The 218,909-nt window shown below is 40.9% G+C and overlaps 10 protein-coding genes across 19 annotated transcripts; 4 read left to right on the top strand and 6 right to left on the bottom strand.

The window, feature by feature from the left end:
• Positions 1–64,017: 64,017 nt before the first annotated feature.
• Positions 64,018–77,394, top strand: LOC119722130 (transcription initiation protein SPT3 homolog). Of its 2 annotated transcripts, none has more exons than XM_038192172.1 (7): positions 64,018–64,103; positions 71,771–71,969; positions 72,221–72,424; positions 73,057–73,169; positions 74,328–74,672; positions 75,635–75,748; positions 76,361–77,394. In XM_038192172.1, the coding sequence occupies exons 1-7, from the start codon at positions 64,092–64,094 to the stop codon at positions 76,403–76,405; spliced, it is 1,032 nt and encodes a 343-aa protein (XP_038048100.1). In that variant the 5' UTR covers positions 64,018–64,091; the 3' UTR covers positions 76,406–77,394. The 2 variants fall into 2 exon arrangements, with proteins under 2 accessions (XP_038048100.1, XP_038048099.1); XM_038192171.1 differs by having other exon boundaries at positions 75,635–75,754.
• Positions 77,395–78,967: 1,573 nt separating this feature from the next.
• Positions 78,968–143,553, bottom strand: LOC119722129 (cilia- and flagella-associated protein 47-like). The gene is made up of 48 exons (XM_038192170.1): positions 143,384–143,553; positions 141,909–142,063; positions 140,023–140,230; positions 139,333–139,379; positions 138,670–138,898; positions 137,293–137,602; positions 136,191–136,619; positions 134,993–135,215; positions 134,187–134,339; positions 132,108–132,211; positions 129,326–129,505; positions 128,414–128,517; positions 127,560–127,672; positions 126,638–126,771; positions 125,482–125,592; positions 124,337–124,467; positions 123,393–123,515; positions 122,475–122,684; positions 121,690–121,840; positions 120,570–121,145; positions 119,313–119,511; positions 117,420–117,641; positions 116,358–116,644; positions 114,732–114,978; positions 113,439–113,669; positions 111,560–111,785; positions 110,494–110,683; positions 106,802–106,899; positions 106,456–106,572; positions 105,575–105,709; positions 105,155–105,418; positions 103,812–104,091; positions 102,679–102,936; positions 101,473–101,724; positions 100,683–100,886; positions 99,861–100,066; positions 99,033–99,176; positions 96,794–96,912; positions 96,055–96,264; positions 95,163–95,540; positions 94,359–94,578; positions 93,368–93,629; positions 92,188–92,446; positions 91,160–91,431; positions 89,569–89,740; positions 88,180–88,341; positions 83,298–83,466; positions 78,968–81,117 (listed from the first exon to the last, which is right to left on the bottom strand). Exons 1-48 carry the CDS (start codon positions 143,531–143,533, stop codon positions 80,914–80,916), a joined length of 9,828 nt encoding a protein of 3,275 aa, XP_038048098.1. The 5' UTR covers positions 143,534–143,553; the 3' UTR covers positions 78,968–80,913.
• A 139-nt stretch (positions 143,554–143,692) lies between these two features.
• On the top strand, positions 143,693–150,806 carry LOC119722128 (dnaJ homolog subfamily B member 13-like). Its single transcript, XM_038192169.1, has 6 exons — positions 143,693–143,881; positions 146,519–146,622; positions 147,381–147,542; positions 148,143–148,300; positions 148,822–149,126; positions 149,849–150,806. The coding sequence occupies exons 1-6, from the start codon at positions 143,814–143,816 to the stop codon at positions 149,997–149,999; spliced, it is 948 nt and encodes a 315-aa protein (XP_038048097.1). The 5' UTR covers positions 143,693–143,813; the 3' UTR covers positions 150,000–150,806.
• A 2,541-nt stretch (positions 150,807–153,347) lies between these two features.
• LOC119722126 (microsomal glutathione S-transferase 3-like) lies at positions 153,348–159,732 on the bottom strand. The gene is made up of 6 exons (XM_038192168.1): positions 159,625–159,732; positions 158,143–158,303; positions 157,248–157,312; positions 156,071–156,128; positions 155,164–155,236; positions 153,348–154,302 (listed from the first exon to the last, which is right to left on the bottom strand). Exons 2-6 carry the CDS (start codon positions 158,269–158,271, stop codon positions 154,202–154,204), a joined length of 426 nt encoding a protein of 141 aa, XP_038048096.1. The 5' UTR covers positions 158,272–158,303; positions 159,625–159,732; the 3' UTR covers positions 153,348–154,201.
• Positions 159,733–160,030: 298 nt separating this feature from the next.
• On the top strand, positions 160,031–174,956 carry LOC119722125 (protein SON-like). Of its 3 annotated transcripts, XM_038192165.1 has the most exons (10): positions 160,031–160,145; positions 160,822–162,206; positions 163,627–163,823; positions 165,141–165,369; positions 166,193–166,635; positions 166,909–167,019; positions 167,530–167,652; positions 171,592–171,742; positions 172,774–172,961; positions 173,953–174,956. In XM_038192165.1, the coding sequence occupies exons 1-10, from the start codon at positions 160,045–160,047 to the stop codon at positions 174,076–174,078; spliced, it is 3,054 nt and encodes a 1,017-aa protein (XP_038048093.1). In that variant the 5' UTR covers positions 160,031–160,044; the 3' UTR covers positions 174,079–174,956. The 3 variants fall into 3 exon arrangements, with proteins under 3 accessions (XP_038048093.1, XP_038048094.1, XP_038048095.1); XM_038192166.1 differs by lacking the exons at positions 172,774–172,961; positions 173,953–174,956 and adding an exon at positions 169,876–169,977 and having other exon boundaries at positions 171,592–171,712; XM_038192167.1 differs by lacking the exons at positions 172,774–172,961; positions 173,953–174,956 and adding an exon at positions 169,876–169,981 and having other exon boundaries at positions 171,592–171,710.
• A 910-nt stretch (positions 174,957–175,866) lies between these two features.
• LOC119722124 (protein downstream neighbor of Son-like) lies at positions 175,867–188,099 on the bottom strand. 4 transcript variants are annotated; one of them, XM_038192162.1, is made up of 11 exons: positions 188,024–188,070; positions 186,114–186,529; positions 185,484–185,624; positions 184,829–184,996; positions 182,970–183,094; positions 182,417–182,470; positions 181,550–181,728; positions 180,415–180,553; positions 179,791–179,955; positions 177,292–177,487; positions 175,867–176,335 (listed from the first exon to the last, which is right to left on the bottom strand). In XM_038192162.1, the coding sequence occupies exons 1-11, from the start codon at positions 188,034–188,036 to the stop codon at positions 175,976–175,978; spliced, it is 1,956 nt and encodes a 651-aa protein (XP_038048090.1). In that variant the 5' UTR covers positions 188,037–188,070; the 3' UTR covers positions 175,867–175,975. The 4 variants fall into 4 exon arrangements, with proteins under 4 accessions (XP_038048090.1, XP_038048089.1, XP_038048092.1 ...); XM_038192161.1 differs by having other exon boundaries at positions 175,869–176,335; positions 186,114–186,537; positions 188,029–188,070; XM_038192164.1 differs by lacking the exon at positions 188,024–188,070 and adding an exon at positions 187,225–187,271 and having other exon boundaries at positions 175,869–176,335; positions 186,114–186,536.
• A 1,344-nt stretch (positions 188,100–189,443) lies between these two features.
• LOC119722123 (monocarboxylate transporter 3-like) lies at positions 189,444–194,045 on the top strand. Its single transcript, XM_038192160.1, has 4 exons — positions 189,444–189,907; positions 191,379–191,522; positions 191,958–193,136; positions 193,363–194,045. Exons 1-4 carry the CDS (start codon positions 189,670–189,672, stop codon positions 193,722–193,724), a joined length of 1,923 nt encoding a protein of 640 aa, XP_038048088.1. The 5' UTR covers positions 189,444–189,669; the 3' UTR covers positions 193,725–194,045.
• Positions 194,046–196,529: 2,484 nt separating this feature from the next.
• Positions 196,530–206,422, bottom strand: LOC119722122. Of its 4 annotated transcripts, XM_038192157.1 has the most exons (5): positions 203,199–203,288; positions 202,210–202,254; positions 201,409–201,552; positions 199,504–200,664; positions 196,530–199,083 (listed from the first exon to the last, which is right to left on the bottom strand). In XM_038192157.1, the coding sequence occupies exons 3-5, from the start codon at positions 201,500–201,502 to the stop codon at positions 197,681–197,683; spliced, it is 2,658 nt and encodes an 885-aa protein (XP_038048085.1). In that variant the 5' UTR covers positions 201,503–201,552; positions 202,210–202,254; positions 203,199–203,288; the 3' UTR covers positions 196,530–197,680. The 4 variants fall into 4 exon arrangements, with proteins under 4 accessions (XP_038048085.1, XP_038048086.1, XP_038048083.1 ...); XM_038192158.1 differs by lacking the exons at positions 202,210–202,254; positions 203,199–203,288 and adding an exon at positions 206,270–206,422; XM_038192155.1 differs by lacking the exon at positions 202,210–202,254 and having other exon boundaries at positions 203,199–204,136.
• Positions 206,423–208,395: 1,973 nt separating this feature from the next.
• LOC119722120 (monocarboxylate transporter 5-like) lies at positions 208,396–214,578 on the bottom strand. Its single transcript, XM_038192154.1, has 4 exons — positions 214,317–214,578; positions 211,991–212,134; positions 210,459–211,619; positions 208,396–210,064 (listed from the first exon to the last, which is right to left on the bottom strand). The coding sequence occupies exons 1-4, from the start codon at positions 214,543–214,545 to the stop codon at positions 209,319–209,321; spliced, it is 2,280 nt and encodes a 759-aa protein (XP_038048082.1). The 5' UTR covers positions 214,546–214,578; the 3' UTR covers positions 208,396–209,318.
• Positions 214,579–217,821: 3,243 nt separating this feature from the next.
• Positions 217,822–218,421, bottom strand: LOC119721801 (monocarboxylate transporter 5-like). The gene has a single exon (XM_038191758.1). The coding sequence runs from the start codon at positions 218,419–218,421 to the stop codon at positions 217,822–217,824; it is 600 nt and encodes a 199-aa protein (XP_038047686.1).
• Between the last annotated feature and the right edge of the window lie 488 nt (positions 218,422–218,909).

Here is a 218,909-nt window from a genome sequence, read left to right as displayed (position 1 = left end):
CAAATGCCTTTGCACAATCTCATTTCTCTTTCAGCCTTGGCAGTGACCCCTCCCTGCGTTCCTGGAGTTCCATTTTTTGATGTTTCATTCATCAAAAAAAACACCTCAGTCCCCCTTTAATTTCCAGTCACCTTTGTCACATTATTCTTTATCAGATGCAGTTGAAAGCATTAAGTTCAACTGAAACCCACTTTCATAATTTGTATAACCTTGCATGGCTTCACGGTAAAGTGTTACCATTGGCAGTGTGATTTCCTTACATCTGTGACGGCAAGGCTTCACTTCCTTCCGAATTTGGGCGACAACAAAGTGAACTTCCGCCTGCTCGGAGCATCAAAATACTGACAGGTATCTACAGACAACATTTGAGTCGCTAGGACTAGGAGGGTTGTTTGGTTCATCACAACTTCCGGGTCGGTAGAGCGTGATTTTCCGGTGCAGACCCCTGGCACCCCACGGGTTTCCGCTGCGCGTCCTGCTAGGGTTCGTGGTACCCTTTAGACGGTAGTCAACTTTAATACTGAGGTGAACTCGACGACTTGTGAAAACTAATGGGCTATGTTGTTGATCAATAAATATTATGTATCCAGAATCAAAGGTGTTTTTTTTGGGGGGGGGGGGGAGGGAGCAAAAGACTGACATGTGGTGCACTAAGAATGATTATAGGGTGCACCAAAGTACACAAATTCCCATAGACAACAGTGACAAAATAATGCCCATACTTCAATTTTTTTTTTTAAATACGCAGAGCTCTCACAGGTATTCAGGCTGCACAGAAACATGATGATCAGCATGTCATCTTTCCTTTTCTTTTCAATTTGGTATGGGTTGACGAATGACGTTTCGAGAAATTCTCACCCAAAGAAGACGACCCCTGAAACGAGTGATGTTTCCCACAGTGGAAAAGTAGCCAGCTTGAAAAAAAAATTCCTCCACAACATGGCTAAATAGCGCCGTTTTCGGGCCCGATCGCACCCAAAATGCACTGATTACAGAATTAGAAGCCCCAAGTCTGGGCCAGAGTTGTATTGCCATATCTCTTCAATATCCCAATTTCATGGCCCCCAGAACTACCTTATTTAGAACAATTTGAATGTAAAACTTTTATTCATGAGCTCGGCGGACGGATTTTTGGCCTATTTACTTGGGCGTATACCCATAGGGTTCGGCTGACCAATCGAGAAAGGGGAACCTCGTTTGACGCTAGGGGGCGCTCGTTCCCCCTTTTTCTTTTCAAGGCCGCGTCCGAATTACTAGCCCGCGCATTTCCCATATAAAACCCTGCATAGGCCTAAACCCGTGACGTCATGTCCGGCCGTTGCCAAGTGATTCGGACACGGCTTTGTTTCTTTCTATTCATATTTCACGAATCCATGGAGGGAAAGAGGATGAGTAGCCTACAGTCTCGATTCAAAAACATGTTTTCTTCACTACTTCTCTAGTTTAATTATTGGTTGTTTTTTAAATCGAGTTTTTGGAGGGGGGCATGGCCCCGTTTCCCCTATCCGCCGTGGCAATAAAACGTACAGATTTCTTTTAAAAGTTACAGCTAGTTTTCGCTTGTGGTAAAACGAATCGTTGAATTTGTATTTTCGTGGCTTCAAGATCGTTGGACAATATTGGGTAGAACAAAATCCCAGCAAAACTGAAACAAAATAAATATTACCATTGAAAGACAGTGCTAGACAGTGCCTATTCGTACCACCTTTCCTTTTATTTATTCCGGATTTGGTTTTTTTCTCAAAGGAAATATGAAGGAAAAAAATCAGTATTGGTAGCTTATACCACCATAAACCAAACAAACAAAAAACACTTTACCCAACTTGGCTGCTAGTAACTCGCACCTGCATAGCTATAGACCTTATGCGTTAAGGCGGAGTCAGAGGGCAGTGGTTTTGTATCGCTTGGGTAGACATGAGAGAACCTCTTTCTGCATTCATTGATACTCGATTGACATAACAAAGAAATCCCTCCGAGGTATACATGCAACGCAAAAAGGTCTACGGATTAGATATGAGAATTTCGGGTGAAGTTTGTACTCCTAACATTTTCTGTGATCCAGGGTGCCACAACTTGCTTGCTATCTCAAAGCGCCCACTTGCAATTAAAACCTCAAACTGCACCAAATAGTATAGGCCTACACACTGAGTGTTGCGGGAGAGATGCTGCAAGTAGTAGCAAACCCACTCATATATAAGTGGTTTATGCCGCCTCTGTACCCGCTCTATATTGGGTTCGGCCAACTTGTTCAGCTCTTTTCTTTCCTTCACCAAAAAAGTGCAAAACTTGGAAATTCACGTGGGCAACGCCTTGATGAAAGTTTGTTTCACCTGTACAAATGTGGGAGTATTTTCCCCCCAAAATTGGAAATTTCAAGAACCTTTTCCCATCCCCCAGGTTGTTCAAGCTCGTTTCGCCCCCTTGTTCTCCAACTTGTTTTTCATGTGGAGTTTCGCTTTAATTCTGTCCGCGCGTTTCGATATCATTCTGGTTACAAGCTTAACCGTGGAACCGCTAAAGGACTCCCACTAATACCCCACTCTATCGGTCATCGGTCAACCATCCACCCCGTTGGTTCCCAAAAGTCTAAGAGTTTTCGAGGACCTAAGACGACGCCAAACCATAAAAAGAATAAAATATCAACCATCCCACCTTTCTACTTACAAGTCAACATCTTTTTAATCTCAGATATTGCGTCCACGCATACTTGATGAAAGTAGGAGTTTTATTTTTCTGTTTTGTGAAAATAAAGAAATCGAAATCTGCATTAATCTCGCATCCTTAAACCCTTAGGGCATTGGTTTTATCAAGAAGTACCTCGACTAGGTATATAAAATTCCAATCCACATTTGTTGCATGACCCCTTTTTCATCGCCCACCGAACCCCTTCCCCGAAGTCAGCCTGCCCACTGATACAAGCCTCATTGTCTTAAATATCGCGTGGAGGAAGGGACATAAATATCAACAAGTTTGGCTGTTTTCTTGACATTAATACAATCGCGTGAAAATCGCTTCCCTGGTGAAAAAGCACAACACAACACGCGTGGCACGTGGCAAAAGTGCGGTTCGTGGAATCTACCACGCACACCGTTCGTTTCAATGAATCGTGGCTTGTATTTTTCCCGCCTTCATTGTAATGCACTCATCACAATCTACAAGTGTGTAATCGGACACTATGAACGTCATCCTACGCACAATCTGCAACAGTCAGCAGACGACACTGAAGTGCAGTATAGTACTAAACAGTGATGTGAAAACACTGGCAAAAAAATGTCAGTTTGCACGACCGGAAACTACCGTAAATGACGGGCCGACCTTTTATGTTCTGGGAATGATCATAATTATTGATAGGCCCTATAGGTCTATAGCCACGGATGAACAAAATAACGTTAGGACGTCTGATAAAAAACACGATGGTTTTCAGGAATTACTTGATATTTTTTGTGTAAAAGAAAAAAGTCCCATTAAACAACTAGGGAAAAATGATAGAAATTGATTTTTAGATTTTAGATTTAGGTATTTTGAGGGTGCGACCAGATCGATTAAAGATTAATAAAACAATGTGAGAGCTGGTGCGATTCTACACTGGAAAAACAAAATTTGGGGGCTATATAGAAAAATAATAGACCCAGTAACTCGCGCTAGAACTCTTTTTTTTCTCTTCGAATTTTGACTTTGGGATACCGACAAAATTCGAAAAAGGGACTTCTGGCGCCTCTTGCAGTTACTGGGTCTAGGGGTTATTAAATTGTACACAAAACTGAATTATATTCAATTATAATTTGATAATGGAATATAATTTGAAAGAGTTGGGAAGAAGTTCAGGAAAATATTAGGCAGTTTGGAAACTTTGAGGAACAGTTTGCGGACAACGGTAACAAATAGAATGTCAGTACGGGGCGTCCCTGCTTTTTGAGTGGGTGGGTGGGGTGGAGAGACATGTGTGGAAGACGTTGGGCATTTGCAATTCAAAAATCTTTTCAGTTTTACTTTTAGGAACTAAGATTAAAAAGGGTGATGTATGTAAGGAGTGACTGCCTGGTTGGTTGGTAAGGGATTTTTAAAAATTAGTTTATAAGTTTCTTATTCTCTTTTTCGAAGATTTTTCATTTCCTTTTCACTGAAAAAAATATCTTCGCCAAAGACTCAATTTACTTTGAAAAGCTAGCGCTACATTATATGTGTGCACATTCAGCCAGTACACAATGCACGTAACGATAACCTTCCACATCAAACAGTCGTCGGGAGGCTACATATCTCAAAATGGCGGCGCCCACGAAAAATTAGGCAGCATCCTCTTGGGCGTGTTTCAACGAAAATTAGCCAATATGACGAAGCCTAAGGTGAAACAAAAGAAACCTGACAAAAGTAAAGAGTCTCCAGCATCGGCAGCTGCTGCAGAACCCAAGGTAAATGCCACATTTATGTTTAATTTTAAGGTTTTCAAGACTGACCACCACGACTAGACGACAACAAACACCATGAACACCGCGGACATTCCTGCCATATCATACGCACGGGAAATGGGTCAACTCGTACCCGAGTTAACTCGTACCCGAGTCAACTCGTACCCCAAAATTGACACCCAAGTCAAGTCGTACCCGAGTTAGGTCGTACGTACCCGAGTAAAGTCGTACCCGAGTTGACTCGTACCCGAGTCAACTCGTACCCGCAGCTCAAAATAGTTGCCTATTTTCGAAAAGAAAATCAGTGAAACGAACGGAAGATCGGAGGGATATGGCCGGGTTGTCCGTGCACGGTGACATCGTTTGTGCAGAGCCTGTGCGCGTACTCGCTGGTCAACGTGGTCGTACCGTGCACGGTGACATCGTTTTTGCCGGGCCCGTGCGCACACTCGCCGGTCCACGTGGTCGTCCGTGCACGGTGACATCGTTTTCGCCGGGCCTGTGCGCGCACTCATCGGCCAACGTGGTCGTACCGTGCACGGTGACATCGTTTTTGCCGGGCCTGTGCGCGCACTCATCGGCCAAAGTATGCATGCTTTTATCAATTTATTTTATTTTTATATTACAGATGATCCTGTGGTTTTCCGATGAACCATTTTCTGCTGCTCAAACCGATCGATCGGATGGTCTGTCGCACAGTTCATGATGAATCGAATCGGATGTCAAGTTTCGAGGACGAAACCGGATTAGCTCAGTTTTGTTTAAGATAATAAAACTTTCTCTTGCACTTGAATTACAATTTGCTAATGTCAAACAATCTTTCACACCCAAGGATCAACTAACAAATTGGTCCCCTAAAACTTATAGAAAGAGCATCTCTGAATGAAACGAGCCACCATTTTCCTTTATCGTGTTTACTTCCTTGATGCCTCAAATGTAAACAAATAATTAAAAATCCTACATTTCTGTTACCAAAATAATATTCTAGTTGAACTTATCGCAGAAACTTTATTTAAGCTGCACAAGATTTGTTTTACATTTACCGAACTAATTGTACAAAAAATGACCAACATATTAAAGAATCATTATAAATTAAATAACGATGTCCGTGTGACTCTTTTAAGTTTCCTGTAATATATTTTCTCTTCAGATTTGTACTTTCAGGGCCCCCAATCTTCCCAAAGAGATTTGTGCCATGTGCAGTTTTTATTCAATAAATGATGCCAAAAATGGAGTGAGTGAACGTTGAAAAATATTACTTTTACATTTCAAAATTCATTTTTTAATAGCAGCTTTCTTTAAAAAAAAAAGAGGTCTTAAATACTAAATTCGTAAAAAGAAAACTATGCCCTTAAAACACGTTCGACCGAACAAAAAAAGACGTAGCAGTTCGCACTGTCACTCCGCAATCTCAGTGATCCAGGGTCTCTGAAAAAAGAAAGAAAAAACATCATTACTAAGAGAAAATACTACACAAATTTTAAAATAACACATCTGATGATCTGGATGAAAAGTGAAATTTACCGTTTATCAGCGAGGGCTCCGTCGACTCGCGAGTACCACACTGATGCCGTTTTGAAAATGTTCTCCGCGCGGTACCCGTCCGTTCGCGATGAAACCCTTGCCGATGAACGGTACATTTTCCCTTTTCATCCAGATTGTGATCAACATTTGATACCACCGCCTTCAACTAATCCTTGAACTTTATTTGTATTTCTGGCGGTGTAACTACTATTTCTCAGTCGCCGTTTTTGAGGGTAAAATCGGAAGTTTTGTTAACCATCCATCCGTACTTCCGAACTAAAAAGGAGGGGAGTACGAGTTGACCTGGGTGCGAGTTGACCCGGGTACGAGTTGACTCGGGTACGAGCTAACCTGGGTACGAGTTAACTCGGGTACGTGTTAACTTGGGTACGAGTTGACTCGGGTACGAGTTGACCCGAGTACGAGTTGACTCGGGTACGAGTTAACTTGGGTACGAGTTGACCCAAAATCATACGCACGACGCCTCACGGGATCGTCACGGTAGATGCATGCACTTTGCAGAGTCATTTAGAATCAATTGAGCGTCTCAAAATTGTCACAGTTTCTTCTAGATATTACATGAATCCAAGACGTTTCCCTATGTTATTGTCCAGGTGTACTTCCAATCCAAACCAATATTACAATGTCTATTTAAAATTGCATGAAGTTAGCAGTAAAGAAAACATAAAGGAAAGATTTCCATACCTGGACATCACTTGACACCGTGTACACACACCCTATGAGACTGGTCTGAAAAATTCTAAAATATTTTCTCTGCTTAATTTGACTTTTTAAGACATGTTATTGCTTTCTGAGGCATGGTTGATAGGTCATTGTAGGGAAAAATTAGTGATGGCCATATATTGAATTCGTTCCAAAAATAGAAAGTGTATTTTCGTTCTCTTTCGAAACGGGGTCCTAAACTACACGATTACCCAAGTTTTATATTGCTTTACACTTTTTACAGTCATGCTGAATTTTTTGTTCAAACTGTAATTGTATGTGAGCGTATATTTTTTTTCTTTTGCTCAATTAAAAAGCAAATTCATTGAAAAAGACTGATTCACATTGGGTTAAATAAGAATATTAAAACAAAACATTTATTCAGGACCAGAGACAATTTCTTTTTTTACTTTGCAAAATATTTTGAAGTTTCAAGACTAAAGTAGAGTTTGTATACAACCAGCAAACCACATGAAGTGTCAATGGTTCTACATGTGTACATTGTGTCTCATAGTAATAATATAGATTACTTTCGGTACTTTGTTTAGAACAAATTCAGTTGTTTGTGTTACATGGAAAAAAATGTCACATTATTTAACCCTACCCCCCTATGCATTTTTGCTAGGATGCAACCTCAATCCTGCAAAATCCTCCGATTGCCTCAATGTAAAAATTGCATACAGCCTCAATCCTCCAAAATCCTCCATTATTTCTTGAATGTGGTCCTTGGAGGGCTGACCACTGCCTCAATCCTACAAAATCCTCCAGCAATCGCTGTCAGTATGTTGAGGCAGAGCCAGGATAATTTCAAGTATAATCTAGGTCTAAATGTATGCACGGCTGAGCATACACAACACAAGGTCCGGCCCAAGACGTTGACACAGTACATCCTCCAAAATCAGCTACACATTTTTGCCATATAGCCTCAATCCTGCAAAATCCTCCATTTTGCAAAGAGGATTTTGGAAGGTAAGGGTATATTTATAGTAAAAATTCTGCTGCAAAATGTGTTTCATTTCAAAATCTATACCGACCAAAACATGGGCAGAGTTTTGCCAAGTGTTTAAACCTTAAAATAATTTTCTTACGCAAGTTTTCAGTGGTTGCTGTGATATATGTACCCCTGACTCATGAAGAAAATATAACTTGGCGCTAGATTTAAGGCAACTTATGTGGCAAACTGGTATGTGTTTTATAATATTTGAAGCAAATGAACAAAGATCCAGTTATGTACAGTAATCTGCAAATTTGTACAGCAAAAATTAACATAGCTTCACATTTTGTATTCCAAATCATGGACAATTACGCACTGAGAAATTTCTTGATATCTTTCCGCCCATCAAGCCAGCTCTGAACAGCTCACTTAGGGAAAAAAGTCACAGTGTATTTTTTTGGATCAATGGAACATTAAGTCGCACTTTGAAAATTAGGCCTGGGCGACTAGGGAATTTCAATAGTCGCGACTAGTTGCAATAAATAGTCACGACTAGTCGACTTGTCGCGACTAGTAACACATTATTTATTTATCAAGTAATACCTCTAATCAGTGGAGCAATAAGTCTAATATATGGATCTGTGAATGTGCAATGAGCACTTGGGGCAGAAAAAACAAGGAGGTCAGTTTGTCGTGATCAGAGGATTCCATATTGTTTAGGGGTATTTTGACAGAATTGATTATTATAATTACATATTGTGTAAAGTAAAGTCTAAATGTACTACAAAGCATTAAGCCTTTGATACGCTTGCATAGGGATAACCCCGATTTACTCAATTGCGAGTGATCACATTAGAAAATATACACTGCCTCTGAAAATGGCATTCATGTTCTGTCATTGTTACTATTAAATCCTTATTCCTTCCTCTTTATTGGGCCATTTTTTAATTACTTGGATCATAGATTTTCAGGTGTGGGTGATTTGTGAATTTCAATAGTCACGACTAATTTCAATAGTCACACTAGTCGCACAGGCCTATTGAAAATGTTAAATGGAAACATTTTTTTCTCGATTGTGTGTATCAGCAGAGTAGTCAGACACCGCCGGCAGCAAGCCCAGATACAGGCCCACAACAAAGCGCGGGAGGTAGTAATGCCAAGACAGCACAACAAAGGGTCAGTTTTGCTGCTGAAATACAGAGCATGATGTAAGTCCAATATTTATTTTCTCTCTATTGTTTCCCTTACCCTCCTTTGGGTACTTGGCTATACCGGCAGCACCACGTGTGTCAGTAGGCCTTTCCACACGATCGTCTAGCCTAGCCATGTTGAAAACAACACGGATCCACCAAAAGCGGAACCTGCAGCCAATTTCATGAAGTGCTGAGACGCGTTACACCTCAAGTTGCGACGTGTAACACGTCACAACTTGCAAAAGGTCACATGATCCATTTCATGTTGAACGCGTTGCAAGTTCCTCGACAACACGTCGCTAATTACGACATGTCTTTATGTCATCGCAATAAAGAAGCGTCTTTTCTTTGCAAGTTTTATTCCAGTTTTATGCGAAGTTCGAATATGCATTGAAGTAAACTTGAAATAACTGGATATATAGTAGTCCACAGCGAGCTTGTTTTCCTTTAATTTAAAACTCCATCGTACGTCCGCACTTTTGTTTGAATTTTGTAATTTTTTCAAGAGAAGATCCGACAACTCCTTGCTGAACATGAGACGAATATTTACTGTTTGTTGAATTAACACAATAGTCACCATGTAGGAGGGTTACATGTATCACCCACAGATTCCGTATCTTGATTGGCCGAGAGCGAGTCACATGGTAATTGCTGTTTTACTATTTTGCTGTGCACGGACAAAACGTTTATACTGTTTATGGCTCCATATCAGGTATCACGTGTTTGTGGTGTTGTATGGTATTCATAAATTATATCTGAGACAGTTTACCCATTCCTATTGGTTGAGAGCCCGGCATGTGGGTGGTTTTAAACGGTTGATAAAACACTGAATTTTATTGGTTTTAACGTTACAATCTTCACTTAAAGGGAAGATACAACATTTGCAAACATCAAAAAACGAAATGATCAAATTATCACGAAATATCTCACTGGGTTGTTAGGGAATGACAGCCTAAAGCATCCTTAAAAGTTGCGGCTCCTGGTGTGCTGACATTTTAAAGACAAAGTGTGTATTTTTCCAACGCTGGTCGGCCGACCAACGTTGGAGAAAACTGGCTTTTTTCATATTTCGCTCCTAATTTTTCATATATAGTTCATCTACGTTTTCTTTGCAATTGATTACACACCTGTGAAGACGTCAAGCCTGCTAGACTGATTCTCATGATCTTACAATTCCCCAAAGTCTATAAATTGCTCCGGTTCATCTTAAGTGGCGTCAGGGAACCAGACTACAAGAATATGATTGCTTTTCTTTGATTTTCCAGTATCTCCGAACCCAAAATGTGAAACAAGTCAGTGTAACAATATTTGCTTTAACATGCTAATCCTCCAAATCCATTTATTTCTGAAAATTGCAGAAAAAGCAAATGTTGTACATTCCCTTTAATAGGCATGCACAATACTCTGTATTTCATGGAGTTTTTAAATCACACTACACCGGCACCTCTGTGTACTATGTGATGTACTGCACGATTTGCCACAGAACACGCTCCAATACATTCTGTAAAAGGAGATTTTGAGTACTACTCATGAGAGGCACATACCATAAACAAAGCTAGAGGGTTTTAAAAAAAAAGAAGTAAAATTGTTGGTAATTTATAATTATTGACTTATTTTGACTTTTTGAGAAAAAGGTTTAATGGGAATGAATATGTGCTTGGCTGGTATTAAACAAGTACGTTTAAAACCTGCTTGGAGCCTGTTTGCTGATAATGGCCCTGGCAGAATACCAGGTATCACATGTGATTATTGTATTTCATTCAACAGGAATAGCACATGTTTTGACAGGTCTACCTAATGACCTTTTAGGCCAAAAAAAAAAGTCTCCGGTTTCTGGTATGCGCGCGCGCCGCCGTAGCCATGCGCCTCGGCAAAATGAAAAAGTTTTTTTTTTCAATGAAAGATGATGTCTCAAAACCGCCAAACTCACTGGTTTGACTGGAATCCTGCTGCTGCACAATTTTAACGTGTTTGTGGATGGGGTTATGATCGAGAATAAGCTTTATGTGGCCTCTCTGGACTCCATATAATTGCACTAAGTTTAGTCGGGCACCATTTACAGTCATCAGCCGACATTTGAGGCAAAAAAAATCAGGGAAAAAAAAAAAAAGCAGCGTCGCCGCACCACTTTTTGGGCAAGCTCCATACCAGAAACCGGAGACTTTTTTTTTTTGGCCTTAGAACTAGTAATGGATAAAAAACAATTGAGCTCAAAGCTCTGTTGTTTTATGTGACCAAGACAATTGGACTTTTCTTGGAAATCCAATAATCTCTATTGGACGTCAACCGAAGCCAACTGGGTAGTTAAGCCTGTCCCTTGGTGCTGTACATGTGAGTTTGCCAGAGCAGTGTCCCTGCATCACCAGTAGGGAGTCCATGCATTTTGTGCTCGTAATGCCTAGTCCTTGGGACTTCGGCCAAGAGCAATAAACCTCTTTGGCTACTGTTCAAGAGGCCTTTCTAGCTAGAGTCAGGTGATGTTGCCCCACCAAGGAAGCCTTGATGTTGACTGAGGGAAAGTATGTTCGCACTATACACATGGACATGTAGCGCACTTGCATTCCATTTTGTTTATGTCCCATGGAACTTTTTATGATCACTTCTGTTTATTAGATATTGATATTTTCAATATCGTTACCTCCATTTTCATGGGCAGAACACGTTGCAAATGAGGCATCCGTATTTTCTAGAATTGTATAAATAGAGTAGGATTTATTTAAAAGAACAATAACAACCATCTTTTTTTCAAGCACAATTTTTTGGGCCTTACCCACATTCTACACTATGTTTAAAATTACTTTTGTTTATCCATCATTCAGTACATAATTCAAGTATAGTTTGTCAATACCCAAATGTTAAAAGCCACCGGGTTGGGAAGCAGTGCATGTTACATCCATATGTTTGGTTATATTATTAAAAGTATCAATGCATTCTAAACAATTGCTCAGCATGATATTTGTCTGAGGGTGTTTCAATACTTGAGAAAGTGTGAAATCATTTGAAAGTACTTTGACAAAAATATGTGCAAAAATGTATTAATTCGGACGTAACATAGACACCGTGTCAATGTTACATCCAAATATTCTTTTTTTGCCATTTTTTACATGTATGTAAAATATTACCCAAACTGACATTGCTTATTTACAACTGGACACCTAAGCACCAAGAAAAGCTTTTGTTTTGGTAAAGTCAGGGTTCAAATATACATGTTGCAGAAACAGTACCTCAAGTGTGGATGTAACGGTGTAAAAATCACTCAATGGAAGTGTGACATTTGGGTTTTACACCGTGTCAATGTTACATCCACACAACCAAGCTATCATTTCTGGTCCATTTGATACCTGACTACCGTAGCAAAAGCTTCTCTTATTGTGTTGCACATGTAGTAAGAAGTACGCAAAGTGAATTTAGGTAATGTTTCGCAGAAATTTTTAAAAAGGTACAAATGTCATATTTGGACATAACACTGACACGGTGTAAATGTTACATCCAAAATGACATTTTTTGCTCATATTTTGGCAAAATACATTGAAATCATTTCAAACTTTCTGCAGTCGTGAAACACCCAACAACAAATATTATGTAGAGCAACTGCTAGCAAGGCATTCATGCTTTTCTTAATATGGTCATATGTCACACATTGTTCCCGGACCTGGTGGAATGACCCATTTAAAAGCTTATATTCATACATACATGTATTATCCTGGGGAAAAGCTTATAAATTTATCGTTCTTGCCCCATTCTGATGAGTGACGTCATTGTGTAGTTGGAGAAGATATATGACACCATCGCATTCTGAAGCATAGTGTGTTGCCTGAAAGGCATGTTTTTGCGGAAGGAAACACATCTCTTGAAGGTTGAAATGGTCATTGCGGTCTCACCATAGTTCCAGCCTTTACAAAAAGGCACACAGACTGAGAATTTGGAGTTCTACCTCTGAGAGGGGTGGCCATTCCAAGTCACGTATGGTGAGAAGCGAGTGACAATGCTGTTTGTGAGAAATCGGGTTAAACAATGTTGGCCCCACTCCCTGACCAGTGACGCAACAAAAACAGATGGTTAGGGATCCCATGGAAATTCTGGAAAAATAATCACATGGTATTATTTCATGTTATTTTTTTGTATCGCATAAGTTTTTACCATCTTAGTCGCCAAATTAGCATACTAAATTGGCACAGGAATTAATAAATTGTGTAATTTGATATTTTGTATGTAAATAAAAAAAACTAAACATTTTACTATTTTGCTTAGTATTCATTTTTATTAATTTTTTCTTTCGTAAAAAGAGTGCACGGGGTATTAAAGTTGTATTCCGCAGTGCAACTTCTAGGTATAGACTTCCAGACCATGTCGTGGGTAGCATTACAAATAATAGCCTCCAAGCTTTTTAATTCTGCACAAATGTCTATCTCCTCCAATATTCCATCCTCGATTCCATGAGCAACAATGAACCGTGTGATTGGCAAATTGGACATAATTATATAATACTGGAAGGAGTTTGAGGAAGATTCAAGAATATCGTAAAAACAACGTAGGTTTCTTCAAAAACAAAAGCGACTGTAAGTAGGAAAACAAATAAATACAAGCATTTTTGACGCAAAAGGGTTGTTGAGAGGTGTTTTGTGAAGACAGAAAAGACAACAGGATTTTTGCTTTAAATCTATTAATTTATTATTATATTTTTTTGACTTGCCGATAAATTTGTTAAGGTCGCAGCCTAAAAATAGGGTCGGTTGGGTAACCGGAAGCAGAAGTATTATTTTTGTTGGCCTTACCCCTATAACTGCAGGTGATAACATAAGTTCAGTTATTTATTTGTTTACAATCTCAACAACTGTTTATCAGATCTATGATTCGAATTCAATAGGGCATTTTAGGCAACACAATACAGCGCCTTGTAAAGACATCACCAACGACCCCACTTATTCACCCATTCCAGACCCCTTATTCCTGCTCCCGTTGATAGATGGACCAGGCTAGCTGGTGGTCAGTAGAACTTGACCGCAGACTCTCCGGCCATTATTAACACCACTGACTTGGGGGATATGATACTGAATGACCACAGTTAGTGGGGCCTAACCCCCAAATTGTCAACATTACATTATGTGGGAAACCATGTAATGCCGGCACCTGTCAACATCTTGATTGGCAGGTCGGTGTGTTTTGTAATTTGTGACACCGGAAGGGTAGAGCTCAGCCTCCCACATAAATCTGGTTAGCCCCTCCCTCCCCCAATGAAATGAATAGCATTTTTGTGGGCTACTTGTTTACAATTTCAACTGTGACTGACATGAAGATTAAGTATGACAGCTACAAACCAATCAGTAGAAGTTATTTTCTTAATAATCATCAAACATTGAACAATTCTATTCATACTGATTCAATTGTTTCTGAAAACGTCCTGAATCAATCGAAAATCCTTACTCTATGTATTAATTTTAACCGAATGTCACTCTTTTTCTGTGAAGTTTGGATGTTGAGCTTCATGAAGAGTACATGTAATGATGGCAGGGCTTTGGCAGTCCTGGTTCCATCAGAATCTATCAAACCTGTGTCTGGATTTGATGGTATAATCAGGTTTGTTAGGGTCATTCCTATAGTCTCTGATATACATGTAGTATGACCTATGACCTGTGGTATAGTATGACCTATAGCCTGTGATATAGTATGACCCATAGCCTATAATATACCATTATAGCCTGTGATATAATATGACCTATAGCCTGTGATATACATGTAGTTTGACCTGTAGTCTGTGATATAGTATGGCCTATAGTCTGTGATATAGTATGACCTATAGTCTGTGATATAGTATGGCCTATAGCCTGTGATATGACCTATAGCCTGTGATATAGTATGACCAATAGACTGTGATATAGTATATAGCCTATGATATACATGTAGTTTGAATGTTTGTTGTCTTTATTTGATGATATAGTCCATTCAAAGTTTAAGTCAGTATTATCACCAATGAAATGCATGTACCTTTATTAAATAAACAGGGCCAGATATTTGCTTTATGAATGCTTTAAGAATCTCTCACAACAAAGAAGTTAGCATTGTGCATATATGTATTGTGATTAGTTTTACTTCTGTATTCCTAGAATTTCCGAAAGTTGCCTTAAGTAAAAACAACTCAAATTTCAAAATCAACTTGTTTGGTTAACCGGATTTCCAAACCAAACCAAAACCACTCACGTTGCCCAAAGATACTCTTAGACACTCCCAAACCAACAAAGTTACGCCCCTGAATTGACATGTAATGCCCTCAGACTAGAAAAATCAAATTTGGCAAAATGATCTAACAGTCAATAACGTGACCCAATACCTGAGCTCACATCACAACAGGAAGCAGGCAAAACGTAAATACGGAACTATTTCGGTGGAACATCCTCCCCTCAAAGTCCTCCAGACAATGTTGGACTTACTCCCCCAAGTGGTAATCAATCTCCATCTTTTTCACCTTTTCACTTCTGAAGGAGTCAACGACTTCATGGCTAGTGAACTTTTGCATCACTTTCTTGGAAACCGTCCCTGTGGTTTAGGTGGATGATGGGATATATGATTTCTTTTTTGCACAAGATTTATGAACTAGTAGTTTATATATATCCTGTTTTGATTGATGTGAGCGTCGTCTGACCCAAGGTCACGGGGTAAATGACAGTCTGGTGAATATGGCCATGGATGAACAAAACTAGGTCGGGGTGAAGGTCCCTGAAAGGTTTTGTCACGTATTGCACGTGTAATATCAAAACCAGAGTTGGCCGATTCAACCTAATTAAGATTTGCCATCATTGGTATATTATCAACATAGATGTACAGGGTGAGGCAAAAAGAAATAAAGACAGAATTAGAAAAACATATTTTAAAAATACATGGCTTGCTCCATTTCATAAAAAATAATATACTTATAAAGTACATGTTATTGACATCTTAACTGTGAAACTTTCATGTAATTTGCATACTCTATTCCCCAGTTATGTCTATTTTAATAAAAAGATCACAAAATTCAGCTGTGGTGTCCATCACTGATCATTTACCGTTCTACAAGCTGATGAATTTCCCCTCCTACCCCCAGCGATGCCTGTGGCAGCAATGCCAATTTGATATCATTATTACTTCATAAAATGTCGGTTGTGCTGTCTCCTGTAGATATATTTCTGCTCAATAAACTATCCCAACTCTTTGCAGTTCATTTTTCGGGAAAAATAAATTTGTTTGATCCCGTTTGTTCACATCCTGAACACAGGTGTCCCTTCATTTCGCTTTGCACTCAAGTTCAAAGGAAAAGAAATAATGTATGTGAAAAATTGTACATGTATGTATCTAAGTACTTGTAGCGTTAATTCTGTGAGTCCTTTAATGTGGGCACGTGTGATCTAGCGGTAGAGCACAGGATTCATGATTGTAAGGTTGTGGGTTCGAGCCCCGCCGTGGCCATGCATGTTGTGCCCTTGAGTAAGGCACTTTACCTCAATTACTCCTCTCAACCCAGGTGTTAAATGGGTACCGGCATTATTCAATGCTGGGGAGGGAACAGATTTGCTGTAGAGGAGTTTGGCGATCCCCCCACAGCAACATTTCATGGACTCGAGTCTGGCCCGATCGCTTTGAAAGAGAGATGGGCACTCCGTTCCTGTGAACACAGGCTCGTCCCCCTTGTTTTACTGTGGTACATTCAACATTGAAAGTATTTTTTGACTTTTTCATTTCAGTAACTTAAATAAAAATGTATATTGTTCATTGTACCTCCCTCAGAAAAAAAAAGATAAATGAAAAAAGGAATTATTTGTAAATTTTGATATAAATCTGATATTGCTCTTCATCAGCATAATTTTGATATTAAAAATGTACACACACATTTCCCTGGTTCAAAAATTGAGATAAAAAAATGTATCTGTTTCTCTTCGCATTGAGTTTACTACAGCCCCTCCCCTTTCCCATGTCTGTCCTCTTTAATGACAACATCATGCAACATTTGCAATGACCCAACTTCTTCACATTCATGTTGAACAAGGGGAGCATTTTTGCGGTCGGGCCCCCTTCCTGCCAGGGAATTATAAAGGCCCCATCTTGCCTACCTTTTCCAACCCGTGGGGGTCAGGGGTTAATACCGGTGCAATTTCACTGGCTCCTGCTGTGAAATGGATTTAGTCCGGGGAGGGGAAGTGAACTGATCCCAGGGGCCCCAGCTGAGACCCAGCTATGCCGAATATTTCAGCCTAGTTTCTGTTTTGGAATAATACTTATAACTCTTGTTTTATTGGAAATTCCTTTTAATTTAGTGAATGAAACCAAGCTTTAGCTAAACATGATTGCCAAACATGTTTGTTTGCAATTTCAAAATAATACAATTCTAAACTAAATATAGATTTTGTAACGCTGTTGCAATTTTTTTTCGCAAGTCAACCATTGCGTATACCTCAGTTGTCAACCAAATGGTTCTCAGACTTTGTTTCCCTTTAAACAAAAATACAACAGAGCCATGGATCAGAAAGAAGAATTAGATCTACTTCAATAAAAAGTAGGATTTGATTTAAATTAATACACGTAAAAGTAAAAGAGTATAATAATGGGGAACTAATAATGGAAAAAGTTTATCACTGAGATTCGAACCCTGCACGTTCCACACTCAAAATACACATCCTATTGAGATGCTGAAGCATTTTGTAGGAATTTAAAACCTCACGTAGATTTGCAATGTTATGTTGCAATTGTGTAACTGTGGCCATTGAAAAATGCATTATGAATTCCGTAACAATAACCAGTTGTGTTTTGAAGACCAAAACTATGGATAGACATGTGTATTCCCTTTAACTGTTTAAGGTTTTTGGAAAGTCCATTTTATTTGTTAACTTTGTGAGTTTGAAATCCCAAAGTAATCATTTGAGAAACGGAAATTTGCATTCTTGTTTAATTACTCAATTAGGAAGAATTGGTCATTGTTTTTACTCATGCCGTCATGAGCATGTCGGTTATGACTCAGGCACGTTCACGGGAACTTCCCCTACAACGCTTCCAACACAGTCACATGATGGCAGTATTGCTTCCTGCAACATGAATGCCACAAGGAACTGGAAGTCAACCAACACGCGTCAGTGATACCAGTGACTCACTCCGCCAATCAGACACCGGGAGGGTGACAGTGGCTTCATCTGATTGGCTGGTGAGAGATATGATGTCACAGTTTTTACTGTGAGTTTGTTCCTGAATCCTGAAAGTGGAAGCTTGGCAGCTGAAAATACACCAAGATGGCAGCCCCCATGACTGAGGCTTTCGACCAATCAGAGACCACAAAAGTTCCCCTCTAACTTCTTGATTGGTGATTCTACCCACACACATGTCTGGGTTAGTTTGACAAAAGTCCCAATCTGAAAATCCTGAACACTTTCTGTTTTGTTCTTTGTAATAAAGGAAGAAGAACACAGAAAACAAAATTTTGTGGCTGGATCTTAGATGTTTAATATTTCAACATTTTGTTTGAGTTCGGGATAATTTGTAGGAATTTGAGGGGAAAAACCTCAGCTCTGTTCTCCTCAGATTTTGTTTCCAGTGTTCCTCATTAAGAGACGGATGTCTTTGTGATAAACTCCAAATTCTCAAAAGACCAAAGTTAAAATGCGCTTTAAATTGGCAGCTGATCATAATAGAGAAAAAAAAAATGGATCTATAATGGATTTATATTGGGGTGTGGTTGAAATTAATGCAAATAACAGGGTTCTACTACGAAGTAAAAGATGATGAAATTACAAGAAAGTGAAAGTAAATTCTTTTGCAAACTGAGAATGAAACAAGCAAAGTGAAGGAAGTTTAGCAGATATTCGGGAGGAAAAGCCTCAGGAAAAATATCAACATATTTAAAACCCAAAACTCAGTTCCCATGTTATTATAATATATTTCTGGTAATGAAACCAAGGATTCCTCAAAAGTGCCCTAGGCACTGTAGCTCACAAGCCTGAAGAAACCTGAACAGAAAAGACAATGACAAGAAATGTTTAGTTGCAAAGATGGGAGGAAAACCCCAGAAGAATATTCTAGGGAAAACCTTCGGAATCAGGTAGGGACTGAAAACCCAATCCACATGTGGACCAGGGCAGGAATCGAACCCGGGCCATAGCGGTGGAAGGCTATGAACGAACTACTGCGCCAACCTGATTCCCAAAGTTTTTTTAAGATTAAAATCAAGATATCATTGTTCCAAATCAGTCAAGTGACTGTTTTCAACAGTTAAGAATCCCCAGCCTACATAGCAGGATTGACTGGCTGTGACTGTTTATGTAACTCGATACAGCTTTGCTTTGACTGTGAGATTTAATAAGCCAGCTGTGCCCACAACTTGCCTGCTTTGTATGTTCGTGGTCTGCTGACTGACTTTGACTTTAGTCACAGTGCTTGCTTGATATATGATCTGACTGCTGGTGACTAGCCTGTGTTTATCGTATAGCAGGGGAAGTGGATGGACATTTTGACTGTCTGTGACTATTTAAATAGCGGGAGGGTTAATAGCCTTTCTCATCATGGGTTCATGCAGGATTTGAACCCAGCTTTATTTCACCGTAGGTAAGAAAGTTACTGACTTTTTAAGTAAATTTCCTAAAATGTATTAACATAGATGCCACAAGAAATACAAAGATATCATTGGTATTGTATGATTGACGGCGCTGAAAAGCCACAACTTTGTGAGTTATTCAAGGGTCCCCAAATACTTGTGGGTGGTCTCGGATTATAATTTCCCTCTCAAGCCTGGAATTGTTACCCAAGACAACTTCCTCACAAGTCACAGTGGAGGAATTTTTTTGTGAACAGAGCTTCAAATGAGGAAGTATGGCTGTGGGTGGGCCAAGTATCAAGTCAAGAATTAAAAGAAATGTCGTTTGTTCTCGCCCCAAAGCAATCATAAAAATTTGCTCTAAGAAATTCTCAGAAATATTACAGGTGGCCTAAAATTGATACCCACCTGTTGTTCTATGGATTAATTTTAAGAGCTCAGCTGTGTGCAGACGTTATGGCTTTATAGTGTGACTAGATTTGATTTTTATGGGGAGATAAATTTGATCATTTTGTTTGAGCACTGAAACACTTGACAGTGACACATGACTAGTCATGGGTGACAATGTAGCTCATTGGTACTTGGGATAATAATATTAGATTGGAACTGATTTAGGGGTATGCATAGTCTGTAAGCTGCACTACTCCGAATGTATTTTAGATTTTCGGAAGTGAGAGATCAATTTTTGACACGCTATTTTTCTTATACATGTCAGGCGATTTATCAGTTTCCATAAATTGATATGATGGTAACAATGTTATAAAGGCCTTTTTTCCGGGGGCGATTTTCTTAAGAAATCAATGAACCACAAATATTGCAAATTATGGAATTTTTGCACGTAATTTTCATATTCAAGGGTTCCGGAAGCGTGCCACCAGGGGTGAACTTTCAGGCTCTGTTGAAGATGGAATTTTTTGGCGTCTGGGTGATATAAATCAAATTGGGTTTTGCCCTTCACCGACGTTTAAACACTGTATACTCAGTGTGTTACCTCCCGAGTGAAAGTTGGAAAAAATCACTCGGGTGGGACTCAAACCCGATGCAAAAAAAAATTCCATCTTATAATAGTTTAATATGCGGTACCTGCTGCTATGTACATGTACATCAGATTCGAACCAACCAACCGATCCCGTTAGCTCGGTGGTCGAGTGGTAAGACATCTGCACTAGAAAGCAGGAGGTCGTGGGTTCGAGTCCCACCCGAGTGAATTTTTCCAACTTTCACTCGGGAGGTAACACACTGAGTATACAGTGTTTAAACGTCGGTGAAGGGCAAAACCTAATTTGAATTGAGGCTCTGTTGTGTTCTATACTTTGTGGTACATTTGTATGTGGGACATGAAAGTTTAGGTCCACTTTTTCTTCCAGTTTCTGTTACTATGGATGTCTATAATTTTATAATACCGATGTTGTCCTCCAAGAGTGATTAGGAATAGCAAACAACCTACCCAACAAATAAAAATAACTTCAAGACATCCTGAATGGTGCTTGAAATGGCAAATTACAAAGTACCAAGGCAACAGGGACAGGAAAAAAAATGCCCATTTTGGAGCATACATTTATAAAAAGACTCGAAAGGATTTCCAAATGCGCAGTGGCCCAGGCAGGAACAAACTGTGGAAGGTCAAAAAATAGTAGCCTACAGAATGCTTCGTTTGCCATCATATTTGCGAGAAGAATAAACGAGAATACAGTCATACATGACACTCAACTGCCCTCGTCTCACGTGAGGTTTTTCAGTTTCACCATTAGAGGGCGCTCTTTTGCCAGAGCAAATATCCCGTAAACATTAAAAACAAAAAGTACACCCCCACCTAACCCTTCATTTATGATATGCTAAATTGTTTTATAAATGCTTAAAAAAGTGGTTCCATCACCCCCATTTCCTTGAATGCCTGGCCCTCTTTACCCCCCCCCCCAAGTTTGGAGTGTCCCGCCCACCTCCACAACCACCTCCATGCATCAGCATGCCACGCCCCCTCATATTGTCCCCACTGAAAATACCAGATAAAAAAATCAATTCGGAAAGTTCTTACATACGTGTACTAACATAACAATGTAAGCTCTTATCTCTTATGTACATGTAAACCCTACATCCGTAATTCAGAACAAACAACAATTCTCCATTATACAATCCTCCTTTTTGCTCCAGCTTAAAAACTACAATGACTCGATTGTCGAATGTCCTAAAGACCGTCAAACCCAAAGAAAGAAATTCTCTTTAATCTGTGGTTTAACATCTTCAATGACTTAAACTCCAGTTGGAGTTGGAGTTGTAAGTCTGTAACAGACGACTTGTTTGTGTTGGATGGGGAATCCAAGCGACTGAGTCATAAGTCTTGAATCAGCTTTGTGCTATGAGTCACCATGTTTGAACACATGGGCCACACTTAAGGCCAGTTTAGTCAGTATAATCATGGTATAATTGTGTTCCAAACAATGTTTCTTTAAAAATGGATGATATTCTTCAGTCACTAACTGAAATTTCTAATTGTTTTTGTACACAGTATTTTTTACAGTGAATAGGCCTACTTTATTTAAAAGGATTTTATTTTTTAAATTGAACCAAAGTTTCTTTGGCTGTTTTTCATTACTAGAAATTAGAATAGTGCTAGGCCAATCAACATTGAGTTTTAGGTTTTCATCACCTCCCTTCTCAATTTTCACTCCCGCCCCGATTTCTTTTAGGCCTATATTTTATATTTCTCAAAAAAAAGAGAGTATTTTCCGGACAAGTTTTTCACCAAAGCCACAGGCACGGTCGCGCTGTGAGCTTCATTACCCTTTCTAAATTCTAGACACAAATCCTAGGTCATTAAACAGCTGACTGGTACTTAATTAAATTAATATTAAGTAGTTTTCATGTTTTTTGTGTCTTTTAGGTTTATCTCACATTGTCCCCTCAATTTACTTTGAATGTGAAGAAGTTGAATTTAGAAAATATAGATTCCCCTCCCTACCAATTTCTTTTTCAATCTGGTTTGATGAAAACCTGAAAATCAATGTTGATTGGCCTAATATGATTCCCATTAATTAAAACCACCAAAAAACCTGTGGCAATACTTTTTTTTCATGAAATATTTTTAAGGAACTTTCAATGAAGCCTACTAAAAACTGTGAAATTACTCTCCGCCTCAACAAAAACATACATGTACATATCAACAACGGTTAACTTATAAACTTCCTCGTTGTCATAGCGACAAGTTCCAAAAGTAAACCACAAAGATCAACCTTTGCCAGGCCCAGTGTTCACCCCTCAGGTGTCCCTCTGCCGGTTACCGGTTATAAATAAACCCTCTATTGTATGAATTGGGTAACTCCGATTTCCTTATCCAAGAACTCGGCTTGAGATCACGGCAGGCGTTGGATATTGAGACGAGGGGATCGCTGGTAGGAAAATAAGGACCAGCTTGGGCCAGTGGGGAGTGTAGTAATGTGTGCATGTTGGCAACCTAGGTGAAGAAAATTGATTGATTTAGTGTTTTACACAGGGCAATTTTGATAGTATGTTACTAGATGATTATGTAATTTGTTAATGTTAGCCCTGTGATGTAATAGTCAGGCATGCAACTTTTCCTCGGATCAGCTGATTTCCTCTTTTTTTACTTCCCGTGTGTGCCATTGAAAATAGAAAAACACTGTACAAAGTCTGGGAAAAATTTGAATTTCCTCTTTTTTTTTGTGATTTCCCAGTTGCATGCCTGAATAGTAAGTCCGAGTAAAAAAATAAAATAACTTCTCGTCCAGGCTTTTTGGAAACAAATAAAGGAGGCGGCCCCTTTTTTCCCCCAATTTTTTTCAAGATAGCGGATTTTCCAAGATGTGTTCTTCCATTTACTCAACGCTCTTGCTGATGCAAAATTGTGTCCAAAGTTATTGACTTTAATTAAAGGGACTATACAACATTTGCTTTTGCTGTAATTTTCAGAAATGGATGGATTTGGGGGTTAGTATTTTGAAGCAAATATTGTTACACTGACTTGTTTGAAGTTTTGTGTTCGTAGATGCTGGAAAAACCAAGAAAAACAATCGTGTTCCTTATAGTCTCGTTCCTTGACCCCATGCAAGATGATATGGAGCAATAGACGTCGGAAATTGTAAGGTCAGGGAACCAGTCTAGCTGGCTTGTACCCATTCATAGGTGTGTAATCGATTGTAAACAACATGCGGACTAACTAAATATGGTAAATTGGGGGCAGTATTTAAAAAAAAAACAGTTTTTTTTCCAAGGCTGGTCAGCCGACCAGCTTTGGAAATTGATTAAAAAAAATACCACTTTTCTTGTAAATGACAGTACACCAGGTGCCATGATTTCACAGGTTGCTTTAGACTGTCATTCAACAGTCCAGTAAGGTATTTCATAATAATTTGGAACTTTTATTGTTTGATGTTTGCAAATGTTGTATATTCCCTTTAAGTTTACAATACATGGTTCTATAATTCAAATTTACTTATATTACAATTGTTTATTTTAAATTGAAGTTTATTTGCTTTTTAAAATTTGCTTCAATAAATGTACTATTTTGACTGTTTGCACCCAGAAAATAACGTCGTTACACTGCCCTCATTGTTTCGTTACGAAATTGAAAATTAGGTATTTTTGACTTTCTTTGTTGCAAACCACACAAAGTCATGAAAATGTACTTGTACAGTTGTAGCATGCTGAGTAAATGAGTTGAAAAAAATCGTTTTCTTTCGATCAATATTGGTGGCACAATTACAGATTGCTATATTCTAAACACAAATTTGTAAAAATTGTTATCACTAGTCATAATGACAGGCAAATGAGTCAATGTTATCTAGGCCGACTTGTTGGAATGGCGTTTACCCAGGGTTTAACGACCGAATTCAGCTTTCTGTGTGATGATGTTTGCCGCCTTTTTATTTTGTTTATAGTGGTGTAATTATTTGTTCTTGTTCACCACAGGAAGTACAGAGTATAAGTCAATAGGTATTAGTTGATTGGCATGTTGATGTGCAAGTATGCAATGGCTCGTAGGTTTAAAGGGCATAATTTATTTTTTTTTTTTTTTAACTAACACCTTTCCGTATCCATTAATCTATTTAATAGAGTCACCGTTTAATTTTGTTTGAAATTATTATAGTTTAACAAAAAATCAAATCAGGTTCCCAAATTTTTTTTATCTGTCATTTATCTGCCCTTTTTCCGACCAACACCACCCAGATAAATAAATAATAAGTAGAAAAGAAAAGAAAAGAAAAGAATAAGTAAGACAGAAAATAAAAATCAACTTCCAAGGAAATAGGTACATGTATTTTGAATGCTCCCTCCACCAGAAAATAGAAAGGGAAACATTCCACCAAAACAAACAAACAAACACCCCTAACAAACAAACAAACAAAAATGATTAAAAAGGTTAAACAATATCTCACCATATTGGCTATTAAATTTTCCTTCCACAAACATAAAGAAAGAAAGAAAGAAAGAAACAAACAAACTAAACTATCAAGGGCGATTCCGTAACATCCAATTCTCTGGGTACGTCGGACCACATGATGTACAAAGTCGTTAAAGGGAAAATACAACATTTGCAAACATCGAAAAATAAAACGACCAAGTTTTTACTAAATTCCTTACAGGATGTTGGTAAATGACAGTCTAAAGCATCCTGTAAAATTATGGCACCTGGTGTGAAGTCATTTTGAAGAAAATTGTATTTTTGTATACATTTCCAACGGTGGTCGGCCGACCACCGTAGGAAAAACTTAACTATTTTTTACTACTGCTCCAAATTTACCATTTTCTTCAGTCCAAATTTTGTTTGCTATTGGTTTCATGTTCATGAATAGGTGCAGGCCAGCTAGACTGGTTCCCTTACCGTACAATTTTCCGGCATCTGTAAACTGATCCATTTCATCTTCAGTGGAGTCAGGGAACCAGACTACTTGAACATTTTTTTGTTTTTCTTGGTTTTTTCAGCATTTTCGAAAACAAAACTTTAAACATGTCAGTGTAATTTGATCTGTTATACTAACCCCTCAAATAGTTCATTTCTGAAAATTAAAGCAAAAGCCAATCATGTACATTTCCTTTAAGGTGGTGGTACCTTACTTTGGTCTGTAATTGTTTTCTATTCATTAGAGATTTGTCGCATTGTGCTACCATAAATCTTTGTCTTATTACTCATTAGATGTCACATTATTAGTGATGTATCACATTCACTTTTACCAACAGCAGCTCATTAAAGTGTCTGACATGTACGTCAAATAAAAAAAAAAAAAATTCCATCTTATAATACGTCCGAATTTACGGAATTGCCGACAAACAAATGAGAAAAATCTAACAAATTTAGACAGCCTAACGTTTCAATCCTAGCAAAATCTTTGTCAAATGCATGCAAACAAACAAGAAAAAAACATACAAACTGAAAATAATTCAAACATCAATTCGGGAAAAACACTTGAACCCCATAAATGCCATTGAACTGGACATCAATGTAATTGACATCATTGTTAATTGCTCCCAGCAAATTTTTGAGTAGTTTTCTCGGAACAGGGACCCCTCGGGTCTATTCTATTCAGCATGTGTTATGGGGGAGAAACTTGCTGCCTTTTTATAGACACAACGGTCTATTTCTGTTTCATTGTTTAGACACCTGATCGACTGACCTTTATATTACGTAAACCGCCCACAATGGAAATCATTGATGAATTTAAAACTAACAAAACAAAGTTGCTGTGAATCCAGAACCTGCTAGATTCCCACCAATTTCATTTCGACACAGGTGAGGAAACTCGCGTCGCAAACCGTAAACGGCACCTTGAACAAAGACGATTCATGTACAGTATCAAATTGTGGTTTGTTTACAACTCCAAGCCAATTTTCTGGAACGATATAAAGGCCAACATGAAAATATAGTTCAGTCTCCTGTTTACTTCTCTCAATTATGTCAGCTTTAGGGTGAGTTTTTAAAGGGCATGTTCCTTTGTTGATATTTTTGGACCATGCAAATGAATAAAACTGCTACATGCTGATTGATACTGACTGGAACGACCTGAAATATACAAATATGAAAAAATTTCGGGGCCTAATGTTTCGATTCCTAGCAGGATCTTTGTCAGAGGCCGAACTTTTTTTGGTCCGTGACAAACCTGCAAATGACCAAATGCCACCTGCAGAGGGTGAAACCTGGAACCATTGTTCAAAATCTGACTTCAGAATCCCCCCATTCATAATGCAGTTGGTGTTAGATTCAGTTTTCAGGTACATTTTAAATGTAATAGTTCGGCAGAATGGTGATGGGATTATCGTGCCTTTGATGATACAAGCTTGGCATTTGACACACAGTCAGAGTATGTCACGAGAAAGATTTTGGCTATAGGGCCATCGCAGATTTGTCCTTTGAATCAATATAGGTAGAATAACAAGCAATGGCAGCCATTTTGAAATTTTTAAAAATTGCTTGTAATTCTACCTGTATTTTTTCAAAGGACAAATCTGCAATGGCCCTATAGCCAAATAACTTTCTCATGACATACTCTGACTGTGTGCCAGATTCCATGCTTGTATCATCAAAGGCACAATTCCCCCAAATATTTGCCATTGGGTCTTGCATATACATCTGTGTCCCTAAGCAAGATATTTTACTATAATATTGACAAGCCAATTCGAAGGTTGACTTTTACATTTGTACATGTATATTGGTCTGAGACTGAAACACTCAAGTCCTTAGAAGCTAGTTGTAGTATGTATCAAGCTAATAAAGGTTAAAAAGTTGTCGAGAAGAATGGCATGCCTGTCTGGGGTAATAATAAAGTACTTAAACTTCTGCTTGAATCTTAATATAGCCATCACCTATTTTTGAACAGTTTGGAAAGTTGTTTTGTATTTTTCTTTCCAAGTTGAATGTTATATCCATGCCAACAATGAAATATTGCGAACAGATGTTCATGATGAATAATTGACATTATTTAGGATGTCTGCCACATTTGAGTCCAACAATAATTGTCACGGGCTACCGGTGCTTCCTGGGAATCAGACAATGCTGAGCAAATATTTTGCAATTTTTGGTGGCAATTTCACAATATCCATGAGAAATGAGTCACCAGTTCTGAATATTGTTGGAAACCCAAGGTGTATTGTACACAAATTACTAATACTAGAATTGAAGCCACTCTTCCCTGCAAAATTAAAAAAAAAAAAAAAAAAATCATTATAATCTAGTATACTGTACATGATACATTGTTCACAGCAAGTTCACAGCAAATATACCCCCCACCCCCGCAGTATAGAATATGAACTTGCAAAGTTTTGGTAAATCAATGTTATTTTGATAATGATAGAAATATATATGTAAAGGGCCCGTGAGATGAATTTTTCTCGGGAACACATATTGTGCAACTTTCTACTCCTCTTAAATGTATGAACAAAATTTGAAATCCCTTTTTGGTTAATTTTATTGAAAAGTGCACTTCTTTAAACGTTTCAAATTGTCCATGCTTTTCCAGACAACCGAGGGCGCTGTTGCTGTGATGTCATGTCAGGAAGACACTTAATTTTTGGGGTTTTGTGTTCAAATTGTGAACCTAAACATTTGTGAGAAAAGTCTGCTCATTTGCTTACTGCCATGTAATGACACAGCAAGGAATCACGAAGAAAAGATAATTTTACAACAGCAAAATATCCACAATTCTGGCAACTTTTGGTGCTGAAAATGACATCACACTTTTGCTCATGAATATGGAAATTTTCATTAGCATAAAAAGTCACCAAAATGGCAAAATGAAAATTGGAAATAAGATTAAATGGCACATAAAGATGCATTTTCAAGGATTGCATTAAAAACATTACGTTGCATGGCCCTTTAAGGACGATGACTTCAAAGGGAGTTAGCAGTGGTTTTACAAAAAAGGAGATAAATAGAACCAATTTTTTTCTTCTAGTTTATTTAAGGAACTCTTCAATTCCTACAAATTGCCATTTTGGTTAAGAAAACAGAAAACTATTTTCTTTAAAAACAAAAGAGGATATTTTTGCCTCCTAACCCCAACCACACAAATCTCGTTTTATCACTTTAACAAGCTCCCCGAAGAAAATTTACTGCTGTGTTCCCTCCTGCACTTGCGGGTGGAAACAAAAAAAATGCCACATCTGCTTCCAAGTTTTTTTCTGTCAGGCTTCCAAGGGCTTCCTAGAAGCTACCACCTCCCCTCGCATCTCGGCCAGCCGACCAGGCCGTTGGAATAACCTGCCAGTTGTTGCATCAATAGACAAACTAGGTTTGCAGACTGAGGGAAAAAAATGGAAAATGGAAAAGTAAAAAAAAAAGTCTGCCGGGAGGTTGACGTTAGGTAGACGAACTTGGTGAACCGGTGAACTTCAGCTCAACTTTGTCTGTCCGTGTTGGTTTGGTTTGTAAATCGAGAACGGCTTTTATGAGTGTATGGTTCGGTAGTTTTTGCACTTCCTATTTGTGTGTGTGTTGGATTGGATGTTATTTTAGACTTTGTTGCGCGCTGTGAACTTTTTGTCAACTTCTTTGTGTGCTTGAGACTTGGGAACTGCTGGTACCATATAGTGTGAAAAATAGACTACTACATGTCTGTATTCAAGTGTGATGGGGCGTACATGTACAAGCACGTATATTGAAAAGTCGGCCTAACCACAGGTCTCTCGACCTAATTCTCTGATTTCTGGAAACTGCAGGAGGTTGGGTTTCGTATGGGCGTTTGGAAGTTAGATTGGAGCCAAAAGTCTTTCTCGTTTGTTTGTTTGTTTGTTTGTTTTTTTTTTTTTAGAAAGTGGAGCATTTGAAAAATTGTAAAGAAATGTTTGTTGTAAACTTGCTTTCCTCCTGCACTTCAATAAATTCATTTTTTTTTCTCTCAATAAATTTTGAACTTGTAATCTTTTATTTCAACCCATTTTTTTTTGGGGGGGGGGGTGTCTGAAACCCTCTGATCCAACTTGCAAGCTGACTGGTTCCCGGTCCACACATCAATACTGACTGTGGGGCGGGAACCAGCCTACACAATGAGAACAGAATGTTTTTTAGGCCACAAGTACATTTTTTTCATTTCAAACTTTGTAAAGTAATAATTTAATAACTCATCATGGCTATGGAAAATGGCCCATGCATGGGCCATTTTTACCCCTCAGCCGAGAGGCTCGAGGGGTATTGTCATCGCCTAGGGCGTCCGTCCGTCCGGATGTATGTGTGTCTCTTAGTTTCCGGATGATAACTTGAGTTAGAAATGTTGTTTGGGGTTGTAACTTCGGTAGGGGGTTGCCCTTGGGAGTAGGCAAGTTGGGATTGGTTTTGAGGTCAAAAGGTCAAAGGTCAAGGTCACCGTGGTGAGTTAAATGTAAATGGTTTCCGGATGATAACTTGAGTTAGAAATGAGATTTTGGTGTCTAACTTTGGAAGAGGGTTGCCCTTGGGAGAAGGCAAGTTGGGATTGGTTTTGGGGTCAAAAGGTCAAAGGTCAAGGTCAGCATGGTGAGATAAAGGTAAATGGTTTCTGGATGATAACTTGAGTTAGAAATGAGATTTTGGTGTCTAACTTTGATAGGGGGTTGCCCTTGGGAGTAGGCAAGTTGGGATTGGTTTTGGGGTCAAAAGGTCAAAGGTCAAGGTCACCGTGGTGAGTTAAATGTAAATGGTTTCAGGATGATAACTTGAGTTAGAAATGAGATTTTGGTGTCTAACATTGGTAGAGGGTTGCCCTTGGGAGTAGGCAAGTTGGGATTGGTTTTGGGGTCAAAAGGTCAAAGGTCAAGGTCACCATTGTGAATTAAAGGTAAATGGTTTCCGGATGATAACTTGAGTTAGAAATGCGATTTTGGTGTCTAACTTTGGAAGAGGGTTCCCCTTGGGAGAAGGGAAGTTGGGATTGGTTTTGGGGTCAAAAGGTCAAAGGTCAAGGTCAGCATGGTGAGATAAAGGTAAATGGTTTCCGGATGATAACTTGACTCTGGCTGAGGGGTTTCAACAGCAACGCTGTTATTTTTTTTTTTGGTCGATGTCTCATTCATAGGTGAATAATTTTGTATTATAAATTAAGTAAAATGGCAATTTAGAAAAGGAATCTATATTTCAGTAGAAACTCGAAAAATAGTACGGGGAATGCAATTTTCATGTATTTCACTAATTTTAAACAACACCCATAAAGAAATAAGTGAATTAAAAATAATAATAATATAAATTTGTAAAAAAGAAAAATTAGAAATTACCAGAGGTGGATTGGAACCTGCAATTTCTGGGACATGATACCTGTGTCAGTTGAAGTTCAAATCCCTCTCAACGTAATTATTTTTTTCAGCCTAATATTGATTGCAAGTGAAGCAAGAAAGTCAGTTTTTGTTAGTGGATTTGGAAAACAAGACATGTTTGAAAATGGATTTTTTTCCCATTGTAATTTAGCCAAATGTTGAGGCCAATTGGATAGAGTAATGATGTGAATTGTGAAAAAGGAATAAATCAAACCAAAAATACACCCATTTGATGACAAAACTGAAAAGAAATTGTTCCTCCAACTGATACTTTTAAATAAGGGAATAATCGCCTCGGGTAATTATCGCCCATCCAGACTCAAACCGGTCTTAAACAGAGTGTTTAATACCGACCGAACACACATTTATTCCCATTCATAAATACCTTTTCGGTCCTCAAATTAAAAAAAATGTCAAAAACTAGACGTTGCCAACCATTTTGTTCAACAATTTTACATCATGTTTTACAAAACACCCCTCTGACTATAATATGGAATGCCCCTCCACAACTCGTTACCTTATAGGGACATTGGCGTGCGCGTCGCGCGTACTGCGCGATGTTGCGCAAAACGCAGCTGGGCTGGTGAAGTGTGAATTTCGGACCATGAAATGCTGATTCACTGGTAGTACATTGCGCATGCATACGGGAGGAATTTGAACGTTCAACCAATGAAACATTAAAAGGCACCGGATTTCATAGGAGTCCAAATTTCATGTGACACTGGAAAAGCGTTTAAGACCAGCTAGCCATGTCTTTATCATCCGTTTAAGACCGGCCACGTGACGGGCTCTCGACCAGTAGGAAAGCGTAAACTGTCTTAGGTATTTATGAATTAGATTTAAAGAAGAGGACTTTTGTTGAAGCCCCAACCCAAAATTCTCAAAATGTTTTTCATTTGTAATCACATTGCTCCCATTCTCTTTTTGTGTTTTGTTAGAATGACATACCACATATCTTTACAAATTGAAATGTCAAAAAGTCAAGTATTTATTCCATTTATGCGACAGCCTCACCCCTTTTCCTGTCCAGTTCTTTAATAGCTCCATGTTGAGAGCCATATTCACTCACTTTTTGTCGAACGTCTCCCCTGATGGCTGCCATTCCCGACCACTCATCCATGAAATCCAATTTCCCTGAAAGCGCAGTGGTCCAGTAACAATGGACAACTTCCGTTCTGTTGTTTTATTTTGTCCTGCCTGGCTTATCCCGTTTCCTGACACAGTATTTTCCATTGTCGGCAGAGATGGTATTTGGGGAATCTTTTGTCTCGGGGCTGTGTTGAAAGGGCCGTGTTTCATGAATGTATTTTTGTCTGATTTTGTTTGGTCTGTTGGCCTTTTGGGCGTGAACTTAATGTGAACTTTTGTGAACATGATGTGTGTTGCAACACCATTAACCACTTGCCACTGGGATTACTTTTGCCGAAAAAAATCATCTTTGAAAAAAGGCAAGATATGTCGGCCAAATTATAAAATTTAGTCAAACACCACAAATACTGACTCTTGAGAGTCATTTGTACAACATGTGTACAATACTTTTCACAGTAACTTCATATTTTGCAACACTCCTATTTGCTACAACGACAGGCTGTGTACAGGCCAAGTTCAAATTCAAAACACAGTGTGTACAAAACCAATGGGAACCACTGACGTGTACATGTACACAAGTCCACTGCTGGAGGCTTGGTAGCCTTTAGTCAAGTCCCACACGCTCACCCGGACAAGTGACGCACCCCGGATGCTGACACGTAAAAAGACTAGCACGAGCGACGAAGCCGCGAGGGCCTTTATCATCTCGTGGAGAACCCTTATGTTTTTCTTTACATTTGTCTACCGATTTGGTAGACATGCATAATGCATTACCCGTTGTGAATTGACCAATGAAAATGCAGAATTACTAACGTAAATCAGCCGTCTGGCGCCCTACAGCACGCGCGCCATGGTGCGCATGCTGTTGCTGGTAAACGCAAACCACCGTTAGATGATTGGTTTATATTGCTTGATTTATATTACGTGAATAAATGAATAAGTGATGAGTTCCACAAGATAGTAAAGGCCCTCGCGGCTTTGCCGCTCATGCTAGTCTTTTTACGTGCCAGCATCCGGGGTGCGTTACGTGTCCGGATGGTCCGGGTATAGGCGCGTGGGACTTGACTAAAGGCTAGAGGCTTGGGGAAGCTTGACGATTTAACCCGTCACCCGCCCTTGCGTATATACATTACCAGATTGCGTTTACACGTTCTCCGGTTAATCTAAATTTGTTAATTTTTTGTTTGCTTTTTGTCTATGGTAATACATGTAGGGCTGTGCTGCAGATACTGGATATCCGACTATTAAACCGTCCACCGAATACCCGTCCCGAAAAGTATATTACCAAGTAGAATATTTTACCCGATCCCGAAAAGTATTTTACCAAGTAGAATATTTGAAAAATGTGAGCGGTTTCGAGAAGATGACCAAAAAAACATCCATTGACATCATCTACAAGTAGATTAATTATGCTTATTTTCTTCGCTGTTAAGATTCATAAAATTTGGGGTCAATGAAAGCATTAAAACATTGGTACTTTGGACAAAACATGCCACACATGCATTTATACAGCCGTAGATAGTGTGCAGCCAACGTCTTTGTACATTTGTTATACATTTGTTATACACCATTCTGCGGTTTGATACATTTCTCATTCATAAAAACGACTACAACATTGGTACCGGTACGTGCGTGAGTACACAGGCTTGACACTTTTTTGACTGCCCCCCCCAAAAAAAAATTATTTCCTTTCTCCCTAATTGCCCCCCCCCCAAAAAAAAATCTTTTTAGAGTCTGGCGCCGCCACTGGTCAAATGCCACATTTTTGTGGAGAGCCACTTTACAATTTACACTCATGATTTCTAGAGCTTGTGTGTGGAACATTAGCCCTAAATTTATCTTTAAAAATCTGTCATATCAGCTAGTCGGCCGCGTCAACAATTTTGTTTGGACAAATACATGATTTTCATATTTTTACCTCAATGTCCATGTTCGAATATGTCGAATAATGAATCAAATAAAAATTCCAACAATCGATTACTATATTATTCAAAAATGAACAGCACTGTTTATTTATTTGTCTGTGCACACACACAGTTTGTGTTCGAAAAGGGTCATAAAAAGTTCAGGTTAAAAAAAAAATTGATATCGGTAACAGAATTATGTGGTTGATTCCAAGTATCATTCATGTAACAGAGAAAAGTACATGTATAGGAGATTAGCCAAGCTTGTTTCTGGGCCAACAATTACAAGGAGATTAAAGTTCGGATCTGGGAGGGCCTCCCAGCGGGCTATAACGGGGTTATCATTAACAAATTGTATGGAGAGACATCGCTGTTCATACATCTACTGGTAGTAACCATGACCACAGTCTGTTTGCCTATTGATCACAGGATGGCTTCCGGACTTAAGTGTCTCTTGGGAAGAAAGAAGAAAAGAAATGTTTTCTGATAAAAGGCTTGCTAGGTTGAAAAGGAAGTCACCGTTAAAGGGAATGTACATCATTGGCTTTTGCTGTAATTTTCAGAAATGAACTATTCAAGGGGTTAGTATAATAGATCAAATATTGTTACACTGACATTTGTGAAGTTTTGTGTTCGAAAAGGTCAGAAAAACCAAGAAAAACAAAAATGTTCAAGTAGTCTGGTTCCCTGACTCCACAAAAGATAAAATGGATCAATTTATAGATGATGGAAAATTGTAAGGCAAGGGAACCAGTCTAGCTGGCCTGCACCCGTTCATGAACATGTAACCAATAGCAAACAAAATTTGGACTAAAAAATGGTAAATTTAGAGCAGTAGTTGAAAAATAGTTAGGTTTTTCCAACGCTGGTCGGCCGACCACCGTTGGAAATGTATACAAAAATACCATTTTCTCGAAAATGAATTCACACCAGGTGCCATAATTTTACAAGATGCTTGCGACTGTCATTTACCAACATCCTAGTAAGGTATTTCGTAAAAACTTGGTAGTTTTATTTTTCGATGTTTGCAAATGTTGTATATTCCCTTTAAAAGGGACAATTATTGAGTTGTAATTAATTCTTCAAAGAAACTTTTCTGTCAAATTAAGGTACGGTAAGAATGCATGTTAAAGGTCATGTATACAACATTTGCAAACATCAAAAAACAAAACTCCTGAATTATTATGAAATACCTTCTTTGACTGTAAGTGAATAATAGTCTCAAGCATCCTGTGAAATCATGGCACCTGGTGTGCGGTCATTGTCAAGAAAAGTGGAATTTTTGTATCAATTTCCAACGATGGTCGGCCAACCATCGTTGGAAATAGAAGAAGAAATTTTTCACTTACTGCTCCCAATTTACCAAATTTAGTTAGTCCATATTTTGTTTCGTCTTAAGTAGGGTCAGGGAACCAGAATACTAGAACAGCATTTTTTTCCCTTGGTTTTTCCAGCATCTATGAACACAAAACAGATCGGTATAACAATTAATATTTGCTATTTATCCCCAAGTCCATCCATTCCTGAAAATTGCAGCAAAAGCAAATGTTGTATGTATACTACATTTAACTGAAGAAGTCATTGTCCAAAAAATACTCCCAAAAACAACAAACAAAACAAAATTTGGTGTATAGGCCTAATCAGAATTATTGTAAAACTGTATAAAATGCATTTTCTAAAATAATTAAAATTCAAATTTTAGTTTGGGGCAATTCCACACCAAAGTGGACATGACACCAAAAAATTCAAATACATGTGACTTAAACAAATTTGGCATCAAATGAAAGCTAAAAGTCTATATTTTCAAGATTTGCAGTCGGAATTTTATTTTTTATACATTTCGGTACCAAAAAATAGGATTATGTAATAATCCTGTTTTAATCCTAAAAATGTGATTAAAAGTGATATGAAAGTATTCTACCAAAACACACACAAAAATATGTACTAATGCCATCAGTTTCTGTCATGACAAAGTATTGGTTTTGAAAAACTGACTAAAACTTGTTTTTAACATTTTGCGTAATTTGCTTCGCTTCAGTGACTTCTAATATTTCAGCCTTCGAAAATGTCCTTCCGTTACCAAAAAAATACATATTTTTAATTTATTTTTAAAACTTGCAGTATGAATGCATTGAAAGTTATTGTGCAAAGCAAGTTTAGGTAGGCCTTCAATATGACATTATAACTGACACTGCTGTACTTCTCGTTTTTTAATTACAATTAATTAAATCACGTCCTTCCGTTACCAAATTGGTAACGGAAGGACGGTAACGGAAGGACAAATCGTATTTTTATCAAATGTTACGACATTTGCGCTCATGTTTGAAAAATGAAAATCACTGCAAATACATGCATGTATAATGAGCATTGAAAGGACATTCATGTGACCCACCTTCACAAGAGCGGGATAAGCAGGGCAAGGTGTTTATTACAAAGGAAGGCATAGGCATGTACAACATGTACATTGTACATGTACATGTACATATGCCAATGTACCAGTACTTGTACATGTATGGAGTTGTTGCAGAAAATCAAATCATAAAGTTGCTGCCATCAGCATTCATGGACAATAGAGAAAGATACGAATTCTGTGAAGCCATTCCAGAAGCAAATTAAGTCAAAAATGAGATGGCAGAAAGTACCGGTACTTTTGGGCACTTTCATTCAATTTACATGTGTAAGACATGTGAGGTGCAATCTTTGACAAATTATGCCCAAGTTAACAATTTCAGTTTGGATGTTTATAAATTAATTGTTACTACTCTAAATCATTGTAATTTGATTTCAAACATTGTTTTAGAGTTCAATTAAAAGCAACACCTAACTGAAGCCATCAGTTCTACCGGTAGATGTTTTTACCTTAAATGTACTGTACATGTAGGCTGGTCGCCCCCCCCCCCACCCTTTAGGTAAACCACTGAACCTACCGGTATTATTATTAAAAGTTGTTGGTGAACATGTAACCAATAACCAAGTGCTCAAAAACTGTGTATTTAAACTTTTAAGGATTGAGGTGATGGGTTTGAAGTCCAATTTATGTAGTTGTCTTGTGTTCGTGAATTATGTGTTTTGGGTGGTTTTCGTTTTTCTTTTGTTATCATTAATTAGCAGGCTTCTATCTTTATCTCAATAGTTTCTTGGGTATAATTACTTATGCCAGGTCTGCATATTGTTGATTTCACATTCAGTTACACATTTCAGCAATTTGTTTCACTTGTATAATTAGTGTAAATTCACATTTTGTTCATGCTATAATTGAGTAAACCTTTTGTCCTTCCGTTACCGTCCTTCCGTTACCAAATCATAATATGCTTAAAACGTTGTAATTATATTACCGAAACACTTAAAGTCAAATGAAAGGCGGTATAGTATAGATAAAGCTTCAGGGATTCCATTTCTTACCTTTAAAATATAATTGCCCCATAAAATTCACAGAGTTTACGCAAAACGCGAGTAAGTTGGAAAACCCTTGTCCGTTTTACCGTCCTTCCGTTACCGACCTCATTAATATTCATAATTCATAAACGGGAGGCATTCATGCCCCCCAAAAGTGTGAAAAGGAAAGTAGCATTATAGCAATACAATTGTGACATTTGTTTGCTGTAACTATGAACAGTGTCTGTGATACACACATTTGAAATTTTGTTTAATGAGTGAAAACGTCCTTCCGTTACCGTGGAATTGCCCTTTGGTAGAGTTTCACTTTATTCAAATCTGTTTCAGAGCTTTTCACTTGATAGAACATGATTTAGAATGGCTATTTTTTTTTTTATTTTTTTTTACACACATTTATTCATTAACTTTTTTAGGGGTACAGGCTTTTTTAGCATTGACATAATGAAAGAAAACAAGGACTCAAGGAATCATGCTATTCGTATTAAACTGAAAATGGGGCCTTTTATGTATTAGAATGTCGTAATGAAAAAGCTCCACTCTATGTAGTTAATTGATTCTGCTTGACTCTGCAGACAATTAAGTGAAATTTATTCAGTAAAGTGCTGTATCATACGTTCAGTAAGTTCAGTTTAGCATAATTTATCAAGTAGCATGAGCTTTCTTCAAGTAGCTGAAATATTAATGCTAGTGCTACTGTGCACACCACAACGTCTGTAATCTCACTATGCATGCGCATTTTATACAGGTCTCCATTTCTAGTTGCCTCAGTTTGCATTGCAAATTGTTACAGGGTAATCTCACATTTTTCTAAATCTACCTTCCCCAAGGCAAGTAACTACTGATCACTTGGCTTCTACCGTGCACAGTAATCTAGGCTACATATGCGATTGAACTCTGCGTGAACTGTCCCCCTGATTCAGTCCGTGTTTGCTCGATCCACACAACGGATCGGAAGTGTCTTTTCTTTCTTGCGCTCTCTGGCCCGTTCTGTTTAGATTACGGTTTGTATTTGATCAATGGGATCCCGGGTCATTGCCCCGTTGTACATTGGACAACCGTGTGCATACATTTCCCTGATTGCGTCCGCTCCGATTTAGATTGCATGCATTTCCAGATTAATTCCTTTTGTTGGGGGGATTTTTTTGTTAAGGCGACTACTTTTTTGATAATCTGGGGTTTTTTTTGGGGGGGGGGTACAATTTATTCATCCTTCCCCCGTTAACTCCCTGAAAAAATCCACTAAATTATCATTGTTTTCTCAGAGAGAATAAAATAAACTTTTTCCAATTTTTTTTTCGAGGGGGGGGGGGGGGGGGTGGGGGCTAGATGAATTTTGGACCGTTCAATTGCTGTATGGTAACTGTTACATTTTCAAGTATTGAATTTTTTATTGCACTCCTCTTTTTGAAAGCCTTTATACGGTTCAACAATCACCACAGTAATTCAGACAAGTGATAAACCCAAATTAATAATAGGTATGATTTCTTTGTAAAGAAAGAAAAAGGGCACACAGAATATATTTGCATTTTTGTTTTAAATGCAATGGAATGTGTGCATCCATCTATTTCTTTATAGTTAGTTTCGATATATTCCAATATATTAGCCATATATCCTTGTATTCATGCCATCGACAAATCAATCGTCTGTCATTCATATTGAATATTCATAGAAAATCTTGCGCTTCCCACAAAAGGAGCTCCCATCTCAGAGGTTAACAGGCAATGATGAACGATTTCCCCCTCCCCTCAGCCCACGATGAATTAAACATGAGAACAGCCCCTTTCATTAAAATCTCATGCATATTCATCATGAACCATGTTGAGCTATTCCAAACCTATCCAGGCCTTTCCAGGGTAGCTCGCACTGATGTCATACGTCCTAAATAAGGAACAAAGTCATTGTCTGAAGCTCTTCAGTAATAATAGTAACAATTAACTTAATCTCTAATCAGTTATAGTCGGAGCTTATATCGTGGGACCTATCTTCAGAAGCTGCAAAGGGAAATACGTTGGGCGGCTCTGACAATTTCTTTTAAACGAGGTAATCCTTAGTGATCTGGTGCTTGACGTAAGGAGTAGACTCAAATAGATACTGCTTGACAAGGGAATGCATCTGGGCAATTCCACGGTTACTCACGTTACATTTTTGATGTACTTTTGAGTTTCCTTGGGCTGTGATTACCTTACTGAAAAGGTTTATTAACTGTTATCTCCATGGTAGATAGAGTAGACCTAGACCTACATGTACCTAAGCACCAAAGATGACATCCAGAAAAATGTGTTCTGTATGATAAACGAGACACACAAAATCGGTTACTCACGTTACGAAAATGTAACGTGAGTAACCGATTTTGTGCATCTTGTTTATCATACATAGCATATTTTTCTGGATGTCATCTTTGGTGCTTACGTAGGTCTAGGTCTACTCTATCTACCATGGGGATAACAGTTATTAAACCTTTTCAGTAAAGGTAATTACAGCCCAAGGAAACTCAAAAGTACATCAAAAATGTAACGTGAGTAACCGTGGAATTGCCCATCTACAGTACATGCAGGTGTGTGGCCTGTATGCCTTGGAGAAGATATAGACCTATCCAAGTATCATATCACTGTACACTCAGGAGGCCCCCTTCAATGGCGAAAGCATGGTGCTAGCTATTGTACAAAGCAACTGCCCCATGACGGATTATCTGAACAATAGCTAGCACAATGCTTACGCCATTGAAGGGGGCCTCGGTAAGTGTACAGTGATAGCGCATTGAGGATGGTCTATACCACCTGTTGAATGCTGGCCAGCTGACCAAATCACAGCTCCGTCCACTGCGCACATAAAGGGCATCAATATGTGTGCCCCTCGAATGCCACTGCCTGTTTTGCACGAGCGCGTCCATTGCATAATGCAACATGTACGTACACACATGTCCGTCTGACTTTGGTCAGACATTTGGTGGCGCGTTCACGGCTGTAATTGGTCTTCAGTGTGTTCAACTCTGCTCTTGACAAGATGATAAAGCTACTAGCTTAGAGCTGGGATGATTTACCGGGTACCAGACTGCAAATGACAGGTACCAGGTTCAATGTTATTTTGGTCAGTTTATACTGGAAACCCTTTTACAGATTCCTACACAACATTTCATTTAAGAGCAACACAACTTGTTGTTGGTCAGTTGGTGGTTAACTCGTTTGAAGGCCTGTCTGTTGTGATGAGTTTGATTGAGGAAAGTAGCCAGGATTTTGAAAGAGTGTCCAAATTTGTTGTAGATATGTGTGTGTCCAATACTCCATGTCCGAATTATTTTCAAATCTGCATTGAGTGGATATGATTTTAAGATAAAGGAAAATGTAAAACAGCCTGTTCTTATTCTTTCATGGTTCTGCTAAAACTTAATGTAGACTTTGTTACTTAAAACAGTTTAATTACTTAAAATACTTTCTAAATTCTTACATACCAGCACCTTATTTTAGTAATGTAAAAGTTTACTCCTTTCCAAGAACATTTCGTCATCTTTGTCCAAAATTAGACCTAGACCTTGTCTGGCTGGATATGACTAAAAGTCAAAAAAATGAACCTTCCAAAAAAGACATTTTTGGGATTTCTGCAATCGCTGACTCAAGTCCGACGTGCGCTTACAACACCTCCGGAGTTTTAAATCTGTTTTGTCCTTAAAACCCTTGGGGTATAGACACTATCGAAGAGCGAAGGGGTGGGTCGTGAGCAATCGTCACCCTAAAAATGGCATTCCGTCAACCACAGAAGGGTGAATTTAGACTGGGTCTGTCGTCGTTGAGTCACCCTAGGTGGGCTGAGTTGGCACCCACTGCCCCTGCCTTGATGGGTGCTTTGGAATGATCTGGGGATTTGATCAGACGTAGACCTACGTAAGTCCAGCTCCAGCTGGGCCATGTAATTACCTCCCAAATTATTTTGTCCTGTTTGTGGTTGTCTTCCTGTCTGTTTTGGTCCTGCGCCAAATATATATTTTTGGTTCCCCTTAGACCATGGCCGACCCTATTTCAAATATTTGTAGATCTGTTACAGATCTGCATGTATTCAGTTGAACTGGGATGGTACAATCAATGTATGGTACTGGTAAATGTATTTAACTCAACTTGGCCCAATGGTTTACTACTCGTGCTGTGGTACGTGAGTTCGAACTCTGACGGGGAAGGTGCTTGTGTTCTTGGGCAAGACGTTTTACTACAATTGCCTCTCCCCATCCAGGAGTATGCATGGGTACCTGTGAAGGTAAAGAGACCAGAATGCGCTGATCTCGAGCTGCTGACAGAAAATGGTCTCATGGCCTGATGAACATGGATAATATTTGAGAAGCGCTTTGAGACCTTTGGTATAAAGGCACTAAGCGCCACACATTAATATCTAGAGAGAAGCATTAACGTTTGGGCATGCATTTTATTAAAGTATAAAAACACTGAACCTTTCTTAAGCGGGAAGGCCTTGTGAGAAGCACTTCGGGACCCCGATTATAAGACATCTTTTATACAATCCCACATTGGTTTCAACCTTTCAAGGTTTTGCAGAAGTCATCAGAGTAAAGCGTCTTGCCTATGGAAACAGTCACTGTGATAGATCTCTTGGCGATGCTCCAAAGCTCATTTGGAAGATCCTGATACTGAACCTGAATTTGGATGTCAACTGCCCATGCCGCGCATTCATTTGCAATCAAGTAATTTCAAAAGTCACAAAGTTACTGTAAGTGGTACTGGTTGGAGATCACTGGATCCACATGCATTACAAACTAATTGATGACTATGGTAGTGTGTTATTCTTGTTCCATCTCAGTTTCACCCAACTCCATTGTAGGCTGATATCCCCTTCCCTTTCCAATCTTAAGTACTTTGAAGGGCCTTATTATTTGCCTCGGTGGGTTGATGTCTTTGCATGTCTCATGAGATAAAAATACAGATCTTGAGATGGAACGTTTACGTAAGTAAGACAGACTGACGCAAGTCTTCAAATTGTTTTGTCCTGTTAGTGGTTTCCTGTCAGTCAAGGCTTGTTCTCACATCCCCCCTCCCCCTCCCCCTCCCCCCCCCCCTCCATACATATCCCCTTGTTCTACGCCCCCAACTATCACAAACAGCCCTGAGATATAGAAGACCAGGAAGAGACTTAGCCAGGGCCATGTAGGTGGGTGAAGTGACTAATTTTGACTAACATAGGCTTGCCGATTGTGCACATTTAGTGTGAAACAAGTTTGCTGTCATTAACCTAGCTTTTAATTAAATTCAAACACTTCATGACACACTTGTTCTTCATTCATATATTTACATCCTACTCATGTTAATGCCAACTTTTTTTGTGACATGTTTTTGAGTTTTTCTGTTTATGCTGCAGAATGCTTGATTGCATGTCTTTTGTCAGAGTTTTTGTTGTGGCATGTTATGTTGGATCTGAGAAGATGTATACATGTACATGTACGTAACTGTATTTCTTTTTTTAAGTTTTGAGAATTTGTCTACCATTTCTATCAATTTGGTTTTGATTTAGTTTTGTACATATGATTTAGGCCCCCCCCCCCTAAAAAAAGAGTTCTGCTTCCGGTTTCCCTACCTACTCTATTCTGACAGCCCCTACCCTAATTTTTTTTGATGGGAAAATTGAGGGGAAAAACCCCAAACCATCAATTTAGACCTTTTACCCTTGACTTTCTACCTACCTACCCTATTTTCAAATGCCATGTAATTGGAAGCAGAATTGTTTGGTTTCTTTTGGCCTTACTTTGTGCTTTATACCTAAGGCACTCTCAAAGATGCGAGGTTCATTCGGTGAGGAGTTCAGTGGTTGTCAAGGGATATTCCACAAGAAAGTGGCAATGGCTAATTTATGAGATCTTCAAAACTGCTAGCATCACAGCCTCAACTGTGGTATCAAATTAAAGGGGACAAGACGTAACATTTGAGTGATGTGGCAGTGAGATAGATTGTGGTAAAATGAATGTTTTTTTCAAAAATCTTGGTTTTTGGAGGCTAAAACTGTGGATTTTAGGTAGTCATTTTGGCACCTTGTGTATATGCAAAATGTAATTGTTATTGTGAGTTTTTGTTTTTAAGGCAGGGAGAAAGGTTCACAGCCCAAAGAGTTTTGGATTCGATTATTAGTTTCTTACTTGTTATAACTTGTGCCAAAGATGGGCAGACAAACTCTAACGTGAGTTACCGAAATAAATCCCTCTTGAGATTTTATGATTGATTACATTTTAATAATCGTAAAGTTAGCATACGCCTTACATCCTAATGATGTAAGGGCACTAAACAGTATGAGGAAACTTTCAAATGCAAGATATTTATATTTTTTCCATGTCCTTTTTATGTAATCTGAATTACCGATAAAAAACCCTTATTGCCAAACCAACATAATATTATGTTGTTGGCCTTTTTTGGTACTTCAGTCACTTAATTTTAAGGACTCTTCTGTGAGACAAATCCACCATAAATGTTTTGACTTCATAGAATAACAACACAGAGTTTACAGAAGCCCCCCCCCCCTATGAAATGTGAGTTACCATGGAATTGCCCTTAAGCAAAAATGTCTTGGATAGCCGAACCTGTTTCAGGCCGGCAGGGTCTTTTTGTCATTAACTTGCTTGCAAGAAAACGATAGCCAATTACTTACGAATGTTCTAATACTAGATAGAATTGAACCTTGTGTTTTGGCACATGTTTCATCTCAAACTTAGCTACAGAGTTGGTAGAATGGTGCAGCAGAATTACTGTTTTTAGTGTGAGTACAAATTGTACACAACATCCCAGATGGACCAAGTCGTACATGTACATTGTACAGTGCTCGACAAAATCATTGCACAGTGGTTGCTATGGAGAAGGCCCTCTGTTGGCAAATAAGGGAGAGGATATCAGGACCAACTGCCTTTTATACCAAGCCTTTTTGAGGCCGTACCGTGCATGCAAGTCACGCTTGTTCAGGCGCGAGTAGAAGTTGGACTCTTTTTTCATAAATTTGTTTTGTGCTGCATTCTCAATGGACTGTTTAAATGTCAGAACACTATTGATGCACAGTTGACATTAAGGCGTGTAACCTTTTGGGATGTGCTGAATCCTCTTGTGTCTGGGAAATTGTCTCGCACAAGTCTTTCTTGTTGCTTTGGAAGGATTGAAATGCATTATTATTGTGACATTAACTCTAACCTTACCAACTTCATCAAAATCCCCCCCCCCCCCTCAGTTTGGAAGATTTTGCCAGATTTTGGCAGACATGGTCCTGCTAGTTTGACTCAATTTTGATGGAGGAATCTGCTTGATTTGGTCCAGCATTGAAGTAGAGCCATATGTGTACCAAGTCCAGCAAAATCCACCAGCACCAGTGGTGGATTTCAACAGATTTGGTCCTGAAGCATTACAATGTGAAGCAGAGGGCAAGTTCGCGCAAGAACTATATTGTTGACCAATGGTTAACCATAGTTCGACTAAAGTTAGCCCGAACTCTGTCTAGTCGACGGTGGTTGACTACGCTAGTCGACTATTTGGAACCAGCCTATGGTACAGGGGCTGGTTGCATCGCTGGTTACCAATAGCAAAATTCATAACGTACAGCAGGGAGCCAGGACCCAGAAGTTTGCGATGACATTTTGACCAGCGTTTGACTAGAGACCTTCGCATGTTGCTATTAGTGCGCAGGCGTAAGTAACGTCACAAATCAGCCACTAGTGGACTAATGGTCCTTGCCCGAGCTTGCCCACAGTGAGTGATGGATTTTGATGGACACGGTCCTCTACTTAGTAAAACTACCGGTAAGTAGGGAGTTAGGGTTAAATTGAAGTGGAATTTTACTGGAGGCAAACTCCTTTTATTACAAGACAAAACACTTTGTCCTCATTGATTAAGATCATAGTTTTTGCCAATGGTGATTTTCACAAAATTACTGGTTTTGCAAGCCAAACAATGAGCCTGAATGTGTACATGGAAAGACGAACATTATCTTTTTCCAAATATTAGTGTTGTATTGAACTGTAGCCGCATCACTAATTGCTGTTAATAGTCCCAACAGAAATGAGTTTTAAAAAAAGTGTTTGAATAAGCAACCTCAGATTTTAAGAAATATCCAAAGTCGTCAAAACCAAACCACATTCCCATCACGACCCAAATCACGGCCATTCTGGGTTATTTATGCCCGGCGGTCAAAAAGTCAGCCCTTCCGATTCCAAGTAATTTATGCCTCCCTGGTAGTCAAATACAGGCTTGCCTAGATGAAGCCGGGCCCTGCTTCGGCTTTGTCTGAGATCTGGAATATTTGTGGTCAAAATAAAGGTCTTGAGGGTTAAATTAGATCTGGTTCTCAGTGACACTTTGTGACCTGACAACAGCACCCAGATTTTGCTTTCCACACAGCGGAAAGGAAGATGAAAGAGAGTGTTTTACAGACACCCATCCTGACCGCAGTTTTTGCACAGTGCGTCTTTAAAGGCGGGTAGGAACATATGCAATTACCAATTGGTACCAAGTACCCCGTGAAATTATTCTGCCTGAAATGGTATCATTCGGAAGAAAACGATCATAAAAGGTGGTTCCAGAAAGTTTGCCTGCTGGCACAGTTTTTATGTGAGTTAACAACGGAATCCAGTTACGAGACCTCAAAAATTGTGCCTACATTTTCCCTGTTGTCTCAATATGTATAGTATCCACTGAGCTGAAACTTCAACAAGTTAGTTGTTGTGCATCCTTCTTAAGATTTTGAGCAATTTTGTTGCTTCCAATGACACAAAAGGCACAAAAAGCAAATGATCCTACAGGTATGTAACTTTAAATCCCAGAAACATCGTTTTGATTGATTTTAGACCCTTTTAAACTTTTGTGTGAAATTATGACAGATCAAAACCCTTACATGATTTTTTTTTCATCTCGTAAAGTTTGCATTGCATATTTTGAACTACGCCATCTCTTAGTGATACAATCCCTAAATCAGCAATCGGGACGTGATTCTCATTCAGGCAGTAAGCAATGACCACCAATCTCTGTTAATTATTGGCATTTGCTTACTCTGCGGGGTAGACCCACGCCCATTTACGGATTGAACCAGTTCACGTCGGATGACGTATATAATACATGCAAGGTTTTGCAATATTCGGAACGGATGACGAATAAACACGCAACGAACGAGGCCGGAAATATCTGTCAGCGACCCGCTCGCAGCGAGCGAGGCCAGAAATATCAGTTTGTGCTACCCGCAGATGACGGCCTGAACCCGTCTGGCATCGAGGTTCGTGAAAAACGATCCCGCGCCTGGGTCCGGTCAATGTCAGAATAATCCCGGCGCGAACTGTTTAACTATATATTAGTCAGATAGTGGTGTTCACCATCTGACTAATGAGGGCGATATTAAAAAAGTGTGCCAGCAGACAGCCTTTTAGTTTTTTAAAACCATCTTCAATGATACTATACTTCCGAAAAGTACTATTTCAGGCAGAATAAGTTCACAGGCTGTTTGATACTGGTCCTTAGAGCAAGATTTCTGTCATTAAATCTGTAGGTACATTTCCGTGTAATTGCAGTTTAATCATTCGTGACTTTACATGTAAATTGAAACAACCAAAAATTGTATCCTTCCACTGGACTGTGTTTAGTGTTGTTGACGTTGCCAAACAAGCCGAGCAGACAGACTCAGCATGGAGTCTTAATGCTTTGACATAAACCCACAAAAAAGTAGGGCGGGGACCCGCGGACCTCATCAACCAATACTGGAATTAGATGCCTGACCTTACAGTGGCAGTAAAATTTGGTTTTAGTGGTTTGGAACTGTGATTGAGTGGTTTGGGGGATGTTGGCCCGGCTCACTTTTGACACACACCAGACCTGCAGATCATTTTAATATCTAATTGATTGGGACGTAATCAGGTTGATGGGGATAAGGGTGAAAGACCTCGAGTTCATCTGGTGGGATGTTTGCTCCTGGAGTATGAAGTTCAGACTCCAAGCAAGCCCTTTTTCCTGGAAGTAACTGGTCCCCTGCACTGGTATTGTGGTAAGAATGATACATTGCTTTGCACTGGTGTTCCTTGTCACTGTTCCAGCTCGTCAAAACGTGTCAACAATTTGCTACAAAAGAGGGAGAAAGTTATTGGGTTTAGGGTCGTGCAGTAGCGACCGCAAAGGTTGGGAGTCCTCTGGTTGAAACCCTTTCTAGAGCAACAGAGCATTGTTTGAGTTCTAAAGGCAACAAGTTTTTGTTCCCAGAAGAGATCAGAATTGTCTGTTAACCAGACATTCCTCACGAACACACTCACCAAAACAGAACAACCAGACAATAGGTCAAACCCTCAACTCCAAAGCTATTTGATTTGGTTCCCCTATCCTGAAAGAGAGAGAGAAGAAGACAGTATCAAAGTTTTAAGTCCTCACAAGTCATGCATGAAACTCCCTAGGGCTGTGCATTTTGGAATAACTTAGTATTCTGTTATTCCTACTTGGGCTTGATTGAGTATTTATAAATACCTGAGACGGTTTACCCATTCCTATTGGTTGAGAGCCTGTTACGTGGGTGGTTTTAAACTGCCGGTAAAACACCGCTGCATTCTGCGCCACTCGTGCAGTACTCGCTGGGGCATGCCAATTTTCATATTGAAGGAGATTTTTAGCACTCTAGACGAGGCACATACCATAGACATGGCCAGAGGGGTATTTCACAAAACATGAAGTAAAATTGTTGAACAAAACGGTTCGGAATTTGTGAATTTTTGACTTGTTTTGACTTTTTGACTGCAAATATTTATGAATGGGAATAAATATGTCTGTTTGGCTCAGGCCATTATCCACATCCAGGCCCCTAACGTAATAGTTTAAAACCGGCCAAGCACATAGTTATGCCCTTATTCAAATCCCTGGGCTTGGCAAAAATGGACAAAGAGCTTATTAAAATAATATGAACAACAGGTAGTGGAATGGCTGATATTTGACCGATGTTAAGAAGAAGTCTGAGGTAATATTCATCATGAAAGCTCTCAAATCATGCGCGAAAGTGGCTTTTAACAAAAGTGTGGCATTTGACAAACAATAAAACCACGCAGCTTATATGTTTGTCATCTCCTGGAGCCGGCTCACATTTTTCAAATATTTGAATTGAAAAAAATGCTATTCGGATATTTTGATGGATGATTGAATATTCAAGTATTAGGTATATTCTGCACAGCCCTACAACTCCCTCAACATTTTTGCAAGGAGCCTTCCTGTATCTCCCACAATTCTCTGTTCTGCTGGAAACTGGTGGCACATTCTTCGTACTTGAAACTTGACACATGAAGACAAACAAGACACAAAGTCATCTGCAAACAGCCCAAAACAGCTGTGTTTGTCCCTGTGACAAACACATTTTTAGTTGTACTTTAAATTCCAAAGGCCCATACCGTTTTAAACTAAAAGTTGAGTTCTATTTACATGTATGTATCTATTTATTTGATTAATTTTAACTGGGTAGCCCATTCAGTGGAATCCACTGGTCTCCCATGGGGCCCAGTCAAGAGAAGACAATGTGAAGAAATTATAGTTGTAGGAAAACCCCAGAAGAATATTCTGAGGAAAACCCACGGAATCGAACCAGGGTCACAGCGATAGAAGGCGAGGTTAAGTGCCGCTATGCCAGCCTGACTCCCTTAATCACAGTTCTAACTTTTACAAAATCTCTCAGTGGATTTTGCAGGATTTTGGAGGGTTAGGGTAATGACTTCAACACAAGCATTTCCATTTGGTAAATTTGACATAAAGCACATTTCTGGTTTGGCCCAGAAACTTCCAACCTCTTTGCCATAAACTCCTAATGTTTCAGGGTTCAACGTAAACATTTTTGTACGAATTTGATTCAGGTTTCTGTGGTTGTTTGACAGTGTCTAATTTGAAAATGACACGAAAGTCTCAAACCGATGTAAACATGCCAACCACATCCCATTTGGATGCAACTGTAGACCTTGTGTTGAGGGTTTGTAGTGTTAACCACAAGAGGCATGCAACCTTCATGTTCTACTCTGTATCATAGACCACAGATGACTTAATTGCTGTCTCGCGCCTTCAGATCCAGACTTGTTTAAGTGGATCAATTTCATTTGTACCACTTTTCATCTCCTTCAAGGAAGATACCTCGATTGATCCTCGTTTGGGGTTTAGTTAACGGTGACAAAACGAGCGTTAGAGAACTTGAGGGGCATGAGGGTGGGATATATTTTTCGTGGTCAGGCGCCCGGGCACGAAGGGTCTGCGATTGCCATCATCGCAACCCAGGCTATATAGTCGGCTAAAAATAACAGGCATGCCATTGTGGTGGCGCAGATCGAGGCCCGCGTCACGTCATGTCGGAGGGATGTGCGATTTATCGAGGTCAGGGGGTTCGTGCGATTGAGCCCCCCTGGACGCTTTGACTCGGCCCGGGGTACGAAAGCCACAAAGACGGCGCTTAGGTTGCTGACTGTACATGAACTCCCTACGGGTTTCTTCCAAGAACGTGTTCAATATCTCGGCCCCGTTATCGGTCTTTTGCAGGAATTTTGTTTATTTCTGTCCCACCCCGACAGAATTCGGACCTTAAATGGTGGCCATGTGCAACAAGAACATCAAAGTTGTCAAATATCATTCAGCAGCTGTGAATGACTTTGCAGCCTTGTTTCGTACAACTTGTTAAAAGTAATTGAAGTTATTGCCATGGTAACGAATGATAAGGTGCCCGCAAAGATCAAGCCACAACCACCAGCCTCTGTTTCTAGATCGTCTGTAACTCTGCGGTTACGATATCACCATGGTTACAGCTTCATGATGGAGAGCTTTCTCATTGAAGTCAAGCATGGTATCGGATTGGGGTGAACTATTGGGTAGTCAAATGTTACGTGCACCTTACCTGTCTGCAGTATTAGGCTAAATAGCGCCCTCGTTAGATCACGCATAGACCTAATTACAACAGACAATTTAGCATCAACACCCGAGCCCAGTTTCTGCTTTGAGCATAAAGTCAAAAACTTGCTGGAAAAAAATTAGCCATTGCATGGCATTTTGGCTGTCACAAGCAAAAATGTTCATGTTCATAGAATTTCTATGCCTAATCTTCACATGTACATGTAGTTAGGCCCCCCCCCCTTTTTAAAAAATTGATTGTATAAGTGGTTGAAGATGAAGCATGGTGTACATATCTCATCGCAAACATTGCTGACAACATTATTTACTTAACATTTCCAACTGACCAACCAACGAAACCACACACTAATACTGCTGCTTGCAAGCCTTACAAAGTGTTGGCAGTTTTAAGCCACCCCATTCATGTGGTCACTTTGTCAGTGGGCCCCTTCATACTACTCCACCACATCGGAATGTACAGTTTAAGGAAAAGAATGTAATATTAATGGAAAAGAAAATAGCGCCATCTATTGACGAGATTTGGCTCACTCGAAGCCCTGAGAGAAGGGACAGTTCTTCGTGCACAGAAGAAATCACGTGCTATGGGTTATTTATGGGTCAGAAACACATTTGTAGCAGCTGTATAAAGCCCTAAAAACATCACTTGTGGGTGTTGTTTAATGCTTAATTTAGGATCGTTGCTTGATTTAGTAACATTGCTTGTAACATTGCTATATGGTTATCTCCAAAGCAAATATTTTTCTTTGGTAATATCTTCGGCTCTAGTCCCCCCTTCAAAAGATCCTGTTTCTATTGCCAAAATGCTCTGACATTTGTTTGCCAATGTCTTTGGCTACCTGATAAGCACAGAGGTTGTTTTGTTCGTCCAGCCCCCATGACACAATCACTCTGGTATGAACTCAGATGCTCTGTGGTTTTTCCCTGAAACCTGGAAGCTGAAAAGACTGGGGCCTGTTTTGCATACAATCTGCTCCAAAACCAGACATGCAAATTATACCTTATGCGGAGATGTTTTCAGCATCATCATCAGCAGTTCTACTATTTCACAATGGGGTCTGCTTTTATTTGCCTACCTGGTTGTTCAACTTGTTTTTGCCTTTTTTTTCTGTCTGGGCTGTATATTTGAAAAGGTCTAGCCATTTACTTATGAGAAAGGTTAGCTGAAGTCTACTGACTGTTCAAAACAACTCCTGGAATTAGTTAGTATGCATTTATGCAGCCTGTGTGGTAGCCAATTGGGGTGAAGCTCTAATGAGAAGGCGGGTTTCCTGTTGGAGGAGGGATCAATGAGGAGTGAGCTGTGTGTCAATTATCTCACTCTTGGCCAATCAGAGATGAGATAAGCCACGATGTTGAGGGTGACTTAGTGCATACTTGATTGGCAATGTCAAATTTGGATTAAAAAGTTGGTGTAAAGAAAACAAGGTTTGGAGTGGGAATAGGCTTTCAACAGAAATGAACAAATGCTTTCTGGCAGACTTAATCTTCATAAATAACTTAACAAAATTTTGGAATTGTTCGGTCAACTCAGGCTGACCATTACTTGACCACATTTTACTTTTGACAGATTTTGACCAGTTGGGTCATTTCAGGGGCGCAAACAGGGTTGGACATACTTTTTTCAAAATCAATTAAAATATACATATGTTTTCCATACTTTTAACTTGATGTGGCGTTTAGAAAGTGAAAAGTAACAAATTTTTAACGAATTAAGTTTTTTCTTGGATATAAACATCGAGTAAATGTATATTGAGCAGCGCCCTCTATCTGTATATCTTATTTATGAGTTTACTTAAATTGATAGGGTCAAAAAGTTTGCTTTTTCCAAAAAATGTCTGTACCAACTTTTGTGTTAAACTTGAAGGTAATTGAAACTGACAGATTTAATCTTAGCAAACCTCATTTATCTTCTCATGTGTCGTATTCCTTTAATGCACGGTTTACAAGACTGAGTTTCAATCGAAAATTAGAAATCTGTTTTTGTCTGTTTTGTACTGAAGCTTGACCCCATTTACACACTTCAAGGTTTGTCTTTTGAGTGGACAGTAACCGTTTTTTATATTTTACTCATGAATATTAGTCCGTATTTCAATAGTTTTCACACCAAACTGATCGCTGAGTCAAGGACATTTTTATTTAGCGAAAAAACTCCCAAATTGCCTGCCAGTAGTTTGACACGCACCTCATTTGTTGCAGCCAAGTTTTCCAAGCGTGACAAATCCCAATTAACGCCAGGAATGCGTGGCAATATTTGCCTCTATTATGCACGCTGTGTTTAAAAAACCACTTTCACTGTCAATCTGTCACTCATTGCTACCCACAAATTCCACTTTTCATTCATAAAAGACGCCCTTTGGGCCATAAACATAATCGTCAAACAACTCTTAATCATCCCAGAAAAAAAGTTCCTTTTTTTGTGTGTGTCACTGATCTTAATAGTGTTTTTCCCCTCATGAAAAAAAAAACCATCTGCCAAATTTAATCAGGGTAGGAATTTCTTTTCTGGTGATGGATTGGGGGGAAATATTGTAAAAAGGAGGGAGGAAATTGAAAGGCTGTGGCGAGGAATGTCCAGGCGCCAGTGGTTACTGGCTGACAGGTGTCAAGCAATTTGGTTGAATGGGCGTAAGAAAAGGCGGGTAGTTAGCGAAAGCAAACAGTGAAACTTACAAACAGCTGAAATAGTTAGCGCCGTTGTTGGAGTCAGACACAGAGACCGGATTAATCCGGCCTGAAAAGAACATTGACAATGACTTTAATATTTTTTTTTTTTAAAACCTTAACCCCAACGTGGCTGTAATTTTATCCCAATAATAGTTGGCGTAGTGAATGGGTCTCTAATTGAGATCCTTGAACGAGCTAAGGATATGCTTTGTACGCAGGATTAGTTGGAATTCCGAGCATGTTTAAAAGTTATTGTTGTTGAAGAAACGTGCCTGTTTAAACCCAGTTTCTGAAAGACCTGTATGATTAACACTAGCATTTTGCCTGGATTTATTGTAAACAAGAGTTTTCTTTATAGTGACACTCTTTGTTAACCCTGAACAAAAAAACAAAATTACAGGTAATTTTTTTTGTACATTCCAAGAAGGTTGGAGATTTGGTCAGATTGTTAGCCTGTGGCTGTGGGTCATTGTTGAGTGAAGTACGGTACAAGTGCATGTCTGTGGATTTCATTATGGTGCTAATGCTTGCAGCTATTGAGAGGTCTTTAATCAATGTCAATCTTTGTAATTCAATACCTGTCAGTCAATTCCTGTTGGTCTAACACTAAGAGGGAACTGCCCTTACAACCCTCCTCCCCTCCCCCCCCCAAACTGTTGATGGCGCTTTGTGACGACTGTCCAGAGCCCCAGTGGGAGGGAGACATCATGTGCGCATACTAGTGTGCGAGCATATGAAGCAAAGTACGCACAATTAATCATTATTCTGAATGTGCGCAAACCAGTGGTATTTTTTTGGGTAAGCATCAGGTCTGTCTGTAAATGCATTGGAACATCCCTCCCAGTGCTCTCCTTTTGCATTTGTGGAACGGAGCCCATAGAACCCCACCCCCTCCACAAAGAACTTTATCAAAAGTGAGGGCCACAGTACAGAACTTACATCTCCAAAAGTGGGTGAGGGGAAGGGGAAGAGGGCACAAACTATGGCAAGCCCATACAATACTGTCGGGGAGGGGAGGGGTGGGGTTAGGGGTCAGGGGGGTAGAGTGGGGTCTGTGGGGAAGGTTTGGACTTGTGAGACCAGCTCAGAGGGTGAAGTATTATTGTGTGTCATTTGAGCCACAATTTTAGGAGTATACAACCGACTTTAGCCAACCCACAGTTTGTTGCAACCAGGGACGTCAATCGGGGGGGGGGGGGGGGGGGGGGGGGGGGGGGGGGGGGGGGGGGGGGGGGGATACAAATGTATATAACCCCTACTTTTTGACCAGGGAGTTGGATCATCCCCCCACTTAGTCTTTTCGGAAAAAAAACAGAAAAATGCAGAAGATGAGGTGCGGGTATTTTTATCACTTCCCACCAACCAAAATTTATTCAATAGCACTTACAATTGAAGACAAAAAAGTACAAAAGCTGTAAATGCGCTGTTTTGATGTAAGGTTTGGTTGCGTTAAGCGCCCAAGTATTGTGAAGCGCTTTGAGACATATAAGCACCACAGTATTATTATATTAGTACATTAGATGTACATCTGTATCAATGCCCCCTAGTGTAATGTGGTATCCGGCCCTGCCCCCTGTTTTTCGAATCTCCATGGCCGGGAAATTTTTGGATTTTGGCCATCCCCCATCTCCCCCACTCGCCGGCACAGATTTACGCCTCTAGTTGCAGTGATGACTAGTGATTTCAAAAGGTCATTGCTTCATCATCGCCTTGTTGCTTACTGTCAATCGACAACCAAATTCTACCTAATTAATGAAATTTATCCCAAATGTATCCACTGATTATCCTGGTAGTCAACAGATCTGGACAACTTCACTCCTCAACTTCTAAAAAAAAAAACCAGTCCACCTCGAATATTTGTCTGTGGTAGTGACACATTGGGGATGTCAAGACTGTTGATGGTAATTGCTGCCAGTGTTTGGCATGGAAGTCGTCTGATTGACAAGAAATTGGCTAATGAGTGGACATTAGGGCCTGGGACAGCCCCTCGTTAGACAGATCCTAGACTGGCCCCAGGGAGGGTTAGGAGTATGTTGGTCAAACTGACCCACTATTGCCAGTCAAGTTCATGCCGGGTAGGGTTCAGAGGCTGAACCGTTACCAGTGGTTTGAAAGCATCAGCGCCTCGGAGGTTTTTCACACTAAAATCTTTTGGATCCTAAGGCCAAAACAAAATCTCCAGTGTCTGGTATGGAGCTTGTCCCAAAAGTTGTGCGGCGACGCAGTTCCCCCCCCCCAACTTTTTTCTTCTTCAAATGTCAGCTGATGTTGCAGATGACACTTCTATCTGCTTAAAACTCTCTAAATTATCCTTCAGAGTGGAGCTTGAGGTGACCTCAGTAAAGCCATAAGGCTTGAGAATTCTGCACCCTCTTACGAGTTACGATCTCGACCGACAGGAACATGCTGTTGGAAACCTGGATAGTCAAGACAAACATAAGAATGGTAACGTCAGACCATACAGCAACATCGACATCGTGAATGAGCTGTCAGGCTGGTCATTAGTCTGCTCCCTTACATTGTGCTAATTAAAAAGCGTTTACAGGTTCTAGATACACGACCATCGCTCCCTCAGTCTGCCTTATGCACAATTACAAAATTACAACACCGTCTACAATCTAGGTGATTGATTAGACAGCTGTGAAAGTCGCCTGCTTTTGTCCATTGACTGAATTTGATTAGTCACAGTGCTTGCTTGAAATAGGATCGGACTGTTGTTGACTAGCCTGTGTAAAAGACATGGCAAAGGAAGAGGATTAAGTTGTTGACTGTCTATGGCTGTTCAGATAGCAGGAGGGTTAGTAAACAGTAAAGATCCATACCGGTACACTTGGATTAAATTCATCCAGCCAATGTAGGGGTTAAGATCTCTGCACTAGTAAACAGGAGGTTGTGGGTTCGAGTCCCACCCAAACAAAGAAATGACAATTTTCTCAAAACCACCTGCCTTTTGTCAGTTAAGGTCAAAAACCTTGTATTGACATTCTCAGATTATGAATGTCAAACACAAATTCTGCCTCACCTATCAATAAAGCTTTCTCAAGTGCCATTCATGATTCATGATTTATGATTTTTTTTTTAACTGAAAATCCAGAACATAATTTGACGTCCCGTCCAAACAATCACAAATTAGCCCCATGGGCGTCCGACAAGACGTTTCCCCACCTTACGACCCCCACCCTTGTTAACCTAATTACACGCCGAAGTTCATTCCGGGGACCATTTGCACTTTTCCCGAGAAGAGTTTAATACCTCTTTAGCCTGCCCAGAAGAGGGCGAGACACGCGAACATTTTACACACGCAGGGAGACACACGCCCCACACATCCCCCTGTGCGGTTGTTGCGTCGAATTACAGCACTTCCCTTCTCCATCAGGAGTTTTTCCTGCCTCTTGGTTGTAGGGCACGGAAGACATTTCCCAAGAATTGGAACTCCCTCGGGGATGCAGACATGTGGGTCAAAAGGTTGTCCGCAAGATGGGTATGTATCTTGGGGATTTGAACTGCGGACCCTCGAAATGGAAGTTAAGAAAAGCTACGTGTAAATAAGAATATGTAGTGTATTGAAAAACGTTTGAGCTAACTTATATCATGTATTAGGTAATTTATTTTGATTTGTCCAGAACTGCAGTTGTCAAGACTAAAAGGGACTATAACATTAGTTATGCGACAAATATTATGATAAATTGTTTGCAGCACTAAACTTTAACATTAGATACAAGCTTAGGCAGCATGCAACATAGTTTTGCTCTAAGTCTGTCTAAGTAACCATGTGGTTTTAGGTCACAAATTATATTCTTCTCTGCTAGCCCCCAAAATTTGGCTTCAACAAGAAATCTTAACTTTTGTGCATCATGTAGGCCCCCCCCCCCCATTCGTCCCCCTCTTTCCCTCCCCTGAAACTTTCAAGACTTGAAATTGAGGCCCAGCCCTACTCCCCAACCCAATGACCCCACCCCACCCCAACCCCACCCCATCCAACCATACCCAACTCCACCCCTTGACTGTACAAAATATTTCTGGTCACCACCTAAATATATTTCTGCCTGTGATACATGCATATAAAAAATGGATAGATTTTTAAATTTTTTAAATTAGCCGTAGAAATCTGAAACAAGTATACATTTGCCTGGGAAATTAATAGTCAAGTCAGTTTGTCAGATACATGTGCCACTAAACCAAATTAAATTAATTGTTAAGTTGGTCCCAAACTATTATTATTATTATTAATTATTTCTGGTAATGAAACCAAGGATTCCTCATAAGTGCCCTAGGTACTGTAGCTCGCAAGCCTGAAGAAACCTGTAGAGAGGAGACAATGAGAAGAAATGACAGTTTTAGAGGTTGGAGGAAAACCCCAGGAGAATAGTCTGAGGAAACGGAATCAGGCAGGGACTGAAAACACAATCCACATAATTGGCCCAGGCAGGAATCGAACCCGGGTTACAGCAGTGGAAGGCGAGGAAAGAACTGCTATGCCAACCTGACTCTCAAATAACAACAAATGTCTTACTAATTATTTCAACTTCCCAGATTTTTTCATTCACTTGTCAAACATCTTTAACCCTCCTACTGATATAACTGTCACAAACCATCAACAAAATCTATCCACTTCCTCTCCCATAGCTTTTGTACAGGCTGGTAACCAACTACCAGAAGCCCTACGAATTAAACCGTATAACTGTCAAAACCTGTTGAAGGGGTTTGATTGATAGGGTGACCAGTAATAGACCTTTCTAGCTTGGTTGGCAAACTGCATTTTTGCCAACCAGGGGTTGCAAAACTATGGAAGGTCCAACACTGCAAAGATGAAGAAGAGTTATTACAGATTCCCAAAATATTATTAGATTGATGAAAATACAACATTGTCAACAAAGCCACAACATAATTCCTAAACATGCCTTTTTACTTTGTATTGAGGGCGTTATGGTGACTTTTATGATTTTTTTTGGAAAAATATGTTGCCAACCACAGCTTCAATTTATGCGCTTGCGGCAGCCCATACAAAATGGCGCCAATGTTTACAAACAAAAGAAAAGTCTATAGTGAGTCTATACTGGTACAGCTTGTGTAGCAGCCATTTTAAAGGGCGATGCCTTTGTTTGGCTGGAATTCATGAGTAACGCTTTTGTGCCTTCATTGTTACTGAGCTAAATCCATCATTGACAGGCACTCACCAGCGCTGACCCACCACATCTATCAATGTCAGTCAAGGCATGGTCCCCTCAGTTAACAAAACTACCACAACCTGTCAATTGTGCCAATATGAGGCCGGTTTACGGAACTGCTAAAACCTGTCACCTGATAGTTTTTGACGTATAGGGTAACTCTCTCCAGATTGTCACCGAGGGTTTTAATGAGCTATCGGCAGCTCGGCAGCACTAGACTTCCCTCACAATTCCCCTTTAAAGACAAGAAGGAAATTAACAATTTGAGCCCTAAACCACCTAGTCTTATTCCTCACTAATTCTTCAATGTCTCTCCTCTTATTGGGAGTAGGTTCCTAGTGATTAACCAGGGGGGAGTTAGAAGGAAGTTCCCCCCAGGAAGTCACTGACTGGACTCCTTCAGGATGTTATGGGGCTCTCCCACCGTCCTCAAGTGCTTGGCCTCTAGCCAAAATAAGAACCACTTCTTTTCCCCTCTCTCTTTGCAAGTGCAGCACTTTTTTTTTCTTCCTCTTCTTGGGTCTTTTCTTTAATTGTTCAGGGGTGTAATTGAATTTGCCCGGTTGCGTGATTGCCGGGGCCCACCCTGCAAAGCCCCCAGACACGAAAGTTCCAGTCGCAAATGAGGAGAGAATTTAATTGGATGACAATGGGGTGAGGGGTTTGAGGAAGAGACGTGAGCTGTGAAGCTGGATTAAGGGTTTACTGAACAATTCTCCAGGATTTTCCCCTCATTTTTTTGAAGGATTTCCGTGGATTTCCCTGTCACTTTCAAAATATTGATGAACTTCAAACATATACTAATTGTTGTTTTTCATTCATGTTTCTGTAATTGTTCATTGGTGTTCTTTTATTTTATATTTCATTTTATATTTTTGGTAGCAATCATCTGTGTAAAATGACTGCAATTCAGCCTGTATTGACTTCCATGTGTCATATTAAACGAAACAAATAAAATGAACCGTAAAATAAAACAATTGTAGAGGTTAGCTTCTCGGGACCAGCTTGATGGAACTGTTAAAGTACAATAATTTTGTTGTCTATTGGGCAATTTTTAACCATTTCTTATGCAACGATTTCCTACACAAGTTGATACTTGACCATACATATAACATTTGTGTCCCTTAAATTAGATAAAGAAGGAGGAGATACTTCTTTCTGCCCATCCCCCTCTTGGTCCCTGTCTTGGCCCCTCCCCTTTTTTGCCCCTCCCCTTCTTGGCCCATCCCCTTCTTGGCCCCTCCTCTTTTCTTCTTTATGGCCTCTTCCCTCTTGCCTTTATGGCCACTCCCCCTTGCCTCCTGGCCCCTCCCCCTTTTGGCCCCACCCCATCTTGGCCTTTACCCCTCTTGGCCCCTCCCCTTGTTGCCCTTCCCGTGTGACCCCTCCCCCTCTACTAGTTGCCCTAAAGGGAAAACATTTTGGCCAATCCCCAATCTTCCCATTAACTATGGTCAGGACTCCACTCACCTGCACACCTCTCCATTGATCATTTGTCCCCTCCCTATTGATCATTTGTTCCCCCTCCTCCTTACTGCTTCCCCCTCCTCCTTACTGCTACCGTGGATCCACCAATCATCTGCAAGAGAAGTTCCACACTTAGTCAATCTTAATTCATCAATTCAGGGAAACTGTACATATAACGTCATTCCAAAATAAAACAAATTGCTTCCCCAACCTACCAGGTTCATAGATTACAAAATGACCTTGTGTTTACAACCACAAAATTAGTATCAAATTCATTGCGTTTCAAAGGTTGAAGGCCTTTATGCTTCCTAAAAACGTTTTCTGGCGTTACCTGTTAATGGTAAATGGATATCCTCGGTGTCTTGTCTATACCACCATGCTTGTACGAAGGCCACAGTGACAAGATGAAGCAAAGAGAAGTCACGTTTCGGCAACCTCAGTGATAACCTTACAGGCAATAATAATCAAAACTCAAGGTTATTTTCCAGGAAATTGGGCTAATTTGTCAAATTTCATTTCCAGAACGATGATCTGGACTGAAGGTGTGAGCGTGGATTAAGTGCAATGAACTTGTAGTTCCGTCCTTGAACTTGGCTCTACTTTTGGCAGACAGATCAGAAAAAATGAAGCATATTGTTCTCTTCACGGCCCTGATTGTTATTCAAATATTTGGTGTAGAAATGTTTATCAAATATTTGGTGTAGAAATGTTTATTGTTGACTGTGTGAGTTTTGTAAATTTCGCTTGAAGCAACAAAACTCTGAAGTTTCAGATCAGTGGATAGTTTACATTATGAGAAAACAACAAAACATACACACTTTTTTTGTCTCGTCAATATATTCTGTTCAGCACTTCTATGCAATTGAGAAGTTGCAGTTTCACGTTTTCAATTGTGCCCTCTCAGAAATCAGGGGTGAAAATTGTCAGGATTTTTCCAATTTCAGGATTTTTTGTCGGGCTTTTTTCCTGAGATCAGGATTTCTTGTCACTGATTTTTCCCGATTTCTGGATTTTTTGTCAGGATTTTTCCTGATTGCAGAATTTTCTGTCAGGATTTTTCCTGTTTTACGGATTCTTTTCTGTCAGGATTTGTCCCGATTTCAGGATTTTTTGTGAGGATTTTTCCCGATTTCAGGAGTTTTATCAGGATTGTTCCCAGTTTCAGGATTTTTGGTCAGGATTTTACCTTAAAGGTGTTTTACTAATTTTTTTTGAGGATTTTTCTCGATTTCAGGAATTTTGTCAGGTTTATTCCCAGTTTCGGGACTTTTTTGTCAGGATTTTACCTTTAAAGGTGTTTTACCATTAAAAGTTGATAAAGAACAAAAGAAATGTGTGTTTTAAAGAGTGCCTTAGGACAAGTACAAACAAACACACATATGGATTTTTCATTTTCACCCAATGTCACCCCTGAGAATATTTTTTAATCCCTAAATCAGCACTCTGGATATGATTCTCATTCAGCTGGTATGCGTACGTGATGTGGAGGTAAAAGTGGATGGGAAATATTCGCAGTATTCCAATATCATCTAATTTTATCTTTATTTAAAGTGTGCTTGCAGGCACATTTAAAAAGAACAACACTTTGTAATGATTGTTTTCTTCCAAACAATCCCATATTAGGAGGAATTTTGGTAGTGCTGTCTTCATTTTGAGCAAGTTTTTTCCTTCTTTACATGTTAATTGGTAGGTTTGTTTCTGGGTGATTACCAATGATCCCATGTGTCTTTAAAGATAGGCACACAGGCATTATTTGTAGTGAGGAATTACATGCAGACCATCACGACATCTTTTTTTATTGGGGGGGGGGAAATAGGTTAATATTAATAGTATGAGTGGGTGTGCAGACGAGAGTGGCATGTAATATTTTGTGACTTGATAACAGGTGGTATACAGGATGTTGTTGCAATTGAGAACAAGATCAGTCAGCAATGCATACCCCTAATACTCAGTAATAGTGCTGTAAAGACAAACAATTTGTGAATTATGATGTTGTAATAAACAAAAAAAGAAGTCCACACTCATTGGAAGGGTCATAATTTTGAATGTGATCGCCATATGAAAACGTCATTTATATAGACCTGTAGGAATGTTGTTTGCTACCAAAGACTGTAAATCATCCAACATTGACAATGGTTTATGAAAAAGGATGCAGTTTGAAAAGTTGCAAATTTAAAGGGTACGCGAGTGGAAATTGCCGCGTGACAATGTTACAGTGCCCGAAACAAACGACATCAGTCGAGAAGAGGACTGGTAAAAGTTAAGTCATTTACAAAAAAAGGTCTTTCAACTTGACGTTTTCCTGGGAAATAGAGTACTTACTCCAATATTGAGAAATAGAAGCAGCAACATCAGTCTTTTTGCAATTTTTTGTAAAAAACTTTCAGCAACACAGGGGGGGGGGGGGTGCTTTCAGCAGAAAGGAGGCTAGAAATTTAGCCAGATGCCTGAAAAGTTTACCAGTCACAGACAACTGCAAATTTCGAAAAGGTGTTCGGTGCAGACAAGACATGACACCATATATTGCTAGTTGACATTGATGGTCGGGGGGGGGGGGGGGGGGGGGGGGGGGGGGCTACATTGTAGTTCAGCTAAAGCAGGAAGGAGGGGGGGGGGGCACATTGTAGTTCAGCTAAGACGGAAGGAGGGCGAGGAGGAGGTTTGGTGGGGGAAGGGGGGACTGAGGAAGATGGCCCCTCCCCCATCCACTCTTGTTAGTAGAATGCCATGGTACAGTGGTTACGCTACTTGACTCGTGTACGATGGTGCATGGGTTCGAACCTGCCAGGAACATGGTGTTTGTGCCCTTGGGCAAGACACTTAACTACAATTGCCTCTCTCAACCCAGGAGTATGAATGGGTACCTGTGAGGGTAGAGGATTGAATGTGCGCTGATATCGGCTGCTGCATGGTCTCATGGCCTGGTGAACGGGGGTAATAAGCGCTTTGAGATTGTTGACGCGATAGAAAGAGCAAGTGTTGGAGACTATGTTAGAGAGCTGACAGGTTATTGATTGAAGCAATGAATCAACATCTGCAATATTGTATGAAATTTGTTCAGGATATTTAATTAAGGAAATTTTGATTTGTTTCCAATAATATGTGAACAATTAACATCGGTCAAAGGGGAAGGGGGAGGGGTAGACACCCCAACCACCATCCAAGCCCCCCCCCCCCCCCCCAGGGGGCCTTGTTGGCTAAAAGGGTGCAAAAGTTTTCAATCAAAAGGGCAAACTGACAATGAATAAATAGACTCACAGATGTTCTGCTGTTTATCAATCATTCCATCTCCCCCTTTCCGTTTTGTGTGTGTGGACAATCCCCCCTGAGATACATCCAAACAAATGCAGGTGACAAGTGGTTTGATTGGGGGCTGCGCTTGTGTGGTCGAAACTCTGGAGGGACTTAACTGGCATTTCCTTGCCCCAAATCCCATCCTGTTTGGAACGGTCTTCTGCCAACAACTCCCTAAAATCAGAATAGCCAGATCAGGTGCTTGTGAGATCCAACAAAGTCTCCTCAATCACAACATAAAGTTATCTGCGTACACAAATTGAAATCACTTCCAACAAAGCATTTTGTACATTCAATTAAAAACTGGGGAACATGTACTATACTTCCCCATGTTAGAATAATCAAAGAGATTAAGATTGTGTTTTTCTTTGCTTCATCTTTTGTTAATATCGACACATATTTTGTTTGATTTTTTTCATGCTTTGAGAATGAAATGGTGTGTCTCTAAATGGTAAAAATTAAATCACCAAAATTAACGATAAGGGAAAAAGAAGTGGGTATACACAATCAGTGGCGGATCCAGGGGGTATGGAGGGGATGCCTGCCCCCTCCCCCTTCCCCCAGCCAAAATGTTCTCATATAAGGCCATTTTTCACTTAAAGAGCCCTTCTGCCCCCCCCCCTCCCCCAGCAGTAGCCTGGGAATTGAACTTGTGACCGCTGGAATGCCAAACCTGAGCTACCAGTTATGGCAGCAATCACCCAGTTTGTCAGTGTTTTTGTTCAAGGAGCGGTAGTCAGATGCAACACAGATCCCGACTGTGCCATGTGGCGGGAATCCAAAAGTCATGATGTCAGTATTGGTTTATGGCAGTGGTTGCAAACCTATGCACTGTCTGTTTGTCAGCCTGTCGGGCTGTCTGTCTGTTGGTTATTGGGTTGTCTATCTGCATCTCCAAACAGGAGGAAAGCAGCCATTTTCTGTGGTGGCACCAGACTCACGCGAGTCACGCTCAGGTAGTTCACACGCACTCCGGGCTCCTTCAACCAATAGAAATACCAAAATGCGCGCACACCTCGTCTTTAAGAATGCGTGCGCGTGAGCGTGACATCACCGCAGTAAAAACTTCTGATTCTGGTCACTGGATTCCACTATAGAACGGGAGGAGGTACATGTAGCATTGTGCTCAAGTACGGTAGTCCTTTTTTTTTTTAGCACATTCATGAGCAAAAAATGCTCCAAAAAATGACCTTTTAAAAATGTGCAGTAAAATGTCAAAGAACTACATGCGGTAATCAAGACTTTCCTCAACGTTTGCTGGTTTGCCCTGTACCCACTTAGATCTGCTCCCTTCAATTTCATGACCCACTTGTGCCCAATTGTGCCCCTTCCCCCCATGCTGGATCCATTCCACACCCAATACCAACTTCCCCCTCCACCCTGCCCATATCCATCATCTTCCCGTATCCATCATCCAATACATAATCTTAAATTCATTCAGTATCCTCTCTACGTCAGATCATTTCACATAAACCCCCCCCCCTCCCGTGTAGTTTGTGCAACTCCCTTCCCCCCTCCCGACATTCCCAATATCCGAATCTCTTTGTCTTAATCTTTTGATCTTTCTATAACCCCCTGGTGGTGTTTCCCCTTCCTCTCCGGTTCTTTGCAGGTACGCTTTGGGAGATTGCCGACGCCCTTTGCTGGAATCCGCCGAAGTCATAGAGGATATCCTGCACCGACAGATGACAAGCTTGGTAGGTTTCTTTTCAGCATATGTCATAAGCATAGTACATCGTGTGTCAATAAAAACGCAGGATTCAAAGCAATTTTTTTTCTGAGAAAATTATGCTACTGGTGTGCCTAATTTGATAAGGATTTGATGGAATTTGGACTTTTGGTTCAAAAGTTATGACAAGTTTTGTGAAGCCCTTCTGAAGCGGGTTGGTCTGATTCAATGACCTTAACACAACGACCAGTTATGTACAATGCAGGTATGCATTGAAGACAATTAAACCAGAACAAAACTTTCTTTGAAACAACTGATGATAAGTATCACTTTTAAATTTAATAACTGGACTATCATTGTTTCAAAGCATCATGAATTATTGACTAATAACATTGATTATGGACTAAAGGATTATGTAAGCCTAATCCTGCCACACATGTCCTTCTTTGTGATCCACAAATACTTTCACCTGTACTGAATTCAAACCTTTCATTAGGTATGTGTGATTTCACAAATCAGACCAGCTTGGAATTTATAACCCTTCTTCAATGTACTCTATCTCTGGACAGGATTGTCCAAATGAGATGGGATAAAAAGCATAGTGAAGAGAAGGAAAGGTACTTTGAAAAGAGGGTTAACATTATGATGAATAGGGGTGGTTTATATTCTTAATATTTTTGTTTCTAATCCTGCGTTTTTATTGACACACGCTGTATAATTGATTGCTTTAAAACAAAAACAGGTTATTTCTATTTCTGTTTATGTTTAACTTTGCTGTTACATGTGTCACAGGTCTTTCCTGAAAGATATTACCAGTTCACGGCAGACAAAATTATAAAGTAAACAAGTAAAGTCTGTCACGAGCCAATGTGGCCCGTTAGGCCAGCGTTTATCTCCAGTTTCAGTAGCATGAAATCACTGAGACTATTTCTACTCCCCCTGGATGGGATGCTAGTCCATCGCAGGTTACTCCCCAGCTAGTGCCGGTATCCATTTATATTCCTGGGTGGAGAGAGGCTAGTGGGGGTAAAATGGCTTGCCCAAGGACACTTGCCCATGACCAGCAGCTGGATTCGAACCCCTGACCCTCTGATCATGAGTCATGCACCCTAACCACTAAGCCACACTCCCCAGACTAAATTATAAAATGAACTTTTAAGTCGATGTGACAGTCAAACAAGATCCAATATTAGTACAACATCATAACAACATGTGTATTGACAATGATCATCAGAATCAACAATATCAAAAGAGTCAAGCTGATAATAAGCGACGATGCGGATCATCAGCGATCTGAATCATTGGCGATCAGTGATTACATTAATACTGAAAAGTCCCATACTACATGTATATAAAACTAACGTTGTGATCACGTGACGTATGGGTCACCTATTTTCAAGTTCGGGCAAGGACCATTAATCGACTAGTGGTTGATTTGTGACGTACGTTACGCCTGTGCACTAATAGCAACGTGCGAACATCTCTGGTCAAAAAGTCATCGCGAAACTTCTGGATCCTGGCTCCCTGCTGTCATTGTGAATGCGCGCGGCTATTGGTTACCAGCGATGCAACCAGCCCCAGTAGTTTGGTTCCAAATAGTCGACTAGCGTATGGTAGTCAACCATCGTCGACTAGACAGAGTTCAGGCTAACTTTAGTCGAACTATGGTTAACCAATGGTCAACAATAGTTCTTGCGCGAACTTGCCCTATATTGACCTCTATTGACAGCTGTGTACAGAAATTAAGTCCTATTGTAGTCAACATTCCATTCCAAAACAATCTACAGTTTTCTGTGTCCTCAAAGCAAAACAGATGGTGTTAGGAAATAGTGCCCTCTAGTGGTTGCCTGTGGCCAGTTGGCAGGGTTTGAAAATCTTTATGATGTTGTTCAGCTTGTTAACATTTTTAAAGTCAGGAAATGTTTTCTTCCTCTATGATACTAGGTTATGATATTTGATAGAATTCGCACATCCTTCCGTGTCCAAACATACTTATTTTTGTAAAGAAAGTAAATTGGGCCTCCTATGTGATGACATGCAATGTGAAAGGAACTCAAAAGTTATTTTGATTTCTAGGAGTGATTCGACAATTTTCCGTCCCCCAAAATACCGCCGTTTTTTGGGGTCTGTTATTGATCCCACCATCGGAAGATGAATCAGACACTGCCTATAATAAGAAAGGCTATTTTTCACATTCTTATTTTGGCTCCTCTAATCTCCACCAGAGGAGATGCCAAAAAATCCTGAGACCTTCTAGAGTGGAGCGTTCAAAAAATAGCGCCCCGATTTTTCCCTCATCTCACCATAAAAAGGACACTTATCTGGAGTCAAGATTTCTTTGAGTCGAGGTTTCAGGATTCTAGTGGTGTCGCGCTTCGATAAATCGTTTGTCAGATTCACACACTGGGGATGTCGGCTTATTTGTAACACCTGTTAGGATTTCTTATCAGTGTTTTGCGAGACGTTTGGGTTCTATTTTCCTCCACCGTCATTTTGTCTAACTTTAGAGCCTTTTGTGTAATCCCCGCCCAATTGAGTTTGTCATCCCACTGTCTAGCCTGCTGATAGCAAGTCATATTGTGTGGGAGGTATTTATATTTAGGACAAATAAGACAGGGTTTATTAGCTATGGATTTTGTGCGTGATAATCGATGCCGCTCTGAGACCACTTTCGAGGGCCCCAGTTGGAGGGGCACACTGCGCGCATACTGGGTCAGGCGCATATTGCGCGACATACGCACTTCATCATCATCATCAGGCTGTGGTCATCTATTGTTGGATGAAGCCCTCCTCAAGCAGTTTCCATTCTCTTCTGTTTGTCATTCTACTCCATGTTGCCGTGTTTATGTATGTGGTGATTTCATCTCTCCATCTCCTTTGTCTACCTCTTCTTCTTCTGCCTGTCCTTGGTTGCCATTCTGTGAGTCTCTTGGTCCATCTGTTGTCTTGTCTTCTTGCTAAGTGCCCCGCCCATCTCCATTTCATTTCCTTGATCTTCTCTATGATATCTTTGACCTTTGTTTCTTGTCTTATGAAGGTATGTCTGATTTTGTCCTGTTATGATACGCACTTGTATGATGCAAAGTATGAACGACTAAATTTATCCTTATCGTTTTGGTTTGCGGTAAGACCATGTGGTAATAACTACTGCTTAGAAGATATTTAGTTCTGAAAAGAACTTGTCTTGCAAAGCCTCAAATCTTATATAAATTTATCCTGAATCTGCACAAATCCACGGTGTGTCTTCGCGAGAGCATCACATGCCGTTCGCAGTGCATTGGAATGCCGCTCCCAGTGGTCTCGCCCGTTCAGGGTCTGCGTACATCTTGGCCCGCTGTTGGCCACATTTGAAAGTTAATTTTTAGAATTATTTAGAAATTATTTAAACAAGCAATCTATGCTCAGTCATGCCCTGGAGCTTATGAGGAACAAATTCACAAGCTTGCTCTGGTGGGACTCGAACCCACAACCTCCTGCTTACTGGAACAGCACTGAGCACACAGTGTTAATATTACTTATTATTGTAAAGGTGCCTAACTCAATAACAAAATTTGCACTACGTTGACAGTTATTTGTTGATGCTTTTTTTTTTGGAGTGCAGCCTGAAACTTTTTACAAGATATTTGCAGATGACCACACTGTATGCTTCAGTTTTGTGCCTGTACAATTTAAAGTTGTGGTGTGCGCCCATTTTCTTGGCATTATTAAGCAGAAAGTCGTTATTAAGCAGAAAAGGATTGCTTGGTAAAGTTACGGGCAAAACAAAAATTTGTTGACTACCAGTCCAAAGCAATACTTCGTTATTTTTTTTAAATAATATAATTTTTAGTCGGCAACCTTTTTTTCTAAGCAAATTTGGCCTGGTTCATGTGATTACCAAGACACTTGGTTCTTGTAAGTAATCTCTACAGCGCCCTCAATCGTTTATGCTCGTAGCCAATAAACCTGGAATAAAAAAAAAAGTGGAACAGAAAAGAGATGTTTTGTGGCGGGAGTTTGAATTCCGAATTCATGGCAAAATGTCAAAAAAGGTATCAGTATTAATTGGCAATTAGCTGGCTTTTTGCACTGTCATATGTTTTGTTTATCCCGTTCGTGCCTCTTGGTAGAGAATTAATCGTTTTCAGACCCCCGTGATCTTTGCAAAACCCACAAAGATAAATATCTGTCTGTTGCACCTGCTGTGTGGAGATACACGGCGAGACCAAAAAACTCCAATTGTGCACCGTCATCTGCCATTTATTCCTGCACATTTTCAACATGTCATCATGCTCGCTGGATTTCTTAATGTATCCCAGACACCTCCAGTCGCCCAAGGAGCATTTTGACGTGCCACGCGAGCCGCTGGGTCCCACCCCAAATCCCAGGTGGATGGCGTTAATAGATTGGAAGGATCAGACTTAAAGTCTGCCCAGGAAACGAATAACATAGCGGGCCCGCACCGACGGGATTGTTAATCTGTGTTATAAAATGACACCGAAACATGGGAATCATTACCAGTATATGATCCCAATCAGTTCCCCCCTCCCCCCTCCCTGGAGGGCGGTGAGGGGACCAAATATATACCTCTGAAAGACGTCAATGCACCTGTCATCTCGTCGGCGCGGTTTAATTGATTGATTAATCAGGGTCTGTATCGGGACGGCCGTTCATGCGATGTTTGTGGAGCGATCTCGCCTGGCTCGGGACAAACAGGAAATGGGTCGTTTTGCTGGATCTTGTTAAGCGTTTCCTGGGCATCTGTCCCCCTTGTCCGGTCGGGCCGGTGGCGGTCGGGTTATCTCCGATCAGAATGACGTAGGTTGTGATGTCATCTATAAGGCCTTCTCCCCTCTCCCCCCTCAACCCCAGCACCTTGATGGGATTAGTGGGTTGAGTTGGGCTGTCAGTGACTTGGCTGTCAGTAAGGACAGCTGGTCAGGGGATTAGCGACAGGCTTGTATTACCAGCGGATCTGCTTGTTTAGTGACATTGGTGATATCTGGTTCTTGCATTACGATTCGGATGTCAACATTGTTCAAGTACCTCTTAACATGACATTTTCACCTGGAGACTGCTACTACACTAACTGTTAAATGGTAAATAGGTAAAGGAAAGTCTCCATATCAGCTGTATGACATGACCAGTGTTTTCACTCCACATGATTCCCAGCCAGTCTGGAAATCAGGGAAAACCTTCAAAATTAGTTTCGATTTTCCATTCAGAAAAAAGTCAGGGAATTTAGGAAAAACGTCAAGAAAAAGGGAAACTCAGGGAGTTTGATGGTGACGTAGAAGGGAAAGGTTTTCACCAATCTTGCGCCATGTATCCAAATTGTGTTCATCCTTTGGCTGGAAAGTGGTAAACTCCCAAAAGATGTGGCACTTATTCATCAATTTGTTCCCCAAAGCTGTGTGTTTCTAAATTCCTAGTGAATGTTTCAATGTGCAGTGTAAACGAATTATTCATAAGATGGAATTTGCATCGGTGTGATGTAGATTAAATTTTAGGTTTTGCCCTTCACTGACATATAAACACTGTATACTCAGTGTGTTACCCCTGAGTGAAAGTGAGAAAAAAAATCACTCAGGTGGGACTCGAACCCATGACCCAGGAGGTCATGGTTTCGAGTTTCTAGTGCAGACCTCTTACCACTCGACCACTGAGCTTGCCGGGATTGGCCCCTTTTGAAGTAGTTCAAAAGGGGCTGTAGTCTTCCAAAAAAATACCAAGCTAGGCCCCCCCCCCCAACCCAACCCCACCGCGCCCCACACCTGGAATTTTTTTTCTTCTTTTTTTATGAAGTTTTTTTCTAAAGAACTCCATGAATATAAAATAATAATTAGAGAACAATCTAGAATTTACATTAAAAATCATGGTTTCAAAAAAAGTATTTTCAAGTAACAACGAACAATTTAAGCCACTCCTCCTTCTTTTTTTTTTGGGGGGGGGGGGGGTGTTAAGGTATTTTTAACCTTGATTGTTAATAATTGGCAATAAAAAAGTATTAACACAACCCTAATTTAATGTCTTTTCAATGTCAAAGATATTTATGGATCCACAGTGCCAGTAATTTCCCTTTGAGTCGTTTAAAATTTTTCAAATGGCACAGGAAAAAAACCACGAAAATCCCTCAGCGATCGACTCGGCTGTTTTGCAGTAAATTTTACTCCGATCTTGTGACCATGATGACAGTTTCTGTGGTTGATTCTGGAAGTCAGTTTTGAATTGTCCGTTTCATTTCCTGCACGTCGTCGTGGACCAGGGGGCTATTTTTACGTTGACCTCCGTGGTGAGACCACTTAATGATTGCAACAGGTTGAAGTTGTTTGTTTCCCTTCCTGGTAAACAAGATTTTTTTTGGCTTCAGTTCAAACATTTTTGGGGAAACGGATATGATGGTAAGCAAATTTTGGACACAAAATATTAGCAGTTATGAATTATAGTTTTAAAATTTCAAATGGGGGGCGGGGGGGGTGTTATGGACCACGAACATGCTGATCAATTTGTTGGTTGACTGAAGAAAAGTGAATGGAATGAGGTTCGAACCTGTAACCTACAAATGCTGAACCGCCACTCTTCGAGCTGAGCTATCCAGCGCTGTTTTGGCAGGCTCTTAGAGTTTGTTCAGAGTGCACAACAAGTCAGAAAGCATACAAAAGAATTGATGAAAACTTTAATGAAAGATATTGAATTTAATGAAAGATACAATAATTTCTCAACACATTTGGAGAGACAGAACATAGTACAGTTTATAGATTTCCTTCATTTGAGACAATTCTTTACAGGTTGTAAAATCAGGGGATAACAGTGTGATGGAGCAGCTATTAATGTCTGGTTTAAATCTGGGAAGGGGTCTGGCCGCAGGCAAGGGCTATTATTGGCAACCAGGCCTCTAACTAGTTTTAAACATCACATTTATAAGCTGCTCCGTCACACTACTTTCCCCATTCATACAAACTTTTTTGGCTAAAAAACACAAAAATTGAAAAGTTGACAAACTCCGACAAGTTTTGTTCTACCATTTGACTCCGTGTCCGGGACTTTTCTATGGTGCGGGGCGCATGCAGGCACCTCCCCTTATATGTCATATGGGCTCTAAGCCAGCGGATCACGCGGCGCGTACTGCACGCATGTGGCGCGTACTGCACGCATGTGGCGCGTACTGCACGCATGTGGCGCGTACTGTACACATGTGGCGCGTACTGCACGCATGTGGCGCGTACTGCACGCATGTGGCGCGTACTGCACGCGTGTGGCGCGTACTGCACGTATGTGGCGCGTACTGCACGCATGTGGCGCGTACTGCACGCATGCGGCGCGTACTGCACGCATGCGGCGCGTACTGCACGTATGTGGCGCAGAGCGCAGGTCCTCAATACTGGTTTTAAATATCGCTGTTTAAACACTGACTGGTGTTTTACCGGTTGTTTAAAACCACCCACGTGACGGGCTCTCAACCAATAGGAATAGGTAAACTGTCTCAGATATTTATGAATTATGAGTTTAATAAAAGGGTAACCATGACTCATCCTAAAATTGTCAAAACAGCAGCGTCATATTCAAAGTTGTTGTTTTTTCCACTTTGTGACTCCAACAGTTAATGTGTACTCTTTAAATCTTCCAATAAATTGTATTTGTTGCTACAAATATTTGAAAGACATCAAACTGCATTCCTAGCCCGGTTTACGATTGAAATACCTCTTCCGTCCACAGTTGCAGCGTGCCGCCGATGTATGCAACATGCGCAACGCTCGCTTCATTGGCATCGAAGACTTCATCTTCCTGATGCGCAAAGATCGCAGCAAGCTACGACGCCTGCTGCAGTTCCTACATCACAAGGACCAGCGGCAGAAACTAGCCAAGGTGATGGGCACATCAGGGGAAGATGAAGACCTTACGACCGGGGAGCTAGGTAAACAAGATTAGGAAAGACTAGTAAAGCTGGGATCAGATCGCTCTGAAACACCAGAGCATGAGTCCGGTGCTCTTAACCTTTAGGCCATGGCACTCCACTGAAGCTAACCTGCAGGGTTTTAAAGGGTTTTGCATATTGCTCTGAATATTAACTTCCCACTCCGAGGGTTAAAAGGTACCACGACGTTGCCACCATGTTTGAATTCAGCGAATTCTGAATATATCTACTGGTCTTTGTTCACTTTCTAGATCAGAAAGCGTTCTGTAGACGGCGGAAGATCTCCTACGATTTCCTGAGCACCATCGACCAATCAGGCGAGTTGATTGCCCTGCTGGATAGCGACGAAGTGGATCCAGTCAAGACGGAGAGATTGGAACGGGCCGAGCTGAAGACACGATACATGGACAGCAACACGTACAAGGAGTATGCGGAGGCAAGACAAGTCAATTTCTGTGAGTGCCACGCAAGAATATTTACAAATGTGTCTGTTTTTTTGTTGCTTAGCCTGGAAGCTAGCTGGACTCGGGTTTATGTTTCTAATAACATGAAAGTCTTCAAACGAACCACAAAGGGAAACTGACTTAAGTGCATTATTATAATTTTTCAGTTGAAAGTTGAACAAAGAAATTGTCTGGAGCGGGGTTTGAACCTGCGACCTCCAGATTACCGTTTTGGTGCTCTACCAAGTGAGCTGAATTGTGCCCGAAATCAGCATCCGGGACACGTTCTCATTCAGCCGATTGCAGCTACGCGATAACACGCACTGAACCGACGAATAATAACAACCACATGTGCATGTGCATCGTGTCAACGCTTGCGGGCACCCATACATGGATTTGCTTAATAACAAACAAACTACTAACAGAAATTTCCAAAAATGTGTCACTTGGCTCATCTTTGGAAATGAATGGCTTTTACTGTTTCCTTCAAAATGACAGCATGCCAGAAAGAATAATTTCACATGGAGTTTAGTGCCATTACTATCTTTAAACCAAGTAAGCTTTTTCACAATAATTTGGTCGGTTACTTTTTGGATAGCTGCAACACCTTGCTATTTCTTGTTTTGGCGGTTTTTTCTCCACAGCCAAGAAGGGGTCAAAGTTCAAGGAGTGGCTGGACTACTCCTCCCTGGAGCCCAAACCCAACCCATTTGCTGTGGAGATCATGCAGTATCTTGCCTATGAAACTGTAGCACAGGTTGGTGTCATACAGTACACATTAAGCTTGTTGGTAACATGATTCCTTGAAGATTCAAACTATGTATGATATCGTGAAAAAAGTTCATCAGGCTGGTAAAGTTTCAACTTTGTAAATGAATTTTCTATAAACACAGCCAATGACTTACGTAGTTTCGTTTACGTTTCGACTAGATTCACTAGTCATCCTCAGAACAGCGCCACCAACCGACTGGTGGTGCTTCGTTCTGAGGATGACTAGTGAAACTAGTCGAAACGTAAATGAAACTGTGTAAGTAATTGGCTGTGTTTATAGAAAATTCATTTACAAAGTATGTATGATATGGGACTAATTCAGGGATAGTACATAGTGCTGTATGACTACTCACTCTAGCTCAGTTCGTGGGACACACTATAGAATACGCATGGCTAACTTCATCTGAATTTACAGAAATCGTCACGTTTTTGCTTGGGCATAATAATAATAATAATAATAATAATAATGAAGATTTATAAAGCGCACATATCCACCTATTAAGGGGCTCAAGGCGCTATAAACACAATAAATCTAATGCACTGCGCTGGGAACAGCGTTCAGGTTTCTGTGAAGTCATTCTCCGTGTCACTGTTGATGGGGATACCCTTGAAAAGAGTCGTTTCCTAAAATCTGATTTGAAGCCAAGAATGAAACTTATTTTATCTTCAAGCAGCATTGAATCCCTGATCAGCGGCGTAACTAGGGTCAGACTTCTTGGGGGGGGGGGTACCTGAGGGTGCATTAAATTTTTCTTAATTTAATATTTCTAGGGGGGGGGAGAGGGGTGGACATCGGGTGGGGAGGGGGAGGGGGACAGACACATTACGCTGTTCACGCATACTTGTAATATACTATATTCAAGTGCACCAGGAAAACCTGAACAACTACTGGTACATGTACAGTGACCCCCTATAAAGTGACAAGAGCATACGCATTTTGCATCACGTTTGCTCAAAGATAAATTCGTCATCCCACTTAGCGCTCGTGGAAAACAGTAAATGTAGTACGTCTGTGTTCCATATCCGACTCGGCTTTCTGCCTCATGGCATATGGGACGCAGACGCGCTACAGCCTTCCACTCGCACTCGTTGAATAAGTAATGTTCCTGGCTTCCACTGTCGATCTCTTGTTCTTGCTCAACAGCTTGTGGAGTTATCCTTCATCGTCCGCAGGGACATTTCAGCGGTCCCGTGGGACCCCCTCACTAAAACTGCCGCCCCCTTATGCTCCAACAACCTCCCCTCCCCCGGCCCCTTCCTCAATAAATCCAAACCCTCCCCTGTTTCTACGCCCCTCCCCTCCCCCACCTCCTCCCCAACCTCCCCTAATGGCAAAATGGTATCTCCCTTTCTGTCCTCCACCGGCGCTGGGCTGAATGTGTCGATGAACAGCAATTCCTCGGACGGTTCATTTCACGCGCAGGGGGATTCGAAGACGGGCGGGCACGGAGGGAGCTTGTCAAAGTCCAAATCCAAGAGGAAAAAGAAGGTGAGAACATTGAATTTGAAAATAACTTTTAAGTTTCTTTAAAGATGCATACCCAGTGATCTTCTCCTAACAAAATTTCAATTTGTATATTTTGTTCAAAAAAAACTACTTTATTCCGATTTTTGGCGTCTGTAACCCTCTGAAAAGGGAATTTAATTTTGCGCAAAACTAAACCCCGCCCTGCAAGAGCCGAATTAATGTCTGGCAGCTAATAATTCAATTTTTGTGAATAAAAAATATTCAATAACTAAATGTCGGTGGATTTTTTTCGTTTTATGTCTTATTCAAAAGTGAATATCTTTTATATTATTAGGAAAATGGCAGTTGAAAAAAACAAATCTATTTTTGGAGGTGCAACTTGAAAATAGCACGGGGACGGTATCTTTAATTCCAAACCTTAAAATGCTAAAATTACACCTTTCTGCTGGTCTTGGAGGCCAGCGTAATGTCCTCTTTGACTGACTGACTGAGGGACTGACTGTCACTTGTGAGCCGGGCAGTGCTCTTGTATAGGATAACCATGTAATGACAATGAATGGGCCCAATCTGGCCCATTGTGTAGACCAGACGCAGAAAAAGACTCCCAGTGAATAGCCATTATGAATCAATTGAATAGAATGTTGTGCACTCTAGAACCAGATTTATTAGGCTTCCCTTAAGCTTGTTTTTTAAGGTTTAGGAATTGTCAACTATATTTTCATCTTACATTAGGCGCTTGACATGGCTGGAAATGGATGATCAATTCTTAGAATCGTATCCACTATCTTTAGCTGTGCAATCCCCTTAGTTGTGCCAATGTTTTCATCGTTAAATGAACCGGACGACAGAGCTAAGTATTACAGGCTTTCCCCCGTTGGGTGTTTTACGAGTTTAAAAATACCCAGCTTCACTTGACTTCCTCGCTGATGCTATAAATGGATGAGCTTTAGACTAACGGGAAACTTGCTTCTCTCCGTTCACAGCCCAGCGGTTCATCGTTGTTAGCGTTGGTGCAGTATCGTTCCATTAAACCCGTGCATATCCGAGAGGCATACAGACGACTGCAGGAGAACTCATCATCCATGGCACCATTTTGTGTAAGTGTAAGTGTGTTTATTTGTTGGTCTGTCTATTTGTCAGCTTCAACTACAGTTTTAACTCTGTTCTTGTGTGTCTGTGTTCAGAGGTTGATATAAATATTTTATTGTTGCTGTATGTGACGTGACCTGTGATTTTAGGTGAGCAGAACAGCCACCAATATGCATGCCTTGTGATTTTCCAAAGAAGCCGAAATGTTCTGTATATAACATCAACGTTTTAACAAAACAAATGTTATGTGGATTATGTTGAATAGAGCAGTTTGCTTGTGTCCCTGCCACATAACATTACCCCGGACATCGTCCAGTTTCCTACAAAACTGTCAGAGAGCTGGCCTAGAGTCCTCTGTGTGGCTGGCTGGCTGGCCAGCCAGCCAGTCACTTACGAGCTGGGCAGTGCCATCCCCGGTTACGCCAATGACTGGTCTAAATCCAGCACTTTTCAATTGAATAGCCATTCTGAATCGATTGGGTAGAATTTGCTTTGCTCTTAGGCCAGCTTTACCTGACTTGCCATGTTGTTTCTTTTGTCGTGCTCAATACTGTATTTTGATGCAGCAACCGCCATGGGTTGAGCTCATTTAGATTCAAAGTTTCCTTTTCTCTTTGCAGAAATACACCAGTCGTCCTGACAAGATGAAGTATCTAGTCTGCTGACAGCGTCATGACAGACAACGATTACCTTGGCACTGTGGCAGCTATCTTGGAGTGAAGGTGAACGAACTCGACATCGGAGCTTAAGACCATAAAAATCCTGGCACTCAGAGCTACAGGTCTATTGCAAGTGTGTTGCCAAATTAAAGTTATGGTCAAAACTCTAGACGGTAGTTTATGACAAGAGGATGGACTCGGTTTGCAAGGTCCCCATTCACGCTTACGAAGAAAATGTTGGGGAAGACCACTGCATGAGACTCTTGAGCACTTGCCAATGATGCCTGATGCTCACGCGAAGACACTACGAGTTGGTGCAGATTGAAATAAAGATAATCTTGCATACTTCAAGACTTACGCCTGGGAATCAGTACGAGCACACAACGTGTCCCTCCCACTGGGGCAGTTGATGGTCGTAGAGCGCCCTCTATGGCTCGTGCACACAATACATAGGCAGCATGTTGCCACGGAGTAGTTGTGGTTGAATATCTAGACAATAGCTCTTTGACAAGAGTAGAGGCCCACGGTCCAACACTCGGAGTTGAAGATATTATCGCAGTAATGGTCAATTTTTTGTTATATTTATACTGTTTATATTTTTGTACAGAGAGTCTTGTTACTTTTTTTACGGTTTTTATTTTATCATGTTGTGGTAGTAACCAGATAGATTGTACATATTTGTCGCCCTCTTGTGGTTGCTTTTGGTCAGGAAAATCACACCCAAGCATTTAAGCATTTGTTGCCCGGAAATGCATTAAGAAACATTCAAAACGTGTTTGCTTTCATTCAAAATTGTGTTGGAAATTGTTTTTTTTTTTTTCAAACTTTCTGGGCCTCCAGGATCCTCAACCTCGTTACCTACAAGTTTTCTGGACAAGTGAGGACAGTGCCGAAATTTGGTTGAAATTTAGCAAACAAATAGCTTTTTTTTTGGTCAACTTGTGAAACCTAATTTTCATTTTTAAAAAAGTGAATAGATTGCATTAGGCAAAAAAAACCAAGTCTACGGTTTCTGGTATCAGCGTGCGTCGCCGTAGCCATGCGCGTCGGCAAAATTAAACAGTTTTTTTTTCAATGTAAGATGATGTCTCAAAACGGCCAAACTCACTGGTTTTCTGCTGCTGCACAATTTTAACATGGTTTTAGATGGGGTTACATAAGCTTTATGTGGCCTCTCTTGGCTCTCATATATTTTGCACTAAATTTAGTCGGGCACCATTTGCAGTTATCAGCCGACATTTGAAGGAAAAAAAAGGGGGGGGGGGGGGAAAAAAAGCTGCGTCGCCACACAAATTTTGGGGCAAGCTCCATACCAGAAACCGAAGACTTTTTTTTGGCCTTAGAGAACATTTTTATTTATATCATTGTCAAGTTGGAAATAAAGGCTTTGGGATTAGGGTTGTTATAATTTGGGGACAAGGTTAGTACCTTGGGGGCGAGGTTGTAAGTGATATAATCTTGTTCCCAGGGTTAATTCTTACACAAAATAGAGGAATATAACGGTAACCCCTGACAATTTTTTTTTTTTTTTGCAATGAAATTGCAAGGTTAACCCCTTACAAATATTTTTTTTAATTTGCCCTACATGTTTGTTTCATTCAGAAAGGTGTTTAAGTAAAGCTACATTTGGCAAATGAGATAATTTGCAAGGTTTACCTTAAAATGTTCTTTTAAATCTGATGGTTCATTAAAATTGTCTTCTAGATGCATTTGAAAATTCAAAATATGTTAGAATGAAACAATATACCTTTTGAACATTGCTAATGCATCTAGAGTGCATTTTCCATTAAAAAGAATACTTCATTTTTTTTTTATTGGCAAGGGGTTTACCTTGCAATTTAATGAAAAGTTGGTGAAAAGCTTTACAGGATTTCTCAGTGATATTGAGTGAAATTGAGTTTTGGTCAAAATGTAATTAATGTGCAAAAACTAACCCCCAGGTGAAGAAAGGTTTGAAAAAAAATCATGAAAACTGGATTAGCAGAAATGTCCTTCATCACACTACAGACTGAAAAAAATTTAAAAAGTAATTTCATGTTCAAACAAAAAACAGGTCTTTAATATCAAATATTCACAAAATGGACGGATTTTTTAACATTTTAACTCCATGTCTTGTTAGTTAAGAATGAAGTAATACCATATGTTGATCAAAACAATCATAAATTCTATTTTACAAAACTCTTTCAGACAGGTAGCTAAGGTCGCGTCAAACCAAATAGTATTAGCAGCACCTCAAGTCATTTCAATAAGATTTTAGTCTCAGACAGGTGAACTGTAACTAATTTTTCGTTGACTAAATCCTGAACTTATTTTAAATGACTGCAAATGTTAATCTTTTGCATGTAGTTACTCGTGATTGTTTCAAATGTTTAGCCTAATTCATATCTTAGGAAATATTTGGTTTGATGCGAACCTTGAATGCCAGTCTGAATCAGGTGTGAGTGATCAGGTGTTTATATACATACACAACATTCCACAAGCTTATTTTTGTACCCAATTTCCTATATACATATAATCTTTACTTGCTTCAAAGGTCTTTCGTGAAAATACAAATCGAATAATTTGCTGTTACAGTTGTAAACTGGAGCATATTACATAAATTGTGTTAAAATAAGTTAAATACCCCTGCAAATGTAACTAGTAAAATTGTCTTAAATTTCTTATGAAATTGACTGTCACTTTAATTTACCTTTACGGAATTATGTCTCATTGTAAGCATGTAAATTAACTGAACCCATATTGGTGTATACATGTATATGTACTGCTGGTTTTTTTTAAATGGCAAAATGCAGAAATAAATTCCAAACCATGGCATGACAAGTAAAACATGTTAGCATTGTTACACGCTTCAATCCTATGTGTTTGTTTTCAAATCTTCTCTTCCTAAATTGTAATATTATGAACAGGCAGATATACAGTCTTAGTAGCACTTTTAAAAATGCCTTGAAAAAAATAAACTCTCAATTCCCAGCAAAATTAAGTATCCAGGCTTAATACTTCCCTTGGAACAAGATAGAGTAGAAAGATTTCTAAGTATAAGTATCAACCATCCAGCTAGTAAATTAAACCAGCAAGCTGACCAGCCAAGACCCAAGTCCAAATTCCTACCCCAGACCCAAGGCCTCTACCCTCAGCTTCCAACTCTCTCTGGAGACTAAGTCAGAACAACCTAAGGGTTTTAATTATTAGAATCCTTACTTTTTTAAGAAAAACCCGGTGGTGTAGTGGTAAGAGTGTAAGGCTACATACCCAAAGGTTCCCGGTTCAACTCCCACCCATGCACAATTTTGTCAGAAAACTTAGTATATATTTTGAAAAAAGTCTAAAAGCTCCTCAGGACGGACCCAGGACCTGAACCGGGGACATCCCGGTTTCAGATCCTGAGCGCGTCCTACTGAGCTACTGGCTCTTGTTGAAAATTGTGTTCGGACCTTATATATAAACCTTAGGCTAACACATTTCAAAAATAAAAAAAAAAATACCCAGAAGCACTCATAAATGAATATTCATTAGATGCAAATTACATGTAAAAAAAATACCAATATGCAAATTTCTGGGTTTAGTTCAACACTGTGATGTATTTTTTTTCCCCTAGATTTTCCTTCTTTTATTAAACAATACACAAGAACTTTACACGTACAATCTAAGATATGTTTTTATTAAAACTGAATAGGATTATATTTTTTATGATAGGAGTGGGTGAATACATTACATTGAAAACTTTTAACTTTTGATGAATTTCTTCTGTGTTCAACTTTTCATGGAATTCAGGCGAATGCTTGGGAAAAAAGAAAAAAAAATAACATAAATACGGGGATATGTGTTATATACAAGACGATACGGTCATACGGAATGTAGGACTGGTAAAGTGTCCCCAAACTACTTTTAGGAGACACAAAAAGCTTAATTTTCCTTACAAAAAGAAAACGAAAAAATGTAAACACCATTCACAAACAAATCTGGTTTTAGGATTGGTCTTGGTATCCTAAATATTAAGCCTATTGAATTTAAGTGTCAAAAGTCAAGGTCAAAAATGAATGAAATTTAAACACTATAATATGGTCAAATTTGGTTTGGTTGGAAGACGACTCCAAGCAGCCTATAGCATTTGGGATGGAAAGGAAAAGTACAAAATCACAAAAACAAAAACAGTACCAATTTATCGGCGCATAAATTTAAAAAATATGTGCCATGTGAACTTCAACATGTTCTCTGGATTGGTCTTTGTGTTCCCAAGAAGCCAATTGATTTTCTGTGAAATGCTTAAATTCACAATATTATCACAATATTAATAGCATAACCATTAGGTTTGATACAGGTTCTTCAGATCAACACGCCTTTACATTGTCATTACAATTTAATTCTTAACATACAGTCCGTGAAAAGTACAAACACATATTTACACAAAAAATCTTATACATGTAACTGCTTGAAAATGGAGGACTTTGCTATGTACATCAGACTGCAACAGTCTGGAGGTTAACATTGCTTATTATTTTACCAAAGTGTTCGCCCTACTTCGTAATTGGAGCGCCTTTGATCGGTGACGACACGGCAGTCGTGGTCAGTTTCAGATTTTCCAGGACGTAGTTTCGTGGTTTGTTGTGCCGCATTCCGCTGGTGTGAGGTCCGGCTATGGGCCGCTGTGATTGGCCGGTCGGAGGGACGTAGTCCGGGGTTACACCAATCAGAGAGTAGGTCCACTGCATGTCAGCGGTCTGAAGAAAAGACAATGCAAACAATGTCAATGTTAAATTGCAAATGGTTTTCAAGAATGTTTCGGAGGAAGTCTTATTTTGACAAAAGAGGTTTCCCAAAAGTCGCCTTCATTTCTGGATTTTGTTTTATAAGTTTGGAAAAACCCTTACATTTGATTTAATTTCAAGGTCAAACCCTTGTTTTATCCCAATGTAAATTAGAGAAATATCAAATTTTGGCAAAATTTTGATTTCGGAGTAGTCATACTTCAAATTTTCCAAACAAACTAGTGCCAGGACTAATCAAACATATCCGGCTCTGCTTTTTAACATTATTGGCAAAATACACTCCATGAAAAAAAGGGGGAAAAAAATGAAACCACTTCCGCTGCAGAGGGCATAAATGTTGTGCCAAAGGTTTTCAATCAAGGAGGGGTTGGACTTGTTCCAACACGGGGACCGTTGAAAACCCAGGGGTGCAGAAAAGGGGGGGGGGGGGGGGAGGGGAGGGGAGGTTGCCAAATTATTCCATGATGTCATCAGCTGTGACTGAACGACTGTATTGTATGTTAAGTCCTCAGTGTGCAGAAACATTCAATGAAAAGTGATAAAGGAACTAATAGCAAAGAGATACTTTTTGTCTTTGCTCGTCCAAGAGGGCTAGCCTAGAGTCACTGACTGACGCATTGACTGACTCACTGAATGACTATCACTTGTGAGTCTGGCAGTGCTGTCATACAGGATCACCCTGTAATGCCAATGAATGTGTAGAATGCCATGGTCCAGTGGTTACGCTGTTTGACTCATGTACGATGGTGCGTGGGTTCGAACCTGACAGGAACATGGTATTTGTGTCCTTGGGCAAGACACTTAACTACAATTGCCTCTCTCCACCCAGGAGTATGAATGGTACCTGTGAGGGTAGACATATGCTGATATCGGCTGCTGCGTGGTCTCGTGGCCTGATGAACGGGGGCATAATTGTAAATGACTCTGAGACTGCTGTTACAATGGAAAGCGCTATATGAGCATTACAATTTGTATTTTACAATTTAATAATGAATGGGTTAAATCCTGCCCATTGTGTAGACCAGATGCATGAAAAGACTTCCAGTGAATAGACATTCTGAATCAAATGAATAGAATTTGAGCATTCCGGGTCCAGCTTTACTAGGCATGCTAGGCGTTTCTTGTCTTAAAGATAAGCATTAAAACAGGACTCTCCATCCAAATCTTCACACACACACCCAAAAAAAAAAAAAAATCTTGTAAGCTTTGTGATAGTTACAAAATTATAAAAGGTTTGAACATTTCAATTCAAAAACATACTTCACTTTCAACTCAGAAACATACTTCATTTTCAACTCAGAAACATACTTCATTTTTCAAATGGCGAAAGCCCGGGAAAACCAGGTGTTCCCACATGGAAACACTTGTCTATGCACTTGTACACTTTACTCAAGATAAGCATGATCCAGCTGGGAACTGAACATGTTCCAGATCAGAATTTTCCATATGGAACAGGAACTATCAAAGCGTTGAGAAGCACATTTGGGCGTCAGAGTGGAAATGCAAGCACACATATACCTAGCTAGCACATTATCAAATTTCAGATATTGAAAGTAATTTCCCTCGGATTTCCAAAACGTGTTTGAGGACAATTCTCCTTCAATATAATGATTAAAGGTTTCCTCAAGGCTTCCCTCACAAACTTGTCATTCGGATTTTGTTAAAGTTAGCACTTCAGAAATACAAAAAAACACCAAAAATCGTAAAGTAAAACCTATTTGAGCTGAAACAAGAATGTATCATGAAACTAAGGAAACTGCTGTCAGAGGAGGGGTGGGGCAATCATCTTAAAAGGGGGAGGGGTCCTTAACCAGTTCGCGCCGGGATCGTTTTCACGAACCTCGATGCCAGACGGGTTCAGGCTGTCATCTGCGGGTAGCACACCCTGATATTTCTGGCCTCGCTCGCTGCGAGCGGGTCACTGACAGATATTTCCGGCCTCGCTCGTTGCCTGTTTATTCGTCATCCATTCCGAATACCGCAAAACCTTTGCTTGTATACACGCCATCCGATGTGAACTGGTTAAGTATTACCATAAATCACTATACTACCTAGCCTATTACTCAATATACCGCTGGGCTGATCGTTTTGGGAGTGGTATAGTAAACCTATTATTAGCAACTTATTTTTACCTGTACAACTAGCTTGGCTTGGTAGCTCTTGCCGTAGATTTTAGGCCTAAAGCCAACGGTTATCAGCGTACCGTTGGTGCCGATTGGTTTCAGTTCACCGGACTGTGGGCTGACAGTGAATTCTTGATCACTGCCGGCAACGAAGTAGGCATTGAATGCAACGGGATGTCTGTGGGAATAAAAGAAAATAAACAGAGAATTTCATTGAGATGCATTCACTGTATTCAACCCCATACAGCAAGTTTGAAAGAAAATGTTGGGTTCAAAAAATGTCCGATCTGAATCTACTGTTCTGTATTTCTCCTTGTTGCCTCTTGACAATTTGCCATACATGGACGTAGATGGTTGGGGAGTGGGGGAGGGGGAGGGTTTATATCCACGCCCACACTTCTTGACCACAGGGGAATGGAACACTGGATCATCCCCTCAAATCTTTTGCTGAATAAAAGAAAATTCTGTAGTTGTGGGGGAAACAAAATATGAATCTTGAAAAGGCAAGAGAGCATCCAAGACACTCAAAAATCAAACTAAAAATTCAATACGATCTGCCAATAATGGATGGTAAAGCATGCATATGACCATTGTATAGAAGTATTCATGCAAAATGATATTATGAATAGCACAGCCTAGTGTCAAATGGTACTAAGTCCCCCCCCCCCTTTTCATTTTTTTTATCCTAAGACAGTTGTCAACACAGATTTACACCACTATTGCTGTAGTTTAGACAAAGATTACAAACATTTACCAAATTTCAAAAGTTAGGTGCTCAGAAAGTTAATACCGCAAGAATATGAGGTGTTATACAAATATTGAATGCTTCGAGTGGTGTAGTAAAACTAGCCTCCCAAGGTGATTTATGGACATTCTATTTTCCCGAGGCGAAGCCGAGGGAAAATAGAATGCTCCATGGATCACCGAGGGAGGCTAGTCTTACTTCACCACGAGATAAAGCATTCAATATTTGTTTTATAACACTTCACCCACAGATTCTGCTTGATTTTAATATTTTACATTATTTAAATCTGAACACAGTTGAAATAAACTTCAATTTCAATACAAAATTGGTGGAAAATGTATTTCTCTCTTAAAATCTAACCCTTCACGAAATGTTTGAACCCAAATCTGCGGCGCGCTCTCTTTGGAATAATACGCGCTATGCACAACGTGCAACGCGCACACCAGCATGCATTTGCACACAAATACCGCGCCGTGGAAATAGTACTTGCTAATGGTATAGTACTTTGGTTGCTATGCGCATAGTTTTTTTGGCCGTGCACAGAAAGATAGCAAAATTAGAAAGTAACATGTGACTCGCTCTCGGCCAATCAAGACACAGAATCTGTGGGTGAGGTGTTATAAAAGAGAATTGTCCCTCGTTTCATTTTCAGACAAGCAAAATCAGATACAAAGCTCTGCTCTACAAACAATAAATTTTTTATTATACCTTGACAACCCTAGCAGCTGTTAATTGCACAGAAAACACAACCGATAATAATAAGATTTAATATTTTCTTTAACACAAAAAGAGAAGCAGAATATTGAACATTTCATTTTACTTCAGTAGTTGTTGCGCAAAATTTAGTTGATGATTCAATCAGTGACCAGCACCTCCAAAGGTGGAAGAAAAATTAACATTGTTTATAATTTTGTGAGCTGACCACTTCAAATCAAGCAAAGTATTACATAATTTTGGTCTTTACCCTTCTACATTCAAACCACATCTGATACCAGGACAAGCTGGCAACTTTCCAGCACACATGTATCGAGCCAGCCCAGGAAACCACCCAGTACTTTATCCAACTTGCATCCAATCAAATTTGTCATTTCTTAAAAGGCGGCATCCGCAATCTGGTCTATAGCAAGTGTTTCAAGTACAGAAAAATGTGATCGCTTGACATATTCAGGCCACAACTTCTGACTCTGAAATCCGACTACAACTGGTAAAAAAAAAACCCCAAAAACGCTAATCGGATTAAGTCTTAAGATTTCCCTTCATTGACAGACGAGTGGATTGAAGACTTTGCCAAGTATTAGCCTAACAACATGACAGAGTTGAGAGTCTCCGACCAATGTTTTGAAACGGAACTTAGGCCCAGCTGTTGGAAACCACAAAGACGTCATGCGACTCGCCGCGGGCAAATTGGAGTTGACAGACTGCGTATTCCATGCCAGGTGATATTAATCCAGCCCAGGAAGCTCCAGAGATCTTATTAATGTTATCAAAGGAAGCATAGAAGTGAAAAGTGTGGCACTGGAGGGTATCAAAAAGGGGCTTTTCTGAAAGCTTGGTGTCTCTATTGGCCTGGTATTTACCGCCCTCTACTGTTAGCTTATGGGTATTTAGAATGCACTATGAGAATGATCATTATTTTCTGGGATAAAATGATAAGCATGGAGAAAATTTTGGATGCAATATTGTGTCCAGTTGTGTGCAATATTGTGTCCTTAGGCAATCTTCTTTGAATTCAAATAACTGTACTTTTTCTTATTTAGAGCTTTTTTGGGTAGAAAATTTGATTTTGGCTAGAAAAGTTGATGCCACGTAAATCAATGTGGTTGTTTTTTATTCAGAGTGCATCGTGCAATGAACCACGTCGTTGCATTTTGTTGTTGTTTTACCCCAAAATTTCCTTTGAAAATCAAACAATATCCTCTTTCCACAACATTATTGCTTTTCAACATCAACATATTTTGGTGAGTCCAGAAACATATAGGTGGATTTTGTTTTCTTATGGGAACGGGGGCCTTTTCTTCACAATCATCCAACTTTTAACAAGAGCAATGTCTGAGAGTCTTATTTTACAAAAAGACCTGACTTCCTAGCAAAACTCCACAAACCAAACACCTGACCCGAATACCAGGTAAGCTGAAAAACATGGGCGGTGAATGTTGGCAGTCCCCAGACGACGCGGGCAAAGGAAGGAACTCGTACATATGCAGGGGAAATTGCTTCGAGCCAGGGCTCGGGAACGCGCAACTGTCAATAATTACTGAACACAACCAGATAACGCGTTGGGTTGTCATAATACACCTAGGCTCCAGCGAGACACGGGGAGATCGGTTGCGATTCAGGGAAAACCGTAATCCAGATGGTGTTTTTGATGTCTCGTGTTTGATCCCGTTCAGCGGCTGTGTTATTGGATGGGCATGTGTTGTTAATCAGGCCGTTGATTGACGGAGGCTGTCACTAAGACCTTTAGCTTAACAAAGTGGAATAACTAGTACAAGCAGTTCAGGACTGTAATACACATGGGTCATTCTGCAAATTTAGGGTCCAGTGTGACATTTTCCATGTCCCTGGTACCTTGGTACTTTGTAATTTGCCATTCAAGTATCATTAAGAATGACCTCCAGAAATTCTTTATTGTTGGGTAGGGGGTTTGCTATTCATAATCACTCTTGGAGGACGACTGCATCAAGGAGTGCATCAGAAATATGAACTCATAGATGTCAGATGTAACGGGGGCAGGAAAGAAAATGGACCCCAAATTTATAGAAATGACCCACATTTACAACAAAGTCTTTTCAGGGAATTTGGGAATGACACACATGTTTTATATGAAATGGATTATACAGTGTGTAGAATGTCAATTCATTTATGCACTGTTTTTTGTTTCTTTGACTAGTTGCATAATTATTCATCTATGGCAGTATCTATTTTGTTAATCTACCCCTCAATATTTATATTCATCCCATTTTTGTGTTTGTCCGATTGTTAGTCTTTCTCTGTATTTGTTGATGTACATCGTTTTGTTTGTTTGCTTGTTTTTCTAACAGCATCTCCATATGTGATGCGATCAAGCTAAATGAGTCGTTTGTCGACCCTTGTCATTTTTTTTTTTACAGATTTGAAAAGAGCACAATCTCAGCATTACTGCTGTGAAAACCGCATGCTGGTACCATCTTTAGTTAAAACATTATGGAAGTTGGAACACCAAGAGATGTGATGAAGTGATGTGATGAAGTGGCCCTATTTTGGCTTGAATCTCCAAATGAAAATTCCCGACAAACAACTCATTTAGCTTGATCGCATCACATATAAGCCCCCGGCTTCGAAAGATGATTCCATAATTGCCTTTCGAATTATTGTTCTATCTTATCCATCTTTTTTTTTCTTTTTTCAACACAGTCCTTTTATTTATTGCTTCACTTTGATACATTATTTTATAAAAGTTGTGGCATTATGGAAATAAATGTTGATTGAATTGAAAGAAAAAAAAAATCTGTTAACTCTAGAAAGAAGTATGATTGCACTGCAAAACTAAAAAAGAAATGACATCACTAAACAACATACCAAAACCTCTGATGTCAATAAAAAAAGTTCCTCACTTCTACACTTGCTTACAAGTGAACACAGTTATGAATGCAATTAACTAGGCCATAGGTTGAAAGAAAATGTGAAAAAAATGTCATTATTTACTTTTCTACTTTTTTAAGTATGCAGTCTATGAACGACCAAGCTCCCTTTTGTATGAAGTTATCCAACAAGCTCAGAACACAGAATAATGTAGTGTGTCTGTGTCCCATATGCCATGAGGCCGAAGGCCGAGTGACATATGGGACACAGACGTGTTACACTTTCCGCGTTCCACAAGTGCAAGTGGGATAACAAATTCATCGTCAAGCAAACTTGACGCATATGGAATGTGCATGCTGTAAGACCTTTTTAGCAGCGATCCTACTACACGTGTGTACAGCTCGAAAAGAGCGTGCACCTTAGAATAGTGCAATAAACTCAGTGTGACAGGGACCATGGTATATGGGATACTATCACACTGTCGTTGCCATGGATTGACCAATCAGGACCGAGGACTCAAGTTTGCTTGGAGATAATATTTTTTTAACCAATGAGAAAAGTTGTTTCTGTCGCTTGGTATCTTACCTTGCTTGGCTAGTAAGTCTGAATCCCACAGACGCTTCCTTGCTAAGACCCACTGATTCGATAGTGATGACATCATCGACCGTTGGCTCGGTAGACGTGAAGCGGACTGGGTAGCGCCATACACCGCCAGTGGCTGCAGTAACACACAGCTGTACATCATGGCTACGCAAAGGCAAAAAGAATAGCACAGTAAGTTTCAGAAGATTTGAGGATTTTTGTTCATTGTCTCAATTCAATTCAATGAAATATTTTTATCTGTGCTTTCAATAGATTGATCCTTTAAGCCCCACCCATGGTGTTCTGACCAATCACAGCTGTGCATGCATGTGACGTACACAGCTGGAACGTGAAGTATGGCATTGGCGAGGAACATGTGTTGTTGCCCATGTGCACAGTGGCCAGGGCTATATTTTGTCTATTGGCAATAATAACACATAAATACTACGTTAAAAAAAATAGGTGATAACTAATAAAGCAATACTTGAATCGTAACATAAAGATGTCAACATTGTACAAAAATTATCAAAAGGAATTAAAATAAACAAGCCCGACGTGCTAGACCTGGCTCCTGTCAAGACATACTGATGGTAAATTGTAAGATTAACAAAAGAAGAATGAATGAACAAATTCCTAGATCAAAATTGTGGGAAACAGGGTAACAACTGTTTCCCAAAATATTGATAAAGGAATTTGGATAAGGTCTTCACTTGATTGGGCTTATTTTTCAGTTAAAAAAATGTAATTGATGCTCCCTGAACAATTAACAGAATAATTATTAACGTCTTTGGAAAATTAAAGGCATATGTGATGCGATCACGCTAAATGAGTCGTTTGTCGACCCTGGTCAAATTTTTTTTTTACAGATTTGAAAAGAGCACAATCTCAGCATTACTGCTGTGAAAACCGCATGCTGGTACCATCTTTAGTTCAAAAATTATGGAAGTCGAAACACCAAGAGATGTGATGAAGTGATGCGATGAAGTGGCCCTATTTTGGCCTGCATCTCCAAATGAAAGTTCTCAACAAACGACTCATTTAGCTTGATCGCATCACATATGGGATCATTTACAAAAAGTCAAATACAAAACTGCCAAAATGTCATGAAATATCCTACTTGATTGTAAGTAAATAATAGAATCATGCATCCTGTGAAATCATTTCGTCTAGCACGCTGTCATTTTCACACACAAAATGAGGAATAACTTATCATTTCATGCTATCATGCTATCAATAGAACCATCATGCTATCAATAGAAACCTATGCTTTGCCTTGAGAAAAATGACGATGCACTTTCCCAGTTTCCTCAAAAAGTGTAATATCAACTGAGCTGAAACGACAAATGGTCCTGTATGCCTTTCACAAAAGGAATTCTCAAGTGTTTGACTCACTTCATGACTTTGAATGGAGCAAAGACCACATTGAAGACCAGCGTGACGATACCAGACAGTTTATCTCTCTGTTTACGGACTAGGTTGAGCGATACGGCGTGCTCCAGATGTGCCTGAGCCTCCTCAGTACTGTAGAAGAGCTCAAAGGAAAACTCACTGGCTACTGTGTTCCCTGGTGGAAAGAATATACATATACAAATACATAGGTCATAAAATCGGTTCGTAGTTCCCAATTCTGAAAAGTTATGTTTATTGCCAGTTTGGGAGAAAGGAGTGAGATACTTTTGCATTCGGAAGACGTTCAACTACGAGAAGGTTTGAGGTAGAACATTGGCAAGAAATTGCTTATGAACGGAGTGAGATACTTTTGCATTGTGAAGAAGTTCAACTACGAGAAGGTTTGAGGTAGAACATTGGCAAGAAATTGCTTATGATTGGTAAGGTGGGTGAGAGAGCATAAGTAGTAACACTTTGTGGTCGCTTATAGTCACTAAGAGTGCATAGTCAAGTACTAGTGCCCTCCAAATTGGTCAATAGGTTATGACTAACACTTTGAAACACTGAATGATTCAATCCCTTTCCAAACATATTTGAACATCAACATATATTTCTACCCTAACTGTCTGTGAGTGACCAAAGTACTTATTAATTCATCAAATTAGGTTTTGCCCTTCACCGACGTTTTTTAAACACTGTATACTCAGTGTGTTACCTCCCGAGTGAAAGTTGGAAAAAAAGTCACTCGGGTGGGACTCGAACCCACGACCTCCTGCTTTCTAGTGCAGATGTCTTACCAAAAGTCGGTGAAGGGCAAAACCTAATTTGATTTATATCACCCCGACACAAAAATTCCATCTTATAACAAGTACTTATTGTTTTCATATACAAATACCTGGGGTTCATAGTCAATACTAGTGCCCTCACAGCAGGTCAATATACATATATTATGACTAAAATCTCTCCATACCTTCCCCAACCATTAAAACACTAGCAGTTGTCGATGTCTGTCTCTTTTTTTGGTTGTCATTTATAATGGGTTCATAGACAAGCACTAGTGCCCTCACTGCTGGTCAATATATGTATATTATCACTACGAAATATATCTCTCTACCTTCTCCAACCACCACCCCATCTGTACTATGAGCCTTCTCTGATCCTTAAGGAATCACGAACTGTGAGCGAGCCAATTCATCAGGGATAATAGATGACTACTAGTGCCCTCACTGCTGGTCAATATACGCATATTATCACTACGAAATATATCTCCCTACCTTCTCCAACCACCACACCATCTGTACTATGAGCCTTCTCCAATCCTTTAGGAATCACAAACTGTGAGCGAGCCAATTCATCAGGGATAATAGATGACTACTAGTGCCCTCACTGCTGGTCAATATACGGATATTATCACTACGAAATATATCTCCCTACCTTCTCCAACCACCACACCATCTGTACTATGAGCCTTCTCCAATCCTTTAGGAATTACAAACTGTGATCGAGCCAATTCATCAGGGATAATAGATGACTACTAGTGCCCTCACTGCTGGTCAATATATGTATATTATCACTAGGAAATATATCTCCCTACCTTCTCCAACCACCACACCATCTGTACTATGAGCCTTCTCCAATCCTTTAGGAGTCACAGCCCTAGTCATCACACTACGGTGGTAGCCGCTAGCCGAGCTCGGCACAGCCCCGGTCAGTGAGACCTCCAATCTCTCCTCGATACGGCTACGTGCTTGGCAGCTGACCACGGCCCCACGGTCGATGATGGGCTGTGATTCAGGGATGCCGTGGATGGGGTACAGCCAGCGGATGTCTCGCAGGCCACCTTGTGTGTCTCGCCGATCATAATCCCTAGAATCAAGGAGAAAATTCAAAAAGTTACATAACAATGGTTACTTATAATGTTCTCAAAAAGGAATCACATCAATTAAGTTCCTTGATTTTCAAAACTCAAATCAGAAATGTTTCCTGTTAGAAAGCAGTACTTTGGCAATTTTAAATGACACAAAGTAATGTGGAGCGAAGTTAAGAAGAACTTGACAATGATATTTTTCATTTTTGAATCGAAGTCTGATATCGAGTTGTATCTTCTGTTTTTAAGAGAGAACTATTATTGATTGAAAAACGACTGGAACCTATAATGTGCTAGGCAGTCTAATGTTGGCAGTTTTGTCATTGTTCAAGGCGTACTGGCCAGATGATGCTTGTCATGGTTGAAAGTGGACTGTTTAATAGCTACTTTGAAATTTCAACTGCAATATTCCAGGCTAATGCATATTTACTTCAATGCATTTTCCATTTACAACCGCACACACATTGCCTCGGTATTATAGTCTCGTTTACTTAATTTTCATGGCACAAAAAAAACGGGCTACGAAAAGGACGCTTCCTATTTTGCCATGACCACTAAACTCATCGTAACTTGTGACATGTTTTAAGCCATTGTCAAGGAACTTACGACGCGTTCAACGCATCGAAAGTTTTGTGAAATGGATTATACGACGCATTGCAAGCTGCGACTTGTTACCTGTCGCAACTTGAGTTGCGACGCGTCACATTGCTTCGAGAAATCAGGTGAAAGGTCTTGGGTCTAGTACCCCATCTCACCTGCATGCATACGGATGATCCGGATCCCTACACGGTTCATACTCCCAGCTAGACCCGTCCTCTCTCTTGACGGACACCACGCACAGCGCCTCATGCAGTCTCATGTTGTCGGGGGCAAAGGTCAGGGGTATATCCAGGGTGCTCTTAGGACCTATGGGTATCCCCATGGTGTGCTTGAGTAGAAGGCAGAAGGCCGAGTCTGTCTGGATCCTGTTGCGTTCTAGCTTGTTGCGAGCCCTGTCCAGCAAATCTGTGTTATCTAGAGATGCGCACAAAGTGTTGATAACATTGTTTAGTTCTTCACACAAAGGAGCCCTAAAAGTGCTCATTTCACATTGAAAGTAAGTGAAGTTACGTGCCACGGTGTGTTACAAGTATGCATTTCTTCAGTAGCAAATTGTGCCAAAATAGAGAAGTGCTATGTGTGCATTTTGTTGGTGACGTATGTAATTTTTTTGCAATTTGCTCAAGTTTCAACTCTCTGAGTGCAGAATAAATTGCCTTATTTCGATGGAAAAAAGAACTTCTGAGTTTATCAGGTGAGTAAAGTTGTGTATGAGAAATTAGCATGGAATTTTGTTCTTTAGTTAGAAGAGATCCTTTGCTAAAGGAATAAATATGTGCTTGAGCCAGTTTAAAACTAGGGGCCTGATCACAGATTCGGCTTGGGCCATTATCAGCGGCCAGCCCCCTAGCCGGTTTTAAACATACTTGTTTAATACCGGCCAAGCACATATTTATTCCCATCGATAAATACTTTTGGTTAAATAGTCAAAACAAGTCCAAAATTCACAAATTTCAACAATTTTGTTCAACAGTTTTACTTCATGTTTCCTGGAACCACGTCTACGGTATGTGCCTCGTGCGCGTAGTGCTAAAAAATCTCCTTATATTAAAATTGGCACTTGCGTGGCATGTACTGCGCGATGTAACCCAGAGCGCAGGAATTGTGTTTAAAACCAGCCCGTGTTTTATCAACAGTTTAAAAGCCCCACTTGACAGGCTCTCGACCAATAGGAACAGATAAACTGTCACAGGTATTTTTTGAATTGCTGTTAACAGTGGCATTAAATTTGGCCTAATGGCTAATGGCTAGCACAAACTAAGTACTTTTCAGTAATGGCCTGTTGTTCAAGAGTAACTAATACACAACAGCTGTCAATAATCTGCCCCTACTTACCAGACAACACCACGTCAATCAGCACTGCCTCGTTCAGCGGGTTCCTGAATGGTATGATGAGCGAGGTGTTTGATCCCAGGATCGAGCTCACGCTGACCGGGTCGAGAGGCGTAGGGGTCAAGCCGGTACCAGACGCCATGAAGACCCAATCACCGAGCTGCTCGCATGAGAAGGCTACCCTGGCCAGGTGGTTGCCTTGGCCCAGGGAGGACGGCATGAACTGGAGGGGGATCTCTTGGGTAGAGTGGGGTGCCAGGATGATCTAGGTATCGGGAAATAAATGCAGAAATGATGAAAAAAAAAACTGCCGAGATGACTTGTACAGTGTTGTACTTTGATCCTTTTCTCAAGTTTGCCATTTATACTGAAATAAACTTGGAACATTAAGAGTAGATCCTATCAGGAGCAGGAAGGGGGGGGGGGGCAACAATGTGTCCCTATGAAACTTTTTGTAATAGCTAAGCAACGATCTGGCCAATGGACAAATTTGATGACTTTAAAAAACTTTTATCAAGTGTCAAAATACAAATTCTGTAGGATGTCCATGCTTACCACGGCAAGAGATTAAAAAATATCTAGTAATCATAAATTTGGTTATATGTGAAACAAGGAAATGTGCATTTTTGTGAGTCAGAACCATGGTTTCTTTGCTCAAACTTATCAAGAAGCCACTTTTGAAAAAAAAGGAAAGCTGCTTTAAATGTTCACCTCCTCTGAACAATTAGGTATATACATGTTTTTGAGTACATTTTTTCAGCAGTTCTTGCATGACAAAAATGTGAAGCAGTTATAACATTACCACTTCAGTAGTGCTGATTTTGGTAAAACATGTGAATTTCACAAAAAGAGTGATTTTGACTTTGGAGGCCTAACGTTAATTTAACGTACTCTGGAACTTTGTGGCCCTAGAGCAAATTTTCCAACAAATAAAAGATTCTCATAAAAAAAATGTTTTGGTGATTTAAAAACAATGGAAAGAAAGTTGTCATACCTTGATTTCTCCCTCCACTTCCAAAGTGAAGTTGTTAGTATTGGAGCAGCTAGGCGTTAGCTCCAGGGTCTCCTCTGTAGGGTTACTGAGAGTGATGAACTGACGACTCCATTTACCCAACTCACACTCCATGTGAGGGAGCACGGTAGGGGCTGGGGGCTCAGCAGTCAGACTCAGGGTGTACCAGAACTCTCCCACGGTCTCATTCTGGAAGATCAAGCTGGAAAAAGGACGGCAATTTTCAGTAAGATTCTATATTAAAAGCTTTTGACCAAAATTATTTGGGAATGGAAAAAAAAAAAACTAAAGCAACTTTGAAGTAAACTTTGACAAAAATTCTGTATTAAAAACTCTTTTGACCAAAATTAACTAGGGATGCCAAAACAAAACAAAAAAACAAATAAGTACACAAATTTGAGGTTAGCCTTAACATAAATTCACTTTCAAAAGGATTTGTGATAAAAATTAAGGAAAAAAAACAAAACAAAAAGAAGTGACCAAATAATAATGGACTTCGACTAAAAATGAAACAAAAACAGGAAGATCCTTCTACTTTCTAAATAACGAAAAACGCTGAAGAGACGTTTCAGGGATGAACGATGTGATACGAATGTCCCCAAAAAGAGAACGGATTCTATGAAGAACCAAACATAGTAACTTAATGCTCCAGCAAGTATGCTCTGGCAAAGCTTCAAACTAATATGACATGTAAATTCATTCAAAGACATTTTTGTTGTAAGATTTTTGATAGACATTGGGACTGCGTCAGTATTTGATGATTTTAACAGTGCTGACGTTTCTTACCTTCCCTCTGATTTCCCAACGATGGCCGGCGCATACACCAACTGGTACATCCTCTTCTGTCCTGGAGTCAGCGTCACCTCCCCCTCTCCTCTAAGCCCCTCCCCCTCGATGACCGTCGAGAACGTCAGATCGTTAATCGTTGGGTTGAAGATCTCAACTTCCATCACCACGGCCGACTGCGCCGCGCAGACGATCTCGATGTTGCGTTCCGGCGGTGGCGGGCTGCAGCGGACTTCAATCGAGTACCAAACGCGGTAGCCGGGTTTGGATTGGTGGATGTGGACGGAGGTGGAGCTTGATGTGGACTTGCCGCTGATTGGTCGCTTGCCGGAGTCTGGGCGGGAAGGGGCGTCGCTGTCTTCAGGTGATGCCTCATCTCTGTGGACGGAAAGTGAATTTCTTGTCGGTTTGGAAATATATGGAGAAATGTAACCAATGCACAGCTGATTGGAAACTTTAACAAATACTGTACGTATTAATATTCAAAAAATTATATAATGTAATAAGTGAAGTTTGGGTGACACAATGTGACAGAGTGATGTTCGAAAAAAACCTGTGTAAACTCTATGTTCCAAAATGTATGCTTTGTTTGTCTCAGCAAATGAATCATACAAACAAGGAAGTTTTACAGGATTTTTTTGCGGGGGGGGGGGGGGGAAATCAGACTTTAGAGAAACTATTTTCTTTCATGTTTTACATGTATTAGTCCATGCCCATGATAATTAAGAAAATTAGAAGGATAGAAATTTGTAGAAATGTTTTCTAAATTTCAGGTTTTCTAAATTGTTGTCATCTGTTGTGCAAACCATTTTTACAGATCTACGTTACCAAAATTAGCTTAAGCCGAATAGAAATTGATTTGATGACGTAGAATTTGAAAGTTTTAAATTACTTGAGATTATCTGTGCCTCCAGCAATGAAGGACAGGATGCCTCGGAATGTGCCCCGTTTCCATGGCGACACGGTGATGACGTAATCAGCTTCCTTGCCTGGTAGGACGGTGACACTCGGCACCGTGCCATTGACGATGGAGAGATCGGACACGGCGCGATAGGTCAGCTTGTGCTGGGTGACATTGGGGACGCGAATCACACGCTTCACGCTGCGTGAGGGGAAAAGGGCCAGGATGAAAAGAATACAGTAAATACATCAATCTTTTTGATCCGGATTTTTTTAACTTATGGAAAAAATTCAGATATGAAAAAGCCATTTGATGTAATTTTGGCAACAAGCATGTAAGAGCAAAGATCACATTTCCTGTAATGTCCTCGCACAGTTCTTTTCTAAGACAGCAAAAGATATTAAAAATCTTCACAAGCCAATTATGAGTATTATGGCAAGCTACTCTAAAGAACTGTCACAATGTTACACTATGCATCCCATCACTTGTGACTTTACTTGTGATTTGACCTGTGATTGACTTTCCACAACTCTGTGTTTCAGTGGGAACAATTTGTCTGTTCAAAATTTCTATATATTGTTATTGAGACTAAGTGTCCACGGGTGCTGACTGTTTTACATCGTCAATTGCAGCATGAAGTGATCTATCGTGTGGACAAAGTGCACAGAAGATGTGGCACAAATAACGTGGTGCACCCGACAAAATATTGATTTCCCATTTGTGTACTTACGACTGACGTGCCTGGCATTCTAAGATAACGTGATCCAGAGCCAGCGGCTTCTGCCCTTCTCCCTTGAGTCTGAAATGATGCTCTGTGCCGTCCTCGCTGTTAGTCAACACCAACTTGCCCTGTGAGACAGAGAATAATACCTGGGTCTAAGTCTTACTCCATGGACAAGCCATACGCTATCAAAGGCAAATGCTAAGAAACGAAGTCTGATACAAAACCGTACAAATTTGCTATCTGTTTAATTTCAGTTTGAAAGTACAATTTTCTTGTTATGAATTGTCAAAACTGTACTTGTGTCCTGTAAAAAAACTTGATCAGTATTTTTGGTTTGGTTGCAGTACCTGCTTGTATATCAGATTCAAACCAGTCAGCCAAACCTGATAAGCTCGGTGGTAACACGTCTGCACTAGTAAGCAGGAGGTCGTGGGTTTGAGTCCCACCCAAGTAGTTTGTGAATATTTTCTCACAAGCTCTCGGGACAACACTGAGTATATAGTGTTCATAAAATGATGGGCAAAACCCAATAATCATTTTTGTTAGAGAGGGGGGGGGGGGGGGGGGAATGGTAACTTTCCAACATTATAGAGTACCAAAGTGAATACATCACGCACACAATTATGGGGTGCTGTGGTCCAATGGTTACGGTGTTCGATTTGTGTACCATGGTACATGGGTTCAAATCCTGACCGTGGGAACATGGTGCTTGTGCTCTTGAGCAAGGCACTTTACCATTGTTGCTTCGTCCTTTGGATGGGACGTAAAGCCGTAGGTCCTGTGTGTTTTGTAATGCACGTTAAAGAACCCAGTAACACTTATCGCTAAGAGAAGGGGTTTGCCCCGGTGTTTCTGGCAGTGGCTGCAATATGCGGCACAGCACCTTGTAAACCATTATAAAGGTGCTACATAATGGTTCTCATATTTCTCATGTACTTCATTAACCTGTCTCTAATAATAGACATAATTTCCAGCGCCTCGAGTACCTTATTGTTGGTAGATACCTGCGCTATATAAAACTTTGGTATAATTATGTGTGTTAAAGATATTAGCGCGTGATTCAGCCCATGAGCCAACATGCGCGCGTACTCCATTCGTTTGCATTACACTTCCCGTTTCAAAATGACGTCACACTTCGGTACTCTGACCATGAACAAGAAGGTAACTGTATTGTTCAAAAACACATTTTTTTTATATCAGATTTCAAAAAACAGGATGAGTTTATCTCACAGAAAGCTTGGAAAGGAAAGCAAGAAATTAACAGGTCATACAAATGAGAGTGAAAGCAATTTGGTGACGTGTTCAGGGCAATTGAAACAATTTGCATTGCAAGTGGGAATTGCGTGCAGTTTGGTAGCTTGCAACATATTTGTCTCGGTGCAGAATTATACCTTACCGCATAATCAAGCTTGAAGTGGGTTGTACCACCCTTGCGAGCAGGCTTAGGAAAATGCACAATACATCATGAATAATACAGAAAGGGGGAACTTAACGAAAGTTCTTCCAACAAAAATGAAAATTTACTCAAAATAAGCACAGCAAAACAAAATCAAGTACAAAACTAAAGATTAAATCAAGAGTATAACACCATATTAAAGGCCTAAATTTGAATATATTAAATAAACAGCGCCCTCAATTGGTCAGATTCGGTGCCATTAGCAAAAGAAAACAATAGATCTGCAGTGGAATGTCGCTATACTGAACACCGCTATACCAAACCTTCTGCTATACCAAACATCGTCCTTGGCTCCCGATTTTTGTGTACAAAACCAACCGAACATTGGTGTTGAAAACCGTCAACAGAAGAGCGAAGGTGGCTATTATTTCCCCAAGGCATACAAGGGGAAAGCCACCCATCGATGTTGGTAGTAAGCCCAAAACTGTGTAATTACATTATTCAATAGTCGGCACGTGTTCAAAGTCGTCTTTCAGTAACTACCAGGGCGTGCAGGGTGAAGTTCTGAAGGGCGCCATTTATCGAAAAGTGAGTACCGGAGCACCGGCAGCTTAAAATCGCTATACCGAACAATCGCTATTACGAACATTTTCTGTGGATCCCGCGATGTTCGTTATAGTGACGTTCCACTGTACTGCATTCAGCAGTCATCTTGGAGGTGTGTGTTGTTATGTTAATTCATCAATAATGACTGCACAAGAGGTCTACTCAGGCGCATCCACTTTGAAGAAAAAAAGCACACGCCTCAAAGATGGCAGCAGTGCAAACAGTCTATATCGAACGACTTACCGAGACGAGGGTCTCGAAGGCCGGTCTGAACATGAGTGGATACTGTGTAGTCTGCATTGCCTTGGCCATGATGAAGGGAGGACCGTAGAATCCCTGGCCATCAATGGATGCAGTCAGGGGCCAATCAACGCTGGTCTGATTCACCTGAAACAAAATTACCAATGCAAATTGGGTAATTTACATAATAGACCACTCCTTAAGCCCCGCCCCCGTGAAGTTTTGACCAATCACAGCCATGGCTGTGAAACCAAATATCTGACAATAGTGCATGCACTTTATGCATGATGTGCACAAGTTGATGCCCATGTGCAAAGTGGGCGAGGCTTAAAGGTACAGTCCATCATTTGCAGGTATCCAAACAGTAACTGACGTAATTATTGTTGAAAAGCATACTTGGTTTAAAGATAGAAATGGGACTAAACTCCCTGTGAAATTATCCTTTCTGGCAAGCTGTCACTTTGAAGAAATCAATGAATGAAGGCCTCTCCAACGATCATTGGAAATTTCCGTTAGTAGTTTCCGAAGGAAGTTAAAGAATGCAGAAAACACCAACTTTTCAAGGCAGACCTTTTCTTTCACATTAACACTTTATCAAATTTCAGTACTTTTAGCAGCACCCAGAGTTAAAAAAAAACAAAAAAACAATATGTGCTAAACAAGTCCAGAAGAGATTCAAAAAATATTTGATCAAGTGTAATAGTTATAACCTTGTTCTTTTCAAACTCCAAAAGGATACTTTTGAAGGATAAAGTGGGCGGGGCCAGGGTGAAGAGGGAGGGGGGAAGGGTTAAAGAACTCTACAAAAATGCCATATACAGGAGGGCGTACCAGTGGTATTTCCTGAGACACCGACTGATGCACCGGCGCAGTGAACTCAATCTGAGCTGCCGTCCCTTCAGGATTGACTGTACACTCAATCAGATAGACACGGATGTCATTGGATGATCGTAGGACCACACGGCATGGGTAGTGACCGGCACTCTTGGGAGTGAATTTGACCGGCAGCCGGACCGTACCATCGTCCAGAATAACACCTGTTGATGAAATAAAATTACTGAGTGGTGCTTATATAGCACTTTCCACTAAAGGTAGGTCGGGAGAGCTTCACAATTTTTACCCCTGTTCAAAAATTGCAAGTGTAGGAATACTTATGTACATAATGTACACTGGTGCACTTCACATGCATTAATGGTGATTTTTACGGTAACTTAAAATTCACCTTTATTTTATGAGTGGCTTGGATTTTTCTGTTCAGTAATTAATTTTTTTGGGGGGGGGGAAGGGGAAGGGGGGGGGGGTTGTTATCCAATGGGCTATCTCTCCCTCATAAAAACTGAGATATCTTCCCTAAGAAGAGTGCATCGGAACCGGGTACTGAGTACCCGACCGCTGATGTCAGGAATCAGTTCCAGATTATGGGATCGGGTACCTGTCACCAACTTAACAAATTACTTAGTAACTTCTCAGCCGATAAAAAAGAAAGGTTCTGAAATGCCATCCGTGGGAAATTTTCAAAATGAAAACTGAGCTACATGGAAACCAAAACAGATTTCACATATATGCGCATTTTAACGTGCGACAAAAAACTGACCCATGTTTAAAGTTGGATCTGAATGCCTAATATTTACAAGATGTTTGAAATGTTCCTACCTGCATTTCCGACCAGCCCGGCTGAAGAGCGGTCCACCATGTGACCGTTGGTGACAATCTCTGCGGCTGACTTGGGCTTCAGGGTCAAAGGTGAAGGGACAAAGACAGACGATGGCGACTCAAAGTATTTCGAGTTGACCTCCACTGTGAAGCGACAACCGTCTGGTTTGTCTGATTTGGAGTTGGGGTTGGCGCTGGTTTTACCTGATTGATAGGAAAAATATGTGGCTCTGTTTACGAAAAAAATGCACTACTGTATTGCCAATTTTGAGATGTATAAGTAACCACCACTGTATTTAAAAGTTGGAATTCATTTCAAACATGTTTAACTTTTATATATGTTTGGATCTGGAGCTTTACTAAAATCCGTGATTGAGAATTTTTCAAATTTACTTGAAAAGTTTACTTGGGTGGGACTCGAACCCCAAACATACTGATTGCTAATGCAGATGTCTTGCCACCACCATGTTTACCAGGACTTGTCTGGTCAATTCAAAGCTGGGCTCAACTCTTGAGATGCGCAGGAAATATTCCTTATAACAATTTATCACAGAAATTGAAATTAGAACAAAACTCTACAAATGGCTCTGAAACACTGATACCAGATTAAGGACAAAAAGTGATTTCTTTTTCCCAGGTCCACATAAATCACCCCTTTTTGTCTTTGACGTCATCAGCATTCCCTATTTCTGTTTCTGTAAACTTGTTCCTGGGGCAGAAAATATATATCCCATAGCCAAGCTCATATGAAACTACGGTTTTGAAACTCCCCCAATGTAAGACCACCTACCTGTGAGAACCGTTTCATCAGTCAATCCCAGCGCAGCAATAGCAGCCGTCACTGATCCGCTAGCCAGGGTGCCAGTAGTCTGACGACGTCTGATCTCTGTCTCAGTCATCCTCTGCTGAGCGGCAATCACCAAGGCCTTCTCCCTGGCAGCGTTAGTGATAGGGATGGTGAGCTCCTCGTGGAGGACAGTGTTGCTATCACAACGCCAGTAGATGATGCGATCATCGCCGCCGTAGACACCACGGCCATTGCCTGGGGAGAGAAATCACCCTAAGTACTCAACAGTATTGTAGTACTCATACTCGGTACTCATACTCGAGTACAACTTGAGTACTTATTAGGAAAACTTGTATTCGTACTCGAATATAAAAATACTCAGACTCGAATTCTTGGCACTCATACTTGAGAAGCAAAGTACTTTGACTAAACTATTCGATATTGTACTCCATCATCCAAATACTTGCACTCGATTATAAGGACTCGGGGAAAAATTGAGGAAGTTAGCTTTGAATGAAAAAAAAAATCTCCTCATTTGGAGATGCACGTGCTCGATATTATCAATATTTGTAGTCCACAACATCTACGTTGCTGAATTGGTGGTTTCAGATTCCACTCAGTACTTGAGATTTTAATTCTTTTCACTTGAGTACTCCATAAAGTACTTGTACTCTGAGGTCCAAGTACTCGTACTTGTAGTTGGAGGTCCAAGTACTCGTACTCAAAGGTCCAAGTACTTGTACTCTGAGGTCCAAGTACTCGTACTTGTACTCAGAGGTCCAAGTACTTGTACTTGAACTCGGCGGTCCAAGTACTCGTACTTGTACTCAGAGAGGTCCACGCACTCATACTTGTGCTCAGAGGTCCAAGTACTCGACTTGGATCACCAAAGTTGTACCCCAAGGTCCAAGTACTTGTAATTGGGTACCTGTACCCATTCTGAAGGGGCAAAGTACTAGGATTGTCACATGATTTAAAATGCTATTTACAGGTACTTTTTCTAATTTTTATTGAGCACACAAACACGCTGAGCATTATTTCCCCCATAACTCCCTAAAATTGGCCCCAATAGCAAATCAGCCTAAAAAGTCCAAATTACTTGTCTATGGCCATCAACAACACGAATGTCTATGGAAGCTGACTTAGCCGCTTCCATAGGCCCATGTATATTTGCAAGCCATACTTTGGATGTGGCCTTATACAACCCACCTGCTGCAGCAGCACTGCTGATCCGTACGCTGTGCTTAGTAGGCATGTAAGGCAGTGCTGACGGCATGGGCAGGCCAGCCACAGCCTCGATGGAGTACAGGAACTCCCCGATGGATTCATTGATGAAGAGAATAGAGCACTGGCGCTTGCCGGTGTGGAATGGGAGGAAGTCGATAGCGATGACCGCCGAGCTGTGGCTGTCTAGCTGGAGGGACTGACGGGCGCAGTGGAAGGCACTCAGCTGGTTACTGCTGTCCTCTGATTGGTGGAAATGAGACAGATTGTTATCACATGGTTTGGATACAGCAAATTGATTGGCCGTAAGACGTCACTTGCTATTATGTCACAAATGATTTTTAACGGCATATTTTTAAGCGATGTATGGCTAACTTCACAATGGCTAGGATTCAGTTCAATTAATATGACTGTTTTTCTTTCTATCTACCTTTTTATCCAGGAGAAATATAAGCCAATTTCAAAAGGAGTAAGCTGTGAACAGGATTAAGCTGTGAACATTTATGTATTTCGGCAATTTGAGGCAAAATGTTGTGTGTGTCCCTGTTATTTCTGAAAAAAGATTTTGTAAATTTAGGACACATCCTTTAATGCCTTTTATCTCCAAGAGTGATTATGTAAGGCAAAGTACCTGCCAAACGAATAAACAATAGTTTGAAGTCAATTTTAATGATACTTGCTTGGCAATTAAACAGGTAAGGTGTTACAGGGACACAAAAAATGTCACATTTAATTGCGTAAGTGCAACAAGGTGGTAACTCGATTCTGCAACAAAGTCGTATCTTGCGTGAACATGCTCCGTGCAACGAAGTCACATCTCACGTATCACAAAGTCCATTGACTTTGTGTATACATCTGGTTATTTTAAGCGAGATACAACCTTTTGACATTGGAAACTCGTGTTTCACGTACATGTCGTCACACGCCATTTTAGGAGATACGACCTTGGTGCACGGACACGACAATTTTTTGGAATGTTCCAACAAATTTACTACCAGAACAGTATGATTTCTTCTAAAGTTTTGGAGCTTTTATAAAAGTCTTGCCAAAAACAGATATTGTTTAATTTTTTTTAAGACAAGCAAATCTCAAGAGAATGACTCCTAGTAAGAACTTACGTTCAAATAGCTCACTCCTTGGGCTCTGATTGTCAGCTTTCGGAGGGCTGGGAGTCCTCTCTTTCTTCTGTCCGTGATCCGTCTTGGATCGGACCTTCTTAGGAGGGCCCTGTTTCTGGTTAAGCAGGCCATTCTTCTGAGTGGTAGCGTCAGTTCCAGGGAAGGGGCTCTTGGCTTCTACCAGGACGATACGGAACTCCCCTGCCTGGTCGAATGGGTTGGTGACCTCCAACTCTACCTTGTGTAGCTCGTAGCAAGGGGACTCGCATTTGACTGTTGTCTGTAGCAGCAAAACAAGTCATGAATAGTAAATAAAGTTAGTGTCTTATTTGACTGTACACTTATAATGATCTGCATTTGTTTGTCATTCTGCATGGTTGAAGGGTCTTGACAACGTTAATTTTTTATTGCAGCCCGTCACTTTGGGAACAATCTGCCAATAATCTACTAACATAACTTAAAAGCTTAATATACAACATTTGCTTTTGCCTTAATTTTCAGGAATGGGTGGATTTGGGGGTCACTATTTATGGAAAATACAGTTGCACTGACGTGTTTAAAGTTTTGTGTTCATAGATGCTGCAAAAAAACCCAAAAAATGTGATGCGATCAAGCTAAATGAGTCGTTTGTCGACCCTGGATTTTAAAAGAGCACAATCTCAGCATTACTGCTGTAAAAACCGCATGCAGATACTATTTTTAGTTCAATAATTATGGAAGTCGGAACACCAAGAGATGTGATGAAGTGGCCTTATTTTGGCCTGAATCTCCAAATGAAAGTTCCCGACAAACGACTCATTTTAGCTTGATTGCATCACAAATGCTGTTCTTGTATTCTAATTTCCTGACCCTACTTCAGCTGAAAAGGAGCAATTTATAGACGTTTTTGAATTGTCAGGTCAGGGAATCAGATTAGCTGGCTTGTACCAGTTCACGGATGTGTAACCAACGGCAAACAAAATGTAGACTAAATTTGGTAAATGGGGGGGGGGGGCGCAGTATTTGAAAAAAAGTCAGTCGAACATTGTTGGAAATTGATACAATAATTCCACTTATCTTGAAAATAACAGCACACCAGGTGCCATGATTTCACACGATGCTTGAGACCATTATTCACTTACAGTCAAACTATTCCATAATAATTTGGAAGTTTTGTTTTTTGATGTTTGCAAATGTTGTATATTACCTTTCACAACCATTCTTCATATCACATCTAAACACATGCTTCTTCTGTAGATAGCGGCAACCTATAAGTTTTTAGTTTTACTATTATTCAAAGTATCTAACTTGAAGTTGTCCTCTTTTTAGAGTAATATCATCATTCTGAAGCAACTACAACTTACAGAGGGCGTGATGTTATCAATTGAAGTCCTCAGGTTGAAGACCAAGGTGGTACCACAAGCAGCACCAGCCCTCCTTCCAACAAGCACCAGTACTCCCTCCGCAGGACGTAGGAACCTACTGGTGAATTCCACAGGTAGGTCGTGCTTGCCCTTGGGGGCGATGCTGACAGTGTTGCCCCTGGGTAGGGTGAAGTCTCTGGCATCGCGGCCGGCAATCATTGCGTGGTAGATCAGGGGTTTTGTGCTGGGGTTTGTCAGGCGAACCTGTGGTGAAGAAAATCAAGAGAACAGTGATTTCAAGCTGTATATATACTGAGTATGGTGAGGAAATAGGCCATGAATTGCAAACGAAATGAATTTTTAAAAGTGGCAAAACTATTGGTAAAAAAAATTCTTTATCAAAAAATATTGGAAACTTACCTGACGTGCCACACAGGCATGCAGCGACCCTACAAATTCAACGGTAGTCCGTGGTGTGTACTGGGGCAGGCGTTGGTACAGATGAACGCACAGTAGTAGCAGGGAGATGGGGTTGGGATCAGTGACATCTATAGCCTGTCAAATACAAATTCAAATGGTTATTATAGAAGGAAATAGTTAACTTTTGACTGGCTTTGAGGGAAATAGTTGAACACAGTAGGAACAGGGGGATGGGGTTGGATCAGTGATATCCATAACCTTTCAAATACAGAGTCACATGGTTAAATAATAGGAGAAAATAGTTAACTATTGACTGGCTTTGAGGGCAATAGTTGAACACATTGTGGTATCAGGGAGATGGGGTTGGATCATTGATATCTATGGCCTGTCAAATACAAACTCAGATGGTAAAATAATAAAAGGGAAATAGGCAACTATTGACTGGCTGTAAGGGCAATAGATGAACATATAGTAGTAGCAAGGAGATGGGGTTGGGATCAGTCATATCTATATAGCCTGTCAACTACAATGTCAGATGGTTGAATAATGGAAAGGAAATATTTAACTAGCGACTGGCTGAGAGGGCTGTGAGAACAGATGCATATGCAGTAGTAGTAGGGAGATGAAGCTAAGATCAGAGATATCCAAGGCCAGGCAAAACAGAGGACAGGCAAATGGTTAACTTACAGAAGGATAATAGTCATCTACTGCCTGGCTAATAGGGCAATATTTCAATACATGTGAACTCATAACAAAAATGTAGATCAGTTAGGCTGATTCAGCTTTAAATGTTCATGTCAATCCACACTTAAAATAATATTGTTCCTTCCTCACATCACAACGGATTTTAAATAAAATTCCAGGGATTTCTTGTGACTAACCTGAATATCATAGTCCAGCCCGATGTATCTGAATGCATTGACCACTTGGAGGGCATTGTGAAGGCATTGTTCGGCAGTTGCTGGCTGTGTGTACATGCTCTGCAGATGGCTCTTGATCTGAGGCAAAAACAATAACAAAAAATTGTCATTTGTAAGGATATCATTGGACGATACAAATCAACATATCTAGTGCTACGGACACAGTAGTTAGCAGGACAAAATTTCAACGTGTGTAGACTTGTTCGATGTGTCTGAAACTTGCCGTGTGGAACATAGATATGAGGGCTGAGCCTACTGGATCAATCTATTGTCTTGCTTGTAATGGCCCAATAGTTTATCAACTCACCAGGAATGGTACATGAGCTGCGAGCACTGCAGCAAGCACCAAGCCATCCAGGAGATCATAGTCAAAGTTGACTACCCATCGAGAGGGTGGGACCCCACCTGGATGGAAAGAAAAGAAAAATATGGAATGAAAAGACACTCTACCGATACTTCAAACTACATAAAGCAGTTAACACAAAATGTAGGACATGTACATGCAGCTTTAGCTCCATTGCACTGACAACTGCATGATGACTGCATTTGCAAAGCAGATAGATGTAATGCCATGCATGATTTCCATTGGTGCAATTATGATGAAGATATTTTTGTTAAAGGGAATATACATCATTTGCTTTTGCTGTAATTTTCAGAAATGGATGGAATTGGGGGGTTGGAAATATATAGCAAATATAGTTACACTGACTTTTTTGAGGTTTTGGGTTCGAAAATGCTATAAAAACCAAGAAAAACGATCATTTTCCTGTAGTCTGGCTCCCTGACTCCATATAAGAAGAAAGAGAGCAGTTTACATACATTGGGGAATTGTAAGGTCAGGGAACCAGTCTAGCTTGCTCGTACCCGTTCATAGGTTTGTAATCGATTGCAAACAAGTGCGATGGTCAATTGGGGCCAGTATTTGAAAAAAAGCCAGTTGTTTCCAACGCTGATCGGCCGATCAGCGTTGGAAATTGATACAAAAATACCACTTTTCTTGAAAATGACAGTATACCAGGTGCCATGATTTTACAGGATGCTTTACACTGTCATTCACTAACAGTCCAGCAAGGTATTTCAAAATGATTTGGTAGTTTTATTTTTTGATGTTTGCAAATGTTGTATTTTCCCTTTAAAGACCATTTGCAGATATGCAAAAAGGAATGGACCAAATTATTGTTAAAAAGCTTACTTGGTGTAAAGATAGTAATGACACTAAACTCTCTGTGAAATTATCCATTCTGGCATGCTGACATTTTGAGAGAAAAAAATAAAAGAGTGCTATCTCCAAAGATGTGTCAAGTAGTGACACATTTTTTTGAAATTGCCGTTTGTAGTTGATTTGTAATTGGGTGAATCCGTGAATGGGTGCAAGCGTTGACACGACGCTAATGCGCTCTCAGCTGCTATTATTCGTCGGTTCAGTGTGTGACATCACGTAGTTGAAATCAGCTGAATGAGAATCAAGTCCCAAATGCTGACTTTGGGATTGTGTCACAAGAGGGGGCAATTCAAAATACGACTCAGCAACTTTTGAACTGAAATAGAGATCCATTTTATTGTGTTTTCTCGACACATAAAGCATTCACAGAGCTCAAACTTCATTGGGTTAGTTGTTAAGCACCCGTCTTTAGATTTTGAGCATTTTTGGTGATTCAAAAGGGAAAAAATGGCACAAATGAAAAATGGTCCATTCTACCTTTTAGCTTTGGAGGCAACGACTTAGCCACATTAAGCTTTACCCATTTCCTTGTACAGTCCAATACAAAAGCACAAACAGCTTATGGTACACAATATATGCAGCATGCTTTTGCAAAATTAGAGCAAAGTTACAAAAATCTAGTTCTGACGATTTTATCACTGACACAAGTACGCAAGTTTTCTAATGTTGTTTGACAAATGTGAGTCAGTCAGTCGATCATGGGTTTTTGAAATAAAGTTTGACTGATATAAAAACAGCAGAGTTTTACAAAAGACTGCAACTTTTGAAGGATTTACTAGCAATGGCTAATTGGTGACTTTACTTTCGTTTTGTAGGAGTGTCAAGCACATCACACATTATTCATAAGATGGAATTGCATCGGGGCTAATGTAAATCAATATAGGTTTTGCCCTTCACCGATGTATAAACACTGTATACTCAGTGTGTTACCTATATTTGGCTACAGGGCCATCGCAGATTTGTCCTTTGAAAAAATATAGGTAGAATAACAAGCAATGGCAGCCATTTTGAAAATTTTGAAAATTGCTTGTTATTCTACCTATTTTTTTTTAAAAGACAAATCTGCGATGGCCCTATAGCCAAATATCTTTCTCATGACATTCTCTGACTGTGTGCCAAATGCCAAGCTTGTATAATCAAAGGCACAATCCAAATATTCAAACTGAAAACTCAAATTTAATTTCAGCTGAATATAATCACAGTTTTCACACACCTGTACAAACAAAAAAAGCAAGTTATAGCATCAAAGCAGTAGGTGCAGTTTCAGCAAAAAAAATTGTAATGAAAAATCAATAATGTCCATAATGATATGAAATTTGATTTAGCGTGAAGCATGTACAGTGATTCCATATACCAGCATTGCATATTTTGCATTAGCTCAGCGATAGCTAGCGAAAAAAGGTATCACATGTTACCTCTTGGAGCTTCAAAAAAATATGCCGACTCTGACAAGTAGAAAATAAGGAACATCATCATTCACATTATAACTTTTTTATTATCGATCACAAACATCTACAATCATGTTATTTATTTATTTCATTCTTATTTTAACTGGGTAGCCCATTTAGTGGAATCCACTGGTCTCCCATGGGGGCCCAGTAAAGAGAAGACAATGTGAAGAAATTACAGTTTTAGATGTGGGAGGAAAAAGCAAAGAAGAATATTCAGCGAGAAACCTACGGAATCAATTAGGGACTGAAAACCCAATCCACATGTTGGCCCAGGCAACAATCGAACCCGGGTCACAGCGGTGGAAGGCGAGGAAAGATCTGGCCAAGTTGGGAAAGAGTTCCATACTTGGCCACCACTCAGACCTCCTGCACAAAGTCTATGGGCCATGACAGAAAAAGTTCAAGTATATAAAAGAATCTTTGCACTCATTAAATAGTGTTTCCTCATCAGATTTACAACTTTTGGTACCTTTCAGGTTATATTAAGAAATATGAGTGGTGGCCCAGTATGGAACTCTTTCCCCAAGTTGTTTCTGTCACCTTTTTGTTTAAGGGCTTTTGCACACATCTGGCCACATTTAAGAGGGAAAATCGTAGACGAACTTTTGTACCGAGGTTGTTGGTATTTTGGTATTTTGACAACAGCATTCGGTATTGTTCGGTGTAAAAATATATTGTCACTTTACAATATTATTGAAATATAGTCCAAGCCTTTCAAATTAAACCAGATGTGCCATGAGGTTAATACCACGCACTACGGGAGTTTGTTGAATTCAGAAAGGTTCTCCAATTCCCAGAAACTTACGGGAGACCAGTGTTGTAGTCGAGTCCATCACAAGTCCATCACAAGTCATCACAAGTCATCACAAGTCATCACAAGTCATCACAAGTCATCACAAGTCATCAAAGTCATCACAAGTCATCACAAGTCATCACAAGTCATCACAAGTCATCAAAGTCATCACAAGTCATCACAAGTCATCACAAGTCATCACAAGTCATCACAAGTCATCACAAGTCAAATACAAGTCATCACAAGTCATCACAAGTCATCACAAGTCATCACAAGTCATCACAAGTCATCACAAGCCATCACAAGTCATCACAAGTCATCACAAGTCATCACAAGTCATCCAGTGCCAAGTCAAGTCAAGTCAAGTTATTCAAATGACCAATGACAAAGGCATTATTTTGTCATTGTTTAACCCCAGTTAACTGTGATTGGACTTGTTGACTGGACATGTGATTCACTTGTGAATGGACATGGGATTTACTTTTGACTGGACTTGTGATGTACTCAATAACACGAGGGTCAACTGACAGTACCTTTATCGCAGTCCTTCCATATCTTGTGTCTCTGCTGTTCATAGTGATGGTTCAGCCAGGCCAGTAAGATACGTTCTCCTACGCTGTAGATGTTACTACACAGTGGGTCTGGGTTGATGGCTGGCAAGCTGGATGATCCTGATGAGAGAGCTTTGAATTGACGCGGTGTGATGCGGGCTAGCACCAAAGCCTGTAAAGACAGTCAAATACACGTAAATGAAGTTAAAGATGCACTCCCTATGCTATTTTCGAGTACATGTATCATCCCGAAGATAGATTCTTTTCTCTAAATTGCTCTTTATCTCGCAATATGAAAGTTATTCACCTTGGAATGAGTTTACAACAGAAAAAATAGGCCCATGTTAAGTTTTTGAATTATTACTTTTACAATTTTGAATTATTGGCTGCTAGACAATAATTCCTGTTCTCACGGGGTAAACCGGTTCCTGCCCTACAATCTGTATCAATAATGTACAGACCAGGAACCAGTCTGCTCGCAAAGCACATCTGTGTGTGCCCAAAACTAAAACCTTTTCTTCAGAAGTTTGCAGATGTCCAAATAAAGGAAAAAGGAAGCTTTTTGGTCGGAATAAAACATACAAGTTGAAAAACCCTCCTATGCAATCCTGTGCACAGTTGTCATTTCTGTCAAAATCAATCAAGTGACTGTTTTGAACAGTGAAGAGCACCCAGCCTACATAAAGCAGGATTGACTGGCTGTGACTGTTTGTGTAACGTGATAAAGCTATGCTTTAACTGTACTTGATTGATAAGCCAGCTGTGCCCATACTGGTACTTCTTGCCTGCTTTTGTCTGTTGACTGAATTTGACAAGTGACAGTGCTTTTCAGACAGCAGTAGGGTTAATTGGAACAAAAATAGAAATAAATTCATATACATTCCCTGGAGCTTAAACCCATGTTACTTTCAGTGTCTGACTGGTAAATCAGTCAATGTCTTTTGGAAGCAGACTGGAATCACAGGATATCGTTTATGAATGCTTCCGTGATGTAGATATCCTCCCCTATCAGCCTTCTAAGTCCTCTTAGACCACCACCCCATCTTACCTTCAGTGTCTGGAGCAGTAGATCAGTCCAAGCTCTCTTGGAGACGGACTCAAACAGGATCTCGTCCAGGGGTGCTTCTTGGATGCGGATGGCCACCGTGCTCTTGCCCTGTTGCTGGGCCTTCTTCCTGTCTCGTATCTGCTCCTGGAGTTTGACCCAGCGTTGGTAGTCCTGAGGCTCAAACAGGTACTCTGGCTTGACGTTGGCCACAGAGGCACCTTGGCTCCTAGAATTTGGAATTTGAAAAATGATAGTCACCTTTTTCCTGTCCTCTTTATGTGAAATAAACAAAAGGAAATGTACAAAATGGAAAATGTATACCAGCCGCTATTGAGGTGTTTTTTGTTATTTAAGGTCAGAAGCACGAAACGTACAAGTGGTCCACTCATGCGTATCCCAGTGGAACAAAAGTACACACCTCAAAAAGATGGGTGCGGTGCAAACAATCTGTTAGAGCAACAGTCAAGGTGATATCCGGTTCGCAAGTGTGATATCATTTCAACTTAAACCACACCCACTGCCTACTGCATAGCATTGGAATCGGACGTAGTACAAAGCTGCGTGTTTATAGCCAATAGGCGCTAGTAATCAGTAGTGCGTGAACGTGTATTGCAGTACCCTACGAACAGGATAGGCCAACACTTTTTGAGACCGGAGCTCATTTGAATTTTAAAGCTATAGTCCATCATTTGCAGCCATCCGAAAAGTAACTGGCGTAATTATTGTTGAAAAACAAACTTGGTTGAAAGATAGGAAGGGAACTAAACTCCCTGTGAAATTTTTCTTTCTGGGAAGCTGTCATTTTGAAGTAATCAACGAAAGAAGGCATTTCCAACGGTGATTCTTAAGAAGCACCGTAGGAAAATTTAAATTAGTAGTTCGTTTTGTTATTCAGCGAAGCCCGCAAGCATTGGCACGATGCACACGCGCGCGCGGTTGTTATAATTCGTCAGATCAGTGCGCGACGTCGCGTATAACTGCAATTCAAAACAATTCAAAACATGATTCAGTAACTTTTGATTTGAAATTGAGATCTTAGAATGCTGTTTTTCTTGGAATGTACAGCTGAAGCTTACCTGAAACTTCATCAGGTTAGTTGCTCAGTATCCTTCATTAGATTTTGAACTCTTTTGTTGCTTCAAACGAACAAAATGCACAAATTACAAATGATGGACTGTAGCTTTAAGAAGCAGGTGAAAATTTTCTATATTTTCTGTTTAGTTTTATAGAAATATATCAATGACACAAGTTCACTTAGTTCAGCAATGTTTGGTAAATGCAAAACAAGTAACAGGTAAAAGTGATTGCAACCAGAGCTCTGCTGAATTTTACTGCACTTGTAAAATATATAATGAATAATGAAAGGTTTGCGGAAACACCATGTGCGAATAATTTCTCAACTAAGAGAATGGTTCTGAAAAGAACCAGAGGTATAAACTCGACGTTCCGGTCAGTATGCTCTGACCGTCTTTGTAAAATATGCTATGTTTCTGTTTATACGCAGTCGCACAGCATTGGATCCGTTAATCTAGCTTAAGGTGTTTTTAGATAATAATGTTGCCAATTAAGAATGCCGAAGAAACATTTTTTGCTATTTTTTCCCCCATTTTTCGTTGATAAACATTGGAAGATGATTGTCTCCTTGTGAGTTTAACATTTTAGAACAATACCCTCTTTCTTACATACAAATTGTTTTCCTCGTAATTTTGAATTATATTTCTTGGGTGCTCCCAAAGGCTATATTTGTCTTTTTTTAACATAATTATCTTACAAAGAATCTTCTGTTTTCTTTCATTCAACTCCAAACAAATATCTGTGACTTTCCTCAATATTTTGGATTAATTTGATGATATTTTTTTTAAGGAAGCCTTTCTGATACCTCAAGAAAGTCAGCAAAGTAGAGTGTTGCCAGTGCAGCTGCAGGACCCTCTCGGTAGGATCAGCAGGCAGGGCTTGGTTGATGGGGATTCCAGGTACCAGACGACCACTCATATGAGCCATTAGGTCATAGATGGTCTTGCTGCGACTGGTCTTGGAGTTGTTGGTGGCAGGGCTTCCCTGGGAGGCCTTGTCGCGGGCTTGCTCAGGAGCAGAGTTCTTGGCGACTCCACTGCAGGAATGAAAAACACACAATTTGGGGGATTATAGTCTACAGTGTGAGTAAAAAGGAAAATAACGGGGATAATGTTAAGCAATAATGTTTGTTACATCAATGAAGCTTGTATTAAATGAGCATGCTCTTCCACTCATCTGAAAAAAAATTACTGAAAATGACCCATGCTATCAGAAGTTATGGATGTTTTACTAAAAAAGAAACATTTTTACAGCTGTCCATGGAATGCAAAATGCTTTGAAGCTATTGAGCCAAGTGAGAACCAGAGATAACACACAGGCATTCAAATGCAATTGAGATTTAATTGAGTCAAGACTGATACTTTTTCTTTACTGTCAGATTTTGTGTTTTGTAAGTGAGGAATAAATCAAATCTTTTTCTTGAAATTAGAATGGTGAGATTTGTCTGTTTTCAGTTGCAAGTTTTCCTTCATTGTATTTAAAGGGTATTCAACAATGCGTATTGGTAAATGATCAGTGGTGGACAGCTGAATTTTGTAGTATATTTTTAAGAACAGAGTTTGCAAGTTACGTGAAATGTTCACAGTTACTATTCAAAGACATGTACTTTGTTCCTATGTATTTGTTTTTAAATGGAGCAAGCCACATATCTATTAAATATCGTAACCCGGTCACTTTCATTTTGACTCCCACTGTATCTTAGCATGACTATTTGAAAAAACACACAACAAATCAGGTACATATTTCTGTTCTTAGTGTTAAAAATGGTAATGAGAGTGAGGAAAAAGACTTAAGTTAACAAAAAAAGCAGAAAAGCCAGATTTTGACATCTACGCGACTGTTTAGAAAAGGCGTTATAATAATTGTAAGGAATTTCAGATAGATATTTGTTATGAAGTTATCTAGGGTAACTAACTAGTTTCCAATTGTTTGGTTTTCCGATTAGCAGGTCAATGATACTAGACTACTTCATGAAGTCCACCAAGCTGTTGATCTGAAAGACAGACCTAATCTGATACAATAATTACACATTCTAATTCTTAGCACATGAATAAGCTGAGCGATATCTCTTGCTTAGCTGCATCAACCCGTACCCTACCTTCTCAGTCCTTCAGGTACGGAGACCGGGTAGGGACCCCCAGACCATCCATGCAGCGTGATCCATCTCTGTATGGCCATCAGGACCTCCTGATGGAACACTCCTTCCTCTGTGTCCTCGTTAGGGAAGGCTGCGGAGCCCAGGGAGCGGGAGGCTAGACCAAGCCGGCTCTCTGGGTCGATGATGGAACGGTCGGCAACGGCACGGTTGACGGCTCCGTCCCGGGGAGTGCTACGGTAGGTAGACTCTGTAGGTGACAGAAGACAGTTGCTTACTCAGAATGTAATTTGGAATCTCAAGTACACACAATCATGACATGTAACTGTTAAAAAAAGGTCTATTTAAATTGAAATTTAAAAAATAAAACATCCATAGATACATACCTATTCTGAGTACTTGACTATAAAATTGCGATCCAGTTTACTAAGTAGCAATAACTTCAGTTCCAGATATATGTACGACATTCTCATATTTATTAAGATTTAAGTTTGAAATCCCTTTTGGCCCCGCATGCATCTTTCACATTTATATGTAGTTTTGAAACAGCCACAAAGGTTTGTATGGGTTTTTTGGCCAAAATTATTTAAAGGATACAAGTTAAAATTTCAGAAATATACATTTGCAGTTATTAAGTAACAATAACTTTCAACTCCAGATACATACATGTATATGTGTGAAAATTTCATTTTTATCAAGATTAAAAAGTATGTCATTCTCTATTGGCTTCAAATTCCTTTCACTATAAGTTTTGTATGTAGTATCAAACCAGCCTAGTGTTTGAATGCGTGTTTGATCAAACACAACAGTTGAACAAACTCAAGGATCAAATTCCATACATATTTGGCAAAAATTCACATTAGTCCAATCTTCACAGATACAACCATTAAAACCAGTTTTGGAGCTTCTTTAGACAACAAAATAAGTTCTGTGGAAGGAAGTCTCTGTTGTGAGTTTCCACCAGTTCTGTTCAGAACCACACAAACTCACAAAAATGAATGCTTGTCACATAGTGCAATGGTAAACATACTCTAAATGCCGAATTTACCATGCAAACCTTCAGTGCCCAATTTCATAACACTGCTTAATAGCAGGAAAGTTGTGCTTACTGTAGCATAAAGTAAAGCTACCGCTCAAGCACAATTTCATGGCGTGGATGTGCAAACGGTTGTGCGCGCATGGAGATTTCTATTGCTACGTCACTGATTTAGCAAATTTTTCCTCTGTGGTTACGCATGTTTTTGCTGTGCTTACTGCTTAACAGTCTCTATGAAATAGATGGAGGTTCTGTTAGCAGAAAATTGACTGTTAAGCAGAGCTATGAAATTGGGTCTGGATCTTATCGTGAAGGCTCCCTGCACAAGTATCCACCCCCTTAACGGCAAAAGAGGGAGAGTTGGGAAAAGTCCACTGGAAGAGACATTTGTATGTATTGCCGATGGGGCCTGACGCTCACGCAACAATGCTTTGGCTTTGTGCACATTCTGTATATAATAAGTCGGCGTACTTCGTGCTATTCATGCGCAAACCAGAACACAGACGCGTGTGTCCCAACCACTGGGCTCTCTAAAGTGGTAAAAAGTGCCCACTCTTGTTCACGCACAGAGCCCATAGACATCTTAAACTAACCTGTGATGCTGTCAGTAGATTCCTCGTAGGTCGAGGTGGTTGCACCAAACCGTGAGCTGGTACTAGCCGAGCTTCTCTGAGTAGATGGTCTACTCGGTGACTCCACGGGGATCATGACCGCTTCCCCGACGTTCCCCAGACTCTCTTTAGAGTTGGCCGATGAACGCCGCCCTCGCAGGGTCTGTCCCTGCTCGGTGACGATCTGGAAGTCGGTGCGGTGCTGGGCTACGAAGGGATAGGCTGTCAGGAGGCAGTTATCGGCGGTGGCCGTGACTGGGATGGAGAAACTGTGGAAAAAGAAAAGAAGTTTTGCAAATCATTGATACTTATTAAGTTATAAAATAATCTGGTAAGACTACAAGTGATGTGCAAGCCTTTTGAAGACTTTAAAACCAGAGCTGTAATTAAATTTTTACAAAACATTACCAAAGTCAGTCCCAAGACATCTAGTTTCAGTGTCAGGTGAAAAGCTCAAACGAATTGTAACAGAGGCATTACTTGTCACTTTGCAGCTCTGTTATAAGCTCCATGCACACGTACCCCTCAATGGTAAGAAAGGGAGAGTTGGAGGAGACCACAAGGAGAGACATTTGTATGCACTGCCGACGACGCATGATGCTCACACAAAGACGCTATGACTTTGTGCACATTCAGGATAAGTCATGCGTACTTCGCGCAAACCAGTATGTGTACGTGGTGTGTCTCTCCAACTGAGCAGTGTTGTAGCAGTGTCCTCACAAGTCCTTACAAGTCCTTCAGGCTTAAGTCAACAGAGTATGGCCTAGCGGTTACGGATCGTGACTTATGATCAAAAGGGCAGGCGTTTCGAATCCAGCTGCTGGCTATGTGTAGTGTCCTTGGGCAAGCCACTTTATCCCAACTTTCACTCTCCACTCAGGAATATAAATGGGTACTGGCATTAGCTGAGCAGTAACCTTTTGACTGGCATCCCATCCAGAGGAAAACAGAAATATTCTCAGTCATTTCATGCCACTGAAAATGGAGATAAACACCAGCCTGATTGACCACATTGGCTCATGACAGATTTTACTTCCTACCCACCTGTTTCCCTGAGTATCCACAAACTTGACCGGCTGTGTGAAGGACACGGGTCTAGGCGAGCAGAATGTGACTTTACACTTCAAGATGAACGGTTCCTCGTCTCCTTCATCCCCACAGCAAGGCTGGATAGTCTGGTCATCGGGGAAGGTCACGCTGAGAACAGACATCTTGCTGCCGTCGTCTAGCTCAACGTCTGGAAGCTCAACATCAATCACGGTCTCCCTGAGTAGGTACAAAAATTTCTGGTATTAAAATTGATTTCAAACATTGCTTTTTAACAAACTAGAGAAAATTATAAAATGGTCACCATTTGCCTGAGATGTGGGCAAGCATTCTAGTCTTTTTTCAAGGTCCTCAATTAAACTATTATTATAAGGTTTTACTGCAGGAAGGCACCAAATTTGCACTCACTGAGTACGTGAAACAATTTCTGGTATTAAAAAATGGTTTCAAACATTGCTTTTTAACAAACAGGAGAAAACTGAATGGTCACCATTTGCCTGAGATGTGGGCAAGCATTCTAGTCTTTTTCAAGGTCCTCAACTTAACTGATATAGTTTTACTGCAGGAATCAAGCCTAAGGCACCAAATTTGTGCTCACTGAGTACTTCGAATGAGTAAGAACATGAGTGTTTTGGATACACAGCTGACACAAATATTAAAAGAAACGTACAAATACAGGGTGAGTCAGAATGATCTAGACCCAAGTTCACCATTACTTTTTGTGGCAAATAGAGTACATTGAGGAAAAAACTGAGTGTTTCATATGAATGGTTATTACCTTGTCTTCCACAGGAATTTTGAATTTTTTAAATCAGTGACTGTGGTGAGGAGTTATGCCATTTTCATTGAAGTGGCTCATTTTCCAGTCTGCACATGGAATTGGTTTTGCCTTTTTCATGTGTCAATAACTTCAAGTGAGTCAGTCACCATGACTAGGTGTTTATTTGTTATTACACTGCTTCACATCAGTACGTAATTTCAATAAATCTGTTGAACCATGGAACCGTAGTCAGAGTGTTTTTTAACGTGTGTTCTTTGCTAGCGCTTTTCTTCAAAAAGGTACAATGGATATACATGAAACTCTCACCAAATATGTTCAAGATACCAGCCTATAACATATCTCATTTGCACTTATTTTAAAAATTGCTTCATATTTTTAATATTTTCTTTAATTTGGGTCCAGATCATTCTGACTCCCCCTGTATTTGCAAAAGAACTCGGGCTTTACACAAGCTATTCCTATGAACAGTGACATAAGGATTTATTTGTCAATGTGCGTCCGCTGTTATGTATGACCTGACTTGTGCTTTGATATGTGACTTACTTGTGAATGACTTATTTATTGATAGGTAATCAACTTTTGCATATTGAGCTGTGACTGAGTTGTAATTGACTGAATGACAAATCTGCCACTCACTGAGAATATACTACAGTGGAACGTGGCTATACCGAACACCGCTATACCGAACATTCGGCTATACTGAACATTGTCCTTGGCTCCCGATTGTCGTGTACAAAACATACTGAACATTTTCATTGAAAAAGCCACAGAGTTGCGATTATTTCACCAAGGAATAAAAGGGGCAAGCCATCCATTGCTGTAGTTAGTAAGCTCAAAAACTGTGTAATTACATAATTCAATAGTCGGCACGTGTTCAAAGTCATCTTTCAGTAACTACCAGGGCGTGCAGGGTGAAGTTCTGAAGGGCGATATTTATTGAAAAGTGAGTACCGGAGCACCAGCAGCTTAAAATCGCTATACCGAACGATCGCTGTTACAAACAATTTCTGTGGATCCTGCGATGTTCATTAAAGCGGCATTCCACTGTATTATACTTGCTGTGTTGCCTTTTTAAAGAAATTCTAAATAAATGTTCAGAACAAACTTACTTTCTAAAGCCAGCGGCCTGGATGGTAAAGTCAGCTGACACTTTAGTTGCCAAGGGAACCGGGGTCAACACAATGGCCAGCGGGTCAAAGGTCAACTGGGGTGACTTGAGGACTCCATAGAGGTGGATATGGAGGTAAGGTCGAGACTCATCATGGTTGAGGATGATGGGAACTTTGGCGTGAAATTCTCCCGGCTCATCTAGGTAGAATAAAAAAGAAATACAACTTATTTGATATTTTGTACTGTAGATAAACATTTAGGACAGCAAACCCTTATTGTTATACATGACGGTTTGGGGGAATTTTGACACCATCCATAACGGGGGTGCAGTCACACATTGCCTAGTTCGCGCCGGGATTAGTTTGACAGTGACCGGACCCAGGCACGGGATTTTTTTCAGGAGCCTCGATGCCAGACGGTTTCAGGCCGTCATCTGCGGGTAGCACACCCTGATATTTCCAGCCTCGCTCGCTGTGAGCGGGTCACTGACAGATATTTCCGGCCTCGCTCGTGTTTATCCGTCATCCGTTCCGAATACCGCAAAACCTTTGCGTGTATACACGTCATCTGATGTGAACTGGTTAATGGCATATAGGATCATTTGCATTTCTCCCAAAAGTAACCTACCAAATTATTATCAAAAAGCTTACTGGGATTAAAAATGGAACTGATGCTAAACACCATGTGAAATTTTTTTTCGTCTGACTTGCTGTCATTTAGAAGAAATCAAGAAATGTAGGTGATTTCCAAGAATTAGTCAATAGATTGATTTTTGGAAATAAAGAGTGCTATAGACAAAATCGTGTTTCGTAATCAAAAGGTTTTTGCATGGTTTTTCAAAATGGTTCTTCGAAAAGTATAATATCCACTGAGCTGAAACTTCAACAGGTTAGGCTTTTAACATTCCTCTTTGGGATTTTGGAGTGGTGTAATGATTGAAAAACGAACAAAATTTTTAAAAAGCAAATGATCTTATGTGCCTTTAACTAGTTCACGCCGGGATTATTTTGACAAGAACGGAACGAGGCTCGGGATTACTTTTCACTCGACCTCATGCCAGGTGGGTTGAAGCCATCACCCTCGGGCAGCACACTCATATTTCCGGCCTTGCTTGCTGCGAGCGGGTCGCTGGTAGATATTTCTGGCCTAGATCCCTGCGTGTTTATCCGTCATCCGTTCCGAATACCGCAAAACCTTTGCGGGTATACACGTCATCCGTAGCGAACTGTTAAAATAGCTATTGCATTACTTCTTACCTGGACAGAACATGACACCCAGTGGGTAGGTCTCCCCTGGTGCTAAGGTGTCCTTGACAGTTCCTCCTCCTTCCTTGAAGGACAGGAACGGCATCCCGTTAGGCATCAGGAAGCGGAAGATGCCTTCCTCCATGGCCTTCCCACAGCTGCTCAGATCCAGGCTCCACTTCAAACTCTTGCTGCTGTTGTTGACCAGGAGCGTTCCTTGGGTCTGGGACGGGGAGCCGGCCACGCCAAAGTCTAGGTAACCAGACGGTAAGGAGAAGTCTAAATTGGAATGTGAGAGCTGTAGGGGTTGACGCAGCGCCGTAGCAACGATGCGACGACGCGGGGTCGCTACAGTAACCAAGACAGGCCGTGGGGTGATGATGTGGTTGATGCTCTTTGTGGAGGGGGCCGGGGTGGGTGGGAAGGGGGTGGACTCCGGGGTAGGGGCCTCGGTTTGGTTGATGGAGACCGGCATGATGAAGTCGTAGGACGCGACCTCGGTGGGTTGGAAGTTGAGCTGGCATTTGATGGTCTGCATGCCGCCCACGGTGACCTTGTAAACGCCTGGGTTCATTGTGTCTTCAGATTCTAAACGTTACACCACAAAAATCAATTGATATTGGACTGTTACTCTGATTTTGTTAATTGCAAACGTAGCAGACTTAACATTAATAAGCTGGCAGAAGAGTCTGGTGCTAAATCTGGTGCTAAATCTGGTGCTAAATCTGATGCTAACTTGACCAAATATTTCATTTACAGTTTTAATATATTTTGTACGACAGATTACTTTTGGGATGAGATATAAATTTCAAAATTAGCTTTTTCCCTACATTGATGCAAAAAAAAGTATGTTGGAGAAAGACAAAATCACAATATTGAAATTTAGTTTTAATACATTATCCCAATTGTCAATAGAATTAAAGTCTCTTCAAAATGACAAGTCAGGTGAAATTAATTTTGTAAGGTTTTACATTCTAATCCCATCTTTACTCAACATTTTTTATTTCTCAGTATTTTTTATTTCTCAGTATTTTTGATTTCTCAGTATTTTTGATTTTGTACTGCAAATGGTACTTTAGGCTTTAAATAAGTAAGGATATAAGTTAAGCAGAAGGAAAGCTTCGTGATTTACCTTCCATGACATCGGCGTCAAACTTGAGCGAGAAATCACGGAAACGTGACAAGTCAAAGACCACCTTGGCTCTCGTCCTGGCTTTGTTGATCAGTTTGAATGGGACGGTCAGATTAGAGGCACAGTAGACACCGCCAAGTTGGAAGGTGGGCTGAATGGAAAGATGGAAAATTGAAGAATTTCTAATATCTGAAACTGTACGTAATCATAATTCAAAGCACTTGAGACAAATTATGGAACATTAAAGACAGTACAACTCAATGGAGAAGTTAGTCTTACCCATAGAGCTATATTAAATTACTAGAGCGCTAACTTCTTGAACAAAGTAATGCCAGCTGGGCGCATCCATGTTTGTGCACAAACCTATGGAGACCTAGAACTTTTGTACGGCTTTTGTACGGCTATTTGCATATCTGCGTTTGTATTCCATACTGGTGCGTCATCGAAGCCGATACGCCCAAAACTGAAACGCACGATCAGCAATTGAGCATGTCATTTTGCTCTACACAAACAGCGCAACGCATGCGCGAATTTGCTGAAGATGCTTTTTGCCATCACCTCACGTTTTTTTAAACCGTCAATGACGCGCTTAAGTTGTTTGCGTATGTTCTACTTGCGCGTTGCATGTAGAGTACACTTTCAAAATTCAATCCATCTAATTCCTTATGTTCTTCAAACACGCACATGAATTCAAAATGTCTGCGCCCAGGATGGCTTCAAAGCATCTCCGCGCACAGAATGAGGAGTTAGCGCTCTAGTAATTTAATATAGCTCTATGGTCTTACCACATCGATATCCACCATGGGAGGTTCCACGGTGCCCCCCATCCTCAGCTCAATAGTCTTCCAGCCTCTGATAGCCACCTCTAGCCTGGTGTCAAACTTCATGACAGCTCCAGGGGTGAAGTAGATGCCTAGCTCAGTGGTACCGCCCACGGGAACCACGCCTTGGACTGGTGTGACGGTGAGGCCGGGTACCGGGCTGGGATCCACGACCTGGGATCAAAGCCAGAATCGGAACTGAGTCAGTCACAAATCAATCACAAGTCAAATCACAAGGTAATCACAAGGGCAATCTGAAGCATTCACAAGTCAAGTACAAGTCTGGACACAGGTCAATCTCGAGTCGAATATGAGTCAATGATAAGTCAATCCTAAGTTTATCATAAGCCAATCATAAGTAAATCATTAGTCAATCAGAAGTCAATTAGAGGTTGATCACAAGTCATATCATAAGTAATATCACAAGTCAATCATGAGTCAATCACATGTCAATCACAAGTCAATCAGAAGTCAACACAATAAATCACAAGTCAATCACAAGTCAATCTCAAGTCAATCAGAAGTCAGTCAAAGTCAATTGGAAGTCATCACAAGTCAATCACAAGTCAATTACAGGTCAATTACTAGTCAATCAAAATTCAGTCACAAGTCAGTCACAAGTCAATCCCGAGTCAAGTCGTAAGTCTAGTCACAAGTAACACAGTGTCAAAGGAATGCCGATATCTTAGTTCACTTGAATAGTTTGACACCTGATTTGAAACTGAATGGCTGATGATGGACTTGTGATTGACTTATGATGACCTGATTGCAACTCTGAAAATGACGTAACAAAAGCCTCTACACAAATTTAACAATTTTCTAATTCAAATGGTAAAATAAGTAACTTGTTAAACAAGTAACCAGAAGAAAATGGTGTGGTACCTGGAAGTAAGCGTGGTTCTGGCTTGTGTTTTGCAGCACAGCAGACCTGGAGGTAGTCAGATGAAGAGGGACCTGACCAAACAACACTCGTCTTTCCATGAACATCACTTGTGTAGAACCGAGCTGTGATGCACAAAAGTCAGTTTTACAAATTTGCTTCCAACTTTTGCATGGAATGTTATTTGCCCTTCAAATCTGGTAATCATTTTTTTAAACAAGACCCTCTATACACTGATAAAAAAATGTCCAAGCAATTCATTCACCTATTAACTTTTTAAAGTTTTAAATGGAAAGAGCAACTTGTGTACAATTCAAAGAGCACAGACAAATGGCCAAACACAGGGACTTCCTTATCAGAAAAAAATGGGTTTAGCAAAAAAAGATTACCAGTCAACATGTCATGCTATTCATATAAACTACTTGTAACTGGTTTCGCAGCTGCTTTATGCTAAGCACATAAATCTGCCCAGATTATTTTCTGGAATAATGCGTAATAATTTAGTAAGCCCACATATTCAACAGTACTGGTGCTCAAGGCGCTACATTATTATTACCCCTGCTCACTTGGGCCAATGAAACATTCCAAAGACAATCTCACCTCCCTGGGGAGTATTAAGCTTGATGCTGTCATTTCAGCGCAAAGCAGCTAAAATCAATCACAATAACCATCTCTGTCCTCACAGGCACCCATTTACTCCTGGGTGGAGAGAAGCAATGAGTGACAAGGTGCCTTGCCCAAGGGCACACGCACCACAACCACAGGCTGGACTCGAACCCACAACCTGCAGAATTACCCGCAGACCACAAATTCAATGCTCAAGACCACAAGGCCACGGCACTCCACATATGGAATGGGGCGATCATCTTCACTGCCCCCTAGAAGAACCAGGGCTGTACTTAAAAAAAAGAAGCCAAATTTGAGTTTAAAATCATTTTGAACTTACATCAGCGAAGCATTTGAGTTTGAGCGTGTCCCCACCGTGCACCTTCAGAGCAAACTCTCCATCTTCTGGTGCATGGTAGGACGGATGGAAGACGACCTCACATTCTAAATCCTTCAGAGGGTCCACAGTGCCTGTAAGAATGACGACAAGTATCAATTACTGCCGACAGAACTCCATGATATGGACTCTGTGTACAATAACCCCTCAACAATCAGGGAAGAATGTAAAATTACCTCGTAAAAGGTGAGGGTAAAAAATGATTTGCTGCCTGTTTAATTCACATACTCCCCTTACAAAAAGAGCGAGTTGGGAGAGATCACTGGGAGGGAAATTTAAATGCATTGCCGATGGTGCTCAGGCGAAAACGCTATGGGTTTGTGCGCATATGGAATTTAAGTAATTGCGTGTACTTCATGTAATAGCTGATGAATCAGTATACGTAAGCAGTGTGTCACTCCCACTGGAGCTCTCGGAAGTGGTCACAAAGCACCCTCTACTGTTTGTGCACGGAGTCGATATATCGCAATTTTCTAGTAACTAGTGAAAAAAAATTGAGTGTGTTTCTCATCTCCAGATCACACACTAGGGAATTTCAAAGGTTAAGTGGATTATATACTCAAAGAAAACTGGAAGTGGAGGCCAACTGTAAAAAGAAAGTCACAAGCCCGTCTGTCACAAGCCAATGTGGCCCATTAGGCCGGCGTTTATCTCCGGTTTCAGTAGCATGAAATGACTGAGAATATTTCTATACCCCCCAGGTACCCATCTATACTCTCTATTGGTGGAGAGAGGCAAGTGCGGCTGAAATGGCTTGCCCAAAGACACAACATATGACCAGCAGCTGGACTCTAACCCCCGACCCTCTGATTGTGGAGAGAGGCAAGTGGGGGTGAAGTGGCTTGCCCAAGGACACAACAAATGGCCAGCAGCTGGATTCGTACCCCTGACCCTCCGATCATGAGTCACATCCCTAAAAATTAGGCCACACTCCCCACATGAGAGACCAATTGTCTGTGTAGTGTACCGGTATATTACTGTAGTGTATATATCTGAAAGCATTACAACAGAACACAGGTAATGTTTTTACTTTTTGTTCAACAAGAAGACAGTTGATCATTTATATGATTACTAGGATTTTGACATACCGGATGCAGGTCTGATGGAGAAGGCAGTACCCCTCTCACCCAGGATGGGTTGCCATGTGAACTCGGCCGGGTAGTTACGGGAGTTACGTAAGGTGATGATGTCTCTCAAACCTGTGTGGGAACAAATGATGATGTAATGATGACATCTTAGCAGTGTTGTAGTTAAGTCCATCTCAAGTCCATCACAAGTCTGGTCAGAAGTAAATCATAAGTCTTCACACAAGTCCAGTGACAAGTGCAAGGGATCAACAATAACAAAAGAATGCCTTTGTCAAAGTTTATTTGAATAGCTTGAGACTGGAGGACTGGTGGACTTGACTGCAACACTGCATCTTAGTATTAGCTGTCGTCACTGCTACAAATTATGCTCAGAACTTTCTGGTAGCATGTGAGGAAAAATTACTTGGATGGGACTCAAGCCCACAACCCACACACTGGTGCAGACATCTTTAACTTGAAATTGATGTAACTCTGGTCGGCTGGCCAGTGCAAATCCAACAAAGCAGACAGCCCTAAATCAATGACTTTCAATCAGGGATGTAGTTGAGTCCATCACAAGTCAAGTCACAAGTAAATCACAAATCGTATGTCCATTCACAAATCCAGTCACAAGTAACAGGGATATGAACAATAACAAAGGAATGCTGTTATAACAGTTCATCTGAATAGCTAGTGACTTTTACTTGAGACTGATAGACTTGTGATGGACTTGCAGGGACTTGTGATGGACTTGACCACATCCCTGCTTTCAATGGAATGTTTATGTCAGGAGGATGTACACTCTCAATAGTGAATTTTGCCCACTGACACTGCATGCTCAGTAATTTCTAAAAACAAAATGACAATGTAATAAAAGCAAAACCTCACATTGATTTACACCCCCTCCAATGCAATTTCCATCTTATGAGTAATTTCTAAGAACTTGTAGAAAACGCCACAAGCTAAATTCTAGCGAAACAGCTTACAAATGCACACATCTTCTCTACTTAACCACTGACAGACCTCAACTTAGTCTGCCGAATATGACACGGTAAGGATTTTATTCATGACAGTTACCGCCCAAGGTAAAGAAAACTTCAATCAGTGATCGAAGAAAGAAATACTGTTTAAAGAATTAGCAGATTTGGGCAAGATCACAAGGGAAAAATGTGCCTACCTGCTTCAGCTGGCAGTCCTGGGGTAGGCTTGAGCTCCAATCTCTCTGTTGACAACTCCAACGCTACCGCGACCACATCAGCATAGACTATCACATGCTCCTTGTTCAATTTGTTGACGGTGTATGTTACGTTCCTATGGACAAATGGCATGAAAATAATACATATCTACAAATTTTGCTCCATTTAAAATCTTTTATAACCAGATTTGTATTATAAAATGCCACACCATTAACAGGTTTTATGCACACCAAATTTCTCAGGAACTACTAATTTTCCACGGGGAATCAGAATGAAAATTGGGTCCACTGATTTTGTTTTTAACTAATTTATTTTTGAGATATTAAAATGCACCACTCTACGAAACAAAATTGACTAGGTTGACATGGTGACTTAATCTTTGCGTGATCTTGAGTGCTTCTTCAAATATCTCCAACATTGCTCGGTTGTAAGCACTGTGGCTTTGGGCATCTTTGGACCTCTTTCGTCCAAAAACGTTATTTCAAGAATTGTCGTCACAATTGTCTTTAAACATCACCAGCAATAAAACCTCAGTTGAAATGTTAAAAATATTCAACAAAGTCCTTTTAAAGGCCTGATTTTATAAATCCTATTGTTTACCTAACCAGGGTTGTTAATAATAAACATATTGTGTACTACAGTTGTTGAAACAAGTATTCTGTGTCATTTTCTTTGTTGTTCCAAACAGTAAGAACACACAATAAATTGCTTTTGTTGTTAGATGCAACAGGTTTCAGGGTCATTGCTTTAAAATGGTGACATTCTTTGAACGGATTAAGCAATACCCTGTAGCTCAGTTGGTGAAGCACTGGGGGGGAAATCTGAATTGAAAGATCCAAATCATGTTAACTTTTGTAAATAAACCTACGATGAAATAACAAGGGTTTAAACATATCAATTTACCTCTGGAATCGTCCCTTGGTGTTGGATTCAAAGATGAGTGGAAGTGCTGCCTTGCAGTTTGGAGGAACAACTTGAGACAAGGGGCTGGTCTGTCGTAACTCACGACAATCAATCTAAAGACATGAACCACATTCCAGAATGATATCACATTTTAAATCTTTATGTCTACTTGTTTTGTTTTCAATCTCCAATCTTGTGCATGCATTTCTAATCTTGTGCATGTACGTTTCGTAAGTCACTACCTTATGGAGACGTGTATAATAGGGAACAAAAGATTGTATACGTCTCCACAGGGCAATTTCTATAGGTGAAAACCTCTCCACAAGGTTATCATGAAATAGATGGATTTTACTCAAAACTAGGAATTTCCAAGGTGTGTTGATCTGTCGCAAATTGAAGTATTTTATGTAAGGGATATAAGTCCAAATTTCAGCCCAGAAAATAAATTCTGGTTAAAATAGGAGCATTTTGAAACGAGATTTTCACATTCTAAAATTTTAGTACACGAGAACAAAGAAATGACTCCACAAGGATACAAATTTCAGTACGTGCGAATTGCATGTGTGAAAATGATCTTTATTTGTTATGTTTAGGCCTATACCAAGTATAACTGACATGAATGAAATTGAAATTTTGTTTCAAGGACAGACAAGGGGCATCCTTAATCTTTTCTACCTAGCATGTGGCTGTACAGACAGAAAGCAACAAACAATGTAAAGCTAGCATATCAGTCACAAAAGTATGAACAGCAAGAATTAATTTTGTTTGAAAGAATGTACAGGAAGATACCAGCTAACGAATAGAGAATTTTTATACTTCAACATGCAGTGAGCTTGCCCATTGCCTGTACTTACATCAACTTCAACATGGATGAACTGATCCAGGTTATTGATGATGCTGAGTTTTTGTACGCTGGTTGATTTGAGACAGACCTGGCCAAAGTCTATGGTTGGTGGACCTGTTGATGAAAAAGACCATTCAGTTCCTGTGGTGATATCATTCATTCTGCTTACAAATACACAATGATTCTTTCAAATACAGTGAAATATCGATAAGTCAAACTCTGATAACTCAAAACAACTGTCAAGTCACACAAAGAATCCATTGCCTTCAGTAGTATAACAATGATATACAACCCTGCTTAACTCAAAACTCTGCTTAAGTCAAATTTTGAACCTGTTCCCTTGAGGTTTGACTTATTAAGATTTCACTGTAAAAGATAAAGTTATTCTGCAGTAAAGATCAACATGTTTGTGAATTTTTTTTGATTTATCTCAGTGAATTTCGATGTATCATATTTTAACTTCTGAAAAGGTAAAATAAACAACTGAGCATTATTATTAACAATTAGTCTCTTGTGGTAAATGTTGACTAATTTTCAAGATTATGTATATTTGAAACAATCTACAGCATCAAAAACTAAATAAGGGGAGTTTCAGCTCAAAACAATTAACAGTTAAAAGCACAGCTTACACAGCTTACTTAATACAGCACTGAAATTCATTAGGGCAAGGAATTTGGTCACAGTGTCCAAAAATGTTATAATCAATTGACAATTGTGCAGTGATGCGTGACTGAAATTCAATGAAACTCACAGGGATTGAGGCCAAGGCTTTTCAAATTTGTCCTCACGGTTTCGTGGTTATTTTTAAAAAAAATAGTCAGATGGACACTTTCTGTTTTGGACATATTGTATTGTACTAATATGGGCTCCCAATGTCACACGAACTAAAAGTCGAGGAGTTTAAGAGAAAATGCTAGCTTACCAATGACCACCTGATGTAGCTGTTGCGGAGTGAGAATCTTCTTACAATCGGCCTTCTCTTGGGGCGTCATGGGCACGGCATTGAGGCCTCGGCTGAAGGGACGCGAGGTAGAGTTGAGCTCCTTCTCAGCTAGCTGCTTGGAGCTCAGCATACGACGAGATTTGTCCCGTGGACTTGGTGCTACGAAAAGCAAAGAAAAGGCCACCAATCAGGATCGAGGATTCAGGTTGCTTGAAGATAAATAAACATAGTATGCTGGATTTGTCACATTTGATTCAACTAGTGCAGTGCCCGTCTAAAATGTGCATGTTCGGGAAACGCAAACTGCTTTGCCGCTGGTATAGGCTGCATACTTGCAGAGTTTTGGAGAACTGCTCGTGCAAACAATGCACGCAATTCAATGGTGTTGTTTTCACAGGTTGAACGCACACTTACGTCAAAGTTTGTGCTAGGTTTGAAGTTCGACCACCTACAATGGTCGCTCAGTCGACTGCAAAAATAATGTGCCCGTGTACATACGAAAACATGGTATGCAGTGCTATTCACCCATACTGGACAATGTATCGCCCTACAATGCATGTGCGCGTGCCCGTCCTTTTTGCATTGTTTGCGTCATATTGAGCACGCGCGCTTTAGCTTAAACATGACGTAAATAATTGAAAAGAACGGCAGTGCGTGGTGTTATGTTCTAAGCTGCCACGTTTGCCTCCGAAAATACTGCTTTTTTGCAGCTTTTTCGAGAACTGCTCATCCAAACCACTTCAAACTTGGCACTGCACATTCTGTGGCCCCGAGCAATACACCCGCCGATTTTTAACTTCATACGGTGCCCGGTTCTGGAGATAATCGACGGACAGACAGACAGACAGAGATTCCTTGAATTATAGTAAGACTAGTGCAGGGCCAGTTGAAAACGTGCCTGTTCGGAAGGGGCAGTTCAGCTCATGGAAACAACGCACATTATTCAATGGTGCTTCCACAGGTTGAACGAACACTCGCAGGTTAAACGCACACAATGTCGTCTTGCCCTGGCGCTGATATTTACCCCTACTGGATAATATGGTATCACCCTACAGTAAGAGTTGCTCAGTCGACCGCCTACATACAGTGCAGTGATGGCTGTTCAGTTGATTACAAAATGCATGTGCCCGTGCCTGTGCCCGTGCATGCCACTCACGTACATGTACGTCAAAAAAAATGCACCTGTTCGTTAGGGGCAATTTCAAAATGCTCATATCATGCAAACAACGCACACGATTCAATTTGTGTTGTTTTCACAGGTTAAACTCACATGTCGCCAGGCCATCCCCGGCACTGATATTCACCCATACGCCCGTGCAGCTACTCACCTACGTGAGTAAGGTTGCTCAATCCACCGCCTACAATAGTGGTTCAATCGACTGCAAAATGCATGTGCCCGTGCAGTAAACGGAAACATATGGTACGCAGTGCTATTCACCCATACTGGACAATGGTATCGCCCTACAATGCACGTGCGCGTGCCCGTCCTTTTTGAATTGTTTGCGTCATATTGAGCACGCGCGGTTTAGCTTTACATGACGTAAACAATTGAACAGAACGGCTGTGCGTGGTGTTATGTTCTAGGCTATATTCTGGCGCGTTTGCCTCAGAAAATACTGCTTTTCTGAGGCCAGTCGAAAATGTGCGTGTTCGGAAGGGGCAGTTGAGAACTGCAGCTCGTGTAACAACGCACATTATTCAATGGTGTGAACGCACACTCGCAAGTTAAACGCACAAAATGTCGTCACCCCCCTGGCACTGATATTTACCCCTACTGGACAATATGGTATCGCCCAACAACTGTAGGGCGTAGTTGTAGGGCGATACCATATTGTATTAGAGTCGCTCAGTCGACCGCCTACATACAGTGCAGTGATGGTTGCTCAGTTGACCACAAAATGCATGTGCCCGTGCATGCCACTCTCGTATATGTACGTACGAAGACATGGTTGCAGTGCTATAGCCCTACAATGTGCCCGTCCTTTTTGCACTGTTTGCGTCATACTGAGCACGCGCGCTTTAGCTCGAACATGACGTAAACAATTGAAAAGAACCCCATGATGTGCCCGTCCTTTTTTCCATTGTTGCGTCATATTAAGCACGCGCGCTCTTGCTTTAACATGACGTAAACAATTAAAAAGAACATCAGTGCGCGGAGTTCTAGGCTATATTCTGGCGCGCTAGGCCTCAGAAAATACTGCTTTTTTGCAGCTTTTTCGAGGACCACTCTTCCAAACCACTTCAAACTCAGCACTGCACATTCTGCTGTCCCGAGCAATACACCCGCCGATTTTCAACTTCATACGGTGCCCGGTTCTGGAGATAATCGGCGGACAGACAGACAGACAGACGGACAGACAGACAGACAGACAGAGATTCCTTGAATTGTAGTATAGATGCTATTACAAAAAATGCTATTATGAAAAATTAGATCTACTGAAAAATTAACTACATGTATACGAGCTGAAACATGTATTTTAATCAAAACTGAATTAAAGCTGACTTTATAACAAAAATTGTTAACAATAAGCCAGTTTGGTATTTCAACTGCGCATGCGCACAATGATATAGGTCACAGGTCATTCGGGATAATCCAACGTTTCAAAGGCTCATTAATGCGGGCACACGACGCTTGCATGTAAATTACCAGCAGAATGGGTGTGCTCGTAACATCGCGTAACATCACGTCAGAGATGTTATCCCGAATGACCGCGTTATTGAAATACCCAACTGGCTTATTCTCAAATGTTTAATAACTCACTCTTAGTTGGCGGTTTAATTTCGTCCACTTTCAGTTTGCCCGGTTTCAGCCCAGAGGCTGGCTTCAGACCGATGTCCTTGTCATTGTCAAGCTCCAGAAACTCCCTGGAAAAAAAACAACAGATGAACAAATATCATTCCTGCTGTGTCATGTAATTGTGAATTTTTTTTTGGTACCTTAACCAAAATATTTCCCACAAAATCGATGTTGTTATAATTGATGACTGTTTTCACATATTGACTAATCATGAACTTTGTTGAAAGTGAATACTGCATAAAAGTTTGAACATTTTTATGAAGTGAATTTGTTGATTGCAAATGTGATGAATGTGAAAAAAGTGATGAAAGTGAGATGAATTTTGTGAAATCGCATTTACTTAATTGATAGAGCAATGAATTAACAAGACAAAGTAAGAACTAGTCTATGACAGAAACGCATAAATGGTGGGAAACTGGTAAGGTTACTGTATGTTTGTAACCTGAATATCAAGTTTTGCTTTGATATTGGACATTAAATTATATTTAATTTCTGTTGTTGGGGATTGAAATTCCTAATGAAAATATTTCTGGTAATGCATTCTGCAGACACACGGATATGAAAAAAAAAACCTTCATTTTCAAGGCAAGCAATGAATGTGTGCAAGACTAATGCATAGAAGCTTAAAATTATCAAATGGAAAGAGATGTCTTGATAAAAATACATGGTGAATTCTCTAAAATGTGTCATATGGGATTGATAAAGAAGACCCCTCATCTAAATTTCTGATACTCTCATTTTATAGCTGTGACGGCAATGAATAGTTGAAATCAGAACAAAATGATCGTGATATTGACATGAGGAGCTATGATGCAGAATTCAAACTTTGCTATCAACCTGCAAGGGTGCGGTTCCTGAACTTTCTGCCACCTGTTAAAATGTAAATACGACGCAGTCAAATAAATTGATTTCTGAAATTTCACTTTCCACTTGTCCCACTGTGACAACAAACAAGTCACTCGGATTGGACTTAATTTTGGATGAAAATATTCAAATCCATTTTTGGTGGTCCTCTAGGTCCAGCCTATAGTCCTCCTTGTTTCTCATTGATCGACCGACTCACAGACTGACTGACTGTCACTTGTGAGTTGGGCAGTGGTATCGTATAAGAACTAATGCTAATGAATGGACTAAATCCGGCCACTGTGTAGACCAGATGCATGATATACTTGCGCATGAAATAGTTCCAGTTTATAGCCATTCTGAATCAATTGAATGGAATTGTTGTGGGCTCTGGGGCCACCATTACTAAGCTTGCCTTGTCTTACCATAAAACTTAAAACAGGTGAACTTAGAGTAGGGCCGTGTCCGAAATGGGCTTCCAGAGCTACGGCTACGTCTATTGTCAGCGCGTCTCCGCGTATTTTCAATGGGCGCAGACCTAGATCTAGCTCTAGACAGTTGATTCGGATGCAGCCTAGGGGTGGGCATTTACGGGTAGTACGGGAACCCGGTACCCGATTGATAAAAACACGGGTACATGGGTACCAGTTAAAGAAAACCAACCCCAAAATTCAAATCTCAGAAGTTGCTGTTCAGATTGTTTAGAAAGGTCCACACGATATTACTACCACATCGGTGCTTCCATACAGCAAAATACAAGTGTGTACACTGCACAGTGAGTTTTATGGTATAAATTGCAACTTTCGCGAGCATAATAAATGTGAAATATGTTTTGTTTTCCCAAGTACCCTGGTTTTCATTTTGAAATTCCCTACAAATGACATTCAAAACCTTTCTTATTCATTGTCTGAGGAGTTACTAAGTACTTTGTAAAGTTGGTTACAGATAACCGATTCCACAATCTGGAACCAGTTCCCGACATCATCAGTCGGGTACTCGGGTACCAGGTTGCGATGCACAGCCCTAACTTAGAATTATCACAAACATTGATTAGTAAAAGAAACACATGTACAGCCTGAGCATGTTTTGGTTAGATTTGATGAGATCATAGCTGTTTATATACATCACAATGTGTGACTTCGCGCCTTGTTTGTTACAAAATATGGCCTTTTACTGACTGACTCCCATGACCAAACCTACTTGGCTTTTGTTTTTCCAATCCTGCGTTCTCGGCTGTTCTTCAGGTAGTCGTTGTAGACATTCTTGTGTTTCTGAATGGTAGCCAGTTCATTGTCATCGTAGGCATAGTCCGGATCAACGTAGGTGTGGCGCTCGGTCTTGGTAAAAATAGTCCTGTTTGAAATTTTTTAAAAAATGAGAAATCAATTAATCAAACTGTTTTGGGTATTATTTTTGTTTAATTTCTTACCGGTAATGGAACAAGGGTTTAACAATAACTGCAACGGCACTGTAACTCAGTTTGAAACAGTTTTTGTGTCTTGTCTATGCGTATTTTGAAGGTAGAGAACATATTTGGAACTATCAAAAAAGTAACTGATGAAATTATTGCTGAAAAACATACTTGGTTTAAAGATAGTAACGGCACTAAACTCCCTGTGAAATTATTCCTTCTGGCATGCTGTCATTTTGAAGAATACAATAAAAGACGGTCATTTCCAAAGATGTGTCTAAGGATGCTTTTTTGGAAATTTCCGTTAGTAGTTCGCTTTTACCTTTAAGCATACCAAGATGTCAGCAAAAGACCAGCACCGCATGAAATGCATGTGATTATTCACTTAGAGATATCAGTTTCCAACGACTTGAATTTTTAGAGCAACAATGTTGAACCCAAATATTTCTGTGGGCAGTAAGGTATAGTTTTCTGAACGTTCTTACTCTTAACCATCTTTCCAACTATCATTTTTTCAAAGTAATGCCCTTTTGAGCCCAAATGGACGCATTCTTTCAAAAGTGTTCCTTTAAACGTTCAACCCCATGTGACTTACTTGTACTGAACTCGTCTGTAGCTGGGCCTGATACTGCGTGCTCGGTCATTAGGGTAAGCCACCAGGGCTCTGGCGTCTGGTATGTGCCCGGCTGACCTGGTAGCATGAAGGCCTTTAGTCTTTGGGGCTCCTAACATGGCCGCCCGGGGTTCATAGGGTTTAGCTTCATCCATAGTGACATCGACGAATTGACCAACCTCACCAACTACACGGGGTGTAATGCCTGGATGGGGGGTAAAATCAACATGAAATGTGTGGTCAAATATGTAATGTATGTAATATGTAATGTGGCAAGTGGATTATGGAGTAGTTAAAAAAATAAAAAGTCCTTCCCCGGCCTATATCTAGGTACCGGAAAGTCAGCGTCACCATTGTAGTAGGCAGTGATCGTCGAGCGCTGAGAGTAGTTGATAGTGGGCAAGCCTTCAAAGCTGTGATGGATGGCAAAAACTGAGAAAAACGCGGAGCCTACACCTAGTGCTTGGTCGGCACGATAATGACAACTGTACACGGCACAGGTAGTGACCATTTTGCCATTTGATAAAGAATTCATGGGGCTTTTTGGAGTGAAAATAAGCCCTATCTTGTTTACAACGCATGACGTGGTAACTAAACGCTTGCCTAATGCAATGGTGGCCGATAACAGTGAAACCAGATGGTCACGTGGTACTTTGACGTCATAAAATCGGATCCTATATTTCTTGAAACGGTGATCATTCATTACAGTGGTAAAGTGTCAGTTAGTTTTACTTAATACTGCTTAGTGAGCCCCTCTCATACATCGCATACATGTAAAACTATTTACAAAGCTTGTTTCCCAAAAAAGACGAGGCTGTAGGATCCAAGTTAGAATGCAGTCCAAATAAGAATATTGCATACCAAAAATGTGAATTTCAAGTTTAATTCATACTTATGTGATGCTCAATTTTCTGCTTTTATGTAAAGTCCAATTATTAAGAAGAAGGGCCAAATTACAATACTCCATTGAAAATTAGAAAAAAAAATTCTAGTTCAAAGACCAACTTCTGATTGATATATTCGATCCTAAGTACACATTTTAGGCTCGTCACTGGTAAATTAAGTGCTCTTTTGAATTTGATAAGAACTGACAATTTTCTTTCACATTAACAACTGGAATCAAATTTATAAAAAGAGAATTTGCACGGTGTTTTTTTTTCTTTACAGAAGCTGGTCTCACCAGGGTTGAATTTGGGTTCTCTCTTCTTCGACTCGGCATTACTGACACCATGCAGGGAGATATGCAGGCCATAAATGGCCTCCAAATGAGTGGCCAGTGGATTGGCTTCCTCCCCCTCATCGGCCACCGATCCCAGGACGTCCATGACTTGACTGAGCTTGAAGGAGCCGTACTGGTTGGGCTTGAAGGAGAAGATCAGGTCCTGGGACTCCCCGGGGGTCAGCTTCCCGAAGGACGGGTAGACGCAGAACTGTGCCACCTGGCGGCAGACGAAGGAGACTGGGAGGTGGGTGGCGTCATTGCGGAGGGTGCAGAGGGTGTCTACGTGCTCGCCGACAGGGCACTCGCCAAAGTCAAAATGATTGGTCGGGGAGAGGCTGAGGAGGACAGGCAGGGCCGTGCCGGTGAGAGCTACCTCTACTTTGGTACCTGGAGAGATGTTAAATGGAAGTAGAAGTGAACAAAATAAATGAGAACTAAGGAATTAATGGTATCATGTTTAAAACTTTAAAAGGTAGAGAACTAAATTTTCTTGGATGGGAGGGGGGAGTTTAAAGATCCATTCCCAGTGTTCCATCCCGAATAATAGATTCCTTTTCTAAATTGCTATTTTTTAGCAATGCAAAGGCCACAAATTTACATGGCTAAAGGTCACAATTTACATGTTCAAAGGCCACAATTTACGTGGTCAAAGGCCACAATTTATACAGTCAAAGACCACAATTTACATGGTCGAAGGCTACAATTTACATAGGCAAAGGCCACAATTTACATGGTCAAAGTCCGCAATTTACATGGTTAAAGGTCACAATTTATATGGTCAAAGGCCACAATATACATGGTCATACACCACAATTTACATGGTCAAAGGCCACAATTGACATGGTCAAAGGGCCACAATTTACACATTCAAAAGGCACAATTAACATGGTCAAAGGCCACAATTTACATGATCAAAGGCCACAATTTACATTGTGAAAAGTCACAATTTACATTGTGAAAAGTCACAATTTACATTGTCAAAAGCCACCATTTACGTGGGCAAAGGCCACAATTTGCAAGAGCAGAGGGTTAAGTACTAATAGGAAAATATGAAACCTACCTTCATTTCCATTCTGTTTCCCTGCGTCATTCTCCGCCCCGAACCCTTTACTGCTCCCAATCACCACAATCTGCATGAAGAGAGCAAAGTCCTGCCTAGGGGGTGGGGTAGCCGTCCCCTTCCAGCCCTGCTGGGCCGTGTTGTAGCGGGGGCTGAAGCGGAAGAAGACCGGTGCCCGCTGGTAAGGAGCCAGCTTTCCCTGGGATGGGATTGCAGTGACTAGGGACGTCAGCTCATTGGTGCTGCTACGGACTCTATCCATGTCCTTTGTGGCCAGCGTTGCGACCGTTGATTTTGTCAGATCAGTCCCCTGAAATAATTTGTTTTAATTAACATCTTATTGACTTATTGAAATTGTAAAAGTCTTCTTAATCATCAAAATAAAGCTTCAATATAACTAATGCCATACATGTCCAAACAAGGTATCTAAATTATAGTTGTAATTGTCAGCCTTGCAGAAAATTTAACAGATTTTGGAGCATCCTGCTTTTTTGTGCATTTACTTTGTGTCCTGACTGGGCCCTTCCAATCAAGGTTAATAATGGGTATTTCGAAAGAAAAGAAAGCATTGCAATTTACAACATATTGAAAATATTGCAAATTGATGGCTAATATAAATTTAAAATTGTAGACCTCGGCTTCCGTTCAACTGATTACTCGGATAACAATTGGGTTAATTCAAATAGGGAGTCTGTGACTAGACTAGTCAGTGCTTGGTACCAAGACGTTCATGAAAAAGCGACCGTTGACTGGCGAGACTAATACTGTCTATTTGGAACCGAAGCCTGGGGCATGGTTCCATCACTGGTTGCCAACAGCCGTGCATCATAATACGCAGCAGGGAACCAGGATCCAGAAGTATTGTGATGATGTTTTGACCAGCGTCCGACAGTTATTTGTGCACAGGCGTAAGTTATGTCACAAATCAACCACTATGGGCTCGGTGCACAAATACCCCTTCAGCGGCCAGAAAAGGAGAGTTGGGGGAGAGTTGGGGGAGATAGACTAGTTCCCGGTCCATCCACTGCATATTTGGAATGAGCCAAAGTTATTGGGGGCGGGGATTAGTCTAGGAGACCGTCGCAAGGCAAATTCGAACGTAATGGCGCGCCAACGATGCTGACGCTCATGCGAAGACGCTATCGGTGGCTAATAGCTTTGGCACATTCAGGAAGTACTAGCGTACTTTGCGAGCGAACCAGTACAAGACCAGTACCAGTACGCGCATACTGTGTGTCCCGTCCACTGCGCTCTCAAAAGTGTTAAAAACACGCCCTCTTTTGTTGGCGCACAAAGCCCATAGTCATCTAATGGTCCTCGCCTGAACTTGATCTACAACCAATATTTTAAGATAATGAACCAACTCGATAGACTTACAGCTTCCATGCCTTCAGCGTTCTCCTCCAGCACAGTGACAAAGCTGACAGGGTCCGGTCCGTTATTGTACAGCATAGCCATCTGGGTCTTGTCCGTGCCGTAGTAAGTACTGCCAAACTTGATGCAGTCAATCTGCTCATCGGAGTCTGGGGCGTAGAGCTCCAGGCATCGCTCCACGACGTTGGCTCTGATGTGGAGGATGGCTGGCTGCTGGGCTTCCAGTTGCACTCTGGAAGGAATGATAGTGTATAAATATCATGACTATACCATAAAAGACTTTGAGAAGATTGTAAGGTTGCTTAACCTATGAGCACTTGTACTACACCGTATTTATTCTGGTTAATTCACGATTTGCATGAAGAACTTGGAGGGTTTCAAGGGTTACATGGAGTAACAGGCTGGGCATTTTTGGCCCCATATAGGGAATAATTTGGACTAAACAGTTTTTGGCTGTGCTCTGATCAATTCAATCTTCCAAAAAAATGAAAGTGCCTGCTATTTCATATTGTTGAATTCACCTATAGCTGGGGCTATAATTAAAACAAAGTTAATTCAAGACCTGACTAAGCTTTGCAGTCGTGGAAATGGCAGGCAATATTATGCTGTTCAGTCAGTGCACCAGTCTACACTTAAAAAGAGGTAGGGAAATATATGCATACTTACGGGACTTCTTCATTTAAAACTCCGGCATTTTTGGTGACGAATTCCACCTTGGACACAAAGAAAAGCAAGAGAAAAATATTATTACATTCGGGACCATACAATGTTTAAAGATCACCAAATAATTTTTGTAAAGTTTCCATCATACAATATATTACCAAAGGCTATGCACCTTATTCATGAGAAAGCCAATTTTGATCATGTTCCCTAAAACTGTTGAATGTGATGGTGCCAGACTATTTATGCGTTCCAAACCTCACTTCCATTTTTTTTTCAATGTGGCTTAAAACATCAGGGTATGTTTAATCACAATTTTAAATTATTCTACAGAGCAGACTGGTATTAATTTGTAATTAAATTTATTTCATTGCTTTCATTTCTAAAATGAAAAAAAAAAGGCTCGCTTTCCATTTAATATGGCCGACTCGTGAATAATGCCTAAAATTAAAGTTCTGCTTCCTTGACCATATCATACCACTGCAATCATTCAAGTCTCAGAGAGAATTTCATGGAACTTCAAGAAACAGAGACTTGGTTCCAGATTATATTCTTGACGCATAATACTAACGTACTAACGTGCTTGTTCATGCAAAAGTCAATTTTCAGAAATTTTGAGTTTCATTATCTTCAGTTTTGAAACGCTCAATTCACAATTTTGAAATCACCCAACTCTCAGTCTAATCCCTGCGTTACCTTGATGACTTGGGCCGTCTTTGGCTGCAGGGTCCCAGAGCAAGGAAAGATGGTGATGGGTTGCAGGCCAGTGTAGTTGATCTTGAAGTTGCCCGGTAAAGAGCCATGGTTGTAGAGAGATACCTGAGTGGATAGCACCTTGCTGTTGCGTACTACTGTGCCAAAATTGGCCGGACCTTCCAAGTCTAGGAGAGGCTGGGGGCTATAACTGTTAAATGAAAAAAGGACAGCAATAATAACCATTTAGTTTTAATTTTTACTAGAGATATACAAGACTAATGCAGATTTGACTTGAAGTTTTGCGTTGTGAGGAGAGCAATAAGAGTAAGTGCATGGTTGCACCATGTGACAAACCTCTCTTGTGAGTTTGTAAGGTTAAGAACCTGAGTCTCCTGGCAACGGGCAGAGCATACTGTCCAAAACGTTGAGATTCACCCCGATTCTTTTCGGAACCTGGCAAACTCACAAAAGAGATAGTTACAAGGTGCAACAATAAATTTACTCTTAACTCTTTCAGTGCCCGCGACATTTCAAAAGTTTAACCCTAAAGCGCCCAACTTCGAGCTTTTTTGTTAATTATTCAAAATTCTATAAAAAAAAAAGTAAATATGTTGTAATCACCAAACTTGTTGTATCTTGCTCTCTGGTATATTCTTGTTATCTTCAAAAGTCAATATTAGCCATGCACTTAGTAATAAACCCTGAAACACTCTCCTGAACACAGGGGAATTCCACACTTTTGCAGAATATACGTGAGTCGCGTCTGATACCCCTCCTCATACAAACTCTGTTCATTATCATAAATATTGCCATGATTGTCACTTTTAGCACCATCATTATCATTTGTATCGGTATCCCAATGTTCGTCTTCTGACCCATCATCCAGTTCTGAAGTATCCATGGATTATTCTGAATCAGAAAAGTAATCCCTTACCCTGTCCAAATCGGCGAAAAAATACACTGATTTTCTCTGGAGATAACACGCGAGCTCGGTTTATGGGCGCCGCCATTTTGTCAACAACTCGAAACTCAGTGTGACGCCCTCTCACAAGAACTCGAATATAAAAATAAATACAGGTCGTACATGCATATAATTGGTACCATTAGAAAGAGCGAGAGCGCCCCCTTTTGATAACACGTTACTCTACCTCGTACATGTACGAGGTTTGGCGTTTTTAAGCACGAACATTACCTCGTACATGTACGAGGTTGGCGCTTTTGGACTAACAAAAATACCTCGTACATGTACGAGTTTGGCACTGAAAGAGTTAAAGACTAGTGCAACAAAACAATTTTCGAGATAATGAGGGGTAGTATCCTCTTCTCTATGAAACAACTAACACGGGCACGTAGGATCTTCATAATCTTAGACTCAAAATTACTCCAAGATGTACATGTACAACCCTAACTCCCTAGGGGGTGTGCAAAATCGTATTAAAATTGGAGGATTCAGGACTGTTAGGGCTAGGTTTAAGTGCATTGCTTTTGATATGCCAAACGATACTGGCGATAAAGTGATTGGAAATTAGATAGGAATATTTGTACAATATGATTAATGGTGTTTGATGAACAATCTTTTTGCCTGCCATGTAATTTATTGCGCAAGAAGTTTATACTGGACTTGAACATTTGCTAGCTGTTATAATTCAGTCGGTTTTGCTGATTTTCATGGACCTTTTTACAGCTGACCTCAGAGCATCTGTTAAGTCCCAATTGAAGTAATGGCCCAAACTGTAGTTGGGACTGGCCCAACTATATTCGGGACAGTTAAGACGATGCTTTAGTTGGGTTCATAATACCTTTTTGGGGGGAAACTGTAATACACAACAGTGAAACATATTTCACTGCCTGGTCTCTGGGTGATATTTTCTTGAGTTGCAACTTACACACAGAGGGGTATCTCAACCACATCTTCATCAACCAGTAGGATAAGACCGTCTTGACAATCCTGAGGCTCCTCAGTGAAAAACTCAATAGTTGCAGTCACCTCCAGGCCAGGGGCTATGGGCTTGTCTGGGTTCTTCACAATCAACTTGAATTTCTGAAATAAACACATCAGATATTGATTCCATTACACCAACTGCTTTACCTGCTGGTTCTGAGGATAATACAGTCATGAACAGCTTTTACAACATTGGGTAAATGCTTTTGTAATGTTATGATACTTTTCGAGAAAACGCTCGAATTCATAAAAGAAAGTCAAATTGTACTGTCCCTTCAGTGGGGTCGCACTAAACAGCGTCAACACAGCGTCAACACATGACAGAAGCGTCAACACACCGTCAACACATCCAAAACACATTCTGAATTGACAAAAAGGGCATATAATTGTGAAACATACAATAAAAGAGAATTTCCATGGGATTGAGTTTCCATTTCGTTGTTAAAAATATCGTATTTTCACGCGAAAAAAATGACCTTAACTTGCACGGCCGTTGTCCGCCATCTTGACTTCGCACAAAGCTTGGACTACACCATTTCAAGTAGGGGTGTGTAGGTAATGACATTATCTTGTCATAAACAACAGAGGGCGCCTTGCTGCAGACTAGACAGAGGGATACCAGATCTGTGTGAGGACTAAGGATCGGAGGAGTGGTAGATCATTATTTTGTGAGTTGTGTTTATGTTTTGGTCTTTGCAGATATTTTTAACACTGGCGACCCCGGCCGCGTCCCTCTCTGTTGGTTTATTGTACAACGCTATCACCCTTTAGAATAATGGTATGGTCCGCGCTGCCACTGAGGCAACATGGCGGGTGTTCGGCAGCCGATTTCGGAGCGGCACGGAGAGCCAATTTTCTTGAACTAAAAATCGTGATTTTCAGACGTTTAACCTATTGATTTTAAGCACAAATTATGTTTCTGTCCATACTGTATGGGTTACATACTGCTTTTGTAAATTTTAATGCATTTTGGATGTGTTGACGCTGTGTTGACGTTGTGTTGACGCTGTGTTGACGCTTTGGAGTGTGTTGACGCTGTTTAGTATGACCGCTTCAGTGCCCATATTTTAGAGATATGAAGATAGTGGATAGGTTGCTGGAGGTAATGCTGGCAAGCTAACGTTTACTAAAGGTTTGCCAGCGGCAATCCATATCAACAGAGGGCGCTGTACTCTCTAAGATAGGGCTGAATTATAAGATGTATGAAATTACAAATAGCCCCCACCCCCCCAAAAAACAAAACATGTCAAATCAAGCACAAACAAAACAAATTGGCATTATTATCAGAAAATTGAAAATAAGGAGCTACAAAATTACAAAATAAAATTAAATTCAAATACAGTGATTAATTTAACGTGTGAATATATTATGCGCTTTCAAAGCATTAGGCTAAGAAACAATAATTAAAAAAAATCTTACATTTGTATTTGGTCCATGAAATTTAATCTGTTTGCTGCATTTGCTGATGTTCTGCACCGTGACAGTTTGGACGTGCACCGCGTTGGCCTCTGCATCCATAAATTCTATCACCGGCGGGATGATTCTCACCCCCGATATGTCTCCCGCCATGGTGAATATACCTTTCAGAAAAATTTAAACTAGAAAATACTTTTTCCCCTAAGTTTTGCAACTCATCTCAAACTCAAAAGTGACTGGAAGCGGCCATGATGTTTTCAAAGTTGTTGCCAGGCAGGTATAGCGCCCTCTCTTGTCCGACTTCGTCAAACCCACCCTAGCAACAATGTAAACAACTGGCCGTGGGATCGGGAAAATATTGTGTGTGCGAACATTGTTAGTTGGGAATTATTTTACTAAATCGGAGTAGTTTTTACAGAATTGCTTAACTGAAATGGGTCAGGATTACTACGGTATTCTGGGACTTACTAGGTCCGCGATAGATGCGGACATAAAGAAAGCGTAAGTAGCATATATCTTTGCTTTATTTCACAATCACTCACTCAGTGCGCCGTCGTCCACCGTCCATGTTGTGCCCATTCTTGAAAATCACGCATTCTCGAGAATGGGCATGCACATTCTTGAGAATGTGCAACTGGATCCTTGCTCAATCTTGGCAAAAAATAACTCTTCCAGATTGAGCGCACATTCTTGAGAATGTGCGACAAGATAACGGTCTTGTCGATGCCGAGCACCGGCTGCGCTTGGCAAGTCTAGCTGAATCCTCGTTCACTGATTCTCAATAATTATACTGTTGCAACGCAAGGCGCTGAAAAGTAGAGTGGATATTGATAAGTAAAGGCGTATTGATATGGGGGGGGGGGCGGGGGACCGGGAAAATATAAGAGACATAATAATACTAGTGCAAAGAATTCTGATTTTTGGGATAATAAAAGCGGGGGGGGGGGCGTAAGAATGAAGAATGTGAAGAATGAGAATGAATACTGCGACATCCCATAGTGCTAATGCTATTTCCCATTTAAATTGCCACCAATTTATTGTTCACATCCCACCATAACGTCGCAGAGCTGGATTCTATCTAGTCAAAAGAGTAATTTTGGCAGCTTCTGGACATCGGGTTTTTTTCGTGGCACGCATATGATACATGCAGGGACTTGTAACTTGTCTAGCCTAAACAAAGCACTTCCCAGACTAGTTCCCAGTCCTCCGTTATTACAAAACTTCCCATAGTGGACAGAAAAAAGCAATAATAACAGGTTTAATTTGATTCAAATTATCGTAGTTATACGAGTACAGAAGCATAGCACATTTTCTTTCCTCTTTATATGAATTGTTTCCCTTTTAACCGCTATACAATTCATTTAACATAATTATGTCGTGCAATGTTTGTTAAGATTGGGCAAAATTCATAAATTGTGCACGTGATATTCCCACCCAATCTTAAGAATGAGCGCTCATTCTTAAGAACGCGTGCTCGTTCTTAAGAATGGGCGCTCATTCTTAAGAATGCGCGCCCATTCTCGAGAATGTGCATGCCCATTCTCGAGAATGCGTGATTTTTAAGAATGGGCACAACATCCACACGATCGGCGGCGTGAGTCCGTGGTCTGTCGGCCGGTCTGTCTACGCGGAGGTCGCGGGCCAGCGGTTGCAGCTGGCCGCGCCAGTGTGGCGGAGGACAGGGAGGGGGGGGGGGGTTAGGACAATGTAGGAAGGGATGCTGAAAGTTTTGGGTTAAAATGTTAATGTTTGCAATGAGGGTTAGCCCCACTAGTGTGGCCGTCGGTATGCTGCGCTGAACCCAAGGCCACACACCGTGGTACCGCGCGCTACTGAGGACGAAGTTTTTCATAAAATTCAGGGCAGTTTCTACATTTTCAGTTTCTTACTTTCTTATGGTTGTATTCTATGATGTCTCCTATCACTTCTGGGATGCTTAGCATGTGCTTAGGTCTAATGATGTTCCATTTTCCGAGATATTCTTCAATCTTTCTGGAGTCCATATGCACTCGTGAAACGTCTGGTGATGGCAGCCATTTTGAATGTGACAAGAGATGACCTCAAGCTGTGACGTCGCGTTTATGTAAATTGCTTGTCGAGCGCGCGAGGGCGCGAGTTGCAAATGCGACGGCTATTTCCTGTGCCGTAGATCCTGAATAGAGATCGGTGCACGTGGCCCCCTGACGATAAATGCATGGTACAGGAAACAGCCGTCGCATTTGCAACATGCGCCCTCGCGCGCTCGACAAGCAATTTGCATACACGCGACGTCACAGCTTGAGGTCATCTCTTGTCCCATTCAAAATGGCTGCCATCACCAGACGTTTCACGAGTGCATATGGACTCCAGAAAGATTGAAGAATATCTCGGAAAATGGAACATCATTAGACCTAAGCACATGCTAAGCATCCCAGAAGTGATAGGAGACATCATAGAATACAACCATAAGAAAGTAAGAAACTGAAAATGTAAGAAACTGCCCTGAATTTTATGAAAAACTTCGTCCTCAGTAGCGCGCGGTACCACGGTGTGTGGCCAGAGGTTCAGCGCAGCATACCGACGGCCACACTAGTGGGGCTAAATGAGGGTGAACAATGAAAATGTACACTTTTGCTTAATTGTGCACATTAAAATACTAAAATGTATTGAATAATTTATTCAACGTTGCTCGGTTAAAATACCATGTATTGAATAAATATTCAACATTGCTCGGTTTTTCATTTTTCTAAACAATAAACTAGGGGCCTAGACACTAGCCTAAAGTATAGGCCTTTTCATAATATGAAATTTTCCGTTGGAGTGGTATAAATTTAACAAAAACGTGATGGGCAAAATCCATTGTGAAATAGAAAACACAGACAATTGAGTAGGGCCTTATGTTAGGCCTACATCTTCTATCGCCTTTAAAAACACACAGTCATGACACTGTGTTGACATAGGCTAATAATTAAAATTCTATTTCTATTTTGACTTCAAATTAATTTATTGCAGTCAAGATGATACACTTTAGTTGTACTGAATAATCAATTAATCTGAGAATAAGACATATTTATTTTAAGAAACGGACTTCAAAGTGTATTGTCGAAGACCATTTTTATAACAAAGTAATCATGTTTATTTGCCTTTTTAACTTTATAGCTATCGGAAGTTGTCTCTGAAGTATCATCCAGATAAAAATCAAGAAACCGGTGCTCCAGAGAAATTCAAACAGGTGTCGGAAGCCTACGATGTACTATGCGATCGTAAGTAGTGATCAACGAGAAGAATTATACAGTTGGTTTGCGTACAAGTTGTCCTGTTTCCCCTTAGCAAATGTTACGCCCTAACTATAGCAATTATGGCCCCAACTACAGTTTGGACAGTCCCAACTATTGTTCGGGAAGTCCTCACTGAAGTCAGGACGATTGCTTCAACTTAGCTTGAATAACTCCAACTGCTAATCAGGAATTCAACATAGAGCTGGAGCTGAAACTATGTTGTAGAAACTAGGTTCTAAGAGGCCCTTAAAAAAACGGTCCTATCCCTCTAGTTTTCCAACTCAGTTTTAAACATACCTCATTCATTATGTTCCATGGAATCTGGGTTGGGATTAATAGAGGGGAAAGGACCAATTTTGTGATACAGACACAGAGAGTCCCATTTTTTAGGGCCTCTGAATTAGAATGTAGTATCTACAACATAGTTTTAGCTTCAGCACTATAATTATGTCAAATTCCTGTTAAGCTTTGGAGCTGGAGTTACTCAAACTCGCTTCAACTATAGTTGGGATGATGCTTTAGTTGGGGCATAACAGAATCACTACCACCTATAAACAAAAGAATGAGCAAGATTAAGTTTCTATATTATTCCACTCATTAGATGAAAATTGTATCACTCAAAAATTACTGAAATGCTGTACTCTAAGATGAAGAGACCTAAATACACAACTGGTTTGGGACTTCCATTGAGGCAATCTGTCTTAATTTGAAATGCTAACAAGTCTTATTCTGCTCTTTTATAGCCAGGAAAAAGGCTGTATATGACCAGTTCGGAGAGGAAGGATTGAAGAATGGAGTACCAGAAGGAAAGATGGAGAGTGGGGCGTGGACGCATGGCTACACCTTCCATGGCGACGCCCACAAAGTCTTCAGAGAATTCTTTGGCGGAGATAACCCATTCAGTGGTAAGTAAAAAAAAAAAAAATTCAAAGAATTTGATCTTTTGATGGGAAAGGATGGTGTTTATGTGGATTTGTGTGGACACAGATGTAAACTACTTGAAGATTTTATTATCCATGATCAGTTAAGCAATGATCATTTGTACCCAGAAACTCACCTTAATAGGCCCTAACTGTCTGCTTAATATATACAAGAAGAGGAGCAATTGTGATACAAATGCAAGAAGAGGAAAAATTGTGATAAAATATCTTGCTCAGGGACAGAATGCAACAAAGCTCATTATCAAAAGACTGCCATAGTGATATATGAGTGGTGCACTGATCATGCATCTGTTTCACTAAAAAAAAACATTGGCTTCTTTCAAATGAGTGGTAATTTTGCCGGAAGTCAAAATGATCGCAGACATAAAATGTTTGTAGAGATTTTGTTCATCTTCCATTGGCAAACAGTCACCATACACAGTGCACTACTGTAACTCTAACATGACTGAACTAGTTCATGCTGACATTAAATTTCTTGCGACATTTCCATTATACAGGGTGTGCAACTGTTCTTAAACAGAGCTCATAATGTGCTAATCCCTCCAACTAATTGCTTTCCTACAGAATTCTTTGACGACCTCGATGGGGACCTGAGCATGGGCTTTGGTGGTCTGCGAGGCAGGGGACGCAAGAAGCAAGACGCATCCATCGAGCGAGACTTGACGCTGTCCCTGGAGGAGATATTCCATGGATGCACCAAGAAGATGAAGATCTCTAGGAGGGTAGGTCCGAGGCCTGTTTGCTGTCCATCCTGGGTCAAGTTTCATTGAGCATTCAAGCAAAAAGTACTGCATCAGCAATGGATCCATGATTTCCAGGTGGAGGGGGGGGGGGGTTGTTTAATGCCAAGAATTTTGAGAGAGAGAGAGTGGGGGAGTCATTACAGTCCACGCATAAAAGACCAAAGCCAGATGCAGTGATTTAAGATTTGCAGTATTGAGTGATGACATTATTCAGTTTGAAGTTTGTTCAAATTGGGAAATTATTTTATTAAATAGGGGCCTAAGTAAGTGATATTGGTCAGTCGGAGGGGGCATTGTTAGCCTCCTCAACCAACCCCCTTATGGGGTCAATCTACTGTGCATTTATGTATTTGTCTAGTAAGGCACTTCTAAAAACTGCCTCCTACAATTCTTACCCAAAAAGAACATAAATATTCAGTGATCTTATCATTTAGGCACTTTCAAAACCAACAAATCAGAAACCGAAAAAAACCTACACTTGATTTCCTTTATTTCTTCAGGTGATGAATGAAGACGGTCACACCTCCAGCATCCGAGACAAGATCCTGACCATCACGGTCAAACGAGGTTGGCGGGAGGGCACCCGCATCACCTTCCCCAAGGAGGGAGACCAGGGGCCCAACAACGTCCCCGCCGACATCGTCTTCATCGTCCGTGACAAGCCCCACCCTCGCTTCAAGAGGGACGGAAACGATCTGATCTTCACTGCCAGGGTGCTGCTGGGTAAAGCACTGACGGGATGCAGCGTGGAGGTACCGACGTTGGATGGACGACTGCTGAATATTCCCATCAATGACATCATCAGGTAAGCTTGGACAAGATTCACAGTATTTTCAGTTACTGAAAAGAGTTTTTTGGTGGCTGTCCACAGGCATCGCTGGAGGGGCTAGTGAGACTATCTGGGTTTTTTCCAGCAAAGTTGTTGTCCTGTCAGCAAAATTATGTCTGTTGGCAAATAAATGCCACAAGAAAAAAATGCACATCTATTGTCATGTCCAAGATTGTCCAAAATTCTGGCATATTCCCTGTTGAAATTTGTCTTGCGATGCCTGTGCAGCTGTCGATTTTTACGTAGAGTTGGGGGCACTTGGGCAGATGTTTGTAAGTTGACAAAATACCAAAATTCTCTTTTCTAAAAAGACAAGTACTTTGCATTCTGTTATGATAGAATCAGTCCAATGATGCAAGAAATTATTGTACCTCTAGAGACATACAACTAGTCTTGTTGCAAACGGGATTGTAACTGTACTGCAGTCAGCACTCCATTTGCAAAAATATTCAAAAACGTAGAAAAGAAATTTCTCAAGACAGAATTTGCATGACGTCACATTTATTGTTACGTCACTTTTTTAGTGACAGTGCAGTGAGCAAAATGCACTACTCATGCATGTGCTAAATGCCACTGAAAATGTGACATATCACAAAATGGATCTACATTTATATGGCACAATTTTGATTAAGTTCTTAAAACCTTCAAGAAAGAATCCAATTATTTATATTTACACTGGTTTCTTTATTCTGAAACAGACCTGGCTATGAGAAGGTGGTCCCCGGTGAAGGCATGCCGTTATCCAGAGGTCCCGAGGAGAAAGGCAGCCTGATCATCCGATTCGACATCGAGTTCCCCAAACAACTGACTTCCGAGAAGAAACACCTCCTCAAGGAGGCTTTACTATAAACAGATGAGGCAACGGACATGTCCATTCAATAGTTCGGGAAACTTTTTTGAAATATTCAGAGAAGAAATGGTGTGCCAAGCACTCATAGTGGTTATTGCGTATCATGGTTACCAGTTTAAACCTATGGCTCACTATTGCTATTGTCCAAGTACCAGTAGAAATGCTTGTCATTGAACAATATTAAAGCATGTTTTTCTTCAATGGATTACTTTGAGCTCCATTTCTCAAAAGATGGAGGAATGCTTAAACACATTGAATTGATGATTAGAACAACATTGGGGAAAATGTGAGTGCGATAGAAATAAAACCAAGGGAACATTAGTGAGTCACTCAAATAATCTACTAATATAAAACTCTACAGATTTTGAAAAACGTCAACATTCTGACTTTAATCGATTTTGAAGCCAACATACTTGATAATGATCAGCAAATAGAATTGTACACAAGTATAAAAACAAATCATTGCTTGGCAAAACCCCTGGATGGGAAACAAATACAATATTGTTTTAATTTTTTTTCTCACAAGTTATTGGCAAGAGATTAATACACTGCAACTGAATAAAAAAAAAAGCTGGGGGAAGTACATGATTAGGTTCATCATAAACATGTTAATACAAATGTTGATTTGTGAATTTGAAACAGATTTTTAATGAAATGATCTACCAAGTTGTATTATACCCTTTGAGAAAGCGAAAAAAACAAAAAAAAAGTATCATCCGTCCATAATCAATTTTTCTGTATATAGTGTATGTAAAGATATTTGTTTTGTTGGAATAAACACACTTCTGTGGAAATAACATTTGAAATAGCAGTTTGTTTGCTTGTTTATACATTGAGAATAGAAGTAAGACACATGTTTACAGACCTTTTACAGTCATACATCGAAGCATTGGATTCATTTTCCTGATTCCATAAAACCTCCGGGAGTTTAGGGCAGATTGGGGCGATACAGGGACTTGAAACCATTGAATAAACACTGCACATCACAATGTGGCTTTGTGTAAATGTTACTTTATTAATTTACCATTTTAATACAACGCATAGATTATATAAAAATACATGTATTTGAGGAATTATACATCTTTTGTTGACGCACCTTCATCACGGAGAGCTGTGGCCTCATGGTTAAGGGCACTGATTCATGGTCTGCGGGTAAAGCTGCAGGTTGTGGGTTCAAGTCCAGCCTGGTGTTATGGTGCGTGTGCCCTTGGGCAAGGCACTTTGTCACGCACTTCTTCTCACCACCCACTGGGTACATGAGAAGGTACATATGCACTGAAAGCGAGTTGCGGCAGATGGTCTCGTGGCCTGATGAACAGGGGTAATAATTGTAAAGCGCTATAACTTAGCGCCACATCATCATCATGAAATATTTTCATCTGAATTCTTTCTGAAACTTACGTTTTAAGATATGCAAATGAATGAATACACACCCCGATGTGTATTCATTAATTTGCATATATCTTAAAACCTTTATTTAGAAATAATAATTGAAAGGCGGGATTAAGGACATTATTATGAATGTCCGAATACAAAACTCAACAGTTTAAAGGTATAGTCCATCATTTGTAATTTGTGCATTTTGTTCGTTTGAAGCAACAAAAGAGTTCAAAATCTAATGAAGGATACTGAGCAACTAACCTGATGAAGTTTCAGCTAAGCTTCAGCTGTACATTCCGAGAAAAACAACATTCTAAGATCTCAATTTCAAATCAAAAGTTGCTGAATCATGTTTTGAATTGCAACTATACGCGACGTCGCGCACTGATCCGACGAATTATAACAACCGCGCGCGCGTGTGCGTCGTTCGAATACTTGTGCGCGCTTCGCTGAATAACAAAACGAACTACTAATTTAAATTTTCCTACGGTGCTTCTTAAGAATCACCGTTGGAAATGCCTTCTTTCGTTGATTACTTCAAAATGACAGCTTCCCAGAAAGAATAATTTCACAGGGAGTTTAGTCCCCTTACTATCTTTCAACCAAGTTAGTTTTTCAACAATAATTACGCCAGTTACTTCTCGGATGGCTGCAAATGATGGACTCTACCTTTAATAAATTTCCAAATTAAAATAATTATTATACTATCTTCAGCAGTACAAATTCTTCTATCTTTTCCACCATTCCTGAAACCTGATTGCAATTTTAATGGCTGCAACCAAGGCATACAGAGGTCTGGATGCGATACCTCCAACGAACCTCAAAATGGGGAAACTAAACGCCCACTCAAGCTGGTGTGCAGCGCAGAAAATTGTCATCCCGAAGAGACCGAGAATGGCAGGGTATCCGTACGCTCCCCGCACACGCTTTGGATCTGGAGACGAGGAACAAATATGCAGATTAATCATAACCTTCCCAAATCCTCTTTGCAAAATGGAGAATCTTTGCAGGATTGAGGCTATATGGCAAATATGCGTTGCTGATTTTAGAGGATGCACTTACTGTGTCAAGGTTCTTGGGCCGGACCTTCTGTTGTTTATGCTCAGCTGTGCATAAGTTTAGGCCTACATTATACTTGAAATCCTCTGCACTGCTCCAGGATGTCACTGGCTCTGCTTAAATTTACTGACAGTGATTGCTGGAGGATTTTGCAGGATTGAGGCAGTGGTCACCCCTTCAAGGACCACATTCAAGAAAAAACAGTGGATTTTGCAGGATTGAGGTTGAATCCTAGCAAAAAGGCCTGAGTTAGGGTAGATTCTGTCAGTTGGATCAATTAACATGGGGCAGTCAAGTGTAACAGGGGGTGAACAATAACAAAGGAATGCGTTTGTCACAATTGCCTCGAATAGCTTGTAAGTTGACTTGGGACTGGATGACTAGTGATGGACTTGTGATGGACTTGTGATGGACTTGTGATGGACTTGTGATGGACTTTTGATGGATTTGCGATGGACTTGTGATGCACTTGAGAGGACTTGTGATGGACTTTTGATGGACTTGCGATGAGCTTGTGATGGACTTGAGGACTATTGATGGACTTTTGATGGACTTCACTTATGATGGACTTGTGATGGACTTATGATGGACTTGTGATGGACATGCGATGGACTTGCGATGAACTTGCGATAAACTTGCAATGAACTTGAAAGGACCTGTGATGGACTTGTGATGGACTTGTGGGGACTTGTGGGGACTTGAGAGGACTTGTAATGGACTCGTATGCAGTATTTCAACTATATTTTGAACCACCCTGTACATTGTATTACCTTGAATTCATTTCCAGATTCCATAAAACCATACCGAGCTTGGGCAGTTTGCGCCATTACAGGGAGTAACAGGTAGGGCAGATTGGGGCGGTACAGGGACTTGAAATCTTGAATAAACTCTGCACATCACAATGTGGGTTTGTGTAAATGTTACTTTATTAATTTACCATTGTAACACAAGGCGTAGATTATATAAAAATATTTCGAGAATTATACATCTTTTCCTGAAATATAAAGCACACTCTCATTAAATATTTATGCCTGAATTCTTTTTGAAACTAACTTTTTTAGATATACAAAATAATGAATACGTATTCCTTATTTAGTAATTTCAAAGGATTAAGGACGTGATTGTCGGAATACAAAACGCGACAGTTTAATAAAACATTCTCTAGAAGCTACTGCTGAAAAATTTCTAAATTGAAATAACTGTTGTACTATCTTTAACAGTATGAATTCTTCTATCTTTTCCTAGATTTTTGATACCTAATTGCACCTATAATGGGTTAAACTAAGGCGTAAAGATTTCTGCATGAGATTTAAAAAAGTCAAAATGGGGTACTAAAAACAATTGAAAGCAACTTCTATACTAATGAGTTTCAAAACCAATCCAACTTTTCCTAGAGCTTGCTAACATGATAAAACTCAAACACAAAATGAAGCATAACTGATATTTCGCACATTATTTCATTCAAAAGCAGTAATAAACAATTCAAACTATTTGGATGAAAGACATCTACACGTATAACCATAAATTTCACATGAGCTTAAATCCTCTGCACAAAATCAAATTTGGCTGAAATGAGGTATAAATTGGTAGTCATTAAAATGGTGGATTTTTGTTCAGAGAAAAGGCAACATCTGTCTTAACAAGAAGAATTTGACAGACAGCATATACTTCGATGCAAGTTAATTGGAAAATTAACTTGCAAAAGTGGTCTTGCCCACAATGGGTGTTATAAAATAGATCACTTTTATTTCATTTTAGTCTCTTATACCCACTCAAGCTGGCGTGCAGCGCAGAAAATTGTCATCCCGAAGAGACCGAGAATGGCAGGGTATCCGTACGCTCCCCGCAGACGCTTCTTTGGATCTGGAGACAAGGAGGGGAAATGCAGTGTACAGAATTTGCTGGTTGGAAAGTTTGACCCAAACAAAGGAATGCCTTTGTCACAGTTTATTTGAATAGCTTGTGAGTTGACTTGGCACTGAAGGACTTGTGAGGACTTGTGAGGACTTGTGAGGACTTGTGACGGACTTGTGACGGACTTGTGAGGACTTGTGAGGACTTGTGAGGACTTGTGAGGACTTGTGAGGACTTGTGACGGACTTGTGAGGACTTGTGAGGACTTGTGAGGACTTGTGAGGACTTGTGACGGACTTGTGAGGACTTGTGAGGACTTGTGAGGACTTGTTAGGACTTGTGATGGACTTGTGAGGACTTGTGAGGACTTGTGACAGACTTGTGACGGACTTGTGAGGACTTGTGAGGACTTGTGACGGACTTGTGACGGACTTGTGAGGACTTGTGATGGACTTGTGAGGACTTGTGAGAACTTGTGAGGACTTGTGACGGACTTGTGACGGACTTGTGAGGACTTGTGAGGACTTGTGAGGACTTGTGACGGACTTGTGACAGACTTGTGACAGACTTATGACGGACTTTTGACGGACTTATGATGGACTTGTGATGGACTTGTGATTCACTTATGATGGACTTGCAATGGACTTGTGATGGACTTGTGATGCACTTATGATGCACTTGTTATGCACTTATGATGGACTTGTGATGCATGTATGATAGACTTGTGATGCACTTATGATGGACTTGCAATGGACTTGTGATAACCGGTAATCCATCTAGAGTGCCTTGACACCAACAGTAACACTGCAAAAAATAATCGCCTTTTTAAACTGAATTTGAAAGGATTCCATTTTAACTGACAGTCCATACCTCCTGAGTAGTAGCCACGTGCAAAGCTGAGACGACTCAAGATCCACACAGCACCGCATGCAGCTGAAGCTCTCTGTACCAGGTTTATAAAAATAACAAAATTCTCGGACTGTTAAGATGAAGCTTTTTTTCTCATTTTATGTTTGCTCAGTAAGACAGTATCTAACATAAAGACAAAAAGAACACAGCATTTGCCAAGTCCTCTATTCCAATGCCTCCACAAGCCCCTTGAAAATCGTCGCAGAGCTGACATACCGACGAATAAGCGAAAACCCTGTTTTGAGTAATTTGCGTTTGAAGTTGGACATTTTTCTGGGCATCGTATTTCACCCTTATGTTTCGATAATAACCCTTTTGGTGTATAATCGAAATAAAATAGGAAATGTAGTATCCATGAGGTTACTTATTTAATCAGAGAAGTCGTGCGATATGTTTTTATTTGATCGTAAACGTATTCGTCAGTTTGTCAAATTACAAAATTTCTAATAGCCGGTTGTTCTTCACACTGTTTCTATGCTATTCGTCAGTTTGCACACGTTGGTACTTTGAAAGCACACCTTACATTAGCTGGTTACCAGCCAAAATCTGTATTCGTCACTATGTCGAATTACGGATTTGTTATTATGACTGATTTGCCACATAAGAATTAAGAATTTTGGCATAAATACTTGAAAGAGCAACCTTTAAAAACTACAAAAATTACAAAATCTCACAATCGCCAAAATGGTCGATTCGCTTGTATGTCAGCTCTGCAACGAAATGTTCCAATGTCTTTGACAAGGGGCTTCAATTGGTAGTTTTTTCAGCCCAAAAAAAGTTCCTTCCCACTCTATGCATCTGCCAGTTTGCAACCAGTATACAGTGAAATTTTACAATACTGGGGTAGGGAATAGAGGGGAAAACATACCGGAAAACGGAGTCCCGACATCGCCAGGAAAAACAGGAACGGAGGATAGGACTCCAGGCTGCAGCAACAGATTGAAGACATAAACAGTTTTTAGAGAACAAGATAAAGCAAGCCTAAAACAGTTTGTCCCGGACATAGACCAGTCTAACTCAGAGCGCACAAAACTATATTGATTCAGAATGGCTATTCACTATTAGGCCTGGGCGAGTAGCGGATTTTTCTACTCGAGTACTCACAGAGAAATTACTCAAAAGTAGTCGAGTACTCGCAAGTAGATAAACCAAATGCCCATAAAAGCAGAAAAATGAAATATGTAAGTATGTCGTAAAGTAACTTACAAGCACATAACGTGCCAGTCACACCACGTTCTACAGCGCTGAGATATCCTTACTTTAACATTCATACAGTTTATATCCATTCAAATTGGTCGAGCGCCTGTCACGTGGCAGGTCTTAAACGGATGATAAAGACATGGCTGGCTGGTATTAAACACTTTTCCAGTGTCACATGAAATTTGGACTCCCATGAAATCCGGTGCCTTTTGATGTTTCATTGGTTGAACGTTCACATTCCTCACGTAGGCATGCGCAATACTACCAGTGAATCAGTATTTCATAGTCCAAAATTCACACACCGGCCAAGCTGCGTTTTGCGCGACATCACGCAAGCGTGACAAGCACGCCATCTCCTTATAAGGCAACGAGTTGTAGAGGGACATTCCATATAACAGACAGAGGGGTGTTTCATAAATCATAAAGTAAACTTGTTGAACAAAATGGTTGGCAACGCCTAGTTTTTGACTTCTTTTGATTTTTTGGACCAAAAAGGTATCTATGAATGGGAATAAATATTTGCTTCGCCAGTATTAAACACTCTGTTTAAGACCGGTTGGAGTCTGGAGTGCTGATAATTACCCTCGGCTTCGCCTCTGGTAATTATCACCCATCCAGGCTCCAACCAGTCTTAAACAGAGTTTTTAATACCTCCGAAACATATTATTCCCTTATCATTTGTATATAAGTCGGTAAGTCAGTCAGTGAAATAGGTACACAGAGGACAAGAGGCTGGCCCTCCGGTACCAGACCAAAAATGACAATTATTTCACTAGTGTACAAGAATCAGAAATATTAGATGGGAATAAAAACAATTGGTTTTGAAGGAAAGGATGCAGTCTTACGTGTTCTGGTGAGCCCTTTGAACACAGTTGAAAAGCTGATGCGAATCGCTGTACATGGCAGGATACTGATAAATGAAACCAAAAAATGAATCGTATTATAAATAGGCCTACTTATTACAATTTAAAAAATTTATTTTTACAAAGTTAAATTAAAAACTACTCTGTGATAAACTATACAAGGTTCATTATTATTTTGTACTGTACTCAGATAGTTGAATAAGTTGAATTGGGCTCTATCCATGAAAGAAAACGACGGTTGTTGAATGGCATGTGATGTCCATTTAAAAACAGACCACTACCTTCATTAAAACTATTGAGATAAAAACGAAACTTAGACAACACAAAGTTAGACCAATAAATGCATCAAGAAATCAAAAGGGATTCCCAACTTTCAAAAGCCCAAGTGTCTACATATAAAGCAATTTTAAGCCCTTGTGTAAAACAAAGTGTCAACAAATTTGCAACACAGGAAAGCGATTGAATACCTCCAAGCCGTTTATAGAGAGAGAGTTGGGACAACCATCCATTTTGGCGTGATATTAGGTCCAACTCAGCTTGCATTGTGTCCGTAACTTTATGGGCCCATAACTTCGGCAATTGTGATGTCCCAACTATAGTTGAGACAGTCTCAACAATAACAGTTGGGGCATTCCTAACCATATAGACAGTTGGCACGATCCTAACTATAGTTGGGACGATGCCACAGTTGGGGCATAACAAGACTCCTGTGAACAGTCATCAGTGTCTCTAATGATCTGGTACTATTTTTGACAAGACCATAAAATAACCCAAGAATCTTGCGACAGAATGTTATCTCATTCTTGGACACATAATGGCGTACGAAAATCAGCACCCCTCATGTCACAAATCTCGCTACATTACAGCCCTGGCATACCTCCACACCGTATTTTCTCCTCGCCCTACTGACGTTCACAGCCAGGTAGTACACCATGACGTAGCTGGCCGAGCCCACTAGAATGACATACCCGTAATCCTTGGGCAGCGTTGACAGTACGCCAGACATGTTGATCTCAAGTTTAGTACGGACACTGTGTCCTGTATGAGAGGGGAAATTTGAGAAAAGACCAGCTTTTGATTTCATGGATTTAATGGCGCCGGCTTTCTTTCAGTGAAAAAGTGGCATCAGGGTGCAACATTTTTTCCACCAATTTTTCCCTGCAATGATCAGCCATCAAAAAGTGATTACATGTCCTAAAAAGTCAAATTTAGCAGGGAAAATTGAAAAAAATGTTGCAACCTGACGCCACTCTTTCCTTTCATATATCATCTCAATGAATAGAAGGTCAGTCGGGAAAATGTCCATACTCGGACGTCAATTTATCTGATGCCAAACATATTAATTGTCACCTCACCTTGTCATTTGAACCAAGAGAAATCCAGGAAGCTGTGTTAAGGTGAAAAAAATTTACTCAAAATGTGTTTTTAGAGCACATTTTGGATGCATACGTCGTGCAGAACTAACTTGAAGCAGCCGGTCAAAACTGATTGTAGTGGCTGAAAGACAGCGGTACGTTATACACGTGACATCAACAACCATGACGTCGCATGAGCCTGCCAATGATAGTGCAATACGTCATTATGAATATTTATTTTCTCATGAATATTTAGTTTATTTCAATGGATACTTCAAATACGTCCAAAGATTGATTACTGCAACAGCGATCGTGCGCGGCCTAGCGGTTAAGAGTCTCGTGTGTCAAGCAAGCGTCAGAGGTTCGAATCCCGATGAAGAAACTGACTGATTAATAAATAGAAATTAAGGAAAGGAGAGAGTAGAGGAGGGAAAGTGGAGGAATAACCGTAAAAGATGTAACTTTTGGCGCTAGAAAATTAATTGAAAAAAGTGACGTCCGAGTACGGAATTTTTTCCGGTCAGTCATTACAAAAATGATGATAAGACATGAATCTGGGACTGAGAAACATTTCCAAGTTTGTTAGGAAATAGACCCTACTTAAAATTTTCTTGACTCTCCATAGACTTTGTACACACTCGCGGAAGTGGCGTCAGGTTACAACATTTTTCCCGGGAAAATATTGAAGCATTCACTGAAAAAAGAAAATTTAGAATTTTTTTCAGACCAGCCTCATACTAGGTTTGTGCACAGGGTGTCAAGTGACTTTCCAAACAAACACAAACGCAAAACGATGAGAGAGGCCTGCTGAGCGCAGTAAAGGGATACCTTGCGCAACTTTCATTCATGATTCAGCTGCAGCACTTGCATGACTTGCACATTCAGTTCATTGCTCTAAACTAGTGGTTCAACAAGTAAAACGGACCACGTGTGTGCTATTACCAGATTACACCAACACTTGAGCTTAATTTCTTAATTAGCTTAATCGTTTATTGGTAAATTACCCGTGTTAATCTACAAACAATCACGTAAGAAGTTGGTGATGTTCTCAGCTCCGCACAACGTTAGCACGTCCACTTCCCACGCTTGCCTACCGTCGAATGTATGTGTGTCACGCACGGCGCCACTGTCGCGCACCTGCTGCATGCAAATCTCCAAACAAAATGGATACCAGACATTCGTTCGTTCAGTCCATTAGAAAAGTAGAGTCAATTAAATTACTAAAGATAATTATTTCAATTTCAAAGTCCAAAATCTGACCTATAATGTGATATCTTTTTTATAAATAACATATGATGTCATGATTTTTAAATGATACTCATTGCATAAAAATGTTACAATACGTATTTGATTGTTGAATGGCGCCTGAATAAAACATTTTCACCCCTCTTCACATATTAGAACGGCCCAAATAATTCAGGTACATGCACTGCCTAGGGAAAATAAAAATGGCAGGCCTGGACGAAGTTCTGCGAAGTTTTGCGCTTCAAAAAATGCAAGAACTTAAGGAAAAACAACGGGATGAGTAAGTGAAATATTAAATTGGTTTTAAACGTTCCGTTGGAAGCATTCTAGATTCAAATTATTAAAAGAGGAAGTGAGGAATGGAAGGTTTGCCGTTGTGTTCTTATTCCTCCATATGGGTTCACACAGTGCTGGCTGTTTGGATTGACTTGATCATGATGGATCGATCGTGGGTAAGGGTTGGGGGCCGGGGGGCGGGGTTAAACGAGATCAACAAGTAGGATTTGATTTGGAAAGAATGTTGCATCCTGACGCCACTTTTTTTCATCAAATATCCTCTCAATGAAGGTCAGTCATTGCAAAAATGTTGAAAAGACATGAATCTGGGAATACTGGGACTGAGAAACATTTCCAATTTTTTGTCAGAAAAAACTTTGAAAATGCACTGGACTCTCCGTAGACTTTGTACACAACCGCTGAAGTGGCATCTGGATACTAAATTAAAAGATAAAAGTAAAGAAAACTATTTAGAGAACAAAAAGAAGAAAAAGAATTTTCTCAGCACCAATTTGGTCCTGGGACCTTCAGCATCGTAGTGTGACATTTAACCAATCAAGCTACCAAAGCGCTCAGGTTGGTGTTATAGATGCGCAATGTTTTTTCAAAAATAATTTATGCTATGCCGTAATGATAGCAGTTGAAAATCAGGTAAATTTGTTTACTGTTTGTCTCCATAGGGATACAGAGGACACAAAACCTGCCTTGGATGAATGCAATGAAAGGCAGCAGTCATCAGATGCAACATCGAATTCCAATGGTAAAGATGAACACAATTCTGCAAATAAAGAAGTTAAAGCAGAAATGGGAAATGACGCCATACAGAAGACAACAAAAACTTCCCCAGAGCAGCTCAAAAGTGAGATTGATGAAAACATGAAGGAGGAATCAAAGCCTATGCAAATGGAAACTTCCAGTAGCAAAGATGGTAAAGATAAGAAGATTACTATCAAGCTTCTCACAAAGAAAATTGAACCTGAGGCAACGATGCACAGGGATGCAGAGGAAGAGGTGGCGGAAGAGGAGATGGACGATGTGGACAGTAGTACGGACAGTAGTGATGATGAAAACGAGGGGGAAGTGAAGGATGGAAAGCCGTGGAGGAAGGTCTATGAAGAAGGGGAGCTGTCACCGTCTAGTGAAAGCGAAGAGGAAGCGGACGGGGTGGCAGAAGGGGAGGCGGAAGGGGAGGGGGAAGGGGAGGAAGAAGCAAACGAAGAAGCAAACGTCACAAAGGAGGATGGGATGGACTCGGATACGAGCGGAGAAATCAAAGATGAGGATGCCAAGAAATCCAAGAAACACAAAAAGCACAAACACAAGAAGCACAAACACAGCAAGGGTGAAACCAAGGAGGAGTCCCCAAAGGAGAAACATAAACACAAAGACAAAAGCAAGAAGGACAAGAAGAAGGACAAACAGAAGAAAGAGCACAAGAGCAAGGAGAAGGACCCAGACAAAGACAAAAGCAAAGACAAGAAAAAATCCAAAGATAAAGCGAGCAAGGGTGATGAAGTAGACAAATTAAAGAAGGAAAATGACTCTGGGAAAGACAAGCACAAGGAGAAGAGTGAGAAGAAAGAAGCCAAAGAAAAGAAACATAAAAGCAGACACAAAGAGAAAGGCGGCGACTCTAAGGAAGAGAAAACGAAAAGCAGCAGCAAACGGAAACACAGGTCCGGATCAAGGTCCCGTTCCCAATCACCATCCAAATCCAAATCCACATCTCATCACAAGAAGCGCAAGCGCTCAAAGTCCCGATCGCGCTCCCCAAAGACTCACAAACACAGCCAGTCAACAAGGTTGAGATCTAGAGAGGAAGCCTACTATCGAAGCACGTCCCCTGACAGGTATTATTCCAGGCGCTATGGCGCTGGCTCTGGCTCAAGATACGTGCAACGGTCGCGCTCGAGATCGCCACGCTCAGATGATGAGTTTAAAATCGACAAGGCTAAGCTGCTGGAGATTGCCAAGGCTAACGCCTACGCTAAGATGCAATCTGGGGAATTCCCACCGTACATGAAGCTGACACCAAAAAGTGTGGTAACCAAAGTGGACCCAAAGGGTAAGCTATGACCAAAAAATCCATATCCAGTTTACACTTGTGTGCATTTAACTTATCCCTCACCCTTGGTGGTATTTTTTCAAGAAACCCTACCCAACGCAACAACATTCAACACAAAGTCATCACTTCTCAAAGTTAGAAGCCTGCCCGGTGTAATAAGATCAATCAGGTCAAACATTTGCTTGGCAAGGCAGCATGGAAGTTTGTGGTCGTCAACTGCAACACGATCCAACAGTGACATTGTTCAATGGAACTACTTCCTTAATTACCCCTAACCCTGCCAGACGCAAGCTCACGCAACACAGAACATCAGGTGGAAAGTCTGGTGCACTTTGATGCATTTAGCTATCAACACCAGTACATAAACAGCATGCTCTGAAATAAATTACAATGAGAGCTAATCCCTTTGAACAATGCCACAGTTATATCCTGCTGCATTCGGTGACCACAGACTCTGAGGCAGTTTGGCCTTGAGACTTTTGACCTGATGGATCTTGCTACACTGGGCAGGCTTGTCATTTTAGACAAGTGTTGAGTGTTGCTACCTTTGACAGGGTTTCTAGCCAAAATACACTGGAGGGTTACGGTTAAAGAAATGGCAGTTTTTGCACTGGTGCTGATGGCCCAATGCAACAAGGTCCAACAGACTTTTAACGCCTGTTGTGGTGCGTTCTAAACTGTTAGGGTTAGGTTTAAACTACTTTTATCAAAGCTGTTTAAAGCTATAGTCCATCATTTGTAATTTGTGCATTTTGTTCGTTTGAAGCAACAAAAGAGTTCAAAATCTAATGAAGGATACTGAGCAACTAACCTGATGAAGTTTCAGCTAAGCTTCAGCTGTATATTCCGAGAAAAACAGCATTCTAAGATCTCAATTTCAAATCAAAAGTTACTGAATCATGTTTTGAATTGTTTTGAATTGCAGCTATACGTGACGTAGCGCACTGATCCGACGAATTATAACAACCGCGCGCACGTGTGCCTCGTTCCAAACCTTGTGCGCGCTGCGCTGAATAACAAAACGAACTACTAATTTAAATGTTCCTACGGTGCTTCTTAAGAATCACCGTTGGAAATGCCTCCTTTTGTTGATTACTTCAAAATGACAGCTTCCCAGAAAGAATAATTTCACAGGGAGTTTAGTTCCCTTACTATCTTTCAACCAAGTTTGTTTTTCAACAATAATTACGCCAGTTACTTTTCGGATGGCTGCAAATGATGGACTATAGCTTTAATGACATGTTGATTTTACTATGGCAGTTCTTATAGTCCACTTTCTCTGTCACTAATTTGTATTCCACCTTCTCTGTGACTAGTATCCTGCCAATCGCTAGATTAACGAAGCAGTACACCAAATGAAACAAAACAAAATTTGGTAATTGATATCCTCAAATCCACAAATCGTGTTTCGATTTTTCAGAGAGGAGGAGTGTAGAGGAACTAACAGCCGTCTGCAAGGAGATAGCAAGCAAGCAGCAGGACGACTCTGACTCTGATGACTCTCCCATCAATAAACCTGTGGGATCTGATGATGAGACTGATGAACCGTTCATTAGGCATCCCTTCAAAGTCAGGGAGGCTCCATTGGGCAATGTGGGCATTGTGATGAACATCAGAGTAAGTTATCAGTACATTCACTTGTATCCAGTGCCGGTGAGTGGAGTGCCGTTGCTTTGTGGTGTGGAGCATTTAATACTTGGTCTGCAGGTAATTCTGCAGGTTGTGGGTTCGAGTCCAGCCTGGGGTTATGGTACGTGTGCCCTTGGACAAGGCACTTTGTCACTCATTGCTTCTCTCCACCCAGGAGTAGATGGGTACCTGTGAGGGCAGGGATGGTTATTGCATAGAGCTAGGACCCATTGTGGTTGATTTTAGCTGCTTTACGCTGAAATGGAAGAATGGAGCTGTATACTCCATAGGGAGCTGAGATTGCCTTTGGAATGTTTCATTTGCCCAATGACCAATAATAGTGGATACATGCGCTTTATAAACAAATACACATTATTAAATACACACTATCCACTACCTTATCCAAGGGTGCTGTTGACCACTTTACTGATTTCTATGTGGAATGCTGTGGTCAAATGGTAACAGTTTTAGACTTAAGTACCATGATACGTGGTTCGAACCCCAATGGGGAACATGATGCCTGTGTTCTTGGGCAAGACACTTTAATACTACAATTGCCCGTCTCCAACCAAGAGTATAAATGGGTACCTGTGAAGGTAGATACCAGATTGCGATTTACTCCTTTTGCGCGCTGCTGCAGAAAATTGGTCTTGTGGCCTGATGAATAGGGGTAATAATCATTAAGCGCTCTGAGACCTTTAGTGTAAAGTGCTATATAAGCACGGTGTTATTATTAAATTAAATTTTGTAAAGCAAATCCAGACTTCACAAACGCATTGGGAAGCTGACCACCATGATCTTTGCATGATCATTCCATTTGCATGCGCATGTGGTTCGCATGGAGACTTGACTTACTGCCTACCCATGTATCGTGAAAGCACATGAAACATGTGGTGCCAGACTAATGCACATGTGGTGTAGGTCACAAGCGACAGTCAGTCAGTAAGATAGGTAACCAGTCTTGGTCAAAAGTAACAGTCAGTCAGTGATAGTGTTAAACAAGTCTAATTCACAAGTGACAGTCAGTCAGTCAGGTACAAAGAGGACCATAGACCTTTATAATGCTGCCACCATTTCAGTCATGTTCCCTGTATCCAATAACAGTACCAAATGGTAATGTTTTTGTGCACAAAGGAACCAGACTAGTTTTCCTTGCAGCCTCGCTTTGGTTATGCTGATTTGAATGGGGAAAAAGTTATGATGGCTGCAACATGATAATAGCTGGCCCTCTGGGACCAGCAAAAAATATTGACCTTTGGAAAGCAGATTTTGTACTCTGTCAAATTGATTGTTTCTTCCATCCAGAATGCTGTTCAGAAGCCAATCCAAGACAAGGAGATGCTTCGGCTAACCTTCCCAGTCTCCAGCGGCTCTCAGCACCGCAAGAAGGAAGACGAGCTGGGCCCCAAGCCTTACGGGGACTGGGTCTCCATCGAGAAGAAACCTAAGATGATGGACCCAGTTGCTAAACCTACCACCAAGATCATGCCGACCCCTGGCACCGAGACGCTAACACCAGCAGAAGCAACACCAGGTGCCTAGAAGTTATCACTAAAAAAGATAAAATAGTTTCATGGGTCTCTTACAAATATTTGTTTTAAAACTGCAAACTGTCCCTAACCAGTTTTAAGCCAAACTTTATAACTGTATCACACTTTTCTCATTCATAAATACATTTTTGGAATAAAAACAAAGCCCAAAAGTTGAACACTTGACAAACTTTATGTGATGTTTGTTTGACCGTTACACATTAAATTGCTATTCAGGTTTGGGATCTTTTCTATGAGCAGAGCGTATTATAGTCTTTCCCAGAGGAAGCAAAATGATTCTCTCAAAGAATTTTTTTGGAAGATATATATCAAATATTGAAGTCCTTATTTTTAACGTTTTATTTTTTAGCCATGTTTTTACCAACAAATGGGGATAAATGTGAGATAGTTAACCAAGATTTTTTTATCATGTCAGTATTTTGACACTGTGATGACTCCCCCTGTTGAAGTAAAAGCTGGTGGAGAAAAAAAACAATTGTGTCTCCAATTTGTAAAAAAAAATGTAGACATTTGTTTGTACACACCAAGGCTCGCGCAGTCGTGTTTTACTGTACTCTCGAGGACAATGCTTTGTGTTTCCCTTTGTCCCTATAATATAACACTCTCCCATAGACTAAGCACACAAACTTACTACAGAGGACTGTTTCAAACAAAAGAACCAACTTCCAAGGACTGAAAGGATCTGTTGTTCTCCCTTTGTGTGTCAGTCCTCGGGGGTTATGTAGAACACGTACACACCAACATATCAAGGTGACTGTCATTTTGATTTTTTCTTATCCAATGTGAACTGTGTGTATTTCTTTTCAGGTGTTCCTGGAGTTACCACTGCAGTAACTGCACCTACAGTAACCGATCCAGCAGCAGCAGCTGTTGCAGCTGCAGCAGCAGCAGCAGCAATGCCCCCACCCCCTGTCCCACCCCCACCCACCACCGTAGCACCAGCGCCAGCACCAGAGATCCCTACCCCTACCCCACCCATGCCCCCACCCACGCCCCCAGCCCCACTCACCTTCGCCGGTATCATATCCCCAGCAGGAGCGCTGCCGACATCCAGCGCCATCGCTGCAGCGTCGGCCATCCCTGCAGCAGTTGCCGCTGCCGAGTATGCATCGGTGGCTGCTGCAGCAGCTGTGTCTAAGGCAATGGCAGTGACGGTGCCGCCTGCGCCCATCGGAGTTGCAGCAATGCCTCCAGTTGCACAGAAAGACCAAGCCAAGGAGGACAAAGTGTTTGAAGAAATTCCTAATCAGGTAAGGAAATCATACTCGGCAAAAATTATTCACTTTATGATGATGCTTTGAACATATGTAGCCTTGAAACTCAGAAAGATGACAGAGAATTTGCAGTGGTTTTGCTCTGCTCTTGAATCTCACGGAATTTGTAAAGATTGGTTATCATCTCAAAGAAATGTTTCTGTTAATTTAACCCTAACTCCCTACTTAGTTTTACTTAGTTTTTCTGAATAGATAGTCTGATTGTAAAAAGGGTTTTATAAGATCACACTTTTTCTTTGTACATTTCAGAAGGTTGACATTGCGGCCATGGTGTCTGCGAGGCTGAAAGCAGCGAGACGGCTTGAACACAACCCTAACGATGTGGAAGCACTGTCTGTCATGCACAAGGCACAGACACAAGTAAGCAACAATTTCATGTCACCAACTTAATTGCCTATCTGGTCTTAAAAAAAGATAAGCCTAGTACCAAACAGCAAACACCGAATGAAACGATTTCATAATTATGGACTGTCATTTTGAAGAAGAGAAATTTGATGTTTCATATAGATCTTTACATGGACAGTAATACTGTTATTAGTTGAAAAAGAAATCATGCATAGGTTTCGCCTTTTACATCTACTTAAGGTTTTGATTATTTGAATTAAAAAAGCATTATTTACATATGATCTCATTAGTTATTTACATATGGCCTTAAATATGCAAATCAGCATTGGAAATTTGAGATATACAAGAAAATTAGCACTCAATAAAGTGCTAATATGTAATCTAAAAGTTATAAACCTAAATTCCTGCAATCGCAGGAGGACTTACATCCCTGTCATAAATATTTGGCAGTAACAAGTTGAAAGAAAACATTTACAAGATTAACAATTTTTGAGGTCTAATTTCTATTTTGTACATTTTCGTCAGATCCGTAACTGGACAATGGGTAAGCAGAAGCCAGGAATGTTTACGGGCGACACGGGACTGAGGACGCTACGCCCACAGGAACTAGCCAACACAGACCCCAGAGCACAAGCATGGGCAAAGAAGGTCAGAACGGAACGTGTCTACATATCTCTCTCTTCCTTGCTTTCACACCATTCTGAAAAACACAATCTTGTAAATTACTTGTTGGCCTCAATTCTACATAAAAAAAATCATGTCCACATGCTGTATTTTGAAGTGGCCTTTTATGTAAGAGATTGGGAAATGTTAGAAAGCAGTGTTCTTAATAAAGTTCAAAAAGCTTGAAAATATTGAAAGATAGCTAAACAGTGATTCTCAATTGGGTACAAGTTGTAAAGAAAGCATAGACAAATTCTCGGCCAGCTGTACCAGTCTTCTTACATTACTATGCTGTGAGAATTCAACGTATTACGCACTGACCGTGTATGGTACCTTGAAGTATTCATGATGACTTGGGCTGTGTCCGCATTATTTGGCTGCGGCTGGACATTACACACACACCTATCCGGTTCGTTAGTAAAAACGTCATACACGCACGCGTACCACTGATTACTAGCGCCCATTGGCTACAAACGCTCAAGCTGCGTTAACTTCCGGTTCCAATCGTGCAGAAAGTGCTGGAGGTGACGTCACACTAACGAACCGGATGGAAGCGGCTGCAGCCACATCCCAGCAGTAGCCAAGTAAACCGTACACAGCCTTACAACCTACACATTTTCAGTGCCCTGCTGCAATTTTGTGGCTGGTGCTTGGACTCATTTTCATGTATTTTTATGGCATGTGGTCAGGGTTCCCATCCTCCTATCACCAACATCATAAGTATCTTGTCACAATGTAGTGATAATTATGTAGAAAGCCTCACTACTCAGAGCTTTCAATATCTTTTTTTTCGGTTGTTTTTCAAGCTCTAAGTAGTTAGGCCTTCCTTTAAACAGGTTTCCAGTTCAATTTGAGCAGGGGAGAAGTCAAAAATGCGAGACAAGTTTGGGGTTTGTTCCCAATTGTTTGATTGTAATCTAAAATAGGAACTCATGAAAAATTTCAATTTAAACCTAAATTTCAATTGAAACCTAAAGGAGGAACCAGAAAATTTGGACGCTTTTGTGACTTTCTGCCTATAGACCATTCCGAGCATGCTGTCATTGTTCATTTATGGAGGCTAGCTATTGTTCAGATAACCCGTCATGGAGCAGTTGTTTTGAACAATAGCATGCACAATGCTTTCGCCATTGAAGGGGGCCTCCGTGGGTGTACAAGTAACAGCATGCTCGGAATGGTGTATAATCTGCCCCTGCTCAAATTGTTTAAAACGTTTTTTGTTTCAAGAGTGCTACCGTCCAAAGTTATCCGTGTCAAAGGTAATGTACACTTTCATTCTTAAATTCTCCATACGCAAGAAGGATTTCCCCAAAATTCAACATTTAACTGCAAGGAAATAAATAAACAACACCGCATTGTCAAGATCTTGATCTGGTTTGTAAGTGTGAGGTCACTTCAGTTTAAACCATGCCCACTGCACATGGATTAGCATTGGAACCATTGGACCGGACGTAGTGTAAAGTGGCGTGTTTAGCCAATGGGTGCTAGTCATTAGTGGTGCGTGCGCGTGTGACGAACTCACTTATGAACCGGATTCTAGTGTTGTATTACTCATATGTACTCGTACTCGAGTACATTTTTGAACTCGTACTTGTACTCATGAAATGTACTTGTTTTCATACTCATGAGTATGTACTTGTACTCATACTCTTGAGAATGTACTCATACTCTTACTACCTGTGCTTGTACTTGTACTTGTACTAGTGGCAAAGTACTTGTACTCATGGAAACGTACTCAATTACAACATTGTTACATTGAGGCATATGCAACAATTTGATTATCGTTCCAAATGGGTAATTGCTGATAGTTTTTGTAGACTGAGAAAATAAAACAAAGAGGAACCAATTACATGTGGACATGCAAGCCAATACATTTAATGTAGCTGAAGTTGTCAAATTGGAATGATGACATCTTCAAGACATTTTCATCAAAAAAAAATTGTTTTATAGCACACTTCTTAGTGATTAAATTTATCAGTACAGAATCAGAGATTAAATTGTTACCGATAACTGAAATGGGTTTTGATAATGGTGTCGGCTGACATATGCAATTCATTTACCTCAGCCAAATCATCCCTGAAACCCGTAATGGACCCACCCGGTGTACACATGCACCCATGGCAGGAGTGGATTAGTCCACTCCTGCCATGGGTGCAGGGCAGCACTCTTGAAACAAAAAAAAAGCAAAAAAATGGAAACTTGTTACAGGCAAAACATCACCCAGAACTTTGCAGCAGTCACTGGATGATCCTACAGTCACCACACGCCACACGGACCCGATTGGAATGATTTGCGTTCCGCACAGTATGGGTAGGTGAGAGGTACTTTTAAGCACACACACGTCGTCTTGCTGCGAGGGGGGCTCAACTGTGAATCAAATGTCATTGTTTCTGAAAGAAAACTGCATTTATTCCAGTTTGGCCAGTAATTGGTGTGTGCTTAAAAGATCTCTTATACACAGGTCTGGCTGTGAGTTAGGAATGAACAGCCACATTTGAAGTATTTTTGTTTGAGTGCATTTCATTTGTGTGCATTATCAAAAGATATACAGTTATAGGCACTTGGAATCGAGGCCCAATTTCTTAGAAATGTTTGGCATAGAAATTTGATTAACAAAAGCGGGTTACCGGCTAAAAATGTCAAGCATTGTATATTGCTTTTAACTGGTTCTCAAGTCATTTTTGTGTTGCACGAAAACTTTCCCAAGCAATTTCCTCCATGAAATTGGGCTGATTATTCCTGTTTTGCTTGAAGGGGCAACAAGCACCCTTTGAAGGGCGTTTTCAAACCTTTAAAAAATTGAAAGGTTAAATTAATTTTTAATTGGAAACTAAAAATACATAAAAAGCTGTACATATCAATTGTGTAATAGGTTTCAATGCTTTCAAATAAGATGCACTTAATAACTCAATAACTAGTTTTACTACAGTAGAAATTAATTATAACGAATACAGTTGGGTCCATAAAAGATTATCCTGTAAAGTGGTCATTTGCTATCCGCTCTGTTCACAAGCACCCTCACCGGCAAAGGAAGTACAGTTGGGGGTGACCGACCGATGCCATCTTGCCCGACTGCAATTCATTTGCCGCGAAGCGCGGCCACTGCGTGTAAATAATACAAATCCCCTGGTGTACGTGCGTCACACACAAGGAACGGTGCGCGTCAACCAGCGAAATGTCCCGCCCATGGGACGTCGTTGTTAGGTGAAAGGGCGCCCTCTTTTGGTAGCACACGGAGCTCATAGCTGGCGACCACAGCCCTGTATTGCTGTGCCTAAAATTTGGCTGCCAAAGGGTACATTCGTTATAGCCGTTTACACTATAGCGGCATTCTAGTGAATATATTTAGGAACAAGATCAGAGGGGCAATTCCGTAAATTTGGACGTACTTGTCAGACACTTTAATGAGCTGCTGTTGGAAAAGTGAATGTGATACATCACTAATAATGTGACATCTTATGAGTGATAAGAAAAAGATTTATGGTAGCACAATGCGACAATCTCTAATGAGTAGAAAACAATTACAGACCAAACTATGCTACCACCACCCTTAACGACCTTGTACATCATGTGGTCGGACGTACGTTAGATTTATGGAATTGCTCAGAGAGTAAAATAGGGCCAAGTCTATTTAACTCTTTTAACATTTTTAAATCGAGGTATACATAAATCAGTTCTAACAAATAGCTGCAGCATAAGCATAACTTCATAACATTGGTAATAGTTAGCAGGCGTGACCTTTCATGAATATGCAGTAGGTCACACTGATCATGAATATGCAATAGATGACCTCACACTGAACGTGAATACTCAGTACGTGACCTTTCAACTCTCAAGCAGCTTTTAACACACTGTTTCTCCTTGTCTCTTTTCATCCTTTTCCTTTCTCCCGAACTTCACAAAAAAAACACCTTGACCCTGCAGAACATGTTCCGCAACCAGGCACCGATCACTGGAGGCAACAAGGGGGCCATGCTCATGGCCAAGATGGGCTGGCGGCAGGGGGAAGGGTTGGGCAAGAATAACGAAGGGGCGCTGGAACCGCTGGCTCTGGACGTCAAAACTGACCGCAAAGGTACAGCAAGCAGGATTGCACTGATCTGATATAAGTGTAGTGTACTCAAACAAAAGTAATGGTCGTAGTGAAGCACCATGATCAGAGTAATGGAGTACTGCAGGTGCAGATGTACAAGGCGTCTCAAAATAAAGTATGCCCATTTTCAAATGCATATTATCAGAAATGTACTGAGTAAACTGAAACAATTGTCACACATGTAACCATACGTTTCTGTACAATGTGTCACATGTAACTAAGAATGGCCCATTTTAGAAAGCGACAACTATATTAAGGAAAAAAGCCCAGGACGTCCTGTATCCAATGATATTAAGTTCATTATGTCATTGTCATGGATGTATGAGCAAACTAGGCCTCTATGAAAGAGGTCAATATTAGCACTGACAAGTTAGAACACAATGGCAAAGTGGTGATGGAGGCAGAAAGAAATCTTGATGCGCTTTGCAAATCGACATGAAAAGCAGACAAAAATAGTGACAAATTTACAAATTTACAAGGCTATAAGCCTGGTGAAATAGGTAAGATTTGAGGGTGGATTTGAACCGGTCCAAAGTGTCTACAGTTCAAGAGGGGTTGGAAGTGCGTTCCGCAGCCTAGGTGCAGTGTGTGATAATGTCTTAGAGCCATATGATTTGGTTCTTGGTCTCATTAAAATAAAATGGAAATAAAAGGGGGATGTCCGAGCTATTCAACAAGTGTGACTTTTTTCTCCTGACAAATTTCCAACTTTTTATTTTGGGTCTCTGCAACTGAATAAAAAGTTTTTTGAGGGGGGGTGCTTTTGCGCACAAAGAGATTCGGTCCCTAAAATATCAGTTGCATTATTGTGGGGCCAGAAGTAATTTGAAATTTGTAAAATAATTATTCTATTATGCAATGTGGGTAATTTGTTTTCTTTAGATGTCTCATTCAAAAGTGAATAACTTTTGCTGGAAAATAAATTTCTTCAAGACACTTGTAAATGGCATGGACAGTACATCTGTGATGAAAAATGAAATAAGAGCACTGAAGACTTGTTTCTTAACTCCCAGGTCTGGTAGCAGAGGATGAGCAGAGACGCAAGAGGACCGCGGTCCCCAAGACGGTCTTCAAGGACCTGTCAGGCAAGCACCCCGTCTCGGCTCTCATGGAGATATGCAACAAGAGGAAGTGGGCCCCACCGGCATTTGATCTGGTGCAGGACAAGGGACCGGCACACAAGAAGAATTTCATCTTCAAGGTGGGTTCAGAGGGAGGAAGGGAGGAGTTAGGTTGACTAAAAGGGGGAGTATCAGTTTACAGTGTGATCGACAGAAGACCATTGAAAAAACAAGCGCATGTATGAGTTTCATGTCACATAAGCCCATGCTCAGCAGGTGAAACATGATTTGCCAAATGTTAAAGTAGGTTCAGAGCGGGAAGGGGAGGAGTAAGGTTGTCTCTAAAGGGGGGGGGGGGCATAACACCTTACACTGTGATTGTAGGAACATTTAAAACAATTACTTCTTTAAGTTTGCTTGCACAAAAGCCCATGCACAGCAAGTAAAACAAGACTCTCAATGTGTGACAGGACATGCTTCTGAATACGGCAGACAGTGCAGTCGAGTTAACTGTTGCCTAAGAAATTCTGTAGCTAGGCCTTCTTCGGACAGCAAGTCAGTTTTTAGTTCAATATTCATACAATTGACTTATCACGGTAGAATCGTGGTAGAATCGCGTTAGAATCGCGTCAACGCAGCTTGTGAAATATTGTCCAATTACATGATATACAAATGGACGCAGAATGCGAAACATCTGAGACGAACAAAACTTAGTGTACAGAAACTCCATAGGGTTGTCTGAGGGGCGTGGTTAACTCGCAAACAGCGATAGGTCAATAGACCAATACACTAAAAATGATATGAAAATGGGAAGGTTCAGGACTGTTTGGGTTGAGCCCCGCCCCCTGTTTGGGTTAAGCGCCGCCCCATATTTTCTTGGCCAATCGCAGCCGTGATTGCACAACCGAATGTCAACAAAAGTCTGATCTGCGTGCATTGCGTATGACCCATGCAGCTGGAGCTTACAGTGTGGCATTGGAGTAACATGTATTGTCTCACGCATGCACAGTAGACATGGCTAAAACAGATTGATCTATTCAAGGATATAATTTCAAGTTTTAGCCTTTAAATTACAAGCTCATGTTTAGAAAGGTTGAAATCAGAGATTTTGTTTCTCTTTTGTTTCTGCAGGTGCGCATCAACAATGAAGAGTACCAGCCATCCGCCTCATGCCCCAACAAGAAGCAGGCCAAGGCACAGGCCGCTGCCGTCGCTCTGCAGAAAATGGGACTCATTCCACCTGATCAAGTCATGTGATCAAAGCCTTGGCACCTGATCAGTGCATGTGATCAAGGCCCTGTCTTGTACAATCATGTGATCGTTGATTTAAATTGAGGCCTTGCATCAATTGATCAATCCATTTGATCAACACTCAAAATCACACAATCATTTCCATGTCATAACTGCCTCGTGTCACCTGATCACTCTACCAATCACCTGATAATACCATGTGATCCATGCCTTGTATCACGTGATAACTTGCATGTATGCACCTAATCACTTTTAAAATACTTGTCAAGGACTCCAAACAGCCGAGTCTACAACCAACAACTTACACCACTTTACTGACACGCGTTGGAGCCCCATTGCATCTTATAGGTCATGTGACACTCCTGTCACATGATATCACATGACAATGTCACATGATAACTAGCATGTACACAACTGCATGACCAACTCTTTGCCAAACATACCAGCTCTCTAAAACCCATTAGCACTTGTACTACACCGTATTCACTTTCTGATGAATCTGAACACCATAGCATGCCAAGGCAGTTTGGGGCGGTATAACGAGTAACAGGCTGGGCGGTTTGGGGCGGTATAAGGAGTAACAGGCTGGGTGGTTTAGGGCAGAACAGGGACTAATAGGTCAATGTCCAAAGCTTCAAACCAAAGCTTCTGTTCAAACGATTATGTTTTACAAAATCAATGTATTCTGTTTCCTGCACTAATCTATTTTGAAGGCAATGCAGAGCCTTAATCAAGCCATGGAGTTCCCCTACCACATTCAGTTCATGTAATGGACGACCATTATCAGATGTTCACTAAACCATGTACTTCACAAATCCATGCAAGTTTTATGTTTTTTAAGTTAATGTAAATAAAATAAAATAAAAGAAAGTTAAAAACTGAAATACCGTTTGCCAGTGTTATTTATTCATACGCTTTTCTTTAATTATGAAGACATAAAGCAAGCTCAAAGTTTGTTTTTCTTCACAAGTGAAATATTTCAGTTTAAATGGGACAATACAAATACTTAAGTTCAATAAATAGAATTTAATACGTACATATTTGAGATTGCTTGCAGCTTTTAAGCCAGCATTACATAATACTTAGTCAAGATTGTCACAACCTATGAATTTTGGATGTAGTTTTCTTTTTTGATATAATTTTTTTTTTATTGATATAGGAAAAAGGACTTTTTTTTCTGCTGCGAATAAACAACTCGCAAGAGCTTGGTTGGTTGATTCAACTCGTTCGTTGGTCAGACTGAACATGTACAAAAAGTACATCCCAAAATAAAATGTAAAAGTCGAGAACTCCAACAAATATACATCTGCTTCCATCTAGGCAGTATCTCTTGACCGTCTTAAGGCAACAAGTTGAATACTTTTGCCTCTTACTTGCTCAATAAGTAAGTACGGTCACGTCCAATCACTTGCCTATGGCTTGCAATAACGTACGTGACTCAGGGGGGGGGGGGGGAGTGGCTTCAGCCCCTTAATAATAATGAATAATAACTGGACTTATAGAGCGCCAAATTGCCAAGGGATACAAGGCGCTTATTATTGCCGTGCTCATTGGGCCAATGAAACATTCCAAATACCAACTCAGTTCCCTGGGGAGTATACAGCTTGATGCTGCCATTTGGGCGCAAAGCAGCTAAAACCAACCACAATAACCATAACTGCCCTCACAGGTACCCATTTACTCCTGGGTGGAGAGAAGCAATGAGTGACAAAGTGCCTTGCCCAAGGGCACACGCAGCACCACAGGCTGGACTCGAACCCACAACCCGCGGAATTACCCGCAGACCACAAATTCAATGCTCCAGACCACTAGGCCACGGCACTCCACTCCTTCCATAGACCCATGTGTTCTTCCAAGCCGTAGCCAAGTAATTGGGACGAAGCCTAAGAATGTTTTTTTTTTTTTACTGTTTCCACCACTGGTACAGTCCATCGGTGTAGGCAAACTCCTTCAAAATACCCACATGCCTCTCCCCTCCCTGGGCTGCCAAGTAGTCTGCAAAGCTGTCCTTCCCCCGACTGTCTTCTTGTAAACTCTCCCCTGTTTCGGTCTTTGAGTCGGTCGCAGTCTCCGTCGTCACCAGACTGAAAGGCAGGGTAGGGTCGTGGTTGTTGAACGTCCCGCTGAAGTCGGCCCCTTGGGTTCCGTCGAGGAGTTGACAGACGTGGAAGACGTTGTGAGGTAGCAGGGGACCAGTGATTTCCAAGCTGTAGGATTCTTGGAGCTTGTTGCCGACGGCTTGCTTCATCACGCCTGGTTTCCACTACAAATAATGAAAATTATTTAAAAATATTTGAGGTTCAACATGAGAAAAACTGAAATCAGATATATCTTAATATTGGAGTTTTTCCCCTTCAACAACGTAATAAACAGGTGTTAGTGTTACATAGAGTTGTCACGAGTATTTCAGTTTAGTACATGAAAACTATTAATCTTTTCAGCATAAACACGCACAAAAATGGGAACCAAATATGATATTTTAATAATGGGTTTTGCCCTTCATCGACATATAAACTTCCAAGTACTATATAGCACATATAGATTATCACAAGACTATGTTAATGTATGGATGTGAACAGATATCGAAAACCAACGCAAATATTCCATCAACTAAAATTACAATGAAAGTTCATAGATCAAATATTCATATAAAGCCAATACATATTAGTGTATAAACATTTATACTTCAGGGCAGCCTCAGGTCGACCCACAATTTGCGTGCGTCACGACGGCATCGTCCGCATCAAGCACAAAAGTCATGCTCCGTTCACAAAACGGAGAAATTGTGTGATTCTAGTGGAACACGTAGCGTCTCAACACAAAATAACGCAACCATGCTCATGGCACCCATGACGCGACGACGATTCCTCCACATAGACGTGATGATGTGACGTCTTCAGAAGGGCAGTGCGTGTGTTGATAACAATCAAACAATCTTCCATGGCCACGTCCATTCATGCAGCCATTTTTGCCGCGCACTGATTGGCTACACAAGAAATTAGATGATCTAGATGCGCGCACATGACATTGTAACTTTACACATTGTCGCAGCAGAACACCCTCTGAGACACCTGCAATGCACAAGTTCTATTTGGTTCTTCAGAGAGAATACTGCCAACCATTAACTTTACTGATCACGAAATCCCAAATACTACAATAGAAGCAGTAAGGGGAACATTCAGTCTTCTGCGCTTCTCAATATTTCTACCCCATGTTTACCTTGACGCTGTCCAGTGTAGCTCCCTGGAATGCCACAGGAGCCAGGAGGGTGGGTGGTATCCCCGCCGTGGCGCCCGTTGTGGCAACCGTGGTCCGGGTGTTGAGGAGGAAATTGTACAGGGCCTGGGTGTCTGATCCTTGGACGAGAACCATGGATTCCGGACGGTTGTCGATTCTCATGAGATGATCTCGCTGCCTGATTTCAATGTGTTAAGGAACGAGGCAGGGGAAGCCTAGTAATGCTGGTCCCAGAGTGCATACAATTCTCTTCAATTGATTCAGAATGGCTATTCACTGGAAGTCTTTTCACGCATCTGGTCTTCACAATGAGCCAAACGGGTGTGTGGGGTTGGGATTTGTTAGGGTTAACAAATGGGTGTGCGAGGGTCAACAAATGAGGGTGTGAGGGTTAACAAATGGGGGTATGTATTAAAGGGTTATGTCTGGGTATGTGAGGGTTAACAAATGGGTGTGTGAGGGTTGTCAAATGGGTGTGTGAGGGTTAACAAATAGGTGTGTGAGGGTTATTAAATGGGTGTGTGAGGGTTATCAAATGGGTGTGTGAGGGTTGTCAAATGGGTGTGTGAGGGTTATCATATGGGTGTGTGAGGATTATCAAATGGGTGTGTAAGGGTTATCAAATGGGTGTGTGAAGGTTATCAAATGGGTGTTTGAGGGTTATCAAATGGGTGTGTGAGGGTTATCAAATGGGTGTGTAAGGGTTATCAAATGGGTGTATGAAGGTTATCAAATGGGTGTTTGAGGGTTATCAAATGGGTGTGTGAGGATTATCAAATGGGTGTGTAAGGGTTATCAAATGGGTGTGTAAGGGTTATCAAATGGGTGTGTGAAGGTTATCAAATGGGTGTTTGAGGGTTATCAAATGGGTGTGTGAAGGTTATCAAATGGGTGTTTGAGGGTTATCAAATGGGTGTGTAAGGGTTATCAAATGGGTGTGTGAGGGTTATCAAATGGGTGTGTGAGGATTATCAAATGGGTGTGTAAGGGTTATCAAATGGGTGTGTAAGGGTTATCAAATGGGTGTGTGAAGGTTATCAAATGGGTGTTTGAGGGTTATCAAATGGGTGTGTGAAGGTTATCAAATGGGTGTTTGAGGGTTATCAAATGGGTGTGTAAGGGTTATCAAATGGGTGTGTGAGGGTTATCAAATGGGTGTGTGAGGATTATCAAATGGGTGTGTGAGGGTTATCATATGGGTGTGTGAGGATTATCAAATGGGTGTGTGAGGGTTATCAAATGGGTGTGTGAGGTTAACAAGTGGGTGTGTGAGGATTATCAAATGGGTGTGTGAGGGTTATCAAATGGGTGTGTGAGGTTAACAAGTGGGTGTGTGAGGATTATCAAATGGGTGTGTGAGGGTTATCAAATGGGTGTGTGAGGTTAACAAGTGGGTGTGTGAGGATTATCAAATGGGTGTGTGAGGGTTATCAAATGGGTGTGTGAGGGTTATCATATGGGTGTGTAAGGGTTATCATATGGGTGTGTGAGGGTTATCAAATGAGTGTGTGAGGGTTATCAAATGGGTGTGTGAGGGTTATCAAATGGGTGTGTGAGGGTTATCAAATGAGTGTGTGAGGGTTATCAAGTGTGAGGATTATCAAATGGATATGTCAGGGTTATCAAATGGGTGTGTGTGGGTTATCAAATGGGTGTGTGAGGGTTATTAAATGGGTGTGTGAGGGTTATCAAATGGGTGTGTAAGGGTTATCAAATGGGTCATCATGTCGGTTTTAAGGCCGTTGTCCAGTCTGTTCTGGGTTGGCCTGCTTTCTCCCTATGGCTCTCCTCCACTTGGCCCTGTCCGTCGCATCCCTCGCATTGACTCCAAGCAGTCGCATGTCATCTGACACGGAGCTCTGCCAAGTCTTGCGCGGTCGGCCGACGGGTGTGGGCCCACCCACAATTACGTTGGTACACCCAGTTGACATCCTCCTTTCTCTCCACATGACCAAACCACCTCAGCCTGTGCCTCCTCAATACGATGCCGATCCCCTCCACTCCCACTCTCCTCCTCAGCTCCTCGCTTGACAGCCTGTCAGCCAGAGACACCCCACACATCCACCTGATCATTCTCATCTCTGCTCGTTCCATCTGCTGGATGTGCCCCACCCTTGTGGGCCATGTCTCGCAGCCGTACACCATACTGCTTCGGACACAGGCGGTTATCAATTAGGTGTGGGAGGGTTATCAATTAGGTGTGGGAGGGTTATCAAATGGGTGTGTGAGGGTTATCAAATGGGTGTATGAGGGTTATCAATTAGGTGTGGGAGGGTTATCAAATGGGTGTGTGAGGGTACCGGTGTATGAGGGTTATCAAATGGGTGTGTGAGGGTTATCAAATGGGTGTGTGAGGTTTATCAAATGGGTGTGTGAGGGTTATCAAATGGGTGTGTGAGGGTTATCAAATGGGTGTGTGAGGGTCATCAAATGATGCGAGGGTCAACAATTGGGTTATTACAGCTGCAATTCAAAGGATACAAATTGACTTTGCTAGGTTCCAGGGAGGGGAAGTGTTGTTTATCTAATCCCATGCTCTGCAGCCATGAGGAGGCAGCGTCGTCATCTTGACTTATTGCCAACTCCTCTTCCTCACCATCTTTGTCTTCATCATCTCCTGCAAGGATCTGGTCAATATCTGCCTCACTGTACAAGGGGGAATGAAAGAGGTCTGAAGTTTAATGGATTTTGCCCTTCAATAATTTCACTTATAAGCCGTAGTATGATCAACCCTACACGGGTTTATGGCTTCTGACTAGCTCGTCTTGAACAAAAGACGCTGACAAATTGGGGAACCGCCAACAAAGGGCAGGACAGCTCAGTTGGTAGAGCATCGGAATGGCAATCCGGAGGTCACTGGTTCATGCCCCACTCCATTCAATTTCTTTGTTCAATTTTGAAAAACAGTCTACAACTAGTCTAAGTCACATACGACAGTCAGTCAATCAGTCAGTCAGTTAGTCAGTGAGATAGAGACAAAGGGAACAAGTCAATGCCTGCTTGGACCAGCAAAAACATAGTATCTATGATAGAAATATCAAGAAGTTAGTTTCCAAGCATTGGGTTTTTTTCATTGGAACTCAAAAATAAAGGAAAAAGACAAACCATGAGAGAGTTGCCTTGGATACCTCTCCCTCCGTTTCCGATGGTTGCTTGTACTGCTCTCGGAATTCTTCCTCCAAGTCTGATCTGGATTTGTTCTGCTGATCATCCATCTTAGCCAGTGGCAGGCTGAAATCAATGCCTGTTGCAAAAATGGAATATACTGAAGATGAATTGTATACATCACTACGCTATCAAACCCTTTTTTTCTATATGTACATGTGCCTAATGTCAATGAGTGGCCAAAAAGTAAAACGTAATGTTACAATAATCACTTGATCCATAAATGGCTGCGTTTCGAGTAGCTCACCCAGATAGACTCGGGTAAAGGTAGACGGGTTAGCCACGACAGCCCGGCTAATCGACTGCTCAACCGTAGGCCATCACGATCCACATGTGATGTCAGTAGCCGTAACCATTCACGAAATGCCCTTTTCGGACTGAGTCTAACCATTCCTTCCTCCATGGCCTTACTTTGAGATTTACTGCTTTTCCATCTATCGCAAAAAGTAACAGTCAGGCCGGAATTAGCAGCCTCTAAAGTCACAAAGAGCTCGATAAATGATTATGTTTAGAATTCAAATAAAGTTGATTTTGAGGTCCAATTGATCTTTTCCGCTGTCCGGCTGCCATATTTGTTCGTTTCTTGGAATGAACAATGCATGCATGTGATGTATTTGCACCAATGACTCCGCTCAACGAGCAGGGTCTGTGGTGGCTGACCCCCCGAAAATGAACCCCGAGAATGACGTCAGAGCTAATCGAACGGCACGGGGCTAACCCGAGTCGACCCGGGTGAGCTAATGGAACGCACCCATTATTATTAGGTGTAGCCATACTTGTACTGATCAAAGGCATGTGTGGTACATAGCATGTTGGAAGCTAAATTGGAAAGGGATGTTCAGTACAGAGTCATTTGGGAAATAACAGTGTTTGAGGTAGTGGCATAGACCCTCTGCAGTTTATGCTAAAGAAGGACTTTACGTCAGCAAAAACTGTGAAAAAAATGTAGTGCATAAATCTTCATTGCACATTCAGGTTTTGATAGCTATCCATCAAAAATTCAATGCCACTTTATAGAAATTTGTTGAGTAAAAAATTTGACAACAAATTTACACAGCATATTTCTACTTCATACCTTCCTCTTTGAATGCATCGCGAAGCCCTTTTGTTGTTGGGTTAAACAGGGCGTGTATGTGTTTGACCCCGCCCACTCCTGCAGCCCTGAAGAGTACAGTGTACTGGTGGGCTAACAGGTAGAAGTAGGGGCAGTGGCCAGACCTCAGGAGGTAGAACACTGAGCGGAAACTTTCAGACCTGATCATATTCCCAAATGGAGGAAAAAGTTAGAAAGCATATGGAACAGATTAACGTTGCTTTCCATATGCTTTTCAACAAATTTGTTTCTTTCTCTCTTTGTAAATTTTCAACTTGTATGTTCTATTCCAACCAAAAGACCTTCTTTGTTAGTTTTTGGGTGTCTGCAACCGTCTGAAAAAAAAAAAGTTTCTTATTTTGGGCACAAACAGATCCGCCTTGCGAGCAGACTGGCTCCCGGTCCACACATTATCGATACTGATTGTGGGTCGGGAACCAGCCTACCCCGCGAGAATGGAATTATTGTCGAACTGTAAGTAATTCAAACTTCATAAAGTAATATTTCAATTACTAAACTTCAGCCGATATTTTCGGTCGATGTCTCATTCAAAAGTGAGTAACTTTTGTACCCTAAGAATGTAACAATTTAGAAAAGGAATCTAATTTTTGGGGATGAAACTCAAAAATATCACCGGGAAAGCAACTTTTGATAAAACAGCAAATAGAAAAGTTTTCATAAAAACTTAAATTTTTAAACTGAAAAGTTCAAAATGTACATCTTCATTATTCCAGATTTCCTAATTGCAAGATCTTCCGCAGGTACCGAGAAAAATTATATATTTTTCAAATGAAAATGGTTTCAAGAAAGGTGTCATACAAAAATTGAGAAGTTTGGATTAGTACTTACCAACTGGCCATAAGGTCCTTTTGTATCGATTCATCAAACGCAGCAAACGAGGTACTGAGAAATGACAAGAAAAGTTTTTCATTTTATACGGCAGTCTGATGAATTGTCAACAATTTCTTAGTGTAACAGATCGATCAAACATGAAGATATAAGAACAAAACCTCGCAGACTAGGAAATGATTCAAATTATAAACACAAATTTCATTCTGGTTAAAAAACAATTGTGCAGAAAAGCAGTATTCTTGACAGAATATTGCAAGGTTTTGAAGCTTGAGATGTACAATAAACTAAGTACAATGTATTGAAATAAATCAATAAAGATGAAAAAAGTAAGTTTTTACCCTAACTTTGAACCCATTTTGCAAGGAACCTTTCTAAATCATCAAAATCCACTAAAATATTCAAGGCTAAACAGGTCCCATGTAGCTGTACCTTCTATAATCTTACAACATCCTCCCAAAATCTTAAGAATCTGAGAAGATACTGGTTTGGAAACAGTTGTGCATTGCTTTTGGTTCATGGAAAGTTAGTCTACTATTCAGTTTATACCGACCTGGTTGCTTTGGATCGTAGCGTGAGTCGGGGATACAGCTTGACCCAGGGAAGATGAGGGTGACTCCACATCATGAGGGACTGTTGAAGTCTAGCTTTCCATTTGCTATGCACTGCTGAGACATTCTGCGTAAACAATTGAACATGATGAATAACATTGCGTATAATTAAATTTCAACGAAAAAAAAAATTGTCGGAATGATTATTTGAAAAGTAGAATTTAAAAGTGCACACAACTATGGGCGTTATGCACAAGTACCCCCTCATTGGCAAGAAAGGGAGAGTTGGGGGAGACATTCAAACGCATCGCAGATAGCGTCCAACGCTCACGCGGAGACGCTGTGGCTTTGTGCACATTCAGAATACAATAAGTCATGCGTACTTCACTCTGTACGTGTGCGAACAAGTACGCGCACACGGGTTATCAAATGGGTGTATGATGCTTATCAAATGGGTGTGTGAGGGTTATCAAATGGGTGTATGAGGCTTATCAAATGGGTGTGTGTAGGTTATCAAATGGGTGTGTGAGGGTTATCAAATGGGTGTGTGAGGGTTAACAAATGGGTGTGTGAGGGTTAACAAATGGGTGTGGGAGGGTTGTCAAATGCGTGTGTGAGGGTTAACAAATGGGTGTATGAGGGTTATCAAATGGGTGTGTGTGGGTTATCAAATGGGCGTATGAGGGTTATCAAATGGGTGTGTGAGGGTTATCAAATGGGTGTATGAGGCTTATCAAATGGGTGTGTGTGGGTAATCAAATGGGCATATGAGGGTTATCAAATGTGTCTGAGGGTTATCAAATGGGTGAGTTTGTTTCTGCATTCAATAGGGCACTTTGAACAATAGAGGACAATTGGGTCCCCAATTCCCAAAGGACCCCAATTTGGCGGTGTGTCCCGTCCAAGGGGCTCTTAAAAGCGGTAAAAAGTCGCCCTCTCTTGTTGGCGCACGGAGCCCAAATTTGAAAAGTAATGGTCCTCAATTAATCAAGCTGTATATCAAGTTGTTGGTCTTGATTCCAGTCTTGCATTTTTCTTCTTGAAAACATTTGCTGCAAACATGTTTTCACAATGTCCTTGGACCTGATATTCCACAGTAAATTACCATTAATTGGTATAAACTTTGTTACAGAGGCAGTTTGATGTTGACAACATTAGCTATAGAATCAAGGGCTTTATTCATTAACTCTTTAGTAATGGCGAGTCAAGAATGGCACCCATTCTAAACAACCAAAAAGTTCAAAATATGAACTGAATTCGCAATCTTCCTATCCGCTCCGTTTACAAGTACCCCCTCACCGGCAAAGAAAGTACAGTTGGGGGTGACCAAACGATGCCATCTAGCCTGACTGCAATATTTTGCCGCATAGCGCGGCGGCCACTGCGTACCCGCGTGTACATAGTACAAATCCCCTGGTGTAATTGCATCACACACAAGGAACGGTGGGCGCGTGTCAACCAGCGAAATGTATGTGTCCCGCTCATGGGACGTCTCTGGGTAAAAGGGTGCCCTCTTTTGTTGGCGCACGGAGCCCATAGGCCAATTCCAATGTTATGAAAGGAAATGAAATGTCCGTGACAGAGCCAATTAACCATGATATCTAATTAAAGATTCAGAGAAATGATCCAAACTCCTAGTGTGTAATCTCCTTGGCCATTGCTAGATGATGGATAAATAAGATTTCAAAAATACATTTTTAGGTTAAAAGGCTGGGCTCTTATCTGTAATGGACATTAAATTTTCTTCCATAACACTAGGGAATTGCCCATATCCAGATTATCTGGAGATTACAATACTTGTTGACTTCCAAAAAGGACAACTATGACAGTAAACCAAATATCTATCTCACGGAAGTAGTACCTCAGATGTTTTGTGCTGTGCTCTCGAGAGGTCTTCACACCTCACAAAGGAGCAAATCCCGCTGGCCTCCTCGGTAGTCTTGAGAGGGTGGCTCCAGCTGAAGGGATGCGGGGAGGTGAAGCGCACCCTGGATTTGATGCTCCAGTCCAGGGGAAGGAATTCACTGGTCTGCAGAGGAGGAAAAATAGGGCTGAATGTTGCGCAAAATTGAGACAAATGTCAAAATGCTTGCCAAAAAGTTTATCAAAATGACTGCATTATCGTTACTCCGATATTGGAATATCGCTGATCTAGAACAGCACATTGCTAGGGTGTTTGTTTCTTGTCCCACTCACTTGAAATTTTCGCTGGTTCCAGAGGGCCAGCCTCTTTGTATCTATCTCACTATTGTTTTTTTAAGGGAGTGACACACTTTTCCTTTCCCCAAGAATTGGGTTTTTTTTTTACCAATAATGGAAAAAATTCATTTGTGGCAGTGTGACATGTCAAGTTTGTCAAATTCGGTGTGCCTTACATTAAACATTCGCACCACAGAAAAGTTTACTTGGACGCAAAATCACAAGTGAGCAACAGAATGTCAATATATTTGTCACACTCAATAAATGTCTTTGTTTATTTCAAAGATAATGTATGGAAAGTGAACCACGGAAATCACCAATTTCTCAAGTTTTGCTTCTCCCTCTGTTTCCGTCTCCTCGTCCGGCCTTTCTGTCTTCCCTGAGCTACTGACACTCAGCGCTCGCTGGTACTCTGTCGCTGGTGCCCCTTTTCTCTCAGTCCCTTCAGTGAATACAGCCTATATAAAAAACGATTGCAACAGTCTTTGATTGAAATAGCGTACATCTATTCTTATTACACATTTTTGAAACAAGTTTATCGGCTGCTACTGTGCTACATAAGATTGAAATCAGCCCGCCAACCCTGACAAGTATGAAGCGCCATACAAGTTAGCAAGAGGTCATGGTTGGAGCAAGCGAGCTCTGTAGTTTGTGCATGGAATCCATACATTTTTTATTTGATAATGGTGCTTGAGCCTTTTGCAAAAGTCCATCAAATGTAATGAATAATTATTTCATTTGGATCTGAAAAGCCACTTGAAAAACAATTGATTACTTACATGTGACATTCCAGTGCATAACCAATCACTTGGAATCTGGGATTTTGGACTCATTGGAAAAGATTAAAGCTTTCCAATGATGCATAGAATATGGGAATCGGACAAAATCTGACGGAGTTATAGTTATTTTCAATTCCCAATTTTGTTAAACAACCCAAAATTAATTACCTCATCTTCCCCAGAGTCCAACGCCCGAAACAGACTGACTTCACTCCCACTGCCTACTTCTCCTCTGACTCCGCCCATTCCCTCTTCTTGCCCCATGGAGGGAGAGTCTTCTCTGTATTCGTCTGATCTCCTGTCTCCCCTCTCATCTTCTGCATCATTGTTCTGTGAGGCTCTCCGTCTGGCTGGGGGTGCACCGTCCTGACCAAAGGGGTTACGCCTCTTGCCCGGACGGTGGTTCACATCCCCTTCACCGCTTGAGAGTCGGTTTCGCCTCTCGGCTTTCGCTGCTAGCAACCGAGTGTTCCCGAGGCTGCTGGTTCGTCGTTTCTTCAGACGGACTTTCATGATGTCCGAGGGTTTCTTCCAGGTTGGGGACTGGGTGAGACTGTCCTGGTCTGCCATGGTGTCTTGCCTCACTGTTGACTAAATTAATATAAATGGAATTAATATTTGCTTTAACCCTCCTAGTCTTTTGTACTTCAAACCCTTCTGATTTTGCCTAAAAATGTTTGCCCGTTGAGTTGGCACTCACACTGAGCAAGGTATATCTTCTGTGGAATATGGATAAGTTAACAATTCAAATACCTGCACAATTCTTGTTGGCAATTGTGTAGTTACGGGCCCCTCTTTACTTTAGTTTTGGTTGAGTTAGACTTAGAGTCCACAGTGGGTTTTTTTTTCATCATTCTAAAATGACTTGTGCAACTAGGACCTAGGTGACTTCTCTTAATAAAGTTCTAATTCTAATGAAATTTAATGACAATTGTTGACACTATTTTTTTTGGTAATTTTGAACAGCAGGCGCCCTAGACCCACTAACTGGGGCGCTAGAACTCCTTTTTTGACATTTGGGATGTGGTTTGTCGAACTAGCGCGCGCCCCACAATGCATAAATCCTCATTTCGGAGAGTGTCACTTTTCTACTTCTAAATCTAGCAATATCAATTATCATGTCTAGAATTAGAAGGCTTCTCTCCGTCTGACGGAGAGAAGCCTTCTTTCAAAAGTTGCCAAAAATCACGCAAAATACTTGACAAAAAAACTTTCAAAGCACCTACTGCTTCTCCACATGTCAAAGATGAAGTAATGGCATGAATGGGGCGATACTCACGATTATGTATTTTGGGTTGAAAATCCGTGAAATTCAATTAGAATCTGGACAACAAAATTGGCGTCGTGGTAGCTGGAGTTACCCAGCCCTGAGTTTTATCATTGGGTTGTCTATTAGGGCTGGAGCGCATTTTTCTCAAAACTGGAACGGCAGTAACACTGCACTATGAATGCACGATAGCCGGCCAACTCGACGGTTGCCGTTCCAGTACCGCACTGTGATGCGAGTGAACCTCTTATTAATGCATGAAACAGTCATCGGGTATTACGCTTCCGCGTCACGTCATGCACCGACCGCAAAAACGCCTAGTACCAGCGAGCTGTACGTGCATGGTAATCGACCGCCATTCATTGTACACAATTTTTTGTGTGCACAAACCAATAGCGGTCCTGGCCAATCCAGCAAGGTTGTCAAGTTAGCGGTTATTCCTCCTGTTTTCACTGCAATTGGAGGCTGAATCTTCATCGTGGATCGTTTTTTACTTCAAGGACCTGTGTAATGGTTATTCCAGGCAAGTTTGGGGTGAGTTGCAGTTGCAATTAGTGTGTAATGGGGACAAAATTAAACATTTTTCAATTTTTTTTTGCAAATACTACAAGTTTTGAGAAAAATGCGCTCCAGCCCTAATAGACAACCCAATGATAAAACTCAGGGCTGGGTAACTCCAGCTAGCGTCGTGGACACTGAAGAGCAAAGAAACCCTTTTCAACTGTGTTTATGACAAATTAAAATGTCTTCTAAAATTGTGGCAAAACATAACTGGTATTTAATATGTGTCTTTCATACACTTCATTCTTACCATAAATTCTCATAAACGAAGTAATTTCAAGAGACACTTATTATCTAGTGTCATTGTCTTCTGACTTCAGTCAAATTTTCCCGGTTGAACAACCGCCTCTAGAGGGCGCTATGTAGTTTGCACGGCGTGCAGCGCGCTGCTAGCTAGCTGGCGCTGCACACAATGTACGTACGTACGTACGTAGGCCTATGGCAGCATCGCGAAATACGGGTCTACGCGAAATTAAATTCAATTGTCATCACATGGAAAAAAGTGACTTAAAGTTAAAACGGACTATGGAGCTTACCAAAAGGGGAGGGGTTTTAAGCCCACCCATCTTGGTTCGCAAAAAAATGGAAATCATACCGAAAAAAGTACTTGTCTCTGTTACCCCCCCCCCCCCCCCCGCCAGCTAACACCCACCCCCTTGAAAAATCTGGATACGCACCTCAATTCTAGTACTCAAAAGGTAAAAAAAAAAAAAAACACCCGGAATTATTCTTGAACTTGGGGATGCAATAACGGGGGACCTAATATTTCTTTCAATAAAAACAAACCCCAAAAACCGTCAAGTCAGCTAGAGGCGCGGCCCAATCCAACTCTGTTGCTGTGCGTATAGGCCTTTAATAGAGCCTTATAGGCCCTAGTATTTTCCTGAAATTCTCCTCCGATCCAATTTCATTTAGGTCTCTATAATAACCGGACCAACGTTCCATCAGACAAAAAGGACGTTTCTGAAAATTCTCTTTCCTCAAAGGACACTTTTTTATTTTCCCAGTGGCAGTGGCGTTGCCAAGGGGGACCTGGGGTGGGGGGGGGGGGGGGGGGGGGGGGGGCACCACACACACACAAGTGTGTATTTGCCTGCAATTGGGGACCCCTATTGTCCCTCTTTTGTTTGTACTATAACTTGTTAGGACTGACATCCCATATGTTTATGTTTTGTACACCTCGCTAAATTGGAGACCTCTCGGGAATTGGGGACACTATATTGTTCTCTATTGTTCAACGCCCCTTATTGAATGCAGAAACAAACTCACCATACAAATTGCCAGTGCCCCAAGGTTCCCCCCCCCCCCCCCAAAAAAAAAATTCTGAAAAGAAAATTCGCTGAAAAAAATCCTGGCTATGCCACTTAACTGCACAGTGAAACCCCTACCTCAATTTGTAAGGAAACAAAATCAGCTGAGACTGTATAAAGACCATTGACAGAATCTAGATCAGCATTTATACATGTAGATAAGGGGGTACTCTTGTCTGCCAGCGACCTGGTGCCTGCAACTTTTTCACTTTTACTCTGCATGAAAAGATTGTTGCGGGTATGGTACGTGACGAAAGCAGAAAGTTGACCAACAAACTTTAATTCTTCGTGTCCCCGCCCCGGTCCCCGTTTCGGTTCCCCAACCCACCCAATGGATTTAGACACCGGGTCGAGAACCATAGGGTGCGACCTTTGAGCCCAATATACATAACTTACTTTATAGTCAGAGCTTAAACATTGCACAATACATAGTTTTACACCCGATTATGTTTAACCATGGGCCATTTACAAATATGTCCCTTGTTTACCGATGTAAACGACAAAACACGTCATCAGAGAAGTTGTCTTTCGCCGGTCACATACTATCAGTAAAGCAGCTTTCGATCCATATTTTGGTCGGATAAAAATGGCCGAAAAGTCTCCAAGCACCGACGCCCGTCGGAGGCGAACTCATAACGTGGAGCCGCCGGACGGCGGGTGGGCCTGGGTGGTGTTGGCCGGTACGTTCTCGTCACAAGTCCTGTCGTTTGGTTTCTACGGTGCTGCGGCCGTCTATGTCCCTGTGTGGATGGATTTCTTCGACAGCTCAGCGACTGATACGAGCCTGGTTGTTTCACTTTCGTCATTCTTTATGGGCTTTTGGAGTACGTATCCCAAGTTAGTTGCATTTAATCTGCAAAAGCGCTTAATTGTAGGCCTACAAGTCATGATACCCATAAATTATTTTGAAGAGTTCACAATTGGGTTGATAACAAACACACCCCTTCCGTCTGAGTGATCAGTGCAGTATAATTCTGAGAAAACATGAAATAAACACTTGTACTGCAAAATATCGGTCTATTGCATGATTCAGGCCTTTGATTTTGTTATGTGTTGACAATAGTCACGCCATCCACTAGAAGAAAAAAGAGTCATGGATATCCGCCGCGCGCCACGGCGGGAATCCGTTTGCTAGGTCAAAGTCCACGGTGTTCACGCACGTATCATCGGCCAACAATCCAGCACGTACCACCAATATTCTGAAATTGTACCCCCTTGCGATTTTCGAACCTTGTGTATGTACTGTGCGGAACACAGAACATGGAATTGAGCGCGGAAAGTTCCAAGCAGCAGTCTTTATATAAACCTTTCAGTGCACGTAAAGGAACTTTTGATCGACCGGATTGATAATTATCATTTGGAAAGATCGTTAACAAGTATAGACTGCAATAATTTGTAAACGTCACACATTCAGCTACACCTTAGTTTAGGCTGTTTAGGTTTATATTGCGCGAAATAATTTCGTGGTCCTCAACTGAATTCGGGCGCTCATATTCGTCATTTCAGTCAAACCTTTCCTTTAAAAAGGTTTTTCACAAGTATAGATGCGACGCTACTTGACGTTGACAACCGTTCATCACATGGCATTATTGGCTTCTGGAAATACGTAAGGCGCAGGCAAGGGGAAAATAGCTGTCACCGCTGCCGCCGCTGAGTGCCGCGGCAAAGCGGCGGCAGGTGTTAAAGGGAATATACAACATTTTCAAACATCGAAAAATAAAACTACCAAGTTTTTACGAAATACCTTACTAGGATGTTGTTAAATGACCGTCTCAAGCATCTTGTAAAATTATGGCACCTGGTGTGAAGTCATTTTCAAGAAAATGATATTTTTGTAAACATTTCCAACGCTGGTCGGCCGACCAGCGTTGGAAAAACCAAACTATTTTTCAACTACTGCTTCAAATTTACCATTTTTTCAGTCCAAATTATGTTTGCTATTGGTTACATGTTCATGAACGGATGCAGGCCAGCTAGACTGGTTCCCTTGCCTTACAATTTTCCATCATCTATAAATTGATCCATTTTATCTTTTGTGGAGTCAGGGAACCAGACTACTTGAACATTTTTTGTTTTTCTTGGTTTTTCCAACCTTTTCGAACACAAAACTTCAAAAATGTCAGTGTAACAATATTTGATCTATTATATTAACCTCTCAAATAGTTCATTTCTGAAAATTACAGCAAAAGCCAATGATGTACAAACAGGGCTTTCTTGAGATTTTTTTTTGGAAAAAAATGTAAGGCACGGTCGAATGTCACCTTTAGTTTATTACATCTCCTTGGTCATTGTTAGGCGTGGTTGCTGGTGTCTTGATCACCCGGTTCAGCGTGAGGTCTGTTTGGATCGCTGGGGGCGTGCTGTCATCATCAGGACTGCTGATATCTGCATTTGCCACCAGTACACTCTACTTGACCTTGAGCATGAGTTTGGTAACAGGTAATAAGAACCGAGACGTCTTCTTCGAACTATACTTGAAAATTAAATAAACAAATTAAAATGGCCTGATACGTCAGCCTTCACAAGGCCTTCTTCGGAGGAGCCTTCACAAGGCCTTCTTCGGAGGAGCCTTCACAAGGCCTTCTTCGGAGGAGCCTTCACAAGGCCTTCTTCGGAGGAAATTTAGTAAAATCTTACTGTTAGTTTGTAAAAAGGTAATTAACTGGAGGACGATTTGAACCTGCGCTTTCTTGAACACTCTAATGGTCCCAAACTTGGATATCCTGCCTTGTGATGAAAATCGCAGAGTATATTTTTCATCGCTTCATTTGTTCATGGACACTGGTCAAAAGCCATCTATCCATATGTAGGCCTATCACGAGCCAATCTACTTATAGAATTTAATTAATCTTTTTTTTTTTAATCTGGAAACAGCTCTCGGTTTCAGCATGTGTGTCAACAGCGGTTTGGTAGTTCTGAGCATTTACTTCAAGAAGCGCCTAACTCTGGCATTCGGCATCGCCTCGTCGGGTTTTGCAGCGGGTCAGGTAGCCCTCACCCCTCTTCTAGACTACCTGATAATCGAGTACGGATGGAAAGGGTCTATGGTCATATTAGGCGGCATCATGTTGAATATGATCGCCGCTGGTGCCCTCATGCGTCCGCTGTCACCCAAGGTGCGCAGGCCGAGGTTGAAATCGAAGCAGGAGTCCGAGTCCAAGACAAATCCTGCGAGCGATGATTCCATGAAGAACAGTGAGACTGCTCAAAAATCCAGAGAGGAGGGTTTTATTGATCGGGCACAGGCGAGAACTAGCGGTGACTCTACCTTTTGCTCGGACTCACCCATCGACGACGATTCCGTCAGAGTGTGTTTTGACGACAAGGAGATCTTGTGGCGGAAAACAGACGATGACGAGGAAGCGATGCAGCCGAAAGCAGAAACGCCGGCTGACGTCGGAGACAGATCCCCCGTGGGAGACAGCAAACCTCGTGATCTCTGCTCTCTTACGGACTCAGTAGCAACAAACTCTCCCGAAATGAGCAATCCACCATCAAACGCATCGCAGTGCGATTCTAGTCAATCGTTAGCCGGACGTTGCAGACGACACCTGTCCCACTTCCAGTCCTTTATGTTGCACCAGTACGGCCTCTCGGGCTTGTTCCGCAACCCAAGTTTCGTCCTGACCATACCCATCGGGATAGCTCACGGCTTCGGTTGGGCCTCGGTTGTGTTTCATCTCGACGCCCGTGCTGAGTCTGTCGGCTTGCGGGCCAGCGAGGGGGCTACATTGCTCACTCTCATGGGCGTAGGAGCCTTTGTTACTTCAATCAGTCACGGATGGTTCGTCGATAAGGGGTATATCTCCCCAATAATCGCCTACACCTTGGCCATCCTCTGCAATCTACTAGGCTCCTTCATTCTGCCGCCTCTCGTAACTTTTGGCCCCATGGTCGCGGCCTGTGTGCTCTTCGGTGCGGCCACCGGTGTGGCGGAACCGATGATCTTCGTGATTCTTCAGGCTCTGGTGCAACCGTCTGAGGTGGCTGGGGCAACCAGTATTGTCCTTGTTTGCTGGGGTGTTGGAGAAATAATAGGAGGTACTTTAGCAGGTACGGAATCGCTTTGCAGTTTCTTCGGCGGGGCCTATCACAAACTCACCGAGAGTGCCTTTTTGTTACTGTACCTTTATAAGTTGAACCATTGCTCTGTGGTTGGACTTTGTCCAGCTCTGGGTTAATTTCTTGCACAAATTAAGAAAGTAGAGGTCCACCCAGAAGTGGTAAGTTACATCAAGGAAAATAACCTTTCGTTTCTTTTTTATTTTGTTTGAAACAGGTCGGATCTATGACACCCTCGCAAGCTACAACAACGCGTACTTCATGGCGGGATCCGTGTTTGCCATTGTAGCTATCCTAGCTACCATTATGTTCTTCTTAGAAAAAAGAAAGACTAAGGGAGACAAGAAGCTAGTGAGCAAAACCAACGAAGCAGGCACCGGTGAAGCACAGCAAAGGCCTAGTACTGCCGAAGACATACATGGAAAACGTCTTGATGAAAACATTGAGAATGGAGTTGTGAATCCCATGTACTCTGGTGCTAGTAACAACGAGGTTCAACAGGAGATACACACTGTAGAACAGCAAGATGAGGAAATGGCTGAAATCAGCCCGGGAAACAAGGACGAGTCTTCCTGTTAAATTTTTAGACACTATAATAATGGTTATTCGTGCCAAGGAATCGTCAATCAGACAACCACCGAATAAATACAATGATAACAACATGATTCAGGGACATACACAACTTGCATGCAATTCTAAAATGTGGTGGATGTTTCACATACAAGGTTGACGACCGGGCCTTTGCTTCATACCGGAGTGTCTTGATTAATTTGAAATATTCTTAATCCTGAACGTCCAGAAAGAGAGAAAATTAAAAGTGTGTGGTATATGGTTTGACAAGTTGTGCGAATTGAAAATGGTTGAAATTTGAGTAAAAGAAGAACTAATTAAGGTATCAAACTCTTTTTGCCATATATTTTTCTTAAGCTGGAATTAAGAAGTTTACAATTTCTGGTATTATGCAAAGTATTAACAACTTTTAAAGGCATCACGTTTATTTTGACATTTTTTGTAAAGGTCGGTAATAAATTCATTTTTGGCTGAATACCACACAATAGGGTCATCCATGTAACTTCTTATTTAACCTTCAAAATCTTAGAACGAGGCTCTTGATGAAATGAAGTAACATAATATATGAAAGTTAACATGTCGATTTCTAAATAATAAAGACTACCTACAGAGGGTAAAATTAATAACTGTTCGAGAGCGCCCTCTAAGCTAGACAACTTCACAATTGACAATGAAATGTAAGATATGTTTAGTTTGGAAGCAGTGGCTACCAGTTTGCGTTTTACTTCTCGATATTTCTACATGAAAAACGCCCCTGTTGGTGGCTGCATGAGTCAGGTAAAGTTCGCGATCTCACGATGGGATCTGAAGTTTGGGATTTTTAAAATTTAAAATGTCTTGGGATATCCTGGCTTACAATAAGGCTTTGTATCCTCGTCAAACAGTATTGTTGGAGGAAACTGGTTCCTTATTGGGGACCAGTAAAATAGGCCCGAAATTGCCTATACGCCGGCCAAATCACGTTTTACATGCCCTCAAATTCTCCGGTATTGGAGTATTTTGAGGGCCGTGAACTTAAGTATTTGTAAAAAAAAAAAAAAAAAAAAGGAAGGATGGAAGCTGTGCAGAGGACTGCGAGCTCGACTTTAGTGTGAAATGTTGATGAAATCATGCCCTAAACTGGTGCTATTTTGCAATGGAGCATGGGGGTCCGTTTTCAAAATGGCGATGGGATTCAGGTCTGCTTTTAGGGATGATCATCTGTGGATGGAATTTTTCTCCCAAAAATCATCAGATAACCGCCAAAAATTGAACGGAAAATAAAAGATGATGGCAAAATTTTATATTCGATTTGTGTCTAAAATACCTCAGAGAGTTTTGAGTATTTTTAATAATCCCTGGAAGTCTATTTGCTCGCCTGAACCCTTAATGCACACATGTAAATAGGCCTAAATTCATCCGCTGAGCTCATGAACAAAAGTTATACCCTCAAAATATTTCATATTAGAGAGTTCTGAGAGCCATAAAATTGGGGAATTGAAAAGATATGACGATGAACCTTTGGCCCGGACTTGGGGCTTCCATTTCCGGGCATTTTGGATGCAATTGGGCTCGAAAGTGGCGCTATTTTGCCATGTTGTGGAGGGATCGTTTTTTCGAGATGGCTACCTTCCCGCGTTGGGGAAAATGGCGGTCGTGTTCTTTGGGTGAGAATTTCTCGAAAAGTCAATGGTCAACCCACCAAGAAATGAAAAGAAAATGAAAGATGACATGTTGACATCATTTTTCTGTGCAGCTTAAATACCTGTGAGAGTTCTGAGTATTTTAAAAAGAATTTGGTATGGGCATTTAGCACTCGTGTCTATGGGGATTTTAATTCAAGGGTTCATCCTTAAGGTCTATAATGCACAGTCTAGCGCCACCTAGCGTCAAGATCTGGAAACGTTACTAGCTCTCCAATCCTCAGAAGTACAGGGTGTATTAAAAAGAAGGGAAAAAAAGGAAACCCAAATGTAAATGTAAATTATAAAATATCTAATAAATATTTTCTAATAAAATAATAATCATGTGAAATGCCAATGTGTCCTCTTTCCAATGATACCTTGATTGTGTGTCTGTGGCCACGGATGACTGAGCATTCGTTGCTATTAATTATGTCAAGGGTCAAAACCTGCACTGGGCCAAGTTTGTGCAAAAGGGTAGCATGTGCACGTGGAACGGCTTAATTCAATGACAGAAGACACCTCATGGCCTAATGCCTTCAATGGGACCACCACCTCTTTTCACACAAAGCTCTGCACGAAGTCTAGTCCATTTCAACCTTTGCATAACAAACCAGCCAGCAATCTTAGCCAGGTATTAATTAAATTTGGCCCAGTACAGGTTTTGACCCTTGACAGAATAACAACGATTGCTCAGTCATCCTTGGGCCCAGACACACTAATATCAAGGTATCATTCGAAAAAGGATACTTTGGCGTTGAAAATATTTATTAGATTTTTAATAATTTACATTTACATTTACATCTGGGTTTTGTTTGTTTTTATATAGTAGCGTAAAGCCTAGCCAGGATTTTTTTTCAGTTTGGGGGCGGGGCACCAGCATTTTATTGGGGTGGGGGGAGGAAAGGGCACCAAGGTCAGATGCCCAACAAAATTGACCTAAATTTTTAGGGGGCCAACAGGCCAGCCAGTTGCCGAAGGGGGGCCGGGGGGGGGGGCTGCACCTCATTCCACGCTAGAGGGCGCTCTTTTTTCATATCACAACACTTAGCCTAATAGCTCCATGCTGTATCTAATGGCTGCTTTGGACTTTGCAACTTCGATAAATAATCCTTTTCACTGATTCTTCATGTCAGTAAATCGGAATGTTTATTTCAAAAATGGCGGTTTGAGCAATATATGACACGAATGCTGCAAGAAAGCATGCATAGAATAACCAGCTGAGCACGACAATAATTATTAACATAAGATAAGCTACGTACGGTGGTACGAAAAAGATGATTATTATGATATGATCTAATAAATTATAGAACTGCCGCAATGACGTTAATTATTACACAATCGATGATAAACTAGACTATAAATAAACTTAAGTGTTGACAGAAAATAGAGTACACACGATTTACACAGCGTTCGCTTTTGAAGCTCTAAATGAAATATAATGTATAGGCCTACTCAAAAAACCTATGCTAGAATACTGAATATATTTTACATTTTGACAGGTTCCAAAATGCATGAAAAGTTCAGTATACAGAAATAAGCTTAATTTTTACAATTGTATTACATACACGTACTCCTTGACCTTTCCATAATGAATAACATGCAGCGTTTTAAGCACCTCTATCTACCAAACTAATCTAGTATCTGGTTGTGGAAAACGTTTTGAAACCTGATAAAATACACGTTACTCAAAATTGTTTGACCGTACCATACTGCTCAAGTATATTTGATAATACAACTTTGAATACTGCACCGTCTGTTGGTAAAATCAACATCTTTGAACATCAGCCAAACCGCTATTTACATTTTAAAGTCCGCATAGATAAAGACCCTAGTTTTGCATTGAATTATATACTCAATTTGCTTGGCAATGCGTCACACACAAATTTAGAACAGAGCACGGCAAGTGATATTTATAATACATTTGATGTGAATAAAAGAGATATATAGATAGCGTGACTGACTACACTGGTGTCCATTATATTACACTCGAGTATGTTAGAAGTAAGTATACCAGCTATATGCGCATCGTCCTAATGTATATACATCACACAAACACACACGATAATGGATAATGGTCAAAATAACTCCTATTAAAAACATGATTTGAACTTTATGTACACAATGCTTATCAAAGGAAAAAAAAGCTTGTTTTTTTTGACATTTGAATTTGAAGTTCGATAAAGCATAAAATAAGGACTGGTATTACACCCCCAAAACAAACGCAATGTAATTCTCGACAAGAAAGTTCTTATGTCCCCACATCCACTCTCATCCACTCTCAGAATGGCCAAGTATAACTTCTCACAAGAACAGCTCTTCAGTTACAATATACCGCTTCTTCCCACCACGTGAATCTTTAGCGACCCTTTCCACACGTTCACTTTTGGGGACCATGTCCTCCAGCCCATCCAAACTACCCTCCACAACCTCTGGTTCACCGCTACGTCCATCCTTGACTGAAGTGCTTGAGATGTAACAGGGATTGAAAAATCCACGGTCACTTGTTTGTATCTTCTCGCTAGGTTGGTCATTGCAATGTTCGTCTTCATCATAATTTTCACTACCCCTCCCTTGGTTTTGATTGTCCGCGGAGTCTTGGGTGATTTGGGACCGATGGGTGGTCTGTGACACTCCTATCTCACTCCCTGTATACTTACCGGTACTGTCTGTTACACCATCCCAACACTCACTGCTCACAGACTCTGGATCGTACGGGCAACTCTTGCTCTCGCTAGTCTCAGCAAAATATAGTTGATTTTCAAAGCCACTATCTTCCTGATCACTGATGCTTTCCAACACAATATCGCTCTTTTCTACACCACAAGAAAACTCGTGTTCAACCGTTCGTGACTCTAGGATCCTACTAACATAAGATCTACCTTCATTCCAAGGGTTTTCAAAACCCAACACAACTTCGTCATCACTTTCGGATGTACTATCGGAATCGTTTGTGCTTAGATTTTCTGTAATTTGTGGACTTGGACCAGTAACACTGCTCGGTGTCTCACTTTCATCTATTTCTTGTTCGTGCACTTCTGCATGTGTGTCACTATGGGATGACAGTGTGTTATTTGCATGGTCCTCATCCGAGTCATTCTCATTTATTGGGTTTTCAATTCCTAGAGATTCTCCAACATCATTACAACCCTCTCCCACAGATCCCCCTACAGTTTGTCCTGTTTGGCTCAATTCACTCCGCTCCCGATTGCAGGCTGCGTTACTCTGACAAGATTGGCTTGCCAGCTGAACGGCATCTACCTCACTCACTGGTACACTCTCACTCACTAGAGATTCTCCAACATCATTACAACCCTCTCCCAAAGATCCCCCTACCATTTGTCCCTTCAGACTCCATTCACTCCCCTCCAGATCGACATCTGTCTCACACACTGACACACTCTCACCCATTATCTCACCCTCGCACTGATCTATCCGTGTCTCAAACCCCTGCCTCATGAAAAATACCGGATTGACCCTTCCCAAGTCATCATGCTTCGATCCGGCTTGCTCCGGATCTAACTGGTTTGAACTGGGCTGGACCGCTCCTGCTTGTTCCCCGAAGCTTTTTGTGTGAAGCCCTTGACGTCGTCGTTTAGCTCGCTGGATAAAGTAGATGATGAGCATCAGTGCGGAGCCAGCTGTCATCACGGAGCCCGCAGCGTAGAAGGAATAGTCGTAGCTTTCGAGCGCATCGTAAAACCAACCTGGAATTTCAAATAAAAGAAAGAAATTACTTTGCATCGCAAACATCAAACTAACCGGAACATTTAGCGATCTGTTTTCAAAGAGACGCATTGCGAGAGTGTACTGTCAACAGAGTTCAACTGCCAAAATTAAGTGCCAAAGTTGGTTGTGATTATTAAGATGCCATTGTACAATCACGATTAAATGTATGACTTTCAGACCAAACTCATTCCTGCATAGAGGATCTAGAATCCTCTCAGACACATGTAATTTAATGGTACCAATCAAATTGCTAGATTTTGATTGCGTGTACCTTGCTTCATCCCAAACCACCATTTTTACACTTGCATATTACCGATCCACAAATTTGTGAAATGATGTAACTACTTTTTCTACTTTCTATGCTTCCTTGGTCTTACATTCTACTAATCGTTTCTTACCGGCTAAAGCTCCTCCAGATATTTCACCAATGCCCCAGGCAAGGAAGAAATACGCCATGGAAGTACTGACCAGCCATGGCTTGACGACAAGTCGAGGAATCATGATAACAGCGACAGTCGCAGCACCGCTAGATGCGCCGTGTACCAGCGCCACGGCCACCAACACCTTGAACTCCGTGATGAGAGGAGTTATGAAGGTTGCCAATGCACAGACACCGAAGGTCAAGGTGTAGTAGAGCTCTGGACGCATCCAGTTCCTGTCCACAATCCATCCTATGGAGAGTCTACCGATGAGACTACCGGCGCCCATCAGGGTTAGAAGCAATGCAGCGTTGTCTGGCTCGATGTTAATTGATTCAGCTCTTGATACCAAGTGGTAGGTAGTGGACGCCCAACCGAAGCCGTGTGCAACGCCTACAGCCATCAAGACCAGGAAGCTTGGATTGCGCAGAAGACGGATTAAATCAGAGGATTTTTTGACCAGGGTCTGACTGAGCATGGATGCAGTGCGAGGTCTGCGTCCGGGAATGAAGGAATTCCTCCCCCTTTCCTTTGGAAAGTTCCCCAGTGTGGTTATGGCGACTGGTACCCAGACGTTGTTGTTCATGGCGGTCATGTCTCCTTCCGAGGTCGAAGACAGACTCCAAGAATCAGAGTCGGCATATTCGATCCTGTCCTCATCCTCGGCCTCATCGATTGTCATGGCAACGTCGGGCTCTCCTTGGAATATTGAGCCTTCTCCCAGAGTTGTGTCACCTTGGGAGCAGACGAAATCTTCGCCGCCAAAAATGGACGGGTTGAGAAACGACAGGCCGTTGCTGCCGACCTCTGTCGATTGGCAGCTCTTGCTGGTTGTTGCATCAGAGGTTTTATCCTCAAGTTCGCTCCTTTTGGATTTTTTAGATGACCTCTTTTGCTTTTTGGGTACCAGTGGCCTCATGAGGGCGCCAGCAGCAACTACGTTAAACACCAGTGCAGATGTTATCATCAGAGAGCCCCTCCATCCGTATTGGTCAATCAAGTACTGGAAGAGAGGCGGGAGCGCCAGTTGTCCGAGACTGGTTCCGGCCGTTGCCAAGCCCATGGCCAGAGCCAGACGTTTCTTGAAGTACATGCCCAAGGCTGTAAAGCCAGCATTGATGTTCATGCTCATTCCAAAGGCTATGGGAGAAAGGAAAAAGGAAACAAATCACAAATCTGACATGACCAGTACAGCCACTTTTACAGTTAATGTCAACAAAATGTCTGTAACCGAAAGCATAGCCCATTTTATTTGCCCACAGGCGTTGGCAAAGTTACGACTTATTGCCAAAAATGATGGTTACTAGCAAACAAGAGCAATAACAAGGCATCACTTGTGGATATCTCTCTCCACGGAGAAATGGAAGTTTCCACTTTAGGCCAAAAAAAAAAAGTCTCCGGTTTCTGGTATGGAGCTTGCCCCAAAAGTGGTGCGGCGACGCGGCTTTTTTTTTTCTACCTGTTTTTTTTTTTATGGCTTCAAATGTCGGCTGATGACTGCAAATGGTGCCCGACTAAACTTAGTGCAAATATATGGGAGTTCAGAGAGGCCACATAAATCTTATTCTCGATCATAACTCCTCCTAAAAACACGTTAAAATTGTGCAGCAGCAGAATTCCAGTCAAACCAGTGAGTTTGGCGGTTTTGAAACATCATCTTGTATTGAAAAAAAAACTTTTTCATTTTGCCGACGCGCATGGCTACGGCGACGCGCGCGCATACCAGAAACCGGAGACTTTTTTTTTTTGGCCTTAGTAATGCATGTGTCAATTTAAGGTATTTTGTGTTCTACAATTCAGGTCCAAGTTTTCGTCAACCTTATTTGCCAAAGCACTAGACAAATGAAAGTTAAAGAGAAAGACATAATCTTTGTTGACCCTCACCTGTGAAAAATCCAAGACTGATAATAAGGAATATTATACCAGTAGACTGGGAGGAGACTACCAAACCAACAAACGTCATCATACCTCCCGCCATAACCGTCACACGGGGTCCAAAGCGCTTACATATCGATCCTGAAATCGGACCTAAACAAGGGTAACCAAAAAATTAGAATTTTCATTTTCAGAAGCTGCTATATATCTGAATGATGGAAGTGATTTCCCCCCATTGTATACTCACTGTTGCTGAGAACGAGATTTTTTGTTGACAAACTAGGTCGAGAAACACTATCCACAGAAGGGCTAACTTGTTTGGGCACGATATAGGACATTTGGTAAACTATCTGCAAACCTACGGCTTGGGTACAAGATCCTCTAAAGTCTATAAAACCCCGCCCATCCATGCAACGACCAAAAAATAAAACCTGTGAAATAAACTGTTAGTTGACTAACAAATAGATTCATTTTAGTTAATGTAATAAGGTACATATATAATCCAGATGAGGATATGTTCAAACTTTTCATATTTTCAATACAAAGGGCGCCCTCGTTTATATGAAGTAGAGCTAAAGAAATAGCAAAAAAAAAGGGGCTAGAGCGATTGTCTAGGTCTTCGCCCATTACATTACTATAGGAACAAGCTGACAATAGACGTAGCCGTAGCTCTGGAAGCCCGTTTCGGACACGACCTATCATTGATAGGTGACTGATGTCCTCTCTGAGTAGTGACCTTTTGACCACAATGAAAACTGGTACCCGGCGGCAGGTCAGACATCTTGGCCGCTCGCAATCTTTTCAACTCACATTCCGGCTTCCTTTATGTACTTGTTCAATCAAATGTGTTTCCCGCTGCAAAAAGAGAACAAACTTTCAAGTACATGCTTTTTTTCCCGTGGGTACACTTATATTAAAACAGTGGGCATAGGCGGTGGAACCTGGGCCCTGGGAAAGGGGAATTTATGGGCAATTTGTTTTGGTTGCAAACTTTCGAGCTGCGCGCCCTTTGCTGTACAATTTGCGCCTCACCATTCTAAAACATTCCACCACTGCCGCCATTGTTTTAAAATAATATGCCTACCGCACGGTATTTCGCAACATTGCAGTTTTGGAGTGTTTTTTGTGTGTAATGAATACGTTTATTGCATTTCGTTTATTTTGTCATGCATTTTCGCTTTTAGAAGTCCAAAAAGCAGTGGAACGCTCTCCCTTGACCATTGGGGTCTATATTATCCTCTATCATGGTACATTTATTTCATTTTCAAATAGAAAAACAAGCCAGCATATAGAGGTGCATGGCTAAATAGAATAGGAAATATGATATCGTTAATAAATGCCGAATGAAATGCCAAAAGAATTGGGGAAAAATCAATAGTATAACACTTTCTTTTCGTTAGAGTAGAATTATACAAAATAAACAGAATATGTTTTGTGAAAGAAAATCTCTATACAACAGGTTCTTGCACTCCACACTCGTCGGCTCGAAGGAGAAAGATTAAATTATTCGTGAGATGAAATGACATTATTTAAAGTTCAAAACAAAAACAAAATGCGTACAATACACACAACATCATTGTATTGCAAACGATTGTTACTTGTTTCCCTATTTTTTATTCTTTTCTTCTTGTATGTACATTACTTAGATTTTGGGGTTTTTTTCCTCTCATACAGAAAAAGGAGCAGTTTGCATTCAATCTGTCTTGCTCGTTGCATTCATTGGTCAATTAATGTGAGCATTTCTAGAATAAACGTTTATAGTATGATTTTATGCATTGTATACAATGCCGTGTACTTACTCAATACTCCCATCATGAAGGAACAAAGCGAAATAACCAGACTGGTTTCCGCCGCGCTTCCATTGAAGAAAGCTATCCACACGTACACGTAGACGGACACCGAGGCAAGGAAACCAACGGTCATGAACTGAGTGACGAAAACACTGCACAGGACCACCCAAGCCCAACCCGAATCTGGCGGCTCTGGCTCCAATTCCATGGCCGCATTTTCTTTCCTTTTGCGACCCATTTTCCGGCTGGATTTTCTCCCAAGTTCAGAACGTTGGACAAAATCGAAGTTACAATATCAAATATGTTTACGTTTTGTTTGATATCGTATTTAAGAAAGATTTACATCCATTCGTATGGGAGTACAAAAGCAGTATGGGCCAAGTTCTTTTGCAAGTCACTATTTCAGAGCTGTGTTTCTGTTGATGACGACATGTTCCGGATCCAGATTTTACCAGTTCGCCTGTTTACATTAATTCCATTCAACAATTAAGCGGTGGTTAACCTCGGCGTTGTTGTAAACTTTTTTTGTAAATTATACTACTTGTGTTTGGATAGGATGTCATTATACAGGGTTATGCTGCGTCAGTCCGTACTTTGCTCCCAGATATTGCGAGTCACATGTGAAAGAAACCGGTTTGCTCCAGTTCGCACCAGATCCAGGAGCTAATATTCTTCTTCTGTTTTTAACTGGTAGTTGTTTTCAATTCTTGCACAACATGTTGTTATATACTGCCAGGCATATTGCATTGTTTGAACAAGTCTTCCGAAATGCCGAATATGTAGACTTTGTAACCCTTTCGATCCAAAATAGGCTACAGAGTGGCAGCCATGTGGTAAACACTACAATTCTAGGCTCTAACGACAACGTACGAAGTAGACTAGGACTTACATGTACATCAGCAACCTATCTAAGTATTAACTGAATAAAATATGAGAAAAAAGGTCAAGTTCACACTGCTTGGAATAAAAAAACTTAAAAGGGAGATAGAAGAAGGTTGATTTGGCACGATGAAAGTTGAACGTTGGCAATTTTGACGCATGGTATTTATTTGTGTATTTAGCAATGATGCATACATGCACGGTCCGTACCGTACCCTCGCGCTCGACTCTCTTTGTAGGCCCCGATAGTGGCCTAAGTTTTCGTTTCGACACAAATTTATTATCTTTTTAATGATTTTTTTTTTACTTTTTCCTTAATTTTCGAACTTTCTTTGAAATGTTCTTTAGACTTTGGAGTTCATTGAAAAAGTTCCTTAAATTTTTCATTTCCTTAGAAGTTTCCTTAGGGCGTTAAAATTTCCTTAAAATAAGGAAATGTTGTTAAAAGTGGAGCGTAGGGCTCTTTCAAACACGTGGTGGCGCTCTTTCGAAATGGCGGCTTCCGTGGCGGGGTGTTCTTCAGGGACTTTGATCTTCAGTCATGTGATGTGAGTTTCTCACGAATGACAACGATTAGGGTCGGGGCCCGAATAGTTCGCCACGCGCGTGCAAAATCATAGCAGGGTACCAACGAAATCAAAGAAAAGTTCTTGTTCTGAAGTACATGTAGGATGCAAAGTGTTGATTGTTTTCAACGGCACCATGGTTTAAGATGTTTTGTATGCTCCAACTTTTGTGCGAATGACAAAAATTTCCATCTTCTTTTTTACTAGAACCATGGAGCTATAGCACCATGCTAGAACAAAAGTGCAAAATGTGGATTCGATTACCACGTCCCCCATAGACTTGTGTGCATTTATCTGCTTTGTTTATTTTCCGACACTAAATCGTTGAATTTGATGTGCGCACACGCAGTAGTACATTTTTGCAACTCCGAAGTAGCTTATAAGCTGCATGGACCGTCGTTGCTCGTTGCCATAGCGATGATGGATTGAAACCATCTGATATCGAAGTTATATTCTGTGGAAAACAATTAGATGATGAATTGAGACAGGTAGCATGTTGCTTTCTGACATTTTGGTCACCACTGGTCACTAGGCCTACTTGTAATCATGGTAAAGTTAGCTTATGACAATGAACAGACGGAACGATGAAAACATGAAAAACAAAAAATTGAAATGTAGACCTGTGAATGTACCATGGGGTAGGAATGTGAGCCCCATTCTGGGTAGCCCGACTGCCTCTGGCCGTACATACTATCACAAGTTGTATATCACAAGCTCTGTAGTACGGCCAGATGGGCGATGCTCCCCTAAACGCTGAAAAGTGATGTAACGACTTTGCTACAGATTTTGATCGAGATAATCTTCTCATCCAGGACAGAAATTTCCAAAGTTAGGATACTTAGACGTAGTTCTGTTCAAAAACACGTTCCTTTATCTAGAAATCTTCGTCCATCTGGCCAAAAAACGACAATCAGTCATCAGCTCCCACAAATATCGTCCCGAAAACGTGTCTCAGAGACTGAATGACTTGTGGTGGACTTGTGTTTGACTAGTGAGGACTTGTGATGGACTTTTTATTGACTTGTGATGGACTTGTGATGGACTTGTGATTGAATTGTAACAGACTTAATTGTGATTGACTTGTGATAGACTTGTGACAGAGTTGTGATGGACTTGTTTTTGACTTAGAATTGACTTGTGGTGGACTTGTGATGGACTCGTGATAGACTTGTGAAAGACTTGTGAGGACTTGTGGGGACGTATGAGGCCGGTCGACTTGTGAGAACTTGTGATGGACTTAACGTGATGGAATTGTGATGGACTTTAGAGTGCTTGTTAGGACTTGTGATGGACTTGCAATTGGCTTGTGAAGACTTGTAATTGACTTGTGAGGACTTGTGATTGACTTGTGAGGACTTGTGATTGACTTGTGAGGACTTGTGGGGACGTATGAGGCCGGTCGACTTGTGAGAACTTGTGATGGACTTAACGTGATGGAATTGTGATGGACTTTAGAGTGCTTGTTAGGACTTGTGATGGACTTGCAATTGGCTTGTGAAGACTTGTAATTGACTTGTGAGGACTTGTGATTGACTTGTGAGGACTTGTGATTGACTTGTGAGGACTTGTGTTTGACTTCAGAGGATTGAATGCGCTTCATGCTGTATTATTTAACAGCACTTCCACGTTTCTTACCAGTGTTTCAGCTGGGAAGTTGAGGCCCCAGATCTAGTACTGCAAGTCCCCATGTCACTCGATTCAGCCAGGAAAACTCAGAGTGTGTTGCAGAACTTGCAAAGGGAGGACGTTCGTTGTCCATCAAGCAAGAAATGCCAACTTCATGTGCAGAAACTTTCTGTTGTGGAAATTGAGTTGATATTTCTTTCATTACTTTTAGATGATGTTTCTTTTCACGATAAAAGTAACCTGTCTTAATTCTTTGTTTGTCTAGGATCCATCTCGTTGGGAGGATGTCTTGACGCCGTTCAGGATCTCTGGAGTTTGTCAATCTGATTGATGTTCGGGGAACAATTGCTGTACGTTTGTCTGTCAAAATTTTAACCCATTTTTTTCCAAGGAGACCAAAGAGAGTTTTTATCGGTTTTTCTTTTTTCGTGAAATACTTTAAACAATTTGTTTTTGTTGGAGTTTTACTTCAAGTGCGAAGTTTTACTTCGCTATGACGTTCATTAGAGTACACACGATTTACACAGCGTTCTATTTTGAAGATCTGAATGTAAATGAAATGTATAGGCCTACTCGAAAAACCTGTGTTGAAATAGGAATATATTTTACATTTTGACAGGCTCCAAATAGATGAAAAGTCCAGTATACAAAAATTAGTTTAGTTTTTACAATAATGTAAGATACGCATTCCTGGCCCTTTCCATAATGAATAACATGCAGCGTTTAAAGTTTTTCTACCAAACTAATCTAGTAACATTTGAAGAAAAACATTTGAAGAAAACTATTTGAAACTTGATAAAATACATGTTTACTTGAAATTGTTGACGGTACCATATTGCTCAGACAAGTACAGTTGAGTAAAAAAAAAACCCAACAAAAACCAAATGTCGGGACCATTGTTGTAGAGAAGTTATGCATGTAGCACTTACAAAATCTAGGATATAAAAGCCCAATTTATAAGCTTTCTATTAGTACAAGCATCATTTAAATCATCAGGCTCATGTACTTTTTAAGTTACGGAGTTTTAAACACAACCACCGTTAAGGTTCTGTCCACGGATCACAAAAAAGTTCAGTGTTCTTTCAGCAAATCGAAAACAAATCACATAAGGATGTGTGTGAATTGTTTTTGTTTTGCTGAAAGAACACACACCTTTTTGAGATCTGTGGACAGAGCTTTAAAACGGTGGTTGTGTTTCAAACTCCGTAGCTTGAAAATAACATGAGTGATTTGAATGATTCCCGACATTTTGGTTTCGTTCTTTTTGTAATCACCCTGTATTACTTTTAATACTGCACGCTAGCTGTTGGTAAAATCAACATCTTTGAACATAAGCCAAACCATTACAGTCCGCATAGATAAAGCACACAAATATATACTTCATTATTTTGCTTAGGCAATGCGTCACACACATTTAGAATAGAGAACGGCAAGTGATATATATTGTAACGGATTTCCATTTTAACAGACAAATGAAGGAAACGAGGGAGCCAAATGAAACTACGCATAGAGAAACTTAAGTAAACGTACAACATTGGACATGTTCTTCACCAGCCACAGCAGTGCAGGCCTACTGATACACATGACTACTAAAAACAGCAAGAACTGAAATGGCCAACGCCCAGTCACAGAATCCACACTGGATGAAGGCACACCAGGTTTTTATAGGAAAGTGTTGAACAAAGAAATTCCTAAAATAAATGGCCAAGTATAAAGAATAGATCCCAACCCAGTGTAGGGAGGGAGGGCTTCAATGCACTATTGAGGTCTGAGGCTATAGTTCACTATAGCCTACTGACTCTTAATCTGTTTAATGTATGCAACAATGTTAATCCATGCATGGTCCCAACCAGGGGCCCTTCTGGGTGAGGTCATACAAGGGACTTAAAGGAACTTAGAAAAATGCCAAACACTGCTGTAGGACACCACCTGGCGCAAATACTTAAATTGTTACAATATATAATACATTTAATATTAACAAAGGAGGTATATAGTAAATGACGTGAATACACTGTTGTCCATTATATTACACTCGAGTATACATGTTAGAAGTAAGGAAAGCAGCTATATGCGCATCATATTGTCTTAATGTGTATATACAACACAAAGACGCACAAGATAATGGATGCTTCGTTAAAGTAACTCCACTTAAAAACATGCTTTCAACTTATGTAAAATAATTTATTTTGGAATATTATCAAGAACAAAAACTGGTAGTTTTTGGAAGTTTTTGCAAATTTGAATTTAAAGGTGGATATAGCACGAAATTCGGACTGGCATTACAACCCCCCAAACAAATGCAAAATAATTCTCGGAAGAAGGTTCTATCCCCATCTACTCTAAGACTTGTCATCCACTCGATCTCAACCACTCTCATTCCCTCTCGGAATGGCCAAGTAACTGCTCACAAGAACATTTCTTCAGTAACAATACATTGCTTCTTCCCACCACGTGAATCTTTAGCAACCCTCACACACGTTCACTTTTGGGGACCATGTCCTCCAGCCCATCCAAACTACCCTCCACAGCCTCCGGTCCATCGCCAGGTCTGTCATCGACTGAAATGCCTGAGATGTAACAGGGATTGAAAAACCCACGCTCACCTTTTTATCTTCTCGCTAGATTGGTCATTGTAATGTTCGTCTTCCTCACAATGTTCATTACCCCTGACTTGGTTTTGATTGTCCACTGAGTCCTGGGTGATTTGAGACCGATGGTGGGCCTGTGACACTTCTATCTCACTCCCTGTATACTTACCGGTACTGTCTGTTGCACCATCCCAACACTCACTGCTCACAGACTCTGGATCGTACGGGCAACTCTCGCTCCCGCTAGTCTCAGCGAAATATAGTTGATATTCGATGCCACTATCTTCCTGATCACTTATGCTTTCAAGCATGATATTGATCCTTTCTACAGGTCCAGAAACCTCGTGCTCCACCTTTCGTGACTCTGATGGGATCCTACTGACGTAAGACCTACCTTTATACCAAGAGTTTTCAAAACCCATCACACCTTCGTTATCACTTTCGGATGTAACTATCGGAATCTTTTGTGCTTAGATTTTCTGACTTGGACCAGTAACACTGCCCGGTGTCTCATTTTCATCTAGGCCTATTTCTTTTTTGTGCACTTCTGCATGTGTGTCACTTTGGGATGACAGTGTGTAATTTGCATGGTCCTCATCCGAGTCATTCTCATTTATTGGGTTTTCAATTCCTAGAGATTCTCCAACATCATTACAACCCTCTCCCACAGATCCCCCTACAGTTTGTCCTGTTTGGCTCAATTCACTCCGCTCCCGATTGCAGGCTGCGTTACTCTGACAAGATTGGCTTGCCAGCTGAACGGCATCTACCTCACTCACTGGTACACTCTTACACACTAGAGATTCTCCAACATCATTACAACCCTCTCCCAAAGATCCCCCTACCATTTGTCCCTTCAGACTCCATTCACTCCCCTCCAGATCGACATCTGCCTCACACACTGACACACTCTCACCCATTATCTCACCCTCGCACAGATCTATACAAGTCTCAAACCCCTTCCTCGTGGAAAATACCGGATTGACCCTTCCCAAGTCATCATGCATCGATCCGGCTAGCTCCGGATCTAACTGGTTTGAACCGGGCTGGACCGATCCTGCTTGTTCACCGAAGCTTTTTGCGTGATGCCCTTGACGTCGTCGTTTAGCTCGCTGGAGAAAGTAGATGATGAGCATCAGTGCAGACGCAGATGTCATCACGGAGCCCGCAGCGTAAAAGGAATAGTCGTAGCTTTTGAGCGCATCATAAAACCAACCTGGAATTTGAAGACAGAAATTTACATCACAGTACATAAAAATGTTACAAAACAATAACCGGAACATTTAGCGATCTGTTATCAAAGAGACGCATTGAGAGAGTGTACTGACAACAGGAGTTTAACAGCCTATATAAATTAAGCGCCAAAGTGTGTTGTGAATTAGATGCCCTTGCACAATCACGATTAAATGTATGATTTTTATACCACTTTAATTCATTCATGAACAGAGGGTCTTGAATCAGCCCAGACACATGTAATTAAATGGTACCAATCAAATTCCTGGTAGATTTTGATTGCGTGACACTCGTTCTATCCCAAAGTTTAGTTCACCATCTTTACACCTGATCATTACCGATCCGGAAATTTGTGAAATTGTGAAATCGCTTCTCACCGGCTAAAGCTCCTCCAGATATTTCACCAACGCCCCAGGCAAGGAGGAAATACGCCATGGAAGTACTGGCCAGCCATGGCTTGACGACAAGTCGAGGGGTCATCATAACAACGACAGTCGCTGCACCGCTAGATGCGCCGTGTACCAGCGCCACGGCTACCAACACCTTGAATTCCGTGATGAGAGGAGTTATGAAGGTTGCCAATGCACAGACACCGAAGGTCAAGGTGTAGCAGAGCTCTGGACGCATCCAATTCCTGTCCACGATCCAGCCTATGGAGAGTCTACCGATGAGACTACCGGCGCCCATCAGGGTTAAAAGCAATGCAGCGTTGTCTGGCTCGATGTTAATTGATTCAGCTCTTGATACCAAGTGGTAGGTAGTGGACGCCCGACCGAAGCCGTTCCCAATGCTTACAGCCATCAAGACGAGGAAACTTGGATTGCGCAGAAGACGGATTAAATCAGAGGATTTTTTGACCAGGGTCTGACTGACCATGGATGCAGAGCGAGGTCTGCGTCTGAAATAACTCCTCCTCCTCTCCTTTGGTAGGTTCCCCAGGGTGGTTATGGCGACTGGTACCCAGACATTGTTGTTCATGGCGGTCATGTCTCCTTCCGAGGTCGAAGACAGACTCCAAGAATCAGAGTCGGTATATTCGATCCTGTCCTCATCCTCGGTCTCATCGATTGTCATGGCAACGTCGGGTTTCCCTTGGAATATTGAGCCTTCTCCCAGAGTTGTGTCGCCGGCACCTGGGGAGCAGACAAAATCTTCGCCTCCAAAAATGGACGGGCTGAGAAACGACAGTCCGGTGCTGCCGACCTCTGTTGATTGGCAGTTCTTGTTGGGTGTTGCGTCAGAGGTTTTATCCTCTAGTTCGCTCCTTTTGGATCTTTTAGATGACCTCTTTTGCTTTTTGGGTACCAGTGGCCTCATGAGGGCGCCAGCAGCAACTACGTGAAACGCCAGTGCAGATGTTATCATCAGAGAGCCCCTCCATCCATATTGGTCGATCAAGTACTGGAAGAGAGGCGGGAGCGCCAGTTGTCCGATACTGGTTCCGGCCGTTGCCAAGCCTATGGCCATAGCCAGACGTTTCTTGAAGTACATGCCCAAGACTGTAAAGCCAGCATTAAAGGTCATGCTTATTCCAAAGGCTATGGAAAGAAGGACATTCCACTGATCAACGGTAAAACCAAACAAATGTCAAGGCTGATCTGAAGCCAGTCACACACCGACTTCGTCATAGTCACAGTCGATGTCATTACATAACTGCAACCGACATTATGACCCATTTGTGGCGTTATTATGCACCAACACCCGGCCTTGGCAAATAAAGATTTTAACATGCCAAATGCCAACGAAACAGTAACAAAAGCATAGGTTTTGGCTAAATGCTTTCCTCATATTTGTCAAGTTAAGGTATCTTGTGTTCTACAACATGTCAATTTAAGTCTAATATTCTGTCCACCTCATACCAAAGCAAGAAAAGAAAGAAAAGAAATAAAGGAAGATAGTTGATCCTCACCTGTGAAAAGTCCAAGACTGATAATAAGGAATATTATACCAGTCGCCTGGGAGGAGAATACCAAACCAACGCACGTCATCGTACCTCCCGCCATAACCGTCACACGGGGTCCAAAGCGCTTACATATCGATCCTGCAATCGGACCTAAACAAGGGTAACCACAAAATTAAAAGTTTCATTTTCAGAAGCTGCTATATATCTGAATGATGGAAGTGATTTCCCCCCTTTCTATACTCACTGTATTTTGTGCTGACAAACTACCGAGAAACACTATCCACAGAAGGGCTAACTTCAATTAATGTTTGGGAACGATTTAGGACATTTGGTAAACTATCTGCAAACCTATGGCTTCGGTGCTACATAGGAAGATCCTCTGTCCTAGTAGATAGTCTATAAACCCCAGCCCATGCATGCACCGACACACACAAATAAAACCTGGATGTGAAATAAACCGTTAGTTGACTAGCTATATAATATAGTCAATGTATAATATAAGAAGGTTACAACTTTTTTGGACAAACTCTCTGCAGCTTATTATTTTGTGAAACAATTTACTCTTTTGTTTAATACCGATTATCAAAGGGCGCCCTCCCTTATGAAGTGGTCTATTATTATTACCCCCTTAGAAATACCAAAAATAATAGCCACATCCGAATCAGATGTCTAGGGCATTGTTGTCACTAGGTCTTCGCTCATAATATTACTATAGGAACAAGTTGACACTGGTCGTTGCCCGTAGCTCTGGAAGCCCGTTCCAGACACGACCAATTATTCCTAGGTGAGTCACGTCCTCTGAGTAGTGTCCTTTGACTACAATGAATACTGGTACCCGGCGGCGACGGTTCCGACATCTTGGCCGCTCGCAATCTTTTCAAGTGACATTCCGGCTTCCTTATGTACTTGTTCTATCAATAAGTTTCCCGCTGCAAAAAGAGAACAAACTTTCAAGTACATGCATTCCTTCGTGGATGTTCTTATATTAAACCAGTGGGCATATAGGCGGTGGAACCTGGGTGAAGGAACAATTTTTTGGGATTTTTTAGGTAGTAAACTTTCGAGCTGGGCACCCATTGCTATATTGAATCAACATATTCCGACCAGCGGTGTTTGGCAACATTGCATTTACAAAACAACATTTTGTTATGCATAAGTTAATTTTATTTTCGTTATTTCCTCGTTTTTCAACATTGAAACGCTCTTAGAGTAGTGTTTGTATTCTGTGGGCCTACTCTCCAACATTATCTTCCTAAACAAAGGGTACATTTTTATTTGCCTTCATTTACAAGCCGATATATTATAAAGAGGTGGCTAAACATAATGTCATTAATAAATGCCAAATGAAAATGCCAAAATAACTGAGCAAAATATCAATAGTATAACACTTTCCTTTTGTTATATTATAATTATACAAAATAAAGAGAATATGGTTTTGAGAAAAGAAAACCTCGATCTTTACAACAAGTTCCTGCATTCCATACTCATCGGCCCGAAGGAAAAAGATTACATTTTCGTGAGATGAAAAGATATTAATTAAAGTCAAAACAAAAACACAATGTACACAATACACACAACATAACTGTATGGCTAATGATTGTATACTTGTTTTTCCTATTTTCATTCTTTTCTTCGTGTACAGTTACTTCGATTTTGTGTTTCTCTCTCACACCCGAAATACAGGGTGAGTCAAAAAAGGAAACCCAAATGGCAGGACCGATTATTTAATGAAGTTCTGCATGTAGCACTTACTAAATCTAGGATATGAAAGCCCAGTTAATAAGCTTTCTTTTAGTGCAAGAATCATTCACATCACTTATGTGCTTCAGTTCAAGTTACGGAATTTGAAACACAACCACTGTTTTAAAGATTTGTCCACGGATCACAAAAAAGTGTATGTTCTTTAAGCAAATTCAAAACAATTCACACACATCCCTATGTGAATTGTTTTCGTTTTGCTGAAAGAACATGCACTTACCTTTTTTGTGATCCGTGGACATAACTTTTAAATGGTAGTTGTGTTTAAAATTCCGTAACTTAAAAAGTACATGTGTGATTTGAATTATTCTTGTACTAAAAGAAACCTTATCAATTGGGGCTCCATATCCTAGATTTTTAAAGTGCTGCATGCAGACCTCTGTTAAAAAAAAGGGTCCTGCCATTTGGTTTTTTTTTTTTTTTACTCACCCTGTAGAGGAGCAGTTTGCATTCAATCTGTCTTGGTGGCTACATTCATCGGTCAATTAATATGCACCGGATTCATGACCAGATTTAGAATAAATGTGAATAGTATATGATGAGTTATGCTTTGTATAAAATTCCGTGTACTTACTCAAGACTCCCATCATGAAGGTACAAAGCGAAATAACCAGACTGGTTTCCGCCGCGCTTCCATTGAAGAAAGCTATCCACACGTACACGTAGACGGACACCGAGGCAAGGAAGCCAATGACCAGGAACTGGCCGACGAAAACACTGCACAGAACCACCCAAGCCCAACCCGAATCTGGCGGCTCTGGCTCCAAATCCATGGCCGCATTTTCTTTCCTTTTGCGACCCATTTTTCGGCTGGATTTTCTCCCAAGTTCAGAACGTTGGACAACACAGTAGATATAATATCAAATATGTTTACGTTTTGTTTTATATCGTATTATTTTGTATGGAAGCCTTAGATTTAGCCATTCGCATGGGTCCCAAAGCAGGATTATGGGCCAAGTTCTTTTGCGAGTCACTATTTCAAAGCTGTGTTTCTGTTCATGACGACATGTTCCAGATCCAGAGTTTACCAGTTCACCTGTTTAAATTAATTCCATTCAACAATTAAGCGGTGGTTAACCCGCTGGCGTTGTAGTAGGCCTACTTGTGTTTGGATAGGATGTCATTATACAGGGTTATGCTGCGTCAGTCCTTTACTTTGCTCCCAGATATTATTACGAGTCACACGGGGAAGAAACCGGTTTGCTCCAGTTTGCAACGTCCAGAAGCTAATATTCTTCTTCTTTTTTAACTGATGGGTATTTCCAGTTCTTGCACAACATGTTGTTATGATCGACTTCCGGGCCATATTGCATTGTTTAAACAAGACTGCCGAAATGCCCAATATAATATACTGTATATAATTTGTAACCTTTTCGATCTACGAATATAGGCTACGGAACGGAAGCCATGTGATAAACACTGCAGTTCTAGACTCGATTAACAACAAAAAAAAGCCAGGACCTATAGATCAGCTATACCTATAAGTATTAACTGAATAAGATATGGAAAAGGTCAATTTCACACTACCTGGAAAAAAAGAAGAAGAAGAAACTCATAGATAAGGTCGATTTGCACTGTTTATTTAGGTGTTATAATGTGTGCATGTGCAGTCGTTCAACCTAATCCATGGGTGAGGTGACGGGAACTGTACTTTGAATGTACTTTGATACATGGTATCGATATATGTTTTAGCAATGACGTATATTATACCGTGCTAATGTCATTAGGCCAGAAAGATATAAAGGCCTAGACCTTATCATCGTTGAGTGAAGCTGCCGCCGCCTCATCAACCATCGTAATCGAACAACGCCATCAATTAAATTTTTTTTTTTATATCATGGCCAGCCATCTAAATCTTCTGAAATCACAACTGAATTTCACTAATAAGGTGCCAAGCCGGTGAGTGGGGTGGGTTGGGGGTGGGGGTGTTAAACCTCCCTTCCTCGTTTGGCCTCCAAACGAAACACACACAGTCATACATTCTCTAAATATGCCGCGAACACAGGAAGAAGCAGCTAAATTATCTGTATGAGCATGCCCCTGCCACCCCCCCCCCCTCCTGCGTGAACATGCGCGGACAAGTGAAACTGGCTACACTGGTGTCCACTGTGCGACTGACTACACTGGTGTCCATTATATTACACTCGAGTATGTTAGAAGTAAGGATACCAGCTATATATGCACATTGTCTTAATGTATGTACAATTATACATCACAGAAACACAAACGATAAAGGGAAATGGTTAAAAGAACTCCTTTTAAAACATGCCTTCAAATTTAATTATGTACACAATACTTATTTGGCAACATTTTCAAGCAAAAAAGCTTGTTTTGACATTTGAATTCGAAGTTCGATATAGCGCTAAATTAGGACTGGCATTGCACCCCCCAAAACAAATGCAATTTAATTCTCGAAAGACGGTTCTTATGTCCTCATCTCCCTACGATCTCTCGTAACTGCTCACAAAAAACATTTCTTCAGTTGTAATACACTGCTTCTTCCAGCCTCGTGAATCTTTAGCAACCCTTGCTACACGTTCACTGTTAGGGACCACACCTCCAGCCCGTGACCCTCCAAAATGGTTCACCGCTAACTTGTTTTTATATTCTCGCTAGTTTGGTCATTGTCATGTTCGTCTTCCTCAGAATGTCCACTACCCTTTCCTTGGTTTTGATCGTCCACGGAGTTTTGGGTGATTTGGGACCGATGGTGGGCCTGTGACACTCCCATCTCACTCCCTGTATACTTACCGGTACTGTCTGTTACACCATCCCAACGCTCACTGCTCGCAGACTCTGGATCGTACGGGAAACTCTTGCTCCCACTTGTCTCATCGAAATATATTTGATTTTGAATGCCACAATCTTCCTGATCACTGATGCTTTCAAGCGTGACATTACTCCTTTCTACAAGTGCAGAAACTTCGTGCTCAACCTTTCGTGACTCTGGGATCCTAGTGGCATAATGCCTATCTCTATACCAAGAGTTTTCAAAACCCACCACATCTTCGTTATCACTTTCGGATGTATCATTGGAATCTTCCGTTTTAATATTTTTTTATAATTTGTGGACTTGGACCAGTAACACTGCTCGGTGTGTCATCTTCATCTATTTCTTGTTCGTGCACTTCTGCATGTGTGTCACTTTGGGATGACAGTGTACAATTTGCATGGTCCTCATCTGAGTCATTCTCATTTATTGGGTTTTCAATTCCTAGAACTTCTCCAACATCATAACAACCCTTTCCCAAAGTTCCCCCTACAATTTGTCCTGTTTGGCTCAACTCACTCCGCTCCCGATTGCAGGCTGCGTTACTCTGACAAGATTGGCTTGCCAGCTGATCGACATCTACCTCACTCACTCACACACTCTCGCACACTATCTCACCCTCAGACGGATCTATCCGTGTCTCAAACCCTTCCCTCATGAAAAATACCGGATTGACCCTTCCCAAGTCATCATGCTTCGATCTGGCTATATAGCTCCGGATCTAACTTGTTTGAACCGGGCTGGACCGGTGCTGCTTGTTCCTCGAAGGTCTTTGTGTGATGCCCTTGACGTCGTCGTTTAGCTCGCTGTAGAAAGTAGACGATGAGCATCAGTGCGGAGCCAGCTGTCATCACGGAGCCCGCAGTGTAGAAAGAGAAGTCGTAGCTATTGAGCGCATCGTAAAACCAACCTGAAGTTTGGAAGATTGTTTTTGTTTACATCACTATAGTCCATAAAGATGTTACAAAACAATTATGATCCGGAACATTGATCGATCTGTTGATATCAAAGAGACGCATTGAGAGAGTGTACCGTCAACAAGAGTTCAACAGCCAAAATTATGCATCCTATGCCATTGCACAATCACGATTGAATGTATGAGTTTCGTACCACCTTCATTCCTGCGCAGAGGGCCTAGAATCAGCCCATGCAGACACATGTATGTTAATCTACCAATCAAATTGGTAGATTTTGATTGCGTGACACTCGCTCCATCCCAAACTATAGTTCACTATCTTTACACCTGCTCATTACCGATCCGCAAATTGGTGAAATGATGTCTTACTTCCTACTAATCGCTTCTCACCGGCTAAAGCTCCTCCAGATATTTCACCAATGCCCAGGCAAGGAAGAAATACGCCATGGAAGTACTGGCAAGCGATGGCTTAACGACAAGTCGAGGGGTCATGGTAATAACGACAGATGCTACACCGTTAGATATGCCGTGTACCAGTGCCACGGCCACCAACACCTTGAATTCCGTGATGAGAGGAGTTATGAAGGTTGCCAATGCACAGACACCGAAGGACAAGGTGTAGTAGAGCTCTGGACGCATCCAATTCCTGTCCACAATCCATCCTATGGAGAGTCTACCGATGAGACTACCGGCGCCCATCAGGGTTAGAAGCAACGCAGCGTTGTCTGGCTCGATGTTAATTGATTCAGCTCTTGATACCAAGTGGTAGGTAGTGGACGCCCAACCGAAGCCGTGCGCAATGCTTACAGCCATCAAGACCAGGAAGCTTGGATTGCGCAGAAGACGGATTAAATCAGAGGATTTTTGACCAGGGTCTGACTGAGCATGGATGCAGAGCGAGGTCTGCGTCCGGTGAAGGAATTCCTCCCCCTTTCCTTTGGTAGGTTCCCCAGGGTGGTTATGGCGAACGGGTTTGTGGTCATGGCCAGCCATCTAAATCTCTATACCACAACTGAATTGCACTTAGGTGCTTATAGCCGTGGAGTGGGGGAGGGGGGGGGGGGGGTGTTAAACATTCTTCCATTTGGCCTCCAAACAAAGCACAACAAAACAACACATTCTCTAAACTATGCCAAGAATATAGGAGGAAGCAGCTAGATTTCAAACTTATCTGAATGAGCATGCCCCTCCAATCGAAAATATTCTACGTTTTCATTTTGCCAAATGATTTCAAAATGTTCTTCAGATTTTGGGAGTTAATTTAAAAAGTCCTTAAATCTTACATTCACTTAAAAATGTCCTTTAGTTTTAACGTATCGGAAATTTCGTTAAATGTGGAGCTTAGGGCTTTTTAAAACACTTGGTGGCGCTCTTTGAAAATGGCAGCCTCCATGGTATCAGGTCAACTCGGACCCAAACCAAGTCGGACCCATGCCAAGTCGGACCCATGCCAACTCGGACCCACGCCAACTCGGACCCAC

The sequence above is a fragment of the Patiria miniata genome, unplaced genomic scaffold (assembly GCF_015706575.1).
Source record: "Patiria miniata isolate m_02_andy unplaced genomic scaffold, ASM1570657v1 HiC_scaffold_14, whole genome shotgun sequence".
NCBI classification, from domain to species: Eukaryota; Metazoa; Echinodermata; class Asteroidea; order Valvatida; family Asterinidae; genus Patiria; species Patiria miniata.
Note: the sequence above shows the minus strand (reverse complement) of the source record. Positions and strands in the feature narration are given on the sequence as shown.

Coding starts and splice junctions, on each gene's coding strand:
- LOC119722130 (XM_038192171.1), top strand. Junction 71,970..72,220: donor CCTTACGACCGGGGAGCTAG/GTAAACAAGATT, acceptor TTCACTTTCTAG/ATCAGAAAGCGTTCTGTAGA. Junction 73,170..74,327: donor CCTATGAAACTGTAGCACAG/GTTGGTGTCATA, acceptor CTTGCTCAACAG/CTTGTGGAGTTATCCTTCAT.
- LOC119722129 (XM_038192170.1), bottom strand. CDS start 143,533: ATGGCGGGAGACATATCGGGGGTGAGAATCATCCCGCCGGTGATAGAA. Junction 129,506..132,107: donor AATTAAACCGCCAACTAAGA/GTGAGTTATTAA, acceptor TGCTTTTCGTAG/CACCAAGTCCACGGGACAAA. Junction 92,447..93,367: donor GATTGACGTGGTGTTGTCTG/GTAAGTAGGGGC, acceptor GCGCATCTCTAG/ATAACACAGATTTGCTGGAC.
- LOC119722128 (XM_038192169.1), top strand. CDS start 143,814: ATGGGTCAGGATTACTACGGTATTCTGGGACTTACTAGGTCCGCGATA. Junction 147,543..148,142: donor CGGAGATAACCCATTCAGTG/GTAAGTAAAAAA, acceptor GCTTTCCTACAG/AATTCTTTGACGACCTCGAT. Junction 148,301..148,821: donor AGATGAAGATCTCTAGGAGG/GTAGGTCCGAGG, acceptor TTATTTCTTCAG/GTGATGAATGAAGACGGTCA.
- LOC119722126 (XM_038192168.1), bottom strand. CDS start 158,271: ATGTCTGGCGTACTGTCAACGCTGCCCAAGGATTACGGGTATGTCATT. Junction 155,237..156,070: donor TGTCGGGACTCCGTTTTCCG/GTATGTTTTCCC, acceptor AACCTGGTACAG/AGAGCTTCAGCTGCATGCGG. Junction 154,303..155,163: donor ACGTGGCTACTACTCAGGAG/GTATGGACTGTC, acceptor CCTTGTCTCCAG/ATCCAAAGAAGCGTCTGCGG.
- LOC119722125 (XM_038192165.1), top strand. CDS start 160,045: ATGCACTGCCTAGGGAAAATAAAAATGGCAGGCCTGGACGAAGTTCTG. Junction 162,207..163,626: donor AACCAAAGTGGACCCAAAGG/GTAAGCTATGAC, acceptor TCGATTTTTCAG/AGAGGAGGAGTGTAGAGGAA. Junction 163,824..165,140: donor GCATTGTGATGAACATCAGA/GTAAGTTATCAG, acceptor TCTTCCATCCAG/AATGCTGTTCAGAAGCCAAT.
- LOC119722124 (XM_038192161.1), bottom strand. Junction 185,625..186,113: donor TGGACTCTGGGGAAGATGAG/GTAATTAATTTT, acceptor TTTTTTATATAG/GCTGTATTCACTGAAGGGAC. Junction 184,997..185,483: donor AAGCAAAACTTGAGAAATTG/GTGATTTCCGTG, acceptor CCTCCTCTGCAG/ACCAGTGAATTCCTTCCCCT.
- LOC119722123 (XM_038192160.1), top strand. CDS start 189,670: ATGGCCGAAAAGTCTCCAAGCACCGACGCCCGTCGGAGGCGAACTCAT. Junction 189,908..191,378: donor ATTCTTTATGGGCTTTTGGA/GTACGTATCCCA, acceptor GGTCATTGTTAG/GCGTGGTTGCTGGTGTCTTG. Junction 191,523..191,957: donor GAGCATGAGTTTGGTAACAG/GTAATAAGAACC, acceptor ATCTGGAAACAG/CTCTCGGTTTCAGCATGTGT.
- LOC119722122 (XM_038192155.1), bottom strand. CDS start 203,427: ATGGGTCGCAAAAGGAAAGAAAATGCGGCCATGGAATTGGAGCCAGAG. Junction 201,553..203,198: donor CTTCATGATGGGAGTATTGA/GTAAGTACACGG, acceptor ACCCTTGTTTAG/GTCCGATTTCAGGATCGATA. Junction 199,084..199,503: donor ATCTGGAGGAGCTTTAGCCG/GTAAGAAACGAT, acceptor TTGAAATTCCAG/GTTGGTTTTACGATGCGCTC.
- LOC119722120 (XM_038192154.1), bottom strand. CDS start 214,545: ATGGGTCGCAAAAGGAAAGAAAATGCGGCCATGGATTTGGAGCCAGAG. Junction 212,135..214,316: donor CTTCATGATGGGAGTCTTGA/GTAAGTACACGG, acceptor ACCCTTGTTTAG/GTCCGATTGCAGGATCGATA. Junction 210,065..210,458: donor ATCTGGAGGAGCTTTAGCCG/GTGAGAAGCGAT, acceptor TTCAAATTCCAG/GTTGGTTTTATGATGCGCTC.
- LOC119721801 (XM_038191758.1), bottom strand. CDS start 218,421: ATGGCTGGCCATGACCACAAACCCGTTCGCCATAACCACCCTGGGGAA.